At 47.4% G+C, this 288,358-nt stretch overlaps 3 protein-coding genes and 1 long non-coding RNA gene across 6 annotated transcripts in view; all 4 read right to left on the bottom strand.

Moving 5' to 3' along the window:
• Positions 1-76,634: 76,634 nt before the first annotated feature.
• Positions 76,635-96,643, bottom strand: LOC137429274 (receptor-transporting protein 3-like). The gene is made up of 4 exons (XM_068119243.2): positions 96,494-96,643; positions 96,312-96,356; positions 81,861-82,043; positions 76,635-78,038 (listed from the first exon to the last, which is right to left on the bottom strand). The coding sequence occupies exons 1-4, from the start codon at positions 96,610-96,612 to the stop codon at positions 77,690-77,692; spliced, it is 696 nt and encodes a 231-aa protein (XP_067975344.2). The 5' UTR covers positions 96,613-96,643; the 3' UTR covers positions 76,635-77,689.
• A 13,715-nt stretch (positions 96,644-110,358) lies between these two features.
• LOC144892745 (lysosomal amino acid transporter 1 homolog) lies at positions 110,359-165,463 on the bottom strand. The gene is made up of 9 exons (XM_078781082.1): positions 165,333-165,463; positions 163,876-164,133; positions 163,260-163,389; positions 154,719-154,902; positions 154,377-154,525; positions 151,459-151,542; positions 139,608-139,790; positions 123,689-123,820; positions 110,359-110,484 (listed from the first exon to the last, which is right to left on the bottom strand). Exons 2-9 carry the CDS (start codon positions 164,079-164,081, stop codon positions 110,359-110,361), a joined length of 1,194 nt encoding a protein of 397 aa, XP_078637208.1. The 5' UTR covers positions 164,082-164,133; positions 165,333-165,463.
• A 20,005-nt stretch (positions 165,464-185,468) lies between these two features.
• On the bottom strand, positions 185,469-220,052 carry SLC66A1 (solute carrier family 66 member 1). 3 transcript variants are annotated; one of them, XM_078780637.1, is made up of 9 exons: positions 220,010-220,052; positions 219,601-219,956; positions 218,304-218,561; positions 217,631-217,760; positions 209,072-209,159; positions 208,563-208,705; positions 205,673-205,756; positions 198,438-198,620; positions 185,469-191,091 (listed from the first exon to the last, which is right to left on the bottom strand). In XM_078780637.1, exons 3-9 carry the CDS (start codon positions 218,507-218,509, stop codon positions 191,017-191,019), a joined length of 909 nt encoding a protein of 302 aa, XP_078636763.1. In that variant the 5' UTR covers positions 218,510-218,561; positions 219,601-219,956; positions 220,010-220,052; the 3' UTR covers positions 185,469-191,016. The 3 variants fall into 3 exon arrangements, with proteins under 3 accessions (XP_078636763.1, XP_067977335.2, XP_078636764.1); XM_068121234.2 differs by having other exon boundaries at positions 219,593-220,044; XM_078780638.1 differs by lacking the exon at positions 220,010-220,052 and having other exon boundaries at positions 218,389-218,561; positions 219,601-219,802.
• Positions 220,053-270,039: 49,987 nt separating this feature from the next.
• The window catches only part of LOC137429272 (uncharacterized), a 20,452-nt gene continuing 2,133 nt past the window's right edge, over positions 270,040-288,358 (bottom strand). Inside the window, exons 2-3 of the long non-coding RNA XR_010984860.2 lie at positions 274,201-274,302; positions 270,040-271,489 (exon numbers count right to left, since the gene is read on the bottom strand). This is a non-coding gene — a long non-coding RNA (uncharacterized LOC137429272). The remainder of the gene's footprint in view (positions 271,490-274,200; positions 274,303-288,358) is intronic.

The raw sequence follows: 288,358 nt of genomic DNA, 5'->3' as shown, positions 1-288,358 counted from the left end.
CAAGCAGCTAGCTAGCGCTTGCCAAGTCAGCCGTTCCTTCACGGTTTAGAAAGGAGTGCTTGCTCAAATGCTTAAACCACTTGGTAATCTCTCCACAAGAAACTTGGTAAATGAACACACACCCAATGTTCTTAAGATCCGTCCATAGATCGACTGTAATCAATATACCCGAAAGAGGAATGACCCTTCCTGCCCCTCCTGGAGTCTGCGGGTGTACTAGTCACAAAAATTCACCAAATGGTGGAGTCGGTCATAAGGAGAAGCCTATTGATTTTGAGGTCAACGGTCATCTTGAGGTCAAATTTCTAAAATTGTCATTTATCATCCGATTGACTTGAAAGCTCAACAGCATTTGCATATTGTCACTAAATTGGGAAACCAAGTATTTTTGAGGTCAAAATGTCAAAGGTTAACTGAAGGTCAAACTTCTAAAATCATCAATATTTTGTCTAAAACATTGCCCATTTTCATCCTATTAACTTGAAATTTAAATAGCAATTACATGGTGCATCACAGAATTAGGAAAGCAACTATTTTTGAGGTCAAAGGTCAATACAAGGTCAAACTTCTAAAATCATCAATATTTTGTCTAAAACATTGCCTATTTTCACCCTATTAACTTGAAATTTAAACAGCAATTACATGGTGCATCACAGAATTAGGAAAACAACTATTTTTGAAGTCAAAGGTCAATACAAGGTCAAACTTCTAAAATCATCAATTTTCATCTGAATAATCATCAATTCCCATCCGATTGAACCGAGCTTTGTTTAAGATCGTCAATTTAAATCTTAATGAAATGGACAATTTTTGTATCCACGGCAAGTCTTTTTCTTTGGGGGACGGGGTGGATTTTGCTCTGCACGACATCTTTCTTGTTTCATCCATTGTCTGAGGATCACTTCATTTCTATTCTACACCACGGTCTATCTTGTCCTCTGCTTCCCTTTGGACATACAATTTGGCCTCGTTTAACTTCGAAGTTGCGTTCCTAGAAAGTCTTATTTAAAGCTAATCCGTTTTTTTCCATGGGAAGCTATGCATAAAAGCTAGTTGTGTGTTCCTTGGGATCTAATTTGAGAATATTTTCTACAATAAAGGGCAATATAAGTTGATAAACAGTACATGTACATATTTAAATATTATTTCAATACTAGAGCTCATAGAACACCTTACTCCGTGCAGTCTTGTGAAAAAAAAGGATATGGGCGGGGTCTCCTTGCGGCAAATCTTATTGGTCGAGATGATGTGAAATGCCGTAATATTTTTTCCAAGTACTGCTAAACGGAAGTTTGTTGAAAGTTCCAAGAAGGTTATTTGTGTTCTCCAATGTTCGAGTATATAATTAAATTTAAATAAAATGAAGATTTTATTGGTTGTAGAAAAAACTTTTTTGGGAAGTTTACCGCCATTGATGGAGCGTCTTTTACACCACCTGAATCAACACATTACATTCGTTCTTAAAAACTGAAACTCATTTAAAACTCATTAAAACATTTAAAGTTCTTAAAAACTGTTTTCTGTTGGTAATGATTTCAATTTTGTTTGACTGTCAGACAGCGTCGGATCAACATTCTGTAGACTTTGCCAAATTACTGCGAATCTCCAGGTTCGTTTCCAAAATATAACATTCAATTGAAATCAAGTTGCTCCTCGATCATAAACTGACGTTTCTCGACAGATAGACAAACAAAGTGCCCCAATTGCTTAACCCCACTTTGCTCGTGTGGGGTAATAATGTATAAATAGCATTGCTACTCAAGAGTGTAGGCCAATAACTTTCCCAATGTTCACTGCTCATTTGCCAGCATCGAAACATTTAATTTCACTTTGAGTGTGCAGGATGGCCGAGACTAGAGGTATACGCACACTCACTTCTAAGCTGTCCAGCCTGAGTTTGAATCCAGAGCCAGCTATTAACAAACTGTCATCCCTGTATTTCATAGGGAGGGTGATTCATCAATAAGTGTGCCGTCCCTCCGATGGACGTTAAATCTGATGTCCTGTCTGTCAGCATTTGTTGGTGGACGTTAAAGATTTCACGGTCTCCTTCGCGAAGAGTTGGTGAGCCATCGCTGGCACAGTGGCCAAATGACAAATTCCTGCTCTGAACAGCAGAGGGCATTGCATCAGTGGCACAGCCATGCCCTCAGCCAATGATGCCACCCCACATTCTCACGCTGCAGATGAACGAAGAACTTCGAGTGGAATGCTGTTTCTTGATTTCTTACTACCAGGCTCACTCTTGTCACTTGTTGGGCATTTTGACTCATGTTTGGCAGTGGACGTAGACATGAGAGAGGCCGGGCAAGACCAATGGAGTGAAATGGTGGAGTGAAACTTTTTATTCCATGACTCAAAGTCGTTCGCTTGGCACACGACTCAAAATCTGACATTTCGACTTCAAACCGGAACGTTGCAACTTAAGGCGAAATGTTGTCCATACCCGATCAAGGGCGTTAAAGCAAAACAACGTTAACCAGAACGACGTTATGCGAGGCCGATCTGTCACACTTATTTTGTATAATCTAGGCAGGCGTGCCTATGTATAAACTCGGCAAAAACAACGTTAACCAGAACGACGTTATACGAGGCCGATCTGTCACACTTATTTTGTATAAACTAGGCAGGCGTGCCTATGTATAAACTAGGCAAAAACAACGTTAACCAGAACGACGTTATACGAGGCCGATCTGTCACACTTATTTTGTATAAACTAGGCAGGCATGCCTATGTATAAACTAGGCAAAAACAACGTTAACCAGAACGACGTTATACGAGGCCGATCTGTCACACTTATTTTGTATAAACTAGGCAGGCATGCCTATGTATAAACTAGGCAAAAACAACGTTAACCAGAACGACGTTATACGAGGCCGATCTGTCACACTTATTTTGTATAAACTAGGCAGGCGTGCCTACAGGTCGTTTCGCTGACATGTTTAATCAAGACAGCACACGTTGTACTACTTCACAAACATATCTATCAATGAGTGCCAATGAAGTAAAACACCATACCATCTACCTAAAATCTGTATTAGAGAGTACGTCTTGGCCACGTCTAAGTTTACCTTTAAATTTGAGTTTATATTTTACTCATTGCAACATTTGTTATACAATGTAAAGACCAAAACATATCCAGGAGTCACATGTAAAAAACAAAAATAAAATTAAACAGAAAACCATCATTATTCTGCTTTTATTTTGCATAGAACAGTGTGTTATTGCCCGCTCCCCATGGATGTATGGAGTTTTCATGCTGAGACAGTTGGTGGAGAAGAGGTTGGAGATACAGGGCGAAATGGAATTGGAATTTGTGGATTTGAGAAGGCCTGTGACACCTTCCCGAGAGAGAGAGTGTAAGGTATCTCGACAGACGACGATTGATTGTAGCACACGTTTATTGACTCTGCCGATACAGGCCCGATTCACCGCAGCGCCATCCGAGCTGGGGCGGAGGGATACAATGCGGTCACGGTGTCGGGATACAACGGTGAATGTTTGCAGCCTCATACATGACAGAGAGACGGAGGTATTGTGGGTCGGGCAGCAGAGAAAGGAAATGAGCATCAGGTTGACCCAGGATGGTAGGTCGGAACAGTGATCCAGTAGTCCAGGAGCCAGAATCTGCTCAAAATGGTTTCGTGCAACACCCACTACACAGTTGGTTTGTCACTTCCAGGTGATTGGGGAACATCTATAGAACAAATCCAACCCTGATGTACAGTTGAATTATGGCAGCACCAATAAATGGTAGCCACTTTTCTATGAGGGAGGTGGTGTCCGAGGCATAAATCTGAGATTTTGACGGATTTCATTTATTTATTTTTTCTCTTAGCCCCTGCAGGCAAGATACATCCAATTTTGTTGTGAAAGTTTCATTCATGAGTATGAGACATCTATATGTGTATGTTATAAAATAGTTTTATATTTCGCATGTCATAGCTGTTCATATAATTATGCAAAAATAATATCGCCTAATTCGGGGAATTCCCGAAATTTCTAAATATTTTGCTATCAAAACATTTTACACAGTTGTCTATGCGTTGAAATAGTATTGATGTGATGAAATATCATATTATTGTTGTAACATGAAACTGCACTTTGTATTTTGCAGTTGTCTGAATAAGAAGCAATAGTCCGGCAGCTAAGCAAAATTTCGCATAACAATTGTGCATTTTGTGAGGAAAGCACCAAATTTGGCACACTAGTAGACTATCATATTATGAAAAGATCTGGATATTGGGCCATCTCAGATTCAGAGATTTGATTTTTGCAAGATTTGCAGATTTTGCAGATTTGCAAGCTGAGATTGCAACGCCAGGGATGGCCGACTCCTTCCTGCGAGCTGCCCACGTCACCCGCACAAGAAGAGCTCATCAAATCACTGCAGCGGCACTGCACATCCTGCAACACCGTGCGTATGAACGCCACTGTATGACATATGCTGATGATGCAGAAGACCTGCCTGAGTTCGAAGACTGGTGTCACCAGAGAGGAGAAGACATTCCCAACTTTCAGTACTGGGCAACTGTGCTGGAACTAGAGATGTTGGTACTGGTCTACGTGCGTTCTCTGCGGCAGGCTTCATTCACGATGTACCTTGATGCCCTGACGGAACTGGTCCCATGGTTCCATGCCTTAGACCACACACACTATGCCAGGTGGGTCCCTGTTCACCCGAGGGACATGGTTGCACTCCCAATGAAGCACCCAGATGTAGCCAGAGAATTCAGGGCTGGCAACTTCACTGTACAGAAGACGAAGAAGGTGTTCTCTTCGATCCCAATCGAATCGAAATCTTGCAAAAATCAAATCTCTGAATCTGAGATGGCCCAATATCCAGATCTTTTCATAATATGATAGTCTACTAGTGTGCCAAATTTGGTGCTTTCCTCACAATATGCACAATTGTTATGCTAAGTTTCCCCACTACAAGGAACATAACAACCTAAGCATGGCGAGCGAGAGTAGTGCAGAGGAATCTTTCCCACTTCTACCACAAAAACGCATGAAACTAATCGATTGGAAAAAATGCATCATCTGCCAAACAAGCACAGCTTCAGATTTAAGGAAAGCAGGTGATGAAGGAATTGCAAAGTTTGTATCAGCTGCAAAATACAGATGTGATGAAACCTACCAACGTCTCGAGACTTCTATTGAAACGTTGCACACGATGGAAACTGTTTGGCATCGTGCATGTTACCAGTCGCACACAAGCTCACACACTCTTAAGTATGTCCATGGAAAGCCAGCAGAGGATTGCTGTTTGAAGGACGTTGACGAAAGTACAACCCGGCTGAGAAGTTCAGCACCTGCTGTGGACTGGTCGTTGTGTCTCTTCTGTCAACGCAAGTACCATGGAAAGAGCAAGGTACTGTGCAATATTACAATGTTTGATGCGTGTACCGCAATACAGCAATCAGCTTATGTAAAGGGAGACGACAACATGCTTACCAAGATAGGTGGCATTGACCTGTTAGCTGCTGAGGCTAAATACCACAACCCATGTAAAGCTCAGTATACAAGCAAAGCGAACCTCAAGTACCATGCATACAAGGAAGAGAAGCGCACAGAAGATGTCTATTCAGATGCCTTTACTAAGCTCATGTCCTCGGTTGAAGTAGGCATCCAGCGAGGAAAGGCGTATGAGCTCACCAGCCTTCTTGCAAAGTACAAGACTATTCTGACAGGTATGGATGTTAAAACAGCAGATAGCTATACCAGCCAGACTCAAGCTAAGGCTCCAGAATCACTTCAAGGACAGTGTGGTTTTTCATCAACAGCAGGATCGAAGCAAATCCCAATTGGTGTACGCCAGCAAGATCTCACTATGTGAAGTTATCAACGCCGCTCATTTGAAAGAGAGACAAACTGCAACTACTGATACAGCATACGTTACCCATGACGATGCAGACGCTGGGCCGATGAGCACCATTTACCATGCTGCTCAGATCATCAGGACCGATTTGAAGGACTGTGCAGGCATCCAAATTCGCCCATTGAGTCTTCATGAACTAAATCTGAGGAGGTCCAAGGACATGCTACCAGAAAGTCTATATAACTTCCTGCGCTGTGTCATCTGCAAGGGATCAGCTCCACCACCATACACTGAGGATAACCCTAATGCAGCAGATGAACGTCATGTTATAATGCTTGGCCAAGATATTGTACACAGCGCTTTACATGGCAGAGTAAAAACACCCAAGCATGTAAGTCTCGCCATGTCAGTAGGCCAGTTGACTGGTTCGAAACAAGTCATCAACATACTCAACCGCATGGGCTACTGTTCATCTTATGAAGAAGTTGAAGCAGTCGATACCAGCCTAGCTATGGAAGTTGTTGCCAAGTCCAATCTTCTGGATGTTGTCACCCTATCAAACATCTGGCTAGGTGTGTTCATACAAGCAGCTGCTGACAACAATGATATAAATGAAGAAACGTTAGATGGTCAGCACACAATACCAAAACCAGATGGTAATGGATGGAACATCGAAGATGGAACTCTTCAGCCCACCCTCATGACCAAAGACCCTGCTCCAGTTGGACTAGTTGAGCTGACCGCATGCAAGTGTAAAGTGTCTGCATGTCAACGCAGCCACGTATGTGCCTGCAAGAACAATAACAGGCCATGCACAGAAGCCTGCACTTGTATGGGAGGTGAACAATGCAAAAACCCAAACAAAGAACCGACCATAAGCGACTCAGAAGATGATGATGAGGAAGATTAATGATGACATTTTCGTGATTTTATACCACTTAGAGGATGATTCAGTAGCAAAATATGTGTTTATTTTAATAATACTACAAATAACAGTTATATGTTAACATTGTAATGTTCAGTGAACGACTATGGTTATGATACGAAACCAGATTTGACCTGGTGAGACATTTTTGCTGAGATTACTTGTGGACTTTCGGTCATAACAGGAGTGGGGTTGATGATTTAAGGGGAAATGAAATCTATATTTTTCTGACCTTATTTAAGGGTTGTCCAATTTTGTTTCTTGAAAAGATCATAAAGATATATCATATTACAACCATAACCGCATTTGAACAACATAAAGATGATATTGCATAATTACAGTCGAAAAGCAAAAACTACATATTTCAGCGATTTTGTGTGTTTTGGGTATAATACAAGGTATAATAATAATTATTTTTTAAAATCATACTTGAACAGCATAACGAAAATCCCTTTATACTTCCCACTATCCTTTTAATTATAATGTTGAAGAATCCCTATTGGAAGAGCTGAAAAAACAATGAACATATGTCACCCACAGGGTGAACCGTATCTTGCCAAAATGTGAAAATTCCGTTTTTTCGTCATGACGTCATCAAATGACGTCATAGCGTCAAACTGTTTACAGATCTGGGAAGCACTCATCAAGGGCATTCATATGAGGTATTACTCGATATGGTACCTACGATTTCAAAATTTGACCTTGGGGTCAATAATTTTCGACCTCCAGCGCTAACCATGAAGGTCAAGGCCGATCGCCACCAAAAACTAATCAGCTGAGCGCCGGACCATATACTAGATTCCCATGAAGTTTGGAGACGATCCGATCAAAGTTACTCAAAAAATTAGTGTTTCGTCGACCTCCATGATTGACCACAAAGTGACCTTGACCTTTGACCTTGACCTTCAAAATTTTGTGTGCTGAAGGGTATCTCTATAGGACTCTGATATGCGAAGTTACAGGAGTTTCCAATAATAACTGTGGTCTACAGAGTGATCTAAACGTGAAAAAAAAATGATTAACCACAAACAAAAAAACAAACAAACATACAAGCTGACTAATACATCTTGCAAAAACTTCGTTTTGGCAAGATAAAAATACGAAAAAAAATCGTCAATTTCTAGCTTTACGCTACCCCTTAATAGAAAAGTGGCTGCCATTTATTGTTGCTGCCACAATTTAACTGTACATCAGGGCTGGATTTGTTCTACAGATGTATCCTAAGCACCCTGAAATGACAAAACAACTGTGTAGTGGGTGTTGCACGAAACTCATTTTCTAGGCCTCTCTTGAAAACTGGCTCCTGGACTACAGATGGTAGGTCGGAGAAAGAGGTTGGGAGTGAGGATTCAGTTAGGTGCAAATGTATGGAGGAAGGTGGAAGGATTGATGGCAGACAGAAAAATATCAAGGAAATTGAAAGTTCTGCTTTCTTGTGTAATGTCGGCCTACCTCCTAGAGATGGTGGCACTGTGTAAGAGACAACAACAGAGGCTGCAGATCTGCGTGTCCAACTGTGTCAGAAGGATTGTGGGAGCGAAGAGGGTGGGAAGAAGAAGGATGGATGAACTAAGGCAGGAGATTGGTGTGCAGATGATCTTGTCGGGGAGATTTGTAAGAAGTGGCCTGGACACTTGGTATGGATGGAGGAAGAGTAATGGCAAAGAAAGTGGATAAATTGAGGAAGCGAGGTAGGAGGAAAAGAGGCAGGATGGGAAGATTGTGTGAGGAGGGATATCAATAAGTGGGGTCGGGGAGTAGAGACAGAGTTGGCTGAGGATAGAGGGAAGTGGAGGAGTGTCGTGTTCAATGCTTGATAATGTTCCGCTTCGCCCCTTGAAAAGGGAAGCGAGGAAGTAGACTTATGCACATTTCAATATAGCCCCACCATTCTAATCTGTTTCGTAAACTTTCATTATCTGATATACCAAGGGGAATAAACAAAATCAGAATTATTACTCCAGTCTGAGATGCGAACTCAAAAGTGAGGTCATACTGAAAACCATACACCTCTAAATTTGGGGATCTAGGTGGGCATTCCCACAAAGTGATACAGGCAATGGTCTCCTTCTGGTTGAAGAAGTTTCTTTTTTTTTCAATACCTGCATTTTCAATTTCCTGCTAAGCTCATTTGACGAAAAGCTTCCGAAAGTTGATCATAGTCATCACAGATATGATGACGACAGGCCTCACACAAATCTCTGCGATGCGGTGCACGCATATTTGCATCTCGGCTAAAGTCATCGATAGGTCCGGGAGGGTTTCGAACATAAACATCATAATATAATTTCCTTATGCGCTTCTTCAGAAGGCTCAACACAAATTCCCTCTCATCCGGATACCAAGTTGGTTCGACCATCTCAACGTTGCGATGACGAGAACATGCTTGTTTAAAGGTCCGCACGCGTACTACTCCATGATTGACTTGATCTTCCTTGGTCTTCCTCTGCAGCCGGAAGTGAAAGACAGCCTTTCCTTCCATTGAAGTCCATTTGTGTCCACATGATGTGCAGCGGAATCTGGATGAAGAGTGAAGACAAAGATAATTATTGCTTGTGTGTGTGTGTGTGTGTGTGTGTGTGTGTGTGTGTGTGTGTGTGTGTGTGTGTGTGTACACATTTATTAGCATACATCATCGTCGTCGTCGTCGTCGTCGTCGTCGTCATCGTCTGCTCCAACATGCACTGTCAACAGTGGGACCTTGTGTAGAAAGGTGTGTTTCTTTCTAAATAATGTCCAATCAATTGAATTGGCGACAGGTGGCCTCCAATGAAGTTGTAGAGACATCTCAAGGATAATTATCAAAGGACATTGGATACAGCACCACATGTAGTCTACTTGCCAAGCCTATAGAGCCCTCTTGCGAACCCGGAAATGTTGAGTACCCCAAAGTTTTAAGTTAGAAATGTACAGTATGGGTCTCCAGCACTTAGAAACTGCCGGATGCTAACTTGCATATGTTGGGCAATTAGCAAAATTAGCATTAATAGCATTAACCCGATCAAACATAGGCCTGGGACACTGAAATTTCAGTTTCGCTCTATTGCTCCGTTTGAATGCTTCGTGTGAGCAAACTATTTGAAGGATCTGTATGAAATTTGGACATAATACACTTAGACAGATATGCTCTCCGTGAGTGTTCTTATAATTTTTTTTCGTGTTTTTTTTTTCATTTTTCATTTTTTTCATTTTTCATTTTTCATTTTTCGTATAATTTTTTTTTCACCCAACATTTTTTTGCGCGGTTAGTGCCCCTACTCTCATGTTGAGCTGCAGTTTCAATGTTAGTGTTTATTTGAACAGATCGTAACCTGGCACGTTCAACGCACGAAGCCCCATCTCGCGAGCTGCTATCGTTTTTGAGATATTGAGTATTTAGATTAATTTTTAGTTTTTTTTTGAGTATTCAAAATTTGCAGTACCAATAGGTGCACACATAATTTCTGTCTGACAGTTATGAAATTTGGTGATCTTATAGAGTTTTGGACGCCCTTTCCAACAGTGTATTTAGAATTTTGCTGCGACAGAAATGACGTCATTTACGAAAAATTTACGAAATTAACTATTTTTGGGATCACCAAGTGACCATAGGCTCTGCTAGGGTTAATTAGAATAATCGCTTGTATTGACAATATTTCATGTATGTATGTAGGCTGGTGCCTCTACAATAACTTTGTTTTTTCTTTTTTTTCCAGGTTGGCATGGCAGGGAAGAAATGCCTATTCGCGCCCTGCGACGGCAGGGACAATGACTTCAAAACGTCCGGATCCATAGGCATAGCATCTCTACTTAATAGGAGTGAAGAGCTTGGAGATACAGCTATACATGAGACTTTGTCAAACATCATTGCTACCCATGGTGCTACATCAGCCTCCGTATTATGTCACAAATCATGTTATAGCTCATATACCTCTCGGTCGAGAAATGTAAAACGTAAGTCGGACGCAAGTAATAGTCAGCCAGGAAAGCGAATTCTTCGCTCTAAAGTATCTGCCTTCGAGTATTCGAAAGACTGTCTGTTCTGTGGTCTCATTTGTGAACCAAAAGACCCCAAACACCCTGAAAGGTGGAAGCCAGTTAAACAATGCCAGACTGTAGACAGACAAGGTATTCCACCCTTCAGAGACGTCATCTTGTCTAAATGTGATGAGCGCCAGGATGACTGGGCTGAGGTAGTGGCGCTACGGGTGAATGACGTCGTGGAGCTGCCTGCAGCTGATGCGCAGTATCACACCAAGTGCTACAATGACTTTAGGAAGGTGTCTATTGACTCAAGTGCAAGTGATAGTTGTAAACCAGTTGATAGCTGCTTAGCTGCTGTCATTGACCATATGAATGCAAACAAGTCGTTCACCTGGACTGTGTCAGAGTTACATGATGTATATGTAGTTAATTCCAGGGACCACTGCAGGAAGCAGATGCTATCCAACTTGTGTGATTATTATGGTGACACTAAAGCGCGATGCTGCGCGCGCTAATGCTTACGCAAGGAGCAAGCGGACAACGCGGTTCATAAAAGAGTCTTTATTCAAAGTACTCAAATTGCAGCACTAAGCTGCTCAGGGCTGCGCGCCCCGTGTATATCGTGAGGCCACGCCTCTCTCCCTGGCGTGGCCCATCCCCACTTGGTGTGCGGGGTGATGTCACCACGTCAGTGCTTTCGTGTCCGCCACACGCGCCCCCCCAGAATCCCCGCGCACCTGAAGGGTCAGTTTGCGGGGCAAACGGATGACCCGGCCGAAGCGCCCCCTGGTGACTGGCGGCATCTGGGATGCAGGGATGCCATCTGGGATGCCTCCGGCTGCAGGACCGGGGGGCGGTGTGGCGGCGGGGCTGGGCGGTGCCGGGGGTCCACCTGCAGGGGGGCGGCCCCGACGCGGGGGTCGGGCCACTGGCGGTGGATGGTCCACGTCGAGGTGGGCCGGCTTGAGGCGGTCTACAGAAACGCGGTCAGGAGTACCGCCGATGTCCAGGGTGAAGTGCTTCGCCCCGGTCTCCAGCACGTGGAAAGGCCCGTCGTACGGGGGCCGCAGTGGTGTCCGGTGGGCATCGTGGCGGACGAAGACGTACTCCGCCGTGCGAAGCTCCGGGGCGACGTGCGTCGGTGGGTGCCCGTGGCATGCCGTTAGCACCGGGGCGAACCTCTGGGCGGTCTCTTGCAGAGCGGAGCGCTGCTGTGCCGTGGACCATGGTGCCGTGGAGTCGGGGAGGAACTCGCCCGGCACCCGCAGCGGTTGCCCGAAGACCAACTCTGCCGCGGATGCGCGCAGGTCCTCCTTGGGCGCCGTCCGGAGGCCCAGCAGGACCCAGGGGAGCCTGTCGACCCAGCCGCCGTTGCGGAGGGTGGCCCAGAGCGCGGCCTTCAATGAGCGGTGAAATTGCTCACACAGGCCGTTAGCCTGGGGGTGGTAGGCCGTGGTTCGGTGCAGCCGGACCCCGAGCCCCTGCGCGACCGCCCCCCAGAGCTCCGAGGTGAACTGGGGGCCGCGGTCGGATGAGATGTCTGAGGGGGCACCGAACCGGGCGACCCAGGTGGCGATGAAAGCCTGCGCGACATCCGCCGCCATCGTCGACGCCAAGGGCACGGCCTCCGGCCACCGGGTGGTGCGGTCCACCATGGTGAGGACGTGGGTGAAACCCCGCGAGGGGGGCAGAGGTCCCACCAGGTCCACGTGGACATGGTCAAACCGGCGTTCCGGCACCGTGAACGGGGCCAACGGGGCCTGGGTGTGCCGGTGCACCTTGGCGCGCTGGCACGCGAGGCACGTCCTGGCCCAGCCGCGGACGGCCTTCCGGAGGCCATGCCAGACGAACTTGTCAGCGATCAACCTTTGGGAGGCCCTCGCGCCCGGGTGGGACAGGCCGTGGATGGCGTCAAACACCTGGCGCTGCCAGCCCGCGGGCACGATGGGGCGAGGACGCCCGAGGGAGACGTCGCACAAGAGGGCCGCGCCCGCGCCGTCGAACGGCACCTTGGTGACGCGGAGGCCTGTGACGGCGGTCCGCAAGGCCTGGACGTCGGGGTCAGCGGCCTGGTCCGCTGCCATCCGGGCATAGTCGATGCCGAGGTGGACTGCGTGGGCGACGGCCCGGGAAAGGCAATCCGCCACCGGGTTGTCCTTCCCCGCGACGTGCCGGATGTCCGTCGTGTACTCGGACACGGCCGAGAGGTGATGCTGCTGCCGGGCCGACCACGGCTCGGTGACCTTGCCCATCGCGAAGATCAGCGGCTTGTGGTCGACGAAGGCCGTGAACGCACGGCCCTCGAGCAGATGGCGGAAGTGCCTGACCGCCAAGTGAAGCCCGAGCAACTCGCGGTCGAAGGTACTGTTACGGCGTTCGGGCGGGCGAAGCTGCCGGCTAAAGAACGCCAGCAGTTGCCAAGCTCCACGCACCCATTGCTCGTGCACCGCGCCCACCGCGTAGTCCGAGGCGTCGGTGGTGAGGGCGATCGGTGCATCGAGTGCCGGGTGCGCGAGCATGGTGGCGTTAGCCAAGGCGAGCTTCGCGCCCGTGAACGCCGTGTCCATCTGCTCGGTCCAGGTAACGTCGCCTTTGCCCGGCTTACCTCGGAGAGCTTCGTGCAGGGGGCGCAGGAGCTGGGCGATACGGGGCAGGAACCGATGGTAAAAGTTCACCATGCCCAGGAACTCCTGCAGCCCTCTGATCGTGCGGGGGCGAGGAAACCCCTTCACCGCCTCCACCTTGGCCGGCAGGGGGACGGCTCCGTGCTTGGTGACACGGTGCCCCAGAAAATCGATTACGGCAGCGCCGAACCGGCACTTTGTGGGGTTCACAATCAGGCCATGCTGGCCCAGGCGTTCGAAGAGCGTGCGGAGGTGGCGTAGGTGCTCTTCGCGGGACGCGCTGGCGATGAGGATATCGTCCAGGTAGACGTAGACGAAATCCAAGTCGCGCAGGACGCTGTCCATCAGTCGCTGGAACGCCTGAGCCGCATTCTTCAGACCGAAGGGCATCCGCAGGAACTCGAAGAGTCCGAATGACGTGATGACCGCTGTCTTCGGGACGTCCTTCGGCATGACGGGGACCTGATGGTAGCCGCGTATGAGGTCCACCTTCGAGAAGAAGGACATGCCCGCCAAACGGGTGGAAAAGTCCTGAATGTGGGGGACGGGGTAGCGGTCGGGAGTGGTGGCGTCATTGAGATGGCGATAGTCCCCGCACGGTCGCCATCCCCCGCCGGGCTTTGGCACGATGTGCAGCGGCGACGCCCAAGCGCTCTCTGAGCGCCGAACGATGCCGAGTCGCTCCAGGGTAGCGAACCCCGCTTTTGCCACCGCCAGCTTCGTCAGCTCGAGGCGGCGTGCCCTGGCGTAGACCGGTGGCCCGACGGTGGGGGTGTGATGGGCCACCCCGTGCTTGACGGCCCCCGCCGAGAAGGTGGGCCGCGTGAGGGCCGGGAAGCCGGCGAGGAGGCGGTGAATGCGTCCGCTGCTGGAAGCGTACAGATCAACGTGGCCGGAACCGAACCGTTCGGCAAGCCGCTTGGCAAGCCGCTCGTTGAGCTGCTCGACGAGCTGGGCAGCACACAAGCGAGCGAGCTGAACGTCTCGGCCTGGACAAGACGTCTGCGCTTTACGTCGACCAGGAGCCCATTAGCGCACAGGAAGTCCGCGCCAAGCAGTGCCATGGGCACGTCGGCGGTGACGAACGTCCATCGGAAAACCTGCCCTCCAAACCGCAGAGAGAGGCAGCGTTTTCCGTACGTACGGATGGGCGTCCCGTTCGCGGCAAGCAGCGCGGGGCCCCCGCCCGCGGCGTGCTTGTCTGACGTGCCGGCGGGAACGACACTCACCTGCGCTCCCATGTCGCACAGGTAACGGCGCCCGGATAAGGTGTCCGTTATGAACAGCAGGCTGCTCGAACGGCCGGCGCTCATCGCCACTATTGAGCGCCGGCCCGGGCGTTTCCCGACCTGTTGAAGGAGCATGGCGGATGACATTGCCGAGCCTCGTGGCCAAACTTGGCGTGGAACCAGCACCAGGTGGTGGAGCTGGAGGAGTGTGGCTGGCTCCGCCAGGCCGGTGGAGTTGGCGATTTTCGCCGCGGCGGTGGGCGGGGCGTGGCGGCGGTCACGAGGGGCGTATCAGCATGCTGCGTATGCTGTGTAAGCTGATGCTGTGGATCAGCATCATCAGCAGCATCAGCAGCATCAGCCTCGAGGTCCGTGACGGCCGCACCGACTCTCGCCCGCGTATCCGAAGCCGCGAAGTACCTGTCCGCCTCGGCTGCCAATGCTCGGGGTTCCGTTAGCCCGGTCCCGGCCAACGCGAGGCGAACCTGCGCTGGAAGTTGGCGACGGAAAAGCGCCCGGAATAGAGAACCGGGGGCTTCGTCGCCCAACAGTGACAGCATATGGTCCATTCGGACCGACGGGCGCGTGTCGCTGAGCTCGGGGAGATCCAGGAGGCGGTCGGCCCGTGCGTCGTCCGTGAGGCCGAACGTGGCTAGGAGTAGCCGCTTGAGTGCCTCGTACTTGTGGCCGTCTGGTGGGTGGCGAAGGACGGACACAACTCGAGCGGCCGTGCCGGGCCCGAGGGAGGCGACGACGTGGCAGTAGCGCGTGTCGTTGCCGGTGAGGCGCCGAAGCTGAAATTGGGCTTCGGCTTGAATGAACCAGACTTCGGCCTGGGCCTCCCAAAATTCGGGAAGTTTAATCGCCATTGCCTTGTCGTTTGCCATTGCAATGGCGTTGTGTTCGGAAGGATCGCTACGGCAGATCCAACGTCGAGGTCACCATATAAAGCGCGATGCTGCGCGCGCTAATGCTTACGCAAGGAGCAAGCGGACAACGCGGTTCATAAAAGAGTCTTTATTCAAAGTACTCAAACTGCAGCACTAAGCTGCTCAGGGCTGCGCGCCCCGTGTATATCATGAGGCCACGCCTCTCTCCCTGGCGTGGCCCATCCCCACTTGGTGTGCGGGGTGATGTCACCACATCAGTGCTTTCGTGTCCGCCACAACACTATAGTTGTACTTAGGGTTGAAGGGTGCGATACTATTGTTGGCTTTAGACAGTGCGTTGGTAAGTCACTCAAACTAGTAAAACAAGCTTAAACCTCTAGTGCTGATGATGATGTCACCAAGCTTGTCAGGAGAGTGCGAGCAGAGGTCCGGAATATTCCCTTGCCCCATCAATATGACCTTGGCAGTTTCCGACATGACAAGGTCGTTCAAGCCACAAGTCCAACCCTTCTGAAGCTTGTCTCCAGTCTCGTGTCCAAGGAAGGAAAAGTGACTAAACCATCACTTACACTCGCTCAATGCATCCAGCAGCACATCAGTAGGAGCTGGAATCAGACAACTCTGGGGCTTGCTGTCAAACTCCACCACAAGTATGGCAGCTCAGAACTGGTTCAGAACCTACATGAGCATGGCATTGTCACTACCTACGATGAAGTCCTACGGTTCCGGAAGTCAGCTGCCAAATATACATCTGAGGACCCAGATAAGTTCCTGCGCGCAGTCGGCCTGGAGAGGCACATCGGCCCTATCCACAGTTGGGGTGATAATTTTGATCTTGTGGTCTTCACACCCAATGGTCGCCGCACGACTCATGCCATGGCCACTCAGTTTGTGCAGAATCCAGCAGGTCTCCTGTTCCCCGGAGGAGCCACACCTGGTGGTAAGGTCATGTCGCTGAAACTACCCCGTCTGACGAAGCTTGAAGCTGGGAAACTTAGTATAGCTCATAAGAGCAGTTTTGTCATTGAACATTACACAGGCCCCAAGAAGATGACTCCACCAGCTCTGAAAGCAGTCCCAAGAACTGATGCTTTCCAAGATGCCATCAAACAGAGTGTTTCAAGAGCACAGAAGAAGGATGCTGCTTGGCTCTCGCAACTCCACTCTTCCCCTCTTCCCCTAGACTGGGCAGCCTACAATGTTGTGCAAGATCGCAATGGTGATGACAGTGCTCCAAAGCTGAAGACGATAAGTGTCTTTGGACCACTGCTTGACTCGCCCCCTGCCCACCCTGATACAGTGCTCAGTACCATTGCCTACTTAGACACATCACTGAGGCAGCTTGGCATGAGCCACAGTCATATCACGTTTGACATGCAGCTGTACGTGATCGCTTGCCTGATCAAGTGGAGTGATCTGCAGCGATGGTCATCAGTGGTTCTCAGACCTGGGATGATGCACACTCTCATGTCATTCATCGGCTCAATCGGACAACTGATGAATTCAACAGGTGTGGAGGAGCTAGTCGGTGCATCATTTGGAGGCCTGAAATCCATCTTCAACGGGAAGGCCTGGCCCAAGGCTATGCGAGCCTTCCGTATGGTTGTGTCTGCTCTTCTTCATGACTTCTTAGAGGAGGGAGAGAAGACTCACGAGCAGATAACGGCATTCCTGGAGAAAGCCAGAGAGCACCCCACAGGCAGGCTATGGGTGGATTGTTTCATCACCCCTACCCTAATAGCTCACAGGTTCTGGCGAGCAGAAAGAGAGGGTGATTGGATGCTGCAACAACACTGCCTTGAAGAGATGCTGCCCTATTTCTTTGCTGCCGGTCATCACCACTACGCAAGATGGATCACATGGCATCTGCGCGACATGCAGTACCTTCCTGCTACTGCCAAGGATGACCTTTACGCTGGAAGCCATGTGTGCCGCCACTCTGATGGTGCAGCTGCAGTGAGTGGAGACATGTTTGGGGAGCAGACATGCATCAAGCAAGGGAAGGGAGTAGGAGGCATGAAGGGCATCTCCACCAACCTTGAGCAGGTCGCCGTGTGGATCCAATCTTTCGGCATCTGCTCCTATCTCTCCAAGTCATTGGATGAGATTTACGACGATGCTGAAGCACCGGATAAGACAATGAAGCCCAACAGACACAAAGAAGAGGGTAAAGGACGGCGGGAATTGGACGCGGAGGACCGGGCTAAAATCCTGAGAGTGCTACAGGAAAACTCCCATCCACTCACCATAGAGACCGCGACCCTCCACCATATCATAAATGGCCAGGTGGCAGATGAAAAGGTGAATGTGCAAGATGCATTGAAGATCGGACAGGACATGAGCACATTGTTCTCTTCATCACTTCCTGAGAGATTTCATGCGCCTATCTCAAATAAGGTGGTGACAATGACATTCACCAAAAAAAGAGTGAAGGTCAATGCGAAGATCATATGTGACCTTGAGGTGTTGTTTGCTCGGCTGCTGGTGGTGGGGAGCAAGAGAAGAATGGAGCTCTCTGCCCTCTTTGACTACGAGCTCGGCCCGGTCCCTGCATCCCTCATCGATGAGTATGGATGCCTCAGGAAGGGTAACAAGTCTGTGATCGTCCAGCGTCTTGGAATCCTTGCCCCCAATCCCCACCCACCACATGTTGTACTCGTTGATGCATCGCAGCTCATCTACCATGTGGTGTGGCCATCGTCAAGCACTGTGGCTGACCTCGCAGCCAGCATGGGGTGCCAGCTTAATCGCTACATCACCGAAACATTTGTCATCTTTGACCGGTATGAGCAAGTCTCTGCCAAAGACCACGAGAGGCAGAGAAGAGCTGGGGAGAGCTCAACAGAGTACCGACTCTCACTGACAACCCCTCTACCTTGCCGCGACAAAGTGATGAAGAACAAGACAAACAAACGGAGACTGGGTGAGCTCCTGTGCACACACAGCATAGGAGATCACATCAAGATGGTCAGCAAAGCAGACAGTATTGTCACTCATGACGAGGCTGACGTCTCCCTCATCTCATACATGTTGGATGCAGCCAGTCACGGAGCTGAAACTGTCCGCATTCTCAGCGACGACACTGATGTTTTCGTACTCATGGTCTATTGGTGCTGGAAGGTGGGTATCACATGTAACCTGCAGATGGAGAGATGGGATGGCACTATTCTCAACATCAATTCGACAGTAGAGAATCTCGGTGAGCAGTGTCGCTCCATCCTGGCTATGCATGCTCTCTCCGGATGTGACACCACCTCCTATCCCGCGGGGAAAGGGAAGGTGTCCGCACTCAAGGCCATGAGAGTAGTACCTGGTGACCTGGTTCACTTCATTGGAGAGGAGGGAGCTACTGATTTACAGATTACAGAGGCAGTGAGTGGTTTCTTCATGGCTCTGTACAACGAGAGGGAGTCGGCATCTCTGAACGTCGCCAGATATGACATCTACCGAAAGCGCAAAACCCCCCCAGCACTGAAGACACTGCCTCCTACAGAGCGCAACGCTCTCCTCCATGGACGGCGTGCCCATCTACAGGTGCTGCTTTGGAAAGCAGCAGACTGCCCTGACCCACCAGCTGTGGACATAACAGAGTTTGGATGGAATAAGAAGGAAGGCGAGAAGGGAGAGGAAGTCATCATGCCCATCCTGGATGCAAGCCCCGTTGCTCCTCCTGCCATGTTGGAAATGATCAGCTGTAGCTGCAAAGCTGGGTTAAAGCCCTGTTTAACAGCAAAGTGCAGCTGCGTAGCTGAAGGCCTGGCCTGTACCAGCTACTGCTTCTGCAAAAGCTCTGATAGTACATGTTGCAACACACTCACACACTCACAGCAAGAAGAGCAATATGACAAGAATGTAGAGTCAGGAGAAGAGGATGAAGACGATGAGGATGAGTTTTATGATGAGGATGTAGCGGTTACCGCTGGATGCACACAATCGCCTTGCACCGGCCAGAACACGGCCAGACGCGCCTCTCCCGGGCATGCCCGGACTCACTGTTCCCGGGCATGCCCGAACCTCCCGGGCACGCCCGGTCTCGTCTTTCCCGGGCATGCCCGCTCTCGCCTTTCCAGGGCTCGCCCAGAGCGTCCGGGCATGCCCGCTCTCGCCTTTCCAGTGCTCGTCCAGAGTGCCCGGGCACGCCCAGCCTCGACTTGCCAGGCCGCAGCCAAACACGCCCGGGCAGGTCCAGACTCGCCTTTCCAAGGCTCGCCCTTGACACCCGGGCATGCCCGGTATAGCTTTTGCCGGGCAAACTTCCCGACATAAATGTGAATATATATTGCTGCCCGATAAATGGGCTTTTGTCAGAATACCTGAGCTGTTTTGTTTCAATAAAGCAACTCGGACGAATTCCGTCTTTGGTCGCGTCACTTCTTTCGACTCGCGTTGGAGCGCCGCTCCTTCACTGGTGACCTACCGACATGGACACGGCAGTGACTCTTAAACTGCCTACCTTCTGGGAGGCTCACGCGGCTGTTTGGTTCGCCCAGGCGGACTCCCAGTTCGCCCTGCGAGGCATCACCGCGGACGACACCCGCTTCCACCACGTCGTGGCAGCGCTCGGTTCCGCCACCGCGGTCCGCGCCCTGCGCCTCCTCGAGCACCTGCCGGCTGCCGACAAGTATGACGCGCTGAAGACGCTCCTCCTCGACGCTTTCGCCCTCTCACCGGCGGCACGCGCACGGCGCCTGCTCGACCTGCCCGAGCTCGGCGACACGCGCCCGTCCGAGCGCATGGACTATATGCTCTCGTTGTTCGGTGAGCACTCTCCGGATTTTCTGTTCTGCGAGTTGTTCCTTCGCCAGCTGCCTCACCCGGTACGCCTCGCCCTGGCTGGCACGTCGATCACCGATCCCCGCGCCCTCGCCAGGGAAGCCGATAAGATCTCCTCGGCGGGCCAACACATCGGCGCGGCTACCTGGAGCCTGCCGCCGTCCGAGGCAACGCCCACGACGCCCGAGCGCCCTGCGCGGTTGGAGGCCGAACTGCCGGTGAAACTGGCGGCCGCCACGCCACACCGACCGCTTCCGACATGACGGCCGGGGCCTCCACCTGACCAGGCGTGGTGTTATTACCACGCCAGGTTCGGACACAAGGCTCGGACGTGCCGACCCCCGTGCACTTTCGGCAAGTCGGGAAACGGGCGTTCATTCCCAGCCATGAGCGCCGGCCACTCGGGCAACTTGCTTTTTATTCGGGACAAAGCGTCCGGGCGGCGTTTCCTTTGTGACACCGGCGCCCAACTGAGCGTCATACCCGCCTCCGAGCAGGACAGGCGGGACGCCGTTTGCGGCCCCTCTTTGGTCACTGCTAATGGCTCGGCCATACGCACTTTTGGCCCGCGCAACGTCACCCTCTGCTTCGGCAGCCAGCGCTTTCAGTGGACCTTTGTGACCGCCTGCGTCCCCATGGCTTTGCTGGGCGCCGACTTCCTCTGCGCGCACGGGCTGCTGGTCGACGTCAAACGTCGTCGCCTTGTCAACGCCGAGACCTTCAGCTCCCTGGCGTGCACGATGAGCAGCTTCGCGCCGACCGAACTGGCATGCGCCCTCCCGACGGCGAACGAGTTCGCTCGCCTGCTCGCGGAATTCCCGGCCCTCACACGGCCGACGTTTTCGGCCGTCGCAGTGCGGCATGGGATCGAGCACCACATACCCACTACGGGCCCACCGGTCTACGCCAGGGCCCGCCGCCTCGACCCGGCCAAGCTCGCTGTGGCAAAGGCCGAGTTCGACGCGTTGGAGCACCTCGGCATCGTGCGGCGCTCCAATAGCGCGTGGGCCTCACCACTGCACATCGTGCCAAAGCCGGGGGGCGGATGGCGCCCGTGTGGTGACTACCGCCGCCTCAATGACGCTACCACCCCCGACAGGTACCCGATCCCGCACATCCAGGACTTTTCCGCCCGTTTGGCGGGACGGGTCATATTTTCAAAAATTGACCTGATACGGGGATACCACCAGGTACCTGTCCGGGCGGCCGACGTCCCGAAGACGGCCGTCATCACGCCGTTCGGCCTGTTCGAATTTTTGAGGATGCCGTTTGGCCTCAAGAACGCGGCCCAGGCGTTCCAGCGCTTAATGGACGGCGTGCTGCGCGACCTGCCATTTCTTTTTGTCTATCTGGACGACATCCTCGTCGCCAGCACGTCCCGCGCCGAGCACCTCCTCCACCTCCGAACACTGTTCGGTCGCCTCAGCGAGCACGGCTTAATTGTCAACCCGGCCAAATGCCACTTCGGCACGACGACCTTTGACTTTTTGGGCCACCGCATCACCAAGACCGGGGCCGTGCCGCTGCCGACCAAGGTCGAGGCCATCACCACGTTCCCGCGTCCCCGTTCCATCAAGGCCCTACAAGAGTTCCTCGGCATGGTGAATTTTTATCACCGATTCGTGCCCCGCGCTGCTCAGCTCATGCGGCCCCTTTACGAGGCCCTCCGGGGCAAGCCGGCCAAGCATGACATCGTTTGGTCCGCGGCCATGGACGCAGCCTTCACGAGCGCAAAACGGGCCCTCGCCGACGCAACGCTGCTGGCTCACCCGGTGCTCAACGCGCCCATCGCCCTCACTACGGACGCCTCCAACTACGCGGTGGGCGCCGTCCATGAACAATGGGTGGACGGGGTTTGGCAGCCACTCGCTTTTTTCAGCCGGCAGCTCCGGCCGAACGAGTTAAAATACAGCACGTTCGACCGTGAGCTGCTCGGTCTATTCCTGGCCGTTCGCCATTTCCGACACCTCCTGGAGGGCCGCCCGTTCATGGCTTTCGTCGACCACAAGCCGTTGGTCTACGCAATGGCCAAAGTCACGGAGCCGTGGTCGGCCCGCCAGCAGCGCCACCTCTCCGCCGTGTCGGAATTCACCATGGACATCCGGCACGTCGCCGGCAAAGACAACGCTGTGGCCGACTGTCTTTCTCGGGCCAGCGCGAACGCGGTCCACCTCGGCGTGGACTTCGCGCTCATGGCGGCCGACCAGACCACCGACACCTCGGTGCAGGCCCTCCGGGCGGCGGACACGGGCCTCCGCCTGGCCGACATCCCCTTCGCGGGCACCGTCCTGCTCTGCGACGTCTCCCAGGGCCAGCCTCGCCCCATCGTGCCCGTTTCCTGGCAGCGCCGCATCTTCGCCTCCAGCCACGGCCTACCACCCCCAAGCCAACGGGTTGTGCGAGCGGTTTCACCGCTCCATGAAGGCCGCACTCATGGCCGGCCTTCAGGACGACGGTTGGACCGACCGGCTGCCGTGGGTCCTTTTGGGCCTCCGCACGGCCCCCAAGGAGGACCTCCGGGCGTCCGCCGCCGAGCTCGTCTACGGCCAGCCGCTCCGCGTCCCGGGCGAGTTCGTGCCCGACGCTACCAGTCCCTGGTCCGCCGCACACCAGCGCTCGGACCTCCAGGAGGCCACCCGCCGATTTGCCCCCGTGCCAACGTCCCGCCACGGTGGCCCCCAGTCGTACGTCCCCCCGGCGCTTCGCACAGCGGAGTACGTCTTTGTGCGTCATGACGCGCACCGGGGGCCACTCCGGCCGCCGTACGACGGGCCCTTCCGGGTCCTGCGACGGGGCGACAAGTCCTTTTTCGTCGACGTCGGCGGCCGGTCGGACCGGATCTCTGTGGACCGCCTCAAACCGGGCACATGGACGTCGACCGACCACCACGGTTGGCCCTTCCTCCGCGGCGAGGCCGCCCCCCGTCCACAGTTCCCCCCGCTCGACCACCCACCACCACGTCGGACCCCTCCCCACGACCCTCCAGGGGTCGCTTCGGCCGGGTCATCCGGACCCCCCTTAAATTGACCCTGCCGGTGCAGGTCGATTCTGGAGGGGCGTGTGTAGCGGTTACCGCTGGATGCACACAATCGCCTTGCACCGGCCAGAACACGGCCAGACGCGCCTCTCCCGGGCATGCCCGGACTCACTGTTCCCGGGCACGCCCGAACCTCCCGGGCACGCCCGGTCTCGTCTTTCCCGGGCATGCCCGCTCTCGCCTTTCCAGGGCTCGCCCAGAGCGTCCGGGCATGCCCGCTCTCGCCTTTCCAGTGCTCGTCCAGAGCGCCCGGGCACGCCCAGCCTCGACTTGCCAGGCCGCAGCCAAACACGCCCGGGCAGGTCCAGACTCGCCTTTCCAAGGCTCGCCCTTGACACCCGGGCATGCCCGGTATGGCTTTTGCCGGGCAAACTTCCCGACATAAATGTGTATATATATATTGCTGCCCGATAAACGGGCTTTTGTCAGAATACCTGAGCTGTTTTGTTTCAATAAAGCAACTCGGACGAATTCCGTCTTTGGTCGCGTCACTTCTTTCGACTCGCGTTGGAGCGCCGCTCCTTCAAGGATATGCTTTATAACAGTGCAGAGTAGTAGAAGTGCAAGACGCTCTTTCTTGATGGAAGTTTTATGTTGTGTAACTAGTGCACATCCTTTTCAGCTCTGATAATTTTGGGTATACTTGTGTTTTAATTTTGAGGATATTATTTACCCATAGTCATATTATTCTAGTTTGGTATGGTACTTGCCTTTGTTACCTCCAATACCTGTGAATAAAAGTGGAGCAATAGAGCGAAACAGAAATTTCAGTGTCCCAGGCCTATGTTTGATAGGGTTAATGCTATTAATGCTAATTTTGCTAATTGCCCAACATATGCAAGTTAGCATCCGGCAGTTTCTAAGTGCTGGGGACCCATACTGTACATTTCTAACTTAAAACTTTGGGGTACTCAACATTTCTGGGTTCACATTGCTGGCAAGTAGACTATTAAGACAATGTTTGTATATGTGTAACACCGGGGAGACATGATTCATAAAGTGCTCGATTTTTTATTTATTTAAGAATTTGTTGTTATGCTAATATTGGTGGTAGCTACTAAACATGTCAAACTAGAAAGCTTTTGATTGGTGAAGCAATTCAGTGACCCAATATGCAAATTATTAAACTTTCAGGTCAATTGGACAAAAATTGAAGGTTTTATGCAACCTTGACCTTTTTGAGCTAAATAAAACAATCGACTCCTACTTTTTGATTAGTAAACCAATTCAGTGACCCGACATGCAAATTTTCCATATTCTCATAAGAAAGGGAAAGGATGATGGAGAGTGCAGCAATTTGGTGCAAGACTCAGCAGTGACGCACTTAGCCCCTCCCCTCTCGGCCACCATTGGTCCGTAACCCAGTCTGTGGGAGGGGCAAAACCTTCCTCGACCTCACCTGGATGGTTTGTGATGATCGGTGAGGCGGTTGCAGCCTTTCCCACCTATACTTGTGACAACGGCCTGTCAGTACGCTTAAACTAACATTAAAGACATGTTACATAGGTAAAAACATAAACAAGGGCTTTGAAGGGCTGGTGGTTTTAAACAAACCAGAGTCGGCGTCAGAACAAATCTAATCAGGGGGCATTAGGGTAACCGCGGGGGGGCACAAACTGCCGTTCGAGAACTCAATCGATGATGTAAATGCTTGATAATAAGTTTGCCGTCAACAATCAACACATAAACCCAGTTACAATTATTTAAAAACATGCTGCAAAGTCTCTCTCTTACACACACACACACACACACACACACACACACACACACACACACACACACACACACACACACACACACACACACACACACACACACACACACACACAGCACAAAATATAGCCTACGTGCAAGCCACGTCTCTGTCTCTCACTCTTTCACTCTTTCACTCACTGCACTGTGCGCGTCATTGGACCATCATTTGAAATAGACTATTTTTCTCCACTCTTACCGAATAAATGCAGACAGACCAAAAATCCATCAGCATTTTGCGTAATAATCATGAAAGCCAAGGCTGGCATCATAAAGTGAATTAAACGCATGGCTTACCTTCAGAAGAGTTGCAGGCGGCGAGTGTTGGTGCTGAACCTCCTAAGAATGGTGTCCTTCCACTCAGTTGTGCATTTTCGGGTTAAGTCCCTCTCAAACGCTAGTTGAACCAACTGGGCCTTTCTCTTGTGGAGCATTGCGTGTCTGTGGTCCGAAAATACGTTTCTCAGAGTGGAGAATGAATTCTCGCACATTGCTGTGGAGGCGCCAAATGTTGCCCCTCACCTCCACCACCACCGCCGACGTGGCGCAGGCGTTCATCGCCACCTGGGTCGCGCGCTTCGGCGCACCGGCGGACATCTCATCCGACCGCGGCCCACAGTTCACGTCCGAACTTTGGGGCGCGGTCGCCCGCTCGTTGGGAGTCACTCTGCACCGCACCACGGCCTACCACCCCCAAGCCAACGGGTTGTGCGAGCGGTTTCACCGCTCCATGAAGGCCGCACTCATGGCCGGCCTCCAGGACGACGGGTGGGCCGACCGCTCCCGTGGGTCCTTTTGGGCCTCCGCACGGCCCCCAAGGAGGACCTCAAGGGGTCCACCGCCGAGCTGGTGTACGGCCAGACTCTCCGCGTCCCGGACGAGTTCGTGCCCGAAACCACCAGCCCCTGGTCCGCCGCGCGCCAGCGCACGGACTTCCAGGAGGCCGCCCAACGTTTCGCCCCGGTGCCAACGTCCCGCCACGGCGACCCCCACTCCTACGTCCCCCCAGCACTCCGCACGGCGGAGTACGTCTTTGTGTGCCACGACGCGCACCGGGGGCCGCTCCGGCCACCTTACGACGGACCCTTCCGGGTCCTACGCCGGGACAACAAGTCCTTCATCGTCAGCATCGGCGGCCAGGTGGACCGGATCTCGCTGGACCGCCTCAAACCGGCCCACATGAACGTCGGCCAGCCGCCACGGCTGGCTCTGCCACCGCGGCGCGGCCGCCCCCCGTCCACTACACCCCCCCGTCCAACCATCCACCACCGCACCGGACCAGCCCCCCCCCCCCCCCCCGCGACCGGCCAGTGGTCGTTTCGGTCGGGTCATCCAGACCCCCCTCAGGTTGACCTCCCTGGACTAAGTCCATTCTGGGGGGGCGTGTGTAGCGACCCATGGGTCCCCCAAGCAAGACCGGCATCAGAATCTCTTTGCTCCAGCTGGTGACGTCACCGGCGGGGATCCACGGCGCCAGAGTGGCTGGTCACGTGACCGCCAAAGCGTGCCGCGCGTGCGGGTATAATGAGCTACACCTGTGGATCACGTGACCACCGAAGCACGCCTCGCTTGAGAGGCGTGGCTTTCGGTTTCGGTTTCTGGTTTTGCTTTATAAGGCAGCCCAATAAACGGGCTTTTTAGTGTTCCCGAGTTGGTTTTACGAATAAACATCTTCTCGGACGAGTTTGTGCCTTGCCATCCTTTTATCCGTATTCTGCTGGAGTCCGGACTCCTTCAATACCAAGCGGAGACAAATGAACACTTCCTACCACTGAAAATGCTGGCAGGGTACTGTTGTAAGACGATTTGGTTGGGCTGGTCAGTCCCGAGGTCATCTATGACTATGGGTTGTCTTCCAGAGCTAGCGCTTACGCTAGCAGGTGCATCATGGCTGCTCGCAGAATGAGGCTCTTGCTCTTCAGAGGTGGCCATGCTGGGCGCATTTGCTCCCTCTTCCGTTGGTGAAGCTGGAGGAGGCCTTAAAGAAGCAGCACTGTGTAGTCATTTTCTTATTGTTACGGATTCGTCACTTCCGTTGTTGTGGTTTTCATCCACTGTGAACATTTTTGATTCCATGTACTATTATTGTTGCCGTTTAAGGGAGATAGAGATTACTATTTTCAAAAGGTAAAAAAGTTAATGTTTTAACTGAAACCGGAACTGGACGATGACGAAGAAGAAGAGGAGGAAGAGAAGGCGGAGTGAGTGAGTCAGACAAGAAGCCTAGTTGCTTTGAGGTCTGGAGCGAACGTTGGCGAACGAGAGTCACGAGTGAACTTTGGGTTTCCCAGGAAAGGGATTCCTGCGACAGAGTTGTTATCGCTGTGACAGATAAACTTGCGTGACAGGTTTTGCGGTTGATTCCGACGAGAATCATCGGAGTGCCGTTACGTCACGAGAACGGGCCGTCGGCCATTTTGACTCGTGCGCTTTGCGCATCGCTCAAGGTTTTTCACTTCGCTTCAACCATTTTCACCGCATTCAGACTTTAATCTGGTGTGCGTGTGCACGTGGCTTTTGAGTGGGAAATCTGCTGTTCGCCGATTTGGAGCCGTGGAACGTCCATACCCGAGGGTGTGATTTCCCAGTCGCCTTGAGGGCACCTTTGCGCAGCTTTAGCAGCGGGACTGTGACTGTCATCCGAACGGGATTCTGGTCTCGATTGGACATCGTTCTGACGATCGCTGGAGCGTATCGACTTTGGCTTGATGCCGGAATAGAGACATTGGGGAATGTTCTTCTTTTCGCTCACTTGGAGCACAGTGATTTATATTGCACGAACCTGATGGTACCATCATAGGTAATATATATTGGTTGTACAATTGATTACTATTGTTGTTGTACTGTTATTCTTGTGTGATCTTAATACAATATTTGTTTGTTGGTAACAATTGGTGTGGCTTCACCATTGATCTTTGACATACAGAATAACACATCTTTCTGCCGTGACTCCTCTCGGGGCTCGGAGGTACACCGTGACCGGGGTTTGGGGAGGAGAAGGTAACAGAAATTGGGGGCTCGTCTTTGCTGACAAAATCCCCAAATCTCGTCCGGGATTAAATTCCCGAAAATCCTCGTCCGGGATAGAATTCCCTCACATTCCCAAAATTCCCAAATTTGGAATTTTTCTAACATTCCCAAATTTTTAAAAGAAATTTGAAAATTTTTGTGTGAAGGTTAACAGGTGCTATCTAATGGTCACCATGGTGTTTGACGCACAAAAGTTTGTGGCATCCCCTAATGAGGCACATTTCCAAGCGATAAAAAGATCGGAACTCTTGATATTGGCCAAATATTTTAACTTGGAGGTCCGAGTTAATATGAAGAAGGCAGAGATGCAGACATTGGTGGTAGAATCTCTGGTGGGACAAGTAACATGAAAAGAGGTAGCCTTGGATTGGTTACCCGAGGAAAAAGAAAATGTGGAGCTCCAGAAAATGGAGATGCAACTGCAGAGCCAGGAAAGGTTAAAAGCAGAGGAAAGGAGAGCTGAAAAAGAACTCGAGGAGAGAAGAGCAGAGGAAAAGAGAGCTGAAGAAGAAAGAAGAGCAGAGGAAAGAGCAGAGGAAAGGAGAGCTGAAAAAGAACTCGAGGAGAGAAGAGCAGAGGAAAGGAGAGCTGAAAAGGAACTCGAAGAAAGAAGAGCAGAACAGGAACGAGAACTCGAGGAGAGAAGAGCAGAGGAAAGGAGAGCTGAAGAAGAAAGAAGAGCAGAGGAAAGGAGAGCTGAAGAAGAAAGAAGAGCAGAGGAAAGAGCAGAGGAAAGGAGAGCCGAAAGGGAGTTAAAGAAACGTGACATGGAGTATCAGAAGGAACTTAAACTCAAGGAGCTGGAATTAATGGGAGAACGGAGAGAAGTAGTATCCATGCCGGCTAGTTAGACAACTAGTCAGAACACTTGGGATGTTGGTAGGCATTTGAGGCTGGTTCCACTCTTCAATGAAAAGGAGGTAGCCAAGTTTTTTTTTACACTTTGAGAAAGTGGCTCAAATGCTAAAATGGCCTGTGGGGTCCTGGACTATGTTAGTGCAAAGTGTTCTGGTGGGTAAAGCTCAATATATCTATTCGGCTTTACTGATTGACCAATGTGCAGATTATGAGATAGTGAAGAAAGCCATTCTCAAAGCCTATGAATTGGTCCCTGAAGCTTCCTGGCAAAAATTCAGGAATGCCAGAAAGAGGGAGAGTGAGACCCATGTGGAGTTTGCCAGAATGAAGGAAACCATGTTTGATCGGTGGTGTGACTCGAAGAGGATTGGGAAAGACTTCAACCTGTTGCGACAATTGATCTTGGTGGAGGAATTCAAACAGTGTGTCCACGCGGACATTAAAGTACATCTGGATGAAATGAAAGTACCAGAGTTGTATGAGGCAGCAGCTGTGGCAGATGACTATGCCTTGACACACAGGATGGGGTTCCACAAACCTAACTTCCCGCCTAGAGTTAGCCAGGGGAGTTATGGTAAATCAGGTGCGGAGAACAAATATTCATGGAGGCGGCCCAGAGATGATTATGGGGACAAATCTGATACCGCGACTTTTAGGGATCAGAAGATTACAGTTCCAAGACAGACTTATTTTCCGGGGGGCCCGAGGCAGACCTCGAGTTTTTCCTCCGGGCCTACTTGCGCTTTTTGCAAGAAACCTGGGCATTTGATGTCCCAATGTTACGCCCTGAAAAGGAAAAATCACGAGCGGAGTCAGACTAGTACAACTCCGAATGCATTGGCAAATGCGAGAAGTCGTCCTTGGAGGACAGTGCCTTGTGAAGGTTCCCATGCCAAATTTACGGCATCACAGAACGACCTTGTTCAAGAGGGTTACAAACCTTTTATTTCAGAGGGGTTTATGTCACTGGATGGAGACTTAACGAACCAGAGAGCTGTTAGGGTATTGAGGGACCCAGGAGCACATCAATCTTTGATGCTTGAGGGCATTTTGCCATTGTCAGAGAAGACGGCAACTGGTGTTAGTGTTCTTTTACAGGGCGTCCCCTAATGGTGGCTATGTTAAAGCTCCACTTGATGTCATCCATTTGAAGTCTGATTTGGTGTCAAGACCGGTCACCGTAGGTTTACAAGCCACTCTTCCTGTAGAGGGAATCTCTTTTATTATCGGGAATGATTTGGCCGGTTGTCGAGTTTCTGGTTTTCCAATGTCGGTTGAAAAGCCCAGTATGGAAAATAACACCGCACAGTTAGAGCAGGAGATTCCGGGTATCTTTCCAACCTGTGCAGTGACTCGTGCTATGGGTAGGAAGCGCTCTGAAGAGAAGGAGAAGGTACTGACGTCACGCTTTGCACAGGCACTTCTTGTCGAGTACCCTGAAACTAAGTGTCAGCACACACAAGGCATGGATGGAGGCAATGTTGGCAAGCTCTTTGTCGGTGGATTGAACTTTGACACAAGTGAAGATGTTCTGGACTCTATCTTTGGCAAATATGGACTACTCTTGGAAGTGCTGCTGATAAAAGACAGGGAGACACAAAAGTCGAGAGGGTTTGGCTTTGTCACGTTTGAAAACAGAAAGGACGCCAAAGATGCAGCAAAGGATTTGAATGGCAAGGATTTGGATGGTCGGACCATAACTGTAGAGAAGGCAGGCCATGGGTGTCGAGGGGGCTACCGAGGAGGAAAACGTGGAGGTAGTTTCAGGGGTGGCTATAGCTCCCGGGGTGGGAGTAGTAGTTTTGGTGGCGGCCGCAGTCGTGATTACTACGGAGGCTCCCAGCAGCAGCAGCACAGTTTTGGCAACTCTCGACGGGATGACTATTACGGTGGTAGCTGAGATGGGGACCGCTACTCACGTGACTACAGCACCCGAAACTACAACCGTGATTATAATTTTTATGATCAAGAGAAGAGTTGGGAGCACTGAGTGCTCAGAAGCAGCCGAGCCAAGATTCCTACACGGATTAACCCGTGAACTCCACGTTCCTAAATGCGTCCATGCAGTGAATACTTCCAGGCCTCACCACCCAACCACCATGAAACCTGGCTCTCAGCTCGGCCTCCTTCAAAAAGTGTTATAGATTTGCTTTGCTTTGGATTCAATGATCACAACCCCTTAACCTTCATTCAAAAAATGAAAAATAAAAACAAGATGTTGATGAGATGGAGTTTGGCTTTGCAGGAGTTCAACTTGGAAATTGAGTATGTAAAGGGCAGGGACAATGTCGTTGCTGATGCTTTGTCCAGAGTGAACGAACTTTGGAAATTTCTGTAGGTTGTTTGGAAGTTTTGTTGCTTTATTTTGGGGAATATGAATTATTGTTGAATTGATAATTTGGGTGTGAGTTTTACTTTTGTTTGTTAAAAGAGTTTTTGCCTGCAAAGAAAGTTTTCACTATGTTTAAACTTTCTTTCTTGAGGGGGGGAAGTGTTACGGATTCGTCACTTCCGTTGTTGTGGTTTTCATCCACTGTAAACATTTTTGATTCCATGTACTATTATTGTTGTCATTTCAGGGAGATAGAGATTACTATTTTCAAAAGGTAAAAAAGTTAATGTTTTAAATGAAACTGGAACCGGACGACGACGAAGAGGAAGAGGAGGAAGAGAAGGCGGAGCGAGTGAGTCAGACAAGAAGCCTAGTTGCTTTGAGGTCTGGAGTGAATGTTGGCGAACGAGAGTCACAAGTGAACTTTGGGTTTCCCGGGAAAGGGATTCCTGCAACAGAGTTGTTATCGCTGTGACAGATAAACCTGCGTGACAGGTTTTGCAGTTGATTCCGATGAGAATCATCGGAGTGCCGTTACGCCATGAGAACGGGCCGTCGGCCATTTTGACTCGCGCGCTTTGCGCATCGCTCAAGGTTTTTCACTTCGCTTCAACCATTTTCACCGCATTCAGACATTAATGTGGTGTGCGTGTGTCACGTGACTTTTGAGTAGAAAATCTGCGGTTCACCGATTTGGAGCCGTGGAACGTCCATACCCGAGGGTGTGATTTCCCAGTCGCCTTGAGGGCACATTTGCACAGCTTTAGCAGCGGGACTGTGACTGTCATCCGAACGGGATTCTGGTCTCGATTGGACATCGTTCTGAAAATCGCTGGAGCAGATCGACTTTGGCTTGATGCCGGAATAGAGACATTGGGGAATGTTCTTCTTTTCGCTCACTTGGAGCACAGTGAGTTATATTGTACGAACCTGATGGTACCATCATAGGAAATATATATTGGTTGTACAATTGATTACTATTGTTGTTGTACTGTTATTCTTGTGTGATCTTAATACAATATTTGTTTGTTGGTAACAATTGGTGTGGCTTCACCATTGATCTTTGACATACAGAATAATACATCTTTCTGCCGTGACTCCTCTCGGGGCTCTCCTCTCAGGGTCACGGAGGTACACCGTGACCGGGGTTTGGGGAGGAGCACGTAACACTTATATCCTTTTCTGTTTGAAGTTCAGTCTGATAGTTCCTTGCTCTCACTGAAACATTTTGGTGCGAAGCGCCGTCTGACCTGCTAATGCTAACTGTACGTGATGCGCGCGCTTATCTTGACGTAATGACAACAAATCAAACCAGTAGGTCATAGGTCAAACACCAGACCAATGAGCATACTACTTCCTCAAATGTGACCTGACGCAAATATGACCAACATGGTGTGTGTTTTTCTTTTCTTATTTTTGTTTTTATTTCATTTAATTTAGCGAAAAGATTTTCACTTTTAATATGATAAATATAAATTAATTAATAAAACGCAAAGTTTGGCGCCAAAGGCTTGGCCTGCGGGTGGGGGGGGGGGGGGGGAGCACAATAACTCATTTGTGGGGGCATGGCCCGCGAATGCCACCCCCATGACGCCGACCCTGTAACAAACATTGGGGGTGGGATGGCAACATCTGTCTATACTGAGTGGCCACAAAGTTCCTATGCACGGTTAGAATTTAGTTAGAATTTATCTGTATTCTCCACTCCATTCTCCACACAAATTTGAATTTTTCTCCATGTTCTTCTGGACATCTTCTTCCATGTTGGGGGATGGAGGTCATAAAATCAGCCCCTGACAGCTGTTTTGATGTCTTCAACTGTTGTTAGGCAGAGATGAGAAATTTCCTCTTTCACAATGCTCCAAAGCGAGCTGTCACATATTGTTATTTCCGGACATCGAGGAGGCCACACTATCTCAGATCCACGACCAATGCATCATCCATGGAATTTGTCGTCGATATATTCTCTAACTGCAAGAGCATAATGTGCTGGTGCACCATTTGGTTGCAGGATATCTGTTGCCTCGAGACCTCTCTCACACAGTTGTGGAACAAACCAAGTCTGAAGCATGTTCAAATAAGCAGTGTGATTGACACTTGTATCAAAAAATATGGTCCTATCAAGTGATCTTCTGAAATTGCTTCCCACATCATGACATGAGGAGGATGCTGTTCAATTTCCTCATAAAAATGCGGATGTTCTTTGCACCAAAAATAAACATTCCTGGATCAATTGCTGAGGTAAATAGCGCACTCATCCGAAAAAAATATGCTTCATCTTTATTTAATGGTGGGAAATCGCTGCAGAAGAGCCTTGCTCGAAATCAAGTCAAATCAAGGACACTACTTTTGAAAAAGCCTTCTTCTCCCATGTACGCATCATGCCGCTCATAGGAGCTGGCCAATCGAACCTCTACAAAAATCTTGTCCTTATGTCTTCAAAACTTGCTCCTTCTCACGCTCGCTCGTGAACCCAAACCTAAGTAATCAGTCTCTCTTCTATCGTGTACTCACTGGTGTCTATCATACTGAAGCTGTACCTGGAAAACAAATAAAACAAATACGTAACAGAGGACACACTATTTTGCATAGGGACTTTGTGGCCACTCTGTACATGAAGCGATGCATATCTCATATCACAACTAAATTACCAAACGCCTTTTCTTGTACATTCAATATGGGAGATAACTACCCTCCCTGTACTATGCAAAGTTAGCGCCTGGACGTCATTCCCACACCAATATCATTGATTTTATGCTTCAAGCGCTGGCCGATAGCAAAAGTCATACTACCAGATCCTGTTAGATTTAGTCCATTTGATTTTGTTTGTATCATTATAAATAGTCCATTGTTAAAATATAGTTTGTTCATGCCTTTGACACCATCGATCACACCATCCTCCTCACCCGACTTGAATCCACCTTTAACGTTACCGGCACTGCCCTCTCTTGGATTAAATCATACCTCTCTGACAGACGCCAGTTCATCTCCATCAATAACTGCAAATCCCCCACTGCTCCCCTTATTAGGGGTGTTCATTTTATTTTGTCAGGGCACTGTGTATTATGTGAGACAAACAAAAACAATTCTGAAAAATGACGAATGTAAATATTCACTTGAGTTTGCATCGGGTGGAGAACTGGCGCCAGCCATCAGGTAATCTTGGTCCGTTGTTGGCTGGAACTGGAACGAGGGTTGGATCTATGCTTATTCTCCAGGGATTGGGAAGATCCTCAGTAATAATGGCAAAAGGTGTAGTCCATTCGTTCATGGTGTTTATTTCGCCAGTAAAATCTGGGGCTTGCCTGGAAGAGAAAATATTGTTCAGGATTTACCATGAGAAATCATACTAAAATACGCATTTGGGTGTCTGTCTGTGTATCTGTCTTTTTGTCCACGATACATTAGGTCGTTGCTTATCCAATCTCAACCAAACTTGACAGGAAGACCAAGGGTCACACGATCGAGGTTGAATCAACTTAATTTGCCCCCTTCTCCAAGGGGGTTCCGTCTTGGGCGAAATCCGTCTTAAGGTGTATATCCGTGTTAAGATAGCTAATCATGACGTTTTTCCAAGGCTGCTTCAAATAATAAAAGTCACTAGAACTGCCACTTTATAACTGTTGGCAGTGATGACTGGTTTCCTCCGCCTCCCCGCTTTCACATTATTATTTTTTTTCTCCATCAATTTATCCCCAGATGATGCTCAATAAATTTCATCCTGGTGAAACTAATGCCGACAGAAGGGACAGCCAGCTTGACGTCCACCAACCAATGCCGACAGATGGGACGGCCAGCTTAACGTCCATCAACCAATGCCGACAGATGGGATGGCAGCTTAATGTCCACCAACCAATGCCGACAGATGGGACGCAATAGCTCGAACCACGCCAATACGAGTTTATTTCAGCGATTTATCGAATGATATCAATTTATATAATTTATATAATGATGTCAATTTATATAATTTATAGAATGATGTCAATTTATATAATCTATCTATAATTCCAGTAATCTCTGTGTGTATGTATGTATGTATGTCTGTATGTCTGTGACCGCTGTTTCTCGACAACCACGGGTCCGATATACTTGAAACTTGCCAGGTATATTGCTGGGGACCCGAGGATGTGCCTTTTCAAGGTTTCATATTAATCGGACAAGTAGTTACCGAGCTATGTCCAAAAAACGATTCAACCAATCAGAGAGCAGCGAGCTATCACGTGTGCCGAACGTGCCGAACAGACTCTGCCTCGGACGGCACATTTGAGAGCGTATTCATTTATTTCACGTTGGCAAACTATGTTGGCGTTAAACTATGTTTTAAAACTAATTAAAACTAATTTGCGATTCTTTCGCTTTCCTGCGCGTTTGTGCACGCTATGGCGATTTCTTTACCAAACTCCGCAAGCCGTTCGCTTTGGACCAAACCATTTCATGTAAATAGAGGGGGGGGGGGGGGATTGTCACCGTACTCGCAAGCCGTTCGCTTTGGACCAAACCATTTCATGTAAATAGAGGGGGGGGGGGGATTGTCACCGTACTCGCAAGCCGTTCGCTTTGGACCAAACCATTTCATGTAAATAGAGGGGGGGGGGGGGGATATAATTTTAGATATATATATAGTACGGGCATGCCCTAGTTTATATAATGATGTCAATTTATATCATTTATATAATGATGTGAATTTATATAATTTATATAATGATGTCAATTTATATAATTTATACAATGATATCAATTTATATAATTTATATAATGATGTCAATTTATATAATTTATATAATGATGTCGATTTATATAATTTATCGAATGATATCAATTTATAAAATTTATCTAATGATATCAATTTATATAATTTATATAATGATGTCGAAATATATAATTTATCGAATGATATCAATTTATATAATTTATCTAATGATATCAACAACAAAAACAACAACATGCATTTTAAGGCCATTTTCCCTGCTAGAGCGGGGGTTAGCCTTGCGGTCTCCATGACAATCTTCTCCATTTTGCCTTATTTTCTGCATCTCTCCTTGTTAACCCCCTTGCCCGCATTTCTTCTTCCACCATCTTTAGCCAAGTCTTTCTCGGTCTTCCCCATCCTCTACTTCCTTCTACATTCATTTCCATCACTCTTCTCAACCAGTCACTTTCATCCTTCCTCAACACATGACCAAACCATCTCAACCTGTTCCTCTTCACAGCATCAATCACAGGCTCTATTCCCATCATCTTTCGCAATTCATCATTTGTCTTCCTCTCTCTCAACGATACTCCACACATCCACCGAACCATTCACATTTCCACCCTTTCCAGCCTTCGTTGCTGCTCCACATTCATTACCCATGTCTCGCTCCCATAAATCATAACACTTTTCACACATGCAGCATACACCTTTCCCTTCAGCTTCAATGACACTCCCCTCCTCATCAGCATGCCACTCAGTTCCCGAAACTTCTTCCATGCACATCTCACTCTTGCAACCGTTGCCGAGTCTGATCCACCTTCTCCATTCAGCATGTCTCCGAGGTAGCAAAATGTTTTCACACCTTCCAGCTTCACGCCGTCTCCAAGATCCAACTCAACATTTCCTCCATCTGCAGCTCCCTCTGTGCACACCTTACATTTGAATGTAGCTGCCACACTGGTTAATGACCCTCTAAGACCACTACATTTTTGATGAACCCACTCAGCACACATTGTACATTGAATGGAGTTCACTCCGACACCCTTCCTGCACACAGCACATGGCCACTTACCAGTTCTTTCCAGGATACCAGCCTTTTCCCATCATTATAAGTGTCCGTTTGCGTTACGATACGAAGAGCTGCCTGCCGGGTTTTCCATCGCCTGGACCAGGGCCGGACTGGAGCCTGGACGCGCTGGTGACCATCAACCTACCGTCTCAGCAATCCCCGTGTGAGTGTCTGTGTATGTGAGATGGGCCCGTTTGTCCAGAAAATAAGTTAAGACTGTTTAAGGCTGCCCTGTGTATCTGCTTCTTCCTCTTCCTTGTACAGTCCCTTCTTTCTTTTCCTCTTCTAATTGCACAAATTGTTAATAAATTGCCCTGTTCTTTCTGGTTTCTCCTTAATCCGATCGTCTTAGTCTTTTATCCATTGGGTAAACGTGGCACGATTAGGAACCGCTTAGAATCGGGTCTAGCCATTGTTAACAGCTCGGATCGCGGATTGCTATCCGCTCGGCATATCCCATCAATATCCGTGGTTCGAGCGGGAGTTATCTCCTTGCTTTATGGCCGGTGGTAGTACTTAGGTAATTGGACTAAGACTCGACCAACAACCCTATTTACCACCGACCGAAAGGAACGTTATAACTTCCAGGACTCGCGTCGGCCAGATAAAAGGACAAGGGGATTAACCCCCCCCTTGATAAGGAGAGAGCCGATGGTCGGAGATCCACAACAATTGGTAGTCAGGAGTGGGGATTTGGAACCTGGGACTAAATTTATTAGACCAAATTTTGGACACCAATTGTGCTATTGGCTGCAACAATTGGTGTCTGGGAGTGGGATTTGGGACCCGAGCCAAATTTTTTTATCCTTTGGACAACATTTGGTCAAAATTACGAGCGGCCAAAATTTTATTAAAACATCTAAATTAAATCATGCCATGGATAGCCAAGGCGATCGGATGCCGGTGGGGATAGAAGAGGAGGAAGGGTTAGAGTCAATCCAGAACCCCTGGGAAGAAGTGGAACAATTGGGAGAAATGGAGGAGGAAATTAATGAGGATGCAGCAGTAGGGGTTGTGGGCGCACAAAATGGCGGCGCCTCGCACATGGCGATGAGGGCCGCGCCCGCTGCACAAGTGGGAGGGATAGACATGCAAGCCTTCATGGCGCAGATACAGGTGGCCATACAATTGGGGGTGGACAGAACGCAGGAGCAAATTGGGGGATTGAGCAAGGAGATGGGAGAAATGAGGGCCGATAGTAAGCGATTGAGAAATCAAATTGGGGGATTAGACAGCAAATTGGGGGGGATTCGGAGGCAAATTGGGGGGCCAGTTGAAGGACATCGGTGGCCAAGCCAGAGAAATGAACGAAGGGATAACGGGGTTGGAAAACAGGATGGACACCCGAGAGAATCAAATGAAAGGCATGAAGGACGGGTTAACGGGGTTTGAAAACAGAATGGGTGGCCACATAGAAAAATATGGGAGAGACATAGACCGCAAGTCGAGCGGGAAAGGCACACGGGTATGCGACGGGGTAGCGCGGCTTGAGGACCACGGGGAAAGCGAGCCTGAGCAAAGCACAGCCGGGTGGACCGGGATAGAAATCACGACACGGTGTATGGGAAAGCTGGCGGCCGTGGAATTGGAAAATATTATTTTATGTGCACCAGCGGCCGTCGAGCTTAATAAGGAAAAATAAATAGTTGAAATCGGGGTTAAGACGACGGCGGACTTAGAAAAGCACTCACGGGAGGAAAAGATGGAATTTGCACAAAGTCCGTATTCACATCATGATGCCATCTATCTATAATTCCAGTAATCTCTGTGTGTATGTATGTATGTATGTATGTATGTATGTATGTATGTATGTATGTATGTTTGTCTGTGACCGCTGTTTCTCGACAACCACGGGTCCGATATACTTGAAACTTGCCAGGTATATTGCTGGGGACCCGATGATGTGCCTTTTCAAGGTTTCATATTAATCGGAGAAGTAGTTACGGAGCTATGTCCAAAAAACGATTCAACCAATCAGAGAGCAGCGAGCTATCACGTGTGCCGAACGTGGCGAACAGACTCTGCCTCGGACGGCACATTTGAGAGCGTATTCATTTATTTCACGTTGGCAAACTATGTTGCCGCTATGTTGGCGTTAAACGATGTTTTAAAACTAATTAAAACTAATTTGCGATTCTTTCGCTTTCCTGCGCGTTTGTGCATGCTATGGCGATTTCTTTACCAAACTCCGCAAGCCGTTCGCTTTGGACCAAACCATTTCATGTAAATAGAGGGGGGGGGGATTGTCACCGTACTCGCAAGCCGTTCGCTTTGGACCAAACCATTTCATGTAAATAGAGGGGGGGGATATAATTTTAGATATAGATATAGTACGGGCATGCCCTAGTCTATCTATAATTCCAGTAATCTCTGTGTGTGGTCTGTGACCGCTGTTTCTCGACAACCACGGGTCCGATATACTTGAAACTTGCCAGGTATATTGCTGGGGACCTGAGGATGTGCCTTTTCAAGGTTTCATATTAATCGGAGAAGTAGTTACCGAGCTATGTCCAAAAAACGATTCAACCAATCAGAGAGCAGCGAGCTATCACGTGTGCCGAACGTGGCGAACAGACTCTGCCTCGGACGGCACATTTGAGAGCGTATTCATTTATTTCCCGTTGGTAAACTATGTTGGCGTTAAACTATGTTTTAAAACTAATTAAAACTAATTTACGATTCTTTCGCTTTCCTGCGCGTTTGTGCACGCTATGGCGATTTCTTTACCACACTCCGTTCGCTTTGGACCAAACCATTTCATGTAAATAGAGGGGGGGGGATTGTCACCGTACTCGCAAGCCGTTCGCTTTGGACCAAACCATTTCATGTAAATAGAGGGGGGGGGGGGGGGGATTGTCACCGTACTCGCAAGCCGTTCGTTTTGGACCAAACCATTTCATGTAAATAGAGGGGGGGGATTGTCACCGTACTCGCAAGCCGTTCGCTTTGGCTTTGTGAATGGACCAAACCATTTCATGTAAATAGAGGGGGGGGGGGATATAATTTTAGATATATATATAGTACGGGCATGCCCTAGTACTTATTAACCCCAATAAAGATTTGCAGCTGCGTGTGGAGAGGAGGATCCCAAAGGTAAGCCGGGCTGTATATGGCACGAAAAGGTTTGGCGCGAAAGGATTTTTCGCGCGCTTGGGATCCCGGCGTCACCCGGGCACTTGTAGGAGGTCCGTGGTGCGCTGTGTGAGAGAGAATGGCGCGCGTGCGCGAACGGCGCCGAAGCGTGGGTGTGTAACAACAGAGTGTGAAAGTGGGAGTGAGTGTGACACAGAGAGTGAGATGGATGGAGAGAGTGTGCGAGAATGCACACCTGAGATGGATGAGGAGCGTGTGTGGGAATGCACACCAGAGCGCGTGATTGGGTGTGCAGCAGAAGATTGCACACCCGTGGGTAGGTATGCGCTGAGTGGGTGGATGCACCAAGAGTGCACACCCGGGAGTGTTACGGAGTACATAACAAGAGAGTGTGCACCGGAATGTGCGCGAGAGAGGTGTGTAACAGAGTGTGCGAGTAGAATGAGTGCGCAAGAATGTGCGTGAGAGTGTGCAGTAGTAGAGTGTGTGGAATGTATGGGCGGCGCTGGAGTGCCGCGTTTTGTGAGTATGAAAAGGGTCGTGTGTGGATGTGAGAATGCGACTGGAGCATCGACGCGGACCGGGGCAGCGGTTAGGCTGACGGATAGCCGATGCGAGTCCTCGGGGCTTGGTGCGTTTTGTGTGCTGCGGGGGCCGGCGGGGATCGTTGCTGCGGCGCTCTTGCAAAGAGCGCAGTGCACGATTCAGGCCGGGTCCCGCCCTGTATGGTCGGTGCCGCGTCGTTCAGGTGAACGGCACGATTCCGGGGGAGATCGGCCAGGTCGGACCTTCGCCCCCTGGCGGGGGCGGTGTTCCGACCGGGTGAGGTTGGGTCATCGGGCCGGAGACCGAAAAGGTCCACGCCAAGATGGACCTTGGAACCTCGGTCCTAGAATGCCTCCTCCCCAGAATCGCAAATGCCGGATGGACCCAACCAACAGGAGACAGACCACCAATACGCATTGCGCGGCTTTTCGAAGCCGAGCAGTGGAAATGTATTCGCAATGAGAGGCTCAAGGATAGTAGACAAATGCTAGCAGTAGTGATGGATGGTAGTTTTACCATTCACATTACTCTTTTGGGCGAAGGAGCAGTAGGTTTATGGGGTATGGCGGTGTAAACTAGCCAGGGAGTGCGAGGATACAACACACACACACAATAGGCATTTTAAGGCCATTTTCCTGGGATGAATGATCCCGGTGTGTACCCCGGTTTAGAAAAGGTGCACCGTATCCCTGTGCATCGTAAGAGGCGACCAAGGGTTGGCGTCAGGAAGGGCATCCGGCCATAACAACATTGCCTGAAACAGGGAACCATGATTGTCATGGGGCCCGCAAGGCTAACCCCCGCTCTAGCAGGGAAAATGGCCTTAAAACGATCATTCATTTCCCTGCAAGAGCGGGGGTTAGCCTTGCGGTCGCCATGACAATCTTCTCCATTATGCCCTATTTTCTGCATCTTTCCTTGTTAACCCCCTTGCCCGCATTTCTTCTTCGACCATCTTTAGCCAAGTCTTTCTTGGTCTTCCCCGTCCTCTACTTCCTTCCACATTCATTTCCATCACTCTTCTCAACCACTCACTTTCATCCTTCCTCAACACATGACCAAACCAGCTCAATCTGTTTCTCTTCACAGCATCCATCACAGGCTCTATTCCCATCATCTTTCGCAATTCATCATTTGGCTTCCTCTCTCTCAATGATACTCCACACATCCACCGAACCATTCGCATTTCCACCCTTTCCAGCCTTCGTTGCTGCTCTACGTTCATTACCCATGTCTCGCTCCCATAAATCATAACACTTCTCACACATGCGGCATACACCTTTCCCTTCAGCTTCAATGACACTCCCCTCCTCGTCAGCACGCCACTCAGTTCCCAAAACTTCTTCCATGCACATCTCACTCGAGCAACCGTTGCCGAGTCTGATCCACCTTCTCCATTCAGCATGTCTCCTAGGTAACAAAATGTTTTCACACCTTCCAGCTTCACGCCGTCTCCAAGATCCAACTCAACATTTCCTCCATCTGCAGCTCCCTCTGTGCACACCTTACACTTGAATGTAGCTGCCACACTGGTTAAGGACCCTCTCAAACCACTACATTTTTGATGAACCCACTCAGCGCACATTGTACATTGAATTGAGTTCACTCCGACACCCTTCCTGCACATAGCACACGGCCACTTCCCAGTTCTTTTCACCTCACCACATGCTTTACCACTTGCCATCACCTTTGTTTTTCCTATATTCAACTTCAGACCTTTCGTCTCCATACATTCCTTCCACTTGTTCATCTTCTCCTTCAGTCCATCCATACTTTCTGCAATCAACACCAGATCATCTGCATACAACAACTCCCACGGTAAACCCTCCTTTACGTTCTGAGCCAGTACCTCCATCACAGCTACAAATAGTAGTGGACTTAGTACCGACCCCTGATGCACTCCCACCTTCACCTCAAACTCACCACTGTTCCCGTCCTTCATCCTTACAGCTGTGCACGCTCTTTTGTACATTGCCATCACTACTCTGATCAACCATTCCTCCACTCCTAGCTTCCTCAATGCCCATGTCACGACTTCACGTCCTAGCTTCACGCTAGGATAATGTTCGGAAATTAGAAATGACCGTAGGAGACCAAGATTTAAGTAGTGACATTGTACCTGTAGTGGGGATGTAGAGTAGAGTAGTTGGATGATAATGACGAGGGATGTGCAGTAGTATAAAGGGATGACAGGGAAAGCACGAGTTTTAGAGGGGCAGTAGTTAGTTAGATGATGCAGTGTGTTTGTGGTGTAGTTTATTAAAAGAGGAATTGAATGAGAGTCTTTGTGGTGAGCATGTTGAAATGAGGAATTGAGCATGGGAAAATCTGAGCGAATGAGGCAATGGTTTGGAGAAGAAGTGTATGAGTGGATTATTGAGGATGTGTGTCATTGTGTATTGAGTGATTGCTTTGCATAGGGTGCAAGTGAATAAATGGCCTGGAATAAATGGTCTGGAATGAATGGTGTGGAGTGAGTAGTGTGGAATATGTGGTGTGGAGTGCATGGTGCGAAGGAGTGGATGGGGAAGGATGGACCCCTTCACGAATACCCAGGGAGGGTAGTTTAAAGTTAGGTAGAGGGAGTAGGTAAATTGGTTGGATATTGGCATCTGTGGTGCATGTAGTTGCAAAGAAGTGCTTTAAGGGGTGCATAAGTATGTGGAATGGGTGGGCATGTGAGCCTGTTAGTACGTATGGTTAAATGAGCACTCCGCCACTGGTAGTCTGTCGGCCAGGTGAGGCCGCAGGTAGGCTCTGGGAGCCAGTTAGAGTCCAGTGTAGAGTTCAGCGTGGCCCGAGGATCCCAGGAGAGGACCCGGGTAGCCCAATTCCAGAGGGGGCATAGAGGGGGTAAGTGCCAGGGAGGGCCTTCCCCAGGATTAGGGTGTGAGGAGCTAGGCAAGCTCAGGTTTACAAGTTTTTACTTGTTTACAGTTTTTACTCGGCAAGCTCAGGAAGAACTTACAGAACTGAGCGAATATCTGCTGTAATCAAATACCCCACAAGGGTTGGGCAAATAACATGACCCTTCCTGCTGCAAAAGTGGCGTTTTTCGTAGCGGCCTTTTGAAACCCACCAATTAAGGTTTTGTTTTGAAAACCACCAATTAAACCCAATTTTCCTGCTGTTTAACACGTAACTGAAAGGGAGGAAGACCGGGGTGTGCTCATTTAACAATCAACTAGCTAGTGCTTGCCAAGCCAGCCGTTCCTTAACGGTTTTGAATGAAGTGCTTGCTCGAATGCTTAAACCACTTGGCGATCTCTCCACAAGAAACTTGGTAAATAAACGCACACCCAATGATCGTGAGACCCGACCTTGATCGACTGTAATCTATATACCCCAAAGAGGAATGACCCTTCCTGCCGCTACCGTAGTGAGTGGATGAACGAGTACATTAAAATGTCGGTCGGTGGAGTCAGCCGTCATAATGACATCATAGACATAATGACGTAGCCGTAGCATGACGGTCGGATACAAAACTGGCACTACTTTAATATGTAGAAGATTACATATTTTAACCTCCAGTAACTTTGCAGTCACACGAAGGGATTAGTGTTACGAGTATATTTACTATATTATTAGTATAAATGCTATTATCATTACTAGCAATGGTACCCGCCCTACGAGCGGGGCTTCAATTGGGAAGCCGAAATGAAAAGGCAAAATATCAGAAATTGAAGGCAGAATTTTTTTTTTAAACGATTCATATAAACATCTGTCAAATCATATCACACGTAAATCATCAAAATCAAAACGGTAGCTTTAGAATTTCAATACCCGTTTAATTTCAATACCCGTCAGTGCCCGTTTGTGATGATGTTTTCATTGTGACGAAAATATTCGAATTCGAATTTATTTATTCGTATTTATTCGAATTGCACGAATATGTGAATTGTGATTGTGTTTCATTGTGATGTTTGTGTGGCGACGGGCGGTGTGTCCAAAGGGCAAGGACTTAATCAACGCGAGCTGATGACTCGCGCTTACTGGGAATTCCTCGTTCGTGGGACACTGTCTCAAGCCCCTGGCCCCATTACAGATGGGGCTCAGCGGTTTACCCGAGCCTGACGGCGAAGGGCAAGGTACACGCTGGCCCGTCCAGTGTAGCGCGCGTGCGGCCCTGAACATCAAAGGGCATTAAACGTTCATTAAAGATTAAACGTTCATTAAAGGATTACGAAACGAAAAACATTACGAAATTACGTTCACACCGTCACGTCAAACACTACCGTAAACACATACATCGTCACAACATCGTCACAATGAGAACATCGTCACAATGAACGTTATGCGAACGCGAATGTTATGTGGGAGTCCAAACCTGAGAATGCTGGAGACCAAAGCTGAAATTGGGAAAACGAAATAGCTGATTTTACTCCCAGGGGTCCCAGGATTACCCACCCAAAATATCTTTGCGATCGGTTCGGCAGTTTTTACGGTACCTTCGAACAGACGGATGGACATTTGGTGAATTATAGTAAGATTACGAAAACAACACTACTGCATTAAGAAACCTGGGCTAATTTGTCCGAAGTGCCTGAAGGTGAGGCATGAACGCATGAAGCCTAAGGCCTATACATACTGTGTCGTTGGAAGATCCGTAACGTCTATGCTTTCAATATTTGATGGTCATTTTAATAATCAGTTTGTTTGTGTTTCACACTGAATGAAAATCGTAAAAGTAGAGCATGGCGATTGTGATATATGACAGGTTCGACGATATGTTCGGCCTGAACGACATTGGAATCAAAATGCCGGAGTGTGGAGAGTCAGCCGTTGTATGCCGTAATGACATCAGACGTAATCACATCACCCTGTCATGTGATCAGAACTTCAGCTCTGAGTGGTATAGGTTTAAGGGGAAATACACACATACATACATACATACGGATGGACAATCACTGTTCTAGACTGCTTTGCCCTATGGGCTACGCCATATAAATGGCAGTAACACAAATCAGTTACATGGCCTGAGAATAAAAAGTGTTGCATTTCTTCTTCTTTCAACAATAACGACTTCTAGCTTCCAGCCTGTACACGTACAACCAATCGAGTTGAAATTTAAAACACTTATTCCCCTTGATGAGAGCTACATTACATTAAAGTTTTAATATTTTCAATTAAATATTTATTGCGGCCAAACCATGTGGTTTATTGAAATTTCCCAAGAAACGTTTTAACTTCCCCACATGGGGGACATCTTACTATAATTCACCAAATGTCCATCCGTCTGTCTGTCTGTCCATCCGTTCGAAGGTACCGCAAAAACGGCTAAACCGATCGCAACAATATTTTGGGTGGGTAATCCTGGGATCTCCCGGAGTAAAATAGGCTATTTAGTTTTTCCAATTTCAGCTTTGGTCTCCAGCATTCTCAGGTTTGGACTCCCGCATAACATTTGCGTTAGCATAACGTTCATTGTGACGATGTTTTCATTGTGACGATGTTGTTTCGCGGGTGCCGCACAAACGGCTGCACCGATCGCTGCACAGCTGCACCGATCGGACTCAGTGACCTCGGACAAAGACCTTTTTTAAGGACACGGGTTGAATCCCTGCTCAAGAGAATTCCAACCCCCTCCCCGCCATCACGGCCGTCTCTCCAACTCACAATCCCACGACATATGTGGAAAGGATGACCCAAAACCAATATAAACATCATTAAACGTCATTCATATAAAAGTAAATAATGACCTCGGCCAAAGTTCAAACGGCATTTAATCTCTACATGAGAGAATTCCACATAGCTATATGGGTGGTGTATAAGCTAACAGATCGCTGTCTCCATCGATCTTGCCAAGGCCGTAACACCTATCAGCTCAAAATCCTTTTAACTGTTGACTTGGTAGTTTTTACAATGAAGGAAACATGTATGGGGAGTAACTACGACATAGCGATTGTGAATGTGACAGCTCTGAGGTGTCTTTCGCTTCGCATCGAAGTATTCATTACATTCATTCATTCATTTAATGATCATTAAACATTATTCTTGTGCTCATTAAACGTTCATTGAACATTAAACGTTCATTAAACGATTACGAAAATAAAAACGAAAAATATTACGAAATTACGTTCACACCGTCACATCAAACACCACCGTGAACACAAACATCGTCACAACATCGTCACAATGAAAACATCGTCAAAAACGTTACGTTATGTAATTCAAACCGTGAACACATCGAATATTGGAGAGCCCATTGCCCAAATTTGAAACACGATGGAATAATATTTACCGATATGAAGTGATGTGGCTTTTATTGAAATTCTACAAATACTGTTTAGATTTTGATGATTTGCGTGTGATATGATTTAATGGATGTTTATATAAATCGTTTAAAATAAAAAGGGTTCAATTTCTGATATTTTGCCTTTTCGTTTGGGCCTCCCAAATGAAGCCCCGCCCGTAGGACGGGTACCGTTTCTAGTTTGTCAAATGTTTCCACTCGATATCTTCAAAAAATAAGGAGGAGATAGGTTTTAAAGTTTATGCTTACTTAAAAACGTCTTAACTCTAAAACCATGTGATGCATGACGTCATGATCACTGAACCTTTTGTTCGTCATGGGTATGTGATTATGCGTGCCAAGTTTTGGCCTCGATCTGTTCAGCCGTTGCGGAGAGAGAGGGGTTTTAGTGTTTTTCACTAAAAACAATATGGCGGCCAAACCATGTGACGTATGACATCATAATTTTTTGCATTCTTAATTTTTTTTCACTTAGGTCATATTAAAAAAAATCATATCCGTGGCATTAAGGGGTCTATTTGTTGGATTCTAACTGCGTAACATTAGTACTTTTAATATCCTAAATAAACATGTTTTTTGGTCCCATTGCAGAGTTGTTTAGAACGAGCCATGACTCCATTTTTTCCATTTAGCTGTTTCGGAGATATAGAGGGGCAAAGTTGAAGGTGTCCAAGATGGCGCCCATACCACGTAACTGATGACGTCCTAATTAGCAGTAAAAAAAAGTCTACATGTCCAGCCATTCACTTGGTGAAAATTTTGTGTCAATCGGACCAACGGTTGCTAAGAAGATGCATTTTAAAGTTTTCGGAAGTGAAAATCAGGCGGAAGAATAAGAATAACAAGTCAGGAGACGACGATGGTTCCCGAGCGAGCGGTATTCTTCGATTTGATTTCGAAAATACAGTTAGATTCCGACAACTTTGAAAATTTGACCTTTGTGACCTTCAAATGTCAAAACGAAGGTTACTAACCTTCAAATGAGATAGAAAATAATGTATAATCAGTTATGAGGTTAGTTAGATAGACAATACCGAAAATTCGTTCGATTCCGACAACTTTGAAAATTTGACCTTTGTGACCTTCAAAGGTCAAAGGTCGAAGATTCTGAAATTTGTTGGAAAACTTGTATTTCATGATGTATGTGATAATATAAGATCATGTACGACATTTCACCCTATCAGGAAGCGAACAATGTAATAAAACCATCAAAATCGACTTTTCTAAATTTTGTGACCTTGTGACCTTGACCTTGGGGCGAAAATGAAAAATCGAGCTCCGTGGTGGGGCTAGACACATGACATTAGCCGAACCAAATACCGAAACCCCTGTCAGATTCCACCAAACCCTTTGGAGAAGATCTAGCTTGAACTTGATTACCCCCTAAAAAGACATCTTTTCAGGCGTGGCTCCGCCCACAATGGGCGCAATACGCCCACTCTCGGCAGGACACAACTAGATCATGATATCAACCTCCCACCCAAGTTTCATCAAGATCGGATGATATCATCGGGTAGTTATGCTGCGGACAGACAGACAGACAGAGAGACACACACCCATGACGAATATAGTGGTCACTCTGTTTGATAACTCGTGAGCCAATAAATTCTAGGAATAACAATAGGTATTCCTCTACATTACATGTATTAATATTATTCAATTAAATAAATGAACAGGATTAAAACTAATGAATTGATATGTGGGAAAATTGCATGCACAGACCAGGAATCGAATCCAGGTCCTCTGGTTGGTGAACTGTACCAGCGCTCTGCCATCTGAGTTATCTGGGTGACCGTGACCATGCATGCAATTTTCCCACACATATGATTGCCACTCTCTTTCCGTCAATGCTTTCAGGGCACTTGCTGCCAACCATAGGAGCACCAACGGCCTGACAATGAGAGGGTCTTCCTCTAATGTGGGGACAAATCCATGTCCACAAATGCAAACACCTAATTAATTAAATTAATTTGAGGGCATAGAAATTTGAGGGCATAGGGGCATAGAAACACAATGAAATAAATGAACAGGATTATAACTAATTAATTGACATATGTGGGGAAAGTCCCACATTATATGTCAGGGTTCAATTCCTGGTCTGGGTGTGTAATTTTGCCACATATGTCAATTAATTAATGTCATTATAAAACAATACAATTCAGGAGACGACGATTGTTCACGAGCGAGCGGTATTCTTTGGTTCAATTTCGAAAATTCAGTTTTATTCTGACCACTTTGAAAATTTGACCTTTGACCTTGAAATGTCAAAACGAAGTTTACTGACCTTGAAATGAGATAGAAAATAATGTATAATCAGTTATGAGGTTAGTTAGCTACACAATACCGAAAATTCGGTTCGATTCCGACAACTTTGAAACTTTGACCTTTGTGGCCTTCAAAGGTCAAAGGTCGAGGATTCTGAAATTTGTTGGAAAACTTGTATTTCATTATGTATGTGATAAGATAAGATCATGTACGACATTTCACCCTATCAGGAAGCGAACAATGTAATAAAACCATCAAAAATCGACTTTTCTAAATTTCGTGACCTTGTGACCTTGACCTTGGGGCAAAAATTAAAAATCGAGCTCCGTGGGGCTAGACACATGACATTGGCCTAACCAAATATCGAAACCGGTCAGATTCCACCAAACCCCTTGGAGAAGATGTAGCTTGAAATTGATTACCCCCTAAAACGACATCTTTTTCGGGCGTGGCTACGCTCACAATGGGCGCAATACGCCCACTCTACGCAGGACACAACTTGATCATGATATCAACCTCCCAACCAAGTTTCATCAAGATTGGATGATATCATCGGGTAGTTATGCTGCAGACAGACAGACACACACACAGACACACACACAGACAGACGCACACACATGACGAATATAGTGGTCACTTGATAACTCGTGAACCAATTAATACTAATAAAATCCCCTCCCCAAGGGGATTTTCTGCCTTGGCTGAAATTCATGTTAAGGTGTATGATAGCTTATCGTGGTGTTTTATGGTGGCACCCCTACCGGAAGTAACAATATTATAAACCACAAACATGTGTGATTACCCTTTTAAACAGTTGCTACTGCTGTTTAACACTAAACTAAAAGGGAGGAAACCCGACGTTTTTGAGGTATTATATGCTTATCACATACCCCACAGACCAATGGACCCGAGCCTATATCTACTGAGAGGATAATAGCATGACCCTCCTGCCACTTCCATGGAGTGTGTGCTCGTATGACAAATGAAAGATGATGTGGAAAAAATCTCAAGAAAAGATATTGTTACAGATCTGGGGTCGGCACTCCCGTTACCAAGGGGGGGTTAATCCCCTTGTCTTTTACACTGGCCGATCCCCCGGTCCTAGAAGTATGACGTCACTTCCAGTCGGTCGTAGCCAGGGTCATTAGTCAAGGATGTCCCAAATACCTGCTTACTAGGACCGGCCGTAAGCGAGGAGATACTCCCACCCGAGCCGCAGCGTTGGATACGCCGAGCGAAGCAAGCTGCGACCCGGGCCGTTAACAAAAGACTAAACCCGATTCAAGCGGTTCCTAATCGTGCCACGTAAATCAATTGGGGACAGAACGCAAGCGATCGGATGAGAAGGAATCAGATGGGTGAAGGAAGAACAAACATGATTTATTATACAATAATTGAAGAGGAAACGAAAGAGCAAGAATATACCGAAGGAAATAAAAGGACACAGGGCAAACCTTATACAGTCTTAATTAACATACGCCCAGGACAGTACAAACACACTTACACGGGATGGGAATTGGATGGCAGGAAGAGAAGTCCAAGGCGGAGGACAGCATGGCTCCACTCCATTCCAGGCTTTGGTCCGCGCTCCGAACCCAGCAGGCAGTGCTGGTCGAATGGCGTGGAAACGTGATCGGACCTTATTAACGGGTTCGTATATTGGGGAGTATTTGCTTTCCCTGCCTCATTACGTTCATGCAACGCCGATCTCAAAGTCGTCCAGCGGTCCCCGGGGAGGGTTCAACAGCAAGGCAGAAAACGGACCTTTTACCACGAAGCCCCTCTCACAGTCCTCCTCACGCTCTCTCTTTCTCTCTCTCTCTCTGTCTCTTGGTGTCTCCTGACTCATCTGCTGAACTGTTCTCATCTGCCGCAAGTAGTCCCCGGCGGCCCCCTATATCGGCCGCTCCCGTATCAGCCCGCCGGCTTCTAGGACACGCCTACCGGTGAGCTTGCCTCGGCCTTGATTGGTCGCGAAGGCTCACCAGTCCACCCCCTTGATGGTGCGTTGACGGGGCCACGCCTTATTCCCGGCGCTTCGCCCTTCTGCTCCAGCCTGACCGCGTGGGTAATGGCGCCCGATGCAACGAACGCTGCTGGCACTGAAAGCGCTAAGGCGCGTAACAGTCTTGGGGAAGAGAGACAAACCCCGCCTGTAGGAGCGCATGATGGCTGGAGCAAGAGAGAGATTGGGGCTAATTGAAAGGACCTATCTTATTTGTTTAATGCAACGTAGATTCAACTATTGGGAACAGAGCCTTACCTGAAACATAGACTAAAGAAATAACTATAGAGAGTTCCTAAGATGTGCTACGTGTTGCTGTGGACTAACTATGGGTGCTCTCGTTACATTTACAAGGGGGATATTTACAAGGGATTATTTATACGGGATTATTATCAATTTGTACAAGTGAAGGGTTCTCAAAACCTCAACAATATGTAGTTAAATCCATCACATTGAAATCACAAATCCACATTAGATTTCCTTATTATGTGTGCCAGGTATGCATGCCAGGATTGATGTGTCATTGAGGGTCATGGTTCTCGTGGAGGTGAGCATCATGAAGGTCACTGTATTGGCTTGGGGCTGGAAGGTATTATAAATCATGTTCTTGTGGCGGGCACAAGGGTCAATAATTCTGCTCACCAGTGGGTGGCGTGAGCGTCCAGGCGGGGAACTGAAATACATGCCCCGCCTTTCGGCCAATCGGCCACGCCCGGGGGGAAGGCGTGGCCTCGGGACATATATGCGGGCTCTAAGCTCGAGCCCGCCCAGTGCTGATATGCGAGCTTGTAATAAAGACTCTTGTTTGTATCCACGCGTTGTGGCCTACCTCTCTGGCAATCGAGTCCTGTGGGCACAGCACCACACTGGTGACCCCGATTGGTTCAGCCGTTGCTGACCCCCGAACGCGCCATGGCTACCAATGCCGTCGCAATCAAACTCCCGGAGTTTTGGGAATCTCACGCGGCCGTTTAGTTTGCTCAAGTGGATTCTCAATTCGCCCTGCGGAACATTACGGAGGACACGACGCGCTACCACCACGTGGTCTCCGCGCTCAATGCCTCCTCCGCTTCCCAGGTTCTGAGCTTCCTACAGCACCCGCCGGATGCCGACAAATACGGCGTGCTCAAAGACCTACTCCTCAGTGCGTTTGGACTCATGGAGACCGAACGCGCACGACAACTACTCGACCTCCCGGAGCTGGGCGAGGCCCGTCCGTCCGAAAGCAAGGACCACATGCTTGCTCTTCTCGGTGACCACAGCCCGAGAGCTTCTCGGTACCCGGGCAGGTACGGTTAGCTTTGGCTAATTCGCCCATCACGGACCCTCGCGCCCTGGCCAAGGAGGCCGATAAATTTTGCTCGGCCAGGCGACACGTCGGAGCGGCCGCCTGGGACCCTGGGCCGACCGAGGCAACGCCCGCGCCACGACCGGCGCCTCCACCGGCCGAGTCAGCGCCACTGGCGGCAGCGGCCGCCGCGACGCCCCGTCGACCGAACCCGACGTGACCGCCGGAGCCTCCACCAGAGCAGACCATGTGCTATTACCCCGCCAGGTTCGGGCAGAAGGCCAGAACGTGCCGCCCACCGTGCACTTTCGGCGGGTCGGGAAACGACCAGGCCGGCGCTCGCTGCCTGCCATGAGCGTCGGCCATTCAGGCAGCCTTCTGTTTATCATGGACACGGAGTCCGGGCGGCGTTTTTTTGTGTGACACCGGCGCTCAGCTGAGCGTGATACCCGCCTCGGTGGAGGACAAACAGGCTGCGCTTTGCGGCCCCGCTTTGGTCGCCACAAACGGTTCCTCCATCCGCACCTTCGGTTCGCGCAGCGTCGCATTCTGCTTCAGGGGCCAGCGCTTCAGGTGGGACTTCATCACGGCGAACGTGCCCATGGGTGCAGATTTTCTTTGCGCGCATGGGCTTTTGGTCGACGTCAAACGTCGTCGGCTCATCAACGCGGAGACCTTCAGCTCGCTCGCTTGCTCATTGAGCGGCTCCGCTCGGACCAAGCTAGCCTGCGCGCTCCCGGCCGTGGACGATTTCTCCCGCCTACTCGCCGAGTTTCCCGCCCTCACGCAGCTGACGTTTTCAGCTGTCGCTGTCAAGCATGGCGTCGAACACCACATCCCGACCACAGGTCCACCGGTCTACGCCAGGGCTCGCCGCCTCGACCTGGCCAAACTCGCCGTAGCGAAGGCGGAATTCGACGCGCTGGAGCGATTGGGAATTGTGCGGCGCTCGAATAGCGTGTGGGCCTCGCCCCTGCACATTGTGCCCAAACCGGGTGGCGGATGGCGACCATGTGGCGATTACCGCCGCCTCAACGACGCCACCACCCCCGACCGGTACCCGATACCACACATACAGGACTTTTCCGCCCGTTTGGCGGGGCAGGTGATCTTCTCCAAGGTCGACCTCATTCGGGGCTACCACCAGGTACCTGTCCGGCCGGCCGACGTTCCGAAGATGGCTGTAATTACACCTTTTGGCCTCTTCGAGTTCCTCTGAATGCCGTTCGGCCTTAAGAACGCGGCCCAGGCCTTCCAGCGGCTGATGGACAGTGTGCTGCGTGATCTCACCTTTCTGTTCGTCTACCTGGATGACATTCTCATCACCAGCACTTCCCGGGCGGAGCACCTCATCCACCTGCGCATGCTTTTTGAGCGCCTCGGCCAGCACGGCCTCATCATCAATGCGGCGAAATGCCAGTTTGGCGTAACGGCCGTCAACTTCCTGGGGTACCGCATCACGAAGCGTGGGGCCGTCCCGCTGCCTAGCAAGGTGGAGGCAGTCACAAGTTGCCCGCGCCCTCGCTCCATCAAGGCCCTACAGGAATTTTTGGGGATGGTAAATTTCTACCACCGGTTCGTGCTTCGCGCCGCCCAACTCATTGCGCCCCCCTGTACGAAGCCCTCTGGGGCAAGCCGGCCAAGCAAGTCGTCGCCTGGACCACAGAGATGGATGCGGCGTTCACGGGCGCTAAGCGGGCCCTCGCCAACGCGACCATGCTGGCGCACCCGGCGCTCGACGCACCCATCGCCCTCACCACGGACGCTTCTGACTACGCGGTGGGTGCCGTGCATGAACAGTGGGTGAACGGAGCTTGGCAACCGCTGGCCTTCTTCAGCCGGCAGCTTCGCCCTAACGAGCGCAAGTATAGCGCTTTCGACCGCGAGCTCCTCGGCCTTTACCTGGCTGTTCGCCACTTCCGCCATCTTTTGGAGGGCCGCCCGTTCACGGCGTTTGTGGACCACAAACCCCTGGTCTTCAACATGGCCAAGTTTACAGAGCCGTGGTCGGCCCGCCAGCAGCGCCACCTCTCCGCCGTGTCCGAATTTACGACGGACATCCGGCATGTCGCGGGCAAAGACAACGCTGTGGCCGATTGCCTCTCCGGTCCGGCACGAACGCCGTCCACCTGGGTGTGGATTTTGCCCGCATGGCGGCCGACCAGACTGCTGACCCCACGGTGCAAGCCCTCCGGACAGCGGACACAGGCCTGCGGTTGGCCGACGTCCCCTTCGAGGACACAGGCACAGTTCTCCTGTGCGACGTCTCCCTGGGCCAACCTCGCCCCATCATGCCCACCGGATGGCGGCGGCACATTTTTGACGCCCTCCACGGCCTTTCCCACCCGGGCCGGAGAGCATCACAGAAGCTCGTGGCAGCGAAATTCGTCTGGCACGGGCTCCGTAAAGACGTCCGCGACTGGGCCAATGCCTGTGTCGCCTGCCAGCGCGCGAAGGTCCACCGGCACACCCAGGCCCCGTTGGCACCATTCGACGTGCCCGCGCGGCGCTTCGACCACGTCAATGTGGACCTGGTGGGACCCCTTCCCTCCTCGGGGGGCTTCACCCACCTCCTCACAATGGTGGACAGGACCACCAGGTGGCCGGAGGCCGTCCCGCTGGCATCAACAACATCCGCCGACATGGCACAGGCCTTCATTGGCACCTGGATTGCCCGTTTCGGCACCCCCTCGGACATCTCCTCCGATAGAGGCCCGCAATTCACCTCCGAGCTTTGGGGCGCAGTCGCCCAGGCCTTGGGGGTCAAGCTTCAGAGCACCACGGCCTACCACCCCCAAGCCAACGGCTTGTGCGAGCGGTTCCACCGCTCGATGAAGGCCGCTCTCAGGGGCAGCCTCCAGGATGACGGTTGGGCCGACAGGCTCCCGTGGGTCCTATTGGGCCTCCGAACGGCCCCTAAAGAGGACCTCCAGGCTTCCACCGCCGAGCTGGTCTACGGCCAGCCACTGCGCATGCCGGGCGAATTCATCCCTGACGCCACTGGCCCCTGGTCCGCGGCTCGCCAACGCTCGGTCCTCCAGGAGGCCGCCAGGAGATTTGCTCCCGTGCCTACGTCCCACCACGGCTGCCCCCAACCCCACGTTCCCCCAGCACTTCGGAGTACGTTTTTATCCGGCACGACGCACACCGGGGACCGCTCCGGCCGCCGTACGATGGACCTTTCCAGGTCCTGAAGAGGGACGACAAGTCGTTCACCATCGACATCGGCGGCAAGGCGGACCGCATCTCCGTGGACCGCCTCAAGCCGGCCCATTTGGACCTCGACCAACCTCCACGGTTGGCCATTCCTCCACGTCGGGGCCGTTCCCCGTCAACCAGGCCCCCCGCCCGACCATCCACCGCCCCGCCACCTACCACCCCCACACGAATCGTCAGGGGTCGTTTTGGCCGGGTCATCAAAACCCCCTCAAACTGACTCTCCCGGTGCATGTTAATTCTGGGGGGGCGCGTGGAGCGTTACCGGTAGCATGACACAATTACCCTGCACCGGCCGATGGCGCAACCGGCGAGCGGTGACGTGTCCGGACTTGCCCGGGCGTGTCGAACGCTTGCCTTGCATACCACGCCCCGTTGAGAGGCGTGGCTTACTATTTGCATACCACGCCCCGCCTGAGAGGCGTGGCTTTTGTGTGTTGAGTTTCTGATATATATTGCCGCCCGTTCGATGGGCTGATTCAGTGCTTTGGAGTTCGTTTGAGTGAGCTGGGAATAAATAGCTCAGAGAAACCTAATTCCTGGCGTCGTCCATTTTGTCCGATTTTATCGTGCGAGCACAGCTCCCACATTACTATAATTCACCAAATGTCCGTCCGTCCGTCCGTCCGTCCGTTCCCAGGTACCGCAAAAACGGCTGAAACGATTGCAACGAAATTTTTGGGTAGGTAATCCTGTGAACCTCTGGAGTAAAATAGGCTATATTGTTTCACCAATTTCAGGTTTGGTCTCCAGCATTTTCAGGTTTGGTCTCCGCCTAACGTTTTTTTCCCACACCTCTGGATATGCTTCGTTTTCTTTTGACCTCACTGGTTGTGACGTGAAACGCAATCGGTGGATAACTCATGACACCCAGGAACATTGCAGACTCCGTTCACATCACTTCTGGGTACACTTGACATTTTACCTCTGGGTACACTGACACTATATAGTAAGCCTTATTGATATCCACGAAACGCCTCCACATTAACTCCGCGTAATTATAATTCACGGACTGGCGTGTGTATGTTTGTGTGTGTATGTGTGTTTGTGTGTACATGTGTATGTGTGTATGTGTGTTTGTGTGTGCGTGTATGTGTGTGTCGTTTGTGTTTATGTTTGTGTTTGCATGTGTGTTGTTTGTGTGTGTGTGTGTGTGTGTGTGTGTGTGTGTGTGTGTGTGTGTGTGTGTGTGTGTGTGTGTGTGTGTGTGTGTGTCGTTAGTGTTTGTGTGTGTATATGTGTTTGTCACGCTACTCCTCCTGCAGTTCTGGGTCGATCACATCCAGACTTGCAACCATAGGTGTAGTTTGGCTTCTCTATTTGGGGGGCAAGGGCTTAATCTTCTTATTATAATAGAGTAAACGCATTTGGTTATCTCGGTTTGTATAATTATATGTTTATATGCGACCAAAACGTCTTCTTCTTCTTGAAATATAATTAACACCCTCTTAATTTACGTTTAGACTGCTGAGACCCTTCAGAACTTTGACGACCCTTTAAGTCCCCAGAGACCCTTAAGACCACCAAGACCCCTGAAGACCCAAAATACCCTTAAAGACCCAAAAGACCCCGAAGACCAAAACACCCCAAAGACCCAAAACACCCTGAAGACCCAAAACACCCTGAAGACCCAAAACACTCTGAAGACCCCAAATACCCTTAAATACCCAGAGGAACAAAAAGACCCTTAAGACCCAAAAGCCCCTGAAGACACCGAAGACCCAAAAGACCCCAAAGACCCAAAAGACCCTGAAGACCCAAAAGGCCCAAAAGACCCAAAACACCCTGAAGACCCAAAACACCCTGAAGACCCAAAACACCCTGAAGACCCAAAACACCCTTAAGACCCAAAAGCCCCTGAAGACACTGAAGTCCCAAAAGACCCCGAAGACCCCAAAGACCCTGAAGACACAAAAGACACCAAAATGGTCAAAGATGCCTATCCCTTTGAAACGACGTGTGGTGAGGCGCGCGGAGCGTGCCGAGTCACGCGAGTGAAATTAAATACAATTAAGTAAATTTAAGTAAAATAAAATAACGTCAAAATTATGTCGTGCTATGGGGAAATAACTTGTATATGAAAACAGAGAGAGACTGTAGTGTCTGAAATACACTTTCTTTCTCTTATTTTAATCAACTAAATGTCCCAAGTAAGGTCAATCTTGCATCTGTCTTCCATAATTGAGTGACAAATGTTTTAGAACTGCACTCATTATAGGAAACAGTATATACTTCATAAAGCGTTGGGTGAAGTGATACTTCGCTTGTCACACATAAATGGGAATTTGTGCCCGTAATTTGTTGTTTTGTAAAATTTACAAAATTACATTTACAAAGTTTGTAAATGGGAATTATAAATGGAAGTTCAATCATGTTTGTATTATTTTTTTTCACTTGCATGAACTTATATACCATGCAACATATTGTCACGTTTGTAAGTGTGTGGGGGATGAAGGGAACTGGGAAGGGGTTAGAGATTTCCATCGAACAGACCGAAGTGTATAGAGTAGTATGGTCCGTGTGCAATTATTTAGCCAATCTCGATTTAGTAAGCAGGGACATGTCAGCTTGATTAGGGGTTGTTTTGTTTGAATGTGTACTGTATGGAAGGCAGTGCAATGTAATAAATAGCAAGGGTTTAAAGTGAAGGAAACGTGTGTAAAACTTTCTGTGTCATCCACTGGGTTCATCGGGTGGCAAGAGAAGAGCAGAGGAGAGAGAGGCAAAGGACAGTGAGGCAGATAGCAATGCGGCTCTGCCAGGAAAAGGAGAGAGGGGGCAGAGCTATGATCGCATCCTAAAGGGGGTGGAGCCCAATGCCTGGAGGGGCAGAGGATTGTCAAGAGAGCAGAGGAGAGGAGCCTGTATCCCATGGATTCGGTGCACCTGAAGGATCGCACAAGTTCTGAGGAGTTCAGAGCGATCTGCGGATAATTTAAATGTTGCCAGTGAGACCGTCTTGCTCGGAGTGGAGAAAAAGCATTGTTTCCCTGAGGACAACTGCTCGTCTGCTGGCCTGCTCCGGTTCCTCCCTACGCCCTGTACCTACCTGTTCATCGTCCTGCTCGTCTCCTCATTCATGTACTCATTACAAGTCATTAACGTTGCTGGCTAAAGACCAACTCTGAACAGGTGATCGCTGCAAAGTGTTATTGATTAGGGCAGCACTTTGGTGAAGGTAACTGTACACCATGGCCGACTCTTCCCGAGGACATCGTACGTTAACATCCAGCAGCAATGCTTAGTAGAGAGGGGTCCCAGCTTGATGTCCCGACAATGGACGCCACACTGAACGCCATGCGTGCACACGGCGTATGTATGCACAAAACACCAAAACCCGGGCGAGACCGCTCAAAGGTTATTTTCCTCTAATGAAGGGCTCAAGCTGGGAATATCTATCACACCCCTTCTACCACGACGGTTGATGATACATATATATATTTAAATATCTTATCCACTGGACGTAGAGCGACTGCACTCACCTTCACAGAGACTACCGAAACATTTTGTTCGACAGCTCAAAGGTGAATACGTGACTTGAAGGTAACTTTCAGCTCTAGCACCACTAAAAAGGGTCATGAAAGAAATATGCCTACAGTACAGTGTTATATAACAACTAATCCAATTTATTGTCTCTTCATTACAAAGACGAAAGACGTGATCGTTTGTTAAAACATTGATTTGCTCAAATAAAAGTAACAAATCATGAAGTCTCGCTTTCGGCCTCTCTCACCTGTAATAGATCCGCTTGTAGTGAAGGAAAGTGAGCGGCAGAAACCGCGCAGGTAAGGCGGCAGAAACCGCGCAGGTAAGGCGACAGCGAGGTTCCGGGAAACCACAATATAACCAATGACGTAACCAGCGGTGTTCTCGGTAAGTGCGTCATAATTGCACTCGTGGGGAAGATGAGAAGTAATGCGTTTAATACGAACCTTTGATCACTGAACGTGTTATAAATCGTTATCAATTTCTACCTTGTATTATGTGTCTGTGTCTGTGTTCGGATAATTATCATGAGACATAATGCTGTTCAGTTCCTTGCACATGTTAATAGGTCTGAACCATGAGACCAAAGAGATTTAAATTGTTGGACTCAAAATAAATTTAAAACAAGTAGCGATACATTCAAAGTACATCGTCCCCATGCCAAATAAATAAATCACATATCATCCAGCACTCGGCATTGCTGGGGCGCCCGGCGATGCCACCGTGCAGCACATAGACTATTGGGAGGGAGAGGTGTATAATAATTGATTGATTAATTGCGTAATTTAAAAAAAATTGCCTAAAAAAAAAAAAAGATAATCGTAAAACAATTAATATTAAAATTGGCTAATAGCATACCTAAACCACTATTGTTTCATCCGAAGTTGTGACGTTTTGAAAAATAATTAATCAATGGGAAAAAATTAAGAAATAATTGATTAATTGATTAATTAATAAATGATTAATCAATTAATTGATTAATCAATAAATCAAAAATATCCTTTGTAGTCAAACCACTTGGTCATTGTCGTGTCCGAATATCAGCTTCCTAGCTCAAAAGGTGCCTGAGATATTGCCCAGATGAGAAAGAAAATAAATAAATGACTAATAATGAAAAAAAACAAAAAACAATCATAAAATAATTAAATAATTAATTAATTGGCAAATAGAATACCTAAACCTGACATAGAAACCTGACATAGGATGCTGTAAAAGGTCATGTATATTTTTTTTAAATGACAACCATATGGGTCCTCTGCAAATCTGCATATCTGAAAGTTCAGGAGCTTGATGTTTGCTTCTTTGTTAAACACTAGGGCATGCCCGTACTATATCTATATCTAAAATTATATCCCCCCCTCTATTTACATGAAATGGTTTGGTTCATGAAATGTTTTGGTTCATTCGCAACGCCAAAGCGAACGGCGAACGCTTTACATGAAATGGTTTGGTTCATGAAATGTGTTGGTCCATTCGCAACGCCAAAGCGAACGGCGAACGGCGTGCGAGTACAGTGACAATCCCCCCCCCCCCCCTCTATTTAGATGAAATGGTTTTTATTAGTTTTAAAACATAGTTTGCAAACGTGAAATAAATGAATACGCTCTCAAATGTGCCATCCGAGGCAGAGTGTGTCCGCCACGTTCGGCACACGCGATAGCTCGCTGCTCTCTGATTGGTTGAATCGTTTTTTGGACATAGCTCGGTAAGTAATTGTCCGATTAATATGAAACCTTGAAAAGGCACATCCTCTGGTCCCCAGCAATATACCTGGCAAGTTTAAAGTATATCGGACCCATGGTTGTCGAGAAACAGCGGTCACAGACAAACAAACGTACAGAGATTACTGGAATTATAGATAGACTAGGGCATGCCCGTACTATATATAAGCTAGGACGTGCCCGTACGTGGGTGCCCGCTCCTTGCCAAAAAAAAAAAAAAAAAAAAATTTGTGTAGGGGTGTGTGTGTGTAAACATCCTAGGGCATGCCCGTACTATATCTATATCTAAAATTATATCCCCCCCCTCTATTTACATGAAATGGTTTGGTCCAAAGCGAACGGCTTGCGAGTGGTGACAATCCCCCCCTCTATTTACATGCAATGGTTTGGTCCAAAGCGAACGGCTTCCGGAGTTTGGTAAAGAAATCGCCATCGCGTGCACAAACGCGCAGGAAAGCGAATGAATCGCAAATTCGTTTTTATTAGTTGTAAAACATAGTTTAACGCCAACATAGTTTGCAAACGTGAAATAAATGAATACGCTCTCAAATGTGCCATCCGAGGCAGAGTGTGCCCGCCACGTTCGGCACACGCGATCGTTCGCTGCTCTCTGATTGGTTGAATCGTTTTTTGGACATAGCTCGGTAAGTAATTGTCCGATTAATATGAAACCTTGAAAAGGCACATCCTCGGGTCCCCAGCAATATACCTGGCAAGTTTCAAGTATATCGGACCCGTGGTTGTCGAGAAACAGCGGTCACAGACAAACAAACAAACGTACAGACGTACAGACAGACAGACAGAGATTACTGGAATTATAGATAGATGAATAATTGTTAAAGATAACAAGCGTTACGCCGAGGTCCCCTGTCGGTGAAGTGATGTGAGTTGACAAAGTGGAATACACAAGGCGGCCATCTTGGATTTTGACGCGGCGACCCAATTTTCAATAGCGTTCTCCCTTATGTGTAGATACACCCACACACTAGATTAGAAGTTAGTAGTTCGTTTATTTTTCAAGATATTTCGCTCACAAGGTTCAGACATATATATGGCGGCGGCCATCTTGGATTTTGACGTGGGTTGCACCCACACACCAAATTCGAATGCGGTCCTTCGCTTACGCACGCCCGCACGTACGCCCGCACGCACGCACGCACGGACGGACGGACGGTCGGACACACGGACGGAGGGGAAAACCATAGTCCCCCTTTCGCTCCGCGGTGCGACGGGGAACAATAAGATATTCGCAAACATCTATAATAAAGTCCCTCTCTCACTGGACTGATTATGTATCATTGCATTGTAAACATTTGGATTGCCAGTCACTCCTGCAAGTATTCTGAGAATGCATTGGAACTTATTTATCATCATCATCTGAGGCATTGGTATCAGCAAACTAAGCCGTATATCTTGCTCGACTGCAATCCTCTTTGGCTCCAGCGAAGCGACGCACAATACAGTACCTTCAGAAAGTATTCACACCCCTTGACTTGTTTCACATTTTGTTGTGTCACAGCCTGAATTTAAAATGCATAAAATCGAGATTTTTCTTGTCACTGATGGACACAAAATACCCCATTAATGACATCAATTAATTAAATGAATAATTAATTATTAATTAATTAATTAATTAATGATTAATACCTGCACCAGGTTTGACTAAGATCCCTTCAGTTGTTAAGTTATTGAGGTAACGAAATAATTGTAACTTAACATGGCCTCTGATCTTTGACCTATTGACCCCAAAATCGAATCAGTTTATCTTTACATCATTCTACATAATTGTACCAAATTTGACAAAATGAATGACAAATATTAATTTAAAAATGTAATGACAAAGTGAATGACAAATTTTTTGAAATTTTTACGAATTTATTGAAAATAAACTACACCACGATGCTTCACGGTATGTTATGATTAGATTGGTGATGAGTGTGATGGGTGTGGATGGTGTTAGATTGGTGATGAGTTGTGCTCGGTTTTCGCCTAAACGCTTTGGATTCAGGACAAAGTTCAATTTTCATCTCGTCTGACAACAGAATATTTTATTGGGAACTGTCAACACTAGAAATTGTTTTATACCCTTTCCCAGATCTATTCCTCCTCACAATTCTATCTTGGAGTTCTATGAACAATTCCTTGGACTTAATGGTAGAGTTTCTGCTCTGGCATGCACTGTCAACTGTGGGACCTTAATTAGAAAGGTGTGTTTCTTTCTACATGGTGTCCAATCAATTGAATTGGCCACAGGTGGACTCCAATCAAGTTGTAGATATATCTCAAGGATGATCAAAGGAAATTGTATGCACCTGAGCTCAATTTGAAGTGTCATTGCAAAGGGGTTGAATACTTATTGACTTATTGATGGAAGCCTCTACTCAGTGAAAAACACATGAAAGCCGCTTGGAGTTTGCAAAAAAGCACCTAAGGGACTCTCAGACTGTGAGAAACAAGATTCTGTGGTCTGATGAAACCAAGATGGAACTGTTTGACTTCTGTCTGGCGTATCTGGCCACTCTGCCATAAAGCCCAGATCGGTGGAGTGTTGCAGTGATGGTTGTCCTTCTGGAAGTTTCTCCCATCTCCACACAGGATCTCTGGAGCTCAGCCAGAGTGACCATCGGGTTCTTAATCACCTCTACTACCAAGGCCCTTCTCCCCCGATTGCTCAGTTTGGCCGGGTGGCCAGCTCTAGGAAGAGTCCCGGTTGTTCCAAACTTCTTCCATTTAAGAATTATGGAGGCCACTGTGCTCTTGGGAACTTGCAATGCAGCAGGGATTTTTTGTATGCTTCCCCAGATCTGTGCCTCGTCACAATCCTGTTTCTGAGCTCTGCAGGCAGTTCCTTCGACCTCATGGCTTGGTTTTTGCTCTGATCTGCATTGTCAGCTGTGAGACCTTATATCGACAGGTGTGTGCCTTTCCAAATCATGTCCAATTAATTGAATTTACCACAGGTGGACTCCAATCAAGGTGTAGAAACATCTCAAAGATGATCAAGAGAAATGGGAGGCACCTGAGCTAAATTTCAAGTGTCATAGCAAAGGGTATGAATACTTATGTGAATGTGATATTTCAGTTTTTTTTTAAAAATAAATTTGCAAAACTTTCTAAAATCCTGTTTTCTCTTTGTCATTATGGGGTATTGAGTGTAGATTGATGAGGGAAAAAATGAATTTAAACGATTTCAGCATAAGGCTGCAACATAACATGTGAAAAAGTGAAGGGGTCTGAATACTTTCTGAATGCACTGTGGTGTAACGTTTTCTCAAGATGGCACCTGTACCACATGACCTATGACGTCATAATATTCACTAAAATATTCAACAGGAGGAGGCCCTCCTCTGGTAAAATTTCATGTCAATCGGACCAACGGTTGCCGAGAAAATGAATTTTTAAAATGCAGACACGGCACACACTTTACTTTACTGAAATGCAGACACGTACGTACCTGAATGCTTAACCTCGCTTTTCGCTTCGCGAGCGCAGGGTATTTCTGGGCAAGAACCTTTTACTGGAAGCCATGTCAGGTTTCCCTTAAAGTATGGCTTTGGCCCTCTGGGTATGAGGTGGTTTCGCTTGAGAATTGGTGAGAAGTGCCTTCAATAGGAAAGGTAAGTCTGCACCGGTGGTGTGGTTTAGGGGCCCCTATTACCACTCAGCTCTTCCTCGTGCTATGGTACCCTAATCAGACCCAAAGGTTCATACCGACACACCAGTCCAAGTTAGTAATCTGGACCAATGACAATGTGGAGCGCCCAGGCTCGTCCATTGGCTGCTGGGCGAGTTCGAACCGTCAAGGTGTGCCAGGCACATCAAACACCATGCACAAGGTACCCTCCTCTCGACTCGCGTTATAACAAACAAATAGTTAGAAAATAATCCACAGGGTGTATTGTAGATTCCACGTTCTGCCACAATGTTTTGCAGGCGTCATTTATGAATAACCGCAGACAGACTATTCTGGCTCAGTGTATCTTCTGACATCATTTCTGGAAAGTCAAGCTTGTTCATTATTTATTTACTCAGGAATCATGTTACAGGTCCTGGTCCACCCAAAACTCGAAAACCACTTCGACCTGTTTTGAGTCGAAATTACATTCCGGAAGAAAACCAAACTCAGTTGATGAGGTGTGTGTGTGTGTGTATGTGTGTGTGTGTGTGTGTGTGTGTGTGTATATGTGTGTGTATGTATATGTGTGTATATGTATATGTATATGTGTATGTGTGTATATGTATATGTGTGTCGGTGTGTGTGTGTGTGTGTGTGTGTGTGTGTATATGTATATGTGTGTTTATGTACGTGTATGTATGCATGTATTGTTAATGTCCGGCTTCCTTCTTGTAACTACAGTGCAGTAACTGGTTTTTATTATTCCGGGAGCCAAAGGCATGAATTTTGGTGAACCTGGTTTTGTCGGATAAAGTTTTTTTCTTTGCTGTTTCTTGTAGCCTGGGGGTAGCTCATTAGGATTTAGGAGGGTGCCCGGTGAGATCGCTTGGGCAACTCAAGATATTAACCCCTTTATGTCCGATATGCCCAAATCCAAATCAAACCCAAAATGAGAGCCTTGGATCATATTGCAAGCCAGAGCAGGACCGTCAAATTGTGGATTGAGGTCTTGGTGAAGCCAGTATTGTTGATGATGTCATACATCAGGGCTGAACGCGAGGGTGACTGGCTTCTCCACCTAGCCACATTCCGAAATATGACGCCTTACTACTTCGCAGCCGGCCATGTACACTATGCCAGATATGGACTCTACTACCTTCGTTCCATGGAGAAGCTTCCCCCTCATGTCCAAAGGCTTTTTCTCCAGGGGCAACATGTGACACGACACATTCACGAAATATGGAATGGCTTGTGGAGCGACCAATTTCTAGAATCAACGTTCATGAGATACCGTCATAGTGCAGGGGGAATCATCGGAATAACCCTGAAGTCAGAAGCCTTGAAGATCTGGGCATTGAGCCGCCACATCTGCTGTAAGATTGAGTCAGATATGAGGAAAATGGAAGAGGAGGAGACGAATACCACCACAGTTCAACTGTATCACAAGGAGGATAGAAGGCAAGGATAGAAGGCCTTCTATCCAAGGCAAGGATAGAAGCAGACGCCAAGGACAGGGCTGGACTTCAAAAGAAACTCGACACATGCCTTCATCCATTGGATCCCAAGGCACATCCAAGGGGGAGTACTGTCAACATTATCAGCGGGAAGCTCCACCATCTGTCAATGTAGACAATGCCGTGAACATTTGAGAGGCAATGGAAGAAGATTTGGAGAAGACCTGGCCTGAGGGATTTTACAATACCATCCCCAAGAAAGTGGTGACTATGGCAGCAACAAGGAAATCTGTCCAAGTTGGTGACTCCAAAGTCTATGATCTGAATGCCATCTACTCAAGGGTCATTGCATTGTTATCTAGTGACCGCGATATTGACGTGAAGGATGTCCTTTCCTATGAGCTTGCACCTGTCCCAACCGCAATGTTCACGAAGGATGGAATGCGGATTTGTAAAGCCAAGGCCACACTCAAGAGGTTGCTCCAGGTTGAAGTCTCCAGGAGGAATGCCGGTGATGCAAACGTCACTGTCATAGATGGATCAGCCCTTCTTTGGACCATCCATTGGCCAGCAGATGGCACAGTAGCCGATTTCATTGCGAATTTCAAGAAGCGGATAACTTCATACCTGACAGACAGTGACATTTACCTCATCTTTGACAGGTACCATGAGTACAGTATAAAGTCCGTCACGAGGGATGGCAGGTAGACGGGGGTTAGCAGGAAACCTCATCTGCTATGGACAATGAAGCTTCCAGCCCAGAAGGTTGTCTTGTCATCTGTTGAAAACAAGAAACAGCTTATCCGAATATTATGTGATGAACTGACTCAGGACAGGCTTTTCCATCTACGGAGCACAGAGAAACACAAGTTGGTTGTGACAGGGGAGGACCCTTGTCCCATCGAAATCAAGAAGGAAGAAAGGAGCCGGTACGATCTAGAGACTCATCATGAAGTAGCCGATATCATCATTGTCCAACAAGTCTTGGAGTGTGCTGGAGAAGCCCATCAAGTCTCTGTGGTTTGTGATGACACGGATGTGTTCGTATTGCTACTTCATCATTACCAATTGGCAAGACTGGAAGTGCCACTGGCCATGGAATCCCCAAGCAAGGAAAGGGCAATAGTGGACATCACGTCAACACTGGCTAATGTTACGTGTTCCTCCCCGACCTCCTGGTCTCGGTATACCTCCGAACCCCGGGAGGAATCACGGCAGAAAAATATATATTTCCGTGTCGAAATCAATAAGGAAACAACACCAATGATTACGAACAAACCAATAATATATTATAAATCACACAGGAATAACATTACCACCAATGACAATTAAGAGTGCACTCTCTATTCCATCAGCTAGCATGCATAAAGTAACTCACAGTGTTCCAAGCGAGTGGAAAGAACCTTCCCCAATGTCTCTATATTCCCATCTTCGAGCTCAGAGTTGGTCCCCTCCAGTGATCAACGGAACGATGTCGACTCTAAACCAGAATCTCGTTCCGAGGGCAGGCACAGACACGCCGCCCAAAACGGCACCAAGGCGTACGCGACCCAAAGCAGAGAAAAGGGTCACGTGGTTAAAGTGGCACAAAGGCGCACTCACGGCGACTGGGAAATCCAAAGGCCCCCTCCAGGTATGAAAGTTCACTGTTCACGGTCGGGTCGGCGAGCCGCAAAGTAATCGTCAGAAGCCTCGGTGCACACACACACCACAGATACGTCTGAACGCGGTGGAAACGGTTGACGAAGCAAGGAAAGTTTGCTCGACGCGCGAAGCTCACGAGTCAAAATGGCGGACGGCTCGTACTTGAGACGTAATCACACGACGATGGTTCCTCCGAATCCAACACCAACCTGACACGCAGGTTTGATCAGTCACAGCGATAACAACTCTATCGCGGAATCCCTTTCCAGGAAACACCAAAGTTCACTCGTGTCTCTTGCTCGACAACGGTCGATCCAGAACACAAAGCAACCAGCTTCTTCTCAGACTTTTTTTCACCGCCTCCTCTTCTTCACCTCCTCGCTCGCCGTTTTCCGGTGCACGATTTCCTGTATCATTTTAAGTTAACCTTTTAAACTTTAGATAGCTGTTCCTGAATAATAAACCTTTTGAGAATAATAATAATACCTAATATCAGAAGCATGTCAAGTGGGTGAAAACCCCAATAACGGAAGTTACGAATACGTAACACTAAGCATCAATAAATTGTAAAGAACCTTTTACCTGCCCATGCCATATCAGGATGTGACACTGTAGCATGTTACTTTGGCATTGGAAAAGGCTCTGTAATCAAAGCCCTGAAAGCTGGATATGAATTATCGGCCACAGGCAATGTGGACGCACCGCTCCAACAAGTCATTAATCAAGCCACTGGCTTCATCTCAGCCTGTTACGGCATAGAGGACAGCAAGGACATGTCACACACAAGGCTGCTTATATGGGGGAAAAAGAATGGAAAAGGTCATATGTCTGCACCAAACCTGGCTGCTCTTCTGCCAACGAGAGAAGCATTTATTGAAAATGTGAAGAGGGCCCACTTTCAGGCAATTTTGTGGTGAACCCTCAATGTAAATCCTCCACCAGCTCTGAACCCAGAAGAATTTGGATGGAAGAAAGACACAATCAACAGGTCACTGAGCCCAACCAATCTACCAGAAAATGCCAAACTTGCCCCAGACTACATTTTGGAAATGATCAGATGCAGCTGCAAAAGTGAACCCCTTTGTAACTCCAAGAGATGCATTCCGGTCGCCCGGTCGGCCCGGAGGTGGGGGTGCGGGGCCTGTCACGGAACGTCAAAACAAACGGCCTGCCGGGGCCGCCCAAAAGTCGGGCGTGAGGGGCGCGTCCACTAATGGAATGCCTCTCGCTTCCCAGATCGAGGGCCACGTGGTCAGGAGAACCTCGTCCCTTCTGGTTGCCCTGCCGTCCCACCGGGAGCGCTGGCAGGGTGTACTTCAAACTAAGCTTAAGTGTCAAGTGTTAAGTTCCTCCTTGCCCTCGCAAGGGAAAGGCTAGGGTCAAGCTCTTCCAAATTTCCAAACACTAGGAATCGGACATCTCAAATTAATTAATTAATTTGTTAACACATCTCAGTCGCCCGCGACCTCTCTAGCGCGGGCGTCGAACCAGTTCATTCCCGGTGCGGCCGGGCCGAATATCGGCCCGGACGTGGCTGAAGCCGTTGATTCCGCCGTAGCCCGCTAACGCGTAGGCTCGCGCGTCCCCGGTCCGCCTGGGCTCCGCGGGTGCCCCCCGGTGTCCCGATCCGAACCTTCAGAGCGGGCCGGCTGGGGAGTGCCAAGCACCCCGTACCTGCACTTTCCGTCCCTGCGGTCCCAAATACCGGAACCACCCGAATACCACTTTATTCGACAAAATGAGGTGCGGCCTACAGCCTTAGAAAACTAACCCTATATAAGTCAATACCTTCAACGACACAGACGCGCATTCGTGCCGCGTGACGTGGTGACGTCATCGCGCTTTCACCTTAAAAGATTTATTTGATATAAATTGATATTTTGATATAAGCCTTAGAAAACCAACCCTATAGAAGTCAAATGGTCCAATAAAGGGTGATGGGAGGGTGATGGCAGGGTGATGGGAGGGTGATGGCAGGGTGATGGGAGGGTGATGGCAGGGTGATGGGAGGGTGATGGCAGGCCGCACCTCATTTTGTCGAATAAAGTGGTATTCGGGTGGTTCCGGTATTTGGGACCGCAGGGACGGAAAGTGCAGGTACGGGGTGCTTGGCACTCCCCAGCCGGCCCGCTCTGAAGGTTCGGATCGGGACACCGGGATTCATTCCGGTCACCCGGTCGGCCCGGAGGTGGGTGTGCGGGGCCTGTCACGGAACGTCAAAACAAACGGCCTGCCGGGGCCACCCAAAAGTCGGGCGTGAGGGGCGCGTCCACTAATGGAACGCCTCTCGCTTCCCAGATCGAGGGCCACGTGGTCAGGAGAACCGAGTCCCTTCTGGTTGCCCTGCCGTCCCACCGGGTGCGCTGGCAGGGTGTACTTCAAACTAAGCTTAAGTGTCAAGTGTTAAGTTCCTCCTTGCCCTCGCAAGGGAAAGGCTAGGGTCAAGCTCTTCCAAATTTCCAAACACTAGGAATCGGACATCTCAAATTAATTAATTAATTTGTTAACACATCTCAGTCGCCCGCGACCTCTCTAGCGCGGGCGTCGAACCAGTTCATTCCCGGTGCGGCCGGGCCGAATATCGGCCCGGACGTGGCTGAAGCCGTCGATTCCGCCGTAGCCCGCTAACGCGTAGGCTCGCGCGTCCCCGGTCCGCCTGGGCTCCGCGGGTGCCCTACCGTGCCCGGCACTGCTGATCTCTCTTGCTTCCGGGAGTAGGTGCCGGTGCCCGGGGACGGAGTTCGCTGTCTAAACATGGTTTCAGGATAGGATGCTCAAGACCCAAGTAGCCTGCACTAGGCCATTATCAGAATGCCAGTGTTTCTAATTCTACCATGTATTGTAGGACATGAAACAGCACAATACAATCTGTCAGTAGGTTTCAGAACTTGTCCTTGCTCGTTTCAAATTTTGGACAAGGACACGTTTTGGGCCACCCTGTAGGACATAAACGTGATTTGATACATGTTTATTGTGGGTTGGTAAATAAGGGTTAAGAAGGGTTCAAAATTCCTCATAGTCACTGTGACATTATTCTGTAGATTTCTCTCTTCATTTACTCTGGTCTACAAAATGTCGATTTCTAAAGCGTGTAATCAGAATTGTGGAAATTCACTGATTTGGAACAGCTAGAAAAGGGTTAATTGTTTCAAATTTGAATCATATTTGATTGTACATTAAGTACTGTGTGAATAAATATCAGAGACAGCAAATTTGATGCATTTGATGTGAGTTTTCACCATGAAATTATGGGAAGTTCCCATTTTTTCATGATTTGGGCGCATAGGGCATGAAGGGGTTAATATCTTGAGTTGCCCAAGGGATCTCAACGGGCACCCTCCTGATTCTTATTGAGCTACGCCCAGGCTACAAGAAACAGCAGAGAAAAAAACTTTATCCGACAAAACCAGGTTCGACCCCACGGCTCCTGGACTATATTTTGATTATGCTCGTACCATATCCTGATACTGTGTGGACTTTGCTTCCCCGCTGATGGACCTCTGGTAGCTTTTACCCATTGCTGCATTTGGGTCTTGGGGTGATTGTTGGATCTTGAGTCTTGTCTGGGTTCTTCCTTATATCCATGATGTTTATTTATTTATTTATTATTATTCGTTGTTATTTTCATTTATTTATTTATTTCACTATCACACCTCTCTTTATTCTTACTTCCCCTTTTAATTCCTTTGCCCCCCCCCCTCCCCTCTTACCTGCACCCACCTGGATCAATAATGGTGCCACTATGCAGTGACCACCATGACATTTCAAAATTCACTCTTAAATTTGCATCTAACCCTCAGATTACCCATGCCAAATATTTGTCACAATTCACTAATTTCACCAAAGAAGGGTGCTTTTCCATACACATGCCAGCCGAGCATGGCGGCTCGTTACACATTCCCGATTCATCAATCTCATGGCTCTCTTCCCAAACCGAGAGTCCACAAATCACAACGAGACATCTGTGGAAGATCATTCTCACCATCGTGTTCCACAGATGCCCCAATGGTTGTCCGGCAGGCTATGTCCATCCCTGTCCATTCGGTTCGACCCGCGTCCATAGACCAGACATCATGGCAGGTCACCACATGCCGGCTGTCCCAGTCTCAGGGAGAGGGTGTCAGGCCGCATGCCTGGGTGGTCACCACATCAGGCCCATGTTGGCCGTCTGCGATGCCACCACCAAAGCGTGAGCCACAACACCTCCTCCTAGTGGTCCTCAATATACGCCATCCCAAGCCTGTTGGAAACTACCTCGGACCCCCTGGAGGTCTTAAACCCCACCAGGGTCCGGTGACCCTGTCAGCCCGAGCCATCCGCTCGGGCGGCGCCCCGATGGACAAGGGACGCCACACTCCACCAGACCTCCCGTGGGGCCCAGGTTGTACCACGACACCCACGGCTATACCCCACGTCCAAATCCCGCCAGCCCAGCCCCCAGCTGGCTGGCATACCCAAATTTTGAAAGGGGCAAATTTTCCCTGGCATAGCAAGGATTCAAATCCATCCCTCGGATGGGGTGTTGTGACATCCACCCGGCCCCGATAACCCTCCAGGCCACCAAAACATTCCCCATTTAAATTTTAACTTCCCCATTTCCTTCCCTAACTTCCCCATTTACCGGCTCCCCCATCTCCGCCATTCCCGGCTACTGAGCCCCATGCACATCTGCATGGGCCGTACTCTCTTCCATTCCCAATTTGAATTCCCCTCGTTCCGATTGAATTTCTACCACCCTTGGCTTCTCCTGTGCCCCATGTGAATCATTCTTTTGTTCTTTCTTCAATTCATTGGTTTGTTCACCTGGGGTTTTCGTTTCTTTAATCTGGGCTTTCCTTTGTTCACTATATTTTTCTCTCGCTCCTCATTTCTTCCCGCCATTCAATCATAAATTGCATTAAAGCCTGGGTATCTATTGGGGCCGTCTCTACGGCGGGGGCAGCTCCATCACTATGCTCCCCCCCCCCCCCCCACCTCATCTGACTCACTTTTTTTTTTTTTTTTTTTTTTTGTATACAAGATCGAGGCTCGTGAAAGAGCTAACATTAATCACACAAAAAGACAAACCGACACACAAAACACAAAAAACAAGGGGAGCGGCAGACAAGATGGGGAGAGAGGGGGAAGGACACAAAAGAGAGGGGGAAGAGGGGGAAGGACACAAACACAACATTTGAGAGCAGGGACATCGGGAGGACTTGGGGGGAGGTGGGAGAGGATTAAAACACATGAACACTGCAAGGACTCTGGGGTGAATTACCGGGGGTAGAAAAGATCAAGGTTTTCGATGGGGGAAGATAAGAGATGGTGGTGAACAGCCGTCTTAAAGACCTGGAGGGAGGAGTGGGATTGAAGGGAGTGGGGGAGTTTGTTCCAGAGGCGGGAGAAAAGAGGTATGAAAGAGTGAAGGTGAGCAGAGAGCCTAGACTTTGGCAGTTTAACCATAAGAGGGTTGCAGGCAGATCTTGTGCGACCTGAAGGAATATTGGGGGGACAGAGCACAGAGAGAGCTGGGGGAGCAAGGCCGGAGAGGAGTCGGTAGAAGACAGAAAGACCACCAACCTGCCTGCAGTGAGTGAGTGAAAGGCCCTCGGCGTTGACTACATCACAGGAGATTAACTTCGTTGACTACATCCACTTCCAAGGCTCTCCGCACCTTCCACCCTTTCCCCCTCCATTTCACGTACCTCTTCCATCCGTGGAGAAGAGGTAGCTTTCCCGCGCATATTTTACCTCAGGAACCGATTTATATTTAATGACGAGCCGTTCGCGTCTCACACACCAATCGACTATACAATTTTAATCGCCTCCGACTGCGAAAAAAATTCGTCCGAATGCCGAGCGCAATGTGCGCCCGACTGTGTTGATCGCAGCTGCGGACAAAAAAAATTTTTTTGTCCGTCGGGCCCGTATCCCACACTTCTGACACCACTAGTCTAATAGGGTTCAAATCCCACTCCTTGACAACACTTGTCGTGCGAATGCCCTCTGTTAATACCGTGGGATCGCGGATGGCCAAACGAACTTTAATGGAGGCGTTTATTCAATGACGGATTTGACAAGGCAGTTGGGGAAGGCAGCACGGGAGGAAGAAAGGAAGAAGAAGAAGCGGCGAGAGCTCTTACCTGTAGCGATCTCACCTGCAGCTCCGATCCTGTAGGAAATGAACTCAAACGAACACGGGGGTAAAATGTACAAAAATACACAGGTTTATGACACGGAACCCGATACAAAGGAAACGCGACGGAGGAACTAATTCTAAATTGGGACATCCCCACACAGATTTCAAATACGAGACAAAGGGAGAATGAATAAAATTAATGTCTCATCGTGTATTTGTGAATGCGAGCTTATCTGTGTCTGGCAGTGTAGTGTCAGGTCGATGCTCAAGCACGTCGTCCGACGCAGCGCCTTTTGGCGCGAACTGCATGGTCTTTGGTGCGGAGCGGCCCTCGGCGCACCCGCTCGTTAGCGCTCCAACGCAAGGCTCGCTCGGCGCTCGTCGTTCGCACACCCATGCAAGGAAGAGAATCGATGGCACTCCTTCTCTCCACCGTCTTTCGAACTGCTCGTTCCTCCACCAGGTCCGAAGCAAGAGAAGGCCCAGCACGAAGGGACAATCAGGAGCAAGAGGCCAAGGGAAGAGAAGCGAGGGAAGAGCGTGAGGGAAGAGAGAGCGAAGCCCAGCGAAGAGACAGCGAAGAAGCAAAATGCCGGTGAGCGAGTCGATTTGTCACTTGACGTCAGCCCTTTCTCTCTCAGGTCTCAGATTTGTGTGACGTCAGCCCTTTCTCTCTCCCAACCAGTGCCTCGTTTCTTTGTGGTCTTTCTTGCCTTCTGACATCACCGGCACTTGCCCTTCAATCAGCGACCTGCTTTTAAGTAGTGTTTTTGCGCCTTCCGCACTGATTGGCCGAATGTTCGCGCCTTCCGCACTGTTTGGCCGAGGTGTCAACGGTCGGTGGCCAATCAGTGTGCCGCTTCCTTCCACCTTCCTTTCACCAATCAGTGGCCAGCTTCTTACCCCAACCAATCACACGTTCTCCTGGGCGTGGCTATTGCTTGTTGGTTCTTCCAAAGTCATTGTGGTGGTGGGGAAATTATTTAATGTGTGGTGCACTAAGGGCCTATCTAAGTGTCGATGGGAGTGCATTGCCATAAGGGACACTGGGATGCTCACAGAGGGAATGACACACAAGGGAATTTTACCCATAATCCCTGTACTAATTAGCATGCCCCGCCTCCTCGTAACAGGGACAAAGATACAAGCTTAATCCGACATTCGGGCTACAGAACTCATTACAGGTGAGGTTCCCTATCACGACAGCCGGACACCTACCTATGCAGATCTACCTGGATCTAGATATTCCTCTACCCCTAATTCATAACAATATTGTTATACTCCTGGGGTGGATTGTTTAATGATGGTACACTCATGGGGCTGGGCTTGCAATGACGAGAAGCTGTGATCTTTGGAGTGTACCTTATGTGAAATTCCGGGCCGGCTGTGAAACCAGATTTGCTCTTTTCTTTCTTCCTTCCCTTTTGAATTTATTTTTAATCTTTTGTTAAAAGAAAAACAAAGATCTTCCTTATCGACCTTCTCCCTCCCACCAGAGCTCTACATAATTGAATAGAGAAATAACTTTTGCAAAGAAAGAAAGAAGAGGAGAGGGAGGAGGAAGAAGAGCACATCGAGTCAGTGGAAAAAGGCGAAAACGAACGCAGGACGCGCGGTTCAAGTTTTGACGAGAAACTCGGCCTGTGTGAGCTTTTTTAGGCTTTGATTAATATCTCTGAGGGCTGCCTGTTGGAGGCACAGTCGGTGCCGGAGAGATTGGGGTGGAGGAGGATTTTCTCGGTGCACTTGTGATTGCGAGGAAAAGTGGGTGAGGAAGCAGAAGCTTTTGCTCCTCATGAAGTTTCGTCTGAGACGGCCGGAGGCAAAGTGCGGCTTCATGGTCTTGCAGAAACTGCCCTGGGCAAGTCGTTCGTGGAGTTTGGGGACACCCACCGAGAAAGAGAAGAGTGGAGGGGAGGCGCCACCCTTGGGACACGTGGTTGGGGCGAGGCAGCCAGGACGCCATCTGAAACAGGCCTGAATTCCCCTCCTCCCCTTCTTCTCTGCCGGTTTTATTTTACCTTTTATTTCCTTTATATGCTGGCAAATATTTCTTTGTTATTTTGATACCCTCTCCCTCCCCTTTAGGATTAGCTAGGGATACCGGGTGGTCGTTTAATTGTCTTGTCTGTTTTGTCTTGGCGCCTGTCTGTTCTTTAATTACTTGAACTTTGCCGCTGCATATCAGCGGGATTTTTTTTCCTTACCATTTATCTTTTCCTGGGTGTTGTACCCTGTATTTTTTTTCTTGATTCTGAGTAAAGGATTTGCATTTATTCCCCTGTTTAGAATTTTCATTGCATATCTCGATTGGCATACTGTGTTGAATTTAGGGGGGGTGTAAAATTGGGTCAGCATTTGGATGGTAACTTCGCTCGGTCACTTCTGACTGCTCATACGGCACGACCCGCCCATGGGGAACGTATTGGTCTCCCAAGCACATCTATTAGGATCTCCGGAGCTATAGGCAGTACCCCGAGCCCTTCACGCAGGGGCCAGGTCGTAACAATATATATATATATATATATATATATATATATATATATATATATATATATATATATAAATATATAAATATAAATATATGATACTCATCCTCGAAATACGCCACAATTGATATTTGATGCCTCCGATAATTAATCGATACTGGCGACAAGTAGCTAGCGTAACGCCTCATTCGACTGGCATTGCACCTTTTTTGATAGAATGCTCAGCCTGCAAAACAGCAATTCAACATTATAAAATCAGATAGATTAATCGAACCTAGACTCGACACCTCAGAGGCAATGTCCTCCCTCTGTCCCTTGACTAACAGATAGCAGGTGTAACATTAGCCACGCCCACTCTATGCCCATCCTGACGTCGGGCACTCCTGAGGGTTACTTTCAGTTGATTTAAATATGGGCAAATTAGCAACAAGCACCATGGGGGACATTTAAATTAAGGTTTAATAACGTGGTGGAACACAGAAATAAAGGCAAGGACGTTAATCATGGTTTATCAAGCTCAACCAGGTTAGCAGTGGAAGGGGAAGTAAAAGAGGGAGTAAAAGGGGGAGTAAAAGGGGGAGTAAAAGGGGGAGTAAAAGGGGGGTGAATGGTTGAAAGAAAAGACCCAAAGGGTAAATGTACCGGAATTGGGAGCGGGGAAGGAATCACTTTAAAGAGGCAAAATAAAGCAGCTTCGTGGATCGTATGCTGACATATCCTGACCAATTACTTATACTCACAAATCTATTGCACAGATATAAGAAAACTAATTTACATAGAATGTGTGCACATTTCAAACTAGCTCTGCCATTTGAATCGTTTTGTAAAATCTTTTTATAATTTGGTTTGCATTAAATATATATATATATATATATCAGAATTATTACTCCCGCCTGAGATGTAAAGCCAAAAGTGATGCCATGCTAAGTTTATGCGCTGAAAACGCAACACCTCTAAATTCAGGAATCTAGGTTGGCATTGCCAAGAAGGGATACAGCAAGTGGTCACCTTCTGGTTAAAGCAGTTATTACACCCCTAACACTTGCATTTTCAATCGCCTGCTAATTGACATTCCCGAAAAGCTTACAAACATTATATTGATTGCATTGATTGTATTGATTGTATTGATTATTTATTGTATCATTATATTGTATCATTGTATTGATCATTGTTGTAAAATAATCAGTTCTACAACAGGGTCTCAGAAGGTGAGTTTAATCTGTATCGAACACCAGCAATATCTGAAAGAGAATTAAGCAATCATAGGATCAATATATGACAAATATATGAGCAAGAAAGAGTATCATAATCAAGCACGTGAGCAAGCGATATGAAAAGTAGTTCCTTTACCATTCTAAGCATACACGTGGATAAAGCATGATAAATGTCTCAGGACTGCGCTTCACGTCTCGGGACTAAGTTCGTATAGTAGCCACGTAGCGGAGAGAAGCGGTAATGGCGCCTGGGTCGCAACTTGGATACGATTTCACCTCGAATTATTTATCAGCACAGATGCCAAGACGACAGGCCTCGCACAAACCTTCTTGGTGTGGTGCACCCATCTGGGCACGTCGGCCGTTGTCAATCGTAGTGCGAGGCACTGGAGCATCATAATATATTTTCTTTATGCGCTTCTTCAGACGGCTCAAGACTACTTCCTTCTCATCCTCATACCAACTTGGTTCGATCATCACAACGTTGGAAGAAGAACTGCATGGCTTACATGCTTGTTTAAAGGTCCGCACGCGTACTTCTCCGTGAACATCGTTCCTCAGCAGACGGAAGTGAAAGATAACCTTTCCTTCTATTGAAGTCCACTTGTGATCACATGTTGGGCAGACGAATCTGAATGAAGAGTGAAGACAATGATAAATTATTGCACAAATCTACTATTAGGGCATTGGGGATTAGGCAGCCCCCCCACATATTTGTAAAGATACCAATCCTCACCTACATTTGGCTTCCCCCACTTTTATGTAGAAATGTTACATTGGCCCCATTCCCTCTCCAGTTCTCTTGAAAAGTAAACAATCCATATAACCGATCATTTTATTTACAGAATCGTCTGAGGTCAAACTTGTAAAACGTTTTAAAAGAAAGAAAATGATATCACTTCCACAAATAGAGAAAATATTGTTGCGTCTACCCTGTGGTGAAGACTGCAGGGCAACAGGTGGCCAAAACGACCTTTAACTCCGAAGCGTATACCCAAAACTATGGCGGTAGTGATACGTGCGGGGTGGAGGGGAGCAAGGGCTTACCTGTATGGAGTTCACTGGGCTTCCTCGAACCCACCACGGATAAACAAGACAGAACACAAGGTATTGAAAATGCAACAAATAATAATTTAATGAAAAATAATGCAGGCAATAAAGAAATTAACGTTGAGGTAAACTATATTTCCTAAATGAGAGACACTCCAGACTGACTCGTATACAGACATCGGGAGAAATAAATAAAATAACATGTGGTACTCCCTGGCATTCTTTGTGGTAAATAACATGTGGTAAATAAAATAGCATGTGCGTTGGCCGGTACTCCCTGGCATTCTCAAACGGCCCTCGAATCCTGATGGTCATCTAATGGGTCCATGATCTTTCCTGGGAAAACCACATTTCCAAGCTGGCCTCCAAAGCCAGTCACCGACTGGGCATCCTCCGTCGAGTGAAGTCCTTCCTTGGCACACCTGAGCTCCTCACCACATACAAGGCTTTCATCCGCAACTCAATGGAATACTGCTCTCCCCTCTGGGCTGGTGCTGCTGCCTCACACCTAGCTCGGCTTTACGCTGTTGAAACCAAAGCTTTCATAATCATTGGAATCTCCCGTGATGAAGCCGATTCTGAGGGGCCTTTCACTCACTCACCGCAGGCAGGTTGGTGGTCTTTCTGTCTTCTATCGACTCCTCTCCGGCCTTGCTCCCTCAGCTCTGTCTGTGCTCTGTCCCCCAAACACTCCGACAGATCGCGCAAGATCTGCCAGCAACCCTCTTTGGTGAAACTGCCAAAATCAAGACTCTCGATTCACCTTCACTCTTTCATTCCTCTTTTCTCCCGCCTCTGGAACAAACTCCCTCACTCTCTTCAATCCCACTCCTCCCTCCAGGTCTTTAAAACAGCTGTTCACCACCATCTCTTATCTCCCCCCTTCCAAAACCTTGATCTTTCTACCCCCGTTAATTCACCCCAGATCCACTTTTTTGAAATACCAACTTCTTTCCTGGAAGTCCTAGCAGTATCCATATGTTTTATACCTCTCCCACCCCACCCCCCTTCCCATGCCTTCTCCCCCCAAGCCCTCTCCCTCCCACAGATCTCCCAATGTCCCTGCTCTCAAATGTTGTACTTGTGTGCTTTCCCCTCCCTCCCCATCTTGTCTACCGCTCCCTTTATTACCCTCGCCAGAGGAGAGCGTATTGCATTTGAGTCCGTTTGTTTGTCTGTTTGTCCGCACATAATAAATATGATTTTCTCTGCAACCGTTGGTCCGATTGACAGGAAATTTTCACGATATGTGCAATTCCACCTGCAGAATTTTTTAATGATAAATTATGACGTCATATGTCACGTGGTTCGGCCGCCATCTTGGAAAAATCGAAAAACTTTGCACCTCCACATTTCGAAAATCGCTGAATATAAAAAATTGAAACATGCCTCATTGTAAAGAACTCTCCATGCCGAATAAAATATGTTAATGATGATGTCATAGGTGCCTCCATTATGATGTCATAATTCGACAAGTACAAAACTTCATCCAATCAAGATAAAATTTCTTGAGCGCCATGTTGGCATAAACTGGTGAGAAAAAAAATAAATGATGACGTCATCGGTCACGTGATTCGGCCGCCATCTTGGAAAAAACGAAAATCTTTGCACCTCTATATCTCCGAAAGTGCTGAATAGAAAAAATGGAGACATGGCTCATTGTAAAGCATCTCCATGCGGAATAAAATATGTTAATGATGTCATAGGTGCCTCCATTATGACGTCATAATTCGACAAGTACAAAACTTCATTCGATCAAGATGAAATTTCTTGAGTATAATCTAGGAATAAATTAGTTTATTTTAAAAATGACGTCATCGGTCACGTGGTTCGGCCGCCATATTTGTTTTAACACAAAAGCCTTAAAAACCACTGAAAATACATCCTGGTGAGGGTTTGCAATCTCTAATTGCTCTTTTTCTTGTTATTATATGTTTTATGTGTCCGTTTTTTTTTTGTGATTAATGTTACCTCTTACACGAGCCTCGATATTGCATCCCAAAAAATAAATAATAAACTACATAGGTGAGTGCCACTGGGCAGCAATCATTTAACACATGACACCTTAGATTTTTTTTAGGCACAGGAATAATAACAGATTTCTTGAAACATGTCGGTGCAAGGGTCAAAAAAATGAGATGTTAAAAATGTCAGTAAACACTACTATTATCATTCGGCCTATCTCACCCAATCTGGTTAAAGTCATACTACCAGATACTATTATCTTTATCCATTTGAGTGCGTTTGTGTCTGGGATTGTTAAAATAGATTTTATTCACAATTCGGGTGTTCATTTTATTCTGTCAGGGCACTGTGTATTACATGAGAAAAACAAAATAATTCAAAAACTAGAAAGCATCTGAAAATGCAAAGCCAGTCCGCGTCCATTTGTATTCAGACTTCTTCTACTTCCATATGCTCCAAATAAGGACAACAGAAAAAAAAATAAAAAAATATTTTTAAATGATTTTATGCAGTCTTGACCTTTGAGATTTAGATCTAAAAAATAATCAGCTTCTAGCTTTTGATTGGTGAACAAATTATGTGACCCAATTTGCAAATTCTTGAAATTTCAGGTCAATCAGGTGAAAATTGAATATTTGATGCAACCTTGACCTTGACCTTTGACCAACCTTGACCTTATGCAACCTTGACCTTTTGATCTAAAAACAAAAGCAATCAACCTGTAGCTTTTTATTGGTGAACCAATTCAGTGAACCAATATGCAAATTCTTAAAATTTCAGGTCAACGATGAAAATTGACGATTTTATGTGATGCTGACCTTTGACCTTTTGCCAAAATAATTAATTTCCCTTCTCCGTATTATCATAACAACGCTTTGGTGGAAATTTGCTAAGAATAGCTCAAAAAAAAAAAAATGTTACGTCCCAGAGACACACACGCGCACACACGCGCACACACGCGCACGCGCACACGCACCGCACCTGTCCCCTGCTGCAGATGGGAAGGGCCAACTACAGAACGGTACTCGGTAGAGAGCATACCTCCACCAGGCTGAACAGTTTGTTTTGTATCCCACTGATGGGCCGGATTTGTATTCGGATCTGAACCAAAACCTAATCGGATTGTTCTCGTCACATAACCAACTCATCCACAAACTTTATCATCTGTCCATAATTTTTGAAATATCGTGCTCTGCTGTACATATTTTTTGGCACTATCTCTCAATGGTGAAGAATCACTTATAAAAAAATGCATCCGAATCTTCAACGAAATCGAATCCATTCATCCTTGTCGTACTTCCAAACTGTCCACCAGATTTCATCCAAATCCGTGCAAAACGTTTTGAGATATCCAGCTCACAGACAGACAGACGTGAAAAAGAATAACCACCGTCCACATGAGGTATACGAGGTAAAAATGGACAATGTAAATATTTACTTGAGTTTACACTGGGAGGTGTACTGGCGCCATTCATCACTTAATCTTTGTCCTGTTTCGGCTGGAATGAGGTTTTCATCCGGGGTTATACTCCAGGCATGGGGAAGATCCTCAGTAAGCCAGTGAAAATGTGCTTCCCAATCACTCATGGTCTTTATACCAACAGTAAAATCTGGCGCTTGCCTGGAAGAGAAAACATTGTTCAGGATTTACCTTGAGAAATATCACTAATTTGTGTGTGAATTCTTTGCCAAATAAAGCACATGTCACATCTTCTTATTATAATAGAGCAAACGTACATGGTTATGTATGTGTATATGCGACAAAAACGTCTTCTTCTTCTTCTTCAAATAAATTTAACACCCAAAACACAGTCTGGTGAACTCTTAATTACGTTTAGACTACTGAGACCCCTCAGACCTTTGGGATTTGACGACCCCTTTAAGTTCCCCAAGAACCTTAAGACCACCAAGACCCCTGAATACCCAAAATACCCGAAAAGACCCAAATATCCGAAAGACCCAAAATACACTGAAGACACAAACACCCAAAAGGCCCCGAACACCCAAAAGGCCCCGAACACCCAAAAGGCCCCGAACACCCAAAAGGCCCCGAACACCCAAAAGGCCCCGAACACCCAAAAGGCTCCGAAGATGCAAAAGGCCCTAAAGACCCAAAACACCGCGCGCGAAGACCCAAAACTCCCCGAAGACCCGAAACACCCCGAAGGCCCAAAACACCCCGAAGGCCCAAAACACCCCGAAGACCCAAAACACCCCGAAGACCCAAAACACCCCGAAGACCCAAAACACCCCGAAGACCCAAAACACCCCGAAGACACAAAACACCCCGAAGACACAAAACACCCCGAAGACCCAAAACACCCCGAAGACCCAAAACACCCCGAAGACACAAAACACCCCGAAGACCCAAAACACCCCGAAGGCCCAAAACACCCCGAAGGCCCAAAACACCCCGAAGGCCCAAAACACCCCGAAGGCCCAAAACACCCCGAAGGCCCAAAACACCCCGAAGACCCAAAACACCCCGAAGACCCAAAACACCCCGAAGACCCAAAACACCCCGAAGACCCAAAACACCCCGAAGACCCAAAACACCCCGAAGACCCAAAACACCCCGAAGACCCAAAACACCCCGAAGACCCAAAACACCCCGAAGACCCAAAACACCCCGAAGACCCAAAACACCCCGAAGACCCAAAACACCCCGAAGACCCAAAACACACCGAAGACCCAAAACACACCGAAGACCCAAAACACCCCGAAGACCCAAAACACCCCGAAGACCCAAAACACCCCGAAGACCCAAAACACCCCGAAGACCCAAAACACCCCGAAGACCCAAAACACCCCGAAGACCCAAAACACCCCGAAGACCCAAAACACCCCGAAGACCCAAAACACCCCGAAGACCCAAAACACCCCGAAGACCCAAAACACCCCGAAGACCCAAAACACCCCGAAGACCCAAAACACCCCGAAGACCCAAAACACCCCGAAGACCCAAAACACCCCGAAGACCCAAAACACCCCGAAGACCCAAAACACCCCGAAGACCCAAAACACCCCGAAGACCCAAAACACCCCGAAGACCCAAAACACCCCGAAGACCCAAAACACCCCGAAGACCCAAAACACCCCGAAGACCCAAAACACCCCGAAGACCCAAAACACCCCAAAGACCCAAAATACCCTGAAGACCCAAAACCCCAAAATATTCTTAAAGACTCAGGGGAACCAAAAGACCCTTAAGACCCAAAAGACCCTGAAGACCCCGAAGACTCAAAACACCCGAAATACCAAAAATACCATTAAAGGTCTTCAGGATCGAAAAGACCCCGAAGACCCAAAAGACCTGCAGTGGTTTTATTCAGTGGTATATGACAACATGCTGTTTTTCTTCCTATTTAAAAGGCTTTTTTCAATTTCCTCTCCAGCTCATTCCACTTCCAAAAAAAAATAATTCAATCTCTTATACTTCTCCCTCACTACATGTTCTAAATTCACATTCATTCCATCCCTCCTCCATCGTTCTTAAACGGATCGCTAACTTGAAAATCACAATAAACCCAATTTGTTATCAATGTTCGTCTTGAAGGAGCTGGGCTCCAACGCGAGTTGAAAGAATTGACGCGACCAAAGATGGAAATTCGTCCGAGTAGGTTTAATAAATGTATCACACTCGGGTACTCTGAAAAGCCCGTTTATCGGGCAGCAATATATATACACATTTATGTCGGGAAGTTTGCCCGGCAAAAGCTATACCGGGCATGCCCGGGTATCAAGGGCGAGCCTTGGAAAGGCGAGTCTGGACCTGCCCGGGCGTGTTTGGCTGCGGCCTGGCAAGTCGAGGCTGGGCGTGCCCGGGCGCTCTGGACGAGCACTGGAAAGGCGATAGCGGGCATGCCCGGACGCTCTGGGCGAGCCCTGGAAAGGCGATAGCGGGCATGCCCGGACGCTCTGGGCGAGCCCTGGAAAGGCGATAGCGGGCATGCCCGGACGCTCTGGGCGAGCCCTGGAAAGGCGATAGCGGGCATGCCCGGACGCTCTGGGCGAGCCCTGGAAAGGCGAGAGCGGGCATGCCCGGGAAAGACGAGACCGGGCGTGCCCGGGAACAGTGAGTCCGGGCATGCCCGGGAGAGGCGCGTCTGGCTGTGTTCTGGCCGGTGCAAGGCGATTGTGTGCATCCAGCGGTAACCGCTACAGTCTTTCATTAATCATCCACTTTCTAAACTCCCCCCTTGCCCCTCCACTCCTAAACTCCCCCCTTGCCCCTCCACTCCTAAACTCCCCCCTTGCCCCTCCACTCCTAAACTCCCCCTTTGCCCCTCCACTCCTAAACTCCCGCCTTGCCCCTCCACTCCTAAACTACCCCCCAACCCCTCCCTTTCAAATCTCCCCCCATACCATTCCTCTCCAATTCTCCCTCCCACCTCCTTCTCAAAGCTGCCTCCTCCCCACTTCGTCTCCCTTCTATCTCATACCTCCACCTCCCCCAAACTTCTACTTTCCTCGGCCCCCCCTCAAACAACCCCTCACTGTGCCTCATCCCATCACCGTCAAACCTTTCGTCCTCCTCATCCTTCCCTTTCTTGTACCTCTTCTGTAATCTCTGACACACTATCAACTGCTCTCCCTACCTCCCCCTCTCATCCTTCATCTTACCCTACCCCTCCCCTCCCCTGTCCTGCACCCGATGCTCCCCCTCTCTTCATTAACGGTATGGACTTCAAACATCCGGGGCCTTCGCTCAAACCTGACTGATCTCTCCATACAGGTTGCTTCTGCCAATCCAGAAATGATCTGCTCAACAGAAACTTTCCTCCTTTAAGATGTCTCTGATTCCTTAATATCTCTTCCTGCTTACTCGCTGCTCCGGTATGATAGACCTGAGCCTCGTCCTGGTGGTGGGGTTGCTATCTTTATCAAAAACTCTCTTCCTCACTCTCCTTGCACTGCCCTCTCTCCACCCCACCCACAGGAGTACCTCTGGCTATGGCTTCCTCTCCACTCCCACCTTTTGTTCATATGTGTTCTGTACCGTCCTCCAAACAATGATGACTCCATTTACATTTTGCTGTCTGACAACATGGACCAACTTCTATCCACTCATCCCAACTCTCTTCCTCATATGTGACGAAGTCAACTGTCGTCACGCCAGCTGGCTGGGTGTGGGTTCCTCTCTCACCAGTCATGGCACCTCAGCAAAGGACTTCTGTGACTCACTGGGTCACAGTTCCGCTCTGTGCCGCTCCACACAATCTGTCAATTTCCCGACCCGGATCTCAGTCAATGGAGTATCTTCTCTTCCATAATTGGTTATGCCAAACTTCACTGCAAATGTCTGCTGCTCTTCTTCTGCTCCAATCAGTTCTTCTGATCATGTTCTTGTTGAAGTGGACATCTCCCTGGCCATTCTCAGATAGCCTCCACAGCGCCGACGAGTCTGGCATTTCACTCAGGCCAACTGGCACGGGCTGCAAGCAGCCATCAATCATCTGGACTGGTCTCCCATCTCTACTGCCTCTGACATCAATTCTTCCTGGGAATTCTTCCAAAGAAAACTGCTCTCTCTCATGCACAGATTTATCCCATCTCGTCTTCAGTTGTCTTACCCTTCCTCCCGTCCATGGTACACTGAATCTTGTGGTGAGGCAGTTGCCCTGAAACAACTTGCCTTTGCCTCTTGGAAGGCTAATCCAACTGCAAGCAATCTCAGTTCCTTCCACCAAGCTCGGAGCAAGTGTGTGTCCACCCTCAGGAGTGCCAGGAAGCACTATCTCTCCACACTCAAGAATGAACTCTCAAACCTGTCTCCTTCCTCCAAATCCTGGTGGTGTCTGGTCAAATCCGTTTCTGGTGTTTGTTCCCCCTCCAGCCCCTCCCTTACCTCAAATAGCGACACAGTTGACACTGCACGTGACAAAGCCGAATGCCTCAACTCTGTGTTTGCCTCAAAATCATGTGTCCCAAACCCATCTCTCTCTGTTCCCACCTTACCCAGTCGAACCAAACGGCTCCTGGACTCTGTGTCCTTCTCTCCTGACAAGGTGGAGAAGTTTTTTGTCAAACCTCGACTGATTCTGCAACTAGACCAGACGGCATCAGCCCAACGGTCCTAAAATCCTGCTCTGCCGCCCTATCTCACCCTCTCTCTGTTCTTTTCACCCTCTCTTTTGCTCAAGGTCATCTGCCAGCATCTTGGAAATCAGCAAACATTACCGCTTTACGCAAAAAATGTGCAAAAACAGATCCTTGCAACTACAGACCAATCAGCCTGCTCCCAATTATCAGCAAAGTCATGGAATCCATCATTGCTTCGGATATGAAATCTTTCCTCTTCTCCAATGGCTTGATCTCCGATCATCAATTTGGATTCAGACCAGGTCATTCTACTCTGGACATGCTGCTTCTGGATTGTCTCAACAACAATTTCCTGTTTGGCTGTCCTCAATGCCAAACAGGAAATCAGAGCTGTCTCCCTTGACATATCATGTGCCTTCGATACGGTCTGGCACCCAGCTCTGCTCACCAAACTCTCCTCCTATGGTATCCATGGAAATCTCAACGATTGGCTTGCGGACTTCCTCTCTGGTTGTAGTCAACGTGTGGCCCTGAATGGATTTCTCTCATCTCCCCCTTCCTGTTCAGGCTGGAGTTCCCCAAGGCAGTGTTCTGCGCCCTGTGCTTTTTCTGGTCTTTATCAATGATCTCTCCGACTCTCTGGAAAATTCTCTCTATCTCTTTGCTGATGACTCTACTCTCTGTCGCTCCATTCCTCATCCCTCAGATCGGCAGTCTGCAGCCTCCTCACTCTCTGCAGACCTGGACAAAATCACAGACTGGTCAAGAAAGTGGAACATGTCTTTCAATTTTGACAAATCTCACACTCACCTTGTCTCTCCAAAAAGACCGACTGGACAACCGTCCCATCTACTTTCTCAACAATCCTCTCCAAGAAGTACTGTCGCTCAAGCTTTTGGGTCTCACTATCTGCTAGGATCTTTCTTGGAAAAACCACATTTCCAAGCTGGCCTCCAAAGCCAGTCGCCGACTGGGCATCCTCCGTCGTGCCAAGTCCGACCTTGGCACACCTGAGCTCCTCACCACATACAAGGCTTTCATCCGCAGCTCAATGGAATACTGTTCTCCCCTCTGGGCCGGTGCTCCTGCCTCACACCTAGCTCGTCTTCACGCTGTTGAAACCAAAGCTTTCAGAATCATTGGAATCTCCCGTGATGAAGCTGATTCTGAGGGGCCTTTCACTCACTCACCGCAGGCAGGTTGGTGGTCTCTGTCTTCTACCGAGTCCTCTTTGGCCTTGCTCCCCCAGCTCTCTCTGTGTTGTCCACAAATATTCCTGCAGGTCGCACAATATCTGCCAGCAACCCTCTTATGGTTAAACTGCCGAAATCTAGGCTATCTGCTCACCTTCACTCTTTCATTCCTCTTTTCTCCCGCCTCTGGAACAAACTCCCACACTCCATTCAATCCCATTCCTCCCTCCAGGTCTTTAAAACAGCTGTTCACCACCATCTCTTATCTTCCCCCATCCAAAACCTTGATCTTTTCTACCCCTGCTAATTCACCCGATCCACTTTTTTTGAAATTCCAACTTCTTTCCTGGAAGTCCTTGCACTGTCCATATGTTTTATACCTCTCCCACCCCCCCCCCTTCCCATGCCCCCACCCAAAGCCCTCTCCCTCCCACAGATCTCTCGATGTCCCTGTTCTCAAATGTTGTGTTTGTGTCCTTCCGCCTCTCCCCATCTTGTCTACCGCTCCCCTTATTATATGTTTTATGTGTCGGTTTGTCTATTTGTGTGAATAATGTTAGCTCTTTCACAAGCCTCGATCTTGTATGGGGGGGGGGGGGGGGGGGGGGAAAGACCCCGAAGACCCAAAAGACACCGAAATAGTCAAGTATGCCTATCCCTCTGAAACGACGTGTGGTGAGGCATGCGGAGCTGCTCAGTTGAGCAGTACTACAACCTTCAGTCGAGCAGTACTATAACCTTCAGTCGAGCAGTACAATAACCTTCAGTCGAGCAGTTCTATAACCTTCAGTTGAGCAGTACTATAACCTTCAGTTGAGCAGTACTATATCCTTCAGTTGAGCAGTACGATAACCTTCACTTAGTTGAGCAGTACTATAACCATTAGTTGAGCAGTACTATAACTTTCCCTTAGTTGAGCAGTACTATAACCTTCAGTTGAGCAGTACTATAACCTTCAGTTGAGCAGTACTATAACCTTCAGTTGAGCAGTACTTTGACCTTCAGTTGAGCAGTACTATAACCTTCAGTTGAGCAGTACTATAACCTTCAGTTGAGCAGTACTATAACCTTCAGTTGAGCAGTACTATAACCTTCAGTTGAGCAGTACTATAACCTTCAGTCGAGCAGTTCTATAACCTTCAGTTGAGCAGTACTATAACCTTCAGTTGAGCAGTACTATAACCTTCAGTTGAGCAGTACTATAACCTTCAGTTGAGCAGTACTATAACCTTCAGTTGAGCAGTACTTTAACCTTCAGTTGAGCAGTACTATAACCTTCAGTTGAGCAGTACGTTAACCTTCAGTTGGGCAGTACTATACCTCCAGTTGAGCAGTACTATAACCTTCAGTTGAGCAGTACTTTGACCTTTAGTTGAGCAGTACTATAACCTTCATTTGAGCAGTACTATAACCTTCAGTTGAGCAGTACTATGACCTTCAGTTGAGTAGTACTTTGACCTTCAGTTGAGCAGTACTATAACCTTCAGTTGAGCAGCACTACAACCTTCAGTTGAGCAGTACTATAACCTTCAGTTGAGCAGCACTATAACCTTCAGTTGAGCAGTACTATAACCTTCAGTTGGGCAGTACTATAACCTTCAGTTGAGCAGTACTATAACCTTCAGTTGAGCAGTACTTTGACCTTCAGTTGAGCAGTACTATAACCTTCAGTTGAGCAGTACTATAACCTTCAGTTGAGCAGTACTATAACCTTCAGTTGAGCAGTACTATAACCTTCAGTTGAGCAGTACTATAACCTTCAGTTGAGCAGTACTATAACCTTCAGTCGAGCAGTACTTTAACCTTCAGTCGAGCAGTACTTTAACCTTCAGTTGAGCAGAACTATAACCTTCAGTTGAGCAGCACTACAACCTTCAGTTGAGCAGCACTACAACCTTCAGTTGAGCAGTACTATAACCTTCAGTTGAGCAGAACTATAACCTTCAGTCGAGCAGTACTTTAACCTTCAGTCGAGCAGTACTTTAACCTTCAGTTGAGCAGAACTATAACCTTCAGTTGAGCAGCACTACAACCTTCAGTTGAGCAGTACTATAACCTTCAGTTGAGCAGCACTATAACCTTCAGTTGAGCAGTACTATAACCTTCAGTTGGGCAGTACTATAACCTTCAGTTGGGCAGTACTATAACCTTCAGTTGAGCAGTACTATAACCTTCAGTTGAGCAGTACTATAACCTTCAGTTGAGCAGTACTATAACCTTCAGTTGAGCAGTACTATAATCTTCAGTCGAGCAGTACTATAACCTTCAGTTGAGCAGTACTATAACCTTCAGTTGAGCAGTACTATAACCTTCAGTTGGGCAGTACTATAACCTTCAGTTGGGCAGTACTATAACCTTCAGTTGAGCAGTACTTTGACCTTCAGTTGAGCAGTACTATAACCTTCAGTTGAGCAGTACTATAACCTTCAGTTGAGCAGTACTATAACCTTCGGTTGAGCAGTACTATAACCTTCAGTTGAGCAGTACTATAACCTTCAGCCGAGCAGTACTATAACCTTCAGTTGAGCAGTACTATAACCTTCAGTTGAGCAGTACTATAACCTTCAGTTGAGCAGTACTATAACCTTCAGTCGAGCAGAACTATAACCTTCAGTTGAGCAGTACTTTAACCTTCAGTCGAGCAGTACTTTAACCTTCAGTTGAGCAGAACTATAACCTTCAGTTGAGCAGCACTACAACCTTCAGTTGAGCAGTACTATAACCTTCAGTTGAGCAGCACTATAACCTTCAGTTGAGCAGTACTATAACCTTCAGTTGGGCAGTACTATAACCTTCAGTTGAGCAGTACTTTCACCTTCAGTTGAGCAGTACTATAACCTTCAGTTGAGCAGTACTATAACCTTCAGTTGAGCATGTAGCGGCTACCGCTGGGTTTTCACAATCGCCTTGCACCTATCAAGGACGCGGAGCGATCACCATGCCGGGCTCGTCCAGGACGCCCGGGCAGGCCCGCGCTCAACTTGCCAGGCCTCGGTCGGGACGCCCGGGCAGGCTCGCCCTCAACTTGCCAGGCCGCAGCCAGGACGCTGGGCCACGCCCCCTCTCGCCTTTCCTGGGCAAGCGCTCCGGGATAATATGTATATATATTGCTGCCCGATAAACGGGCTTTTCAGAGTGCCTGAGTGTTTGGTTTGATTAAAGCAACTCGGATGAATTCCAGCTTTTTGTCGCGTCCATTCTTCCGATCGACGTGGGAGCCCCAGCTCCTTCATTGGTGACCTACCGACATGGACACGGCAGTCGCCCTTAAACTGCCTACCTTCTGGGAGGCTCACGCGGCGGTTTGGTTCGCACAGGCGGATTCCCTGTTCGCCCTGCGAGGCATCACGGCCGATGACACCCGCTTCCACCATGTGGTAGCAGCGCTCGGTTCGGCCACCGCGGCCCGCGCCCTGAGCCTCCTCGAGAGCCCGCCAGCCGCTGACAAATACGGCGCGATTAAGAAGCTTCTCCTCGACGCTTTCGCCCTCCCATCGGCGGAACGCGCACGGCGCCTGCTCGACCTGCCCGAGCTCGGCGACACGCGCCCTTCCGAGCGAATGGACTACATGCTTTCACTGCTCGGCGAGCACTCTCCGGCATTCCTGTTCCGGGAGCTGTTCCTCCGTCAGCTGCCTAACCCGGTACGCCTCGCCCTGGCAAGCACGACGATCACAGATCCCCGGGCCCTTGCCAGAGAAGCCGACAAGATCTCCGCCGCAGGACAGCGCATCGCAGCGGCGACATGGGACCCACCGCCGTCCGACGCAACACCCATGGCGCCCGAGCACCCGGCACGGTCGACGACCGAACTGCCGACGCAATTGGCGGCCGCTACACCGAGCCGACCACCTCCAGCACGACGACCGGGGCCTCCACCTGACCAAGCGTGGTGTTACTATCATGCCAGGTTCGGACAGAAGGCCCGGACATGCCGACCCCCGTGCACCTTCGGCAGGCCGGGAAACGGCCGGGCCGGCGTTCATTACCAGCCATGAGCGCCGGCCACACGGGCAACTTACTGTTCATCACGGATAAAGCGTCCGGACGGCGCTTCCTGTGCGACACCGGCGCCCAACTGAGCGTCATACCCGCCTCTGACCAGGACAGGCAATCTGCGGTTTGCGGCCCCTCCTTGGTTGCGGCCAACGGATCGACCATCCGCACCTTCGGCCCGCGCAACGTCACCCTCTGCTTCGGCGGCCAACGCTTTGCTTGGACGTTTGTAACCGCAAACGTGCCCATGGCTCTGCTAGGCGCCGACTTCCTCTGCGCACACGGACTGCTGGTGGACGTCCAACGGCGTCGTTTAATCAACGCCGAAACCTTCAGCTCCCTGGTATGCACATTGAGCAGCTCCACGCCGACCGAGCTGGCATGCGCCGTCCCGGCGGCGAACGAGTTTGCTCGCCTGCTCACGGAGTTCCCGGCCCTCACGTGGCCGACGTTTTCGGCCGTCGCAGTACAGCATGGGATCGAGCACCACATACCAACCACGGGCCCGCCGGTCTACGCCAGGGCCCGCCGCCTCGACCCAGCCAAGCTCGCCGTGGCGAAGGCTGAATTCGACGCGTTGGAGCACCTCGGCATCGTGCGGCGCTCCGATAGCGCGTGGGCCTCGCCACTGCACATCGTGCCAAAGCCGGGGGGTGGATGGCGCCCGTGTGGCGACTACCGCCGTCTCAATGACGCTACCACCCCCGACAGGTACCCGATCCCGCATATCCAAGACTTCTCCGCCCGTCTGGCGGGACGGGTCATTTTTTCGAAAATTGATCTCATACGGGGATATCACCAGGTACCTGTCAGGGCGGCCGACGTCCCTAAAACGGCAGTCATCACACCGTTCGGCTTATTCGAATTCTTGCGGATGCCGTTTGGTCTCAAGAACGCGGCTCAGGCGTTCCAGCGCTTGATGGACGGCGTGCTGCGTGACCTGCCGTTCCTTTTCGTTTACCTGGACGACATCCTCGTCGCCAGCACGTCCCGGGCCGAGCACCTCCTCCACCTCCGAACACTGTTCGGGCGCCTCAGCGAGCACGGCCTCATCGTCAACCCGGCCAAATGCCACTTCGGCACGACGGCCGTTGATTTTTTGGGCCACCACATCACCAAGAACGGGGCCGTGCCGCTGCCAACCAAGGTCGAGGCCATCACCACGTTCCCGCGTCCCCGCACCATAAAGGCCCTGCAGGAATTCCTGGGAATGGTGAATTTTTATCACCGCTTCGTGCCCCGCGCTGCTCAACTCATGCGGCCCCTCTACGAAGCCCTCCGGGGCAAGCCGGCCAAGCACGACATCGCCTGGTCCGCAGCAATGGATGCGGCCTTCCAAAGCTCAAAGCGGGCCCTCGCCGTCACAACACTGCTCGCTCACCCGGTGCTCAACGCTCCCATCGCCCTCACCACGGATGCCTCCGACTACGCGGTGGGCGCCGTACATGAGTAATGGGTGAACGGGGTTTGGCAGCCACTCGCTTTTTTCAGCCGGCAGCTCCGGCCGAACGAGCTCAAATACAGCACGTTTGACCGGGAGCTCCTCGGTCTACACCTGGCCGTCCGCCATTTCCGCCACCTCCTGGAGGGCCGACCTTTCACGGCGTTCGTCGACCACAAGCCATTGGTTTACGCCATGGCCAAGGTCACGGAGCCGTGGTCGGCCCGCCAACAGTGCCACCTCTCCGCCGTGTCGGAGTTTACCACGGACATCCCGCACGTCGCCGGCAAAAACAACGCCGTGGCCGACTGTCTTTCCCGGGCCAGCGCGAACGCGGTCCACCTGGGCGTGGACTTTGCGCTTATGGCGGCGGACCAAACCACCGACACCACGGTGCAAGCCCTCCGGGCGGCGGACACGGGCCTCCGCCTGGCCGACATCCCCTTCGCGGACACTGTCCTGCTCTGCGACGTCTCCCAAGGCCAGCCTCGCCCCATCGTGCCCGTCACCTGGCAACGCCGCATCTTCGCCTCCCTCCACGGCCTTTCCCACCCGGGCCGGAAAGCTTCCCAGAAGCTGGTGTCGGCGCGATTCGTCTGGCACGGCCTTCGTCGGGACGTCCGCGATTGGACCAGCACCTGCACGGCCTGCCAACGGGCCAAGGTCCACCGACACACCCAGGCCCCGCTGGCACCTTTCACCGTGCCCGAACGACGTTTCGACCACGTCAACGTGGATCTGGTGGGCCCCCTCCCCCCGTCACGGGGGTTCACACACCTGCTCACCATGGGGGACAGGACCACCAGGTGGCCGGAGGCCGTTCCCCTCGTCTCCACCACCACCGCCGACGTGGCGCAGGCTTTCATCGCCACCTGGGTCGCCCGCTTCGGCGCACCGGCGGACATCTCATCAGACCGCGGACCACAGTTCACCTCCGAGCTGTGGGGCGCGGTCGCCCGCAACCTGGGGGTCAATCTCCACCATACTACGGCCTACCACCCCCAAGCAAACGGGTTGTGCGAGCGATTCCACCGCTCCATGAAGGCCGCGCTCATGGCCGGCCTTCAAGACGGCGGTTGGGCCGACCGGCTGCCGTGGGTCCTTTTGGGCCTCCGCACGGCCCCCAAGGAGGACCTCCAGGCATCCACCGCCGAGCTTGTCTATGGCCAGGCGCTACGCGTCCCGGCGAATTCGTGCCCGACGCTACCAGTCCCTGGTCCGCAGCTCACCAGCGCTCGGACCTCCAGGAGGCCGCCCGACGGTTTGCCCCCGTGCCAACATCCCACCACGGTGACCCCCAGTCCTACGTCCCCCCAGCACTTCGCACAGCGGAGTATGTTTTTGTGCGTCACGACGCACATCGGGGGCCACTCCGGGCGCCGTACGACGGGCCCTTCCGGGTGTTGCGACGGGACGACAAGTCGTTCGTCATCGACATCGGCGGCAGGTCGGACCGGATTGCGGTGGACCGCCTCAAGCCGGCGCACGTGGACGTCGACCACCCACCACGGGTGGCCCTTCTGCCGCGGCGAGGCCACCCCCCGTCCACGGTGCCCCCCACTCGACCGCCCACCACCACACCGGACCCCCTCCCACGACCCGCCAGGGGTCGCTTCGGCCGGGTCATCAGGACCCCCCTCAAATTGACCCTGCCGGTGCAAGTCGATTCTGGGGGGACGTGTGTAGCGGCTACCGCTGGGTTTTCACAATCGCCTTGCACCTATCAAGGACGTGGAGCGATCACCATGCCGGGCTCGTCCAGGACGCCCGTGCAGGCCCGCGCTCAACTTGCCAGGCCTCGGTCGGGACGCTGGGCCACGCCCCCTCTCGCCTTTCCTGGGCAAACGCTCCGGGATAATATGTATATATATTGCTGCCCGATAAACGGGCTTTTCAGAGTGCCTGAGTGTTTGGTTTGATGAAAGCAACTCGGATGAATTCCAGCTTTTTGTCGCGTCCATTCTTCCGATCGACGTGGGAGCCCCAGCTCCTTCAAGCAGTACTATAACCTTCAGTTGAGCAGTACTATAACCTTCAGTTGAGCAGTACTATAACCTTCAGTCGAGCAGTACTTTAACCTTCAGTTGAGCAGTACTATAACCTTCAGTCGAGCAGTACTATAACCTTCAGTTGAGCAGTACTATAACCTTCAGTCGAGCAGTACTTTAACCTTCAGTTGAGCAGAACTATAACCTTCAGTCGAGCAGTACTTTAACCTTCAGTTGAGCAGTACTATAACCTTCAGTTGAGCAGTACTATAACCTTCAGTCGAGCAGTACTATATCCTTCAGTCGAGCAGTACTATAACCTTCAGTCGAGCAGTACTATAACCTTCAGTTGAGCAGTACTATAACCTTCAGTTGAGCAGTACTATAACCTTCAGTTGAGCAGTACTATAACCTTCAGTCGAGCAGTACTATATCCTTCAGTTGAGCAGTACTTTAACCGTCAGTTGAGCAGTACTATAACCTTCAGTTGAGCAGTACTATAACCTTCAGTTGAGCAGTACTATATCCTTCAGTTGAGCAGTACTATAACCTTCAGTCGAGCAGTACTTTAACCTTCAGTCGAGCAGTACTTTAACCTTCAGTCGAGCAGTACTATAACCTTCAGTCGAGCAGTACTATAACCTTCAGTCGAGCAGTACTATATCCTTCAGTTGAGCAGTACTTTAACCTTCAGTTGAGCAGTACTTTAACCTTCAGTCGAGCAGTACTATAACCTTCAGTCGAGCAGTACTATAACCTTCAGTCGAGCAGTACTATAACCTTCAGTCGAGCAGTACTATAACCTTCAGTCGAGCAGTACTATAACCTTCAGTGGAGCAGTACTATAACCTTCAGTCGAGCAGTACTATAACCTTCAGTCGAGCAGTATGTTGGCAAAATGTTACCCCGTCTCGACAATCAAATTTGCCACTCGCACTCTCAGGGTGGGGGGCATGAAAGATTATTTTTCTTCTTCCTCCAATAAATTGTTTCAAATGACGTCCCACGTCCAAGTAGAAATAAAGTCCCATGTCCAAGTCGCAATAAAGTTCCATGTCCAAGTCGTAAGAAAGCCTCATGTCCAAGTTCCATATGTCATTTTTCTCAACACTGCATGGGGTAATACAAGATGTTCTAATAACACTATTTTAAATTGTCAGCCGACGCAGAGCGACACTCGCCTTCACAGAGGCTAATATTTTGTCCGACAGCTCAGAGCGGACACGTACGTGACCTGAAGATAACTTTCAGCTCCAATGCCAGCCCAAGGAGTCCTGCAATAAATACTGCACAGTTATATTTTAACTAATCCAATTGTCTCTTCATTACAAAGACGTGATCGTTTGTTAAAACATTGATTTCCTCAAATAAAACAAACAAATCATAAAGTCTCTCTTTCGGCCTCTCTCACCTGTAATAGATCCGCTTGTAGTGAAGGAAAGTGAGCGGCAGAAACTGCGCAGGTGAGGCTGACAGCGAGATTCCGGGAAACCACAATATAACCAATGACGTAACTTTCGTAACTTTCATATATAACCAATGACGTAACTTTCCTTCACTATAGAACACTAGCGGTGTTCTCGGTAAGTGCGTCATAATTACATCTCGTGGGGAAGATGAGAAGTAATGCGTTTAATACGAACCTTTGATCACTGAACGTGTTATAAATCGTTATCAATTTCTACCTTGTATTATGTGTCTGTGTTCGGATAATTATCATGAGACAATGCTGTTCAGTTCCTTGCACATATTGTTGCGTCACTCAGCGATTAAGACCACAGGGTGACGAATGACCGATCGTTTTTACTCCCGAGGCGAACTCCGAATTATTGGCGGTTATGTTTATGGCGCGCGGAGGATGGAAGGCAGCAAGGTGCTTACCTGAACAGAAACCAGACGGGTTTATTGCCGAACCCACCAACAAAGAAACAAGACAAAAAAAAATAAATGAAAAATGCCACAATAATGAATTTAATGAAGTAAATCGAAGAAGAAAAAAAATGTGGAGGCTTAAAATAAATTTTTTTTCTTTTTTTGTATACAGAGTCAAGGCTCATGTAAGACCTAACATTACACACGAGAACAGGCAGACCCATAAAACATACAAAAAATAAAGGGAGCAGGAGACAAGGGGGGGGGGGGGGAGAGAGGAAAACATACAAGCACAACAGTAGAGAACAGGAACGTTGGTATATCTGTGGAAGAGAGAGAGGGCCGGTGGGGAAATGAAAGATTGAGGAATGAAAGAAAAACGAGGAATGAAAGAGTGAAGGTAAGCAGAGAGTCTTGATTTTGGCTGTTTCACCAGAAGAGGGTTTCTGACAGATCTTGTGCATCCTGCAGAAAAATTTGGGGGACAGAGCACAGGCAGAGCAGGGGGAGCAAGGCTGGAGAGGAGTCGGTAGAAAACTGAAAGACCACCCACCTACCTGCGGTGAGAGAGAGAAAAGCCCTCAGAATCAGCTTCATCGTGGGAGATTTCAATGATTCTGAAAGCTTTGGTTTCAACCGCGTGAAGCCGAGCTAGGTGTGAGGCAGGAGCACCAGCACAGAGGGGAGAGCAGTATTCCATTGATCTGCGGATGAAAGCCTTGAATGTGGTGAGAAGCTCAGAAGTGCCCAGAAAGGACTTCGCACGACGGAGGATGCCCAGTCGGCGACTGGCTTTGGAGGCCAGCTTGGAAATGTGGTTTTCCCAGGAAAGATCATGGCAGATAGTGAGACCCAAAAGCTTGAGAGAAATAACTTCTTGAAGAGGATTGTTCAGAAAGTAGATGGGAGGGTTGTCCAGACGGTCTTCATGGAGAGACAAAGTGAGAGTGTAAGATTTGTCAGGATTGAAAGACATTGTCCAGGTCTGCAGAGAGTGAAGAGGCTGCTGCATGCCGATCTGAGGGTTGAGATATGGAGCAGCAGAGAGTGGAGTCATCAGCAAAGAGATAGAGAGGATTTTCCAGAGTCGGAGAGATCATTAATGAAGACCAGTAAAAGCGCAGGGCCCAGAACACTGCCTTGGGGAACTCCAGCCAGAACAGGAAGTGGAGATGAGAGAATTCCATTCAGGGTCACATGTTCACTGCGAGCAGTGAGGAAGTCAGCAAGCCATGTTTGGAGGTTTCTACGGATACCATAGGAGGAGAGTTTGGTGAGCAGATCTGGGTGCAACACCGTATCGAAGGCACGAGTCAGGGGAGACAGCTCTGATTTCCTGTTTGGCGTTGAGGGCCCCCATCCATTGTTGAGACAGCAGAAGCAGCATGTCCAGAGTAGAGTGACCTGGTCTGAATCCAAATTGATGATCTGAGATCAAGCCATTGGAGAAGAGGAAGGATTTGATAGCAGATGCGATGATTTGATATCAGATGCAAATATTAATCACAAGTATTGCAGGTCCCAGTCGAGTGACACCCTATCCGATGGAGGTATGAATTAAGACTCAAGCTTTTGGGTCTCACTATCTGCCATGATCTTTCTTGGGAAAACCACATTTCCAAGCTGGCCTCCAAAGCCAGTCGCTGACTGGGCATCCTCCGTCGTGCGAAGTCCTTCCTTGGCACACCTGAGCTCCTCACCACATACAAGGCTTTCATCCGCAGCTCAATGGAATACTGTTCCCCCCTCTGGGCTGGTGCTCCTGCCTCACACCTTGCTCGGCTTCACGCTGTTGAGGCCAAAGCTTTCAGAATCATTGGAATCTCCTGCGATGTAGTCAACTCCGAGGGCCTTTCACTCACTCACCGCAGGCAGGTTGGTGGTCTTTCTGTCTTCTACCGACTCCTCTCCGGCCTTGCTCCCCCAGCTCTCTCTGTGCTCTTTCCCCCCAATATTCCTTCAGGTCGCACAAGATCTGCCTGCAACCCTCTTATGGTTAAACTGCCAAAGTCTAGGCTCTCTGCTCACCTTCACTCTTTCATTCCCCTTTTCTCCTGCGTCTGGAACAAACTCCCCCACTCCCTTCAATCCCACTCCTCCCTCCACGTCTTTAAAACAGCTGTTCACCACCATCTCTGATCTTCCCACATCGAAAACCTTGATCTTTTCTACCCCCGGTAATTCACCCCAGAGTCCTTGCAGTGTTCATATGTTTTATTCCTCTCCCACCTCCCCCGAAGTCCTCCCGATGTCCCTGCTCTCAAATGTTGTGTTTGTGTCCTTCCCCTCTCACCCCATCTTGTCTGCCGCTCCTTGTTTTTTGTGTTTTGTGTGTCGGTTTGTCTTTTTGTGTGATTAATGTTAGCTCTTTCACGAGCCTCGATCTTGTATACAAAAAAAAAAAAAAAAAAAAAAAAAGACTGCAGAATGAGGGAGACAGCCTTGGTTACATAAATACACAGTGTTGTGGAAATCATTCAAGACCACAACTTTAGTCCATCTGTTGGTTTAATTCCATTAAGACCTTTGACATCATTCTGCAAATACAGGGATGCAATAGAAATAAGGTTTGGCATCACATAGGTCAATCCATAATATAGTTCAATGAAAGCAAGCGTAATATTCTATGCGGTACGTACCGTTAGCGAGTCTACTAGTCAATGTAACATGTCACAGGAGAAGTCGCCAAGAGCAGCGGCTGCATCGGGTCTTATAGCCACGCCCCCCTAGCGGTGTCAGCGAGCAGCGAGCATCACCTGGGTTCAGCATTAATACGACTTCACTACATTCTCCCCACCGTTAGAATTACACTGCCGTGCGGCTAGAATCGAGCGAGGCGTCAGCATTAACAGGGTGCGGAATTATGGTATCAGTCGGCCCAACCGTACCGGTCCGGACGGCGAATTTCCCTGCCAGCACGTGTCCGAAATTCCCCAGGTACGGCATCACGTAACCCAGAGACCCCGGCGTCGGAGTAGCTGCCGGAGTCAGGTGACGAAGGGGGTACCGCCAAGCCTTCAGGCAAGGGTGGCTGTGGCGAAGGGAGGGCCGGCAGACGTTCAGTGACGGAAGTGTCGGAAGAGTCCATAGTCTCATAGATTGGCTCGTCCGATTCCTTATAAGGGTCGGTGACCCCGCATGGGGCAAGATGGCGTACGGAGACAGTGGACTCACGCCCATCTGCCATCATCACACGTGCATGCTCGGGATTAGCCTGGAGTACCTGCACTTTGTCCACCAAGGGGTCGTACTTGCTCGTGCGGACCGCCCGTTTGAGATAGGCCGGCCCGGGCTCCGCGAGCCAACTGGGTAATGACCGGATACACCCCGAGCTCCTCGGGTGGTGGAAAAGTCTCTCGTGGGGAGTCTGGTTGGTGGCCGTACATAGGAGAGCCCTAATCGAGTTCAGCGCCGCAGGTAGCGACCAAGCCCATTTATCGAGGCCCCGGCCGAGGGTCCGGAGGTGGAGCACGACGGCCCTCCATATAATCCCGTTGAAGCGTTCGATCTGCCCATTCGCTTGGGGTCTGTACGGCGTGGTATAACTAGAAGCGACATTATTTTGGAGCAAGTAGCCTCGCACGTCCTGAGACAAAAAGACCGCACCCCGATCAGTATGCATGTAGGCCGGGTACCCAAACATGGAGAACAAATTCTGCAGGCATCGCATTACCGTGGCAGCCGTCATATCCACGCACGTATAAGCAAAAGGAAATCGCGAGTACTCATCGACGATAGTGAGCAGACAGCGAGAGTTACTCGACACCGGCAACGGGCCCTTGAAATCCATCGCCAATCTTTCCCACGGCCTCGTAGCCCTAACCAGCGTCCCCATGGGAGGGTTATAGAAACGTGGTTTGATTTCTGCGCAGATAGCGCAGTCGCGACAGATACGGCGGATATCGTCAATCGAGTACGGTAGATTGCCACGTCGCACAAAATGAGCGAAACGCGTCACGCCCGGATGCCCTGCAGTTTCATGCAAAGCGCGTAGGCCCTCCAGAGTGACAATACCCGCGCACGTAACCGGTCTAGATAAGGCGTCGGCGACCTGGTTATCCTTCCACGGGCGGTATTTGATAGTGTAGCAGAAGTCGGCAAGCTCTATACGCCAGCGAGTGATTTTCTCATTCTTAATGCACTGGGCGTGTAAGGTGTCGTACATGAACGCAACACTTTGCTGGTCCGTGATGATTTGAAAGCATCGTCCGAGTAAGTACGGGCGCCATCGCCGAATCGACTCGACGATCGCGTACGCTTCCTTTTCGATGGACGAATGTCTCCGCTCAGCGGAGGTAAGAGTCCGTGAAAAGAAAGCCACCGGGCGCCCACCTTGGGAGAGGGTCGCCGCTATAGCATGATCCGAGGCATCACTTTCTAGGACGAAAGATCCGCTCTCGTCGATCGTCACCACAGCGGCGCTGGCGATGTCGGCCTTAAGGCCTCCAAAGGCCGCCAAAGCGGCCGGATGCAGAGGGAATGTGTCGCAGGCCACAAGGGGGCGAAGTTTTAGCGGAGAAATTTTGGACCCACTTAGAGTAATGGGCGAATAGCCCGAGAGCGCGCTTCAGAGACGCCCGATCGCTGGGAGGGGCCATGTCGAGCAGAGGTCGCAGACGCTCCTTATCCAGAGCGACTGAGCCATGGGTCAAGGTGTACCCCAGAAGATCTATCTTGCGTAGGGAGTATTGACACTTAGCCTCATTCATGGTTAAGCGATACCTCTGCGCGACCTCGAGGAAGCACTTCAGATTAGCATCGTGGTGCCCTTGGTCATACCCACAAACCGTAAGATTGTCTAGATAGACGAAAACATCGGTCAAGTTCTCCCTCGCAATGAGGTCATCCATGGCCCTCTGGAAACAGGTGACCCCGTTCGTCACCCCAAAAGGCAATCGAGTAAACTGGTACAACCGTTGCCCCGACTCAAAAGCGGTATAGATACGATCTGACCTAGAGATAGGGATCTGATGATACGCACTACGGAGATCGAGAGTGCTGTCGACCGAGTATTGGGCCACCTGTCGCACCAGCGCATCCATCCCCGGAAGGGGGTAGGCATCCAGCTGTGTAAAACGGTTAATCGTTTGGGAATAGTCGATTACCATGCATCTGCGGTGTGCGTCGCTTCGCACCACTAAGACCTGGGCCCGCCACGGCGACCGGCTGGGTTCTATGATGCCGTCTTTCAAGAGCTGAGCCGTCTCTCCCGCAATGAATTGCATGTCTGCTCGAGAGTAGCGCCGTGATTTTACCGCTACAGGTGTACAGTCGGAGGTTAAATTGGGGAACAGCGAAAGTGGCTGGATTTCCATTTTCGCTAGGGCACACACAGCAAGCGTGTCAGTCCCACCAACAGCAAGAGTGTCTGGCCCACCAAACTCCATTTCCAGTCGTCCATGTCACTTAAGGAAATCGTGTCCTAACAGAATGTCAGCACATAAAGCAGATAAGACCATGAGGTGTACATCTGGGAAAACCCGTCCCTTTATCACGAGTTTCAATCGACATTCCCCCTTCGTGCTGAGCCGAAGTCCCTGGGAAGCCATGAAGATCTGTCTCGTAGTCCCCGTGACCCGCCAACCATGCCTGTGCACTAGTCGCTGATCGATAAAACTATCCTTAGACCCTGTATCCACCAAGGCCTGCACACAATGGCCCTCGACCATGAGGGGAATAACGGCTTGAGCCAGGCCGGTCGAGCCTGCTGGGAGTGGGACCGAACCTCCCGAGTGAGTCGGTCGCGCCTCGCGGGTGGGTCCTATGCCAGCCGCAGTTTTCCGGGCGTCAGAGGGTGCCCGTGGAGTTTCGTATAAGTTGTTAGGGAGCGTTCCCATGCAATCAGCAGTGTTGCGGTCGTTGCCGGAGTATTCGTTGTGCATGGGGCATCCGTTAAAGCTGTCAGAGAGCCTTCCCGTGCATTCCGCCGTCTTGCCATTCAAAATCGCCGTTTGATGAGTATGGGCCTCCATAGTCTTGCCATTCAAAATCGCCGTTTAATGAGTATGGGCCTCCGTAGTCTTGCCATTCAAAATCGCCATTTGACAAGTATGGGCCTCCGTAGTCTTGCCATTCAAAATCGCCGTTTGATGTGTATGGGCCTCCGTAGTTTGTACCAAACGCGTGTCGCCCCCAGAGGACGCTGTACGCTCTTGAGACGTAGCGTGTACGTACCGCCGGGGTTTGGCGAGGCCCCAAAGTCCCTCGCGTTGCCCGGAGTCTAGTCAAGGACGCACGTTCCGTGTCCGATTGAGGAAGGAAGAGACTGTTGTGGCTGTCCGGTGTCTCTTGCCAAGGTCGATTGGGCAACCAGGGGCCCGCAAGGAGGGGCACTGCCCATCAAAGCTGGGTAAGGTGCCGTGTTCCGTGCTCGGCCCATAGGCTCTGCAATAAGCCCATTCAAGGTCGCGCGCGGCCGCGAACCGCGTGCGGTTTTCCGGCACACTTTTGCATAGTGCCCCTTTTGCGAGCACATATGGCATATTGCATCCCGAGCCGGACACACTGGCCGGGGATGTCGTTGACCCCCACAGAAGTAGCATGCGGCTCCGCGTAAGGCCTTGGGTCTGACCGTAGTGGCAGCCGTCAGGATTCCCGGATCCTCCGCCGGGGCTACCTGGAGTTCCGCGAGCGGGTCCGCTCCCGGTTCGTCGGCGGTAGCACTCTCCGGCCATGCGTGTAGCGAGGTCCTCGCCAAGAGGCGCGTGCGATCATAGTCGTTCGACTGCAGCCACGCTTCGGTGTATACTTTTCCTTGTTCAAGAGCCGCCGTGAAGGTCAGGTCGGTCTTCTCCAAGAGCTTGAGCCTGAGGTCCTGAGAGGAGACTCCGGAGACTAAAGCGTCTAGGAGAAGGTCATCTTGAACCTGCTCGTGAGTCCGTGGCTCTTGGGTGCTGTCTAGCAGGAGTTGCCGGAGCGCCTGGGCATAGTGATCCATCGACTCGTTTGGTTGCTGGCGTCGTGATGATAGCAAATGCCGAGCATATATCATGCTCTTTTACTTTATGTACAATCGCTTGAGCTCCGCAACAGCGAGGTCGTACGTCGCACATCACGCAATACTGTTGTACACCTTGTAGTCGACTCTGGACTGGAGCACTGCTAGCTTCGCGGCAGCTGTCGGCTCGGTGTCCTGGTCAGCGAACTGATTCTCCAAAGTTTTCAACCAGTGAGTCAGTTGAAAACCAGCATCCGGGGCTTGCGGGTCGGCGCAGAATTGCGAAACCGCCAGCATCTTGCTTCCCGCCAGGTCCGTAGATTTTAATGGAATTAAGTGTTGTGGAAATCATTCAAGACCACAACTTTAGTCCATCTGTTGGTTTAATTCCATTAAGACCTTTGACATCATTCTGCAAATACAAGGATGCAATAGAAATAAGGTTTGGCATCACAAAGGTCAATCCATAATATAATTCAATGAAAGCAAGCGTAATATTCTATGCGGTACGTACCGTTAGCGAGTCTACTAGTCAATGCAACATGTCACAGGAGAAGTCGCCAAGAGCAGCGGCTGCATCGGGTCATATAGCCACGCCCCCCTAGCGGTGTCAGCGAGCAGCGAGCATCACCTGGGTTCAGCATTAATACGATTTCACTACACACAGTTATAAGAATCGGTAATTTCTTAACTTTTCCAGATTTCACAGATTATTTTATCCACGAGATCAGATTTTGATTATATACTATCATGTGACGACCCTGCAGTGAACACCGTTAAGTTTTGTGAATTTTTTTTTTTGGCCTCGTGTGCCCAACAACCGCAGCTGCAGGTATCAACCCCTTCTTCTGGTTCTTCTGCCCCTCCTTGCAACTGTTCCAAATTCACGAAGGGAACCAGTTTTTCCAAGGATATATTTCCCGACTCTTCCGTATCCGAGTCCAACTTACGGCCAAAACACCCCCTCGCCCCCCCAACCCCCAACTGGGTATTCAGTTTCGGAGCCGCTGGTGGCCAAATGTTTTTCGTGGTGAGGGTCCCCTTGTTCACTTTAATCTCATCCTGGGGACATGTGACTCACCTCATCTCCCAGACTCTCTTGGACCTGAGCAACCTCCACTTTGATGGTACCAGGTCTCCTCTCCAACCAGGTCTCCAGTCGCTCCTGCATCAAATCACTCACCCTCTCGTCAGTCATTTGCGGCTCCCACAGGCCGTTATTAATAAACACCCGCTCCTGTTCTGTTATGCGGGCTTCCAACCCCTTTACTTCCTCAGCCAATTCACTGCCTGTTGTTTGAAGAGTCCTCATTCCTCTTCCTGTTGTCGCATTCTGACATCCACACGGCCCCGATAACCTTCCAGGTCCTCATTGACGTTATCAATTCGTACATTAGTGGCGCCAATTTTGTCTTCCAACTTTTCCCCCATTCGGACAGCCTGGGTCGTACCCTCTTCTATTTTTAGTCATTTCATCCCTTTTTGATTCAAATTCCACTACCATTACCTGCTCCATCTCCCCGAATTTCGTCTGCAATTCACCCAGCCTGTCTAATTTGACTATCCATTTTCCCTTCCATTTTATCAATTCGTTCCCCCAGTTGTTGTTATTTCCTCCATTTTTTCCCTTCCATTTCATCAAATTGCCTCTCCAATTCTCCCTTCAACCCAACAATTTGATTTTCCATCTGTTCACTGCACTCATTCTGAGCATTAATTTTCTCACCCATTGCTCCCATCCGTTCCCCATTTTTATAAACATTCTCTTTTATTTCCCTCATTTCGTCACTCATTCCCTTCATTTGTTCCTTTTGTTCATCCATTTTATTATTCATTCATTCATTTCACACATTAATGTTGCAAAGATGGCCTGGAAACCCATCGGGTCTGTTCCCATTGTCCCAAGCTCCCTCATGGGGGAGGGGGTGGACTAATGCTTGGGACGGGGGAAGTTCCACTCCTATCTTCTAATTCCTCTATCTCCGGCTCACTTCCATAGTCTTCGGGATGCTTCACCCTCTCAGCCATGCCGTTCACGTCTGCCATTACATGCAGACCAGGCAGTTCTCCCTCGCGCGTAATTTACTTCAGAATTTTTTATTTTTTGAAAACGGGATGTTGCGCTTCGCACACCAATAAACTATAGAATTTGACACCCAGGTACTGCGATTACCTCCCCCTCTACGTGGGAAAGCCAATCGTGAAAAATTTTGGTTCCAAATGCTGGGCACAATTTTTACCCAGCGGATGTCGATATCACAACCCTCGAACACCGAGTGCCCGTCGAGTCCAAATCCCACACACCTGACACCAGTTGTCGTGTGACTACCCTGTAGTGAACACCACAGGGCGACACGGATGACAAAACTAGCTTTACTCCAAGGCGTTCAATCCAAAAATGATGGTATTCTTCATACACGACAGAAAGGAGGATGACGAACTTACCTGGACAGCTTCCACCAGACTTCTTCACACCTGGATAAATTAATTCCAAGCTAACACAGGATTAAAATGTACAAAAATACTGGCTTTATTAAAGAAAATGCTGGTAACAAAGGATGCATTATAAAACTAAATTCCTAATTGGAGTTCCCCCATGCAGACAAAGGGAAATATAAGAGAACGAAAATAAATGTGTGTTATTTGTGGGCACTTAGCTCCGAGCTGCTCTTGAATCTTGTCAGGAATCATCCCGATTCCCACGTCCTTCCGCCCGAAAATGCGCTCATTGGCGCGAAATCTGTGCACGGGAATGACCTTGGCACGCAGCTAGCTCTTCCAGCCGCGCTTGTCCTCACGTCCCCGTTCACAAACACCAACACCCACGTCTCCCAGCGCAAGAACGCCACGAACTCCGACCACTCGCCGTGAACTCCCGAAGCAATGCAAGATATCAAATCGTGACCGTTCACCGCCAAAGATCAGAGCCAGCCACGAGAAGACGAAGACGAGAAGAAGCCAAGAGAGAAGACTCGTGAACTTCGACCGTTCGTTGTCAAATCCCGAAAATCAGAGCCAGCCACGAGAAAATGTCGGGGAGACGACCGCTCGCCACAAAACCCACAACATGAGGAAATCAAGAAGCAAGAAGAGGAGAAGAGAGAAAATGTCGGGCAAAGCGGTCTTTTATACTCGGGGCTCTGACGTCATCCTACGACGTCTCCGTGTCCACTCCTATCAGCGAGTCCCATCTTAGCAGTCTTTGAGCCAATCAATCCCAGACCAATCACTGCCCTTCGGGGGGGGGGGGGGGGGGGGTGGCCTCCCGGGTGGTCTGCCTGTTTGTTGTGGCGATATGACGGCTGGCAGCGCCAGCGGTATTGTTCAATGCCTGGTTTCAGGTTGGTTTTTATTTAGTGTGGTAATTGTGCGATTACCTGTCTAAGTGTGTGCTGCATGTATCATAAGGAACAGAGGTAAAAAAAAAACAAAAAACAGAGGCCATTACATACAGGGGATTTACCATTAATCCCTAACTAATTAACATATCCCACCCCTCATGATGGGAATGAAGATACGCTCTTCCGTGACACGGTCTACCGGATCCCGACTTAAGATACATGAGGGTTTCTTCTTCTTCTTCTTCACAGTAGGAACACACTACCTGTGCAAAGTCGACCTGGACTAAGGTATTGCCTATCCCCCACAAATGTAACAATATTTTAATTAGTCCATAAGAGTAGATCGTGTTTCCAAGGCAAGGCACGTTTGAATCGGCCGAACCAAAATGGTGGCTAAGACCTCCTGTGAGAAGTTGGGCTGACCAAGGATGAAACTTTTCATAAAAGTACGTCATTAACCCTTGGCCGGCCACTATTTAAACCTCCATATGCTGGCTACCACATGCTTTATATATTTATTTATTTTCATCTTATGCTTGGTCCAAGATCCTCTTGTTTACAAACATATTACGAGCAACTTCCTAAGCAATTAGCGGCTCTGATATATTCCACGTAATGTTCGGTCTGCGTTGCCGCAAGTTGCTCAGAAAGTGCAACGGAGGCTTTTGCTATGTGCACAATTTGGCGGTTCTCCCACAGCTTCCTGGCCTGAAATGCGTGCTGTGAGTCTGAGGTGCGACGGAGGTTTTTGCTGTGTGTGCACACATGATACACATGACATGCTATGAATAGTTCCAAAATGAATCTAAATATTATGTCAGTTGAGATGTTAAGCTCAGATGAGGAAGGTATGGACGATGACGATTTTCGGCATGAGTGATCTCTCAAACAGGGAAAGTTAAACTGACAGCAATGACAACAATGCTGGGGGAGTTGTGCAACCAGGGCCTACATCTATCTATAATTCCATTAATCTCTGTGTGTGTGTTTGTATGTTTGTATGTTTGTATGTTTGTATGTGACCGCTGTTTCTCGACAACCACGGGTCCGATATACTTGAAACTTGCCAGGTATATTGCTGGGGACCCGAGGATGTGCCTTTTCAAGGTTTGAAATTAATCGGACAAGTAGTTACCGAGCTATGGCGATTTAGCCGTTCGCCGTTCGCTTTGGCGTTGCGAATGGACCAAACCATTTCATGTAAATAGAGGGGGGGGGGGGGTTCTGTGGTCGTTGCGAATGGACCAAACCATTTCATGTAAATAGAGGGGGGGGATTGTCACTGTACTCGCAAGCCGTTCGCCGTTCGCTTTGGCGTTGCGAATGGACCAAAACATTTCATGGACCAAACCATTTCATGTAAATAGAGGGGGGGGGGATTGTCACCGTACTCGCACCCACGTACCCACGTACGGGCATTGCACCCACGTACGGGCATGCCCTAGTCTATCTATAATTCCACTAATCTCTGTGTGTATGTTTGTCTGTGACCGCTGTTTCTCGACAACCACGGGTCCGATATACTTGAAACTTGCCAGGTATATTGCTGGGGACCCGAGGATGTGCCTTTTCAAGGAAGGTTTCATATTAATCGGACAAGTAGTTACCGAGCTATGTCCAAAAAACGATTCAACCAATCAGAGAGCAGCGAGTTATCACGTGTGCCGGACGTGGCGAACAGACTCTGCCTCGGACGGCACATTTGAGAGCGTATTCATTTATTTCACGTTGGCAAACTATGTTGCCGCTATGTTGGCGTTAAACTATGTTTTAAAACGAATTAAAACTAATTTGCGATTCTTTCGCTTTCCTGCGCGTTTGTGCACGCTATGGCGATTTCTTTACCAAACTCCGCAAGCCGTTCGCTTTGGACCAAACCATTTCATGTAAATAGAGGGGGGGGATTGTCACCGTACTCGCAAGCCGTTCGCTTTGGACCAAACCATTTCATGTAAATAGAGGGGGGGGATATAATTTTAGATATAGATATAGTACGGGCATGCCCTAGTTTTACTAAAAGCGATAAATGTGGAAAGTACTCCACTTGACTATTTTAAGCTTGTTCTGGGATGATGTTCTTTGGGATTTACTTCTCACAAAGCTAATTCCCAAGCTGAAGTGTGATTGCAGCTCTACCAAACTACGCAGCAAAGTCTTTCAACAAAAGCCTCTTCCTTTGGCAGAGTTGAAGGCATATTTTGCTCAGAGTCACCATGGAAATGCTGATACATAAACAAGGTACCAGCAGTATTGGCAGCCGAAGAATGTTACGCTTACTTGCGCAACTGGTTTTCCAAAGGTCATGGCAAAAGACCGGTTCCTTGCAATATGGTCACTTCTATATTGTATAAATGAGAATGATCCACAGCTTGACAAGACCCACCCAGTGTTCAATTATTTGATTGAGAAATTCAAGCATTACTTTGTTCCAGATTGGGAACTCCCACTTGATGAGGGAATGACCCCACTAAAAACAAACTGTCCTTAAAACAGTACATGAAGGACAAACCGATCCGTTGGGGGAATCAAGACTTTTCTTCTATGTGGCAGTGAAAATGGGTGAAGTTTACACCGGGAGAATAATGATGCCGAAGCTATGGATAACCTTGGGGTTACAAGGAACTGGGTTGTCCAAACGACTGACGGAGTTTCAAGACAGAATTCTTCTCTGTACACCGACAAATTCTACACCTCAGTTGAGATGGTTGAATATTTGATCATAAAACAAGGGATAAGGATGTGTGGAACGACAATGGCCAACAAAAGGGAATTTCCCAAGACTCCAATAAGGAGAAACAATTTCATGTCATGAACATGTCACATCCCATATATTTTGTCATGTCAAACTGTCGCTTCCCCTCTTGAACATGTTCAGCGATATGATGGGACTGATTTTTTTTTTATAGATTCCTGTTGCTTGTCGAAACGCAGTGAAGGCCGATAATGCTTATATGGGGAGGGATGGGGCAGTCAAGAATGACCAAATTACTACATTGCAGAAGTGCCGCAGCCACGACAAATGGCCAAGACACTTGACAAGAGAGTCATCACTTTCCATTTGTTGATAGAGAAACTGTCAGGAACTTGTAGATGTTCAATCTACTGGAGCAGCATTGGGTAAGACACTCAGTAGAGTTTCATGACGAGCGACGACTGATACGGGATGCTCACCATGATGGAGAAAAAGCGCCACATGCGACTACCAATAATCTTGTTATGTGCAGACAGAGGTACCTTAGAGCTAAGCAAACTCTAGGGAAAGGATAAGGACTTGCTAAAACGTTACAAGACAATAGACTGGTGCATGTACTATGGAGAATCGGAAAGCTGGCAAATAACTGCTGCTCTGATTGTAGATAGTATCGGCAATACACTCAAAAAAAGAAGAAAGTAAGACGGTCTATGATTCAAAATATCATTTATGTGTAATTACAGGGCTAGAAAAACATTTTTACAGGCAGAAAACCAAAATGAAACAAATTTCAACTTTTCAGTAGTTTTTCTTCAGGGAGCTCAGGGTGGGTGAGCCAAAAGTCCAAGTAGTTCAGGGTTCAAAAGATTAATTACCTTCAAAGGGGGCATTTTCATTCATACACTCCTTTGGAGTTCCCCTGGTATGCAAAGTTTCAATCCGCTAGATCGTGTTTTTGGAGTTATGGAGGAGACACGCACAAATCCATTGTCTTTTATTATCAATACTACAGATAAGCAAAGGTACCCTGACTTTGCTGAGCAACGCAGGATTGCTTCGCTGCCTGCCGGGAATGTTAAGCAAAGTGGGGGTTTGGGGGGTGGGGGAGGGGGGGAAGAGGAGAGGAAAGGAGAGGGAGAGCAGTGTAAGGATGGTTAAGCAGAAGGAGGAGTGAGCAGGAGGAGGAGTCAGCGGGGAGCAGGAGCGTTCCATTACCAATAAGCTTGAAGAGCCCACAGCAATCCAATTGCTCCTGGTTTAAATGGCCAAACATGTTCAGCAGATCCAATCCCATCAATCCCCACTTTAACACTTTGAAATTGACTCAATGTGGGTCCATCTTAGAGAGGAATTTTACAAACAGATCATTCAAATCTTCAGGTTTCCTACAGGTATCGCATGTCCCAGTAGAGTTACTCTATCTGATGGAGGTATGAATCAAGACAGCAGGAGGAGGGATGACAGCCTTCTTAAATCATAAAAAAAATACGGCTTGACACAAGAATAGCCAATTTCTTAAAATGCTCAGATTTCGGCAATTTAGTCCTCGAGACCAGATCCTCAAACCCGGTCACAGATTTAAATGATATACTCGTACTTTAATTAGTCCGTGAGAGTAAATCATGTTTCTAAAGCAAGGCACGTTTGAATAGGCCGAAACAAAATGGCAGCCAAGACCCCCGAGGAGGTGATATTGAGCTGACAAGGGTTAAAGTGGTTCATGAAGGTAAGCCGTTACGTTTCTTCAAAAGTGGTATTTACATTTATCCAAAACGCACAGTTTTCATTCATGCATTCCATTGAAGCTCCCTTCCTGTGCATGCAAAGTTTGGGGCAACTCAGTTTCAGGGTTTTGCAGTTACGAGGACACACACATACTTTTATTATTATTATTATCATTAGAGACTGGCAAAGGTACGTGGCATTGCTGGGCAATGCAGAGTCACTGATGGGAATATTGAGATGGGGTGGAGGGAGATGAGTGGGGGAGGGGGAGGAGGTGGAGGAGGGGTTGGGGGAAGAGTGGGGGGAGGGAGGGAGGAAGAGGTGTGGAGGGAGGAGGGGAGGGTAAGAGGAGAGAGAGAAGAGTGGAGAAGGGGAGGGGGAGGGGACGGAGGGAGGGTAGGAGGCAAGGCCTATATGAAGAGCACGAGGAACATCTAAACACTGCACCATGTAGAGTCACTCAACGTGGTAAATCAATCAAAAATGAACGGATTTTCACACAAATTTGTTTTCACCGAGTCGTAATGCAATTTAACGACATCCATAAATGAAAATATCAATTGAATGAGAGTTGAAACTAGATACACCCACACACCAAATGAGAAGTTAGTAGTTCGTTTATTTTTCAAGATATTCCGCTCACAAGGTTCAGACATACATGGCGGCGGCCATCTTGGATTTTGACGTGGCGACCCAATTTTCAAGAGCGTTCTTCCATATGCGTAGATACACCCACACACCAGATTAGAAGTTAGTAGTTCGTTTATTTTTCAAGATATTCTGCTCACAAGTTTCAGACATATATATGGTGGCGGCCATCTTGGCTTTTGACGTGGCGACCCAACTTTCAATAGCGTTCTTCCTTATGCCTAGATACACCCACACATGATTAGAAGTTGGTACTTCGCTTATTTTTCAAGATATTCCGCTCAAGGTTCAGACATACAAGGCGGCGGCCGTCTTGAATTTTGACGTGGCGACCCAATTTTCAATAGCGTTCTTCCTTATGCGTAGATACACCCACACACCAGATTAGAAGTTAGTAGTTCGTTTATTTTTCAAGATATTCCACTCACAAGGTTCAGACATATATGGCGGCGGCCATCTTGGATTTTGACGTGGGTTGCACCCACACACCAAATTAGAATTCGGTCCTTCGCTTACGCACGCACGCACGGAGGGGAAAACCATAGTCCCCCTTTCGCTCTGCAGTGCGACAGGGGACAATGAGGATGTGAGGCCATCAGGAAGAAAAATACATTTTCAAAGGAAATTCTCCACAGTCATAAAACACGGTTTCTACAAAAGTAATGCATACAGCAATTCGTAGGTATAAAGATCAGACATTCAATGATACGAGTGATGAAAGTGAAAAATGAAATGTTGAGCACTTAAATCGTGCATAAACCGTTGCGGCTTGTTCCAAGGCAAGGTATTTTGAGTAGGCCAAAAAAAGCTGAAGACCCCCCTGTGAGGGATAATGGGCTGACCAAGGATAAAGCCTGTTTTTGTTTTAATTAAATAAGCCAGTTAATGATCTTCAAAAGGGGCATTTAAACATCTACCCACTTTTCATCCATGCACTCCCTTGGAGTTTGACAAGTATGCATGAAAAGTTTGGGCCCGCTAAGTTTAATGGGTTTGGAGTTGTGGAGGACACTCACGGGCACACAGTCAAACCTTGTGAGAGACCGAGGACAGAACAGATCAGGAAGCAACAGAAGAAAATGAACAACAGAGATGGGATGGGGACACCAACTAGAATAGAAACAAGTACACATACATTCAAAGTACACCGCCCCCTTGCCAAATAATTCAATATCCTACAGCGCGGCATTGCCGGGGCGCCTCTGGCGCCCGGCAATACTGCAGTGCAGCTCATAGAGGCTGCTTTGGGAGGGAGAGGTGTACGCTAATTCATTGATTAATTGTATAATTAAAATCAATAAAAGATTATCACAAATTATTTTCTTAATCAATTGGCTAATAGCATAACTAAACCACTCGTGCTTCATCCGAAGTTGTATCTTTTAGAAATTTAATTAAATAAGTCATTAATAAAAAATTAAATAATTAATTGATTCACCAATAAATAATTAATCGATTAAATGATTAATCAATAAATCAAAAATATCCTTGATAGCCACATTACTGTGTAATGATGATAGCCACATCCTTGATAGTCACTGTCATGTCCAAATATTAGCTTCCCAGCTCAAAAGGTGCCTGAGATATTGGCGAAATGAGAAAGAAAATAAATAAATGATTAATAATGAAAATAAATAAATAATAATCATTAAAAAATTAAATTATTAATCAATTCGGTCACAGAACACATAAACCACCACAATTTCATCAGAATCTGTAACTGATTTTTATTTATTTTTTTGCAATTAATCGAATAATTAAATAATTAATCGATTAATTGATTAATCAATAAATCAAAAATATCCTTGATAGCCACATCATTTGGTCACTCATGTCCAAATATTAGCTTCCGATCTCAAAAGGTGCCTGAGATATTGGCCAAATGAGAAAGAAAATAAATAAATGATTAATAATGAAAATAAATAAATAATAATCATAAAAAAATTAAATTCTTAATCAATTCGGTCAGAGAACACAGAAACCACCACCATTTCATCAGAATGTGCAACTTAAAAAAATTTTTTTTTTTGTCATTAATCGAATAATTAAATAATTAATCGATTAATTGATTAATTGATTAATTAATAAATCAAAAATAGCCTTTGCAGCCAAATCACCTGGTCATTGGCATGTCCAAATATCAGCTTCCTAACTCAAAAGGTGCCTGAGTTAATGGTCAGAAGAGAAAGGAAATTTAATTAATTAAATAAGTACTTAATTAATCGCTAATAATTAAATAACTCCTCAATTAATTGATTAATCAAAAAACAAAAAATACAGTTTTTGAAAAAGGACTTGCTCACTACTGTGCCGAAATTTCAGCTTCCTAGCTCAAAGGATGGCTGAGATATCGTCCGGACAAACAAACAAAAAAGAAAACAAACAAGAAAACAAACAAGTACAGATACATTCAAAGTACACCGCCCCCATGCCAAATAATTAAATATCCTACAGCGCGGCATTGCCGGGGCGCCTCTGGCGCCCGGCAATACCGCAGTGCAGCTCATTGAGGCTGCATTGGGAGGGAGAGGTGTACGCTAATTGATTGATTAATTGTATAATTAAAATCAATAAAAGATTATCACAAAATATTTTCATAATCAATTGGCTAATAACATAAATAAACCACTAGTGCTTCATCCAAAGATGTATCTTTTAGAAATTTAATATAACTAGAGCCTAGATACACCTAGAGCGTGCCCGTACGTGGGTGCAAAAAAACATGCGTGCAAACAACAACAACAAAAAAAAACTTTGAAACCACGTGGCAGTAACGACCACAGAACCCCCCCCCCCCCTCTATTTACATGAAATGGTTTGGTCCATTCGCAAAGCCAAAGTGAACGGCTTGCGAGTACGGTAGAACCCCCCCCTCTATTTACATGAAATGGTTTGGTCCATTCGCAAAGCCAAAGCGAACGGCTAAATCGCCATAGCTCGGTAACTACTTGTCCGATTAATATGAAACCTTGAAAAGGCACATCCTCAGGTCCCCAGCAATATACCTGGCAAGTTTCAAGTATATCGGACCCGTGGTTGTCGAGAAACAGCGGTCACAGACACACACACATACACACACACATACACACACACATACACACACACATACACACAGAGATTACTGGAATTATAGATAGATGTCATTAATAAAAAATTAAATAATTAATTGATTAATCAACAAATAATTAATCGATTAATCAATAAATAATTAATCGATTAAATGATTAAACAAATAAATCAAAAATATCCTTGATAGCCACATCACTTGGTCACTGTCATGTCCAAATATTAGCTTCCCAGCTCAAAAGGTCCCTGAGATATTGGCCAAATGAGAAAGAAAATAAATAAATGATTAATAATGAAAATAAATAAATAATAATCATTAAAAAATTAAATTATTAAACAATTCGGCCACAGAACACAAAAACCACCAACATTTCATCAGAATCTGTAAATCAAATTTTTTTTTTTGCGTAATTAATTGAATAATTAAATAATGAATCGATTAATTGATTAATTGATTGATCAATAAATCAAAAATATCCTTGTTAGCCACATCACTTGGTCACTCATGTCCAAATATTATCTTCCGAGCTCAAAAGGTGCCTGGGATATTGGCCAAATGAGAAAGAAAATAAATAAATGATTAATAATGAAAATAAATAGTAATCATAAAAAATTAAATTATCAATCAATTCGGTCAGAGAACACATGAACCACCACCATTTCATCGGAATCTGTAACTAAAAAAAAAACAAAAAAATTTAGTCATTAATCGTAATAATTAAATAATGAATCGATTAATTGATTAATTGATTCATTAATAAATCAAAAATATCCTTTGCAGCCAAATCACCTGGTCATTGGCATGTCCAAATATCAGCTTCCTAACTCAAAAGGTGCCTGAGTTAATGGTCAGAAGAGAAAGGAAATTTGATTAACTAAATAAGTACTTAATTCATCGCTAATAATTAAATAACTCCTCAATTAATTGATTATTCAAAAAACAAAAAATACCAATTTTTGATGAAGGACTTGCTCACTACTGTGCCGAAATTTCAGCTTCCGAGCTCGAAGGATGGCTGAGATATCGTTCGGACAAACAAACAAGAAAACAAGAAAGCAAGAAAACAAGAAAGAAAACAAGAAAGAAAACAAGTACACATACATTCAAAGTACACCGCCCCATGCCAAATAATTAAATATGCTGCAGCGCGGCATTGCCGGGGCGCCTCAGGCGCCCGGCAATACCGCAGTGCAGCTCATTGAGGCTGCATTGGGAGGGAGAGGTGTACACGAATTGATTGATTAATTGTATAATTAAAATCAATAAAAGATTATCACAAAATATTTTCATAATCATTTGGCTATTCGCATAACTAAACCACTAGTGCTTCATCCGAAGATGTATCTTTTAGAAATTTAATTAAATAAGTCATTTATAAAAAATTAAATAATTAATTGATTACTCAATAAATAATTAATCGATTAATCAATAAATAATTAATAGATGAAATGATTAATCAATAAATCAAAAATATCCTTGATAGCCACATCACTTGGTCACTCATGTCCAAATATTAGCTTCCCAGCTCAAAAGGTGCCTGAGATATTGGCCAAATGAGAAAGAAAATAAATAAATGATTAATAATGAAAAAAAATAAATAATAATCATAAAAAAATTAAATTATTAATCAATTTGGTCAGAGAACACATAAACTACCACTATTTCATCAGAATCTGTAACTTAAAAAAAAAAATTTTTTTTGTCATTAATCGAATAATTAAATAATTAATCGTTTTTTTTTTTTTTTTTTTTTTTTGTTTTGTATACAAGATCGAGGCTCGTGACAGAATGAATTGATTAATTAATAAATCAAAAATATACTTTGCAGCCAAATCACCTGGTCATTGGCATGTCCAAATATCAGCTTCCTAACTCAAAAGGTGCCTGAGTTAATGGTCAGAAGAGAAAGGAAATTTGATTAATTAAATAAGTACTTAATTAATCACTAATAATTAAATAACTCATCAATTTATTGATTAATCAAAAAAAAAAAATACCGTTTTTGACAAAGCACTTTCTCACTATTGTGCCAAAATTTCAGCTTCCTAGCTCAAAGGATGGCTGAGATATCGCCCGGACAAACAAACAAGAAAGAAAACAAGAAACCAGAGTGAAAACTGAGTACTCTCTTTCAGCGTGCGTCACTGCCGAGCCCCCTTTGGTGCCCGGCAATGACGATTTGCAATGCCTGGAGATGGCATAGGAAAGGAGCGGTGTACAACAAGTACAGATACATTCAAAGTACACCGCCCCCATGCCAAATAATTAAATATCCTACAGCGCGGCATTGCCGGCGCCTCTGGCGCCCAGCAATACCGCAGTGCAGCTCATCGAGGCTGCATTGGGAGGGAGAGGTGTACACTAATTGATTGATTAATTGTATAATTAAAATCAATAAAAGATTATCACAAATATTTTCTTAATCAATTGGCTAATGGCATAACTAAACCACTAGTGCCTCATCCGAAGATGTATCTTTTAGAAATTTAATTAAATAACTCATTAATAAAAAATTAAATAATTAATTGATTACTCAATAAATAATTAATCGATTAATCAATAAATAATTAATAGATGAAATGATTAATCAATAAATCAAAAATATCCTCGATAGCCACATCACTTGGTCACTCATGTCCAAATATTAGCTTCCCAGCTCAAAAGGTGCCTGAGATATTGGCAAAATGAGAAAGAAAATAAAGAAATGATTAATAATGAAAATAAATAAATAATAATCATAAAAAAATTAAATTATTAATCAATTTGGTCAGAGAACACATAAACTACCACTATTTCATCAGAATCGGTAACTTTAAAAAAAAAAATTTTTTTGTCATTAATCGAATAATTAAATAATTAATCGATTAATTGATTAATTAATAAATCAAAAATAGCCTTTGCAGGCAAATCACCTGGTCATTGGCATGTCCAAATATCAGCTTCCTAACTCAAAAGGTGCCTGAGTTAATGGTCAGAAGAGAAAGGAAATTTGATTAATTAAATAAGTACTTAATTAATCGCTAATAATTAAATAACTCCTCAATTTATTGATTAATCAAAAAAAAAAAATACCGTTTTTGACAAAGCACTTTCTCACTATTGTGCCAAAATTTCAGCTTCCTAGCTCAAAGGATGGCTGAGATATCGCCCGGACAAACAAACAAGAAAACAAGAAAACAAGAAAACAACCAGAGTGAAAACTGAGTACTCTCTTTCAGCGTGCGTCACTGCCGAGCCCCCTTCGGTGCCCAGCAATGACGATTTGCAATGCCTGGAGATGGCATAGGAAAGGAGCGGTGTACAATTAATAATGAAAATAAATAAATAATCATGAAAAAATTAAATTATTAATCAATTCGGTCACAGAACACATAAACCACCACCATTTCATCAGAATCTGTAACTGTTTTTTTAAATATTATTATTAATTAATCGAATAATTAAATAATTAATCGATTAATTGATTAATTTATTAATCAATAAATCAAAAATATCCTTGATAGCCACATCACTTGGTCACTCATGTCCAAATATTAGCTTCCGAGCTCAAAAGGTGCCTGAGATATTGGCCAAATGAGAAAGAAAATAAATAAATGATTAATAATGAAAATAAATAAATAATAATCATAAAAAATTAAATTATTAATCAATTCGGTCAGAGAACACATAAACCACCACCATTTCATCAGAATCTGTAACTTTAAAAAAACAAACATTTTAGTCATTAATCGAATAATTAAATAATTAATCGATTAATTGATTAATTAATAAATCAAAAATAGCCTTTGCAGCCAAATCACCTGGTCATTGGCATGTCCAAATATCAGCTTCCTAAGTCAAAAGGTGCCTGAGTTACTTATCAGAAGAGAAAGGAAATTTGATTAATTAAATAGGTACTTAATTTATCGCTAATAATTAAATAACTCCTCAATTAATTGATTAATCAAAAAACAAAAAATACCGTTTTTGACAAAGGACTTGCTCACTACTGTGCCGAAATTTCAGCTTCCTCGCTCAAAGGATGGCTGAGATATCGCCTGGACAAACAAACAAGAAAACAAGAAAACAAACAAGAAAACAACCAAGAAAACAAACAAACAAACAACCAGAGTGAAAACTGAGTACTCCCTTTCAGCGTGCGTCACTGCCGAGCCCCCTTCGGTGCCCAGCAATGACGATTTGCAATGCCTGGAGATGGCATAGGAAAGGTGCGGTGTACAACAAGGGATGTTGGGAAGAATGAGAGGTAGGGGACAATGCATCGGATGGGCAAGATGGATATAAAGCACTGGACTTGTGGTGAGGGGGTGGGTAGTGGGGGAAGAGGTAAGAGATACAGAAGATAATAGTTTTTGATGGATTATCTGAGAGGGGGTGAACAGCTTTCCCGAAGACCTGGGGAGAAGAATGACAAAGTAGATTCCATGGATGGGAGAAAAGAGAAACGAATGAGAACCTCAGGGGGCAGGAGGAGGTGTGAAGGAAAACATGGGGCAGAAAAAAAGAAAATGAAAAAAAAAGGAGGAAAAAGCACAGAAAGGGCAGTGGATGCAAGACCAGAAGGAGACAGAAGACCGACTGCCAGCCTGTCTGCAATGACAAAGTGATAGGCCCATAGACAAAGCTTCATCGTGGGAGATTTCCATGAGCTTGAAGATAATTGAACATCCACATGGAATAGCAGACTAGACCGGTGGTTTTATCAAAAAAAATTTAAAAGTTGATTATCTACAATGAAACACCCCATTTGCAAAGCACGAGAGAAAGATTTGTCAAATTATATCAAGAGTCAAACCCAGCAGGGACAACTCAAAACTAAGCATATGAGGAGATTTGATAGTAGAGTAGTTACAGTGCCTTCAGAAAGTATACAGTTTGTTGTGTTAAAACCTGAATTTAAATTGGATTACATCGAGATGGTCACTGATCTACACATAACACCCCATAATATCAATGTGAAATATATATACATATTTTCGAAATTTATACAAAATAATTAAAAATTAAAAGCTGAAATGTCAAGTCAATAGGTATTCAACTCCTTTGCTATGGCACTCCAAATTGAGCTCGGTTGGATCCGATTCCCTTGGTTCATCCTTGAAATGTCTCCTTCAACTTGATTGGAGTCCACCTGTGGCCAATTCAATTGATTGGACATGATTTAGAAAGAAACCTCTTTATATAAGGTTCCACATTTGACAGTGCATGTCTGAGTAGAAACCCATTGTACCATGAAGTCCAAGGAACGGTCTGTAGAACTATGAGATAGAATTGTGAGGAAGCATAGATCTGGGGAAGGGTATAAAACAATTTCTAGAGTGGTGAAAGTTCCCAGGAGCACAGTGACCTCCATCATTAGGAAATGGAAATAATATGGAACTACCCAGAATTTTCCTCGAGCTGGCCGTCCGGCTAAACAGAGAAACGAGGACCTTGGCCGTAGAGGTGACCAAGAACCCAATGACCACTCTCACACAACTACAGAGTTCCTTGGGCGAGATAGGAGAAAAAGCCGGAAGGAGAACAGTCTCTGCAGCACTTCACAAATCTAGGATTTATGTGAGTGTGGCCAAACGGAAGCCACTCTTGAGAAAAAGGCACACGACAGCACACCTGGAGTTTGCAAAAAGGCACGTGAAAGACTCAGAGCATGAGGCAAAATATTCTGTGATCTGATGAGACAAAAATGTAGCTCTTTGGCCTGAATGCAAAGGTCTATGTCTGGTGGAAACCGAGCACAGCTAATCACCTATCGAACAATCCTAACTGTGAAGCATGGCAGCATCATGCTCTGGGGATGCCTTTCAGTGACAGGAACTGGAAGACTTGTAAAGATGGAGGGAACAATGAATGGAGTCAAATACAGACAAATTCTTGAGGAGAACCTGCTTCAGAATGCAAAAGACCTTAGACTGTGGCAAAGATTTACGTTCCAACAGGATAATGACCCCAAGCATACGGCCAAAGCAACACTGGAATGGCTTTAGAACAAGAACATGAAAGTCATCGAGTGGCCCAGTCAAAGCCCAAACTTGAATCCCACTGAGAATTTGTAGAAAGACCTGAATATTGCCGTTCACTGATGCTCCCCATCCAACTTGACAGAGCTTGAGCAAATGTGCAAAGAAGGATGGGAGAAACTCCCCAAATCCAGATAGGCAAAGCTGATATAGACATACCCAAAGCTGTAATCACTGCACTTCTTTGAAGTATCGACTCAGGGGGTTGAATACTTATGTAAATTAGATATTTTTGTATTGCATTTTTAATTAATTTGTAAAAATTTCGAAACAAAAAATAAATAAATAAATCAAAATTCCACTTTGGCGTTGTGGGTTATTATGTGTAGATCAGTGATGTAGATCAGTGATCAATTTGATCCATTTTAAATTCAGGCCGTAACAACAAAATGTGAAAAACGTCAAGGAGTGTGAATACTTCATGAAGGCACCAACAATGAAAGGGGGAAGGAGAGAGATATCTCGATATAAAGAAGTGTTGACATTCCAAGTTGAGATCATGTAACATATGGGTAAAACCCACACAAAACAATAGTCTTCATCCAGATAAACGCATGAACCTCAATAGAGTTGAGGTCTCTGACGGGGGCTTTATTAGCCCCATTGTACACAGTTACACTTGGATGCGCCCATTTTGGTTCTCTAAAAAGGTATTTTTCCATTTCAATTACTTCGGCGGAGTTCGAGCTTTGCCACCCCATTCAACTGTCAGATCAACAATGCACGTTCACAATGTGCTCACCCAGTTATGGACTGCGGAATCAATCAAAAACTTGCACTTTTTTTTTTAATCCAAGATATAATTTACACGATGAAAAATATAGCTCTCCCCCATGTATGTTTTTGTTTGTCTAAAATGCAAGAATTTAAAAAAAAAAGAAAAAAGTCACAGCTTCAAAATAATAGAACAGAAAAAAAACTCGAAATAGTGTGTAGTGTTTGTCAAGTGCTGTTCACCACACTGAGGTTTGACCTTTATCTAACAAGTGAAGTTATAAATACAATTTGTTCTCATTTTCAACTAAAATTTGGCTTTTTCCGGTCCCTCGGGCGACGAGGCTTGCTTCGATCTCTCCACGGCATCGAAGTTTGAGTGTTTTCCCATTCGTGTCTTTGTCGGGTTTCCGCTGGTTGTTTTGTTGTGTGTGTGTTGTTGTGTGTTTCTGTTTAGTTTTGGTTTTGTGGTTGTTGCGGATTTGTGTGTGATTGGTCGTTTTTTATTCGCGCGTCATGCTCGGCCTAGTCTTTCCGGCTCCCTTCCCCCCGTCGGTGTTTTGTGAATGTAAGTTCTTTCCTTCAGAGTATTTGCTTGTTTCTTTGATTTTCTTTTCTCCCCCCTGCCTCTCGCGGGCATCTTAGTGTATTAGGTGTACATCTTAGTGTATACGGCGTGAAGCTGGAAGGTGTGAAAACATTTTGCTACCTCGGAGACATGCTGAATGGAGAAGGTGGATCAGACTCGGCAACGGTTGCTCGAGTGAGATGTGCATGGAAGAAGTTTCGGGAACTGAGTGGCGTGCTGATGAGGAGGGGAGTGTTGCTGAAGCTGAAGGGAAAGGTGTATGCTGCATGTGTGAGAAGTGTTATGATTTATGGGAGCGAGACATGGGTAATGAACGTAGAGCAGCAACGAAGGCTGGAAAGGGTGGAAATGCGAATGGTTCGATGGATGTGCGGAGTATCGTTGAGAGAGAGGAAGACAAATGATGAATTGCGAAAGATGATGGGAATAGAGCCTGTGGTTGATGCTGTGAAGAGGAACAGGTTGAGATGGTTTGGTCATGTGTTGAGGAAGGATGAAAGTGACTGGTTGAGAAGAGTGATGGAAATGAATGTAGAAGGAAGTAGAGGATGGGGAAGACCGAGAAAGACTTGGCTAAAGATGGTGGAAGGAGAAATGTGGGCAAGGGGGTTATAACAAGGAGAGATGCAGTAAATAGGGCAAAATGGAGAAGATTGTCATGGGGACCGCAAGGCTAACCCCCGCTCTAGCAGGGAAAATGGCCTTAAAATGCATGTTGTTGTTGTTGTTTCAACTAAAAGGAAATTGTTCAGCTTCAGACTAAAAAGTTTGAATCAAAGCTTCAACCAAACAAACACCAAAGTGCAAACTATTCTCTTAGCAACTTGAGGCATTCCTCCAGCCACCCCAACCCCAACAGTTTAAAAAAAAGACGTTTTCTCAAGCAATCAATAGTGGCACATCAAAACCTTTGAAAGGTTGCATTGCTCAAGCAGCTTCCAAGACAATTACTTATTGAAGAAATTAAATTCAAGGTTTAAAGCGATTTATAAAGTGAAAACCGTGCTTGGGCGGGGGCAGAGAGAGAGAGAGAGAGAGAGAGAGAGAGAGCAGAGATTTGTTATTGGATCAGGTTCCACTTCTTCATCACTCGTCACCGGTGGCTTCCTGTACAGGATGAACTGGGTACTGATCTGTGGATTTTAGGGTTCATCAAGGAAAGAGCACACTTCAGGTTAACATGCACGCAGCGTGAAATTGATTGGCTGCCACAATATTTTGCACAAGGATGTAGTAACATGTCCTCGTAATTAGTTGAGGCACAATCAGTACCATTCCCTTGAAGTACCAGAAAACGGATACGGCGAGTGCGAGCGATCATGCCAGCTGAAGGTTGGGTACAAATCTGTAGGGGTGGCCTTTGTAATGATTCAAATTTGGCTTCAAAATCACAATGCGGAAGACACCTTTTGTCATTCGTTAACAGATGTGGCCGGATCTGTTGAGCAGTTAAAGTTCATGACAAGATGCGAGCTGCTGGGGTCGATCACGAGTGCCGAGATTACAGAAAACCCATTTTGGAGAGACCTTGGACAATGGAGATTGCAAAAAAAAAACCGACAATGGCCCGACATAGAGCACATACCTCCACCAGTCAGAACAGTTTACATTTTGTATGCCACCAATAGGCCGGATCTGCACCCGGACCTTAACCAAAATCGAATTTTTACTCAAACTCAAGACAAAATCTAATCGACTTGTTCTTGTCACCTAACCAACTCGTCCACCAAGTTTCCTTTAAACACGGCCATCACTTTTTGATATATCGTGCTACATGTCGTTTTTGGCCCCATCTCTCAATGGTTGTTGTTTTTCTGGACAACTCAATCTTTTCTCTTTACTTCTGCGGGTTCCTTCTGACGACTCCAATGCAGTATTTGGTTTTCCTTTGATTTTGTATGCAGCCTGTGAGGCTGCGCCGCTGATGCAGTGCCCCCGTTTCCAGTAAGCTGGTATGCATGTTGCCGGCATCGGAGGGATGACAGGCTGAGTCAACCCACCTGGTGTTATTTCAACGGCACGAGAAGTACTCAAACTGAAGACCCGAATCTCTTAAGCCAGCCACCTTAACTGTTAAGAAAACATCTGGCTTCTCTCAATGGTGAAGGAGAACCAACTAGAATGGCACTTCACCATCGCCCAATATGCCTCGGCCCACATTATTACATCATGATACATAATTGTACCAAGTTTGATTTAAATCCCTTCAGCTGTTCTCAAGCATCAAATTTTTACCTGACATGACCTCTGTCTGACCTTTGATGACAAAATCTAATCAATTCATCTTTTCATCATAATATATAGTTGTACCAGGTTTGGTGAAAATCCCATCACTGGTTCACAAGTTAGTGCAGTAACAATTTTTACCTAAGGGGACTGTAGTGAAATTATACCAAGGTGAACCCAGGGAGGGCTCGCTACGAAAGGGGCGTCTATAAGGCCCGGGACAACCGGGGCGCGCGGACACTCCAGCGGAACTCACTGTGACATAGTCCCGTAGAATGAATGGTATGTACGCCCCTAAATGCTGCGCTGACTGTCCTCTCTATTTGACATTGCCATATTGAATCGACCATTGCTCATGAAATACTCTGCCTTTAATGCCTGTTGCATGAATGTATTTTTACAGGATGTACTTCAGATCTAAATGATATTAAACCTACCCAGAGGTCAAGTCGTGTCTGAGCTTGATTTTCACGACATTTAATATCATTTAGATCGCCGGGATGGCTGACCACAAGATGATCGTGGTACCGATCCTCGGAACCGACCCTCAAGCTGAGGGATCTGCATCGGAGTTTGCTCACTGGCTCAACACGCTGGAGAATTACTTTGCTGCTCGCGAGACAGAGCCCACCGCTGCGATAAAGCTGTCCGTGTTACAGTCCAAGGTCCATCACACCGTTTTCAAGAACATTTCTCGATTTGGGACGTACGCTACGGCTCTAGCCGAGCTGAAGCGCCTCTACGTAAAGACACGGAGTGCTGTGCACGGCCGGCATCAACTCACTCAGCAGCGACAGCAACCGTCTGAATCGATCGATCGCTTCGCGCAGGAGTTGCGCTACCTGTTGGCAGACTGCGTGCAGGACGTCCGGACCCACGAGCAAGTGCAGGACGATTTGCTCCGAGATTCATTCATCTCCGGAATTAGTTCTGGAGTCTTGCGGCTCCGTCTCTTGGAGGTCGCGGATCTGACATTTACAGAAGCACTACGGCTGGCACGCGTATACACAGATGCCCGAGAACAATTGACCGCATATGATCACCCACGAGTCGTGGCAGGGACCTCGCAACTCGCGCGACCGGAGAGGGCTACCGCCGAGGATATGGAGGGGGACCCGACCACTACGGCCAAGTCTCTGGAATCTCCTGAAGCGGACTCCGCTTCCGGCCTCACTGCTGCCGCCGCTGCCCGGCCACGGCCTGACCGGTATGCAAAATGTTATTTTTGCGGGAATCGGCAGCACCCTCGCTCTGAATGCCCGGCCCGGGAGGCGACATGCCACCTGTGCTCTACCAAGGGCCATTTTGCAAAGGTCTGCAGGAAGGCCGCTCGGGGCACGCGTCCCCGCGCGACCTTGAATGGGCTCATCGCGGAGCCAACGGATCGAGCGCCGGACGGGGCGCCTCACTCGGCCTTGAAGAGCCGCTCTCCTTCTTGCGGGCCTCTGGCTACCCGCCCGACCTTGGTGAGATACACCGGGCCGCCGAAACAAATGGCGCGAACGCGACCGGCCACAGCGCGACCGACCTTGACTGGCGTTCGAACGCCTACTTCAAACAAGCGACATGCTCTTGCTTTGGAAACTCCTCTCGAAGTGCGGCAAACGCAGCACGTGACTCGAGCCCCATCTGACGGCAGCTTTTACGAATTACATGCACCCACTTTGGCATATGAATCTGCAGACGGCAGAGATCTTTCTCACGTGACGCGAGCGCCATCTGGTGGCGGCTCTTACGAATTACATGCTCCCACTTTGGCATATGGATCTGCAGACGGCAGAGATCTTTCTCACGTGGCTCGAGCGCCATCTGGCGGCTGCTCTTACGACCAACTCACACCCACTCTGGCAAATGAAACTGCTGATGAGCCAACTGACTTCAATGCTCCTGCTGAGGCCCAACCTGCCGACGCTGCCCGAAGGATTGCAGCCAGCGTGGGATCCACCCGCGAGGCGCGATCTTCTCGCCCGGCTGATACCATACCTGCCGGGTCTGCCGGCCTTGCGCAGGCCATCATTCCGCTCACGGTCGCGGGCGTTTTTGCGCAAGCTTTGATTGACACGGGGTCCACGGATAGTTTTATCGATCAGCGACTCGTGCATCAACATGGGTGGCCGGTTCTCGGGACAACCCGCCGGATCTTCATGGCCTCTCAGGGACTTCGGTTGAGCACAAAAGGGGCGTGTCGATTGAAACTTGTGATAAAGGGACGCACATTCCCGGACGTGTATCTCATGGTCTTACCGGCCTTATGCGCTGACGTTCTGTTAGGACTTGATTTCCTGAAGCGGCATGGACGTTTGGAAATAGACTTCGGAGGGCCGGACACGCTCGCTGTGTGCGCCCTCGCTCAAATGGACATGGAGCCACTCTCACTGTTCCCCAACCTGACTACTGATTGTACCCCTGTAGCCGTCAAATCGCGGCGCTACTCTCGCGCGGATGCGCAATTCATTGCGGAAGAAACGGCCCTGCTCTTAAAGGACGGTATCATAGAACACAGTAGGTCACCGTGGCGGGCCCAAGTCTTAGTGGTGCGGAGTGAGGCCCACCGCCGGCGTATGGTAATCGACTATTCGCAGACGATTAATCGTTTTACACAGCTGGATGCCTACCCCTTACCGGGGATGGACGCCCTGGTACGCCAGGTGGCCCGGTATTCCATTTATAGCACTCTCGATCTGCGTAGTGCGTATCATCAAGTCCCCATCTCTAGGGCTGATCGCGTCTTTACAGCCTTTGAATCGGGTCAGCGGTTGTACCAGTTCACGAGACTTCCCTTTGGGGTAACGAACGGCGTCCCTTGTTTTCAGAGAGCTATGGATGACCTCGTTGCGAAGGAGAATTTGACCGATGTCTTTGTCTATCTGGACAATCTTACGGTTTGTGGGTATGACCAGGAGCATCACGACGCTAATCTGAAACGCTTCCTCGAGGTCACGCGGAAATATCGCCTAACCATGAATGCGGCTAAGTGTCAATACTCTCTACGCACGGTAGACCTTTTGGGGTACACCGTGACCCATGGCTCCGTCTCTCCGGATAAGGAGCGTCTGCGCCCTTTGCTCGATATGGCTCCGCCTAGCGATCGGGCTTCGCTGAAACGCGCTCTAGGGCTGTTCGCCCACTACTCAAAGTGGGTGCAAAATTTCTCCGCGAAGCTCCGCCCCCTCATGGCCTGCGACACTTTCCCCATGGGCCCGGCCGCCCTGGCGGCCTTCGAGGGCCTTAAAGTCGACATCGCTGGCGCCGCTGTCGCGACGATTGACGAGAGTGCCTCTTTCGTTTTGGAGAGTGATGCCTCGGATCATGCGATAGCGGCGACTCTCTCCCAAGGAGGCCGCCCTGTGGCTTTCTTCTCGCGGACTCTCACCTCCGCCGAGCGGAGGCATTCGTCTGTCGAAAAGTAAGCGTACGCGATCGTCGAATCAATTCGGCGATGGCGGCCGTATCTGCTTGGGCGGAGTTTCCAAATCGTCACGGACCAACAGAGTGTTGCATTTATGTACGACACCTTACATGCTCAGCGCATTAAGAATGAGAAAATCACCCGTTGGCGTATCGAACTCGCCGACTTCTGCTACACCATCAAATACCGCCCGGGGAAGGATAACCTGGTCGCTGACGCCTTATCGAGGCCGGCCACTTGCGCGGGGGTTGTAACTTTGGAGGGGCTGCGCACTTTGCACGGCACTATGTGTCATCCCGGGGTAACGCGCTTTGCGCATTTTGTGCGCGAGGGCAATCTGCCGTACTCGATTGAGGACATCCGCCGCATCTGCCGTGATTGCGCGATCTGTGCGGAACTCAAACCGCGTTTTTATAACCCCCCTATGGGGACACTCGTTAGGGCTACTAGACCGTGGGAGCGCTTGGCGATGGACTTCAAAGGGCCGCTGCCTATGTCGAGCAACTCTCGCTATCTGCTCACTATCGTCGATGAGTATTCCCGATTCCCCTTTGCTTACACGTGCGGGGATATGTCGGCTGCCACGGTTATTCGGTGCCTGCAGAATTTGTTTTCTATGTTCGGGTATCCAGCCTACGTGCATACCGATCGGGGTGCGGTGTTCCTGTCCCAGGAGGTGAGGGGCTACTTGCTCCAGCATAATGTCGCTTCGAGCTACACCATCCCGTACCGGCCCCAAGCGAATGGACAGATCGAACGCTTTAATGGGATTATATGGCGGGCCGTCATGCTAAGCCTTCGGACCCTCGGCCGAGGCCTCGATAAATGGGCGTGGTCACTACCTGCCGCTCTAAACTCGATCCGGGCTCTCCTATGTACTGCCACCAACCAGACTCCTCACGAACGACTGTTCCACCACCCTAGAAGCTCCGGCAGTATCCAATCTTTGCCCAGCTGGCTCGCTGAACCGGGGCCCGCCTATCTCAAACGAGCGGTTCGCGCTAGCAAGTACGACCCCCTTGTTGACAAGGTGCAGGTCCTCCAGGTTAATCCCGAGCATGCTCGCGTGTTAACGGCGGATGGCCGCGAGTCTACTGTCTCCGTACGCCATCTCGCCCCATGTGGGGACGACGACAGGGATATCGACGAACCCGTCTACGAGTCTATGGACTCTATCGAAGCTTCCCCTATGGAACTACCACTGTTACTCCCGTCGTCCCCCACTCCCGTGCCCGAAGGCGCAGGGGCGCCCCCTCCGACTCCCACCTCCGGCGGCTATTCCGACGCGGGGGACTCCGGGCTTGGGGACGCCGTGCCCGGTAGATTCCGAACACGAACTGGCAGGGAAGTTCGCCGCCCCGACCGCTATGGGTGGACCGACTGACGTGGATTGCCGTGACCCATTCGTTTATTGCTGATGCTTGCTTGCAACCTGCCGAGCGGCAGTATAGTTCTAACGGCGGGGAGAATGTAGTGAAATTATACCAAGGTGAACCCAGGGAGGGCTCGCTACGAAAGGGGCGTCTATAAGACCCGGGACAACCGGGGCGCGCGGACACTCCAGCGGAACTCACTGTGACATAGTCCCGTAGAATGAATGGTATGTACGCCCCTAAATGCTGCGCTGACTGTCCTCTCTATTTGACATTGCCATATTGAATCGACCATTGCTCATGAAATACTCTGCCTTTAATGCCTGTTGCATGAATGTATTTTTACAGGATGTACTTCAGATCTAAATGATATTAAACCTACCCAGAGGTCAAGTCGTGTCTGAGCTTGATTTTCACGACAGGGACTTCTGACGTTTGACCTTTTGACCCCGTAATGTAATCCATTTATCTTTTCATCATTATACATACATGTACCAAGTTTGATTTGTTTCCCTTCAGCTGTTTTTAAGCTATTGTGCTACCAAAACCTATTACAGAAACTGACCTTTGATCTCTGAATCAGAAATATAATCAGTTAATCTTTGCATCACAATATATACCCATACCAAGTTTGGTCAAAATCCCATCACTGGTTCACAAGTTATTGTGGCAACAGGATTTTCACCAAACACGACCTTTGACCTTGTGACACCAAAATCGAATCAGTTAATCTTTACGTCATTATACATACCTGCACCAAGTTTGATTTTAAATCCCTTCAGCTGTTCTTAAGTTATAGCGCTAACGAAAACCTATCATGGATAGACAGCCAGACAAAACCCGAAAACAATGCCACTGGTGACCTCGTCGGCGAAGGTATGCAAATTCTCGTATACAGACCTGGATCCTCACCAAAACCTCGTCAATTCGTCCTTGTCACACACCCACCACCAAGTTTCGTCCAAATCTGTCTAACTTTTTGCGATATCTTGCCGTGTATCGTTTTTGGCTCCATCTCCCAATGGTGAAGAATCACTTTTTAAAAAATCAAATGATTCTCATATCCAAATCCATATTCAGATAGTCACAAAAATCGAATCCAATTCAATCCAATCCAGTCCAGTCGTCGTTGTCAGACACCTAACAGGTCCACAAAGTTTCATCCAAATCCGTCCACAACTTTTTGGGATATCCTGCTATGTATCGTTTAGTCTGCTAGAACCGCAAGATCATCTGCATAATCTGCATCTGTAATCTTCTTGGATGGGTATCGCCGACTTTTCCGTTTACTTAGGGTAAATCCAAGTTCATTGTTGGTGTCTATTGCTTTGCGTAGCACATACAACAACAACAACAACAACAACAACAACAACAACAACAACAACATGCATTTTAAGGCCATTTTCCCTGCGAGAGCGGGGGTTAGACTTGCGGGCCCCGTGACAATCTTCTCCATATTGCCCTATTTTCTGCATCTCTCCTTGTTAACTCCCTTGCCCGCATTTCTTCTTCCACCATCTTCAGCCAAGTCTTTGTCTGTCTTCCCCGTCCTCTACTTCCTTCTACATTCATTTCCATCACTCTTCTCAACCAGTCACTTTCATCCTTCCTCAACACATGACCAAACCATCTCAACCTGTTCCTCTTCACAGCATCAATCACAGGCTCTATTCCCATCATCTTTCGCAATTCATCATTTGTCTTCCTCTCTCTCTCAACGATACTCCGCACACCCACCGAACCATTCGCATTTCCACCCTTTCCAGCCTCCGTTGCTGCTCTACATTCATGACCCATGTCTCACGCCCATAAATCATAGCACTTCTCACACATGCAGCATACACCTTTCCCTTCAGCTTCAACGACACTCCCCTCCTCATCAGCACGCCACTCAGTTCCCGAAACTTCTTCCATGCACATCTCACTCGAGCAACCGTTGCCGTGTCTGATCCACCTTCTCCATTCAGCATGTCTCCGAGGTAGCAAAATGTTTTCACACCTTCCAGCTTCACGCCGTCTCCGAGATCCAACTCAACATTTCCTCCATCTGCAGCTCCCTCTGTGCACACCTTAAATTTGAATGTAGCTGCCACACTGGTTAATGACCCTCTCAGACCACTACATTTTTGATGAACCCACTCAGCGCACATTGTACATTGAATGGAGTTCACTCCGACACCCTTCCTGCACACAGCACATGGCCACTTTCCAGTTCTTTCCACCTCACCACATGCTTTACCACTTGCCATCACCTTCATCTTTCCTATATTCATATTCAGACCTTTTGTCTCTATACATTCCTTCCACTTGTTCATCTTTTCCTTCAGTGCATCCATACTTTCCGCAATCAACACCAGATCATCTGCATACAACAACTCCCACGGTAAACCCTCCTTTACGTTCTGAGCCAGCACCTCCATCACAGCTACAAATAGTAGTGGGCTTAGTACCGACCCCTGGTGCACTCCCACCTTCACCTCAAACTCACCACTGTTCCTGTCCTTCGTCCTTACAGCTGTGCGCGCTCTTTTGTACATTGCCATCACTACTCTGATCAACCATTCCTCCACTCCTAACTTCCTCAATGCCCATGTCAATACTTCGCGTGGAACCCTATCGAATGCTTTCTCCAGATCAACAAACCCAAGAAACAACTTCTTCCTCTTCTCAATGTACTTCTCCTGCAACTGCCTCACAATAAAGAGCGCGTCTGTCGTTCCTCTTCCTGGCATAAATCCAAACTGCATTTCGTCGATCTTCACCTTCTTCCTTATCCTCCTCTCCAACACCCTTTCCAATACCTTCATTCCATGCTCCAACAACTTTATCGCTCGGTACGAGCCACACTCCAGAGGGTCACCTTTCTCCTTGTATAGAGGGACGAGGGTACTCAGTTCCCAAATCCACTGGAATGCAGCCTTCTTTCACCACCAGATTACAGATCTCTGTCATTCTCTTCACACCCCAACTTCCTGCTGCCTTCAACATATCTCCCACAACTCCTGTCGGCCCTCCCGCTTTTCTACTCATTGCTTTTATCGCTTCCTCAACTTCCTTCTCAGTTATCTTCTCTGCCGGTCCTAAAACTGGGTTACTCTCTATGTTGCCATCCCATTCATTCTCTGTATTCAACAGCATTTCCATATATCTTTTCCATCTTCCTTTAATTCCATCTGGGTCCACAACGATTTGTCCCACTTCACCCTTCAAGCAACTCACCCCCATCACATCACACCTCTCTTTCGCTATCTGCTTTGCAATCCTGAATACCGCTCTCTGACCCTCTTCCGAATCCAAGCGTTCTCCAAACATTTTCCTACATGCCTCCTGCGTCTTTGCTACCTCTTTCTTTGCAGCCTTCTTGGCTGCCTTATAACTTTCATGCTCTGCTGTTTCTGCTCTCGTACCCTTCGCCTTCTGCCACTCCTTGAACTTCTTCCTCTTCTCGTCAATCCTCTTTCCAACTACATCATCCCACCACCATGTTTCCGAGTGCCTCGGTGGTCCTTTTGTCCATCCACATACCTCACCAACGGCTCCCAACAGACTATCTTTCATTGACATCCAACCACGTTCAAGCTCAACCACATCATCCTCTACCCTACTCAGCCTCTCTTTTAATGCCTCCCTTACTGTCACCTGTTTCAACCTCCACACCTTCATTCTCGGTTGGTACTTCACCCGCCAAGCTCTCCGCGCACCTTTCACCCGTATGTCTCAGACAACCAAGAGGTGCTGTGAAACAGCCTCCTCCCCCGGGATCACCTTTGTGTCCCGGAGGTGCCCCCTATCTCGCCTACGCACCATCAGGTAGTCAACGGTTGTCGTCGACCCACCTGACGTGTATGTAACAAGCTTATTATCCCCTTTCTGGAACTGAGTGTTACAAATCAACAAATCAGCTCCATCAGCAAATTCCAAAATCCTTTCACCTTCTCCATTTCTCACCATATCCGTAACCCCCATGAACTCCCTCAAAACCATCCATACTCCTTCCCACATGTCCATTTAGGTCTCCTCCTACCACAACAACTTCCTCATCTTTCACGTTTTCCATCAGCTTCTCTATCGCACACCAGAACTTGTCCTTCTCTTCATCGCTCCGACCAACCTGCGGAGCATATCCCGAGATTACGTTCACCAAGGGCTTTCCAATCATCATTTTCACCATCATCAACCTATCACTCACTCGAGTCACACTCACCACACTGTCTACAAACTCCTCAGAAAACAGGACACCAACACCATTCACGCCCTCCGGCCACCCTTGCCACACAAACTTGTATTTCTGTGCCTGCCTACCCTTCACCATTCTCACACCACTTCCCTTCCATCTCGTCTCTTGCACACAACATATGTCCACTCTTCTTCTGACCAATACTTCCACCACTTCTCCTGATCTCCCTGTCATTGTCCCTACATTCCATGCCCCAAACCTCAGAAACCGATCTCCACTTCGGGCTGTACCCTGCCCATATGTAGTTGTAATTGTCATGGTTCTCTTTTTGAGGCAATGTTTTTATGGCCGGATGCCCTTCCTGACACCAACCCTCTTTGTCGCCTCTTACGACACGCAGGGATACGGTGTACCTATTCTAACCAGGGTACATAATCGAGACATATTATGAATAAATAGGGAGCGAGGGTATCACCCTGTAAAACTCCTGCCATGATGTAATTAAATTAAATATATAATTAAATATAAATTACATTAAATATATAAAGTATATACATCAAGTATATAATTAAATTAAAGGATTGTAAAAATCGTATAAATAAATAAATTCTGGGTTTTATCGCCATTTTACCAAGGGTCTATTACATCACCTTATCAAACACTACATTAGTTATTCGTGCCAACTGGTCTCCAATAAGCATCTTCAAAACACTACGTTTCCTGTTTGGAATGATTTTCAATTTTGCTTGACTGCCAGAGTAAAAATATTATCTCACTCCTCTCTGCACATGTACGATCGGGATGAATTCAAAGCCAAAGCACGGTAAAACGAAGGACTTGCCTTCCGATTAATGTTCAAAATATAACATTCCATTTAAACTAGAGCGAGAATTGCTATGCAATCCGTGTCCCCGACCGATGTGATATTTTCTAAGTCCAAAAAGGGCATAACTCAAAAACTGATGAAATGCCATGAAACTTTAATCTAACTTATAACAAGGACATTCCGGTATAAAGGACTTCCAGTTGCAGTTGCGGTTCCGGTTCCTTGGGCTGTGTCATGTGCCTTTTGGGCACCTCTGACATCCTTGATAGTTTTTGTCGAATTTCTAGTTTATTTTGCTGTGTATGTGGTTTACTGTGTGATTGTAGTTCGATCTCGTTTTAAAATTGGTGCAAATTTGTGAGTATTAGTCGGATTTTCATACCGTGTTTTTCAAAACCTACCCAGTTCCCTCGTTGGTCATAGTGTGTCCACAAACGTCTTTTCTCTGTACTACCTTTTATTTACACCCCTTACTTCCTCAGAAATTTCTACCCTATGTCTTGAATACCAAAAAAATAAAATAATTATTTAAAAAAGAAACCAAAAAAAAAACCTCACCTCACCATCCAGATCCCCAAATCAACCCCAAACTACCTCCCATGCTCTTTCTTCCATCTCCATCTTTTCCAGCTGATTTCATTTTTCTATCCCCATTCTGTTGGTGAAGTAATTCACCATACTCCTTCATGATATTTCAACCTCTGACTCAAATCTGCTTTCACCTAAAATTAAAAAAAGAATTTGTAAAAAACTATTAATAAAGAAAATAAAAAGAAGGTCCTTCCTCCCATACTAACAAAGTACTTATAATACACCTCCACCTTCCTTCTGAACCTGTTCTGCAATAATCGTCCCCCCAGCATCCCTGCCCTCATTTCAGCGAATACCCAGAGTGTTCACGGTTCTGTTATAAAATGTTTAAACTTCCTTCTCCCGTGTTGCACACTCTTGTATTACAACTTACTCTTCTTCCTTTTCAAAAGGCTGTCTTCAAATCTTTCCGATTCAAAAAATTCAATCCCTTACATTTCTTCCCTTCTCCAATCTCTAACCCCACCTTCATTTCACCCCTCCTCTAATGTTTTCAAACATATCTGACTTGAAAATCTCAAGAAACCCATTTTTGTTTTGGATGAATCGTTCAAAACTAACCCCTTACACCTGCCCTTCAAATCTCCCCCCTAACCCCATTCCTTTCAAAACTACCCCCTCATCTCCCCCTAACCCCTCCCTTCAAAACTCTCCTCACCCCTCCCCCTCCTCAAAGTTGCCTCAACTCATTCACAAAGCTGCCCCTCCCCTCTTCCTCTCTCTTCTAACTCATTCCTCCACCTCCAATCTTCTGCTTCACTGCCCTCTGCCCCCCTATTACTCATCACTGTTCCTCATCACTGTTCCTCATCCCACCACCACCACCAAGCCTTTTGTCCTCTTTCTCATCATGACCTTTCTCCTTGCTCTTCTGCAATCTCCGACACACTGTCAACTGCTCTCTCCAACTCCTCCTCTGCGCCCTCTTCTTACCCTTCCCACCCTCCCCTCTCGTGTTCCTGCTGCTCCCTCTCCTTCATAACGATATGGATCTCAAACATCCGGGACCTTCGCTCAAACCTGGCCGATCTCTCCATACACGTTGCTTCTCAGAAAACTAGACTTCATTTGCTTAACAGAAACTTTCCTCCTTCAAGACGTCCCTGACCTCTTACTATCTCTCTCTGGTTACTCCCTCTTTTGGTGTGACAGACCTGAGCCTCATCCTGGTGGTTGAGTTACACTGTACATAAAAACTATTTTCACTCTCAGTGTACTGCTTGTACACCTCCCAAACACCACAAGTACCTCTGGCTACGGCTTCCCCTCCACTCCCACCTTTTGTTCATATGTGTGCTGTACCGTCCACCAAACAGTAACGACTCCATTTACATCTTGCTGTCCAACAACATGGACCCACTTCTATCCCCTCATCCCAACTCTCTCTTCCTCATATGTGACGATTTCAACTATAATCATGTTAGCTGGTTGGGTGTGGGTACCTCTCGAACCAGCAATGGCACCTCAGCAAAGGGCTTCTGACACTCATTGGGACTAACACAACCTGTCAATTTCCCGACCTGGATCTCAGTCAACATCTTTCAGTCAACATCTTTCAGTCAACATCTTTCAGTCAACATCTTTCAGTCAACATCTTTGAGATCTCAGTCAATTGTTAAAGTGGACATCTTTCCGGCCGTTATCAGAGAGCCTCTTCAGCATTGACGAGTCTGGCAAGGCTTTCAAGCAGCCATCAAACTTCTGGACTGGTCTTCCATCTCCACTGCCTCTGACAAACTCATCCTGGGAATTATTCCAAAGAAAATTGCTCTCATGCACAGATTTATCCTATCTCGTCTTCAGTTGTCATACCCTTCCTCCCGTCCATGGTACACTGAAGCTTGTGGTGAGGCAGTTGCTATGAAGCAACTTGCCTTCACCTCATGGAAGGCAAATCCAACTGAAGGAAATCTCAGTTCCTTTCATAAAGCTCAGAACAAGTGTGTGTACCCTCAGGAGTGCCAGGAAGCACTATCTCTCCACACTCAAGAATGAACTCTCAAACCTGTCTCCTTCCTCCAAATCCTGGTGGCGTCTGGTCCAATCTGTTTCTGGTGTTTGTTCCCCCTCTATCCCCTCCCTTACCTCAAATGCCTACACAGCTGACACCGCACGTGAAAAAGCTGAATGCCTAAACTCTTGTGTTTGCCTCAAAATCTTGTGTCCCAAACCCATCTCTCTCTGTACTCGCCTTACCCAGTAGTACCCAGTTGCTCCTGGACTGTCCTTCTTTCCTGACAAGGTGGAAAAGTTTCTGTCAAACCTCAACTCTGATTCTCCAACTGGACGACACGGCATCACCCCACGGGTCCTAAAAGCCTGCTCTGTCGCTCTATCTCACCCTCTCTCTGTTCTCTTCACCCTCTTTTGCTGAAGCTCATCTGCCATCAGCTTGGAAATCAGCCAACATCACCGCTTTACACAAAAGAGGCGCAAAAACAGATCTCTGCAACGACAGATCAATCAGCCTGGTCCCAATAATCGGCAAGGTCATGGAATCCATCATTGCCTCTGATATCAAATCCTTCCTCTTCTCCAATGGCTTGATCTCTGATCATCAATTTGGATTCAGACCAGGCTACTCTACTCTGGACATGCTGCTTCTGCTGTCTCAACAATGGATGGAGGTCCTCAACACCAAACAGGAAATTAGAGCTGTCTCCCTTGACAAATCTCATGCCTTCGATACTGTCTGGCACCCTGCTCTGCTCACCAAACTCTCCTCTTATGGTATCCATAGAAATCTCCACACAAGGCTTGCAGACCTCCTCTCCTGTCGTAGTCAACATGTGGCTCTAAATGGAATCCTCTCATCAACTCTTCCTGTCCAGGCTGGAGTTCCCCAAGGCAGTGTTCTGAGCCCTGTGCTTTTTCTTGTCTTCATCAATGATCTTTCCGACTCTGGAAAATCCTCTCTATCTCTTTGCTGATGACTCCACTCTCTGCCGCTCCATACCTCATCCCTCAGATCAGCAGTCTGCAGCCTCTTCACTCTCGGCAGACTGGATAAAATCACAAACTGGTCAAACAAGTGGAACATGTCTTTCAATCCTGACAAATCTCACACTCTTACGATGTCTCTCCGAAACAACCATCTGGAAAATACTCCCATCTACTTTCTCAACAATCCTCTCAAATAAGTTCTGTCACTCAAGCTTTTGGGTCTCACCATCAGCCATGATCTTTCCTGGGAAAACCACATTTCGAAGCTGGCCTCCAAAGCCAGTTGCCGACTGGGCATCCTCAATCATGTGAAGTCCTTCCTTGGCACTTCTGAGCTCCTCACCACATACAAAGCTTCCGCAGCTTGATGGAATACTGCTCTCCCCTTTGGGCTGGTGATCCTGTCTCACATCTAGCTCGGCTTCACGCTGTAGAAACCAAAGCTTTTAAAAGAATTGGAATCTCCCATGATGAAGTTGATTGAGGGCCTTTCACTCTCACCGCAGGCAGGTTGTGGTGTTTCTGTCTTCTACTAACTCCTATCTGGCCTTGCTCCCCTTGCTCTGTCTGTGCTCTGTCCCCCAAAATGTTCCTGCAGGACGCACAAGAACCTCTTCTGGTAAAACCGCCAAAATCAAGTTTCTCTGCTCACCTTCACTCTTTCACTCTTTTTTTCCCACCTCTGGAACAAACTCCCCACACTCTCTTCAATCCCACTCCTCCATCCACGTCTTCAAAACAGCTGATCACCACCATCTCTTATCTTTCCCCATCCAAAACCTTGATCTTTTCTACGCACGTTAATCCACCTCCTTCAAATTTTGTTTTCTTTCCGAAAAGTCCCAGTCGTGTCCATGTTGTTTATCCCGTGTACCCTGCTCCAGCCCTCTCCCTTCCACAGATCTCTTGTCCCTGTTCTCTACTGTTGTTGTACTTTCCTCTCTCTCGCCCTCTTGTCTCTTGCTCCCTTTATTATAGGTTCTATGTATTAGCTCTTACACAAGCCTCCACTTAGTATTTTTATTTTTTTTAAGAAGAGAAAAAAAAGAAAGAAAAAAAGAAAAAAAGAAGAAAGGAAGCCATGTAACAGGTTTCAGTTGAATATGTTAAAGGATATGTAGGTAAAGTCTGGAAAACCACAGGTTTGTCTGTCTGGACAGACAAAATAAACCTTTAGTCCCCTCAAGCGAAACCTGTCGGGGACAAATAAGCTGTTCCTCAATCATAAACGGATAAGACGGCCGGACATTAACCAATTGCTTAGCCCCGCTTTTCACGTCATATGGAGGGGTAATAAAACGGACAGGTAAGTACAAAGACAATACGATCCTGAAAGCGATTTGCATTCCTAGATCCCATAGTGGTGGAAGGATACGCAGATGTCCAGTGAAAGTGTTCCAAGGCTCCCGATGATCCAAGGGAGATGCCGGAGAATGTAACATCCTTCGCTCTCAAACTCTGGCTGTTTCAACAAGATGTCAAGGCCATAAGCAAGATTTCCCAGCATGACCAGCATGAACATAATCGGGGACACGCCATCTGTAGACTTTCTCTGAAACTGCAACAAAGAAATGAAACACTTAAAACCAGCAACATTCATTTGCAACCTTATTCCAATTCCTAATCTTTAGCGAGTCGGATACAATTACAAGTGAATAAAAAAAAAATTATGCTAAATTAAAAAGGCAATGTAGGGATGACAAACAACAGTCTAAAAAAGGTCCCAAAAAAGATAGGGATGATGTTGGTTTAGAGAGTAGCAAACAGTATTGCCATCACATAACAATCCCTACATCACTGCCTCCAGACTATTGTCTAGGCCTTGGCCAAGCTAAAAGTATTAGAAGCTCCTATATTTCATTTCTGCATAAGTAAAACAAGCTCCTATATAATTTCAGGGACTTCTTGCAGCCTCAGTTGTCTTTCCTACTTTTCTTTTTATCAACGTAGAGTAACCAATCACAAATGGATATAATTATAGAATGCTGTTATTAGAGATGTCCATGCAGTTTGTAAGAAGTTGATGATCATGTACTTATATTATAACATTGTACTTGGGCTGCTAATTTGTAGAGTCTCAGTATGTGGCTACACTACAAGAGTAATCAAGTACTGGTGTAACCAGTGGAGTAAACTTGAAGCAGTAATTTGCAGTAATTGATGTAGAAGCTTGATGTAGAATTAGTAGAAGCTTGAAGCAGTAATTTGCAGTAATTGATGTAGAAGCTTGATGTAGAATTAGTAGAAGCTTGAAGCAGTAATTGATGAAGTGTAAATGAGGCGGTGATGTAGGGATTGTTATGTGATGGCAATACTGTTAGCTACTCTCTAAATCAACATCATCCCTATCTTGTTTAATACCTTTTTTCAACTGAAGTTTGTCATCCCCACATTGCCTTTTTAATTTAGCATAAATTTTTTTATTCACTTGTTTCTGTAATTTTTTACAATGTGTAATAATGAAGGAGCTGGGGCTCCCACGTCGATCGGAAGAATGGACGCGACAAAAAGCTGGAATTCATCCGAGTTGCTTTAATCAAATCAAACACTCAGGCACTCTGAAAACCCGTTTATCGGGCAGCAATATATATAACTATTATCCCGGAGGGTTTGCCCAGGCCCGGCGCCAGGGGGCGTGGCCCCGCGTCCTGGCTGCGGCCTGGCAAGTTGAGGGCGAGCCTGCCCGGGCATGCCCGGGCGTCCCGACCGAGGCCTGGCAAGTTGAGCGCGGGCCTGCCCGGGCGTCCTGGACGAGCCCGGCATGGTGATCGCTCCGCGTCCTTGATAGGTGCAAGGCGATTGTGAAAACCCAGCGGCAGCCGCTACACACGTCCCCCCAGAATCGACTTGCACCGGCAGGGTCAATTTGAGGGGGGTCCTGATGACCCGGCCGAAGCGACCCCTGGCGGGTCGTGGGAGGGGGTCCGGTGAGGTGGTGGGCAGTCGAGTGGGGGGCACCGTGGACGGGGGGCGGCCTCGCCGCGGCGGAAGGGCCACCCGTGGTGGGTGGTCGACGTCCACGTGCGCCGGCTTGAGGCGGTCCACCGCAATCCGGTCCGACCTGCCGCCGATGTCGATGACGAACGACTTGTCGTCCCGTCGCAGCACCCGGAAGGGCCCGTCGTACGGCGGCTGGAGTGGCCACCGATGTGCGTCGTGACGCACAAAAACATACTCCGCTGTGCGGAGTGCTGGGGGGACGTAGGACTGGGGGTCACCGTGGTGGGATGTTGGCACGGGGGCAAACCGTCGGGCGGCCTCCTGGAGGTCCGAGCGCTGGTGAGCTGCGGACCAGGGACTGGTAGCGTCGGGCACGAATTCGCCCGGGACGCGTAGCGCCTGGCCATAGACAAGCTCGGCGGTGGATGCCTGGAGGTCCTCCTTGGGGGCCGTGCGGAGGCCCAAAAGGACCCACGGCAGCCGGTCGGCCCAACCGCCGTCTTGAAGGCCGGCCATGAGCGCGGCCTTCATGGAGCGGTGGAATCGCTCGCACAACCCGTTTGCTTGGGGGTGGTAGATCGTAGTACGGTGGAGCTTGACCCCCAGGTTGCGGGCGACCGCGCCCCACAGCTCGGAAGTGAACTGTGGTCCGCGATCTGACGAGATGTCCGCCGGTGCGCCGAAGCGGGCGACCCAGGTGGCGATGAAAGCCAGCGCCACGTCGGCGGTGGTGGTGGAGACGAGGGGAACGGCCTCCGGCCACCTGGTGGTCCTGTCCACCATGGTGAGCAGGTGTGTGAACCCCCGTGACGGGGGGAGGGGGCCCACCAGATCCACGTTGACGTGGTCGAAACGTCGTTCGGGCACGGTGAAAGGTGCCAGCGGGGCCTGGGTGTGTCGGTGGACCTTGGCCCGTTGGCAGGCCGTGCAGGTGCTGGTCCAATCGCGGACGTCCCGACGAAGGCCGTGCCAGACGAAACGCGCCGACACCAGCTTCTGGGAAGCTTTCCGGCCCGGGTGGGAAAGGCCGTGGAGGGAGGCGAAGATGCGGCGTTGCCAGGTGACGGGCACGATGGGGCGAGGCTGGCCTTGGGAGACGTCGCAGAGCAGGACAGTGTCCGCGCAGGGGATGTCGGCCAGGCGGAGGCCCGTGTCCGCCGCCCGGAGGGCTTGCACCGTGGTGTCGGTGGTTTGGTCCGCCGCCATAAGCGCAAAATCCACGCCCAGGTGGACCGCGTTCGCGCTGGCCCGGGAAAGACAGTCGGCCATGGCGTTGTTTTTGCCGGCGACGTGCCGGATGTCCGTGGTAAACTCCGACACGGCGGAGAGGTGGCGCTGTTGGCGGGCCGACCATGGCTCCGTGACCTTGGCCATGGCGTAAACCAACGGCTTGTGGTCGACGAACGCCGTGAAAGGTCGGCCCTCTAGGAGGTGGCGGAAATGGCGGACGGCCAGGTGTAGACCGAGGAGCTCCCGGTCAAACGTGCTGTATTTGAGCTCGTTCGGCCGGAGCTGCCGGCTGAAAAAAGCGAGTGGCTGCCAAACCCCGTTCACCCATTGCTCATGTACGGCGCCCACCGCGTAGTCGGAGGCATCCGTGGTGAGGGCGATGGGAGCGTTGAGCACCGGGTGAGCGAGCAGTGTTGCGTCGGCGAGGGCCCGCTTTGAGCGTTGGAAGGCCGCATCCATTGCTGCGGACCAGGCGATGTCGTGCTTGGCCGGCTTGCCCCGGAGGGCTTCGTAGAGGGGCCGCATGAGTTGAGCAGCGCGGGGCACGAAGCGGTGATAAAAATTCACCATTCCCAGGAATTCCTGCAGGGCCTTTATGGTGCGGGGACGCGGGAACGTGGTGATGGCCTCGACCTTGGTTGGCAGTGGCACGGCCCCGTTCTTGGTGATGTGGTGGCCCAAAAAATCAACGGCCGTCGTGCCGAAGTGGCATTTGGCCGGGTTGACGATGAGGCCGTGCTCGCTGAGGCGCCCGAACAGTGTTCGGAGGTGGAGGAGGTGCTCGGCCCGGGACGTGCTGGCGACGAGGATGTCGTCCAGGTAAACGAAAAGGAACGGCAGGTCACGCAGCACGCCGTCCATCAAGCGCTGGAACGCCTGAGCCGCGTTCTTGAGACCAAACGGCATCTGCAAGAATTCGAATAAGCCGAACGGCGTGATGACTGCCGTTTTAGGGACGTCGGCCGCCCTGACAGGTACCTGGTGATATCCCCGTATGAGATCAATTTTCGAAAAAATGACCCGTCCCGCGAGACGGGCGGAGAAGTCTTGGATATGCGGGATCGGGTACCTGTCGGGGGTGGTAGCGTCATTGAGACGGCGGTAGTCGCCACACGGGCGCCATCCACCCCCCGGCTTGGGCACGATGTGCAGTGGCGAGGCCCACGCGCTATCGGAGCGCCGCACGATGCCGAGGTGCTCCAACGCGTCGAATTCGGCCTTCGCTACGGCGAGCTTGGCTGGGTCGAGGCGGCGGGCCCTGGCGTAGACCGGCGGGCCCGTGGTTGGTATGTGGTGCTCGATCCCATGCCGTACTGCGACGGCCGAAAACGTCGGCCGCGTGAGGGCCGGGAACTCCGTGAGCAGGCGAGCAAACTCGTTCGCCGCCGGGACGGTGCATGCCAGCTCGGTCGGCGCGGAGCTGCTCAATGTGCATACCAGGGAGCTGAAGGTTTCGGCGTTGATTAAACGACGCCGTTGGACGTCCACCAGCAGTCCGTGTGCGCAGAGGAAGTCGGCGCCTAGCAGAGCCATGGGCACGTTTGCGGTTACAAACGTCCAAGCAAAGCGTTGGCCGCCAAAGCAGAGGGTGACGTTGCGCGGGCCGAAGGTGCGGATGGTCGATCCGTTGGCCGCAACCAAGGAGGGGCCGCAAACCGCGGATTGCCTGTCCTGGTCAGAGGCGGGTATGACGCTCAGTTGGGCACCGGTGTCGCACAGGAAGCGCCGTCCGGACGCTTTATCCGTGATGAACAGTAAGTTGCCCGTGTGGCCGGCGCTCATGGCTGGTAATGAACGCCGGCCCGGCCGTTTCCCGGCCTGCCGAAGGTGCACGGGGGTCGGCATGTCCGGGCCTTCTGTCCGAACCTGGCATGATAGTAACACCATGCTTGGTCAGGTGGAGGCCCCGGTCGTCGTGCTGCAGATGGTCGGCGCGGTGTAGCGGCCGCCAATTGCGTCGGCAGTTCGGCCGTCGACCGTGCCGGGTGCTCGGGCGCCATGGGTGTTGCGTCGGACGGCGGTGGGTCCCATGTCGCCGCTGCGACGCGCTGTCCTGCGGCGGAGATCTTGTCGGCTTCTCTGGCAAGAGCCCGGGGATCTGTGATCGTCGTGCTTGCCAGGGCGAGGCGTACCGGGTTAGGCAGCTGACGGAGGAACAGCTCCCGGAACAGGAATGCCGGAGAGTGCTCGCCGAGCAGTGAAAGCATGTAGTCCATTCGCTCGGAAGGGCGCGTGTCGCCGAGCTCAGGCAGTTCGAGCAGACGCCGTGCGCGTTCCGCCGATGGGAGGGCGAAAGCATCGAGGAGAAGCTTCTTAATCGCGCCGTATTTGTCAGCGGCTGGCGGGCTCTCGAGGAGGCTCAGGGCGCGGGACGCGGTAGCCGAACCGAGCGCAGCTACCACATGGTGGAAGCGGGTGTCGTCGGCCGTGATGCCTCGCAGGGCGAACAGGGACTCCGCCTGTGCGAACCAAACCGCCGCGTGAGCCTCCCAGAAGGTAGGCAGTTTAAGGGCGACTGCCGTGTCCATGTCGGTAGGTCACCAATGAAGGAGCTGGGGCTCCCACGTCGATCGGAAGAATGGACGCGACAAAAAGCTGGAATTCATCCGAGTTGCTTTAATCAAATCAAACACTCAGGCACTCTGAAAACCCGTTTATCGGGCAGCAATATATATAACTATTATCCCGGAGGGTTTGCCCAGGCCCGGCGCCAGGGGGCGTGGCCCTCAACCAACTACTCGTGTGTTTCGGGACATTAACACACGCCCGGTGCAAAGCCTTCAAAATGTGCGCATTCTCCATGAACACTTTGTGGATCATTTATTTTAAAAGGAAAATAATGCATTCTCGTTTATTTATGGAAATTCTTTGTTACATTACCCGTGTACTTTATGTGCTCCCGAGCAGTCTCCAAGCACAAACAATGCCATAAAAAGACTCACTTGAAGGCCATGATGAAACAGTGTCCTCCCACCTTGACGCAGACAGCCAAAGATAGACAGCCTGATCTAACATGGGAGTGTAATATTTGCTGCTAGAGTTAGACAAACAGCTAGACAGCCTGGCTGCGGCCTGGCAAGTTGAGGGTGAGCCTGCCCGGGCATGCCCGGGCGTCCCGACCGAGGCCTGGCAAGTTGAGCGCGGGCCTGCCCGGGCGTCCTGGACGAGCCCGGCATGGTGATCGCTCCGCGTCCTTGATAGGTGCAAGGCGATTGTGAAAACCCAGCGGCAGCCGCTACAATAACACAATGGTGTATGGTACTCAGAGGATACCCAATCCTGGAGCAAAATTGTCAAGATATCTTGGTCAGCAGTCAAACACTGCACATGTGTTCCTATATTGTCTTACGTAACCCTGACTATCTTGCAGCTCTGTCTTATTGCTCGTTTCTCAAAGAGTAATGTCTTCATCCAGCCTCATGCCACACAATGACCTGCACTTAGAAACGGCCAAAATAGTGACTGTGGATTTACAGTTGAGAGAACAACATCAAAGTGATCATGCTGCAGCCTAATGTACATAGCCATCTGCGTGACATTTTCATGCAAATTTTTGTCAACATGCATAGGGGAGTACCTTACCCAATCCATACTCTCGCTGTTGTACACATACACTGGGGTATTCAGCAAATATGCGAGAGTAAGAATTTCGTTTTCTGTACCTCAAGTACCTGCACTGTCCATACGAGAAGCTCTTATGTAGGCTTCAACACTGGACACACCAGTGCGAAGTATGAATGGCTCAATATCAGACGTGTGTGTGTGTCAATTGCAGAATGCACAGCTCCATGTTGTTGTTGCGAGCCAGTGATATGTGCAAATGAGCGAAATAAACAGTTACCGTCATCCTTGATTTTTTTTGAAATCTGTGATGGTCTGGACATGTAAGAATCACATCTGGACCACCACAACTCATACCATTGGACCTGATGAAAACGAGACCGAGCATATTGCATGCTGAGCGCTGCCATTCCTCAGTGATGGTCTAGTGCCTATGATCAGGCCATTCCTGTATATTGGCTGTCTGGGAGTAACTGTTATTAACAGGTTTCCTTTTCTTGTCCAACTTTTCATCATTGACATTCTGCTGTGAATTGGTGCGTTTGTTTTTCCCAGGTGGGTTAGCACTTGAACTGCAAAACTCTTTAATCGAGATGACCACATCATAATGACTGCCCATGTGTCTCAGGTAGATGGACTTAGCTGCAACGGCCACAGCCAACATTCTGTCTACATTGTGGGGTCCATAATCAGTTCCAGTTCCGTGGTACCACTGAGAAGGAAAACACACACATTTTGGTCAAATGTGCAAAGGTAAGCAGTTCGAGATCCATGCCTAAAGCATACCTGTCCATCTTGCTTTGCTAGATGTACTCATCCATGCTTGAACAAGTGCCCAGTCCCAAATAGCTTTTGATATGTCCCAGCATACAGGGGGCAATATCTCTCATGTGCTGGACTATTTTAGCATGGACTGCCTCATGGTGGTCTTCAGAACCTGTCACAACAAATGACAGCAAGCAGAACATGCAGTTCCCATCTGGCATTATACCTTTGATCTTAAGCACGTCTGGACGAGTGAAAGGCAAGTCATGAGCACCAACACTCACTCCATTTGGTTTCTCAAACGGAAGACATAGCTGCACAAGCATTCCACTACCACTCTGCATCAACTGAGTGGAATTGAAATGGCCAAACTCGCTTCTCAGGCTCAGTGTTTCCTTGTGGCTTCTCATTCCACAACTTAGACTTACCTTTGTCAATTCCAGTCTTAGCAGAGTTGTAAGTCTTTCGCTCTGCAACACGGGCATGAAGCTTCATCTTGGCGGAGTTGGAAGCCTTTCGTTCTGCAGCACAAGTACATTGCTTTTTTGCAGTTGGCTCATCGTTTTGGCACACACCAATAAGCTTGCGCTTTTTGGTGGCAGATGCAGCAGGGATGTCATACAAGGGAAGGTCTTTTCTGAAGAGTTCCCTCAATCTCCTTGACACATTTTGTATTGATCTGAATAGATGCTGGGTCAAATGAAACGAGGTGCAACCCTACCAGCGTTTTCACTCTAGACAGTGCAACATAGGCCATTCCGTCAGCAAATACCTTATCAGAAAGGTTTACAATTGCACAATCCAAAGACAGCCCTTGACATTTGTGTATAGTCATGGCATAAGCCAAAATAAGCGGGAACTCGGTGCGATACACATAGTAGTTTATCACTATGAATTTTCCCTTCACTTTCTCAGTCACAGGGACTGCTCAGGTGGCCAAACGTGACAGATATGCGACCTGGTAGTACACTACTCACAATAAGTTAGGGATATTGGCAGGTTCTTCGGTGTGGTTGATTTTGTGTATTAATTATGTTGAAAAAGGTTGTTGGTCCTAATTCTATGGTTATTAATGAGTGTGAAAAAACAGCATTCTTGATTTCAATACCGTAACCCTAACCCCTATAAAAAAAAAATAAACACTCCCACAATGTCCCTAACTTATTGTGAATAGTATACATCAACGATGGTGCCTATGGCACCATTGACTAGGCCTTCGTTGACATTTAAGTTGGGCCTGAGCATGACTCTCACCAACTGCTAGGTTCAAAACAGCTTCCAGTCCTGCTGTGTTGTTGGTCATTATTGAGGTTGTTCAGCTGTTTAGCTGCCTTGTCATGCCACTTGGCTGTACTTTTAGTTTCGTCAACCTGGTCGGTGCATTGTATTACATGCTTTTCAGAGTCCAACTGATTAAGCATGTCGCAATTCACCTTATTGCACTGTTTGAGTGGGAAAGAGACAGACTGGACTCATTCATGAATTCTGGAGATCATGAAATGTTTCCAAGACTGTGCCATCAACAACCCGTTCTTGAAGGGTAGCAATGCTTTCTTCAGTCAGACAACCACATCTCACACAATCCAGCATAGACGAGAATTTGCCATCCTTCTTCTGTCGTTCATCGATGGTGAGCTCATCATACACTACAGAGTCGTTCCAAATGTTAACAGATGTTGCACATCCCAGTTTGTGGCACATTGCCTTCTTGTCCATCACCTCAAACACAGGATTGCCATTGACTGGCTGCAGTTGGAGCAAATCACCAACAAAGAAGACACTGATAGTTCCAAACCACTTGTCTCCCCCAAACAGCTCTTCCAGCCTCAGGTGAATATATGCCAAGTTGAGGCTGGAAACCATTGAAACTTCGTCAATGATCAGAATTTACAAGCTCCGAAGTGTGCTCTTCAGGACTTTCTGGGCTGCTTTAGACAGTGACCAGTAGCCTGCTTCCTTGCCTTCGTGCTCTGCTGTAACTGAAACAGCCGGTGAATAGTCACACCACCAACATTGAAAACAGCCAAGCCAGTGGGTGCAGCAATGGCACACTTCAAATCGTCAGATGGCCACATATCAACCAGAGCCTTTACACCCTCGATGAGAAATGACTTCCCAGTGCCCCCGACACCACTAATGAACATTCTCAAAGGCTTGATGTCACAGTGACATTTATTGGCTTCATGTTGACATTTATGTTGAAGGTGACTCCACGTTTTCAAAGATGCGCCTCTGATCGTCATTTAACATTGTGACCCTCTCTTTGAGTCAGTTTGATGGATGTATTGGCATTCATGCCGGACATGTCTCGCATAGCAGCCTTAGCTTCGCCAAACAACTGAGGATTGTCGTCCTCCTTAATGTTATTTTGTTCTCCTCCATCTGCCCGTCTGACTTAATCAATTTTCTTGACAGTTGCCTAAGCTTTAAGCAGAGTCTGCAGTCGTGAGTGATATGCCAAACAGTCAATTTACTGGCAAGAGGCGATAAAATGCTTCCTCAGCAGTTTCATTCTCTTTGAGAAGAGAACTTTCGTCTCTGAAGGGTACGAAGAGAAGAATCAGGGAATAGAAGTCGTCTTGTCTCTGATCTTCCCTTTCAGGATCAAAAAGCATGTGATTTACCAGTCTGGGCTTGGACAGCTTTCTGTAAAATCTATCCCCATTGCTGTCTTTGCTGTACCAGTCATAGTTGGCCACAAAGTAATGCAGACACACGTCCTCAAGGTCGTCTGGTCTGCCGGGATAGTGGTTACTGTAGAGGTTTTGCTCAAAAATTTTCACTGTCTGGGTCAATCTCACGACGTTGTTTGAGCACCTTGTGGTTTTTCAACCTGCGACTCCTCGTGAGGTATCAAAACAGATATCCGCTTTACATCAGATTTTTCAGAGATGATCTCCAAGCAAGATAGAGTCTTCGTACAAACCACACTCTGAGCACAAAACTCACACCAAAGCTCCACAGCAGACTGTAGACGCTCTTGGATTCACTAACTTCCTGCCAGATGTCGTGCATGTTGCTCATTTCAGCTTTTGTGACATAACTGGTCACATAGTGTGCAAGAGCCAAGGAGGATTCAGACACAAATTGTATGTCTAAGTTGGCTTTCCACAGATAGAGGAGCAGAGGATTGTAGGCGTTGACCCTAATCTCTGACTCCGCAAGAGATCTGACTCTTTGAATCTCTGAATCTATGCAGAATCTGAATCGAAACAGAATCTCTGACTCTCTGACTCCGCACATGCAAGCTAGTATATTTTCTGGCGTTTTTTTCCAGCTTTTCCTCCACACAGTGCAACTTTGCAGTTTCACACGCTTCACGTGGAAACCCAAATTTGCAATTGGTAATGAAAGTGCTGCCACGCTTGCGCCTAACTTTGCAGTAGGCACTACACTTGTGTAGCTGGTACGTAGTGACTAGGGCATAGAGGTCAGGATTGTTTTCCTGGTCTGGAATGTGGCAGGTAATCGTGGATGGGATGATGGTCATGTGGATTTTTTGAGGGGCTTTGGACGTTTGACTCAAAGCTGCAACGAGGGGATTTCCCAGGCAAGAGCTTGAATGCCTGACATTTTGAGAAGTGAAAGATATTCATGGCACCTTGGATGGTGGAAGTTGAGGATTGATTGACTGCTCTGGAAAAATGAGGCAGCAACAGACAGGTGGCTATAGAAGGCCTCATTCCACATAGAGGCCAGATCACCTCTGTATGGTGGCGTGACCCCGGTGGAGAGTTCACTTTGGGTGAAATTATTTGAAGAGACCTCAGAGGTCAGTGAGAACACAAAACCAGAATGGGACCACACAAGTGTGGATCGTTCCACCCTCCATCATCCTCATGCCTGTATGTTGGTGGGTACCTTCATTGGGGTGTCTCATAGTGCTGATCGTTCCCTCCTCCATCACCCTCGTGCCGGCCATTTGACTGCTGTCGTTGAGGCAATACCCTGAGAGCGAACTTAGCGATTCTGAGTTAGAATTAATGCCAACACAGGTTTCTTATTCATGGGGGAGTAGGTCCGTTGGCCTGATCTGGTTTTCCCATTTCTTTCCATCATATCATACATCTCTTCTTCAAATACATACACATACACATTTCTTTATTTCATTTTATTGTAACCAATAATTAAATCAGTTTGACCCCCATGTTTTGCTTTGCATTTTTGCCTGTCGTAACACTAACCTATCACGTACAGACGGATGGATGGATGGATTGATAACCCGAAAACCATGTCCCCGGCAACTTCGTTGGTGCAGGCCTAACTCAAAGTACTCGCACCCTACAGGAGCCGCCAGGGGGTTCATGTTATCCTTACAATTATTAACACCAGAGCAGAGTGCCCACCTTACAGGCGATGCTGTTCCAAGCCTGAAACACGTTGTTTTATTGCCCTTTATTTGGGTGGTGTATAGACAACATAATGCTGCCTCAATCACTCCCAAAAAAATTAACTGAACCCAGGTTGCGTATATGGAGCAAAATCATGCATACTGTGCTTATGTGCATATATAATACATCGTGGCTATATAGCCGTGATATTTCCAACTGATTACATTGCAGACGAGATCATTTACACAGAAAAATAAATGCATGGTGTTTGCCAGAAATGCTGTTCCAAATCATCTGATCATGTAGGGTAGAGGACAAGAAGCAAAAAAAAAAAAAAAAAAAAAAAAAAAAAAAAAAAAAAAAAAAAAAAAAAAAAAAAAAAAAAAGGTTCAGTCATACATTTTTGTTGAGTTGTGCCAAACGAGAGCCGAGGGACAACAGGCAGGACAGGCTGCCACAGACGTAACCAGTCACCACCTCCACCTGCACGCAAGACAATTATTTTGACGTTATTAGGAACTTTAACCGAATGAGTCGATCAAGCCAATTACACATTGAAACAAACAAACAAAAAAAAGGACAGTATTCTGCTAGCTTTGTTTTAACTACCCATTCACAAGGAATATCACCAAAACCTACCTGAAATATTCACTGGATATCAAGCTACTAAACATATCACCTTAACTTATTTCAAATTCCACAGGTACTTAAATTTCAGTCTTTGCAGGAACATTCCTGAAAAACAACCTCAATAGGTTCTGCCTCAACAAATAGTTGTATGCATCTATTTATTTACAGTCACGTAAAAAAGTAAGTACACCCCATGTAAAGTTTTGACTTTTTCAACATATTTCAACACACAGCTATTTGATCTTCATTTCAACAATATTGATAGATAAAGGTGATATAATATAACAAATATCATGAAACATTTACATTTTGTGGACCATTGTATCATTTAAATAAACATAAATGCAAATTTCGCATGTGGAAAAAGTAAGTACACCCTTGGCTCTAATAGGTGGTATTGCCCCCTTTGGCAGAAAACCTCAAGTAGGCATTTCTTATAACTGTCTACCAGTCTCTGACATCGACTGGGAGAAATTTTTGCCCACTCCTCCATGCAGAATTCTTTCAGCTGTGTGATGTTTGAGGGGTTTCTTGCTTGCACAGCTCATTTCAAATCCCCCCACAACATCTCGATGGGATTTAGATACGGGCTTTGACTTGGCCATTCCAGAACCCTCCATTTCTTTCTTTTCAGCCATTCCTTTGTGGATTTACTGATTTGTTTAGGGTCATTGTCATGTTGCAAGGTCCACCTTCGGTTGAGCTTCAAATTGCCGACAGATGGCCTCACATTATCCTCAGGCACCCTCTGGTACAATGAAGAATTCATAGTGGATTCTATGATGGTGAGCTTCCCAGGCCCTGATGCAGCAAAGCTGCCCCAAACCATAATATTTCCACCACCATGCTTTACAGTTGGTATCAGGTTCTTGTGGTCAAATGCTGTCTTTGGTTTTCACCAAACATGTCTTCTGGTATTGTGGCCAAATAGCTCTACCTTTGACTCATCTGTTCAGAGCACATTGTTCCAGAAGTGCTCGTCTTTGCCTAGGTGTTCATTGGCAAACTTTAGTCTTGCCCTGATGTTCTTTCTGGACAGCAAAGGTTTCCTCCTGGCACACCTCCCATGTAGATCAAACTTGTGCAGCCTCTTTCTAATGGTAGACTCGTGCACTTTGACATCAACAGTGGCAAAAGCTACAAGAGCTACCTGTAGGTCCCATGATGACATTCTGGGGTTCTTCGAGACTTCTTTCAGCATCTTGTGGTCTGCTCTCGGGCTGAACTTGCTGGGGCGGCCTGGCCTGAACAAGTTGGCAGTTGTTTGGAATCTTTTCCACTTGTAGATGATCTTCCGGACAGTCGAATGATTGATTTCAAATTGTTTGGAGATCTTTTTAAATCCCTTCCCAGACTCGTAGGCATCTATTAACCTTCTTTCTGAAGCCCTCAGAGAGCTCTTTTGATCTAAGCATGGTGATGCCGCACACTTCAACAACAAAGAGCAAACCAAACTAAATGTCTGAGGTTTAAATAAGACAGGTTCCTCCAAGATCTTCTCTAATGATGTTCTAATCATTTGCACCTGAGCTGGTGCACCTGATTCTAATTTTAGGTATTTGAAGTAGTGATAAATGTAGGGGTGTACTTACTTTTTCCACATTCGAAATTTGCATTTATGTTTATTTAAATTATACAATGGACTACAAAATGTAAATGTTTCATATTTGTTATATTATATCACCTTTATCTATCAATATTGTTGAAATGAAGATCAAATAGCTGTATGTTGAAATATGTTGAAAAAGTCAAAACGTTATATGGGGTGTCCTTACTTTTTCACGTAACTGTGTACCGAGACAGCAAGGAAACTGTTATAACCCCCCTCACCACCCAGAATTCTAGGCTATTCCCAAGGGGCTGGCAGGATGGCTTAGATTATATGCACACTCATCTCCAAGCTGTCCACAGCCTGGGTGTAAATCACGACCCAGCTATAAATCCTGCTGTTTATCCTATACGTCATCCTGCCGTTTCACAAGTAGGGCAATTCAATATGTATCCCAGCCCTCGGAGTGACGTTAAACTGGGTGTCGTACTGTCTGCGGGCATTTGTTAGTGGACGTTAAAGATCCCACAGTGTGCCTCAAGAAGAGTAGGCGGGCTATAGCTGGCACCATGAGAAAATTACAAATTTCTGCCCCAACTACTTAATCGAGCGTCAGGCATTGCCAGCCGGTTCACGAAAGACTTACCCAAAAACTTCTCCTGGCCATCCCAACAAAAACGTGGGAATAATTGTCGTTATTGAAGAGGAGGAAGAAGAAGCAGCCATTTCAAAGGTGACCCTAATTTCGTCAACAATAAACTGCCCACTCCCACCTCTCCCCTTGCATCGTTTTGCTCCTGGACGAACTGAAATGTAAATTTTGTTTTTCTCAAATTTGATCTTCATCTCAATTTCATCTTCAGCCCTAGTGTTGAACAGATACATGGAAGCAACCTCTGCTGAAAACCTTATCGAACAACAACTGTTGCAAAACATAAAAGCTTACAGTTAAACATTTTAACCGCACCCCTGTTTCAAGCTGTTTCCACCCAACCTCACCTCACCTCAGACCCCTCCCACCCATCCTGTACAACTTATATTCAATGAATAATCCCACAAACAACTATGAACAAAGCTTGTGCACCAGAGTTCAGAAAACAATGTGTACTCCAACAGTGCAAGTCCGTTGTCATCGCACATTGACCAGTGGTTGAATAAACAGCAGTGACCGGCTAGGCCCTCTAGTCAAAGGGATTTCTGGTCGGCTCGGCACGGACCCAAACAACCAGGCAAGTGGTCCGACCAAACACACCACAGCAAGACAGTTCATAATCCGAGTGGCTGTGGGTGCAAAGCACATCAGAATCAAAGAAAGGAATCAATTCTAAAATTTAGGATCAGAAGAGCAGAAAACTGGTTGAAGAACTATTCAATGAGCAATTTCAATTAATTTGTTAATCTTTCCATTTTTCATGTTTGTTACTAATGCACATCGAATGCAATCCTAATGCTTATTCACTGGTATGCCTTTCCAACTTACCTGCAGACCTACGGTTTTTAAACTTGTAGTACAGGAACTGTGAGACCATCACGGAATCCATGGATACGTAGTACACAGCTGTACATCTCTGCGTCGTCAGAGCAAGGGGTGGGGGAGGGGGGGGGGGCAGGAGGAATAAAGCAGCAGGATATTGATATGGCAAAGTACAAATATCTTCATCTACCTGTATGCAAATAGAAAACCAAAGTTTGAAAAAGAAAATACAAAAATCGAAATATGGCAACAAACAGTTAATGTAATAAATAAAACAGAACAGTGTATTTGTCTGCATGTCCTGGAACTACTCCAGAGACTATTGGGCCGATAGACACCAAACTTTCAGGGTATACTCAGGGGGTCCCTTCCTTCGGTTTTCCACAACTCCCTTAGGCCCCGATTATTTTAATGCCGTGAACTAACTTTCGTCAACAACACAACAAATATCATTTGTGCCAAATTTTATTGCAATCCCATCAGCGGTTTTGGAGAAGAAGTTTCAAGTGTTTACGGACTGACGGACAACGCACCATTACATAAGCTCACCTGAACTTCGTTCCAGGTGAGCAAAAAAATCTTACTATAATTCACCAAATGTCCGTCCGTTCCCAGGTACTGCAAAAACGGCTGAAACGATCGAAACAATTTTTGGTGGGTAATCCTGGGAAACCTTGGAGAAAAATAAGCTATATTGTTTTACCAATTTCAGGTTTGATCTCCAGCATTTTCAGGTTTGATCTCCGCCTAACGTTTTTTTCCCACACCTCTGGATATGCTTCGTTTTCTTTTGACCTCACTTGTTGTGACGTGAAACGCAATCGGTGGATAACTCATGACACCCAGGAACATTGCAGACTCCGTTCACATCACTTCTGGGTACACTTGACATTTTACCTCTGGGTACACTGACACTATATAGTAAGCCTTATTCATATCCACGAAACGCCTCCACATTACCTCAGTGCAATTCAAACCGTGAACACAGCGAATATTGGGGAGTCCATTGATCGTGTCCAAGGGATGACACTGTATCGTAAGCCTTATTCATATCATATCATATCTTATTATAATCGAGCAAACGTATATGGTTATGTCGTTATGTATGTTTGTTTATATGCGACGCAAACGTCTTCTTCTTCTTCTTCTTCTTCAAATAAAAGACAATAGTCCCCCTTTCGCTCCACGGTGCGACGGGGGACAATTAACATCCTCTTCATTACTTTTAGACTGCTGAGACCCCTCAGACCTTTGATGACCCTTTAAAGATGACCAATACCCCTTAAAGACCACCAATACCCCTTAAAGACCACCAATACCCCTCAAAGACCACCAAAACACCCCAAAGACCACCAAAACTGCCCACGGGTCCTAAAATCATGTTCTTCCGCTCTTTCACTCCCTCTTTCTGTTCTCTTCACCCTCTCTTTTGCTCAAGGTCATCTGCCATCTGCTTGGAAATCAGCCAACATCACCACTTTGCACAAAAAAGGTGCAAAACCAGATCCTAGCAACTACAGACCAATCAGCCTTCTCCCAATTATCAGCAAAGTCATGGAATCCATCATTGCTCCAGATATGAAATCTTTCCTCTTCTCCAATGGCTTGATCTCTGACCATCAATTTGGTTTCAGACCAGGTCACTCGACTCTGGACATGCTGCTTCTGCTTTCTCAACAATGGATGGAGGTCCTCAACTCCAAACAGGAAATTATAGCCATCTCCCTTGACATTTCACGTGCCTTTGATACGGTCTGGCACCCCGCTCTGCTCACCAAACTCTCCTCCTTTGGTATCCATGGAAATCTCCACGCATGGCTGGCGGACTTCCTCTCTGGTCGTCGTCAGCGTGTGGCCCTGAATGGGTTTCTCTCATCTCCTCTTCCTGTTCAGGCTGGAGTTCCCCAAGGCAGTGTTCTCGGCCCTGTGCTTTTTCTGGTCTTCATCAATGATCTCTCTGACTCTCTTGAAAATCCTCTCTTTCTCTTTGCTGAAGACTCTACTCTGTCGCTCCATTCCTCATCCCTCAGATCGGCAATCTGCAGCCTCCTCACTCTCTGCAGACCTGGACAAAATCACAGACTGGGCAAACAAATGGAACATGTCTTTCAATCCTGACAAATCTCACACTCTTACGATGTCTCTCCGAAAAGACCGACTGGACAACCCTCCCATCCACTTTCTGAATAATCCTCTCCAAGAAGTTCTGTCACTCAAGCTTTTGGGTCTCACTATCTGCCATGATCTTTCCTGGGGAAACCACATTTCAAATCTGGCCTCCAAAGCCAGTCGCCGACTGGGCATCCTCCGTCGTGCGAAGTCCTTCCTTGGTACACCTGAGCTCCTCACCACTAACAAGGCTTTCATCCGCAGCTCTATGGAATACTGCTCTCCCCTCTGGTCTGGTGCTCCTGCCTCACACCTAGCTCGTCTTCACGCTGTTGAAACCAAAGCTTTCAGAATCATTGGAATCTCCCGCGATGAAGCTGACTCCAAGGGCCTTTCACTCACTCACTGCAGGCAGGTTGGTGGTCTTTCCGTCTTCTACCGACTCCTCTCTGGCCTTGCCCCCCCCCAGCTCTCTCTGGGCTCTGTCCCCCAAATATTCCTACAGGTCGCACAAGATCTGCCTGCAACCCTCTTATGGTTAAACTGCCAAAATCAAGACTCTCTGCTCACCTTCACTCCTTCATTCCTCTTTTCTCCCGCCTCTGGAACAAACTCCCTCACTCTCTTCAACCCCACTCCACCCTCCAGGTCTTTAAAACAGCTGTTCACCACCATCTCTTATCTTCCCCCATCCAAAACCTTGATCTTTTCTACCCCCGCTAATTTAGGTGCCCTTGTGTTTGATACCTCACCCCCCCCCCCCTTCTCACGCCTCCTCCCCCCAAGCCCTCTCCCTCCCACACTTCTCCCTGCTCTCAAATGTTGTGTTTGTGTGCTTCCCCTTCTCTCCCCATCTTGTCTTCCGCTCCCTCTTTTTATATATTTTGTTTGTCTGGTTGATTTGTTTGTGAAATAAATGTTAGCTCTTTCACGAGCCTCGATTCAGTATACCAAAAAAAAAAAGACCCAAAGACCACCAAAACACCCTAAAGACCACCAAAACACCCCAAAGACCACCAAAACACCCCAAACACCAGCAAAACACCCCAAAGACCACCAAAATACCCTTGAGGGCCCTGAGGCTCAGAAATACCCTGAAGACCCAAAAGACCCTGAAAACCCAAAAGACCCTGAAGACCCAAAAGACCCAAAAGACCCTGAAGACCAAAAACACCCTGAAGACCAAAAACACCCTGAAGACCAAAAACACCCTGAAGACCAAAAACACCCTGAAGACCCAAAACACCCTGAAGACCCAAAACACCCTGAAGACCCAAAACACCCTGAAGACCCAAAACACCCTGAAGACCCAAAACACCCTGAAGACCCAAAACACCCTGAAGACCCAAAACACCCTGAAGACCCAAAACACCCTGAAGACCCAAAACACCCTGAAGACCCTGAAAAACCCCAAAAGACCCTTTAGACCCAAAATACCCTTAAATACCCAGAATAACCAAAATACCCCAAAGACACAAAACACCCCAAAGACCCAAGACACCCTAAAGACACAAAACATCAGAAATACCCAAAACACCCCAAAGACCCAAAACACCCCGAAGACCCAAAACACCCCGAAGACACAAAACACCCCGAAGACACAAAACACCCCGAAGACCCAAAACACCCCGAAGACCCAAAACACCCCGAAGACCGAAAATACCCTTAAAGGCCCAGAGAATCCAAAAGACTCTGAAGACCCAAAAGACACCGAAATGGTCAAAGATGCCTTTCCCTCTGAAACGACGTGTGGTGGGGCACGCGGAGCGCGCCGAATCACACTATTATAGTAAATATGTCCAAAACACTTTAATCCCAATGTCGTGAATACAGAGTAAATGGATTGAAGCGGTGTATGGTTCATGATTCAATGATAAGCGGTGTGCGGTACTAACAACCGCGGAAGTAAGAAATTCGCCTCAGTTTTTTGATAGCTTGTTATTAACCCAACCCTTGTGAGGTATATAGATTACAGTATATTTTCCCTCAGTTCTGTAAGTAAAATTTACCTCACAGATGTCGGGATTCCTCCAAATTTCTTTGTTTAATGTTATAAACAGCATTAGCGGCTGTTTAAAAAGCTAATTATATGTGTTTGTGGTTTATAATATATTACAAGCTGGGCTACGCCACCGTTCGACTTTCGGTCTCGTTTCCATAAAAAATACTACATCCAAAATCTGGACTTCTGGATCAGGTAATGATGAACTTCCAATCTCTCCTATTCCTCTTGGCTCTTCTGAACACTTTGTCAAGGCCCATAATATATCTGGCTATTGCAAGAGAATACCCTTAACGAAGCAGAATTATGGCTGCATGCACAGGCCAACTGGCAAGGATTGCAAACTGCCCTCTCACAAAAGGATTGGGTTCAACCAATTACACAACACCTGACATTGACTCCACCTGAGAATACTTTCACAAAAAAAAACAAAAAAACACTTGTGCACCTTGTGCACCAGTTCATACCATCCCATCTACAGCTATCCTATAAATCCTTAAGGCTCTGGTACACTTAATCCTGTATAGGAGGAGGATGCGGTCAAGCAACGTGCTTTCTCAAAATGAAAAGCTATCCTGCTGGAGGGAAATAATTTCATTAGAATTGTAAGGCTCACAACAAGCATGTGTGTCTATAATTAGGCATTCCAGAAAACACCATCTTGAAAACACCATTGCTGAACTCTCCAACCAGTCTCCTTCCACATTATGGTGGTTCCTTGGCAAGTTCATTCCCAGTGTTTACTCCCCCTCCATCCCCTCAAATGGCATCACTGCATACTCTGCCCGAATCAAGGCAGAATGTATTGAAACCGTTTGCCTCTAAATCTCATTTATCCAACCCATCCCACTCTATCCCCTCGACTCTGTATCCTTCTTACCTGAGAAGGTGGAGAAAGTTCTGTCCGGCCTTGAAACCGCTTCAGCAACAGGCCCCAACAGTCAGTGTGCATGTTGTGAAATCCTGCTCTGCTGTTTCGCTTTCCCTTTGTCTGTCTGATTCATCCTTTGCCCTTTCCATTGGCCAGGAAGTCAGCAAACCACTTCAGTCATCAAGAAGCATGCAAAACCAACTACAGACCAGTGAGCTTACTTCCAATTGAAGCAAAGTCATGGAATTCATCATTTGTGCCATTTTAAAGTAGTTTGTGTTTTCAAACAGTCTGATCTCTGTCCATCGGTTTGGATCCTGTCAGAATCCGACACGACACGGCACGCTACACAACACCTAATGCCAGCCACCAGATGCCCGCCAACCGACACGCTACACAACACCAGATGATCTCTGACCATCAGTTTGAATCCTGTCAGAATCCGACACGACACGGCACGCTACACAACACCTAACGCCAGCCACCAGATGCCCGCCAACCGACGCTACACAACACCAGATGATCTCTGACCATCAGTTTGAATACTGTCTCAGAATTCGACAATAATAGCACACTACACGACACCAGACACCTGGCACGGCATGTTACACGACGCCAAACGCCCGGCACACGACACGCTACACGATACCCGACGCCCGTCACCCAACACGCCACATGACACCAGATGATCACCAACCATCAGTTTGGATTCCGTCACAGAATCCGACACGGCATGGCACGCTACACGACACCAGGCACAGCATGCAGCACGACACCAGGCACAGCACGGCACGGCACGGCACGCAACACCAGACACCCGGCACGGCACACCAGACACCCGGCACGGCACACTACATGACACCAGACGCCGGACCTGGCACGCTACAAGACATCCGACGCCAGATGATCTCTGACCATCAGTTTTGATTCTGTCTCAGAATCTGACACAGCATGCTACACAACATCTGACGCCCGCCGCCAAACCTGGCAGGCTACACTACCGGTCAAAAGTTTTAGAACACCTCAAATTTTCCAGTTTTTATTGAAATTTAAGCAATAACCAGTCCAGTGAATAACCTGAAATGGTACAAAGGTGAGCAGTAAACTGCTCGAGGTTAAAAAAAAAAAGTTTAAGTTAGCAAAAACGGAAAAATAATGCAAATTGCACAGTTATATTGTAAAAAAAGAAAAAAAAAAAAAAAAAAGGCTTTCTTCAAGGAACAAGTAATGGGTTAACAACTTACAGCTGATCTGAAGCAAGGTAAGTAAATTAAGCCTTGAAAGTTGATGCAAACAATTCCGACAGGTGTCCCAACCTCTGCTGATTACTCGATTACAAATCTCGTCTGTATAAAAGCAGTATTGGAACAGACTGTTATTACACCCTCTGAAGCATTATTTGGATAATATTGCACTGCAGGAAGTAGTATATTGGAAACTGGAGGAAACTCTGACAGGAAGAGGTCTGGTAGACACAAAGCCACAACAGAATCAGAAGACAAGTTTCTGAGAGTCAACAGCTTGCGTGATAGGTGGCTCACAGGACAACAGCTTCAAGCACAGCGTAACACTGGTCGAAGTAAGCAAGTCTCAGTTTCAACTGTGAAGAGAAGACTTTGAGCTGCAGGTTTGACGGGTCGAGTGGCAATAAGAAAGCCATTGCTAAGATGGCAAAATAAGAAAAAGAGGCTTGCCTGGGCCATGAAGCACCACCAGTGGACTACTGAAGACTGGAAGAAGCTATAAGTTAATCAGCAGTATGGACCGATGAATCAAAATTTGAAATCTTTGGTTCATCATGCAGGGTGTTTGTACGCCATTGAGTAGGCGAAAGGATGGTTCCTCGGTGTGTGACACCAACTGTCAAACATGGAGGAGGAAGCATGATGGTCTGGGGCTCTTTTGCTGGATCCAGAGTCGGCGACTTGCACAGAGTGACTGGCACCCTGAACCAAAAGGGCTACCACAGCATTTTGCAGCGCCATGCAATACCCTCTGGTATATGCCTAGTTGGTCAGGGGATTCATCCGACAGCAAGATAATGACCCCAAACACACCTCCAGGCTATGTCAAAACTACCTTCGAGGAAAATAAGACGGTAGGCTTCAAATAATGGAATGGCCAGCACAGTCTCCAGACTTAAACCCTATCGAACTGGTTTGGAATGAACTGGACAGCAGGGTGAAAGCAAAGCAACCTACAAGTGCAACACATTTGTGGGAACTTCTGCAACAGTGTTGGGAAGAACTTCCCGAACAATATTTGATTTCCATTGTAGAAAGAATGCCACGAGTGTGTTCGGCGGTTATATCTGCAAAAGGTGACGACTTTGCTGAGTCAAAAATTTAAATTAAATTTTGTTAAACAAAATGATTCTATGATTTATTTTTTATCTACAATTGTTTCTTTGTTCTATGCTTAATTTTAGAGTACATTGAGACATTAAACTGCGTACATTTCAATAAAAAATGGAAAAATTGAGGTGTTCTAAAACTTTCGACCAGTAGTGTACATGACACCAGATGATACTCTGACCATCAGTTTGGATTCTGTTTCAGGCACTCAACTCTGACTTGCTGCTATTCCTCTCTCAACAATGGTTGGAAGCCAACTCTTAAGAGGTCAGGATGGTCTCTTTGGACACATCTTGGGCATTTGACAGTCTGCATCTTGCTTTACGTTCAAGCTCTCTGCCTGCGGGCAAAAAGGAAGCCTTCATTCCTCCACTCGTGCAATCAACGTGTTGCTATCAATGTATCCCTCTCCTCTCTCAGAGTTGAGGCTGGAGTTCGTTCTCCAAATCAGTGTGTTGGGCCTCCAGTTCCTCATTGATCCAAAAGATCTCGCCAATGATCTGGAAAATCTGCCCTTACTTTTGCAGAAGACCACTGTCATGCAGTCCCCCATGGCACTGCTCGGCAGACTGCATCTACATCATTCTCTGCAGATGTGGAATCGATTAGATACTCATCTGATAAATGGAACACGTCCGTCAATCCTGGAAAATATCACCCTGTCACTTCAGAAGGATCAAACGAACCCACCCATTTCCATGGTTAACGATGAAGAAATTCAATCTTGTGAATTTCTGGGCTTCACCATCAGCTATGACCTCTTTAAGTCAATCACATAGCAAAGCAGGCCTCCATAGCCAACCGCAGAGTGGGCATCCCCATCGATTAAAGTATTTCCTTGAAAATCTGAGCAACTGTCGACAAGGCTTCTGTTTAGTTCAATGGAGCACTGCTCTCCACCATGGGCTCGTGCCCCAGGATCATATTTGCATTTCCTCGATTCTGTGGCATTTCCTGCAAAAAGGCCAAAACAAGGTCTGATGCTTTCACAACTCAGGCAGGGTCTGTCTTTTTTATTGTATTATTTATTTATTTTGCTCCTCGCACATCCCCTCTACTCGACTCGACTCCACTCCACTCTACTCTACTCTCTCGACATTTTTTTTTTTTAAAGGATAAAGCACAGACAGTGGTAAACCACCCAAAGAAACCGCTTCAGCAGCACCAGCATTGTGCAAAGAGTACACTGGTACGGTACATCAAATTGGTACCTGAAGTGGAAGTTGATCAGTGAGCAAGCAGCCAATGAGGTTTGCGGTGTCTCCGGCAAGCCAAAGGAGGAGAAAAGTGAAGGAGAGAGCCTTGTCAGCAGAGCCTGACCTATAAGATTCCCAAAGCTGCCTGCCTCACACATTCCACAAGATAAAAAAAAATTAATTAAAACGCAGCACAACAACCATAGAACCTTCAGTTAACCAATCAGTTGCAAGATGAACCTCAAGGTTTACTCGATCACCTGACGTCCACATGCACCTCACATTGAATTGCTCAACATGTGCATGTGATTAAACGAGGGGGGAAAGAGTACAGCAATTTGCACAGCATGATGAAGCAAACTTTCAACATCAAAAACTCATCAAAAGTGCTTCTCTAATTCACAAAGACCAAGAAAAAAAAAAGAAAAAACTATGCAAATAAACATGGCCGATGCACCCATGGACCTTTCACAAAACAGTGAAGCAGGTATTTGACCGACATTTCAAAACATTTATGACAAGCTAAAAGGATTGTGGGGTAAAATGGACGTTTTAAGCAACGTATTCGACATGACAACATCCAGTTTGTATGGGATATTCAAATGACCCTCTCCACCCTTACACAGCTTACGGTAAGGCTGACAGGAAGAAGCAGAAGAGAGAGATGAGGCCCATGAAGACGCTCGCATAGTCCAACGAACTCTCAGCACACTCACCAAAGGTGTGCTCTACCCAAGGTATGGAACCGTTCGGGCATGGCAATTTGTCATCAGATTCAGCAAATTCACAGTTTGGTAACCAGCTGCCATTCCTTGGATTTCCTCTTAGCCACAGCATCTTTATCTCAAAATGTCAGTGCACAGAGACTCCCGGAGTCAGGAAAAGGAATCTGGGAAAGAAATAAGTATTGGGAAGGTATGGGGTGGACAAAGGTGGGGGTGGGGAGGGGGGAGGGCGTGGGGTTTGGGGATGGGGATGTGGGTGATTTAAACAGAAGCTCAGGTAATGACATTAAAAATAAATAAAATCAAACTTCAACATATTATGGTTCAACAGTCAACACACAACGCGAGGCTCGGCACAGTACACCACACGTATCACTCGTCCCAACAAACCACACGCTATATGAGACACCGGACACGACACCGGATGCCCGACACGGCGCGCTACACGACACCCGACACAGCGCGCTACACGGCACCCGACACGGCGCGCTACACGACACCCGACACGGCCCCCTTTACACGGCACCCGACCCGGCGCGCTACACGGCACCCCGACACGGCGCGCTACCCGACACAGCGCGCTACACGGCACCCCGACACGGCGCGCTACACGACACCCGACACAGCGCGCTACACGGCACCCGACCCGGCGCGCTACACGACACCCGACCCGGAGTGCTACACGGCACCTGACCCGGCGTGCTACACGACACCTGACCCGGAGTGCTACACGGCACCTGACCCGGCGTGCTACACGACACCTGACCCGGCGTGCTACACGGCACATGACCCGGAGTGCTACACGGCACCTGACCCGGCGTGCTACACGGCACCTGACCCGGCGTGCTACACGGCACCTGACCCGGAGTGCTACACGGCACCTGACCCGGCGCGCTACACGACACCTGACCCGGAGTGCTACACGGCACCTGACCCGGCGTGCTACACGACACCTGACCCGGCGTGCTACACGGCACATGACCCGGCGTGCTACACGGCACATGACCCGGCGTGCTACACGGCACCTGACCCGGCGTGCTACACGGCACCTGACCCGGCGTGCTACACGGCACCTGACCCGGCGTGCTACACGGCGCCCGACCCGGCATAACACAACTTTCTGCCCGATGTATAAATAATTTGAATCACCTCCCTCGTCATGTGATTGAATCTGACACATTAAATTCTGCTCTTGCGAAGCATTGGTTCGACCAACCCTTCAAGTTTAACCCCCATATTGACATTAGAGTCTAAGACAGTGCGGACGGACGAGCGGCACATAAGCTTCGCTTTAGGTCTCAAAATCCAGTAATTCCAGGAACACACAACACTCCATAACACAACACACGGCTCACCTGTTCACCTGTTCACAACTGAGTCCCCACGTTCCACCACATCTCTTGCCGTTTGATCGTAAAACTGACTTCACCTGATCCACTCGTACAACACCTCCAGCAGCGTGTGACGATTTCAATCAAAAGCCGTGAAACTACAGCTCAATCAGAGGACCCGAACCAACCCCACAACAGAACACAAACAAAATCACCAACTACCTGTAGCCACTCACTTACACACTTACATACTTACATACTAGAGTACCTACATAAAGAGTAGCGACATAGGGAGACCAGAAATTTAGGGTCACGTGACTCCAGGTGCCATTTTGTTTCACACGCGATCGCGTATCAATCAACGCCGTACGCAGCTTAAAACGAATTAGTACTGAAAGTTTGGTGATCAAAAAATCTGACAAAATGACGGGATGTTGCGCCTTTGGATGCAGCAATAAATCGGAGAATGGGTACAAGATGTATAGGTTCCCTGCAAATCCACAAAGACGGAAAGTATGGGAGCACAAAGTGAGCAGAGTGCGATGGAAACCAACTTCGTCATCGTGTTTGTGCGAGGTCAGCAGTGGTGATGTCGGTCCCATGTAATATTGGCGTATGTATCGGTTCGCACGAAAAGGGAGGAGCATAATCGTATGACCTCATGAAAAAACGCGATGACGCAGCCTCGCAGAACAAGAGCGGAATCTCCATACAGTTCCAGGGGTGTATGTGTATATGTGTGTATATGTGTACGTGTGTGTGTGTGTGTGTGTGTGTGTGTGTGTGTGTGTGTGTGTGTGTGTGTGTGTGTGTGTGTGTGTGTGTGTGTGTGTGTGTGTGTGCACACGTGCATATGTGTGTGTGTGTGTGTGTGTGTGTGTGTGTGTGTGTGTGTGCGTGTGTATATATATATGTCTGTGTGTGTGTGTATGTGTATATATGTGTGTGTGTATATGTGTGTATGTGTATATGTGTGTATTTGTATTATTTAATTATTTACCAAGAAGACAATATCTTTTTTTTTCTTCATTTTGCTTATAAAACTCAATAAGACATACTCGATATAATGGTACTGAGGAGCTGTGCTCCTACGCGAGTCGAAATGATGGACGCGACAAAAGACGGGAATTGGTCCAAGCTCCTTTATTGGTAAAACGAAAACTCGGGTACTCTGGAAAGCCCGTTTATCGGGTAGCAATATATATAAGCACAATCAAACACGTCATGCCGGAAACCACGCCTCCCAAGCCGGGCGCGGCATGCCGATCGGAGCGTTTGCCCAGGAAAGGCGAGTCTGGGCATGCCCGGGCGGCCTGGGCGAGCCCGGGAAAGGCGAGTCTGGGCATGGCCGGGCGGCCTGGGCGAGGTCAAGCACCCCCCAGAATCGACTTGCACCGGCAGGGTCAATTTAAGGGGGGTCCTGATGACCCGGCCGAAGCGACCCCTGGAGGGTCGTGGGGGGGGGGGGTCCGGTGTGGTGGTGGGTGGTCGAGCGGGGGGAACCGTGGACGGGGGGCGGCTTCGCCGCGGAAGAAGGGCCAACCGTGGTGGTTGGTCGACGTCCAAGTGCGCCGGCTTGAGGCGGTCCACCGAAATCCGGTCCGACCTGCCGCCGAAGTCGACGACGAAGGACTTGTCGTCCCGTCGCAGGACCCGGAAGGGCCCGTCGTACGGCGGCCGGAGTGGCCCCCGGTGTGCGTCATGACGCACAAAAACGTACTCCGCTGTGTGAAGCGCTGGGGGGACGTAGGACTGGGGGCCACCGTGGCGGGACGTTGGCACAGGGGCAAACCGTCGGGCGGCCTCCTGGAGGTCCGCGGACCAGGGACTGGTAGCGTCGGGCACGAACTCGCCCGGGACGCGTAGCGGCTGGCCGTAGACGAGCTCGGCGGTGGACGCCTGGAGGTCCTCCTTGGGGGGCGTGCGGAGGCCCAACAGGACCCACGGCAGCCGGTCGGCCCAACCGCCGTCCTGAAGGCTGGCCATGAGCGCGGCCTTTATGGAGCGGTGAAAACGCTCGCACAACCCGTTGACTTGGGGGTGGTAGGCCGTGGTACGGTGGAGCTTGACCCCCAGGTTGCGGGTGACCACGCCCCAAAGCTCGGGGGTGAACTGCGGACCGCGGTCCGAAGAGATGTCTGCCAGTGCGCCGAAACGGGTGACCCAGGTGGCGATGAAACCCTGCGCCACGTCGGCGGTTGTGGTGGAAGCGAGGGGAACGGCCTCCGGCCACCTGGTGGTCCTGTCCACCATGGTGAGCAGGTGTGTGAAACCTTGTGATGGGGGAAGGGGGCCCACCAGGTCCACGTTGACGTGGTCGAAACGCCGTTCGGGCACGGTGAAAGGTGCCAGCGGGGCCTGGGTGTGGCGGTGGACCTTGGCCCGCTGGCAGGCCGTGCAGGCGTTGGCCCAGTCGTGGACGTCCCATCGAAGTCCGTGCCAGACGAAACGCGCCGACACCAGCTTCTGGGAAGCTTTCCGGCCCGGGTGAGAAAGGCCGTGGAGGGAGGCGAAAATGCGGCGCTGCCAGGTAACGGGCACGACGGGGCGAGGCTGGCCTTGGGAGACGTCGCAGAGCAGGACAGTGTCCGCGAAGGGGACGTCGGCCAGGCGGAGGCCCATGTCCGCCGCCCGGAGGGCTTGCACCGTGGTGTCGGCGGTCTGGTCGGCCGCCATAAGCGCGAAGTCCACGCCCAGGTGGACCGCGTTTGCGCTGGCCCGAGAAAGACAGTCGGCCACGGCGTTGTCCTTTCCGGCGATGTGCCGGATGTCCGTGGTAAACTCCGACACGGCGGAGAGGTGGCGCTGCTGGCGGGCCGACCACGGCTCCGTGACTTTGGCCATCGCGTAAACCAACGGCTTGTGGTCGACGAAAGCCGTGAACGGGCGGCCCTCCAGGAGGTGGCGGAAATGGCGAACGGCCAGGAATAGACCGAGCAGCTCGCGGTCAAATGTGCTATATTTTAGCTTGTTCGGCCAGAGTTGCCGGCTAAAAAAAGCGAGTGGCTGCCAAACCCCGTTCACCCATTGTTCATGTACGGCGCCCACCGCGTAGTCAGAGGCGTCCGTAGTGAGGGCGATGGGAGCGTCGAGCACCGGGTGAGCAAGCAGCGTTGCGTCGGCGAGGGCCGGCTTTGCGCCTGTGAATGCCGCGTCCATGTCTGCAGACCAGACGACGTCATGCTTGGCCGGCTTGCCCCAGAGGGCTTCGTAAAGGGGCCGCATGAGCTGAGCAGCGCGGGGCACGAAACGGTGATAAAAAATTCACCATGCTGAGGAACTCCTGCAGGGCCTTGATGGAGCGGGGACGCGGGAACTTGGTGATGGCCTCGACCTTGGTTGGCAGCGGCACGGCCCCGTTCTTGGTGATGTGGTGGTCCAAAAAGTCAACGGCCGTCGTGCCGAAGTGGCATTTGGCTGGGTTGACGATTAAGCCGTGCTCGCTGAGGCGTCCGAACAGTGTTCGGAGGTGGAGGAGGTGCTCAGCCCGGGACGTGCTGGCGACGAGGATGTCGTCCAGGTAGACGAAGAGGAATGGCAGGTCACGCAGCATGCCGTCCATCAAGCGCTGGAACGCCTGGGCCGCGTTCTTGAGGCCAAACGGCATCCTCAGGAATTCGAACAGGCCGAAAGGTGTGATGACGGCCGTTTTTGGGACGTCGGCCGGCCTGACAGGTACCTGGTGGTATCCCCGTATCAAGTCAATTTTCGAGAAAATGACCCGCCCCGCCAAACGGGCGGAAAAGTCCTGGATATGCGGGACAGGATACCTGTCGGGGGTGGTAACGTCGTTGAGGCGGCGGTAGTCGCCACATGGGCGCCAGCCGCCCCCCGGCTTCGGCACGATGTGCAGAGGTGAGGCCCACGCGCTATCGGAGCGCCGCACGATGCCGAGGTGCTCCAACACGTCAAACTCAGCCTTTGCCATGGCGAGCTTAGCCGGGTCGAGGCAGCGGGCTCTGGCGTAGACCGGCGGGCCCGTAGTTGGTATGTGGTGCTCGATACCATGTCTCACTGCGACGGCCGAAAACGTCGGCCGCGTGAGGGCCGGGAACTCTGCGAGCAGGCGAGCGAACTCGTTCGCCGCCGGGAGGGCGCATGATAGTTCGGTCGGTGCGGAGCTGCTCATTGTGCATGCCAGGGAGCTGAAAGTCTCAGCGTTGACGAGGCGACGCCGTTTTACGTCGTCTAGCAGCCCGTGCGCGCAGAGGAAATCGGCGCCTAGCAAAGCCATGGGCACGCTTGCCGTCACAAGGGTCCAATTAAAGCGCTGGCTGCTGAAGCAGAGGGTGACGTTGCGTGGGCCAAAGGTGCGGATGGCCGATCCGTTGGCAGCGACCAAGGAGGGGCTGCAAACGGTGGTCTGCCTGTCCTGCTCGGAGGCGGGTATGTCGCTCAGTTGAGCGCCGGTGTCACAAAGAAAATGCCGCCCGGACGCTTTGTCCTTGATGAAAAGCAAGTTGCCCGAGTGGCCGGCGCTCATGGCTGGTAATGAACGCCGGCCAGGCCGTTTCCCGACTCGCCGAAAGTGCACGGGGGTCGGCATGTCCAAGCCTTTTGTCCGAACCTAGCGTGGTAATAACACCATGCCTGGTCAGGTGGAGGCCCCAGCCGTCGTGTTGGAATCGGTCGGCGCGGCGTGGCGGCCGCCAGTCGCACTGGCAGTTCGGCCTCCAACCGCACCGGGCGCTCGGGCGCCATGGGCGTCGCCTCGGATGGCGGCGGGCTCCAGGTAGCTGCCCCGGTGTGCTCGCCTGCCGAGGAGATCTTGTCGGCTTCCCTGGCGAGGGCGCGGGGATCCGTGATCTGCGTGCCTGCCAGGGCGAAGCGTACCTGGCTAGGTAGTTGGCGGAGGAACAGCTCCCGGAAAAGAAAATCCGAGGAGTGCTCACCTAGCAGTGAGAGCATGTAGTCCATCCGCTCGGACGGGCGCGTGTCGCCGAGCTCGGGCAGGTCGAGCAGGCGTCGTGCGCGTTCTGCCGGTGAGAGGGCGAATGCGTCGAGGAGCAGCGTCTTGATCGCGCCATATTTGTCAGCGGCTGGCGGGTGCTGGAGGAGGCTCAGGGCGCGGGCCGCGGTGGCGGAGCTGAGTGCCGCTACCACATGGTGGAAGCGGGTTTCGTCTGCGGTAATGCCTCGCAGGGCAAACTGGGAGTCTGCCTGGGCGAACCAAACCACCACGTGAGCCTCCCAGAAGGTAGGCAGTTTAAGGGTAACTGCCGTGTCCATGTCGGGGGTCACCAGTGAGGAGCTGTGCTCCTACGCGAGTCGAAAAGGATTGACGCGACAAAAGACGGGAATTCGTCCGAGCTCCTTTATTGGTAAAACGAAAACTCGGGTACTCTGGAAAGCCCGTTTATCGGGTAGCAATATATATAAGCCTAGGGCGGATCCAGGGGGGTGACAGGGGTGACTAGTCACCTCCCTATTTTTGGAATAGCAATGTTTTAAAACAGAGGAAATTGTTTTTTTTGGTCTTAGTTAGTTCCAGCGAAGGTACGACAACGTCTGAAGCTCCTGAGGCGATTGATATGGTCACGGAGCCAACGGCAGAACACACAGAACCGATAGCTCCAAGAGAACTTCAACCTCAGCATGGTGTTGTTGCGAATTCTATTTCTTCTGATGGTACAGCGGCAGCCGTCGCTGTGGCATCCTCGACAGTTGAAGTGTCTGTCTCGCCGTATGACGTCGGACAAGTAATTCGTGGATCATCAACATTAAGTGCCTCGGATAAGATTCGGTTCATAGACAATTGCTGGAAACCTTCAACGTCTGATGCCCTGGATTCCCAATATTGCGAGTCGAAAAGGCGGTACCTGACATTCCAATGGAAATGGCTTGATCACCACAAATGGCTTGCATACAGTGCGCACGTCAACCATAGAGGCGGTTGGTGTTTACCGTGCTTACTGTTTTTGAGTGACCGTGAAAAGGAAACTCTTGGGGTATTTGTTAAAACTCCATTTAGAAACTACAACAAATCCAAGGAATCGCTGAGTGGACACGAGGATAAGAAATACCACAAGATATGCATCGAACGGGCAGGTAATATCCGAGCTCAGATGGCAAACGTCGAGGGTCGCATTGACGTACAGATCAATCAAATGGCGGCGCAAAATGTCAAAAGAAATGAACAGATACTGCCATATATCGTCGAAGTGGTGATGCTATGTGCCACACAGCAGATCGCTTTACGTGGGCATAGGGACGACAAGCTGGATTTCGCTCAGGCACCCGTAGCCAACGAAGGGAACTTTATAGCTATCATTCGTCTTCTGGCAGAGAGCAATCCTGCCCTCATCTAATCTCTGGACCGAAGAATGCTCGGTACACCAGTAAAACGGTTCAGACTGAGTTGATCAATGTAGCTGCCGACTTGTTCCGTGACTACTTTCGAAAATGCTTTGAAAAACACCCTCACTTTGCAATTATCGCGGATGAAACAACATCACAAGGCCGTGAGGTTTTGTCAGTATGCATTCGCCTACTCGACATCCTTGCTGATCCATCCAAACCGAAAAAGTGTGAAGTGCTGATAGACATATGCGACCTTGAACGTACGACTGGACAGGCTATTGCCAAGGCAATTCAAAAAAGCCTTGAGAGAAATAAGATCAGCATTGCTGATTGTAAGGGTCAGGCATACGACACAACTGCGTCAATGAGCTCCGACAAGAAGGGCGTTCAAGCTGAAATTTCCAAGCTTGCGCCGGATGCGGATTATCAAGGTTGTTGTCTGCATGGACTCAATCTTGTTATCTGCCATGCTTGCAAAATCCCATCCATTGTAAATATGATGGATAATTGCCGAGAGTTGTTCAGCTTTTTTGACAATTCACTGAATCGACAGAGGTTTTTGGAGGTCATTATCCATGCCCTGTCTCCAGACGCAAAGAAGGTCGAGCTAAAAAACCTGTGCAAGACGAGATGGATCGAAAGGCATACCGCCTTCGAAACAATCTTCGAGCTGTACGAATACATTGTCGTCACTCTCGATGAAATATGTCAACCCACAACTGATGAGAGATTCTATCCGCACAATGAAGAATGGAGCTGGGACACAAATACCAGGACTGCAGCCAATGGTCTACGGCATACGATGGCAAGCTTTGGCCATATTGTCAACTTCGTGTGTGCAAAGGAACTGCTGGAACCTATGCGACCACTGGTTACATCACTACAAGGTAGACTGATGGAGGTGTACTTCGGGTTTCAGAAGATCGAAGAGGTAAACCTTTCGTATGTGGACATCCGAAAAGGGATCGACGAGTGGTTTCAGCATATGTACGTGGAAGTACTAGCTGTAGCTGAAAAAGTTGGGTCTACTGAGCAACGGCCAAGAGTATGTGGTCGACAAACACAACGAAAAAAACTCCCCATCTGAGTCCGTAGCCGAATATTGGAAGAGGACTGTAGCGATACCATTCCTTGACGTGATATGTAGTGAGATGAAATCTCGGTTCAGTCAGGATAAAAGGACGCATTATGAGCTTTGTGCTCTCATTCCTGAGGTAATCGTGAAACAGAGCACTGCCGAAGTGAAGGAGCTGGGTCAATGCCTTCTGGTGAAGTGGAACCACGTCATGCCGCTCCCATCAGCCTTTCAAAGTGAGCTGCAGAGGTGGATGAATTACTGGAAGTGGCAGTTGCCCATCTTCGCAAGCTCAGTAACCAGCCTTTTGACCTTCCATGCTGACGCCACCTTCTTTCCCAACCTACGAGAACTACTGAAGAGTCTAGCTGTGCTGCCAGTGGGAAGCGTGGAGGTAGAGAGGTCGTTCTCGTATTTAAGGTGTATCCACAACTGGCTCCGAAATACGATGGCAACGGAGAAGCTGAGCGACTTGGCAGTAATCGCTATGCACGGACACGAGGTGCCAATCTCAAAGGCGGACATCTGCAAACGATACATGGATCTACACCCTCGTCGAATGATGGCATCGTCGTTGTTTGATGACCGTGATGGTGATTAATTCTATGCACGAAAATGCCGGTGACAGAGTCACATTTATCATGTTTGATACTGCTCACATTCATGTTCATTGTTTCTGATCAGTCAAGTAATATTGTAAGTTGGCCAGCGATTACTGATAGTCGGAATAAATTATTCATCCCGATACCGGGTCACTGTTTTGGTCAATCTTATTTCTTCCTATTTTATGAAAATTTAAGTCATTGATGAAAAATTAAAATCCCTACCTAAAACGTCATACTCTAGGAGTCCAACAGTAAGGCAGATTTGTTTCACAGAATGCAGGAAATTGCATTTCAGAACAAGAAAAATTGAAAATGTCCATGCCCCCCCCCCGGGCCCCCCTAGCAGGCTCGCCCCATTGGGGCCTCGAGGAAGTCACCCCCCTGCAGAAAATCCTAGATCCGCCACTGTAAGCACAATCAAACACGTCATGCCGGAAGCCGCGCCTCCCAAGCCAGGTGCGGCATGCCGATCGGAGCGTTTGCCCGGGAAAGGCGAGTCTGGGCATGCCCGGGCGAGCCCGGGAAAGGCGCGTCTGGGCATGCCCGGGCGGCCTGGGCGAGCTCGGTACAGTGATCGCTCCCTGGTTGCGTCATCGGCAGGTGTAAGGCGAATGTGTATGCTCAGCGGCAACCGCTACAGTACATTATTTCCAAAAACCCTATTTGTAATCATATTACCCTCAGTCATAAAATGATTTTGCCATGACAATATGTGATCTACCATTGCCTCGACTAAGAATTTTACTTTTCTCGAGCAAACGAACTTGGGGCACCACCTTATGGACCACTTGTTTGGTCCATGGTCCATGACCTTATGGTCCATGACCTTGCATGCTTCCAAGAGCACCTTGACTTGAAACTGGCACCAAAGCTTACCAAAGCCAAACTTGCGCCTGCTCACTTCGAGAAAATGAAAGTGTCTGGTGCTACACATGTGATCAGCCATGATGTGCGCAGTGCCCTCATGTACCTCGCAAATGAAGAGAGTAGGGGTGCAGACCATCGTACTGCAGCTTGGTTCATCGAAATGATGAACCATTGGTTCGAGGTCATGACAAGCCGTCATCCTGTTTTGGCCATTAGCAAAATGATGCCAGATAAATACAAGGAGACTGTCATTTCTTCAAAATGTCATAGCCGTGTTCAAAGGAGTGATGATTGGTAAAGGTGACTGGAAGCCATGTCAAACCGGGGTCATCTTGACCACTACATCAGTTCTTTGCTCAGCTGAGGAGCTTCTTGATGCTGGTCACAAATACCTTCTTACAGGTAGACTCACTCAAGACTGTTTGGAGAATCTGTTTTCAGTTGTTCGCCTGAGGAAGCCAGTCCCATCCCCACTTGAATGCAAGATTGCCCTCAAGCTCATCAGCACTGCCCAGTTTCTCACTCTGCCACGTTCAGGGAGTTACAGCAAAGATGATGGGGGAATTCCTCGCCGATTTCCTACAACAGGACGTGCAGGTTCCAGAAGAGGTACAAGTCTCAGGCATCATCCTCTCAGACAATCCAAATGTAAATGGTCTTCCTCTAGCAGAACGTGCTAGCCTCTACAACCTTGCAGGCTACTGTGCCACAAGTGTGAAAAAGAATGAGAAGACTTGTGATACTTGTATGTGCGAGATGACAGCTAAAGACACAGAAGACACACATCCTGATGCACAGCTCACCATGCTGAAAGAGTTCAAAAGTGGATGCCTCCTTCATGTGTCAGACAAGACTTTTAAGATGATCTTGACTGTCGAAGCTATGTTCCGCGAGGCTGAAGAAAGGCTCATGAATGAAAAAAAAGTCAAGAGTGTGCTTCTACAGCGAGCGGAGCAGCTAACTGAAGGTGTGAAATTTGCAGATTGCCATAACATCAAAAGGAAACTTCTTGCCAAGTTTATCACAACGCGGCTACATTTTTTCTGCAAGAAGCAAACCAGCAATCGTAAGAAAGAATCGGCAAAGAAGTTCAGTGAGCTGGGTAGTAAAAGCATGGCTATGAGGAAGTTAGCATCAAAAGTGAAGTGAAATAAATTAGTGACAGTAACACCGTGACATCTGAAATTTGCATTAAAAATGGCTTTTTGATCAAGATATTTTCACATTATTTAATCATGCTTTTATATCTTACTATAAAGAAAAAGTTTCATAATTCTGAAAAACAATAACCTTGAAGCACAAGGGCCACAGTGGCCAAACAAGAATTTGGACATAGTCAATATCAATTTTACTAATAAATGATCCAGATAGGGCTATGTCAAGTCAACATTTTCCAATTTTATATGTTGCGTCATTGTCAGTTGTGTGCATGAGCAGACTGTGAATGCGTGCATATGTATGGGTGTGTTGATTTTAGATGTTGGGTGTGCATGAGCAAGCCATACATTGTGGTGGTTATCTTATGTGCAGGTAACCGCATGTGGCGGTTACCTTATGTGCAGGTAACCATTACCTTATTTGGGCATAATACACGTGCACGGGCCTGTTGGACTTTTGGTTGTGTGGATGTGACGCACGCGCGGTTGCCGGAGCCACGCCCTCTGAAGAGGGCTTTTGGCTTTATATAAGCGTGCCGACTTCCGTTCGCTTTTAGTGTGCTGGATCTTGCTGTTTGAATAAACCAACTTCGAACCCTACGAATGGCCTTGTTCTCTCGCCTTCCGCGACTCCTAAACTGGTGACCCCCGGCTGCCCCCGAACGGATTCGGGGGCTGCGAACGAACACGGCAAGCGCGCCCTGGCCAGGGAAGCCACCTAAGCTGGTGACGCCGGCTTCTCCCGCACGGCTTCGGGCGCAGTTTCGAACGCGGTTTCGAAATGCCGGAGTTTCAGACACGACGACGGCCATGACTATGAGGTTCGCGCACCGTGCTCGGCTCCTCCTCTACGACCAGAGGGGCGAGCCTGCTCCAAGACCCTCCGAAGGCACGGCTGCTTCGTCACCTTCGCGTGCACCGACGTTGGCGGAACGGCTGCTTCGTCACCTTCGCGCACACTGACGTTAGCGGCACGGCCGCTTCGTCACCCTCGCGCAACTACAACTGCAACTACTTCTCCGACCCTGCAGCCTCGGGAGGCCGTGAGGAACCTCGGCAGCCTCCCCCGAGGCCTTGACCAGCCCCTCGGTTGGCTCAACCGCTTTTCGCGTGCACCGACGCCGAGCGCTGCTCGAGCCTTCTCGGCACTGCACCCGCGAACTGCACCCTCGGGAGGCCCGCGAGGAACCTCGGCAGCCTCCGAGGACTTGACCAGCCCCTCGGTCGCCTCAGCCTACGCATAGGCCCGTGGAGTGCATTCTGGGGGGACGTATGTGGCGGTTACCTTGTGCAGGTAACCGCATGTGGCGGTTACCTTATGTGCAGGTAACCATTACCTTATTTGGGCATAATACACGCGCACGGGCCTGTTGGACTTTTGGTTGTGTGGACGTGACGCACGCGCGGTTGCCGGAGCCACGCCCTCCGAAGAGGGCTTTTGGCTTTATATAAGCGTGCCGACTTCCGTTCGCTTTTAGTGTGCTGGATCTTGCTGTTTGAATAAACCAACTTCGAACCCTACGAATGGCCTCGTTCTCTCGCCTTCCGCGACTCCTAAAACATGTTGATTGCCCCCCCAAGGCCGTATGCACAGCATAACTTCTTGTAGCGGTGGTTTGGGTGGATGCCAGGTTAGCTTGAATATGGATATTTATCCCCCTCCCCCTTTTCCACACACGAAAAAATGAGTGAATGAATAAATAAAAAGATAGAATGAATACCAGAATGAGAAAATATTGTCAGAAGACTGATAAAGGTCTGATACAATTATTGCACTGCGAGAAGAAATGATGCCACATTTTAAACTTTGTTGATCACCATTCAAACCAAAGATTCATGAATAACACACGTCTTGCCTATACAAAAACACACATACACACAAGCACACATATACACATGCACACAGAGAGAGAGGATAATGAGTTGCATAAAGGGGGGGGGGGGGGGGGGGGGAACGACTTTGCCATACAGCCAAGGTTTGGACCATGTGATGTAGATATTAGTTCACTGGCGGTGGCGGTGCGGCAAGCGCTCGCACCGCGCGCTGGCGAGTGAAACAAAACGGCGTCAATGCGGAAGTTGTCGCTACTCTCTTTATGTAGGTACTCTAACATATACCAACGTGACACTCTTCAGCCAATCACCATTCTGCATGCGCCTTTTTTATTGTTTTATTTTTAGATCACCAACCCAAAAATAAAATTCACAGAACTTCCTGGTTCGCTTTGGCAGGACGTTTTGCGAGAAGAGTTGCTGAGTCTGTTGTCGCGTCTCCATTAAACGTTCAAAATCCCCAAGGTGTAAATGTAAAATAATAAAATAATAAAATACCTACCGCGCCTTACACCGTCATGCATTACACCTGACGTTTGACAATATTTCGCGGGTGGACAACTGAACGTGGATTGGCCTGGTACGTGACGTGCCCCCTGGTGACCTTCAAGCAGATCCACCACAACCACAAGTCGTGCACCAAATCTAAAACGACCTCCAGGAAAGTATTTCGTTTTCCTTCGTTTATCACATCAAAAATAAATGAATAAATAACTGGTTTGATGATACCACTCGTTTACTGCCATTGGAGGCGACATTCTCACCTGTTGTTATTCAAAAAACTGACGAGATGTTTTTGGTTCACGAGTTATCAAGTGACCACTATATTCGTCATATGTGTGTGTCTGTCTGTGTCTGCCTGGTGGATCTGCAAACGGATGACCTGGCCGAAGCACCCTCTGGCGACCGGCGGCGTCCGGGGTGCAGGGATGCCAGGTGGGATGCCCCCGGCTGTACCCGGGATGGGTGCCGGACCGGGGGGCGGCGTGCCTGCGGTGCTGGGGGTCCGCCCGCAGGGGGGCGGCCCCGACGCGGGGGCCGAGCCACCGGCGGTGGGTGGTCCACGTCGAGGTGGGCCGGCTTGAGGCGGTCTATGGACACCTGGTCAGGAGTGCCGCCGATGTCCAGGGTGAAATGTTTCACCCCGGTCTCCAGCACGCGGAAAGGCCCATCGTACGGGGGCCGCAGTGGTGTCCGGTGGGCGTCGTGTCGGACGCAGACGTACTCCGCGGTGTGAAGCTCCGGGGCGACGTGTGTAGGAGGGTGCCCGTGGTGCGCCGTCGGCACCGGGGCGAACCTCCGGGCGGTCTCCTGCAGCGCAGAACGCTCCTGCGCCGCGGACCAAGGTGCCGTGGGGTCGGGGAGGAACTCGCCCGGCACCCGCAGCAGTTGTCCAAAGACCAACTCCGCCGCGGATGCGCGCAGGTCCTCCTTGGGCGCCGTCCAGAGGCCCAGCAGGACCCAGGGGAGCCTGTCGACCCAGCCGCCGTCGCGGAGGGTGGCCGGGAGCGCGGCCTTCAACGAGCGGTGGAATCGCTCGCACAGGCCGTTGGCCTGGGGGTGGTAGGCCGTGGTTCGGTGCAGCTGGACCCCGAGCCCCCGCGCGGCCGCGGCCCAGAGCTCCGAGGTGAACTGGGGGCCGCGGTTGGACGAGATGTCCGAGGGGGCGCCGAACCGGGCGACCCAGGTGGCGATGAACGCCTGTGCGACGTCCGCCGCCGTCGTCGCCGCCAAAGGCACGGCCTCCGGCCACCGGGTGGTGCGGTCCACCATGGTGAGGATGTGGGTGAAACCCCGTGAGGGGGGCAGAGGTCCCACCAAGTCCACGTGAACGTAGTCGAACCGACGTTTGGGCACCGTGAACGGGGCCAACGGGGCCTGGGTGTGGCGGTGCACCTTCGCGCGCTGGCACGCGAGGCACGTTCTGGTCCAATCGCGGACGGCCTTCCGGAGGCCATGCCAGACGAACTTGTCGGCGACCAGCCTCTGGGAGGCCTTCGTGCCCGGGTGGGACAGGCCGTGGATGGCGTCAAAAACCCGGCGCTGCCAGCCCGCGGGCACGATGGGCGAGGCCGCCCGAGGGAGACGTCGCACAAGAGGGCCGTGCCCGCGCCGTCGAACGGCACCTCGGTGACGCAGAGGCCCGTGACGGCGGTCCGCAAGGTTTTTGTATCAATTTGTGATTACTTAACTTGTATTGATCTGATATTGGTTGTTACATGATGAGGTGCTCCATATTGATACTGCAGTAACATCAGTTTCAGGTAAATCTGTTTTTGTCTCAATTTGTAATAAATTTACTTGTATTGATCTCACACTGGTTGTTACATGATGAGGTGCTCCCTATTGATACTGTTGTAACATCAGTTTCAGGTAAATCTGTTTTTGTATCAATTTGTGATTAATTAACTTGTATTGATCTTGTTACATGATGCAGTGCCCCCTAATGATACTGTAGTAACATCAGTTTCACGTAAATCTGTTTTTTGTATCAATTTGTGATTAATTAACCTGTATTGATCTCACACTGGTTGTTACATGATGAGGTGCCCCCTATTGATACTGTAGTAACATCAGTTTCAGGTAAATCTGTTTTTGTATCAATTTGTGATATATTAACTTGTATTGATCTCACACTGGTTGTTACATAATGCAGTGCCCCCTATTGATACTGTAGTAACATCAGTTTCAGGTAAATATGTTTTTGTATCAATTTGTGATTAGTTAACTTGTATTGATCTGACACTGGTTGTGACATGATGCAGTGCCCCCTATTGATACTGTATTAACATCCGTTTCAGGTAAATCTGTTTTTGTATCAATTTGTATCAATTTTCAATTTTTTGAAATTGAAAAAAAATTCGTTTTTTTTAGCTTCCACATTGGAATTGGACAGCTTCCACATTGAATAGTACAAGATTTTTAGGGTGGCATAGTTCCGAACCCGAAGGATCGGTAACCGACACAATTTCGGTCTTCGAGGCCGGCCGATAGGCAAAGTGTGACCAGAAGGAACGAGGTTCTCCTGACCACGTGGCCCTCGACTTGGTGGGGTTTGTCCGCACAATGTGGGCGCTTTCAGGATGAACTTTAGCCGGGGAGCGTTACAGGGGGACCGCGACGGAAAGACAGTACAGGGGGACCGCGAGGGAAAGACAGTACAGGGGGACCGCGAGGGAAAGACAGTACAGGGGGACCGCGAGGGAAAGACAGCACAAGGGGGACCGCGAGGGAAAGACAGCACAGGGGGACCGTGAGGGAAAGACAGCACAGGGGGACCGCGAGGGAAAGACAGCACAGGGGGACCGCGAGGGAAAGACAGTACAGGGGGACCGCGAGGGAAAGACAGTACAGGGGGACCGCGAGGCAAAGACAGTACAGGGGGACCGCGAGGGAAAGACAGTACAGGGGGACCGCGAGGGAAAGACAGTACAGGGGGACCGTGAGGGAAAGACAGTACAGGGGGACCGCGAGGGAAAGACAGTACAGGGGGACCGCGAGGGAAAGACAGTACAGGGGGACCGCGAGGGAAAGACAGTACAGGGGGACCGCGAGGGAAAGACAGTACAGGGGGACCGCGAGGGAAAGACAGTACAGGGGGACCGCGAGGGAAAGACAGTACAGGGGGGACCGCGAGGGAAAGACAGCACAGGGGGACCGCGAGGGAAAGACAGCACAGGGGGACCGCGAGGGAAAGACAGTACAGGGGGGACCGCGAGGGAAAGACAGTACAGGGGGACCGCGAGGGAAAGACAGTACAGGGGGGACCGCGAGGGAAAGACAGTACAGGGGGGACCGCGAGGGAAAGACAGCACAGGGGGACCGCGAGGGAAAGACAGCACAGGGGGACCGCGAGGGAAAGACAGTACAGGGGGACCGCGAGGGAAAGACAGTACAGGGGGACCGCGAGGGAAAGACAGTACAGGGGGACCGCGAGGGAAAGACAGTACAGGGGGACCGCGAGGGAAAGACAGTACAGGGGGGACCGCGAGGGAAAGACAGCACAGGGGGACCGCGAGGGAAAGACAGCACAGGGGGACCGCGAGGGAAAGACAGTACAGGGGGGACCGCGAGGGAAAGACAGTACAGGGGGACCGCGAGGGAAAGACAGTACAGGGGGGACCGCGAGGGAAAGACAGTACAGGGGGGACCGCGAGGGAAAGACAGCACAGGGGGACCGCGAGGGAAAGACAGCACAGGGGGACCGCGAGGGAAAGACAGTACAGGGGGACCGCGAGGGAAAGACAGTACAGGGGGACCGCGAGGGAAAGACAGTACAGGGGGACCGCGAGGGAAAGACAGTACAGGGGGACCGCGAGGGAAAGACAGTACAGGGGGACCGCGAGGGAAAGACAGTACAGGGGGGACCGCGAGGGAAAGACAGTACAGGGGGACCGCGAGGGAAAGACAGTACAGGGGGGACCGCGAGGGAAAGACAGCACAGTGGGGACCGCGAGGGAAAGACAGCACAGGGGGACCGCGAGGGAAAGACAGCACAGGGGGACCGCGAGGGAAAGACAGTACAGGGGGACCGCGAGGGAAAGACAGTACAGGGGGACCGCGAGGGAAAGACAGTACAGGGGGACCGCGAGGGAAAGACAGTACAGGGGGACCGCGAGGGAAAGACAGTACAGGGGGACCGCGAGGGAAAGACAGTACAGGGGGACCATGAGGGAAAGACAGTACCCTCGTGGTCTGTCATTACATGCAGACCAGGCAGTTCTCCCTCGCACGTAATTTACTTCAGAATTTTTTATTTTTTGAAAACGAGATGTTATGCTTCGCACACCAATAAACTATATAATTTGACACCCAGGTACTGTGATTACCTCCCCCTCTACGAGGGAAAGCCAATCGTGAAAAATTTTGGTTACCAAATGCTGGGCACAATTTTTACCCAGCGGATGTCGATATCACAACCCTCGAACACCGAGTGCCCGTCGAGTCCAAATCCCACACTCCTGACACCAGTTGTCGTGTGACTACCCTGTAGTGAACACCACAGGGCGACACGGATGACAAAACTAGCTTTACTCCAAGGCGTTCAATCCAAAAATGATGGTATTCTTCATACACGACAGAAAGGAGGATGACGAACTTACCTGGACAGCTTCCACCAGACTTCTTCACACCTGGATAAATTAATTCCAAGCTGACACAGGATTAAAATGTACAAAAATACTGGCTTTATTAAAGAAAATGCTGGTAACAAAGGATGCATTATAAAACTAAATTCCTAATTGGAGTGCCCCCATGCAGACAAAGGGAAATTTAAGAGAACGAAAATAAATGTGTGTTATTTGTGGGCACTTAGCTCTGAGCTGCTCTTGAATCTTGTCAGGAATCATCCCGATTCCCACATCCTTCCGCCCGAAAATGCGCTCATTGGTGCGAAATCTGTGCGCAGGAATGACCTTGGCGCGCTGCCAGCTCTTCCAGCCGTGCTTGTCCTCACGTCCCCATTCACAAACACCAACACGCACGTCTCCCAGCGCAAGAGCGCCACGAACTCCGACCACTCGCCGTGAACTCCCGAAGCAATGCAAGATATCAAATCGTGACCGTTCACCGCCAAAGATCAGAGCCAGCCACGAGAAGACGAAGAAGAGAAGAGGCCAAGAGAGAAGACTCGTGAACTTCGACCGTTCGTTGTCGAATCCCGAAAATCAGAGCCAGCCACGAGAAAATGTCGGGGAGACGACCACTCGCCACAAAACCCACAACATGTGAGGAAATCAAGAAGCAAGAAGAGGAGAAGATGTCAGGCAAAGCGGTCTTTTATACTCAGGGCTCTGACGTCATCCTACGACGTCTGTGTCCACTCCTATCAGCGAGTCCCATCTTAGCAGTCTTTGAGCCAATCAGCCCCAAACCAATCATGGCCCTTCGGGGGGGGGGGGGGGGGGGCGGGGTGGCCTCCCGGGTCTGCCTGTTTGTTGTGGCGATATGACGGCTGGCAGCGCCAGTGGTATTGTTCGATGCCTGGTTTCCGGTTGGTTTTTATTTAGTGTGGTAATTGCACGATTCTGTCTAAGTGTGTGCTGCATGTATCATAAGGAACAGAGGTTAAAAAAACAAAAAACAGAGGCCATTACATTGAGGGGATTCACCATTAATCCCTAGCTAATTAACATATCCCACCCCTCGTGATGGGAACGAAGATACGCTCTTCCGTGACACGGTCTACCGGATCCCGACTTAAGATACATGAGGGTTTCTTCACTTCTTGACAGTAGGAACACACTACCTGTGCAAAGTCGACCTGGACTAAGGTATTGCCTATCCCCCACAAATGTAACAATATTTTAATTAGTCCATAAGAGTAGATCGTGTTTCCAATGCAAGGAACGTTTGAATCGGCCGAACCAAAATGGTGGCTAAGACCTCCTGTGAGAAGTTGGGCTGACCAAGGATGAAACTTATAAAGATACGTCATTAACCCTTGGCCGGCCACTATTTAAACCTCCATATGCTGGCTACCACATGCTTTGTATATTTATTTATTTTCATCTTATGCTTTGTCCAAGATCCTCTTGTTTACAAACATATTACGAACAACTTCCTAAGCAATTAGCGGCTCTGATATATTCCACGTAATGTTCGGTCTGCGTTGCCCCAAATTGCTCAGAAAGTGCGACAGAGGCTTTTGCTATGTGCACAATTTGGCGGTTCTCCCACAGCTTCCTGGCCTGAAATGCGTGCTGTGAGTGAGGTGCGACGGAGGTTTTTGCTGTGTGTACACACATGATACACATGACATGCTATGAATAGTTCCAAAATGAATCTAAATATTGTGTCAGTTGAGATGTTAAGCTCAGATGAGGAAGGTATGGACGATGACGATTTTCGGCATGAGTGATCTCTCAAACAGGGAAAGTTAAACTGACAGCAATGACAACAATGCTGGGGGAGTTGTGCAACCAGGGCATACATTTTACTAAAAGCGATAAATGTGGAAAGTACTCCACTTGACTATTTTAAGCTCGTTCTGGGATGTTCTTTGGGATTTACTTCTCACAAAGCTAATTCCCAAGCTGAAGTGTGATTGCAGCTAGACCAAACTACGCAGCAAAGTCCTTCAACAAAAGCCTCTTCCTTTGGCAGAGTTGAAGGCATATTTTGCTCCGAGTCACCATGGAAATGCTGATACATAAACAAGGTACGAGCAGTATTGGCAGCCGAAGAATGTTACGCTTACTTGCGCAACTGGTTTTCCAAAGGTCATGGCAAAAGGCCTGTTCCTTGCAATATGGTCACTTCTATATTGTATAAATGAGAATGATCCACAGCTTGACAAGACCCACCCAGTGTTCAATTATTTGATTGAGAAATCCAAGCATTACTTTGTTCCAGATTGGGAACTCCCACTTGGAGGGAATGACCCCACTAAAAACAAACTGTCCTTAAAACAGTACATGAAGGACAAACCGATCCGTTGGGGGAATCAAGACTTTTCTTCTATGTGGCAGTGAAAATGGGTGAAGTTTACACCGGGAGAATAATGATGCCGAACCTATGGATAATCTTGGGGTTACAGGGAACTGGGTTGTCCAAACGACTGACGGAGTTTCAAGACAGAATTCTTCTCTGTACACCGACAAATTCTACACCTCAGTTGAGATGGTTGAATATTTGATCATAAAACAAGGGATAAGGATGTGTGGAATGACAGAATGACTATGACCAACAGAAGGGAATTTCCCAAGACTCCAATAAGGAGAAATAATTTCATGTCATGACCATGTCATGTCCCATATATTTTGTCATGTCAAACTGTCGCTTCCCCTCCTGAACATGTTCAGCGATATGATGGTACTGATTTTTTATTTATTTATAGATTCCTGTTGCTTGTCGAAACGCAGTGAAGGCCTATAATGCTTATATAGAGAGGGATGGGGCAGTCAAGAATGACCAAATTACTACATTGCAGAAGTGCCGCAGCCACTACAAATGGCCAAGACGATTGACAAGAGAGTCATCACTTTCCATTTGTTGATAGAGAAACTGTCAGGAACTTGTAGATGTTCAATCTACTGGAGCAGCATTGGGTAAGACACTCAGTAGAGTTTCATGACGAGCGACGACTGATACGGGATGCTCACCATGATGGAGAAAAAGCGCCACATGCGACTACCAATAAATCATGTTATGTGCAGACAGAGGTACCTTAGAGCTAAGCAAACTAAGGAAAGGATAAGGACTTGCTAAAACGTTACAAGACAATACACTGGTGCATGTACTATGGAGAATCGGAAAGCTGGCAAATAACTGCTGCTCTGACTGTAGATAGTATCGGCAATACACTCAAAAAAAGAAGAAAGTAAGATGGTCTATGATTCAAAATATCATTTATTTGTAATTACAGGGCTAGAAAAACATTTTTACAGGCAGAAAACCAAAATGAAACAAATTTCAACTTTTCAGTGGTTTTTCTTCAGGGAGCTCAGGGTGGGTGAGCCAAAAGTCCAAGTAGTTCAGGGTTCAAAAGATTAATTAGCTTCAAAAGGGGCATTTTCATTCATACACTCCTTTGGAGTCCCCCTGGTATGCAAAGTTTCAAACCGCTAGATCGTGGTTTTGGAGTTATGGAGGAGCCACGCACAAATCCATTCTTTTATTATCAATACTATAGATAAGCAAAGGTACCCTGACTTTGCTGAGCAACGCAGGATAACTTCGCTGCCTGCCGGGAATATTAAGCAAAGTGGGGGTTTTGGGGGGCGGGGCGAAGAGGAGAGGAAAGGAGGGAGAGCATTATAAGGATGGTTAAGCAGTACGAGGTGTGAGGGGGTGTAGGGGGATGGTAAAGGGGGATGGAGGGCTGAGCAGTAGGAGGGGTGAGCAGGAGGAGGGGTCAGCGGGGAGCAGGAATGTTCCATTACCAATAAGCTTGAGCCCATAGCAATCCATTTACTCCTGGTTGAAACGGCCAAACATGTTCAGCAGATCCAAACCCATCAATCCCCACATTAACACTTTGAAATTGACTCAATGTGGGTCCATCATAGAGAGGAATTTTACAAACAGATCATTCAAATCTTCAGGTTTCCTATAAATATTGCATGTCCCAGTAGTTATGCTATCTGATGGAGGTATGAATCAAGACAGCAGGAGGAGGGATGACGGCCTTCTTAAATCCCCAAAAAAATACGCCTCGACACAGAATAGCCGATTTCTTAAAATGCTCAGATTTCGGCAATTTAGTCCTCGAGATCAGATCCTCAAACCGTCACAGATTTAAATTATATACTCGTACTTTAATTAGTCCGTGAGAGTAAATCATGTTTCTAAAGCAAGGCACGTTTGAATAGGCCGAAACAAAATGGCAGCCAAGACCCCCTGGGAGGTGATATTGAGCTGACCAGGGTTAAAGCGGTTCATGAAGGTAAGCCGTTACGTTTCATCAAAAGTGGTATTTGCATTTATCCAAAATGCACAGTTTTCATTCACGCATTCCTTTGAAGCTCCCTTCGTGTGCATGCAAAGTTTGGGGCAACTCCATTTCAGGGTTTTGCAGTTACGAGGACACACACATACTTTTATTATTATTATAAGAGACTAGCAAAGGTACGTGGCATTGCTGGGCAATGAAGAGTCACTGATGGGAATATTGAGATGGGGTGGAGGGAGAGGAGTGGGGGAGGGGGGGAGGAGGGGTTGGGGGAAGAGTGGGGGGGAGGGAGGGAGGAAGAGTGGGGCGAGGGAGGGAGGAAGAGGTGTGGAGGGAGGAGGGGAGGGTAAGAGGAGAGAGAGGAGTGGAGAAGGGGAGGGGAAGGAGGGAGGGTAGGAGGCCAGGCCTATATGAAGAGCACGAGGAAAATCTAAACACTGCACCATGTAGAGTCACTCAACGTGGTAAATCAATCAAAAATGAACGTATTTTCACACTATTCGTTTTCACCGAGTCGTAATCCAATTTAACGACATCCATAAACGAAAATATCAATTGAATGAGAGTTAAAACTAGATACCCACACACCAGATTAGAAGTTAGTAGTTCGTTTATTTTTCAAGATATTTCGCTCACAAGGTTCAGACATACATGGCGGCGGCCATCTTGGATTTTGACGTGGGTTGCACCCACACACCAAATGAGAATTCTGTCGTTCGCTTAAGCACGCACGCACGTACGCACGCACGGAGGGGAAAACCATAGTCCCCCTTTCGCTCTGCAGTGCGACGGGGGACAATGAGGATGTGAGGCCATCAGGAAGAAAAATACATTTTCAAAGGAAATTCTCCACAAAGTCATAAAACACGGTTTCTACAAAAGTAATGCATACAGCAATTCGTAGGTATAAAGATCAGACATTCAATGATACGAGTGATGAAAGTGAAAAATGAAATGTTGAGCACTTAAATCGTGCATAAACCGTTGCGGCTTGTTCCAAGGCAAGGTATTTTGAGTAGGCCAAAAAAAGCTGAAGACCCCCTCCCCCTGTGAGGGATAATGGGCTGACCAAGGATAAAGCCTGTTTTTGTTTTTATTAAATAAGCCAGTTAGTTAATGATCTTCAAAAGGGGCATTTAAACATCTACCCACTTTTCATCCATGCACTCCCTTGGAGTTTGACAAGTATGCATGAAAGGTTTGGGCCCGCTAAGTTTTATGGTTTTGGAGTTGAGGACACTCACGGGCACACAGTCAAACCTTGTGAAAGACCGAGAACAGAACAGATCAGGAAGCAACAGAAGAAAATGAACAACAGAGATGGGATGGGGACACCAACGAGAATAGAAACAAGGGATGTTGGGAAGAATGAGAGGTAGGGGACAATGCATAGGATGGACAAGATGGATAGAAAGCACTGGACTTGTGGTGAGGGGGTGGGTAGTGGGGGAAGAGTTAAGAGATACAGAAGATAATAGTTTTTGATGGATTATCTGAGAGGGGGTGAGAACAGCTTTCCCAAAGACTTGGGGAGAAGAATGAGAAAGTAGATTCCATGGATGGGAGAAAAGAGAAACGAATGAGAACCTAAGGGGGCAGGAGGAGGTGTGAAGGAAAACATGGGGCAGAAAAAAAAAAAAAAAAAAGGAAAAGCACGGAAAGGGCAGTGGATGCAAGACCAGGAGACAGAAGACCGACTGCCAGCCTGTCTGCAATGACAAAGTGATAGGCTCACAGACTAAGCTTCATCGTGGGAGATTTCCATGAGCTTGAAGATAATTGAACATCCACACGGAATAGCAGACGAGACCGGTGGTTTTATCAATTTTTAAAAAAGTTGATTATCTACAATGAAACACCCCATTTGCAAAGCACGAGAGAAAGATTTGTCAAATTATATCAAGAGTCAAACCCAGCAGGGACAACTCAAAACTAAGCATATGAGGAGATTTGATAGTAGAGTAGTTGCAGTGCCTTCAGAAAGTATTCACACTTTGTTGTGTTAAAACCTGAATTTAAATTGGATTACATCGATGGTCACCGATCTACACACAACACCCCATAATATCAATGTGAAATATATATACATATTTTCGAAATTTATACAAAATAATTAAAAATTAAAAGCTGAAATGTCAAGTCAATAGGTATTCAACTCCTTTGCTATGGCACTCCAAATTGAGCTCGGTTGGATCCGATTCCCTTGGTTCATCCTCGAAATGTCTCCTTCAACTTGATTGGAGTCCACCTGTGGCCAATTCAATAGATTGGACATGATTTAGAAAGAAACCTCTTTTTATACAAGGTTCCACATTTGACAGTGCATGTCTGAGTAGAAACCCATTGTACCATGAAGTCCAAGGAACGGTCTGTAGAACTATGAGATAGAATAATTGTGAGGAAGCATAGATCTGGGGAAGGGTATAAAACAATTTCTAGAGTGGTGAAAGTTCCCAAGAGCACAGTGACCATCATTAGGAAATGGAAATAATATGGAACTACCCAGACATTTCCTCGAGCTGGCCGTCCGGCTAAACAGAGGAACGAGGACCTTGGCCGTAGAGGTGACCAAGAACCCAATGACCACTCTCACACAACTACAGAGATCCTTGGGCGAGATAGGAGAAAAAGCCGGAAGGAGAACAGTCTCTGCAGCACTTCACAAATCTAGGATTTATGGGAGTGTGGCCAAACGGAAGCCACTCTTGAGAAAAAGGCACACGACAGCACACCTGGAGTTTGCAAAAAGGCACGTGAAAGACAGAGCACGAGGCAAAAGATTCTGTGATCTGATGAGACAAAAATGTCGCTCTTTGGCCTGAATGCAAAGGTCTATGTCTGGTGGAAACCGAGCACAGCTAATCACCTATCGAACAATCCTAACTGAAGCATGGCAGCATCATGCTCTGGGGGATGCCTTTCAGTGACAGGAACTGGAAGACTTGTAAAGATAGAGGGAACAATGAATGGAGCCAAATACAGACAAATTCTTGAGGAGAACCTGCTTCAGAATGCAAAAGACCTTAGACTGTGGCAAAGATTTACGTTCCAACAGGATAATGACCCCAAGCATACGGCCAAAGCAACACTGGAATGGCTTTAGAACAAGAACATGAAAGTCATCGAGTGGCCCAGTCAAAGCCCAAACTTGAATCCCACTGAGAATTTGTAGAAAGACCTGAATATTACAGTTCACTGACGCTCCCCATCCAACTTGACAGAGCTTGAACAAATGTGCAAGGAAGAATGGGAGAAACTCCCCAAATCCAGATAGGCAAAGCTGATATAGACATACCCAAAGCTGTAATCACTGCACTTCTTTGAAGTATCGACTCAGGGGGTTGAATACTTATGTTAATTAGATATTTTTGTATTATATTTTTAATTAATTTGTAAAAATTTAGAAACAAAAAATAAATAAATTAATTAAAAGACCACTTAGGCATTGTGGGTTATTATGTGTAGATCAGTGATGTAGATCAGTGATCAATTTGATCCATTTTAAATTCAGGCCGTAACAAAATGTGAAAAACGTCAAGGAGTGTGAATACTTCATGAAGGCACCAACAATGAAAGGGGGAAGGAGAGAGATATCTCGATATAAAGAAGTGTTGACATTCCAAGTTGAGATCATGTAACGTATGGGTAAAACCCACACAAAACAATAGTCTTCATCCAGATAAACGCATGAACCTCAATAGAGTTGAGGTCTCTGACAGGGGCTTTATTAGTCCCATTGTACACAGTTACACTTGGATGCACCCATTTTGGCTGTCTAAAAAGGTATTTTTCCATTTCAATTACTTCGGCGGAGTTCGATCTTTGCCACCCCATTCAACTGTCAGATCAACAATGCACGTTCACAATGTGCTCACCCAGTTATGGACTGTGGAATCAATCAACAACTTGCATTTTTTTTTAATCCAAGATATAATTTACAAGATGAAAAATATAGCTCTCCCCCATGTATGTTTTTGTTTGTCTAAAATGCAAGAATTAAATAAAAAAAAGTCACAGCTTCAAAATAATAGAACAGAAAAAAAACTCGAAATAGTGTACAGTGTTTGTCAAGTGCTGTTCACCACACTGAGGTTTGACCTTTATCTAACAAGTGAAGTTATAAATACAATTTGTTCTCATTTTCAACTAAAAGGAAATTGTTCAGCTTCAGACTAAAAAGTTTGAATCAAAACTTCAACCAAACAAACACCAAAGTGCAAACTATTCCCTTAGCAACTTGAGGCATTCCTCCAGCCATCCCAACCCCAACAGTTTAAAAAAAAAAAGACGTTTTCTCACGCAATCAATAGTGGCACATCAAAACCTTTGAAAGGTTGCATTGCTCAAGCAGCTTCCAAGACAATTACTGATTGAAGAAATTAAATTCAAGGTTTAAAGCGATTTATAAAGTGAAAACCGTGCTTGGGCGGGGACAGACAGAGACAGAGAGAGAGACAGAGAGACAGAGACAGAGAGAGCAGAGATTTGTTATTGGATCAGAGGTTCCACTTCTTCATCACTCGTCACCAGTGGCTTCCTGTACAGGATGAACTGGGTACTGATCTGTGGATTTTAGGGTTCATCAAGGAAAGAGCACACTTTAGGTTAACATGCACGCAGCGTGCAATTAATTGGCTGCCACAATATTTTGCACAAGGATGTAGTAACATGCCCTTGTAATTAGTTGAGGCACAATCAGTACGATTCCCTTGAAGTACCAGAAAACGGATACGGCGAGTGCGAGCGATCATGCCAGCTGAAGGTTGGGTACAACTCTGTAGGGGTGGCCTTTGTAATGATTCAAATTTGGCTTCAGAATCACAATGCGGAAGACACCTTTTGTCATTCGTTAACAGATGTGGCCGGATCTGTTGAGCAGTTAAAGTTCATGACAAGATGCGAGCTGCTGGGGTCGATCACGAGTGCCGAGATTACAGAAAACCCATTTTGGAGAGACCTTGGACAATGGAGATTGCAAAAAAAAACTGACAATGGCCCGACAGAGCACATACCTCCACCAGTCAGAACAGATTACATTTTGTATCCCACCAATAGGCCGGATCTGCACCCGGACTTTAACCAAAATATAATTTTTACTCAAACTCAAGACAAAATCTAATCGACTTGTTCGTGTCGCCTAACCAACTCGTCCACCAAGTTTCGTCCAAACCCGTCCACAACGTTTTGAGATATCCTGCTACATATCGTTTTTGGCCCTATCTCTCAATGGTTGTTGTTTTACTGGACAACTCAATCTTTTCTCTTTACTTCTTCGGGTTCGTTCTGACGACTCCAATGCAGTATTTGGTTATCCTTTGATTTTGTATGCAGCCTGTGAGGCTGCGCCGCTGATGCAGTGCCCCCGTTTCCAGTAAGCTGGTATGCATGTTGCCGGCATCGGAGGGATGACAGGCTGAGTCAACCCACCTGGTGTTATTTCAACGGCACGAGAAGTACTTAAACTCAAGACCCGAATCTCTTAAGCCAGCCACCTTAACTGTTAAGAAAACATCTGGCTCTTCTCAATGGTGAAGAAGAACCAACTAGAATGGCACTTCATCGCCCAATATGCCTCGGCCCATATTACATCATTATACATAATTGTACCAAGTTTGATTTAAATCCCTTCAGCTGTTCTCAAGCATCAAATTTTTACCTGACATGACCTCTGTCTGACCTTTGATGACAAAATCTAATCAATTCATCTTTTCATCATATGTAGTTGTACCAAGTTTGGTGAAAATCACATCACTGGTTCACAAGTTAGTGCAGTAACAATTTTTACCTAAGGGGACCTCTGACGTTTGACCTTTTGACCCCATAATGTAATCCATTTATCTTTTCATCATTATACATACATGTACCAAGTTTGATTCGTTTCCCTTCAGCTGTTTTTAAGCTATTGTGCTACCAAAACCTATTACAGAAACTGACCTTTGATCTCTTAATCAGAAATATAATCAGTTAATCTTTGCATCACAATATATACCCATACCAAGTTTGGTCAAAATCCCATCACTGGTTCACAAGTTATTGTGGCAACAGGATTTTCACCAAACACGACCTTTGACCTTGACACCAAAATCTAATCAGTTAATCTTTGCGTCATTATACATACCTGCACCAAGTTTGATTTTAAATCCCTTCAGCTTTTAAGTTATAGCGCTAACGAAAACCTATCATGGATAGACAGCCAGACAAAACCCAAAAACAATGCCACTGGTGACCTCGTCGGCGAAGGTATGCAAATTCTCATATACAGACCTGGATCCTCACCAAAACCTCGTCAATTCGTCCTTGTCACACACCCACCACCAAGTTTCGTCCAAATCTGTCTAACTTTTTGCGATATCTTGCCGTGTATCGTTTTTGGCTCCATCTCCCAATGGTGAAGAATCACTTTTTAAAAAATCAAATGATTCTCATATCCAAATCCATATTCAGATAGTCACCAAAATCGAATCCAATCCAATCCAGTCGTCGTTGTCAGACACCTAACAGGTCCACAAAGTTTCATCCAAATCCGTCCACAACTTTTTGGGATATCCTGCTATGTATCGTTTAGTCTGCTAGAACCGCAAGATCTGCATAATCTGCATAATCTGCATCTGTAATCTTCTTGGATGGGTATCGCCGACTTTTCCGGTTACTTAGGGTAAATCCAAGTTCATTGTTGGTGTCTATTGCTTTGCGTAGCACATAATCGAGACATATGAATAAATAGGGAGCGAGGGTATCACCCTGTAAAACTACTGCCATGATGTAATTAAATATAAATTAAATTGATAAAATATATTCATCAAGTATATAATTAAATTAAAGGATTGTAAAAATCGTATAAATAAATAAATTCTGGGTTTTATCGCCATTTTACCAAGGGTCTATTACATCACCTTATCAAACACGACATGAGTTATTCGTGCCAACTGGTCTCCAATAAACATCTTCAAAACACTACGTTTCCTGTTTGGAATGATTTTCAATTTTGCTTGACTGCCAGAGTAAAAATATCTCACTCCTCTCTGCACATGTACGATCGGGATGAATTCAAAGCCAAAGCACGGTAAAACGAAGGACTTGCCTTCCGATTAATGTTCAAAATATAACATTCCATTTAAACGAGCGAGAATTGCTTTGCAATACGTGTCCCCTACCGATGTGATATTTTCTAAGTCCAAAAAGGGCATAACTCAAAAACTGATGAAATGCCATGAAACTTTAATCTAACTTATAACAAGGACATTCCGGTATAAAGGACTTCCAGTTGCGGTTCCGGTTCCTTGGGCTGTGTCGTGTGCCTTTTGGGCACCTCGGACATCCTTGATAATTTTTGTCGAATTTCTAGTTTATTTTGCTGTGTATGTGGTTTACTGTGTGATTGTAGTTCGATCTCGTTTTAAAGTTGGTGCAAATTTGTTAGTATTAGTCGGATTTTCATACCGTTTTTTCAACGGTATGAAACCTACCCAGTTCCCTCGTTGGTCATAGTGTCCACAAACGTCTTTTCTCTGTTCTACCTTTTATTTACACCCCTTACTTCCTCAGAAATTTGTACCCTTTGTCTTGAATACAGAAACTCCCCCCCCCCCCCCCCCCCCCCCCCCAAAAAAAAACACCTCACCTCACCCTCCAGATCCCCAAATCAACCCCAAACTACTTCCCATTCTCTTTCTTCCATCTCCATCTTTTCCAGCTGATTTAACTTTTCTATCCCCATTCTGTTGAAGTAATTCACCATACTCCATGATCTTTCAACCTCCGACTCAAATCTGCTTTCACCTAAAATAAAAAATAAAAATTTGTAAAAAGAACTATTAAGAAAATAAAAAGAAGGTCCTTCCTCCCATACTAACAAAGTACAGTACTTATAATATACCTCCACCTTCCTTCTGAACCTGTTCTGCAATAATCGTCCCCCCAGCCTCCCTGCCCTCATTTCAGCGAATACCCAGAGTGTTCACGGTTCTGTTATAAAATGGTTAAACTTCCTTCTCCCGTGTTGCACACTCTTGTATTACAACTTACTCTTCTTCCTTTTCAAAAGGCTGTCTTCAAATCTTTCCGATTCAAAAAATTAAATCCCTTACAGTTCTTCCCTTCTCCAATCTCTCACCCCACCTTCATTCCACCCCTCCTCTAATGTTTTCAAACATATCTCAGACTTGAAAATCTCAAGAAACCATTTTTGTTTTGGATGAATCGTTCAAAACTTCACCCTAACCCCATTCCTTTCAAAACTACCCCCTCATCTCCCCCTAACCCCTCCCTTCAAAACTCTCCTCACCTCTCCCCAAAATTGCCTCAACTCATTCACAAAGCTGCCCCTCCCCTCTTCCTCTCTCTTCTAACTCATTCCTCCACCTCCAATCTTCTGCTTCACTTCCCTCTGCCCCCCCTATAACTCATCACTGTTCCTCATCCCACCACCTCCACCAAGCCTTTTGTCCTCTTTCTCATCCTGACCTTTCTCCTTGCTCTTCTGCAATCTCCGACACACGGTCAACTGCTCTCTCCAACTCCTCCTCTGCACCCTCATCTTACCCTTCCCACCCTCCCCTCTTGTGTTCCTGATGCTCCCTCTCCTTCATAACGATATAGATCTCAAACATCCGGGACCTTCGCTCAAACCTGACCGATCTCTCCATACAGGTTGCTTCTCAGAAAACCAGCCTTCATTTGCTTAACAGAAACTTTCCTCCTTCAAGATGTCCCTGACCTCTTACTATCTCTCTCTGGTTACTCCCTCTTTTGGTGTGACAGACCTGAGCCTCGTCCTGGTGGTTGAGTTACACTGTACATAAAACCTATTTTCACTCTGTGTACTGCTTGTACACCTCCCAAACACCACAAGTACCTCTGGCTACGGCTTCCCCTCCACTCCCACCTTTTGTTCATATGTGTGCTGTACCGTCCACCAAACAGTGACGACTCCATTTATATCTTGCTGTCCAACATGGACCAACTTCTATCCACTCACCCCAACTCTCTCTTCCTCATATGTGACGATTTCAACTATAATCTAATCATGTTAGCTGGTTGGGTGTGGGTACCTCTCGAACCAGCCGTGACACCTCAGCAAAGGGCTTCTGTCACTCATTGGGACTAACCTGTCAATTTCCTGACCCGGATCTCAGTCAACATCTTTCAGTCAACATCTTTCAGTCAACATCTTTCAGTCAACATCTTTCAGTCAACATCTTTCAGTCAACATCTTTCAGTCAACATCTTTGAGATCTGTCAATTGTTAAAGTGAACATCTTTCCGGCCGTTATCAGAGCCTCTTCAGCATTGACGGGTCTGGCAAGGCTTTCAAGCAGCCGTCAAACTTCTGGACTTGTCTCCCATCTCCACTGCCTCTGACAAACTCATCCTGGGAATTATTCCAAAGAAAATTGCTCTCATGCACAGATTTATGCCATCTCGTCTTCAGTTGTCATACCCTTCCTCCCGTCCATGGTGCACTGAAGCTTGTGGTGAGGCAGTTGCCATGAAGCAACTTGCCGTCACCTCATGGAAGGCAAATCTAACTGAAGGAAATCTCAGTTCCTTTCATAAAGCTCAGAACAAGTGTGTGTCTACCCTCAGGAGTGCCAGGAAGCACTATTTCTCCACACAAGAATGAACACTCAAACCTGTCTCCTTCCTCCAAATTCTGGTGGCGTCTGGTCAAATCCGTTTCCGGTGTTTGTTCCCCCTCCATCCCCTCCCTTACCTCAAATGCCTACACAGCTGACACCGCACATGAAAGCTGAATGCCTAAACTCTTGTGTTTGCCTCAAAATCTTGTGTCCCAAACCCATCTCTCTGTACTCGCCTTACCCAGTCGTACCCAGCTGCTCCTGGACTGTCCTTCTTCCCTGACAAGGTGGATAAGTTTGTCAAACCTCAACTCTGATTCTCCAACTGGATGACACGGCATCACCCCACGGGTCCTAAAATCCTGCTCTGTCGCTCTATCTCACCCTCTCTCTGTTCTCTTCACCCTCTTTTGCTGAAGCTCATCTGCCATCAAGCTTGGAAATCAGCCAACATTACCGCTTTACACAAAAGAGGCGCAAAAACAGATCCCTGCAACGACAGATCAATCAGCCTGCTCCCAATAATAGGCAAGGTCATGGAATCCATCATTGCCTCTGATATCAAATCCTTCCTCTTCTCCAATGGCTTGATCTCTGATCATCAATTTGGATTCAGACCAGGCTACTCTACTCTGGACATGCTGCTTCTGCTGTCTCAACAATGGATGGAGGTCCTCAACACCAAACAGGAAATTAGAACCGTCTCCCTTGACAAATCACATGCCTTCGATACTGTCTGGAACCCTGCTCTGCTCACCAAACTCTCCTCTTATAGTATCCGTAGAAATCTCCACACATGGCTCGCAGACTTCCTCTCCTGTCTTAGTCAACATGTGGCTCTAAATGGAATCCTCTCATCTACTCCTGTCCAGGCTGGAGTTCCTCAAGGCAGTGTTCTGAGCCCTGTGCTTTTTCTGGTCTTCATCAATTATCATTCCGACTCTGGAAAATCCTCCCTATCTCTTTGCTGATGACCACTCTGCCGCTCCATACCTCATCACTCAGATCAGCAATCTGCAGCCTCTTCACTCTCGGCAGACCTGGATAAAATCACAAACTGGTCAAACAAGAGGAAACATGTCTTTCAATCCTGACAAATCTCACACTCACGATGTCTCTCCAAAACAACAGTCTGGAAAATACTCCCATCTACTTTCTCAACAATCCTCTCAAAGAAGTTCTGTCACTCAAGCTTTTGGGTCTCACCATCAGCCATGATCTTTCCTGGGAAAACCACATTTCCAAGCTGGCCTCCAAAGCCAGTCGCCGACTGGGCATCCTCAATCATGTGAAGTCCTTCCTTGGCACTTCTGAGCTCCTCACCACATACAAAGCTTCCGCAGCTTGATGGAATACTGCTCTCCCCTTTGGGCTGGTGATCCTGTCTCACATCTAGCTCGGCTTCACGCTGTAGAAACCAAAGTTTTTAGAATAATTGGAATCTCCCGTGATGAAGCTGATTGAGGGCCTTTCACTCCCTCACCGCAGGCAGGTTGTGGCCTTTGTCTTCTACCAACTCCTATCTGGCCTTGCTCCCCCTGCTCTGTCTGTCCTCTGTCCCCCAAAATGTTCCTGCAGGACGCACAAGAACATCTTCTGGTAAAACCGCCAAAATCAAGACTCTGCTCACCTTCACTCTTTTTTCCCCACCTCTGGAACAAACTCCCCACACTCTCCTCAAACCCACTCCTCCATCCAGGTCTTCAAAACAGCTGATCACCACAATCTCTTATCTTTCCCCATCCAAAACCTTGATCTTTTCTATGCACGTTAATCCACCTCCTTCAAATTTTGTTCTTTCCGAAAAGTCCCAGTAGTGTCCATGTTGTTTATCCCGTGTACCCTGCTCCAGCCCTCTCCCTTCCACAGATCTCCTGATGTCCGTTCTCTACTGTTGTACTTTCCTCTCTCGCCCTCTTGTCTCTTGCTCCCTTTATTATAGGTTCTATGTACTAGCTCTTACACAAGCCTCCACTTAGTATTTTTTTTTTTTTTAAGAAAAAAAAGAAAAAAAAAAAAAAGAAGAAGAAGAAAGGAAGCCATGTAACAAGTTTCAGTTGAATATGTTAAAGGATATGTGGAAAAAGTCTGGAAAACCACAGGTTTGTCTGGACAGACAAAGTAAACCTTTAGTCCCCTCAAGCGAAACCTGTTGGGGACAAATAAGCTGTTCCTCAATCATAAACGGATAAGACGGCCGGACATGAACCAATTGCTTAGCCCCACTTTTCACGTCATATGGAGGGGTAATAAAACGGACAGGTAAGTACAAAGACAATACGATCCTGAAAGCGATTTGCATTCCTAGATCCCATAGTGGTGGAAGGATACGCAGATGTCCAGTGAAAGTGTTCCAAGGCTCCCGATGATCCAAGGGAGATGCCGGAGAATGTAACATCCTTCGCTCTCAAACTCTGGCTGTTTCAACAAGATGTCAAGGCCGTAGCCAAGATTTCCCATGATGACCAGCATGAACATAATCGGGGACACACCATCTGTAGACTTTCTCTGAAACTGCAACAAAGAAATGGAACACTTAAAACCAGCAACATTCATTTGCAACCTTATTCCAATTCCTAATCTTTAGCGAGTCGGATACAATTACAAGTGAATAAAAAAAAATTATGCTAAATTAAAACGGCAATGTAGGGATGACAAACTACAGTCTAAAAAAGGTCCTAAACAAGATAGGTATGATGTTGGTTTAGAGAGTAGCTAAGAGTATTGCCATCACATATCAACCCCTACATCACTGCCTCCAGACTATTGTCTAGGCCGAGGCCTAGGCAGAGCTAAAAGTATTAGAAGCTCCTATATTTCATTTCTGCATAAGTAAAACAAGCTCCTATATAATTTCAGGGACTTCTTCCAGCCTCAGTTGTCTTTCCTACTTTTCTTTTTGTCAACTTAGAGTAACTAATCACAAATGGAGATAATTATAGAATGCTGTTAGAGATGTCCATGCAGTTTGTAAGAAGTTGATGATGAACTTATATTGTAACATTGTACTTGGGCTGCTAATTTGTAGTCTCAGTATGTGGCTACACTACAAGAGTAATCAAGTACTGGTGTAACCAGTGGAGTGTTTGTAGAAGCTTGAAGCAGTAATTGATGAAGTGTAAATGAGGCAGTGATGTAGGGATTGTTATGTGATGGCAATACTGTTAACTACTCTCGAAATCAACATCATCCCTATCTTGTTTAATACCTTTTTTCAACTGTAGTTTGTCATCCCCACATTGCCTTTTTAATTTAGCATAAATTTTTTTATTCACTTGTTTCTGTAATTTTTTTACAATGTGTAATAACACAATGGTATATGGTACTCAGAGGATACCCAATCTTGGAGCAAAGTTGTCAAGATATCTTGGTCAGCAATGTCAAACACTGCACATGTGTTCCAAAATTGTCTTACGTAACCCTGACTATCTTGCAGCTCTGTCTTATTGCTCGTTTCTCAAAGAGTAATGTCTTCATCCAGCCTCATGCCACACAATGACCTGCACTTAGAAACGGCCAAAATAGTTAGTGGATTTACAGTTGAGAGAACAACATCAAAGTGATCATGCTGCAGCCTGATTTACAGAGCCATCTGCATGACATTTTCATGCAAATGTTCGTCAACATGCATAGGGGAGTACCTTACCCAATCCATACTCTCGCTGTTGTACACATACACTGGGGTATTCAGCAAATGTGTGAGTAAGAATTTCGTTTTCTGTACCTCAAGTACCTGCACTGTCCATACGAGAAGCTCTTATGTAGGCTTCAGCACTGAACACACCAGTGGGAAGTATGAATAGCTCAATATCAGACAAGTGTGTGACAATTGCAGAACGCACAGCTCCGTGTTGTTGTTGCGAGCCAATATGTGCAAATCAGCGAAAAACAGTTACCGTCATCCTTGATGTTTTTTGAAATCTGTGATGGTCTGGACATGCAAGAATCACATCTGGACCACCACAACTCATACCATTGGACCTGATGAAAACGAGACCAAGCATATTGCATGCTGAGCGCTGCCATTCCTCAGTGATGGTCGAGTACCTATGATCAGGCCATTCCTGTATATTGGCTGTCTGGGGGTAACTGTTATTAACATGTTTCTTTTTCTTGTCTGACTTTCCATCCTTGACATTCTGCTGTTAATTGGTGCGTTTGTTTTTCCCAGGTGGGTTAGCACTTGAACTGCAAACCTCTTTAATTGAGATGACCACATCATAATGACTGCCCATATCTCAGGTAGATGGACTTAGCTGCAACGGCCACAGCCAACCTTCTGTCGACATTGTGGGGTCCATAATCGGTGCCAGTTCCGTGGTACCACTGAGTAGGAAAACACACACATTTTGGTCAAATGTGCAAAGGTAAGCAGTTCGAGATCCATGCCTAAAGCATACCTGTCCATCTTGCTTTGCTAGATGTACTCATCCATGCTTGAACAAGTGCCCAGTCCCAAATAGCTTTTGATATGTCCCAGCATACAGGGGGCAATATCTCATGTGCTGGACTATTTTAGCATGGACTGCCTCATGGTGGTCTTCAGAACCTGTCACGACAAATGACAGCGAGCAGAACATGCAGTTCCCATCTGGCATTATACCTTTGATCTTAAGCACGTCTGGACGAGTGAAAGGCAAGTCATGACCACCAGCACTCACTCCATTTGGTTTCTCAAACGGAAGACAAAGCTGCACAAGCATTCCACTACCACTCAGCATCAACTGAGTGGAATTGAAATGGCCAAACTCGCTTCTCAGGCTCAGTGTTTCCTTGTGGCTTCTCATTCCACAACTTAGATTTACCTTTGTCAATTCCAGTCTTAGCAGAGTTGTAAGTCTTTCGCTCTGCAGCACAAGTACATTGCTTTTTTGCAGTTGGCTCATCGTTTTGGCACACACCAATAAGCTTGCGCTTTTTGGTGGCAGATGCAGCAGGGTTGTCATACAAGGGAAGGTCTTTTCTGAAGAGTTCCCTCAATCTCCTTGACACATTTTGTATTGATCCGATTCGATGCTGGGTCAAATGAAACGAGGTGCAACCCTACCAGCGTTTTCACTCTAGAGTCTAGACAGTGCAACATAGGCCATTCCGTCAGCAAATACCTTATCGGAAAGGTTTACAATTGCACAATCCAAAGACAGCCCTTGACATTTGTGTATAGTCATGGCATAATTCAAAATAAGCGGGAACTCGGTGCGATACACATAGTTTATCACTATGAATTTTCCCTTCACTTTCTCAATGTCACAGGGACTGCTCAGGTGGCCAAACTTGACAGATATGCAACCTGGTAGTACACTACTCACAATAAGTTAGGGATATTGGCAGGTTCTTTGGTGTGGTTGATTGTGTATTAATTATGTTGAAAAAGGTTGTTGGTCCTAATTCTATGGTTATTAATGTGTGAAAAAACCATTCTTGATTTCAATACCATAACCTTAACCCCGATAAAAATTAATAAATAAACACTCCCACAATATCCCTAACTTATTGCGAGTAGTGTACATCAACAATGGTGCCTATGGCACCATTGACTAGGCCTTCGTTGACATTTAAGTTGCGCCTGAGCATGACTCTCACCAACTGCTAGGTTCAAAACAGCTTCCAGTCCTGCTGTGTTGTTGGTCATTATTGAGGTTGTTCAGCTGTTTAGCTGCCTTGTCATGCCACTTGGCTGTACTTTTAGTTTCGTCAACCTGGTCGGTGCATTGTATTACATGCTTTTCAGAGTCCAACTGATTAAGCATGTCGCAATTCACCTTATTGCACTGTTTGAGTGGGAAAGAGACAGACTGGACTCATTCATGAATTCTGGAGATCATGAAATGTTTCCAAGACTGTGCCATCAACAAACCGTTCTTGAAGGGTAGCAATGCTTTCTTCAGTCAGACAACCACATCTCACACAATCCAGCATAGACGAGAATTTGCCATCCTTCTTCTGTCGTTCATCAATGGTGAGCTCATCATACACTAGAGTCGTTCCAAATGTTAACAGATGTTGCACTTCCCAGTTTGTGGCACATAGCCTTCTTGTCTATCACCTCAAACACTCTTTTCTTCCCCAATCCAAAACCTTGATCTTTTCTACCCCCACTGATTTCACCCCAAATCCACTTTTTTGAGGTGACTTTTGACTTCTTTCCTGGAAGTCCTTGGTGTCCTTGCGTTTTATACCTATCCTGCCTCCCCCCAAAAACATCTCCTGATGTCCCTGCTCTCAAATGTTGTGTTTGTGTGCTTCCTCCCCTTCTCTCCCCATCTTTTCGACCGCTCCCCTTTATACTTTGTTTGCTTGTTTGTTTGATTTGTTTGTTTGATAAATGTTAGCTCTTTCACGAGCCTCGACTCTGTATACAAAAAAAAAAAAAAATACAAAAAAAAAACAAAACACGATTGCCATTGACTGGCTGCAGTTGGAGCAAATCACCAACAAAGAGGGCACTGATATTTCCAAACCACTTGTCTCCCCCAAACAGTTCTTCCAGCCTCAGGTGAATATATGCCAAGTTGAGGCTGGAAACCATTGAAACTTCATCAATGATCAGAATTTTCAAGCTCCAAAGGGTGCTCTTCAGGACTTTCTGGGCTGTTTTAGACAGTGACCAGTAGCCTGCCTGCTTCCTTGCCTTCGTGCTCTACTGGTAACTGAAACAGCCGGTGAATAGTCACACCACCAACATTGAAAGCAGCCAAGCCAGTGGGTGCAGCAATGGCACACTTCAAATCGTCAGATGGCCACATATCAACCAGAGACTTTACAGCCTCGATGAGAAATGACTTCCCAGTGCCCCCGGAACATTCTCAAAGGCATGATGTCAGTGACATTTATTGGCTTCATGTTGACATTTATGTTGAAGGCGACCACGTTTTCAAAGATGCGCCTCTGATCGTCATTTAACATTGTGACCCTCTCTTTGAGTCAGTTTGATGGATGTATTGGCATTCATGCCGAACATGTCCCGCATAGCAGCCTTAGCTTCGCCAAACAACTGAGGATTGTCGTCCTCCTTGATGTTATTTTGTTCTCCTCCATCTGCCCGTCTGACTTAATTTTCTTGACAGTTGCCTGAGCTTTAAGCAGAGTCTGCAGTCGTGAGTGATATGCCAAACAGTCAATTTACTGGCAAGAGGCGATAAAATGCTTCCTCAGCAGTTTCATTCTCTTTGAGAAGAGAACTTTCGCCTGAAGGGTACGAAGAGAAGAATCAGGGAATAGAAGTAGTCTTGTCTGATCTACCCTTTCAAGATCAAATAGCATGTGATTTACCAGTCTGGGCTTGGACAGCTTTCTGTAAAATCGATCCCCATTGCTGTCTTTGCTGTACCAGTCATAGCTGGCCACAAAGTAATGCAGACATGTCCTCAAGGTCGTCTGGTCTGCTGGGATAGTAGTTCCTGTCAAGGTTTTGCTCAAAAATTTATTCACTGTCTGGGTCAATCTCACGAAGTTGTTTGAGCACCTTGTGGTTTTTCAACCTGCGACTCCTCATGAGGTATCAAAACAGATATCCACTTTACATCAGATTTTTCAGAGATGATCTCCAAGCAAGATGGAGTCTTCGTACAAACCACACTCTCTTGAGCACAAAACACACCAAAGCTCCACAGCAGACTGTAGACGCTCTTGGATTCACTAACTTCCTGCCAGATGTCGTGCATGTTGCTCCTTTCAGCTTTTGTGACATAACTGGTCACAGTGTGCAAGAGCCAAGGAGAATTCAGACACAAATTGTATGTCTACGTTGGCTTTCCACAGATAGAGGAGCAGAGGATTGTAGGCGTTGACCCTAATCTGACTCCGCACATGCAAGCTAGTATATTTTCTGGCGTTTTTTTCAGCTTTTCCTCCACACAGTGCAACTTTGCAGTTTCACACGCTTCACATGGAAACCCAAATTTGCAATTGGTAATGAAAGTGCTGCCATGCTTGCGCCTAACTTTGCAGTAGGCACTACACTTGTGTAGCTGGTACGTAGTGACCAGGGCATGGAGGTGAGGATTGTTTTCCTGGTCTGGAATGTGGCAGGTAATCGTGGATGGGATGATGGTCATGTGGATTTTTGGAGGTGCTTTGGACATTTGACAAAGCTGCAACAAGGGGATTTCCCAGGCAAGAGCTTGAATGCCTGACATTTTGAGAAGTGAAAGATATTCATGGCACCTTGGATGGTGGAAGTTGAGGATTGATTGACTGCTCTGGAAAAATGAAGCAGCAACAGACAGGTGGCCATAGAAGGCCTCATTCCACATAGAGGCCAGATCACCTCTGTACGGTGGCGTGACCCCGGTGGAGAGTTCACTTTGGGTGAAAATATTTGAAGCAGAGACCTCAGAGGTCTGAGAACACAAAACCAGAATGGGACCACACAAGTGTGGATCGTTCCACCCTCCATCATCCTCATGCCTGTATGTTGGTGGGTACCTTCATTGGGGTGTCACATGGGCTGATCGTTCCCTCCTCCATAACCTTCGTGCCAGCCATTTGACTGCTGTCTTTCAGGCAATACCCTGAGAGCGAACTTAGCGATTCTGAGTTAGAATTAATGCCAACACAGGTTTCTTATTCATGGGGGAGTAGGTCCGTTGGCCTGATCTGGTTTTCCCATTTCTTTCCATCATATCATACATCTCTTCTTCAAATATATACACATTTCTTTATTTCATTTTATTGTAACCAATAATTAAATCAGTTTGACCCCCATGTTTTGCTTTGCATTTTTGCCTGTCGTAACACTAATCTATCACGTACGGACGGATGGATGGATGGATGGATGGATAACCCGAAAACCATGTCCCCGGCAACGAAGTCGGCGCAGGCCTAACTCAAAGTACTCGCGCCCTACAGGAGCCGCCAGGGGGTTCATGTTATAACCACCTTTAGAGGCCATTTTTCCCTGCAAAGCGGGGGTTGGCCTTTTTCGGGAACCGTGGTTGTTGGTTTTTTTTGGTCCCCTTTTTGAAGCAATGTTTTATGGCCGGATGCCCTTCCTGCCGCCAACCCTTTTTGCCGCCTTTAACGACAAACAGGGAATTACCAGTGAACTGGTACTCAATTAGCCGACCTCAGAAGGATGACAGGCTGAGTCAACCCCCCTGGCGTTAATTCAGCGATCGACCGGGATTCGAACCCAGGATCCTAGGATCCTAAGCAGGCACCCTAGCCGCTAGCCCAACACCAGGGTTATGGCACCCATGTTATTATCCTTAAATTATTAACACCAGAGCAGAGTGCCCACCTTACAGGCGATGCTGTTCCAAGCCTGAAACACGTTCTTTTATTTCCCTTTATTTGGGTGGTGTATAGACAACATAATGCTGCCTCAATCGCTCCCAAAAAAAATAAACTGAACCCAGGTTGCGTATATGGAGCAAAATCATGCATACTGCGCTTATGTGCATATACAGCCATGATATTTCCAACTGATTAGATTGCAGACGAGATCATTTACAGAGAAAAATAAATGCATGGTGTTTGCCAGGAATGCTGTTCCAAATCATCTGATCATGTAGGGTAGAGGACAAGAAGCAAAATAATAATAATAAATAAAGGTTCAGTCATACATTTTTGTTGAGTTGTGGCAAACGAGAGCCGAGGTACAACAGGCAGGACAGGCTGCCACAGACGTAACCAGTCACCACCTCCACCTGCACGCAAGACAATTATTTTGATGTTATTAGGAACTTTAACCAAATGAGTCGATCAAGCCAATTACACATTGAAACTCAAAAAAAAAAAGACAGTATTCTGCTAGCTTTGTTTTAACTACCCATTCACAAGGAATATCACCAAAACCTACCTGAAATATTCACTGGATATCAAGCTACTAAACATATCACCTTAACTTATTTCAAATTCCACAGGTACTTAAATTTCAGTCTTTGCAGGAACATTCCTGAAAAACAACCTCAATAGGTTCTGCCTCAATAGTTGGATGCATCTATTTATTTACAGTCACGTGAAAAAGTAAGTACACCCCATGTAAAGTTTTGACATTTTCAACATATTTCAACACAGCTATTTGATCTTCATTTCAACAATATTGATAGATAAAGGTGATATAATATAACAAATATCATGAAACATTTACATTTTGTAGACCATTGTATAATTTAAATAAACATAAATGCGAATTTCGCATGTGCAAAAAGTAAGTACACCCTTGGCTCTAATAGGTGGAATTGCCCCCTTTGGCAGAAACAACCTCAAGTAGGCGTTTCTTCTAACTGTCGACCAGTCTCTGACATCAACTGGGAGAAATTTTTGCCCACTCCTCCATGCAGAATTCTTTCAGCTGTGCGATGTATAAGGGGTTTCTTGCATGCACAGCTCGTTTCAAATCCCCCCACAACATCTCGATGGAATTTAGATACGGGCTTTGACTTGGCCATTCCAGAACCCTCCATTTCTTTCTTTTCAGCAATTCCTTGGTGGATTTACTGGTATGTTTAGGGTCATTGTCATGTTGCAAGGTCCACCTTCGGTTGAGCTTCATCTTTCCGACAGATGGCCTCACATTATCCTCAAGCACCCTCTGCTACAATGAAGAATTCATAGTGGATTCTATAATGGTGAGCTGCCCAGGCCCTGATGCAGCAAAGCTGCCCCAAACCATATTTCCACCACCATGCTTTACAGTTGGTATCAGGTTCTTGTGGTCAAATGCTGTCTTTGGTTTTCGCCAAACATGTCTTCTGGTACTGTGGCCAAGTAGCTCTACCTTTCACTCATCTGTCCAGAGCACATTGTTCCAGAAGTGCTGGTCTTTGCCTAGGTGTTCATTGGCAAACTTTAGTCTTGCCCTGATGTTCTTTCTGGACAGCAAAGGTTTCCTCTTGGCACACCTCCCATGTAGATCAAATTTGTGCAGCCTCTTTCTAATGGTAGACTCGTGCACTTTGACAACAGTAGCAAGAGCAACCTGTACGTCCCGTGATGACATTCTGGGGTTCTTCGAGACTTCTTTCAGCATCTTGCGGTCTGCTCTCGGGCTGAACTTGCTGGGGAGGCCTGGCCTGAACAAGTTGGCAGTTGTTTGGAATCTTCTCCACTTATAGATGATCTTCCGGACAGTCGAATGATTGATTTCAAACTGTTTGGAGATCTTTTTAAATCCCTTCCCAGACTTGTAGGCATCTATAACCTTCTTTCTGAAGGCCTCAGAGCTCTTTTGATCTCGGCATGGTGACGCCGCACACTTCAACAACAAAGAGCAAACCAAACTAAATGTCTGATGATCAAATAAGACAGGTTCCTCCATGATCCTCTCTAATGATGTTCTAATCATTTGCACCTGAGCTGGTGCACCTGATTCTAATTTTAGGTATTTGAAGTAGTGATAAATGTAGGGGTGTACTTACCTTTTTCCACGTGCGAAATTTGCATTTATGTTAATTTAAATTATACAATGGACTACAAAATGTAAATGTTTCATGATATTTGTTATATTATATCACCTTTATCTATCAATATTGTTGAAATGAAGATCAAATAGCTGTATGTTGAAATATGTTGAAAAAGTCAAAACTTTATACGGGTGTACTTACTTTTTCACGCGACTGTGTACCGAGACAGCAAGGAAACTAATACCCCCCTCACCACCCAGAATTCTAGGCTATTCCCAAGGGGCTGGCAGGATGGCCTAGATTATATGCACACTCATCTCCAAGCTGTCCACAGCCTGGGTGTAAATCACGACCCAGCTATAAATCCTGCTGTTTATCCTATACATCATCCTGCCGTTTCACAAGTAGGGCAATTCAATATGTATCCCAGCCCTCGGAGTGACGTTAAACTGGGTGTCGTCCTGTCTGCGGGCATTTGTTAGTGGACGTTAAAGATCCCAGGGTGCCTCACGAAGAGTAGGCGGGCTATAGCTGGCACCATGAGAAAATTACAAATTCCTGCCCCAACTACTTAATCGAGCGTCAGGCATTGCCAGCCAGTTCACGAAAGACTTTCCCAAAAACTTATCCTGGCCATCCTGACAAAAACGTGGGAATAATTGTCGTTATTGAAGAGGAGGAAGAAGAAGCAGCCATTTCAAAGGTAACCCTAATTTCGTCAACAATAAACTGCCCACTCCCACCTCTCCCCTTGCATCGTTTTGCTCTTTGACGAGCTGAAATGTAAATTTTGTTTTTCTCAAACTTGATCTTCATCTCAATTTAATCTTCAGCCCCAGTCTTGAACAGATACATGGAAGCAACCTCTGCTGAAAACTTTATCGAACAACAACTGTTGCAAAACATAAAAGCTTACAGTTAAACATTTTAACCACACCCCTGTTTCAAGCCGTTTCCACCCAACCTCACCTCACCTCAGACCCCTCCCACCCATCCTGTACAACTTATATTCAATGAATAATCCCACAAACAACTATGAACAAAGCTTGTGCACCAGAGTTCAGAAAACAATGTGTACTCCAACAGTGCAAGTCCGTTGTCATCGTACATTGACCAGTGGTTGAATAAACAGCAGTGACCGGCTAGGCCCTCTAGTCAGAGGGATTTCTGGTCGGCTCGGCACGGACCCAAACAACCAGGCAAGTGGTCCGACCAAACACACCACAGCAAGACAGTTCATAATCCGAGTGGCTGTGGGTGCAAAGCACATCAGAATCAAAGAAAGGAATCAATTCTAAAATTTAGGATCAGAAGAGCAGAAAACTGGTTGAAGAACTATTCAATGAGCAATTTCAATTAATTTGTTAATCTTTCCATTTTTCATGTTTGTTACTAATGCACATCGAATGCAATAATAATAATGCATTTATTTTATATAGCGCTTTTTAGGAAGCCCAAAGACACTTTGACAGAGTGCAAAACATAATGCATAGCAAAACATAAAAACAATTGCAAAAAAGAAGAATCAATAGGGAAATATTCAAAGCACAAAGGAGGGAGAAGGAGAGGAGATAGTCAATACTAATGCTTCTTCACTGGTATGCCTTTCCAACTTACCTGCAGACCTTCGGTTTTTAAACTTGTAATACAGGAACTGTGAGACCATCACGGAATCCATGGATACGTAGTACACAGCTGTATATCTCTGCGTCGTCAGAGCAAGGGGTGGGGGAGGGGGAGGGGGGCAGGAGGAATAAAGCAGCAGGATATTGATATGGCAAAGTATAAATATCTTCATCTACTTGTATGCAAATAGAAAACCAAAGTTTGAAAAATAAAATACAACAAGCGTTATGCCTAGGTCCCCCGTCGGGGAAGTGATGTGAGTTGACAAAGTGGAACACGCAGAAAACATGCTATGATATGATATTTCGCTCACAAGGGTCAGACATACATGGAGGCGGCCATCTTGGATTTTGACGTGGCGACCCAATTTTCAATAGCGTTTTTCCTTATGCCTAGATACACCCACACCAGAAGGTACTTCGCTTATTTTTCAAGATATTTCGCTCACAAGGTTCAGACATATATATGGTGGCGGCCGTCCTGGATTTTGACGTGGCGACCCACTTTACAATAGCAGTCTTCCTTATGCCGAGATACACCCACACACCAAATTAGAAGTTGGTACTTCGCTTATCTTTCAAGATATCCTTCTCACAAGATTCAGACATACATGGCGGCGGCCATCTTGGATTTTGACGTGGCGACCCAATTTTAAACAGCGTTCTTCCGTGTGCCTAGATACACCCACACACCAAATTAGAAGTTGGTACTTCGCTTATTTTTCAAGATATTCATCTCACAAGGTTTTTTTTTTTTTTTTTTTTTTTGTATACTCAATCGCGGCTAATCGTGGCTTTCGCGGCTCGTGAAAGCTAAAAGAAAGAAATGAAAGAAAGGTTCAGACATACATGGCGGCGGCCATCTTGGATTTTGACGTGGCGACCCAATTTTCAATAGCGTTCTTCCTTATGGCAAGATACACCCACACACCAAATTAGAAGTTGGTACTTCGCTTATTTTTCAAGATATGCAGGTTACAAGGTTCAGACATACATGGCATCAGACATACATGGCGGCGGCCATCTTGGATTTTGACGTGGGTTGCACCCACACACCAAATTCGAATGCAGTCCTTCGCTTACGCACGCACACACTGACGGATGGACAAGCCATAGTCCCCCTTTCGCTCCGCTGAGCGACGGGGGACAAAAATCGAAATATGGCAACAAACAGTTAATCTAATATATAAAACAGAACAGTGTATTTGTCTGCATGTCCTGGAACTACTCCAGAGACCATTGGGCCGATAGACACCAAATTTTCAGGGTATACTCAGGGGGTCCCTTCCTTCGGTTTTTCCACAACTCCCTTAGGCCCCGATTATTTTAATGCCGTGAACAAACTTTCGTCACAACACAACAAATATCATTTGTGCCAAATTTTATTGCAATCCCATCAGCGGTTTTGGAGAAGAAGTTTCAAGTGTTTATGGACTGACGGACAACGCACCATAACATAAGCTCACCTGAACTTCGTTCCAGGTGAGCGAAAAATCGATATTATAATAGCCGTAGATGATTCTGTCTGTCTGTTGGGCGTCTGTCCGGGGTGTGGCTTACTCGGTTTGCAGAGTAGCTCCACCCATAGCTCCACCCATTCTGGGAGAGCCTTCGCTTCATATAAACAAATATCCACCATTTTATTAACTCGCATAGCTTTGAGGCCTGCTTTGTAGGCCCATGGTGTCTTGCTCTCTCTCCCAGTTTTATTTCAAATCAAATTCGATATATCATTTCATTTTTCACAGTCGCTAACATAGTTTTAGACTCGGTTGAAAAAAAACGGGAAGAAAATCCGATGAAAGTTGCCCTTTATAGAACGAAATGAATTCTCAAAGGCCTGTAACTTCAAGGCCATCGAGTCTCTCTCACCTTTATCTCCAATCTAACTCACCATCTGATTTCATTTTTATCGATGGTTTTGGACTCGGTGTCAGCAACGCGGGAAAATGCAGAGATATATTTTTAAAAATACACCATATCACCGCCAACAACCGCCCAATATGTATCATACACCGCCCAACATGTATCATACACCGCCCAACATGACAGACGGCAACATGTCGCCATTATCGCTTTTTCTTTAAACTGAGTGAACCGAGCCGAACCAAATAAACCGAGTGAATTCACAGTTTACTTTTGATGACAGTCGTCACAAAACGACATATATTTCTTCGTTTTTATTTCATTTAACATTATTAGCCGGAAGTAAAATATGGTTCAGGAAATTACCGAGATATTTCTTCGTTTCTTTATTTATTAGTTATTTGCGCATACACTTTAAATTGGTTTATTTGAAATCTTTAATTTTCACAATGTAATATATTTGGCATTTGATAATGACGAGACACTTCCTCTTGACTCGTGACAATTCATGCGTTGCGTGGAAACTTCCATTTCCAAAATGAATGACAGTCGATGAAGAACGACTTGGTGTCAGCAACGCGGGAAAATGCAGATATATTTTTTAAAATACACCATATCACCGCCCAACACCGCCCAACATGACACAGACAGCAACATGTCGACATTGTCGCTTTTTCTTTAAACCGAGTGAACCGAGCCGAACCGAATACACCGAGTGAATTCACCGAGCGAATTTCATCCAATTCCACCGAGTTTCATGAAACCGAGAGATATTTCTTCATTTTTATTTTATTAGTTACCAGCAGAAGTACCCAGCGTTGCCGGGCGGGGGAGGGGGGAAGGGCACGTACACTTTAAACATGTATATACATGTGGGATATATACATATATATGTGTGTGTGTGTGTGTGTGTGTGTGTGTGTGTGTGTGTGTGTGTGTGTGTGTGTGTGTGTGTGTGTGTGTGTGTCACGCACATGCATTCACATGTTATCAGAAGTAAATACATTGTGTAGATGACATAATTTGTGCATCTGATAAATTGCCAGTAACCATTTTGTGAAACTGAATATGTCGAAATGTCACACACGTCCATGCCCGTGGGATTCCCACAGGTGACCCCACTTGTCTTACTATACTTCACCAAATGTCCGTCTGTCTGTCCGTCCGTTCCCAGGTACTGCAAAAACGGCTGAAACGATCGAAACAATTTTTGGTGGGTAATCCTGGGAAACCCTGGAGAAAAATAGGCTATATTGTTTTACCAATTTCAGGTTTGGTCTCCGCCTAATGTTTTTTTTCCCCACACCTCTGGATACGCTTCGTTTTCTTTTGACCTCACTGGTTGTGACGTGAAACGCAATCAGTGGATAACTCATGACACCCAGGAACATTGCAGACTCCGTTCACATCACTTCTGGGTACACTTGACATTTTACCTCTGGGTACACCGAAACTATATCGTAAACATTATTCATATCCACGAAACGCCTCCACATTACCTCAGAGCAATTCAAACCGTGAACACAGCGAATATTGGGGAGTCCATTGATCGTGTCCAAGGGATGACACTATCGTAAGCCTTATTCATATCATCTCTTATTATAATCGAGCAAACGTATATGGTTACGTCGTTATGTATGTTTGTTTATATGCGACGCAAACGTCTTCTTCTTCAAATAAAAAAACAATAGGCCCCCTTTCGCTCCGCGGTGTGACGGGGGACAATTAACATCCTCTTACTTTTAGACTGCTGAGACCCCTCAGACCTTTGATGACCCCTCAAAGACCACCAATACCCCTCAAAGACCACCAATACCCCTCAAAGACCACCAATACCCCTCAAAGACCACCAATACCCCTCAAAGACCACCAATACCCCTCAAAGACCACCAATACCCCTCAAAGACCACCAATACCCCTCGAAGACCACCAATACCCCTCGAAGACCACCAATACCCCTCGAAGACCACCAATACCCCTCGAAGACCACCAATACCCCTCAAAGACCACCAAAACACCCTTGAAGGCCCTGCGGCTCAGAAATACCCTGAAGACCAAAATACCCAGATGAACTAAAAGACCCTGAAGACCCCAAAGACCCTTTAGACCCCAAAGACCCTTTCGACCCCAAAGACCCAAAACACCCCAAAGACCCAAAACACCCCAAAGACCCAAAGAATCCAAAAGACTCTGAAGACCCAAAAGACACCGAAATGGTCAAAGATGCCTATCCCTCTGAAACGACGTGTGGTGGGGCACGCGGAGCGTGCCGAATCACACTATTATAGTAAATATGACCAAAACACTTTAATCCCAATGTCGTGAATACAGAGTAAATGGATTGAAGCGGTGTATGGTTCATGATTCAATGATAAGCGGTGTGCGGTACTAACAACCGCGGAAGTAAGAAATTCACCTCAGTTTTTTGATAGCTTGTTATTAACCCAACCCTTGAGGTATATAGATTACAGTAAATTTTCCCTCAGTTCTGTCAGTAAAATTTACCTCAGATGTCGGGATTCCTCCAAATTTCTTTGTTTAATGTTATAAACAGCATTAGCGGCTGTTTAAAAAGCTAATTATATGCGTTTGTGGTTTATAATATATTACAAGCTGGGCTACGCCACCGTTAGACTTTGTCTCGTTTCCATAAAAATACTACATCCAAAATCTGGACTTCTGGATCAGGTAATGATGAACTTCCAATCTCTCCTATTCCTCTTGGCTCTTCTGAACACTTTGCCAAGGCCCATAATATATCTGGCTATTGCAAGAGAACATCCTTAACGAAGCAGAATTATGGCTGCTTGCACAGGCCAACTGGCAAGGATTGCAAACTGCCCTCACAAAAGGATTGGGTTCGACCAATTACACAACACCTGACATTGACTCCACCTTTCATTAGAACTGTAAGGCTCACAACAAGCATGTGTGTCTATAATTAGGCATTCCAGAAAACACCATCTTGAAAACACCAGTGCTGAACTCTCCAACCAGTCTCCTTCCACATTATGGTGGTTCCTTGGCAAGTTCATTCCCAGTGTTTACTCCCCATCCATCCCCTCAAATGGCATCACTGCATACTCTGCCCGAATCAAGGCAGAATGTATTGAAACCGTTTGCCTCTAAATCTCATTTATCCAACCCATCCCACTCTATCCCCTCGACTATGTATCCTTCTTACCTGAGAAGGTGGAGAAAGTTCTGTCCGGCCTTGAATCCGCTTCAGCAACAGGCCCCAACAGTCAGTGTGCATGTTGTGAAATCCTGCTCTGCTGTTTCGCTTTCCCTTTGTCTGTCCTATTCATCCTTTGCCATTTCCATTGGCCAGGAAGTCAGCAAACCACTTCAGTCATCAAGAAGCATGAAAAACCAACTACAGACCAGTGAGCTTACTTCCAATTGAAGCAAAGTCATGGAATTCATCATTTGTGCCATTTTAAAGTAGTTTGTGTTTTCAAACAGTCTGATCTCTGTCCATCGGTTTGGATCCTGTCTCAGAATTCGACATGACACGGCACGCGACAACACCTAACACCTAACGCCAGCCACCAGACGCCCGCCGACCGACAGGCTACACAACACCAGATGATCTCTGACCATCAGTTTGAATCCTGTCTCAGAATCCGACACGGCACGCTACACAACACCTAACGCCAGCCACCAGATGCCCGCCAACCGACACGCTACACAACACCAGATGATCTCTGACCATCAGTTTAAATACTGTCTCAGAATTCGACAATAATAGCACACTACACGACACCTGGCACGGCATGTTACACGACGCCAAACGCCCGGCACACGACACGCTACACGATACCCGACGCCCGTCACCCAACACGTCACATGACACCAGATGATCACCAACCATCAGTTTGGATTCCGTCACAGAATCCGACACGGCATGGCACGCTACACGACACCAGGCACAGCATGCAGCACGACACCAGGCACAGCACGGCACGGCACGCAACACCAGACACCCGGCACGGCACACTACATGACACCAGACGCCGGACCTGGCACGCTACAAGACATCCGACGCCAGATGATCTCTGACCATCAGTTTTGATTCTGTCTCAGAATCTGACAGCATGCTACACAACATCTGACGCCCGCCGCCAAACCTGGCAGGCTACACTACCGGTCAAAAGTTTTAGAACACCTCAAATTTTCCAGTTTTTATTGAAATTTAAGCAATAACCAGTCCAGTGAATAACCTGAAATGGTACAAAGGTGAGCAGTAAACTGCTCGAGGTTAAAAAAAAAAAGTTTAAGTTAGCAAAAACGGAAAAATAATGCAAATTGCACAGTTATATTGTAGAAAAAGAAAAAAAAAAAGGCTTTCTTCAAGGAACAAGTAATGGGTTAACAACTTACAGCTGATCTGAAGCAAGGTAAGTAAATTAAGCCTTGAAAGTTGATGCAAACAATTCCTACAGGTGTCCCCACCTCTGCTGATTACTCGATTACAAACCCCATCTGTATAAAAGCAGTATTGGAACAGACTGTTATTACACCCTCTGAAGCATTATTTGGATAATATTGCACTGCAGGAAGTAGTATATTGGAAACTGGAGGAAACTCTGACAGGAAGAGGTCTGGTAGACGCAAAGCCACAACAGAATCAGAAGACAAGTTTCTGAGAGTCAACAGCTTGCGTGATGGGCGGCTCACAGGACAACAGCTTCAAGCACAGCATAACACTGGTCGAAGTAAACAAGTCTCAGTTTCAACTGTGAAGAGAAGACAGCTGCAGGTTTGACGGGTCGAGTGGCAGTAAGAAAGCCATTGCTAAGATGGCAAAATAATAAAAAGAGGCTTGGCTGGGCCATGAAGCACCACCAGTGGACTACTGAAGACTGGAAGAAGCTATAAGTTAATCAGCAGTATGGACTGATGAATCAAAATTTGAAATCTTTGGTTCATCACGCAGGGTGTTTGTATGCCATCGAGTACGCAAAAGGATGGTTCCTCAGTGTGTGACACCAACTGTCAAACATGGAGGAGGAAGCATGATGGTCTGGGGCTCTTTTGTTGGATCCAGAGTCAGCGACTTGCACAGAGTGACTGGCACCCTGAACCAAAAGGGCTACCACAGCATTTTGCAGCGCCATGCAATACCCTCTGGTATATGCCTAGTTGGTCAGGGGATTCATCCTACAGCAAGATAATGACCCCAAACACACCTCCAGGCTATGTCAAAACTACCTTCGAGGAAAATAAGACGGTAGGCTTCAAATAATGGAATGGCCAGCACAGTCTCCAGACTTAAACCACATCAAGGTGGTTTGGAATGAACTGGACAGAAGGGTGAAAGCAAGCAACCTACAAGTGCAACACATTTGTGGGAACTTCTGCAACAGTGATGGGAAGAACTTCCCGAACAATATTTGATTTCCATTGTAGAAAGAATGCCACGAGTGTGTTCGGCGGTTATATCTGCAAAAGGTGGCTACTTTGCCGAGTCAAAAATTGAAATGAAATTTTGTTAAACAAAATGATTCTATGATTTATTTTTTATCTCCAATTGTTTATTTGTTCTATGCTTAATTTCAGAGTACATTGAAACATTAAACTGCGTAAATTTCAATAAAAACTGGAAAAATTGAGGTGTTCTAAAACTTTTGACTGGTAGTGTGCATGACACCAGATGATCTCTGACAATCAGTTTGGATTCTTTCAGGCACTCAACTCTGACATGCTGCTATTCCTCTCTCAACAATGGTTGGAAGCCAACTCTTAAGAGGTCAGGATGGTCTCTTTGGCCACATCTCAGGCATTTGACAGTCTGCATCTTGCTTTACGCTCAAGCTCTCTGCCTGCGGGCAAAAAGGAAGCCTTCATTCCTCCACTCGTGCAATCAACGTGTTGCTATCAATGGATCTCTCTCCTCTCCGAGTTGAGGCTGGAGTTCGTTCTCCAAATCAGTGTGTTGGGCCTCCAGTTCCTCATTGATACAAAAGATCTCGCCAATGATCTGGAAAAATCTGCCCTTACTTTTGCAGAAGACCACATTGTCATACAGTCCCCCATGGCACTGCTCGGCAGACTGCATCTACATCATTCTCTGCAGATGTGGAATCGATTAGATACTCATCTGATAAATGGAACACGTCCGTCAATCCTGGAAAATATCACCCTGTCACTTCAGAAGGATCATACGAACCCACCCATTTCCATGGTTAACGATGATGAAATTCAATCTCGTGAATTTCTGGGCTTCACCATCAGCTATGACCTCTTTAAGTCAATCACATTGCAAAGCAGGCCTCCATAGCCAACCGCAGAGTGGGCATCCCCATCGATTAAAGTATTTCCTTGAAAATCTGAGCAACTGTCGACAAGGCTTCTGTTCATAGTTCAATGGAGCACTGCTCTCCACCATGGGCTCGTGCCCCAGGATCATATTTGCATTTCCTCGATTCTGTGGCATTTCCTGCAAAAAGGCCAAAACACAAGGTCTGATGCTTTCACATCTCAGGCAGGGTCTGTCTTTTTTATTGTATTATTTATTTATTTTGCTCCTCCCACATCCCCTCTACTCTACCCTACTCCACTCTCGACATTTTTTTTATTTTTAAGGATAAAGCACAGACAGTGGTAAACCACCCAAATAAACCGCTTCAGCAGCACCAGCATTGTGCAAAGAGTACACTGGTACGGTACATCAAATTGGTACCTGAAGTGGAAGTTGATCAGTGAGCAAGCAGCCAATGAGGTTTGCGGTGTCTCCGGCAAGCCAAAGGAGGAGAAAAGTGAAGGAGAGAGCCTTGTCAGCAGAGCCTGACCTATAAGATTCCCAAAGCTGCCTGCCTCACACATTCCACAAGATAAAAAAAAATTAATTAAAACGCAGCACAACAACCATAGAACCTTCAGTTAACCAATCAGTTGCAAGATGAACCTCAAGGTTTACTCGATCACTTGACATCCACATGCACCTCACATTGAATTGCTCAACATGTGCATGTGATTAAACGAGGGGGGAAAGAGTACAGCAATTTGCACAGCATGATGAAGCAAACTTTCAACATCAAAAACTCATCAAAAGTGCTTCTCTAATTCACAAAGACCAAGGAAAAAAAAAAAAAAAACAAAAAAAAAAACTATGACCAAGAGACAAGACCAAGACCAAGAGACATACAAAAACAAAAACTATGCAAATAAACATGGCCGATGCACCCATGGACCTTTCACAAAACAGTGAAGCAAGTATTTGACCGACATTTCAAAACATTTATGACAAACTAAAAGCATTGTGGGGTAAAATGGACGTGTAAGCAACGTATTCGACATAACATCCAGTTTGTATGGGATATTCAAATGACCCTCTCCACCCTTACACAGCTTACGGTAAGGCTGACAGGAAGAAGCAGAAGAGAGAGATGAGGCCCATGAAGACGCTCGCATAGTCCAACGAACTCTCAGCACACTCACCAAAGGTGTGCTCTACCCAAGGTATGGAACCGTTCGGGCATGGCAATTTGTCATCAGATTCAGCAAATTCACAGTTTGGTAACCAGCTGCCATTCCTTGGATTTCCTCTTAGCCACAGCATCTTTATCTCAAAATGTCAGTGCACAGAGACTCCCGGAGTCAGGAAAAGGAATCTGGGAAAGAAATAAGTATTGGGAAGGTATGGGGAGGACAAAGGTGGGGGTGGGAAGGGGGGAGGGGGGCGGGCGTGGGGTTTGGGATGGGGATGATTTAAACAGAAGCTAAGGTAATAACATTAAAAATAAATGAAATCAAACTTCAACATATTATGGTTCAACACAACGCGAGACTCGGCACAGTACACACATGTCCCAACACACTACACCACACGCATCACTCGTCCCAACAGACCACACGCTATATGAGACACCGGACACGACACCGCATGCCCGACACGGCGCGCTACACGGCACCCGACACGGCGCGCTACACGGCACCCGACACGGCGCGCTACACGGCACCCGACACGGCGCGCTACACGGCACCCGACACGGCGCGCTACACGGCACCCGACACGGCGCGCTACACGGCACCCGACACGGCGCGCTACACGGCACCCGACACGGCGCGCTACACGGCACCCGACACGGCGCTCTACACGACGCCCGACCCGGCGCTCTACACGGTGCCCGACCCGGCGCTCTACACGGTGCCCGACCCGGCGCTCTACACGGTGCCCGACCCGGCGCTCTACACGGTGCCCGACCCGGCGCTCTACACGGTGCCCGACCCGGCGCTCTACACGGTGCCCGACCCGGCGCTCTACACGGTGCCCGACCCGGCGCTCTACACGGTGCCCGACCCGGCGCTCTACACGGTGCCCGACCCGGCGCTCTTCACGGCGCCCTACCCGGCGCGCTACACGGCACAGCACGCTACACGGCACCCGACCCGGCATAACACAACTTTCTGCCCGATGTATAAATAATTTGAATCACCTCCCTCGTCATGTGATTGAATCTGACACATTAAATTCTGCTCTTGCGAAGCATTGGTTCGACCAACCCTTCAAGTTTAACCCCCATATTGACATTAGAGTCTAAGACAGTGCGGACGGACGAGCGGCACATAAGCTTCGCTTTAGGTCTCAAAATCCAGTAATTCCAGGAACACACAACACTCCATAACACAACACACGGCTCACCTGTTCACCTGTTCACAACTGAGTCCCCACGTTCCACCACATCTCTTGCCGTTTGATCGTAAAACTGACTTCACCTGATCCACTCGTACAACACCTCCAGCAGCGTGTGACGATTTCAATCAAAAGCCGTGAAACTACAGCCCAATCAGAGGACCCGAACCAACCCCACAACAGAACACAAACAAAATCACCAACTACCTGTAGCCACTCAGGGTTACATATACCAACGTGACACTCTTCAGCCAATCACCATTCTGCATGCGCCTTTTTTATTGTTTTATTTTTAGATCACCAACCCAAAAATAAAACTTCACAGAACTTCCTGGTTCGCTTTGGCAGGACGTTTTGCGAGAAGAGTTGCTGTCTCCATTAAACTTGCTGTCTCCATTTGCTGTCTCCATTTGCGAGAAGAGTTGCGTGTTGTCGCGTCTCCATTAAACGTTCAAAATCCCCAAGGTGTAAATGTAAAATAATAAAATACCTACCGCGCCTTACACCGTCATGGCTTACACCTGACGTTTGACAATATTTCGCGGGTGGACAACTGAACGTGGATTGGCCTGGTTCGTGACGTGCCCCCTGGTGACCTTCAAGCAGATCCACCACAAGTCGTACACCAAATCTAAAACGACCTCCAGGAAAGTATTTCGTTTTCCTTCGTTTATCACATCAAAAATAAATGAATAAATAGCTGGTTTGATGATACCACCCGTTTACTGCCATTGGAGGCGACATTCTCACCTGTTGTTATTCAAAAAACTGACGAGATGTTTTTGGTTCACGAATGATCAAGTGACCACTATATTCGTCATATGTGTGCGTCTGTCTGTGTGTGTGTCTGTGTGTCTGTCTGTCCGCAGCATAACTACCCGATGATATCATCCGGTCTTGATGAAACCTGGGTGGGAGGTTGATATCATGATCAAGTTGTGTCCTGCGTGGAGTGGGCGTATTGCGCCCATTGTAGGCGGAGCCACGCCCGAAAAAGATGTCTTTTTAGGGGGTAATCGATTTCAAGCTACATCTTCTCCGAAAGGTTTGGTGGAATCTGACAGGGGTTTCGATATTTGGTTCGGCCAATATCATGTGTCCAGCTAGCCCCACGGAGCTCGATTTTTCATTATATATATTTTTCATTAATTTTTTTTTCATTTCATTTTTCACCGAATTTTCGGTATTTTGTAGCTAACTAACCTCATAACTGATTATACATTATTTTCTATCTCATTTCAAGGTCAGTAACCTTCGTTTTGACATTTCCGGGCCTGGCCTGTCCGGGGCTGTTTTAGTTTTAGTCCGTCCTTTGTCATTGAATACCATTTTATAAACATTTTATAAACGTATTTTACAAACAAAAGATCCGCCAAAAAGCAACTGGACATGCATACGCGATATTAAATATGAATACGCAATAATATCACGATATTAAATAGGAATACGCAATAATATAACGATATTAAATATGAATACACAAAAATATTACGATATTAAATATGAATACAAAATAATATTACGATATTATATGTGAATATGCAATAATATAACGATATTAAATATGAATACGCAATAATATCACGATATTAAATATGAATATGCAATGATATTACAATGTTACATCTGAATACGCAATAATATTACGATATTAAATTTGAATACGCAATAATATTACGTTATTAAATATGAATACGCAATAATATTACGATATTAAATGTAATATATAACAATAATATTACGATATATCACACGATGTAAGCGCAATAATATTACGATATTAAATGTAATATATAACAATAATATTACGATATATCACGTGATATAAACACAATATTATTACGATATTAAATATGAAAACGCAATAATATTACGATATTAAATATGAAAACGCAATAATATTACGACATTAAATATGAATACGCAAAAATATTACGATATTAAATATGACTACGCAATCATATTACGATATTAAATGTGAATACGCAATAATATTATGATATTAAATGTGAATACGCAATAATATAACGATATTAAATATGAATATGCAATAGTATTACGATATTAAATATGAATATGCAATAATATAACGATATTAAATATAAATATGCAATAATATTACGATATTAAATGTGAATACGCAATAATATTACGATATTAAGTATTAATGCACAATAATATTACGATATTAAATATGAATACGATATTAATATTACGATATTACGATAAATAATATTACGATATTAAATGGGAATACGCAATAATATTACGATATTAAATATGAATACGCAATAATATCACGATATTAAATGTGAATACACAATAATATTACGATATTAAATATTAATACGCAATAATATTACGATATTAAATATGAACACACAAAAATATTACGATATTAAATATTAATACGCAATAATATTACGATATTAAATTTGAATATGCAATAATATTATGACATTAAATATGAATACGCAATAATATTACAATATTAAATGTAATATATAACAATAATATTACGATATATCACGTGATATAAACGCAATAATATTACGATATTAAATGTGAATACGCAATAGTATTATGATATTAAACATGGAAACGCAATAATATTATGACATTAAATATGAATATGCAAAAATATTATGATATTATATATGAATACGCAATAATCTTACGGTATTAAATTTGAATATGCAATAATATTATGATATTAAATATGAATATGCAATAATATTACGATATTAAATGTGAATACACAATATCACGATATTAAATATGAATACGCAATAAAATTACGATATTAAATGTGAATACGCAATAATATTGCGATATTAAATATGAATTAACTTGTATTGATCTCACACTGGTTGTTACACTGTGCCCACGAAGCGGAAAGCGGGGTTAAGCAATCGGGTGCGTACGTGTGCTGTATGTGTGCCGTGTCTGCATTTTAAAAATTCATTTTCTCAGCAACCTTTGGTCTGATTGACACAAAATTTTACTGCAGGAGCGCCTCTGCCTGTATAATATTATATTAATAATTATGACATCATAGGTCATGTGGTACACCATCTTGGAAAAACGTTACACCTCTATATCTCCCAAACTGCTCAATGGAAAAAGTTGAAATGAGGCTCATTCTGAAGTACTCCCCTTGGGGAATAAGAAAGTGTAATCATGATGTCATAGATGCATTAATTATGTCGTCATAATTCGACAAACAAGTATAACGCTTGATTTGATCAGTACGATTTTTTTTTTCTGTGCAATTCTTGGTCCGATTGACATGAAATTTTCACCATAGGAGGACCTCCTCATGTATAATATTTTTAATATGATGATGACGTCATAGGTCACGTGGTACAGGCGCCATCTTGGAAAAACTTCGCACCTTTATATCTCTGAAACCACTCCATGGGAAAAATTGAGACCTGACTCATTGTCAACTGCTCCCAATGGGGATAAGCTATGTTAATGATGATGTCATCAGTGCCTTTGTTATGACGTCATAATCTGACAAATACAAAACGTATCCATCCGATCATTATTTTAAAAATTTCAGCAACTGTTGGTCCGATTGACATGAAATTTGACTGTAGGAGCGCGTCTGCCTGTAGATATTTATGCTGATAATTTTGACGTCTTAGGTCACGTGGTACGGACGCCATCTTGGAAAAACGTTACACCTCTATATCTCACAAACCGCTTAGTGGAAAAAATTTAAACATGGCGCATTGACAAGTACACCCCAGGCGGAATAAGATATGTCAATGATGATGTCATAGGTGCCTCCATTATGACGTCATAATTCGACAAGTACAACGCTTGATCTGATCAGTATGAAAAAAAAAATTCCTCTGCAACTGTTAGTCCGATGAACACGAAATTTTCAGAATATGAGCGTCTCCTCCTGTTGAATTGTTCAAATGACAATTATGACGTCATTGGTTATGTGGAACAGGCACCATCTGGGAAAAATCTAAAAAAGTTGCACCTCTATATCTCCGAAACCATTTCATGGAAAAAATTGAAATGACTCGATGCCAAACACTTCCCTTGGGGAACAAGATATGTTAATAATGATGTCATCAGTGCCGTAATAATGATGTCATAATTCGGCAAGTACAATGCTTGATTCGATCAGTATGAATTTTTTTCTCTGCAATTCTTGGACCCATTGGCATGAAATCTTCACCATAGGAGTGCCTCCTCCTGCAGAAAATTTTAATGATAATTATGACGTCATAGTTCAGCGGTAAAGGTGCAATCTTGGAAAAACCGAAAAAGTTGCACATCTATATCTCCAAAACCGCTGCATGGAAAAAAATGAAACATGGCTCATTGTAAAGAACTCCATATGGGGAATAGGTGTTATTAACAATAACGTCATTGGTACCATAATTATGATGTCATATTTCGACAGGGACAACGCTTAGTCTGATCAGTTTGAAATGTAATGACCGTGATCTATGCAACAACTATTTTAGAGAATATAAATTTATGATGTCATCACTCACGTGGTCTGGCAGCCATATTGGATGAAAGAAAAAAAATGTTCAAAAACAGAAGAGTTGGCTCGCAACAAGTTGACTGCGCAGGGTAGGTATTCCATGAATACCATCTTGTTACATGATGAAGTACCCCTTACTGATACTGCATTAACATCAGTTTCAGGTAAATCTGTTTTTGTATCAATTTGTGATTAATTAACTTGTATTGATCTCACAATGGTTGTTACATGACGCAGTGCCCCCTATTGATACTGTATTAACATCAGTTTCAGGTAAATCTGTTTTTGTATCAATTTGTGGAAGATTAACTTGTATTGATCTCAAACCGGTTGTTACATGATGCAGTGCCCCCTAATGATACTGTATTCACATCAGTTTCAGGTAAATCTGTTTTTGTATCAATTTGTGATAAATTAACCTGTATTAATCTCACTCTGGTTGTTACATGATGCAGTGCCCCCTATTGATACTGTCGTAACATCAGTTTCAGGTAAATCTGTTTTTGTATCAATTTGTGATTAATTAACTTGTATTGATCTCAAACAGGTTGTTACATGATGCAGTGCCCCCTAATGATACATTAGTCTTTGTTGCTTTCTGAACTCAAGGAACTCGGGTTCAAATCCCATGTACCATCTGCGTCTACTTGCAATACTTGCACAGGTACACTTATGTCTTCTTTATTTGTCCTCCATCTTATTTATGTGCAATTTCCACCATGGACGTTTAAAATCAGTTTAAAAAAGATCAATTGAGCATCCCTGAACCTTTAAAAAATCACATGTTTTTTAGTTTTAGACTTGATCTCTGGTGTTGATGTAAAAGTTGATTTTTTAAAAATCACGTGACAGCAATTCTTCGTGATTGGAGTTGTGGCTGATGCTACTGAACCTTGGATATCTTCGCCCAACTTGCTTCTGCTTCCTCTTCAGCGAGGCCATTGCCACCATCGCTCCTTCCAGAAATGTTTCACTGATAAAGTTGTAAGTTTGATACCTTTTTTAACAGAAAAAGTCTGCTGTACAATTGAGTTCATGCATAACAATACAGTTCATTCATTCAATTCGTATGCAGCCTATGTCTGCTGGGTGCTTCAATGCTGCGAGTGCTGCTGCTGCAGTGCCCCTTTAGGTTGTTCAGGGTGCTGGCAATAGCTCCCTTCGTCTTCACGAATGGCACCGTGGGATCTTTAACGTCCATCCGAGGGCAAGGTTAAAAGAACATGAGCGACCGGAGGGAAGAGGCAAACAAGTGGATTTGTGCATGAACGTGTGTGACCCTGTTTATCAGGATAGGAGAAGAATAAGGGGCAGGATATGATGCAGGAGGAAGATCCCAACAAACTTTCTCCAGTGCAAAATCAGCAATGACATCATTGGTTAATGTTGCCCAGGACCGCAGGGCAGGATGCAGAAGCGGGACAGCCCAAAAGTAGGAAGCCATATTGGTACCAAGTACACATATATCACTCTGCATTCATTCAATAAACCATTGATTGGCATTTTAAAGTCACGCAATGTCATGGTCGACTTGTATTTTACGATTCATGTTGCAGCACCGAATTCAGAATGAGTGTACCATGAGGAAATATTCACAGATGGCACTGAATAAAAAAACAAGTGCAACAAGTACAAAAAGTTTTAATTAAAACAAAAGCCGCGTCGATGTTACACAATGCCTAGATGCAGCTGTGCCTATAACGTCGATGTTATAAGCACAGGATATTCCTATTGATTCGATTACTTGATGTTATTTTTGTGCAAAGTGAAAATATATCTTGGCAATTTCCCGTGTGTGGCGACGAATTTTTAATATATCTCGGCATTTTCCCGTCTGTTATTTCAGGCGGTGTATGACTGACCATGCCGCAATTGAAAAAAATATATATCTCGGCAATTTCCCGTGTGTGGCGACACGTGAACGGAGCTATGCTCCTCTCTCCACATTATTGTGACGACGTATAAATTAAATATTTCATCGTGACGATTGTCATCAAATGGACGAATTTTTAATACTAGGGCATGCCCGTACTATATATATATCTAAAATTATATCCCCCCCCCTCTATTTACATGAAATGGTTTGGTCCATTCGCAACGCCAAAGCGAACGGCGAATGGCTTGCGAGTACAGTGACAACCCCCCCCCCCCCCTCTATTTACATGAAATGGTTTGGTCCATTCGCAACGACCACAGAACCCCCCCCCCCCCCCTCTATTTACATGAAATGGTTTGGTCCATTCGCAACGCCAAAGCGAACGGCGAACGGCTAAATCGCCATAGCTCGGTAAGTACTTGTCCGATTAATTTCAAACCTTGAAAAGGCACATCCTCGGGTCCCCAGCAATATACCTGGCAAGTTTCAAGTATATCGGACCGGTAGTTGTCGAGAAAGAGCGGTCGCATACAGACATACACACATACACACATACACACATACACACATACACACATACATACACACAGAGATTAATGGAATTATAGATAGATATCAGCATTTTCCCGTCTGTTATTTCAGGCGGTGTATGACTGACCATGCCGTGATGGTAAAAAAATATATCTCGGCAATTTCTCGTGTGTAGCGACACGTGAACGAAGCTATGCTCCTCTCTCCATATTATTGTGTCGACGTATAAATTAAATATTTCATCGTGAGGATTGTCATCAAATGGACGAATTTTTAATATATCTCGGCATTTTCCCGTCTGTTATTTCAGGCGGTGTATGACTGACCATGCCGCGATGTAAAAAAAAATATATATCTCGGCAATTTCCCGTATGTCGCGACACGTGAACGAAGCTATGCTCCTCTCTCCACATTATTGTGACGACGTATAAATTAAATATTTCATCGTGACGATTGTCATCAAATGGACGAATTTTTAATATATCTCGGCATTTTCCCGTCTGTTATTTCGGGCGGTGTATGACTGAGCATGCCACGATTTAAACAAAATATATATATCTCGGCATTTTCCCGTCTCTTATTTCGAGCGGTGTATGACTGAGCATGCCGCGATTTAAAAAAAAAAAAAATCTCAATGGACTTGAAGTTACAGGCCTTTGAGAATTCATTTCGTTCTATAAAGGGCAACTTTCATCGGATTTTCTTCCCGTTTTTTTTCAACCGAGTCTAAAACTATGTTAGCGACTGTGAAAAATGAAATGATATATCGAATTTGATTTGAAAGAAAACTGTGTGAGAGAGGAAGACACCACGGGCCTACAAAACAGGCCTCAAAGCTATGCGAGTTAATAAAATGGTGGATATTTGTTTATATGAAGCCTCTCCCAAAATGGGTGGAGCTATGGTTCCCAGAATGGGTGGAGCTTTGAGGTTTTGTCTTCTCTGCAAGAACACCAAGAAGAAGAAGAAGAAGAAGCAGCGGTAACAACAACAGCAGAGGGCACTCTATGAGCAGCGTCTGCGACGCGGCTAAAAACAATAGTTAGGGACTCTCTGCTGAAGTTAGGGCCAAAATCAAGACTCTGTTCACCTCCACTCCTCTTTAATCCCACCTCTGGAACAAACTCCCTCACTCTCTTCAATCCCATTCCTCCCTCCAGATCTTTAAAACAGCTGTTCACCACCATCTCTTATCTTCCCCCATCCAAAACCTTGATCTTTTCTACCTCCGTTAATTCACCCCCAGATCCATTTTTTTGGAAATACCGACCTCTTTCCTGGAAGTCCGAGCAGTGTCCATGTGTTTTACACCTCTCCCACCCACCCCCCCCCCCCTTCCCATGCCTTCTCTCCCCAAGCCCTCTCCCTCCCACAGATCTCCCGATGTCCTTGTTCTCTGCTGTTGTACTCGTGTGCTTCCCTCTCTCTCCACATCTTATCTTCCGCTCCCTTTATTTCGTCGTGTCCGTTTTTTTTTGTGATTGATGTTAGCTCTTACACGAGCCTCGATCTTGTATACAAAAAAAAAAAAAAAATCCCAGAATTCATATCGACAAAATCAATACGGTCATTTTGTTCTCAAAAGTCAAAAGGATTCCACATTTTGGTATTTGCCCAATTGCCATTTCAAAATATTTGATGCAAATGTGAGATTGTGGAAAAAAAATTAAGATACACTTTATCCTCGTGAGATATGAAAAGTAAGATGCCTTGGAGAGATTGGTGCAATCGAAGACCTTCGAAGGCCCTTCCTGAATCTAACTTTCCATGAGCTCAGTGGGACATGCCTGTCCACATAATCAAAACCATGTTTCACTGAGCTCACAATGAAATCTCATTAAAGCTTCCAAAGGTATACTTAAATAATATAATATGCAGTGTGAGTCAAAAGTCTGGAAACATAGGAAGGAGAGGAAACTTTTATTGCAAATAGACACGCAAATTGACAAAGAAAGACATGCAAAAAGCGAAAGACATGTTTCTGGACTTTCGACTTACCCTGCGTGATGGAGCAAGTGTATCTTTGTCAAGCCACTAATGAAATCTTTTGTCTACTCCTCCAATAAGATTTGACCTGTGAAGCTGAAACGTTCAGCGATTAACGAGAGCAACCTGAGGTTGTTCACGTGCAAGTTTTGTTTGATTCCATCAAGTTTTGGAATTTTTTTTTTGTATACAAGATCGAGGCTCGTGTAAGAGCTAACATTAATCACAAAAAGATAATGGGACACATACCCAGGAACACCAACAGGAACATGACCCAGGAACATCAAGAGGAGCACGACCTAGGAGCACCAAGAGGAACACGACCCAGGAGCACCAAGAGGAACACGACCCAGGAGCCCCAAGAGGAACACGACCCAGGAGCCCAAAGAGGAACACGACCCAGGAGCCCCAAGAGGAAGACAACCCAGGAATATCAAGAGGAACACGACCCCAGGGGCACCAAGAGGAACTGGACTCTGTTCTGGACAAGAGGAACTGGACCCAGGAGCCCCAGAAGTAACTGACACATAAAACATAAGATAGAGGGAGCGGGAGACAAGATGGGGAGAGAGGGAAGCACACAAGTACAACATTTGAGAGTAGGGACATCGGGAGATCTGTGGGAGGGAGGGGGCTCGGGGGGGAGGAGGAACGGGAAAGTGGGGGGGGGGAGGGGGGGGGGGATTATCCACGGGAAGGGTTTCACCCATTTTGGTATATTTTTTCCTTTGAGGGGCAGAGGGTGCAATTGGAATCATTCAAGCTAACTAACAACAACATATTACATATGCGGAAAAGCAGTATGCATGTTTTTGCTTCATGTACCTTACCAGGGTTATTATTTTTATGTTGAGAGCGATCATGGCAGCGGTCTGTTGCCTATACACTACCCATAAATGGATGTGTCAGAAGAACGTGTTGCATGCTTGGGACAAGATCACTGTCGGGAGGGTACATTACAACACACAACATGCATTTTAAGGCCATTTTCCCTGCAAGAGCGGGGGTTACCCTTGCGGTCCCCATGACAATCTTCTCCATTTTGCCCTATTTTCTGCATCTCTCCTTGTTAACCCCATTGCCCGCATTTCTTCTTCCACCACCTTTAGCAAAGTCTTTCTCGGTCTTCCCCATCCTCTACTTCCTTCTACATTCATTTCCATCACTCTTCTCAACCAGTCACTTTCATCCTTCCTCAACACATGACCAAACCATCTCAACCTGTTCCTCTTCACAGCATCATTCACAGGCTCTATTCCCATCATCTTTCGCAATTCATCATTTGTCTTCCTCTCTCTCAACGATACTCCGGACATCCACCGAACCATTCGCATTTCCACCCTTTCCAGCCTTCGTTGCTACTCTACGATCATTACCCATGTCTCGCTCCCATAAATCATAACACTTCTCACACATGCAGCATTTGAATAATAATTGCTAGTGAATAATAATTTAGGGTCCAAATTTTAACTTTGGGAATAACCAGATTTTTGTTAATAGCCATGAAGGCAGTATTGATTTGCAATAGCCAGAAGTTGATCTCTGCAGGTACTTCACATTTAATCTGGACTTGTATTTATCAGAGAGTGCACTTGTACTCTCTATGTAGGGATGGCGCGGAAAAAAGAAAACTTCGGTTCCATCTGCTACATACAAAACTAAAGTTGGAGTATCTTCACCAAAAATTCACTTAGGCTACATATGAGAGCCTACCTGGTCTGCTCAGCTGATTGTCCAGGCAAGGATCACTTTTCAGTGCAGTACTCCAGACACAGTACGAGATTGGTGAAAACTGGAAAATCTTCTCCTCGTTCACAATAATAATCTTCTTCAGATGGTGTATTTCCGAGTTGCCTCTCTCAATGACAATGAGTCTGGTACCATCCAACGGAGTTTTTCTTGGTGCAGCATTCTATGCTATCATAATTTTAATAGCTTGAAAGGATTCCCCGAAAGGTATGCAAAACTGCATTCCTTTGTAAAGGAATAGGAAGCGACCAGAGGGGTGGGCGGGATCAGCTGTCAATCAGCCTGATGGGAGCGGAGCCACTAGACACTGTGTCCTCGGGCCAAGACCTATATGGGTGTGGTTAACGGTGGAATATTATCAGGAAGTGAGTGACAACTACGCACACATATTTCAATAAAGTATGCACTATTTAGAATGTTAGATTGTCTATAAAGTATTGTTGCGGATATGGGATTTACATCCATCCATATCCGCTTGTAAATATTCCCCTATTTCCTCAGTACTTCCCAACTATCCCCAATCCCCCATTCCCTAGTCCCATTTTCTGTAAACAACACTCTGTAGACCCGACCTTCCCCTATTTCCCCCATTAAATGTCGCATCCAGGTCAACCGCATCTCACGTAGACAACTATAGGACATCTTGCTAGTTATTCTTAGTCTATGTCAGTTAAGGACTCGTTTCCATTAATTCTGACTCTTCGTTGCACCAGAATGTGATTGTATGGCACCGTTAGTAAGTTTAGGACCTCCCAATACCTCCCCGCAGCTCTTCCTCATGGTACAACAACACAACAACAGCGGCGGTGGCGCGGGGAGTACGCGTCCTCACTCCGGCTTGGTGAGCCGCCATTGAACATGTGCTCGACGGGGTTACCACGTAGGGGCTCGCTATCAGCTCCTCGTCAAGGGCGGAGCCCGGTAACCCCCCGCACCCAATAGAAGCGGCGGACCGATTCCGTCTGGGGCGGAGCCAAGCAGCCGAGGGCGTGTCACTCCCCGTTGAGCATGCGCAGAAAGGAGGTGGTGACGTCAGATGCGCCCTGAGCTTGGAGAGAGAAGACGCCACCTCCGAGCGCTGCAATACCTCCCCGCATCTCTGGACCGGACCGTGTTTGATTCTGCCCCTGAGCCAAGGTGCACCTTGTGCTATCGACTGCCTGTCCTTCCCTGCCATCAATCCCCGTGTAAGTCAGTCTTGTCCCGTTTGTCTGTGGTCTGTCGGGGATAGATAAGACTGTTTAAGTGCCCATCTTTTCTGTGCTTTACCTCTTACCGTGTAATCTACCCGTTTCTGCATCACCAATTATATCCTCCTCCGGAGGTCTTGAGAACTGTACCCCTTGTGTCGTTGCATTAATCCCAGCCGTTGTGTCCTTTCCTTCATTGATTTAGCGTAGCGCGATTCGGCCAACGTTCGAGTGGAATCGGGCGGGATAGGGTTCTAATCGGGGAGTAACTGTTCGGACGCGGTAATACCAAACCGCTCGGTAAACTAACATCTAAAACCGCGTCTGTAACAATTGGTGTCGGGAAGTGGGATTGGACCCGAAGCGCGCTTCACGCGCTCGAAATTATTAACGGCGAAATTTTATTTTGTTTTACAAAAATAAAAACCCGAATTTTGAAAGTCGCGCTATGGCGGATCAAGACGGCTGGGTTCCGGTAGAGGAGAGTGAGGCAGGGTCGATCCAGGACCAAATTGAGGGACAAGAGGGGAGCGAAGCAGTGAGGGCGGCAGGTTCGCAAAATGGCGCCTCGCACATGACTACGGCGGCCGCACCCGCTGCACAAGTGGGAGGGATGGCCCAAATGCAGGCCCTCATGGAGCAATTTATGGTACAAATGCAGGCGTCCCTCAACCTGCAGAAGGACGATATGAGGGCTAATAGTGAGCAAATGAGGGCTGATAGTGAGCGATTGGGTGAGCGATTGGAGGGCCAAATGGGGGTAATGAGGGACGAAGCGAGGGCTCAGAGTGAGCAATTGGGGGTAATGAGGGACGAAGCAAGGGGTACCGGTGAGGGGTTAGAACAAAGGATGGGGGCACAGATCGGAGGGTTAGGGAGTAGATTAGAGGGGTTAGACAATGGGATAGAAGGGGTGAAACATGGGTTAATGGGGGTAGAAAACAGAATGGCCGCTCAAGAGAATCAAATGGAGGGGATGAAAAAGGGGTTAGAGGGGATAGAAAACAGTATGGAAGGCAAATTGAGGGACATGAGGACCAAGCGGAAAGGGAAGTTAAAAAAATGGGGCAGCAGATAGAGGGGGTCAGAATGGGGGTAGAAACTAAATTGGATGCTCACAGGGAGGAAATGGAGCAGATGAGGGTGGTCATCTGGGCAGGAGATGCAAGTGATGGGAGAAGAGATCAGAAGAGGTGTGAGTGAGGAGGTCGGAGGAGTGCGCGAGGAGGTGAGGCACTGTAAGGAGCGCATGGAGAAGGAGGTGAGAAAGGGGACTGTAAAATTGCAAGGTGGTATAGAGGAGTTGACGCTGGGAGTAGAACAACTGACAGTGGGACAAAAGGAGTTGGGGGACCAGGTAAAGAAGAACACAGCGGTAATAGAGGGTTTTAAATCGACACAGGAGATGAAAAAGGACGTAGGGGTAATTAAAAAAGAGTGTCAGACGGTACATGAGGACCTGACGAGAAAAATGAACAAGGTGGTAGAGGTGATGGAGGTTAAAGAGCGGGAGGTGCGGGAGCACATAGAAAAAAATAAGGTGGAGTTAGAGGAAGAACTTAAGGGGGCGCACGAGGAGATGAAGGAGGTGAAGCAGAAATTAGAAGAAGTGGAAGAAGGGGTGAGCGAAATTAAGAAGCGACGGAGAGAGGATAAGAAAGAGATAAAGGAGGAAGTAAAAGAATTGGTCCAAAGTCTGTGTTCGGATCGTGATGATGTGCTCATTAACCGGATGAGGGATTCGCAGGTGATGGAGGAGAAGCGAAGAGAAAGAGGACCCGGTGTAAGTGGTGACCAATATGGTCGTGCGTATGGTGCGCCAGGTGATTTAATAAGCTTGGGGGTCGAGATAGACCCGGATGTTCGTGAGAGGCCAAGAGTGAGGTGTATGGCTGGTCCGGAGGGTATGGAACGAGGGTGCGAGCGAGAGGGTCCGGTGATGGGAGAGGTGCGAGGTGTGGGTGAGCAAGGTTGTGGTGGTATGGAATGGGTAGCTGGTTGCAGAAGTGTGACCCATGCATCGACACCAACAGGGGTAGTTTTTAGAGGGACAGGGGAGGCACGAGAGCCCCTTGGGGGTAATGTACTGTGGGGGCCCGGCCGGTTCGGCCCCGCGCTGACCCCGCAAGGGGCGACGCACGGGGTCCGGCAGGCGGGCAAGGACTCACATACGAGGTGGTCCCACAAGGTCCCACTCGCGCCGTATGACGGTGGGTAAGGGTGGCATTCCTGCCACCCTTCCCATGAGATGTGGGGCAAATGCGCTATAGTTTATGGGGTGTATGGCAGTGAAAACTAGCCCGGGTGGGTTAGGATATTGTGTGTAGGGATCTAGCGAAGATGACATTAGGTAACGTTAAGGTTAGTTAGTGACAATGATACCTGTAGTGGGGACGTAGTAGCTTAGTGGATGATAATGACGAGGGAGCGCAATAGTTTAAAGGGACGACTGGGAAGCGCAAGTTTCAGAGGGGAGTAGTTAGATGAGATGATGCTGTGTGAGAGCTGGACAGGTGTGTGGAGCAGTGTATGAGTAGTGAGTGTTGTGGATCAGCGCGAATGCGCTTGGGGGAGAGAAGGGTGCAGGCGGCACCAAGTATGAGAGCACAGGTGTGCAAGTGCAGGTGTGTGGAATACATGGAGTAAGTGGTACGGAGTGGTGTGCATGGTGCGAAGGTGTGGATGGGGGAAGAGTGGACCCCTTTCACGAGTACCCGGGGCGGGTAGTGTAAGTGTTAGGTAGAGGGTATAGGTAAATTGTGGTTGGATATTGGCATTTGTGGTGCGGTTGCAGAATGGTATTGTGGATGGGTGCATTAGTGTTGTGGAAATGGCTGGGCGTGTAGCCTGTTAGTGTGTGTAGTTGGTTTGGGCACTCCACCACTGTGAGGATGTCGGCCAGGTGGGGCCGCAGGTGGGCTCTGGGAGCCGTTAGTGTCAGTGGGTGCCTGAGGATCCCGGGTGTGGATCGGGCAGCCCGTGCCAGAGAGGGCACTGAGGGGGTGAGAGTGCGAGAGGGCCTTCCCCAGTTAGTTAGGTTAGGGTGAGGAGCTAGGTAAGCTCGGGTGGCAACTGCAGTGGTGGAGGTGTGCAGGTGGGTAGACCTGCTGGGAGAGCTACACGTCACAGCCCAGAAATTGTGCGAGGGCACCGGGAGATGAATCGGGGGAGTGAGACCCCAAATTGAGAAGCACCACAGTTTGGTCAATGGGAATTGGTTTTTAGAACCCATAGTGTAAGTGGGCCAATGGTTTGGCAGGAGGAAGACCCCGGGTAATGTAAAGTTGTTAAAGTCATTTAGGAAATAGTTAGGATTGATGAACCTGTCGCACCATACGCAGCCACTTACCTGTGGTGATGATGACTCCACACCTGTGTTCCGTTGTTCTGTGTTGCAGGAAATGAGAATTGCTGTTGGATTTGTGAGACGCATCACGACGTGGATGAGACATTGGGGTGATTCCATCTCTCCCTCCTTAGGAGGGACTGATGATGAATTGGTGATGGCAAATTTTGATGTTGAGTTGGAGATGGCAAATTTTGATGAGAGTTGGAAATGGCAAATGTGATTGGTTAGGAGGGAGAGAAGACGAATTTGGTTTATGGGAGGAACGGGGAAGACAGTAGGGACGTTTGTTGATGTGTAAAGTAGATGTTTATGGGTAGTGTTGTGTTTTGTGGATACAGTAAGGGGTAAGGGAGGGGCAATGTAGGTTACCTGGTGGGGGGGCGGGGGGGGGCGTACGGTAGGAACGTCCCTGTCTTACCTGGTTCCCATGTGCCCCCAGTGTGCATTACCTTGTATTGCGTGCACTTTTGCGCCCTTACCACCTTACTTGTTTTCTTTTGTCTCCCACCTCCGAGGGTCTGGCTTTGGGGCAAAGAGAGGAGAGAGAGGTGCTGGCTCCGCAGTTGTGGGCCTGTACTTTCGCTGCTTGCTGCCTGGATCGATACACCATATGGACCGCAATTTTTGTGGCCGCCCACCATGAACCGCAGTTCTTTTGCGGGCAAGCACCACCCGTGGATGGACCTCTGGGTCAACGTGGCACCTATGCCAGACAGGTGAACCACTTATAGTTGGCCCCCCTGACGGCCACAATTTAGAAATGGACGCGGTTGGCGCCTTTCTTTATTTTTAAGGAAGCCAGAAGGCCAAGTGCTCCATGAAGGCAAGACCAGCAGCAGAACATCGGCCGGCTGCGCCACCACCGGTGATTATTGAACACTTTATTGGTGCACCGGATGGTGCTGACTGTATGTATGGGGTGGTGCTTTTGGTGCTTGGATGGGGTGCTCTGCACATTATTAAAGGCCGTAGGGCCACAGAGCACTCGTGGGTTGGTGTATCGATGCTGGCATGCGTGCTCTCTCTATGCATAACATCTGCATGTGTTCCTCAAAGAACAGGTCCTGGATCGTAGTGTAAATATCAGTGTAGTCTTGTGTAAATGATGCTCCCTACCGGCTGTATGTTTAGTTTGAGGATTCTTTCCGCGATTCGGTTATCCTGTGGGTGTGTTTCTGTGAGGAGAAGGGTGCAACGTCGCAGGGGGACATATTTACTCATTTGTGAACATCTGTAAAACTGTCGCACTCAGGGTTGAGTTAATAGTAGAGGGAACTACTTCTGAGTGCCACACTAAAGTAGGTAAAAATTTATCGGGTCGGGACGCCCCGAGGTAGAGAAGGGTGCAGTGTTGCGGATATGGGATTTACATCCATCCATATCCGCTTGTAAATATTCCCCTATTTCCTCAGTACTTCCCAACTATCCCCAATCCCCCATTCCCTAGTCCCATTTTCTGTAAACAACACTCTGTAGACCCGACCTTCCCCTATTTCCCCCATTAAATGTCGCATCCAGGTCAACCGCATCTCACGTAGACAACTATAGGACATCTTGCTAGTTATTCTTAGTCTATGTCAGTTAAGGACTCGTTTCCATTAATTCTGACTCTTCGTTGCACCAGAATGTGATTGTATGGCACCGTTAGTAAGTTTAGGACCTCCCAATACCTCCCCGCAGCTCTTCCTCATGGTACAACAACAACAACAACAACAGCGGCGGCGGCGCGGGGAGTGCGCGTCCTCACTCCGGCTTGGTGAGCCGCCATTGAACATGTGCTCGACGGGGTTACCACGTAGGGGCTCGCTATCAGCTCCTCGTCAAGGGCGGAGCCCGGTAACCCCCCGCACCCAATAGAAGCGGCGGACCGATTCCGTCTGGGGCGGAGCCAAGCAGCCGAGGGCGTGTCACTCCCCGTTGAGCATGCGCAGAAAGGAGGTGGTGACGTCAGATGCGCCCTGAGCTTGGAGAGAGAAGACGCCACCTCCGAGCGCTGCAATACCTCCCCGCATCTCTGGACCGGACCGTGTTTGATTCTGCCCCTGAGCCAAGGTGCACCTTGTGCTATCGACTGCCTGTCCTTCCCTGCCATCAATCCCCGTGTAAGTCAGTCTTGTCCCGTTTGTCTGTGGTCTGTCGGGGATAGATAAGACTGTTTAAGTGCCCATCTTTTCTGTGCTTTACCTCTTACCGTGTAATCTACCCGTTTCTGCATCACCAATTATATCCTCCTCCGGAGGTCTTGAGAACTGTACCCCTTGTGTCGTTGCATTAATCCCAGCCGTTGTGTCCTTTCCTTCATTGATTTAGCGTAGCGCGATTCGGCCAACGTTCGAGTGGAATCGGGCGGGATAGGGTTCTAATCGGGGAGTAACTGTTCGGACGCGGTAATACCAAACCGCTCGGTAAACTAACATCTAAAACCGCGTCTGTAACAGTATATACAGTACCATTGCAATGTGAGAACGTCTACAAAGTTTGTAACACAACATTTGTAAATCAGTAGCAGAACATCAATATATATATATATATATATATATATATATATATACATATATATTGTTACGGATCTCAGTCGTCGGCCTTTCCCCTTACCAAGGGGGGGTTAGCCCCTTGTCTGACACTGACCGACGTGAGTCCTGGAAATCCCAACGCTCCTTCCGGTCGGGAGCAGCCAGGGTAATTGGTCAATGAAAAGTCCCAAGGACCTGAGTGCCACTCCTGACCGTGAAGCAGAGAAGAGACTCCCACTCGGACCACGGTTTTAGATAGACTAGTTGCCGAGCGGTTTTTAGCAACCCGGAGTTCGAGCCATTTAACAATTACTAACCCGATCCTGAGCGTTGGCCAAATCGTGCCACGTATATCAATGGGGGACAGGACGAAAGCGATCGGATGGGAAAGAAAACCAAAGTGAAGGAACAGATATTTATTAACTACTATTTACACAACCAAAGAAACCAAAGGAGAAGGAAAGAAACGAAAGTAATTTACAGAAGAAGACGAAGAAGAAGAAGACACAGAGCAATTCCTAGCTTATCTACACAGGCTTAACTTATATCCCAGACAACACAGAGGACAGACGACAAGCAGACTCACACGAATGAGGGATGAAAGGAATGGCAGAAGGTTTGTTCAGCTGGCGAGGTTCCGTTCCGACCCACGACTCTCTCTCTCTGTCGGTAACACTGGGATTTTCCTCTCCAGATCCTCTTCCTCCTCGTACCTCGAACCCAGCTCCAGCCTTGAACCAACTCAGCAGCACGTACCCAGCTCTCGTACCAGCTCTGAACCAAAATCCAGCTCTTGAACCAACGCAGCAGCACGTACCAGCCTTTTTGTGCGCGATCGTCACACGCATATATCAAGCGGGGTCGTGACACGCCCTCGGCCGTTTGGGTACCGCCCCCGTGCTCTGTTTTGTGGCCTTATATGGCAATGCCACGATCTTGTAACCTTATTTGGGCATGGAGCTGAACAGCCCCGCCTCCGTGGCGAGCCACGGCCTGTAGCCTTATTTGGGCATAGAGCTGAACAGCCCCGCCCCGTGGCGAGCCACGGGCTTGTAGCCTTATTTGGGAATAGAGCTGAACAGCTCCGCCCCCGTGGCAAGCCACGGGCTTGTCTCTTCTCGGCGACCCCACCCTTCTTGTCCAAGAAGAGCATGGAGCACATGTTCACAATGGCGGCGAACGCCGCTTTCAAACCAGGGCCAGTTGAGAGGGCGCGCACCCCACGCTTGTCAAGCTGTTTTGCACGGAGAGAGAGAGAGAGAGAGAGAGAGAGAGAGAGAGAGAGAGAGAGAGAGAGAGAGAGAGAGAGAGAGAGAGAGAGAGAGTTTTGCTGGGAAATGAAATCCTTGAAGGGGACCTATCTTATTTGATTCGGTGCAATGCAATGAACTAGTGGAAAAACAGAGCCTTATAATGACATATAATAAAGAGAACTATTTAGAAGGTCCTATGTTTTTCTACGTCCCTGGTGTTGGGCTAGCGGCTAGGGTGCCGGCTTAGGATCCCAGGATCCTGGGTTCGAATCCCGGTCAATCGCTGAATTAACGCCAGGGGGGTTGACTCAGCCTGTCATCCTTCCGAGGTCGGCTAATTGAGTACCAGTTCACTGGTAATTCCCTGCTTGTCGTTAAAGGTGGCAAAAAGGGTTGGCGTCAGGAAGGGCATCCGGCCGTAAAACATTGCTTCAAAAAGGGGACCGAAAAACAACAACAACCACAGTTCCAGAAAAAGGCCAACCCCCGCTTGCGGGGAAAAAATGGCCTCTAAAGGTGTTTTTTTTTTATTTTTATTTTTTTTATGTTTTTCTACGTGTGTGCGATGGACTAACTAAGGGGACGACCTTTGATATTTACAATTAATGGAGGTATTTACAAGGAATTATTACATTATTTACAGAGGGCGATATTTACAAACAATTACCAACGTGCAGGATTCTCAAATCCGCAACACGGCACCCTTCTTCCTCCAGGCACGTCCCGGGCTTATAAATCTTTACTTAATGTGACACGCAGGTGTAATTTCCCTCTACAATTAACCTTACCCTGAGTGCGACAGTTTTTAAAACACAAATAAATATGTCCCGCTGTTGCATTGCACCCTGCCTAACAGATTCACACCCACAATTAACCGAATTGCGGAATTAATTCTCAAACTATACATGAACGGTGGGGAGCATTATTTACAAGTGACGTTATTTGATTATTTACAAAACTGCAACCCAGGACCTGTGATTTTCCTCTTAAGGGAAACAAAAAAAAGAGAAAATCCTGTGGGAGGGGAGGAGACAGCATGCATTGCATCGACGCACCAGCACCAATAAAGAGCACCAAAACACCAAAGCACACAAAAAGCAGTCAGTGCACAGTCATCACAATAATAATAACACACAACTGGTGATCTTGTTCTTCTGCTCCCTCTGCTGGCCGATGTTCTTCCAGATGTTGTCTTTCTTCACGTTCTTCTTGCTTGCGGCCTATTTGCAATAATAAAAATGAAAAATGCACAAAACGTGTCCGTTTTTATTTATGGCCCACAGGGGGCCAACTATGGGTGGTTCACCTGTGTGGCTTGGTGCCACCTCACCGAGGTCCGCAAGCAAGATCTTCCTCTGGCCAACCTGGCCGGTCCCAGCAGAGGGGCCATGCCACAAAACTTGTGGTCCATAAGTGGTCCTCGGCCACAGACATGTGGTCCATAAAGTGGTGCCTCAATGCAAGCAGCTGGTTGCGGGAATTCTGGCACACAGTGGCGGACTCCCGCACGCTCCCCCGCAGTGCCCAAAGAGCACGATCCTCGGTTGGGAGAAGGAAGACAGAGATGGCAGCGTTAGCGAGGGCAAGGGCGCAAGGGTGCACATCAAAACAGGTAATGCAGAATGAGGGGCGCATAGGAGCGAGCTGAGAAAGGTTCGTCCCTATGTACGCCCCCACATGTGACCTACACTGCCCCCCTTGCCCCTCCCCGTAGTTACGAAAACCTACACATTTACAAATTCGTCACTAAGTCTCGTCCTCCCCATATCTCCCCTAATACCAAATTCATCCACAATCCCAATTTCTAACCAAATTTGCCATCACCCAATTCATCATCAATCCCTCTTGAGGAAGAGATGGAACAACAGCACAATGTCACACCCACGTCATGATGCATCTTACATCCTCAAAACATTTGCACAGAAAAATAAAAGCAACAACACATGGCACGGTGTGGAGTTCTGTCACCTCAGGTGAGTGGATGCAGATGGTGCGAGGAGATTTCAATCCTATCTACCTTCTAAATGACCTTAACACACTTTACACTACCCGGGGTCTTTTTCCGGCCAAACCATTGGCCGTCTTACTCTATGCGGTTTTAAGAACCAAACTCCCATTGACCAAACTGTGGTGCCCATCAATTTGGGGTCTCACTCCCCCGATTCAACTCCCTGTGCCTTTGCACAATTTCTGGGCTGAGTCGTGTGGCTCTCCCAGCAGGTCGACCCACCTGCACAACTCCACCACTGCAGTTGCCTCCGAGCTTACCTGCTCCTTACTCTACCTATCTACCTGGGGAAGGCCCTCCCTGGCGCTTACCCCCTCGGTGCCCTCTCTGGCACTGGGCTACCCGGGTCCTTCCTCTGGATCCTCGGGCCGCATTGAACTCTACCGGCTCCCAGAGCCCACCTGCGGCCTCACCTGGCCGACATCGTAACAGTGGCAGAGTGCTCAACAAACCATACCTCCTACAGGCCACACGCCCAGCCATTTCCACGTCACTAATGCACCCATCCAAACACCAGTCTTCCACACGCACCACAGATGCCAATATCCAACCACAATTTACCTATACCCTCTACCCAACTCTTAAACTACCCTCCCCGGTATTCGTGATGGGGGTCCATCCTCCCCAAACACTCCCTTCGCACCAACCACTCCACTCCACATTTTCCACCATACTCACTCCACACCATCCATTCCATACTCCATTTCATACTAGTTATGTCATTCAATCATTTTCCATACAATACACAACCATTCTCCATACACCTGTTCACTTGCACACCTGTGCAATCACACCTGGTGCCACCTGCACCCTCCTTCCTCCCAGGCTTCTTCATTCACTCAATACAATGCACAATCACAATTATTCCTCATACACTGCTCCATACACTTCCACGCTCAATACAACCCACAATCGCAGTTTTCACCATACACTTCTAACTCTCCAAACCATTGCCTCAGGCACCCAAATTCTCCCACGCTCACACACACATCCTTCCCGAGCATTGCCTAGCAACTCCTCATTTGTCCAACCTCAAGATTCTCACACATAATGCCTCATTCGTTAAACATCAAGATTCTCACACACGGCATCATCTGATCTACCTGGTGCCCTTCTAAAACTCGCGCTTCCCAGTCGCCCCTTATATTATGGCGCTCCCTCGTCGTTATAATCCACCTAAACTCTCTACCTCCCCGACTACAGGTACATGTCGCGACTTAATTCTCATGTCACCTATGGTCATGTCTAAGTCCCTATACATTTATCCAAACCCTCCCTCAGCGAGCTTACACTGCCATAAACCCCATAGCTAGTGCTCATGTGCCCCGGTGTGAGGGATGGCAGAGTTGCCATCCCACCACATCAGGCATGTCCCACTATCATCCCCCAGTCCTCTGACACTACGAGCCCCCTTCGCAAGAGGTACTGGGTCCTGCCTTGGCATCTAGAGCCGAAGCGATCCACGAGGGCGCCTGCTCGCCGGCATAAGGTCTTATCCGGTCGGCATGGACGATCCGAGGGAGGGCCCGTGGCCCCATTTTGATCTTTACGACCACGTCACAGACTTGCGACAGGACGACTCCCGGGCCTCGCCAGGGGGAGGTGAGTTTTGGGTACCTACCCTTCCGACTCCGGGGATTAAAGAACCAAATCTTCATCCCCCGAGCGTACTGACTCCCCCGGCTCCGGTGGTCGTACCTGCGCTTCATCTTGGCCCCCGCCAGATGGAGCTGGCGGCGGGCGAAGGCATGGAATGACACCAATTGTTATGGATCTCAGTCGTCGGCCTTTTCCCCTTACCAAGGGGGGGTTAGCCCCTTGTCTGACACTGACCGACGCGAGTCCTGGAAATCCCAGCGCTCCTTCCGGTCAGGAGCAGCCAGGGTAATTGGTCAATGAAAAGTCCCAAGGACCTGAGTGCCACTCCTGACCGTGAAGCAGGGAAGAGACTCCACGCTCGAACCACGGTTTTAGATAGACTAGTTGCCGAGCGGTTTTTAGCAACCCGGAGTTCGAGCCATTTAACAATTACGAACCCGATCCTGAGCGTTGGCCAAATCGTGCCACGTATATCAATGGGGGACAGGACAAAAGCGATCGGATGGGAAAGAAAACCAAAGTGAAGGAACAGATATTTATTAACTACTATTTACACAACCAAAGAAACCAAAGGAGAAGGAAAGAAACGAAAGTAATTTACAGAAGAAGAAGACACAGTAATTCCTAGCTTATCTACACAGGCTTAACTTAAAACCCAGACAACACAGAGGACAGACGACGAGCAGACTCACGAATGAGGGATGAAAGGAATGGCAGAAGGTTTGTTCAGCTGGCGAGGTTCCGTTCCGACCCACGACTCTCTCTCTCTCTCTCTGTCGGTAAAACTGGGATTTTCCTCTCCAGATCCTCTTCCTCCTCGTACCTCGAACCCAGCTCCAGCCTTGAACCAACTCAGCAGCACGTACCCAGCTCTCGTACCAGCTATTAATCAAAATCCAGCTCTTGAACCAATGCAGCAGCACGTACCAGCCTTTTTGTGCGCGATCGTCGCACGCATATATCAAGCGGGGTCGTGACACGCCCTCGGCCGTTTGGGTACCGTCCCCGTGCTCTGTTTTGTGGCCTTATATGGCAATGCCACCATCTTGTAACCTTATTTGGGCATGGAGCTGAACAGCCCCGCCCCCGTGGCGAGCCACGGGCTTGTAGCCTTATTTGGGCATGGAGCTGAACAGCCCCGCCCCCGTGGCGAGCCACGGGCTTGTAGCCTTATTTGGGCATCGAGCTGAACAGCCCCACCCCCGTGGCGAGCCACGGGCTTGTCTCTTCTCGGCGACCCCGCCCTTCTTGTCCAAACAGAGCACAGCGCACATGTTCACAATGGCGGCGAACGCGGCTTTCAAACCAGGGCCAGTTGAGAGGGCGCGCACCCCACGCTTGTCAAGCTGTTTTGCACGGAGAGAGAGAGAGTTTTGCTGGGAAATGAAATCCTTGAAGGGGACCTATCTTATTTTATTCGGTGCAATGCAATGAACTGGTGGAAAAACAGAGCCTTATACTGACATATAAAAAAGAGATAACTATTTAGAAGGTCCTATGATTTTCTACGTGTGTGCGATGGACTAACTAAGGGGACGACCTTTGATCTTTACAATTAATGGAGGTATTTACAAGGAATTATTACATTATTTACAGAGGGTGATATTTACAAACAATTACCAACGTGCAGGATTCTCAAATCCGCAACAATATATATATACATATATATACACACATATATATATATATATATATATATATATATATATATATATATATATATATATATATATATATATATATATATATATATATATACACACACACAGACTTGGCATTTAATATGGAATTTTTTTTTTTGTAGGGGTGAACTTACTTTTCAAGATGTCTTAGAACCAAAAGTTCATTGGAATTATGTTGAAATTATTCTAGATTTGTTAATGTGACCTTTAAAAGAAACAAAAACCACATTTGACATTTCGAAACAAATAAATTGATCCTTGAAAGTGATGTAAACTGATATCGAACTCAATTCATGGACAGTACTGTGTTAAACTTCTGTACGTTTTCCAGAAGTATCTCTTTATTTTGCACATTTGCCAAAATTTTTTTTAACAAAAACAAAAGTTAAATTACGACTGGGATTACGGACAGTAAAATTACAGTTCAGTACTTCCTGTAACCCCCACGAGCATTCAGGAGAGCACGTACACGTTGAGGCATGCTGTTCACGAGATTTGCCAAGGTTTGGACAGGAATCGCTTGCCATGCAGTGACAATAGCCTGCTGCAATTCATGCACAGAGGTCGGCTGCTGGTCCAAGTGGTCGATTTGATGCGTTAAATCTGCCCACAAGTTCTCTATCGGATTCATATCCGGGGACATGGCAGGCCACTCCATATGCTCTACACCACGGTCAGCAAGAAAGTGTTGGATCATGCGAGCACGATGAGGCTGTGCATTGTCATCTTGGAAGACAAAGTTTCCTCGAAAGGCTGCACGACCAAATGGAAGCAATGTTTCTTCCAGAATGGCCCTGTACTTGAACTGGTTCAGGTTTCCATTCAGAACAACCAGGTCAGTTTTGCCCCCTGCATGAAAAGCAGCCCAAACGGTCACCCCACCACCTCCAGCTTGGACTCTTGGCACTATACAATCTTTGTTGTAGGCTTCATGCACTTGTCTGCGCACTCGGACACGGCCATCTTGACGATAGACCAGAAATCTAGACTCGTCACTGAAGATCACGTGATTCCAGTGTCCTGGCTGCCATTGACGGTGCTCTCTGGCCCACTGCAATCGGCGCTGGCGGTGTTGTCTGGTCAGGCGTGGCTTTCTCAGGGGATGCCTGGCACAATAGCCTGCTTGAACCAGTCGTTGGTTGACTAGCCTTCTGGATACAGGCACATTTGTCAGTTGCTGCCACTCAGCCCGAAGCTGATTGGCTGACTTGGTACGGCCATTGCGGACTAACCGGTGCAGCTGGCGATCATCCCTCCTTGTGGTTCTGCGGGGACGTCCTGGCCTCGGTATTGGAGTAGGGACACCCCTCTGAGCATTTCGTTTCAGGATCTTTGACACCTGACCTTGAGTGATGCCCTACTGCCGAGCAATAGCATGCTCTTTCATGCCGTAATTTCGTAAAGCCATCACTCCATGACAAACAGCATTGTCGAGTTGAAGGACCATCTCCAGAGGAAGCGGCAATAACTTTTGGAGACGTGCAGCAGTTGTTTTCCATTAATACAGAACGCAACAACCCTTGTATACCCGACTGTGAAGCCAATCGTCAAATGCACCTGTCCGTACATTTTGCCACGCCACCTGTGATATAATCCTGTTGTTGACTTCTTGCTGCGACAGACAATCAGTGACATGGTTCTTTTAACAAATAAATCACCAAAGTGTAAAAGAAACTCACCAGATTGATATACTGAGTCAAGAAAGTAAACCCAAGTCAAGAAAAAAAAAATATTCCATATTAAATGCCAAGTCTGTATATATATTCTACCATATAAAACACAATGTGTGTGAGTTTGTGTGTCTGTCCCCCTTTATAAGGCTAGGTTTTAAAGGGTTTAAGTGGTGCTTTAGGAGGGATTTGAGTGGGGGGGTTTAAGGGGCAATCTTTGAACACGACTGTGTCCACCGGTTAAAAGACCTAAAAGACGCAATGGACCCCAAACACTCAAAATACCCAAAGACGCAAAATACCCTGTAGACTGTTAAAGACACAAAATATAATGAAGACCTAGAAGACCACAAGGACTCAAAACCCCCAAGGACTCTGAAGACCCAAAATACCCCAAAGACCCAATGGACCCCAAAAGACCATGAGGATCCAAATGACAATAAGGACCCAAAAGACCCCAAGGACTCAGAAGAACCCCATGTACTCGGAAGATCCAAAAGACCATAAAGACCCAATAAACCCCAAAACACCCAAAGACCCAAAATACCCTGAAGACTCAATGGACCCCAAAGACCCAAAATTTTGGTAAGACCCAAAAACCCAAAATACCTCAAGGACCCAGAAGACCCAAAAGACCCCAAACACCCAAAATACCCGAAGACCCAAAATACCCTGTTGACTGTTAAAGACAAAATATAATGAGCACCTAGAAGACCCCAAGGACCCAGAATACCCCAAGGACTTTGAAGACCCAAAATACCCCGAAAACCCGAAATACCACAAAGACCCAAAGGACCCAAAAGACTGAAAAGACGCTGAAGATCCCATGGAATCCAAAGACCCAAAATACACTGAAGACCCAAAAGACCTCAATGACTCTGAAAATCCAAAATACCCCGTAGACCCAAAATACCAAAAAGACCCAATGGGCCCCAAACACCCAATATACCCCAAAGACCGAAAATACATTGAAGGCCCAAAATACTTGAAAGACCCAAAAGACTGAAAAGACCCCAAATACCCAAAATTTTGGTAAGACCCAAAGACACAAAAGACCCTAAGACCTCAAGGACCCAGAAGACCCCAAAGGCCAAATAGACCCTAAACACCCAAAAACCAAAAATACCCTGTAGACTGTTAAAGACACAAAAGACCCAGAAGTCCCCAAAGGCACAAAAGACCAAACAGTCATTGAATACCCAATTGACCCCAAACACCCAAAATACCCCGAAGACCCAAAAGAAACTGAAGACCCCAAATTCTCCAAAGACCCATAAATACCCCGAAGACCCAAAAGAGTGAAAAGACCCCAAGACCCTTAAATACCCAAAATACCCCAAAGACCCAAAATACACCAAACACCATTAAAGACCCAAAAGACCACAAAGATGCAAAAGACCCCCAAAGACCCTTAAACACCCAAAATACCACAAACACCCAAAATACCCTGAAGACACAATAAACCCCAAAGACCCTTAAATATCCAGAAGACCCAAAATAACCAAAAGACCCCAAAGACCCTTAAATATCCAGAAGACCCAAAATACCCCAGAGACTGCAAGACCCTTAAAAACCCAAAAGGCCCCAATGACCCAAAACTCCCCAAAGACCCATAAAGACACCAAAAACCCAAAACACTGAAAAGACCCCAAGACCCTTAAATACCCAAAATATCACCAAGACCAAAAGACCCTGAAGATCCAAAGACCCCAAAAACCATGAAAACTAAAAATACCCCAAAGATCCTAAAGACCCAGAAGACCCTGAAAATACCTCAAGGACCCAAAATATCTCAAATACCCTTAAAGACCCAGAAGACCAAAAAGACCCCAAAGACCGAAAAGACCCCAGAGACCCAAAATATCCCAAAGACCCCCAAAAAATCGAAAAGACCCAGAAGACCAAAAAGTCCCTGAAAACGCAAAATACCCTGAAGACCCTTAACGATCCCACAGAACCAAACAATCCAAAACACCAAAAAGACACAAAGATCCTGAGGACTCAGTGGAACCCAAAGACCCAAAATACCTAGATGCCTGAAAGACCAGAGGACCCCAAAGAGGCAGAGGACCCAAAGGACTCAAATGACTGAAAAGACCCCGAAGACCCAAATGAACAGGAAGATCACAAGGATGCAAAAGAGCTTGAGCACCCAAATGATCCAAATTAACCAGAGGACCCAAAAGACCCTTAGGACTCTGAAGACCCAAAAGAAGAGTAATTATGTCTCTTACATTGGAATTGTAGACAGTGGCTTGCAAACCGAGCCTCAAGGTCGGTGTACGGAAGTGTTTTTTTTATTATTACAATGCATACACGGCGTAGGGAAGTGAAATTCGCTGAACGTGACGTGCAACGTGCGCAGAGTAAAATGAGTGCTCGTTGGATGTCTAATAAATAAAGATAAAAGACACTAGGCTCAGATAAAACCAGCCCAGACACGAGGCCCAGACTTCGGCATGCTCACGCCGCTGTTCCGTCAAAAACTTTTTCAAAACGTCAAAAATGTCTTTAAAATGTTTACACTTTCCCCTCAAGTTCTGTATTCCGTCGTCTATTATAACACCGTTTTCTTCTTCTCCTTTAAAAGGTTGCTTTCGACTCGCTCACCAAATCTATTCATCCCAAAAAAAAAATCCATCTCTTACAGTGCCTCTTTTCTACATTCCCTAAACTCTCCTGCACTCCATCCTCCCTCCAGCGTCCTGAAACGTATTTTTGACTCGGTCACAAGAAACTCATTTTGTAATAAATGTTCGTTTCCCATTAATCGTACACTTTCTAAAATCCAATCTCACCCCTCCCCTCCAAATCTTCCTCATAACCCCTCCCCTCCAAATCTTCCCCATCACTCCTCCCCTCCAAATCCTCCCCATCACCCATCCCTTTCAAATCTCCCCCCTTGCCCCTTCTCTCCTAAACTCCCCCCACACCCCTCCCCTCCAAGACTCCCCCTCACCCCTCCCCTCCTAGACTCCTCCCTCGCCCCTCCCCTTCAAATCTCCCCACCCTCATTTCTTCTGAATTTCCCCCCTCACTCCCCCTCCTCGCTTCTTCCCCCTTCCAACTCTCACCTCCATCTCCCCCAACCTTCTGCCTCGCTCTTCCCCCTCCGCAAATAACACCTCATTGTGCCTCACCCAATCACCATCAAACCTTTTGTCCGCCCCATCCTTCCCTTTCTCCGAGCTATTCTGACATCTGACACACCGTCAACAGCTCGACCTACCTCTTCCACCTCTTCCACATCTTACCCTACCCCTCATCCCCCCTGTTATGTATCCGATGCTCCCCCTTCCTCTTCATTAACGGTATGGACCTCAAACATCCGGGGCCTTCGTTCAAACTTAACTGATCTCTCTATACAGGTTGCTTCTGACAAACCAGACGTGATCTGCTTAACAGAAACTTTCCTCCTTCATGATGTCTCTGATTCCTTAGTATCTCTTCCGGGTTACTCCTTCCTCCGGTATGATAGACCTGAGCCTCGTCCTGGAGGTGGGGTTGCTATCTTTATCAAAAACTCTTCCTCACTCGCCCTGCGCTGCACTCCCTCCACCTCACCCCAAGGAATACCTCTGGATACGGCTTCCCCTTCGCTCCCACCTCTTGTTCATATGTGTGTTGTACCGTCCACCAAACAGTGATGACTCCATCTACATCTCGCTGTCTGATAATATGGACCAACTTCTATCTACTCATCCCAACTCTCTCTTTGTGGTGATTTCAATTGTCACCATGTCAGTTGGCTGGGTGTGGGTACCTCTCTCACCAGCCATGGCTCCTCAGCAAAGGACTTCTGCGACTCACTGGGACTGACACAATCTGTCAATTTCCCGACCCGGATCTCAGTCAACGGAGCATCTTCTCTTCTGGACTTGGTTATGACTAACTTCCCTGAAAATGTCTGCTGCTCTTCTTCTGCTCCAATCGGCTCATCTGATCATGTGCTTGTTAAAGTGGACATCTCTCTGACCATTCTCAGGGAGCCTCCTCAGCGTCGACGAGTCTGGCATTTCACTCAGGCCAACTGGCACGGTCTTCAAGCAGCCATCAATCATCTGGACTGGTCTCCCATCTCTACCACCTCTGACATCAACTCATCCTGGGAATTCTTCCAAAGTAAATTGCTCTCTCATGCACAGATTTATCCCATCTCATCTTCAGTTGTCATACCCTTCCTGCCGTCCATGGTACACGGAATCTTGTGGTGAGGCTGTTGCCCAGAAACAACTTGCCTTCGTCTCCTGGAAAGCAAATCCAACGGAAGGAAATCTCATTTCCTTTCACAAAGCCCGAAACAAGTGTGTGTCCACCCTCAGGAGAGCCAGGAAACAATATCTCTCCGTTCTCAAGACCGAACTCTCTTATCTGTCTCCCTCTTCCAAATCCTGGTGGCGTCTGGTCAAATCTCTTTCTGGTGTTTGTTCCCCCTCCATCCCCTCCCTTATCTCAAAGGGCTACACAGCTGACTCCGCACGTGAAAAAGCTGAATGCCTCAACTCTGTTTGCCTCCAAATCTTGTGTCCCAAACCCATCCCTCTCTTTACCCACCGTACCCAGTCGTACCCAGCTGCTCCTGGATTCCATGTCCTTTCCTCCTGACAAGGTGGAAAAGTTTGTCAACCCTCGACTCCGATTCTGCAACTGGACCTGACGGCATCAGCCCACGGGTCCTAAAATCCTGTTCTTCTACTCTTTCACTCCCTCTCTCTGTTCTCTTCACCCTCTCTTTTGCTCAAGGTCAACTGCCATCTGCTTGGAAATCAGCCAACATCACCGCTTTGCACAAAAAGGTGCAAAAACAGATCCTAGCAACTACAGACCAATCAGCCTTCTCTCAATTATCAGCAAAGTCATGGAATCCATCATTGCTTCGGATATGAAATCTTTCCTCTTCTCCAATGGCTTGATCTCTGATCATCAATTTTGTTTCAGACCAGGTCACTCTACTCTGGACATGCTGCTACTGCTGTCTCAACAATGGATGGAGGTCCTCAATGCCAAACAGGAAATTAGAGCCGTCTCCCTCGACATATCACGTGCCTTCGATACGGTCTGGCACCCCGCTCTGCTCACCAAACTCTCCTCCTTTGGTATCCATGGAAATCTCCACGCATGGCTGGCGGACTTCCTCTCTAGTCGGTCAACGTCTGGCCCTGAATGGGTTTCTCTCATCTCCTCTTCCTGTTCAGGCTGGGGTTCCCCAAGGCAGTGTTCTGGGCCCTGTGCTTTTTCTGGTCTTCATCAATGATCTCTCTGACTCTCTTGAAAATCCTCTCTATCTCTTTGCTGATGACTCCACTCTCTGCCGCTCCATTCCTCACCCCTCAGATCGGCAGTCTGCAGCCTCCTCACTCTCTGCAGACCTGGACAAAATCACAGACTGGGCAAACAATTGGAACATGTCTTTCAATCCTGACAAATCTCACACTCTTACGATGTCTCTCCGAAAAGAGACTGGACAACCCTCCCATCTACTTTCTGAATAATCCTCTCCAAGAAGTTCTGTCACTCAAGCTTTTGGGTCTCACTATCTGCCATGATCTTTCCTGGGAAAACCACATTTCCAAGCTGGCCTCCAAAGCCAGTCGCCGACTGGGCATCCTCTGTCATGCGAAGTCCTTCCTTGGCACACCTGAGCTCCTCACCACATACAAGGCTTTCATCTGCAGCTCAATGGAGTACTGCTCTCCCCTCTGGGCTGGTGCTCCTGCCTCACACCTAGCTCGTCTTCACGCTGTTGAAACCATAGCGTTCAGAATCATTGGAATCTCCCGCGATGACGCTATCTCCGAGGGCCTTTCACTTACTCACCGCAGGCAGGTTGGTGGTCTTTCCGTCTTCTACCGACTCCTCTCCGGCCTTGCTCCCCCAGATCTCTGGGCTCTGTCCCCCAAATATTCCGACATGTCGCACAAGATCTGCCTGCAACCCTCTTATGGTTAAACTGCCAAAATCAAGACACTCTATTCACCTTCACTCCTTCATTCCTCTTTTCTCCCACCTCTGGAACAAACTCCCTCACTCTCTTCAATCCCACTCCTCCCTCCAGGTCTTTAAAACGGCTGTTCACCACCATCTCTTATCTTCCCCAATCCAAAGCCTTGATCTTTTCTACCCCCACTAATTTCACCCCAAATCCACTTTGAGGTGCTGACTTCTTTCCTGGAAGTCCTTGGTGTCCTTGCGTTTTATACCTATCCTGCCTCCCCCCAGGCCCTCTCCCTCCCACACATCTCCCGATGTCCCTGCTCTCAAATGTTGTGTTTGTGTGCTTCCTCCCCTTCTCTCCCCATCTTGTCGACCGCTCCCCTTTTTATATCCTGTTTGCTTGTTTGTTTGATTTGTTTGTTTGATTTGTTTGTTTGATAAATGTTCGCTCTTTCACGAGCCTCGACTCTGTATACAAAAAAACAAACAAAAAAACTGTTCCATCCCGTCATTTTTGAAGGGCTTTATACTCGTGTGTGTATATATATATATTGTTACGGACGCGGTTTAGATGTTATTTACCGAGCGGTGGTATTGCCGCGACCGAACAGTTATTCCCCGACTAGACCCCGATTCCACCCAGACATTGACCAAATCGCGCTATGCCAAATCAATGATGGAAAGGACACGACGACTGGGATAGATGAAACGACGCAAGGGGTACAGTTCTCAAGACCTCCGGAGGAGGGTATAATTACAGTGGTGGAGAAAAGGGGGTAGATTACACGGCAGAGTGAGGTAAAAGACACAGAAGAGATGGGCACTTAAATACAATCTTATCTATTCCCGGACAGACCACAGACAAACGGAACAAGGCTGACTTACACAGGGATTGATGGCAGGGAGGGACAGGTAGTTCGATGGCACAAGGTGCACCTTGGCTTGGGGACAGGATAAAGCACGGTCCAGTCCAGAAGATGCGGGGAGGCCTCACAGCGCTCGGAGGTGGTCTTGCTTGCTCCAAGCTCAGCGCGCATCTGACGTCACCTCCCTCTCCCTGCGCATGCTCAGCGGGGAGTGACACGCCCTCGGCTGGTTGGCTCCGCCCCACTGGGGCCGGTCCGCCGCTTCCATTGGGTGCGGGGGTTACCGGGCTCCGCCCTTGACGAGGAGCTGACAGGGAGCCCCTATTTGGTAACCCCGTCGAGCACATGTTCGATGGCGGCTCGTTGGGAAGGCCTGATGCCCTCCCAACACCCCCTACCAACCAAGCCGGAGTGAGGACGCGCACTTCCCGCGCCCGTCGCTGCCGTTGCTGTTGTTGTTGTTGAACCGTGAGGAAGAGCTGCGGGGAGGTATTGGGAGGTCCTAAACTTCCTAACGGTGCCATACAATCACATTCTGGTGCAACGAAGGGTCAGAATTAATGGAAACGAGTCCTTAACTGACATAGACTAAGAATAACTAGCAAGATGTCCTATAGTTGTCTTACATGAGATGCGGTGAACCTGGGCACGACATTTAATGGGGGAAATAGGGGGAGGTCGGGTCTACAGAGTGTTGTTTACAGAAAATGGGACTAGGGAATGGGGGATTGGGGATAGTTGGGAAGTATTGAGGAAATAGGGGAATATTTACAAGCGGATATGGATGGATGCAAATCCCATATCCGCAACATTGCACCCTTCTCTACCTCGGGGCGTACCGACCCGATAAATTTTTACCTACTTTAGTGTGGCACTCAGATGTAGTTCCCTCTACTATTAACTCAACCCTGAGTGCGACAGTTTTACAGATGTTCACAAATGAGTAAATATGTCCCCCTGCGACGTTGCACCCTTCTCCTAACAGAAACACACCCACAGGATAACCGAATCGCGGAAAGCATCCTCAAACTAAACATACAGCCGGTAGGGAGCATCATTTACAATTGACGCTACTTTATTTACAAGACTAACCCAGGACCTGTGATTGTTCTTTCTGGGGGGGAGACAGTCTGCTCTGCATCAATGCACCATGAAAGCACCCAAAACGCACCAATACACCCTCAGGCACCAATCGGTGCCCAGTCATCATAGTTCATCAATGTTCAATAATAAAAATAAACCAACAACCCCTAACCCTGCAGGTGGTCTCTTGCTCTTCGGCTCCCTCTGCTGGCTATTTACTTTCTTCCAGATGTTGTCATTTCCTTTCATTTTCTTACTGGCGGCCTATTTGAGCATAAAATGAAATGCACCCAACGTGTCCATTTTTATTTATTTATGGCCCACAGGGCCGACTAGTGTGGTTCACCTGTGGGGCATCGGTGCCCTGTGGCCAAGGTCCCCCAGCAAGATTTCGGGCCCTCATGGCCGGTTCCAGCAGAGGGGCCATGCCCCAACCCATGGGGTCCATAAGTGGTGCTCGGCCACAGACATGTGGTCCATAATGTGGTGCATCGATGCAGACAGCTGGTTCTGAGAGTTCCGGGCGCACAATGGCCGACTCACGCACGCTCCCCTCGGCGCCCAATGGCGCACAGGTCATGTGGGAGAAAAAAGGGGAAAGACAAATGAGCGAGGGGTAAGGTCACAAGGGTACACATCAATAAGGCAATGCAAGGCGAAATGCGTATGGAGGGCGAAGTGAGAAAGCTCGTCCCTACCGTACGTCACCCCCCTGTCACCTACACTACCCTTGCCCTTACCCCATATGTACAAAATCTACACATTACCAATCCGTCGCTACTGTCACGTCTCCCCATATTTCCTCTATACCAAATTCGTCACCACAATCCCTCTATCCAAAATTTGCCATCACCCAATTCGTCATCAATCCTCATAAGGAGGAAGAGATGGAACAACAAAGCACAATGTCACACCCACGTCATGATGCGTCTCACAATCCAAACATTTGCATCATAAAAAATAATCAAAACATGGCATGGTGTGGAGTACCTGTCACCTCAGGTGAGTGGATGCAGATGGTGCGAGGAGACTTCCTAATCCTAACTATCCTCTAAATGACATTAACACACTTTACTCTACCCGGGGTCTCTCCCTGCCAATCCATTGGCCAACTTACACTATGGGTTCTAAAAACCAAATTCCCATTGACCAAACTGTGGTGCTTCTCAATTTGGGGTCTCACTCCCCCGATTCATCTCCCGGTGCCGTCGCACAATTTCTGGGCTGTGACGTGAAGCTCTCCCAGCAGGTCTACCCACCTGCACACCTCCACCACTGCAGTTGCCTCCCGAGCTTACCTGCTCCTCACCCTAACCTATCTAACTGGGGAAGGCCCCTCCTGGCTCTGTCACCCCTTGGTGCCCTCTGGCACTGGGCTACCCGGGTCCGTCCTCCGGATACTCGGGCCCCATCCACAACTACCGGCTCCCAGAGCCCACCTGCGGCCTCACCTGGCCGACATCCTCACAGTGGTGGAGTGCCCAAACCAACTACACACACTAACAGGCTACACGCCCAGCCATTTCCACAACACTAATGCACCCATCCAAATACCATTCTTTCACTTCGCACCACAGATGCCAATATCCAACCACAATTTACCTGTACCCTCTACCTAACACTTACACTACCCGCCCCGGGTATCCGTGATGGGGGTCCACTCTTCCCCCATTCACACCTCTGCACCATCCGCTCCACTCCACAATTTCCATCATACTCACTCCACGACCATCCATTCCAATACTCCATACCATTTATTCCATACACCTGTTGGTGCACACCTGTGCACTCACACCTGGTGCAACCTGCACCCTTCTCTCCCCCAAGCGCATTCGCGCTGATCCACAACACTCACTACTCACCATGACACTCATCCGCAATGCTCTCTCATTCATCACTTGTACACTCACACACACCTCGGAGCATTGCCTCACCGATGCCTCATTTGAAGCTGCTCACCAGCACTTCCATTCATACTGCATCATCTGCTCTGTCTACTCCCTACTAAAACTCGCGCTCCTCCGTCTTCCCTTTAAACTATTGCGCTCCCTCGTCATTATAATCCACACTAATCTACCTGCGTCCCCACTACAGGTATCCTTGTCACTAACTAATCTTAACGTTGCCTAATGTCATCTTCTAGGGCCCTACACACAATATCCTAACCCACCCGGGCTAGTTTTCACTGCCATACACCCCATAATCTAGTGCTCCTTTGCCCCCCCTCGCCGTGAGGGATGGTGGATTGCCCATCCCACCACATCGGGGAGGTCCCACTATCAATTTTGCTCGTCCAAATTCCAACCAATTCAAAAATTTTCCATTTACTGCCAATTCTACCCACTATTATAAATTTCGTATCAAATCACTACCATCATCATCACAGTCCGCTATATCCTAGCCTCGGTGCGTCATGACATCATTAAACTCGGTTCGTAAAGCCGAGCAATGAATTCGGGTGGTTTGGTCGCCTGCAGGTTGAATCCGTCCGGCTTTCGGTTCAAGGGAGGTGGTTTGGTTGGGCCGAGGTTCCACGCACCATCTCGGCGCGGCACCTTGCGGTCCCGGGCCCGATGGCTCAATCTCCCCCGGTCGGAACCCCGTCCCCACGAGGGGGCACCGTTCCGCTTCCTCCCACTCGCCCTTGAACCGGACCGGTCGCCTCGCCCGCCAAGGCCCGGACTCGACCGTGCGGGGCGGGGCCAAGCCCGAATCGGCAACGACGCTTCGAAGAGAAACGACGCAGCTTCGATCCGCGCCGGGCCTCGCATCCAACAAAGCACACCGCGCCCCGAGTGCTCGCATCGGCTATCCGTCGCCCTAACCGCTAACCCGGTTACCGTCGATGCTTCACCTGCATGCTCACACGCATACGCTACCCCTTTTACCCTCACAAAACCCGGCGTTCCAACGCCGTCCGTACATTCCACCAACGCTCTCCCTGTTACACACCACACCTCTCGCGCACACCTCGGTCCACACCTCTCCTCCGTTACGTCCTCCGTAACACTCACCATGGGCGTGCACTCTGGCATCCACCCACTAACGCGCTCAGATGGGCTCTCCCACACTCGCGCCATGACCAACTCAGGTGTGCTTCCTCGCACACCCTCAACCATTCCAAGCGTGCATTCTCGCACCCGCTCCACCACCAACTCACTCCTCGTGTCACTCTCACCCTCGCACGTACACTCCGTACACCCCGACGTGCATTCTCGCTCGCACTCGGTTTCACTCCCACACGTTATAACACACCCACTCGCCGACGCACACTTTTTCCTCACACGCGTGCCATTTTTACTCACACGGGACCCTTCACCAACGCCCGGGTGCCATATCGATCCCAATCGCGCGACAATTCTTTTGTCGCTAAACATCCTTTTACAAAATCTCCCAGCACAATACACAGCACGTCTCACCTTCGGGGTTCTTCTTCCTCCCTGCACCAAAACCTGCAAACTTCCATTCGGGTTAAGCACAGCATCGTGATGTGAGCAGGGACTTTGCACATATTCCATTTCTCCCTGCAATTCCCTAGTGTAGCAGCATAGCAAACCTGTTGTGCATTTTGTGATACAAGCACCAAATTTGGCACAAATGTACATTAATATATTGCGAACATTTTCAGATATTGGGCCACTTGAAATTCCGTAATTTCTTTTTTCAAATTTTTTCAAATTTCGTAATTTCAAATTTTTCGGGTGACACCGTCACAATTTCGGTCTTCGAGGCCGGCCGATATAGTGGGGCGGCTTAGCCCAAATATTCAAAAGAATTGTGCATTTTGTGATACAAGCACCAAATTTGGCACAAATGTACATTAATATGTTGCGAACATTGTGTGGTCAGCAATGAAGACGAGAGTCTGAATTACATGTATGCAAAAGACCTTGTGAACCAGTGAAGCAAATACACGGGTAAGCATGAATTAAATCTAGGGCATGATATAATTTCCATGATGTTTACCTCTACACTCAATGGTGGAAGGAGGTAATGTTTTGATCCCAGCTTGTCTGTATGTCTGTTTGTCTGTTAGTCCACAAAATTCCAGACAAAGCTTGTAGTAGTGGTAGTTGTAGTGGTAGTGGTGATAACAGAAATTGTTATATAGAACTGAACTTATATTATTATTATATGCAGAAAATAACTTCATTTCTATATGCCCTGCAGTGGACAGGTTAATTGGTTTATGCACTGAAGGGGTCACCCTGGTGTGCACTGCTGTGTTCTGCCTCACTGAGTTGTTCAGGTATGATGTACTCAGCACAAGCTTCCGGTCGGCCCGGAGGTGGGGGTGCGGGGCCTGTCACGGAACGTCAAAACAAACGGCCTGCCGGGGCCGCCCAAAAGTCGGGCGTGAGGGGCGCGTCCACTAATGGAACGCCTCTCGCTTCCCAGATCGAGGGCCACGTGCAGGAGAACCTCGTCCCTTCCGGTCACACTTTGCCTATCGGCCGGCCTCGAAGACCGAAATTGTGACGGTGTCACCCGAAAAATTTGAAATTACGAAATTTGAAAAAATTTGAAAAAAAAAATTACGGAATTTCAAGTGGCCCAATATCTGAAAATGTTCGCAACATATTAATGTACATTTGTGCCAAATTTGGTGCTTGTATCACAAAATGCACAATTCTTTTGAATATTTGGGCTAAGCCGCCCCACTACCCGGGCTACCTCCGTCATCTCTTCAATTTTAATTCCCAGCACTGCTTTGTCTTTGTTCCCCTCGACGACCGTTGGCTTTAATAAAATTCCCTCTACCTCATCAGTCGCCGGCTTTTCCAAACCCCGTGTCGCGATTTCTACCCCCGTCCGGTTACCCGTGCTTTCCTCCACTTCGCTCAACCAGCGCTTCTCGACCCGCGTTACCTCCTCGTGCACCCCTGGGACCCTTTCGCCCACCATGCGATCCATGGTCTCCCCACATTTTTGCATGCGGTCACCCATTCTGTTGGTTATTGCTTCAATTTGGTTTCCCAATCCGTTCGTTATTGCTTCCATTTGGTTTCCCAATCCGTTCGTTATTGCTTCCATTTGGTTTCCCAATCCGTTCGTTATTGCTTCCATTTTATTACTCAATTTCTCCCCCTCTATTCTCAGCATCTCGGTGAATTGCGCCATGAAGTCCCCCACATCAAAGCCCGCTGCTACGGTCACGGGCGCGGCAAAATTTGGTGCCGCTGTAACCACGTGCGCGAGAGCGCCATTTTGTGCACCTGATACCCCCTCAACCACACCTTCTTTACTCTCCTCCACCATTTTCCCCACTTCTTCCCTGGGGTCCTGGGTCGATTCTACCCCACTCTCCTCTACCGGAACCCAGCCGTCTTGATCTGCCATAGCGCGACTTTCAAAATTAGGGTTTTTGTAAAACAAAAGCAAATTTCGGTACTTTATAATTTTGACCAAATTTTTTCCTAGATGTTTTTTTTAAAATTTGGTTCGGGCCTCGAATCCCACTCCTCGACACCAATTGTTACGGACGCGGTTTAGATGTTATTTACCGAGCGGTGGTATTGCCGCGACCGAACAGTTATTCCCCGACTAGACCCCGATTCCACCCAGACGTTGACCAAATCGCGCTATGCCAAATCAATGATGGAAAGGACACGACGACTGGGATAGATGAAACGACGCAAGGGGTACAGTTCTCAAGACCTCCGGAGGAGGGTATAATTACAGTGGTGGAGAAAAGGGGGTAGATTACACGGCAGAGTGAGGTAAAAGACACAGAAGAGATGGGCACTTAAATACAATCTTATCTATTCCCGGACAGACCACAGACAAACGGAACAAGGCTGACTTACACAGGGATTGATGGCAGGGAGGGACAGGTAGTTCGATGGCACAAGGTGCACCTTGGCTCGGGGACAGGATAAAGCACGGTCCAGTCCAGAAAATGCGGGGAGGCCTCACAGCGCTCGGAGGTGGTCTTGCTTGCTCCAAGCTCAGCGCGCATCTGACGTCACCTCCCTCTCCCTGCGCATGCTCAGCGGGGAGTGACACGCCCTCGGCTGGTTGGCTCCGCCCCACTGGGGCCGGTCCGCCGCTTCCATTGGGTGCGGGGGTTACCGGGCTCCGCCCTTGACGAGGAGCTGACAGGGAGCCCCTATTTGGTAACCCCGTCGAGCACATGTTCGATGGCGGCTCGTTGGGAAGGCCTGATGCCCTCCCAACACCCCCTACCAACCAAGCCGGAGTGAGGACGCGCACTTCCCGCGCCCGCCGCTGCCGTTGCTGTTGTTGCTGTTGTTGTTGTTGTTGTTGTTGTTGTTGCTGAACCGTGAGGAAGAGCTGCGGGGAGGTATTGGGAGGTCCTAAACTTCCTAACGGTGCCATACAATCACATTCTGGTGCAACGAAAGGTCAGAATTAATGGAAACGAGTCCTTAACTGACATAGACTAAGAATAACTAGCAAGATGTCCTATAGTTGTCTTACATGAGATGTGGTGAACCTGGGCACGACATTTAATGGGGGAAATAGGGGGAGGTCGGGTCTACAGAGTGTTGTTTACAGAAAATGGGACTAGGGAATGGGGGATTGGGGATAGTTGGGAAGTATTGAGGAAATAGGGGACTATTTACAAGCGGATATGGATGGATGCAAATCCCATATCCGCAACAATATATATTGGAGTATTGTGTATTGGAGTAACATCCCTACATCGTTGTGCATTTAAAACATTTTTTTTTTATTACTCGTCTCTTTAGTATTGGTAACCAATACCCATATGACGTGTCGTGCTTTAATGAAGTTGCTGGAAATCAAGATGGTGGGAAAGGGGATAAAGAGTGTAGAAAAATCAAGATCATCAAAGGCTTAGTCACCACAGATCCCAAGCACTTCTTTGTTCCAGCGATACATCATGCAACTTGAGGCCGTACTCTGAAGTTGTTTAAGGAGACGAGTTGTAATGCTCTACGAAAGAACTGTTTCAGCCAAAGAGTAACTGAGAAATGGAATAGCCTTCCTCAGTTCGTGGTAACGGCACCATCACTTCCATTATTTAAGAGCAGGTTTGACAAACATTGGTCCTCATCTCATCAAATTTACCCTGACTACCCAACAAACAAGCACACCTCGCAACAAATTATGTTCAGTTATTTTAAGTAGTTGCGACTTATACCAACCCTATCGATGGAACGATCGGAAGTTTAAACAGGATCACTTTTTACTTCCGTATAATAATGATGATGGAAAGACTGGGTTAAATTTTAAACACCCTCATAGTATCACTTGAGAAGGATGATGATGCACAGGTAAGACAAGTGACATTTCAATCCAGAGGTAAAAGTTGAAAGGGTGAGGTGCACTGCTCTTCTTGCATTCTGCAGTTCCTGGGTCGTGTTCCTCTTGGTGCTCCTGGGCAGCGTTCCTCTTGGTGCTCCTGGGTAGCGTTCCTCTTGGTGCTCCTGGGTAGCGTTCCTCTTGGTGCTCCTGGGTAGCGTTCCTCTTGGTGCTCCTGGGTAGCGTTCCTCTTGGTGCTCCTGGGTAGCGTTCCTCTTGGTGCTCCTGGGTAGCGTTCCTCTTGGTGCTCCTGGGTAGCGTTCCTCTTGGTGCTCCTGGGTAGCGTTCCTCTTGGTGCTCCTGGGTAGCGTTCCTCTTGGTGCTCCTGGGTAGCGTTCCTCTTGGTGCTCCTGGGTAGCGTTCCTCTTGGTGCTCCTGGGTAGCGTTCCTCTTGGTGCTCCTGGGTAGCGTTCCTCTTGGTGCTCCTGGGTAGCGTTCCTCTTGGTGCTCCTGGGTAGCGTTCCTCTTGGTGCTCCTGGGTAGCGTTCCTCTTGGTGCTCCTGGGTAGCGTTCCTCTTGGTGCTCCTGGGTAGCGTTCCTCTTGGTGCTCCTGGGTAGCGTTCCTCTTGGTGCTCCTGGGTAGCGTTCCTCTTGGTGCTCCTGGGTAGCGTTCCTCTTGGTGCTCCTGGGTAGCGTTCCTCTTGGTGCTCCTGGGTAGCGTTCCTCTTGGTGCTCCTGGGTAGCGTTCCTCTTGGTGCTCCTGGGTAGCGTTCCTCTTGGTGCTCCTGGGTAGCGTTCCTCTTGGTGCTCCTGGGTAGCGTTCCTCTTGGTGCTCCTGGGTAGCGTTCCTCTTGGTGCTCCTGGGTAGCGTTCCTCTTGGTGCTCCTGGGTAGCGTTCCTCTTGGTGCTCCTGGGTAGCGTTCCTCTTGGTGCTCCTGGGTAGCGTTCCTCTTGGTGCTCCTGGGTAGCGTTCCTCTTGGTGCTCCTGGGTAGCGTTCCTCTTGGTGCTCCTGGGTAGCGTTCCTCTTGGTGCTCCTGGGTAGCGTTCCTCTTGGTGCTCCTGGGTAGCGTTCCTCTTGGTGCTCCTGGGTAGCGTTCCTCTTGGTGCTCCTGGGTAGCGTTCCGCTTGGTGCTCCTGGGTCGCGTTCCTCTTGGTGCTCCTGGGTCGCGTTCCTCTTGGTGCTCCTGGGTCGCGTTCCTCTTGGTGCTCCTGGGTCGCGTTCCTCTTGGTGCTCCTGGGTCGCGTTCCTCTTGGTGCTCCTGGGTCGTGTTCCTCTTGGTGCTCCTGGGTCGTGTTCCTCTTGGTGCTCCTGGGTCGTGTTCCTCTTGGTGTTCCTGGGCCGTGTTCCTCTTGGTGTTCCTGGGTCGTGTTCCTCTTGGGTCGTGTTCTTCTTGGTGCTCCTGGGCCGTGTTCCTCTTGGTGCTCCTGGGTCGTGATCCTCTTGGTGCTCCTGGGTCGTGTTCCTCTTGGTGCTCCTGGGTCGTGTTCCTCTTGGTGCTCCTGGGTCGTGTTCCTCTTGGTGTTCCTGGGTCGTGTTCCTCTTGGTGCTCCTGGGGCGTGTTCCTCTTGGTGTTCCTGGGTCGTGTTCCTCTTGGTGCTCCTGGGTCGTGTTCCTCTTGGTGCTCCTGGGTCGTGTTCCTCTTGGTGCTCCTGGGTCGTGTTCCTCTTGGTGCTCCTGGGTCGTGTTCCTCTTGGTGTTCCTGGGTCGTGTTCCTCTTGGTGCTCCTGGGTCGTGTTCCTCTTGGTGTTCCTGGGTCGTGTTCCTCTTGGTGCTCCTGGGTCGTGTTCCTCTTGGTGCTCCTGGGTCGTGTTCCTCTTGGTGTTCCTGGGCCGTGTTCCTCTTGGTGTTCCTGGGCCGTGTTCCTCTTGGTGTTCCTGGGTCGTGTTCCTCTTGGGTCGTGTTCTTCTTGGTGCTCCTGGGTCGTGTTCCTCTTGGTGTTCCTGGGTCGTGTTCCTCTTGGTGCTCTTGGGTCGTGTTCCTCTTGGTGCTCCTGGGTCGTGTTCCTCTTGGTGTTCCTGGGTCGTGTTCCTCTTGGTGCTCCTGGGTGGTGTTCCTCTTGGTGCTCCTGGGTCGTGTTCCTCTTGGTGCTCCTGGGCCGTGTTCTTCTTGGTGCTCCTGGGCCGTGTTCTTCTTGGTGCTCCTGGGCCGTGTTCCTCTTGGTGCTCCTGGGTCGTGTTCCTCTTGGTGCTCCTGGGTCGTGTTTCTTCTTGGTGCTCCTGGGTCGTGTTCCTCTTGGTGTTCCTGGGTCGTGTTCCTCTTGGTGCTCCTGGGGCGTGTTCCTCTTGGTGTTCCTGGGTCGTGTTCCTCTTGGTGCTCCTGGGGCGTGTTCCTCTTGGTGCTCCTGGGTCGTGTTCCTCTTGGTGCTCCTGGGCCGTGGTCCTCTTGGTGTTCCTGGGTCGTGTTCCTCTTTGTGCTCTTGGGTCGTGTTCCTCTTGGTGCTCCTGGGTCGTGTTCCTCTAGGTGCTCCTGGGTCGTGTTCCTCTTGGTGCTCCTGGGGCGTGTTCCTCTTGGTGCTCCTGGGGCGTGTTCCTCTTGGTGTCCCTGGGTCGTGTTCCTCTTGGTGCTCCTGGGTCGTGTTCCTCTTGGTGTTCCTGGGTCGTGTTCCTCTTGGTGCTCCTGGGTCGTGTTCTTCTTGGTGCTCCTGGGCCGTGTTCCTCTTGGTGCTCCTGGGTCGTGTTCCTCTTGGTGCTCCTGGGTCGTGTTCCTCTTGGTGTTCCTGGGTCGTGTTCCTCTTGGTGCTCCTGGGGCGTGTTCCTCTTGGTGTTCCTGGGTCGTGTTCCTCTTGGTGCTCCTGGGTCGTGTTCCTCTTGGTGCTCCTGGGTCGTGTTCCTCTTGGTGTTCCTGGGTCGTGTTCCTCTTGGTGTTCCTGGGTATTGTTCCTCTTGGTGTTCCTGTGTCGTGTTCCTCTTGGTGCTCCTGGGTCGTGTTCCTCTTGGTGCTCCTGGGTCGTGTTCCTCTTGGTGTTCCTGGGTCGTGTTCCTCTTGGTGCTCCTGGGGCGTGTTCCTCTTGGTGCTCCTGGGTCGTGTTCCTCTTGGTGCTCCTGGGTCGTGTTCCTCTTGGTGGTCCTGGGTCGTGTTCCTCTTGGTGCTCCTGGTTCGTGTTCCTCTTGGTGCTCCTGGGTCGTGTTCCTCTTGGTGTTCCTGGGTATTGTTCCTCTTGGTGTACCTGGGTATTGTTCCTCTTGGTGCTCCTGGGTCGTGTTCCTCTTGGTGTTCCTGGGTATTGTTCCTCTTGGTGTTCCTGGGTATTGTTCCTCTTGGTGCTCCAGTGTATTGTTACTCTTGGTGCTCCTGGGTCGTGTTCCTCTTGGTGTTCCTGGGTCGTGTTCCTCTTGGTGCTCCTGGGTCGTGTTCCTCTTGGTGCTCCTGGGTCGTGTTCCTCTTGGTGCTCCTGGGTCGTGTTCCTCTTGGTGCTCCTGGGTCGTGTTCCTCTTGGTGCTCCTGGGTCGTGTTCCTCTTGGTGCTCCTGGGTCGTGTTCCTCTTGGTGCTCCTGGGTCATGTTCCTCTTGGTGTTCCTGGGTCGTGTTCCTCTTGATGTTCCTGGGTCGTGTTCCTCTTGCTGTTCCTGGGTCGTGTTCCTCTTGGTGTTCCTGCGTCGTGTTCCTGGGTCGTGTTCCTCTTGGTGTTCCTGGGTCGTGTTCCTCTTGGTGTTCCTGGGTCGTGTTCCTCTTGGTGTTCCTGGGTCGTGTTCCTCTTGGTGTTCCTGGGTCGTGTTCCTCTTGGTGTTCCTGTGTCGTGTTCCTCTTGGTGTTCCTGGGTCGTGTTACTCTTGGTGCTCCTGGGTCGTGTTCCTCTTGGTGTTCCTGGGTATTGTTCCTCTTGGTGTTCCTGGGTATTGTTCCTCTTGGTGTTCCTGTGTCATGTTCCTCTTGGTGTTCCTGGGTCGTGTTCCACTTGGTGCTCCTGGGTCGTGTTCCTCTTGGTGTTCCTGGGTATTGTTCCTCTTGGTGTTCCTGGGTATTGTTCCTCTTGGTGTTCCTGGGTATTGTTCCTCTTGGTGTTCCTGGGTATTGTTCCTCTTGGTGTTCCTGGGTATTGTTCCTATTGGTGTTCCTGGGTATTGTTCCTCTTGGTGCTCCAGTGTATTGTTCCTCTTGGTGCTCCTGGGTCGTGTTACTCTTTGTGCTCCTGGGTCGTGTTCCTGGGTCTTGTTCCTCTTGGTGTTCCTGGGTCTTGTTTCTCTTGGTGCTCCTGGGTCGTGGTCCGCTTGGTGCTCCTGAGTCGTGGTCCTCTTGGTGTTCCTGGGTATTGTTCCTCTTGGTGTTCCTGGGTATTGTTCCTCTTGGTGTTCCTGGGTATTGTTCCTCTTGGTGTTCCTGGGTATTGTTCCTCTTGGTGTTCCTGGGTAATTTTCCTCTTGGTGTTCCTGGGTATTGTTCCTCTTGGTGTTCCTGGGTCGTGTTCCTCTTGGTGTTCCTGGGTCGTGTTCCTCTTGGTGCTCCTGGGTCGTGTTCCTCTTGGTGCTCCTGGGTCGTGTTCCTCTTGGTGCTCCTGGGTCGTGTTCCTCTTGGTGCTCCTGGGTCGTGTTCCTCTTGGTGTTCCTGGGTCGTGTTCCTCTTGGGGTTCCTGGGTCGTGTTCCTCTTGGGGTTCCTGGGTCGTGTTCCTCTTGGGGTTCCTGGGTCGTGTTACTCTTTGTGCTCCTGGGTCGTGTTCCTCTTGGCGCTCCTGGGTCATGTTCCTCTTGGCGTTCCTGGGTCTTGTTCCTCCTGGCGTTCCTTGGTCGTGGTCCTCTTGGTGCTCCTGGGTCGTGTTCCTCTTGGTGCTCCTGGGTCGTGTTCTTCTTGGTGCTCCTGGGTCGTGTTCCTCTTGGTGCTCCTGGGTCGTGTTCCTCTTGGTGCTCCTGGGTCGTGTTCCTCTTGGTGTTCCTGGGTATTGTTCCTCTTGGGGTTCCTGGGTATTGTTCCTCTTGGTGTTCTGGGTATTGTTCCTCTTGGTGCTCCAGTGTATTGTTCCTCTTGGTGCTCCTGGGTCGTGTTCCTCTGGGTGCTCCAGGGTCGTGTTCCTCTTGGTGCTCCTGGGTCATGTTCCTCTTGGTGCTCCTGGGTCATGTTCCTCTTGGTGCTCCTGGGTCTTGTTCCTCTTGGTGCTCCTGGGTCTTGTTCCTCTTGGTGCTCCTGGGTCTTGTTCCTCTTGTTGTTCCTGGTAGGTGCTTTCGTGTTTTTATCTGTTTTCTTGGGTTGCTGTACAACAGTTCATAGCACAGGACAGCATGGTTCACTGTACTGCTCACACTCGTTTCTTTTGTCCTGGGATGCCTCTCGTGCGAGTCCAAGGCAATATCAGCTTTTTGACACAAGCCCAGTAAAACAATACATTGTGGTAGCGTTGGGATCAAGATAGGTAAAACTCATAATTTTGTAGGAGGTACGTATTGATAATGTTTGGAGCTTGATGGCTCGAAATTTGACTTAGTTTCACTTTGACATGTGAAATGTTGATATGTGAACTTTTACCAGAGTCAAAATACTGTCGCTCCAAAAGTGTTGAAATGCAAGTTTAACTCATGGGATGTAAAATGTTCCAACGGCAGTGTTTTGCAACGTACAATAGGCCAAGGTACTTGTATGTACATACTGTATATTAAATTACTGCTGTTTTCTAAGCTATGATTTTAATGACTAAGCTCTTCCAGTAGAGCACTCTGGTTTCAAAATCCCTTCAAATGCAAAACTGAGTTCCGCTTGGCGTTTGCAGTGACGATATTCACTTATGACTAAACTTCTTTCTGATCGATATGCCTATAAAAGTGCATTTCCTCACTGAGGGTAAAGACAAAAGGACAACAACAAAAATGCTCGCAGAGATGGTAGAGCAATCCAGGGGCAGAGTCTTGCTAGTTGTCAAAGGCATCAAAACAACCAGCTGAAACACTGCCAGTGGAGCACCCACAGCCAGCCCGCCCACCGCAGCACGATGAAAGATTATGAGAACACAGACAAGGGGAAAACGACTTATGTACATATTTAAAAAGAACAAGGTCTTCCGGCTTTGTGCACGCTGCCAAAGGAGATCATGCTCCTCATTCCAGCCTTACTGAAGACGGTTCAATCAGACTCCTCTCTCCAGGGAATCAAGCAGGCAGCTCACACCCCCATCCATACCCTTGGTATTTCTAGCCATTAACCCTACCTAACCCAACAATATTCAATGCAGGTTACTCGATTTCCTACCCTATTCTCTCTCCTCTTTTCCGATTTGTTCATTCCCTTTCTCATGTCCGACGGTGGCCATGCTATCAATACATTGCCTTCTGTCACCTCCGTTTTTCACGAGCCTAGATTTTGTTTACAAAAAATAACCCCTTATAGAAATAGAAAGAATAGAATAGATAGAAATAGAATAGAATAATCCCTCATATAGAAATAATCCCCCCCCCCCTCCCCCAAGCCCTCTCCATCCCACAGATCTCCCGATGTCTCTGCTCTCAAATGTTGTACTTATGTGCTTCCCTCTCTCTCCCTGTCTTGTCTCCCGCTCCCTTTATCATATGTTTTATTTGTCTGTTTCTCTTTTTGTGATTAACGTTAGCTCTTACACGAGCCTCGATCTTGTATACAAAAAAAAAAAAAGTCATAGTGTGCCGTTGGTATGAAAACATTGCATTTGTGACCTTTTGGACCAGCTCTCCTGGGAAGAGGGTGGGTTGGAAGAGTTGGCCCAAATGTTAGCCCCCCATATCTAAGAGAATTTAATCCATATCTGTGATCTGATATCTGGCCTAAAAGTTCGACAATGTAATAGTCTCATGTCTACAATATTACATTGAGATCTATTCTATAGGGGGGCAGTCGTGAAGAGGAGGATCCACTTCATTAACCCATACAAACCAGAAGAGTTTGTACTTTTTAAATGTGTAATTGTCTCGACTGTCTCTCCCGATATATGATTTGGTTCGTTGAATTAGAAATGGATGCTGGAGAACAAAATTCCTTCTACTACAACCTTACCTGTATTAATCATGTAAAAAGGATACTTGCGTACGTTGAGAAGATTCAGGGCAGAACTTGTACTCGGCATGATGGACCAAGGTATTTGAACACGATAAATGGACTGAAAGACGAAATAGTCAGGTTCACCATGTTAAATATAATTTCGTTCAAAACTTTGGGAGATTAGCAAACTTGTACATTTTTGGAATCAGCAGAGCATGGAGAATCCGAAAATCAATGTTGGCATTTGCACAGACACAGATTTTGGATTTTCAAAATGGCCGCCATAAAATACATATTTTGCGCTATCTCGGCTTCTAGTCAACCTAGAAACTTAATTAAATATGCTCATCCTATGTTTTCTGGGTCAAGGAATCCAATAAAGGCCTCAAAATAGTGCTCAGGATTATAGAAAAGCAACAAACAAAGGTAATTGAAAACCATTGTCTTTATATTTGTGATATAACTGTATTACATAATACATGATATTGCAAGTCCTTTGAAGTTATAGGAAGTTATAGGTAGTATCAGATTGAACTATAAGTCCTATACACAGGATCTACGAGGTCTATACCGTTCAGGAATATGCTTTTACAGATCTTCATCACTGTCCTGAGTGTCATTTTCGCAAAGGTGTCTACGCGAACGCCAACATTAATTTTTGGATTCCTCATGCTCTGAATATTCCAAAAATGTTTAGTTTTGTTAATCTCCAAAAATTTTGAACGAAAAAACATCGTGAACCTGACTAAAAGTTTATTTTTTCTTTTATGTCAAGTGTGAAGATCAAACAATATTTTTTAAAGTTTAAAATCTTTATGGTGATCATTCAAATCTAGTTGGGTGTTGTTATCTAAGTGGTCTCCAAGACATTCAACTTATTTCCCTTCTAAAACTCTAAAAGATGATCCACAATTTTATTATTGCGAGGACATTTTCCCAACATAGTGGTTTATAGTTGGCTGGCAGGATGACCCCATGTTACGCACACTTTCCCCTAAACGGTCTAGCTTGGATTTGATTCCCGACCCAGCTATAAATTGTCATCCTGGTATTTTGCCGGCAAGGCGATTCATCATTGTGCGTGCCATCCCTCGGATGAACATCCGTCGGCATTAATTGGTGAACGTTAAAGACCCCAAGGTGTCCTTCGTGAAGAGGAGGCGAGCTTGGGTGGAGAAATTCCTGCACTAACCAGCAGAGGGCATTGCATCAGCAGCCCAGCCTTTCTCCCAGCAGTGATGCAAACCAGCAGCAACAGCTAGCTGCATGCAAATTTAATGAATTGCCTTCCTGCATACAGACTCCCTTTTTGAAAAGGGGAAATCTTTTGAAGACCCTTTTGCAAAAACAGTCTGTAAGCTGCCACCACCATACTAAAAGATCCCAATTGTCCACCAATAAGAAGTTACTGAAGTTATGATGATGTATAATATCCATCAAAGGTTGGTGAAGTCCCTTGTGAATCTTGCACATTGCAAATTGCAATCACTCTGTCCACCCTCCCAGTTTTACCAAGGTGGAGGACAGAGGTTATGTCTTCACCCCTGTCTGTTTGTCTGTGTAGGATATCTCAAAAAGTTGTGGATGAATTCGGATGAAACTTGGTGGAGAGGTTGGGTGAGTCACCCGGACTAATTGATTAGATTTTGGTGAAGATCGGATCCGAATTTTTTTAAAAGTGATTCTTCACCATTGAGAGATATATAGCATGACATCTCAAAAAGGTGTGGATGAATTTGGATAAAACTTGGTGGACGAGTTGATTAGGTGACAAAAACAAGCCGATTAAATGTTGGTTCATGTCCGAATCCAGATCCGGCCTATCAGTGGGATACAAAACGAATCAGTCTGGCAGAGGTATGCGCTGTGCCGTCCTAGTTTATCATGTCACAAGTCTAGCCATGATCCTGAATCATTGCAGAAAAAAAAAAATGCAGCAGAATATCTTATTAGTGTATTAGACACATCACATCACAAACAAACAGCTGCAGAAACAGGTTGGAACGCAGAAATACACACAAATCAGCAAGAAAACACTAACGTCTCTTGAGACATTTGGAGGTGTGCGGTGTTGTTCAGGATGTGTTCACATCGGTCAAGGATAATAACGCTATATATAAAAAAAAACAAAAAAAAACAGCGCAAGAAGAACGATAAAATGAACCAAATATCAATGATTTTAGGTAAGTGTTCATGCAGGGACTGATTTTGACACTAAAACAACCAAAGCATTATTTGTGCCAATACTTCAATCACAGGGAAACAGAATTAAAACTTATAAAAAGCATTACATTTATTTATTTATATATATATATATATACATACATGTATACAGTGCATTCAGAAAGTATTCAGAGCCCTGAGTTGTTAGAAAGTATTCTTGCGCATAAATTATATTGTGTATATGTATATATATATATATATATATATATATATATATATATATATATATATATATCCTGTAATTAAATATGTATTACATATGTGTGAATCCTCCCAATTCTCACCAAACAACACACCATGAGTTTTGACTCAGACTACACTGCTGACCTCCACCCTAATCTCAAGATTAGAATCCTTTTTGCAATAATTATTTCAGGATCAATAAAAGGAAAAGAGGTCTGTCTGTTTGGCGAGACCAGCAGCCGACACCACACATAAGTACAATGGGTTACCAAATATGACAGGACCGACAGGCTTGCCTAGAGGTACGCAAACTCACCGTCTAGCTTGGGTTTGAATCCCGACCCAGCTATAAACTGCCATCCCGGTGTTTCACAGGCAGGGTTATTCTTCAATGTGTGTGCCGTCCCTCGGATGGAAGCCGGTACCCATGTCCCTGCATCAGTAGGTGGACGTTAAAGATCCCACGGTGTCCTTCGCAAAGTGTAGGCGAGCTATCGTCTGTATCCAGAACAAATTCTAAATGTCTGTCTTAACCTACACAGGATGTTGCATCAGCGGCACAGCCGTACCCACAGCTAATGATGCTACCCTACAGGCTTGTGCTGCATACAAAAGAAGAAGAAGAAGACCGAATATGATCAATTTGATCTGCTTCCCCCTTGGAATACATTCGTATTGATCAGTGACATCATTCAAACGTTACAAAGCATTTAGACAGGTGGCTATGGGTGCGCTGTTTTGGCATGGCTCTGCTGTGATAACCTTTGACCTTTTTACCACGAGCCAGACAACATAATCCGTGTACATATCTGTAACTTCCAGGAAAACACTAACAGAGCTAAATGAAAATGGCCACTCGGGTTACGCGATCAACAAGTGGAATTGGAACTCTAAAGTGCAACAGTTATCATTTGGAACACAAAGTTCCGAAGGTACAGTCCAAATCAAAGGGGAAAAAACAAAGTGCCCCAGATAACCATTGAGAAAACACACTCGACGAAAGCCTGGAGCCACACAGCCTTTGACAACTCCCCGACTCCCACCTTTTTCTCTGCATACCCACCGGCAGTTAGCACAGCATAAATGACATCATCACAGCAGAAGCTTGTTAAAGGCTCATCAAGCCGCACAAATGGGCTCACCAAACTCCGCCTGCTCGTAATAACACACCTGACAAATGCTCTGGTTCAAGTAACACACTTTGCAAAAGTGAAACGCAGAGAAACAGCCCAAAGTTCAGTTTGCAGTGAAAGGCAAAGATACCCAATTACCTGTCGGTTATCTCACGGTCACGTGGTTCAGGATAGCCAGGTAGAGAGCTCAGTGTCGGTTGTTTAATGCATAACGCACAAGTCACGAGAAGACTATTATTTCAAGAGGGATGCCAAATTGTGTGATGGAGAAATCATGGGATGCTTACCTGACAGTCGTGCTACCTTGTCTTTTGCTCTCTCCTTGTGCTTGTGGTAGAGATGAAATCGATACTCGATTGGCGATCAAAGCTCAAAACTGCTATGCTCCGGAGATGTCCGCTGGATATCCACATCGGAGCAAATACGAAGGCCATGTGGAGGAGAACGCAAGGCTGAGTCTCAAGGCAGTGCAGTTTGTACTCCAACAAACACAAGTAAAGTTAGAAGCCGTTTCAACTCTCCGAGCATTGTTAGATACAGGAGAAGCACAGGATGGTGTGATGGGGGAAGGGTTCGTGGGCATGGTGAGGCATGCCCGGTTAGCCCAGTTTTTTTTCCCATGCGTCAGACTCATTTCAAAGAATCAAAAAATTGTGTTGCCGTTAAGTCGTACTGAGATTCCATAATCGGGTTGCTACAATATATCCAATTAAGTGCGGTGGTGGTTCTCGTGCATATAACGCTTCGTTGTGCGGAATCGTGGTTGCGTTGTGTGGAATCGTGGTTGCATTGTGCGGAATCGTGGTTGCATTGTCCGCAGGCGGAGCACATCATTGTTAATATGCCAGGCGTCCTTGAGAGGGGAAAGCGACTCAAACAAAAGCAAAGCAAACAAAACAGTCATCCTGCCTCGATGCTCAATAGGTGGCTCAGCAGCACTCTGAGCTCCATCAGCTGATTTATCTACCAGGAATTTACACGGTAGCGAAGGCCCCAACGGGTCTCTCATCCTAGAGCTGTCCTAATTGCAGCATAAAGGTGAGATAGCATCTCCTCGCACCGCCATGCTACAAACATCACCTCGGCTAAAGATAGATAAATTTATTTTGAAAATAAATAATTTAATCCATGTGGAGGCAGTGCTTCGCTGCTTCTATGTCCAGTGACACATCCAGTGGCACATGTTCACAGTTTCTGTACTTTTGGAAGCAGCTGCATTATTACTCCATCCAGCTTGAATGTGCACATTGCACCGATCTTGGCCACGTGGTGTTCTTTCCATCCATGGTGGGTTTTAGCTCAAATGAAACCCTGGACCTTGAAATCAACAGTATCTCATTAGGGATGAAGGATAATACAATGGGGCCCCTGGGTAACCAAATACCAAATTGATCCCATGAGATCAACAAATGGAAAGAAAGACGATTACGAATAAGTTCTTTATACAGTATATCAGCGAAAATATGCCCAGCAATATCAGTACAATAACTAGAACGGCACTCGGTGGAGCGCACACCTCCGCTAGACTCACCAGTTTGTGTTTCCTATCCCACTGACAGGCCGGATCTGGATTCGGACCTGAACCAAAATCTAATCGGCTTGTTCTTGTCATCTAACCCGCTCGTCCACCAAGTTTTGTCATAACTCGTCCACAACGTTTTAAAACGATGTTATATATCGCTTTCCACCCGATCTCTCAATGGTGAAGATTCACTTAGAAATTAAATAATTCTCTTATCCGAATCCATATTCAGATTTTCACCAAAATGTAACCAATTCTTCCTTCTCATACACCCAACCTCTCCACCAAATTTCGTCCAAATCTGTCCACAACTTTGAGATATCCTGCTATACATAGTTTTGGCCCTATCTCCCAATGGTGAAGAATCGCTTTAAAAATTTCTACTAGCCGGATCCGGATCTTCACCAAAATTTAACCAATTCTTCCTTGTCATACACCCAACCTCTCCACCAAATTTCGTCCAAATCTGTCCACAACTTTGAGATATCCTGCTATATATAGTTTTGGCCCGATCTCCCAATGGTGAAGAATCGCTTAGAAAATTCTACTAGCGGGATCCGGATCTTCACCAAAATTTAACGAATTCTTCCTCGTTATACACCCAACCTCTCCACCAAATTTCGTCCAAATCTGTCCACAACTTTTTGAGATATCCTGCTATGCATAGTTTTGGCCCTATCTCCCAATGGTGAAGAATCGCTTTAAAAAATTCGACTAGTCGGATCCAGATCTTGACCAAAATTGAATCAATTCTTCCTCGTCACATACACTACCTCTCTGCCAAATTTCGTCGAAATCCATCGACTAGTTTTTGAGATACCTTGTTCACAGACAAACAAAACAGCCAGATAAACAGACAGGGGTGAAAACAACTTCCATGCACCTTCGGTGGCGGAGGTAATAAAATGACTGTTCTTAATTATAATAACGATAGTAATTTATTATTCTCGTGCATAATGAGCTTTTCATGAAAAACGAAGTAATAATTTTCATGGAGCTGCCATCCAAGAGGTATTCCAGCTTTAGTTCATGTAGCTATGCAGTCACATGATCATAGCCGAAGCGCAGCAAGGTTAGGAAATCAACAGCCTTGTGCGAGCCTGGGAGGCAATTGCACTTCCAATGTGAGTTGAAGTGTGAATTCAAAACTTGTAATGAAATCAGAAGTTCCGTTGCACTGTCTAAATAGCTCTTTATTAGTTATACAAAATAATAAAAGGTGAAAACAAAATAGTTTTCCAAACATGTAACCTACATTTCCATGGAATCCCTTTAAAAAGAGAGTCCGAAAGCTAGAAAACGATATACTTTCCTTGTTGTTCAGGCAAAATGGCGGTTCAAAGAAAAAAAAAATGCAAACATAAAACTCATGCCCATCCACCATGCCGATAAGAAGAAGAAGAAGAAGATGGAGAGGAAGAAGAAGAAAAAAGATTAACAATTAGTGGAAGGACAAGTCGAGGAACATTTTTCTAACAACCAATCGTTGAGGGGGCATCACTCCAGCACAGGATACTTGATTGACTGAGGTTATTTGACTGAGGGTGCAGCAATGTGTAATTTGTTAACGGTGCAGACCATAACTCACCGACTCTTGACGGAAGCCGACACGAGATCTTTACCGTCCACCAACAACCAGTGCTCGCAGACAGGTTCAACGGTTTGACATCCTCCATTGACGAATCGTCGTCTATGTGAAACAACATTACAACATGGCAACAGTTTATACCTGGGATGAGATTCTCGAACTCTGGCTAAACAGCTCGGAGGTTGAGTATGCATACCCCGAAGCTATCCTGCCAGCTCTCCCCCCATGCTTATTCATCATGCTGATACTCAAAATAATCAAACAAAACAATTTTAAAGCATAGCTAGCTTTGCGAGTTATATAATGCTTGTGCTTCACACTAAAGCAGGCAGAGGCAGGGATAATATTTGATGGGGGAAAATAAATAAAATGATAAGCACCCAGCGCAGCCACGAGGGTGAGTAAATAATAAGACCGATAGTCTAACAATGGCGTAGCTGGGCTTGGATCTGCTGAGTGGGGGACCTGCTGTCCCCCTGTCATGTAACCACAACCTCAGCTCTGATTTGTGGGCGTTTGTTGTGTTGTGGAAATATAATAACCTCATGTGGAACGTTTTAGGGGGTCCAAGCAGGTGTTATAAGGTTTGTAAGGAGGTTTCAGAAATTCCTCAATACAATTATGCTTTTGAAATGCGATCGACATGGACCTTGTTCCCAAATCTGGAAGTGAACAGATGATGATGGTTTGCTGGTTTGATAATATCTCAATACAATTGTGATTTAACATTATATTTTGATATGTTAATACTATAGTATTGATTTCTGATTGGAATGAAGAATGATGCGGTTTGGAATGAAAATATAAAGATATTGAGTTTAACAAGCGTTACGCCTCGGTCCCCCGTCGGTGAAGTGATGTGAGTTGACAAAGTGGAAGACGCAAGACGGCCATCTTGGATTTTGACGTGGCGACCCAATTTTCAATAGCGTTCTCCCCTATGCGTAGACACACCCACACACCAGATTAGAAGTTAGTAGTTCGTTTATTTTTCAAGATATTTCGCTCACAAGGTTGACTTGTATATGGCGGCGGCCATCTTGGATTTTGACGTGGCGACCCAATTTTCAATAGCGTTCTTCCTTATGCCTAGATACACCCACACACCAGATTAGAAGTTAGTAGTTCGTTTATTTTTCAAGATATTTCGCTCACAAGGTTGACTTATATATGGCGACGGCCATCTTGGATTTTGACGTGGCGACCCAATTTTCAATAGCGTTATTCCTTATGCCTAGATACACCCACACACCAGATTAGAAGTTAGTAGTTCGTTTATTTTTCAAGATATTTCGCTCACAAGGTTCAGACATATATATGGTGGCGGCCATCTTGGATTTTGACGTGGCGAACCAATTTTCAATAGCGTTCTTCCTTATGCCGAGATACACCCACACACCAGATTAGAAGTTGGTACTTCGCTTATTTTTCCAAGATATTCCGCTCACAAGGTTCAGACATACATGGCGTCAGACATACATGGCGGCGGCAATCTTGGATTTTGACGTGGCGTCCTAATTTTCAATAGCGTTCTTCCTTATGCCGAGATACACCCACACACCAGATTAGAAGTTGGTACTTCGCTTATTTTTCAAGATATTCCGCTCACAAGGTTCAGACATACATGGCGTCAGACATACATGGCGGCGGCAATCTTGGATTTTGACGTGGCGACCTAATTTTCAATAGTGTTCTTCCTTATGCCGAGATACACCCACACACCAGATTAGAAGTTGGTACTTCGCTTATTTTTCAAGATATTCCGCTCACAAGGTTCAGACATACATAGCGTCAGACATACATGGCGGCGGCAATCTTGGATTTTGACGTGGCGACCTAATTTTCAATAGAGTTCTTCCATATGCCTTGTTGCACCCACACACCAGATTAGAATTCGGTCCTTCGCTTACGCACGCACGGACGGACGCACACACGGCCGGAGGGGAAACCATAGTCCCCCTTTCGCTCCGCGGTACGACGGGGGCCAAAAACAAAATGAGGAAATGACGTAAGGGTTTCCATCTGTAAAATTTGCGGATTCCCCGTTTGCAGTTTCGCCATTGACTGGATGTAGCAACATTCATACTGGGTACGCTTTTTGTCCAAGTCCTTCACGAACCTGCTGTCAATGTCTGACGTTCGGCTGAAGGTGGTACAGGAATGTGGAATTTATTGAAGAAAATTTAATATTTACATTATTTGCTACCTGGTATCCCCACCCAGGTCATACTATCCTCTTCAACTAAAGTATCAAACAAGCCCGGCTTCGCCGTTGTTAGACTATCGGTCTTGTTAAGTTATGAATAGTGCAAAACAGTGTTGCGTAATGATGTTGTACTGGCTTTTAGCATATACCATGACGATTAGAACAATATGTACTGAGAGCGGTGAGTTGCAATGGGGAGGGAGGGTGGGGGGGTGTCGTAAATAAGCAGTAGGGGTAATTATTGTACTGAATATCATACAATACAAAATTTTAAAAATGCGCCATACATAGCCATATTGATGTGACCGGCCTTGCTATCATCTATAAGGGACGAAACAGAGGTGCAGCTCAGCGAACAAAGTTTATAGATCCGACGAATACGAACCCTAACACCCCTAACCGTAATTCTGTTCGCATTCGTTTTCTTGTTACACTGTAACGTGTTACTGCATAAAATAACCTTCCTTTACGTAGTAAGACTTACATTTGGGTACATTGTGCTTTCATTTGGGTAAATTCACTTACATTTGGGTACATTTGGGTAATTCGTCGGAATTATGTCCCCCTGGCCTAAACCGAGTTATGTCCCCCTGGCCTAAAATGGCTGCCACCGATTGGGCCGGTAAAATTCTGTTCGCATTCGTTTTCTTGGACGGGAAGAAGCACACCGTAACATTTTACTGCATAAAATAACCTTCCTTTACGTAGTACGACTTACATTTGGGTACATTGTGCTTTCATTTGGGTACATTTGGGTAATTCGTCGGACCGAGAAAAACATTTTGCACTGGTATACCCTCGATGAGAGGTATGCACACTCACCTCTAAGCTGTCTATCCTGGGTTTCAATCCTGACCCAGCTATAAACTGTCATCCTTATGTTTCACAGGGAGGGTTACTCATCAATGTCTGTGCCGTCTATCGGATGGATATTATACTTGCTGTCCATCGGATAGATATTAAACTGGGCGGACCTTCTACGAACATGAAATATCCTAGGGTGTTGTTCTTCGCGAAGAGGAGGCGAGCTATTGCCGGCACCCTAAACAAATTACAAAGTCCTGCCCTGGCTTCTTGAGTCTGAGTGGTGACCTGACCAGGATTGTAGCGTAGTAACTGCATCGGCAGCACCAAAGCTCTGCGTCGGGCGTGGTACATGATGATGATGGTTGGATACTTGTGGTCATTTGTCATACTGCGTATCATTCCAGAAGTGTCTGTTTGTTTGTTTGACCTTTATGCACTCCGAAACCATTAGAGAAATGAGTTGAAAACTGATGGTTGAACTCAGGATGTACCCGGGAAGGTTTTAGGCCATATAAAAATAATTCATAGCGCTGGGTGTTCAGTGTGGAACGGAAATTTTCTTTTAAATATGTTTCATATAGCCCCGTTCCTAGTGTGAGGGAGTATTACAAGTCGTACTAAAATACAACCATACCCAACTTTGAAATGACGTAATCTGCCCCAGAATGTTCGGTGTGCATGCGAAGAAACCCCTAGAAATAATGGTGTTTGACACCATATACTGCATCGTGTGTGCAAGATAAGGATTGGTACCTAAATGGCTCACAAAGCTTCTAAAATAAGCCAAATATACTTGGAAAAGTACCTGATAGAAATGACTGTGCCTCTGCACAATGAAAGACTTGGAGAACTTTCTCAGCTCGCCGAATAGGCAGCTGCCCGTAATGCAAACTCTCGACCATGTGAGCCGGCGCAACGCCTGAGTGGATGGCCGTGTGCTGCACAAACCACCGACAGATCACGACCAGTGAATCAACTTTGAACCTAGTGGGAGTGGTTTCCTGTGAACATGGCAGGCTTGGTGATTTATTTAATGGACGTCTGCAATTGGAAAGATAATGCTGTGCTTCATTACCAAGTAACAGTAACCAACTATTTGGCAAAGGACATCTTGGTGACGTGAAAATACACCAAGCCCGTGCCAGCTAAGTTTATGTGGGAGCGACATGTACCACATAGACTTCCCTGCTTCTGAACACGATGTGAAGGACATATCTGGGGCTTGTGGATGTACAGCATAAGTTTAAACCAATATTTACTACTAGCCAAAACCCGTGGAACATCCACGGAAGGGAGGATGTGGTGTATGAATAGAGTGTACCATTATGGATGGCATAGGGGATTTGCTTGTCCGAGTAAGAGTTAGGAAGAAAGATGAGAATGAAGAGTGCGTATATGAACAACGATCGCCGACACCGGCACAAATGCATGCTCTGGATTGTCCACTCAGTGGACGGCTTGCTTTCGCCTTCGCCTGTCCAATCAGCGGACGCCTCGCATCGCCTTCGCCCAGCAGACGCCAATACGATGGCGTCGTAATATGGCGTCGTATCGGCCGTTAATCGGATGCTTTTGGGTCCCAACGTCTGCGAATTCAGATTTTTCGAGAATGTCTGTACGTGATAAACAAAGAGCGCGGTTCGTAGATGGTAAATCCATTAGTGCCGTGGGCATCGGGTCACTGGGTGCGGCGTAAAAGGGATAACAAAGTCGAGTCCTTACGGTATTATTATATAGATTAATCATGTTGGGATAAGGGGGGAGGGGTGGGAGCTGAGAGGGTTGTTATAAATATATTCTTTGTTTGGTTCTGAGGCCACAATACAACAGCAATAACAGGCATTTTAAGGCCATTTTCCCTGCCAGAGCGGGGGTTAGCCTTGCAGTCCCCATGACAATCTTCTCCATTTTGCCCTATTTTCTACATCTCCCCTTGTTAACCCTCTTGCCCACAATTATTCTTCCACCACCTTTAGCCAAGTCTTGCTCGGTCTTCCCCGTCCTCCACTTCCTTCTACATTCATTTCCATCACTCTTCTCAACCAGTCACTTTCATCCTTCCTCAACACATGACCAAACCATCTCAACCTGTTTCTCTTCACAGCATCCATCACAGGCTCTATTCTCATCATCTTTCGCAATTCATCATTTGTCTTCCTCTCTCTCAACGATACTCCACACATCCACCGAACCATTCACATTTCCACCCTTTCCACCCTTCGTTGCTGCTCTACGTTCATTACCCATGTCTCGCTCCCACAAATCATAACACTTCTCACATGTGCAGCATACACCTTTCCCTTTAGCTTCAACGAGACACCCCTCCTCGTCAGCAGGCCAATCAGTTCCCGAAACGTCTTCCATGCACATCTCACTCCAGCAACCGTTTCCGAGCCTGATCTACCTTCTCCATTCAGCATGTCTCCTACGTAGCAAAATGTTTTCACACCTTCCGGCTTCACGCCATCTCCAAGATCCAACTCAACATTTCCTCCATCTGCAGCTCCCTCTGTGCACACGTTACACTTGAATGTAGCTGCCACACTGGTTAATGACCTTCTCAGACTACTACATTTTTGATGAACCCACTCAGTGCACATTGTACATTGAATGGAATTCACTCCGACACCCTTCCTGCACACAGCACACGGCCACTTCCCAGTTCTTTCCACCTCACCACATGCTTTACCACTTGCCATCACCTTCGTCTTTCCGATATTCACCTTCAGACCTTTTGCCTCCATACATTCCTTCCACTTGTTCATCCTTTTCTTCAGTCCATCCATACTCTCCCCAATCAACACCAGATCATCTGCATACAACAACTCCTATAGTAAACCACCTTTACGTTTTGAGCCAGCACCTCCATTACAGCTACAAATAGTAGTGGACTTAATACCGACCCCTGATGCACTCCCACCTTCACCTCAAACTCACCACTGTTCCCGTCCTTCATTCTTACAGCTATGCGCGCTCTCTCATATATTGCCATCACTACCCTGATCAACCATTCCTCCAATGCTAACTTCCTCAATGCCCATGTCACTACTTCACGTAGAACCCTATCGTATGCTTTCTCCAGATCAACAAACCCAACGAAACAACTTCTTCCTCTTCTCCATGTACTTCTCCTGCAATTGCCTTACAATAAAAAGCGCGTCTGTCGTTCCCTTCCTGGCATAAATCCAAATTGCATTTCGTTGATCTTCACTTTCTTCCTTATCCTCTTTTCCAACCCCCTTTCCAATACCTTCATTCCATGCTCTAATAACTTTATCGCTTGATATGAGCCATAGTCCAGAGGGTCACCTTTCCCCTTGTATAGAGGGACGAGGTAGTTTTCTGCAACATAAGGGTGAAAGGTGCGAGCAGAGCTCGGCGGGTGAAGTACCAACCGAGGATGAAGGTGTGGAGGTTGAAAGAGGTGACAGTGTGGGAGGCATTAAAAGAGAGGCTGAGTATGGTCGAGGATGATGTGGTTGAGCTTGAAAGTGGTTGGATGTCAATGAAAGATAGTCTGTTGGGAGCCGTTGGTGAGGTATGTGGATGGACAAAAGTACCACCGAGGCACTCGGAAACATGGTGGTGGGATGATGAAGTTGGAAAGAGGATTGATGAGAAGAGGAACAAGTTCAAGGAGTGGCAGAAGGCAAAGGGGACGGGAGCAGAAGAGGCAGAGCATGAAAGTTATAAGGCAGCCAAGAAGGCTGCAAAGAAAGAGGTAGCAAAGGCACAGGAGGCATGTAGGAAACTTTTTGGAGAACACTTGGATTCGGAAGAGGGTCAGAGAGCGGTATTCAGGATTGCAAAAGCAGATAGCGAAAGAGGTGTGATGTGATGGGGGTGAGTTGCTTGAAGGATGAAGTGGGACAAATCGTTGTCGACCCAGATGGAATTAAAGGAAGATGGAAAAGATATATGGAAATGCTGTTGAATGCAGAGAATGCATGGGATGGCAACATAGAGAGTAACCCAGTTTAAGGACTGGCAGAGAAAATAATTGAGAAGGAAGTTGAGGAAGCGATAAAAGCAATGAAGAGTAGAAAAGCGGGAGGGTCGACGGGAGTTGTGGGAGATATGTTGAAGGCAGCGGGAAGTTGGGGTGTGAAGACAATGACAGAGATCTGTAATCTGGTGGTGAAAGAAGGCCGCATTCCAGTGGATTGGGAACCGAGTACCCTCGTATATACATATTATAAATTATATTAGATTTTTGCACCTATTGCCAAAAGGAGAAGTGTCTGTGTGTGTTTTATATATTCACTGCAGCCGCTTTCTTGTTTTAACAGGAAATAGTAAGAACTCGACACCTCTCATCCGAAGATATTTCTCGTATTTCCTATGTTTTTGTGAGTCCGATATAAATCCATTAACACAACAATTGTGGTTAACCAAATTAGAAATTGCCACTCTTTTGTTTAAATCATGAAAATTACTGTATGTTTGAAAGACTATTTGATTTGCGTATTTCTCACTAGCAACGGCAGGTTAAAAGTGCCCGCCCTGGCAGAAGCGTGTCACTGAAGATGCACACACAACACATGCGTGAAAGGCCTCAATTGTTCACTAGCAAGTTGCCCGGTACCCACACAGGAACCTAAATGGGGTAGGGATGAAGGCGGCAAAGTTGTGAATGACATCTTCTGTCATTGAGCTGGGAAGCCGGGAGCAACAATTCACATTTATTGCCACATCTGATGCAATCTAATGCTCTATTTGATTTGAAAGTCGATGTGTTCGATTTGAAAGTATTTGTTCAATATACAGTGCCTTCACAAAGTATTCACACCCCTTGACTTTTTTCACATTTTGTTATGTTACATTCTGTATTTAAAATGGATTAAATTGAGATTTTTTGTCACTGATCGACACATTATACTACATAATTTCAAAGTGTAAAATAATCAAAAATGAAATACGGAACTATCTAATTTACATAAGTTGAAAACTCCCTGAGTCGATACTTTGTAGAAGCGCCTTTGGTAGCGATTACAGCTTCAAGTCTTGGGTACATATGTCTGTATCAGCTTTGAACATCAGGATTTTGTGAGTGTCTCCAATTCTTCCTTGCAGATTTGCTCAAGCTCTGTCAAGTTGGATGGGGAGCGTTGGTGAACAGCAATCTTCAAGTCTTTTCACAGATAATTATCAATGGGATTCAAATCTGGGCTTTGGCTGGGCCACTCATGGATTTTCATGTTCTTGCTCTGAAGCCATTCCAGTGTTGCTTTGGCTATATGCTTGGGGTCATTGTATGGTTGGAATGTAAATCTTCATCACAGTGTAAGGTCTTTTTCACTCTTAAGTAGGTTCTCCTCAAGGATTTGCCTGCATTTGGCTCATTCCTTGTTCCCTCTATCCTTACAAGTCTCCCAGTCCCTGCCACTGAAAAGCATCCCCATAGCATGATGCTGCCACCAACATGCTTCACAGTAGTGATGGTGTTAGATGGGTGATGAGCTGTGATCGGTTTCCATCAGATGTTGCACTTTGGATTCAGGCCAAAGGGTTAAATTTTCTTCTCATCAGACCACAGAATCTTTTTCCTTATGCTCTTCGAGTATTTTACGTGCCTTCCTGCAAACTCCAGGCATGTTGTCATGTGCTTTTTTCCCAGGAGTGGCTTCCGTCTGGCTACTCCCCCATAAATAAAGCCTAGATTTGTGAAGTGCTGCAGAGACCCTTGTCCTTCCGGCAGGTTCTCCCATCTCAGCGAAGTAACTCTTTAGGTCTGTCAGAGTGGTCATTGGGGTCTTGGTCATCTCCCTGACCAAGGTCCTTCTTTCCCGGTTGCTCAGTTTGGTCAGACAGCCAACTCTAAAGTAGTCCCATATTCTTTCCATTTCCTAATGATTGTGGTCTTGGGAACATTCAACACTCTAGAAATTGTTTTACACCCTTCCTCAGATCTATGGCTCCTCACAATTCTATCTCGGAGTTCTACAGACAGTTCCTTGGACTTCATGGTGGAGTTTCTGCTCTGACATGCACTGTCAACTGTGGGATCTTATATAGAACGGTGTGTTTCTTTCTAAATCATGTCCAACCAGTTGAATTGGCCACAGGTGGACTCCAATCAAGTTGTAGAGAGACATCTCAAGGACGATCAAAGGAAATTGGATGCACTTTAGCTCAATTTGGAGTGTCATAGCAAAGTGGTTGAGTACTTATTTACTCAAGACATTTCAGCTTTTCATTGGAGGCTTTTCAAGGGTGGATGGAGGTTATATTTTCACCACTGTGTGTTTGTCTGTTTGAAATATCATGTTCAGACAAACAAAAAGTTATGCATGACTTCTGACAAAACTAGGTGAATGAGTTGGTTAGGTGACAAGCCAATTCGATTTTGGTTCAGTCCAGATCCAGATCTGACCTACTGTATAAATGGGATACAAACCGCAAACTGTTCAGCCTGGCAGATGTATGTTCTCTACCGAGTGTCGTTCTAGTTTTTAATTAATTTATAAGATTTTCTAAGAAGAAAATTCTACTTTGACATAATGGAGTATTATGTGTAGATCAGTGACAAAAAACCTCAATTTAATCCATTTTAAATTCAGGCTGCAACACAACAAAATGTGAAAAAGTCAAAAGGTGTGAATACTTTCTGTAGGCACTGTATGTGGCTTCTTGATGGAATTGTCATACTAATTAATTTATATTGGTGTCAAAGTCAGTGACCAATTGCAAATTAATAATAGGATACGTTATTTTGAAAGTTGCGTATTCTCTGTGCACGAAAACCAGACATCAAAGAAGTTGGGCAATTCTCATACTAAAAGATGATAGTGTTTGAATGTTTGTTTGTGTGTTTTACTTCGATCTGCTCTTTATGCTCTGGACAGAATGAGTTGAAAACTGGTGGTTGTACTCTGGGTGTTGGTTTTAGGTAGTAACATTTATTTAATAGTCCCAGGGGTTTGAGGTGGGAGGAGGACCCCAATTCTCTCGATTTAATGTGTATCGTATAGTATCACCCGGTAGTAGCCGGTATTACATGTCAAAACTAGAACGGCACTCTGTAGGGCACACACCTCCGCCAGGTTGAACAGTTTACGTATTCTATCCCACTGATAGGCCGGATCTGGATTCGGACCTGAACCAAAATCTAATCGGCTTGTTCTTGTCACCTTACCAACTCATCCACCCAAGTTTTGTCACAAGTCATCCACAACTTTTTGAGATATCAATATCATGTTATATATCGTTTTTGGCTCCATCTATCAATGGTGAAGGATCACTTTAAAAAAAAAAAATTCTCGTATCCGGATCCAAATTTTAACTGAATCTTCCATGTCACATACCCACCCTACCCACCAAGTATTTTTGAATCTGTCCATAACCTGTTGAGATATCGTGCTATACGGTATATTGTTTTTAGACCTATCTCTCAATGGTGAAGAATCACTTTTAAAAATTATAGTATCCGGATCCAGATCTGGATCTGGATCTTCATCAAAATCGAATCAATTTATCCTTGTCCTGGTGTTGGGCTAGCGGCTAGGGTGCCAGCTTAGGATCCAAGGATCCTGGGTTCGAATCCCGGTCGATCGCTGAATTAATGCCAGGGGGGTTGACTCAGCCTGTCATCCTTCCGAGGTCGGCAAATTGAGTACCAGTTCACTGGTAATTCCCTGCTTGTCATAAAAAGGCGACAAAAAGGGTTGGCGTCAGGAAGGGCATCCGGCTGTAAAACATTGATTCAAAAAGGAGACCAAAAAACAACAACAACCACGGTCCCCGAAAAGGCCAACCCCCACTTTGTGGGGAAAAATGGCCTCTAAACGGTGGTTTTTACACACAATTTATCCACCAAATTTCGGCCGAATCTGTCCATATAACTTTTTGAGATATCCGGATAACTATCTTTTTGAGATTTTTTTTGAAAACAACCTCCGTCCACCTTCGGTGGCGGGTGGTAATAAAGTATGCCAAAGACATCATAAAAGTGTGAGAATTAACGGGTGGGTGTTTGAATTATTATTGTACATTACATATAGTTGATCATTGTAATTGAGCCCAGACCTGTGCAGTCATGTTTGTATAATATCAAAAGCAATTGTGATCTCAGCTAATTGCTCAACTCCATTTTCCAATGTTGACACCAGAGATGTCACAACGCACAACTCTGATTGGGGAAGTGGGGTCATATTTATTCTGGATAACTTTAGAACTATTCTTGGATAACTTCACTTAGAATGTTAAACAGAGATCATTTATCAGGAAGTGGTAGATATATATGCATTGAATTATCCTCTTTACCCAGTTCCACACCATTTCACATTCTGCACTCTTTTATCCCCATATATGTTTTATTTTAATTTGGCCTAATTCTCAAAAATAATGGGGGAGAGAAGGGTCTTCTTATTCTCCTGTTAAGGTGGGCAACATTATGAAAATAAAATTGAGAAGAGGTACAGAAGGGAAAGAGGTTAGGAACAAGGGGAGGGTGTGGGACTGTGGGAGTATGAACGGATCAAGGAGATGAGGGAAAGGAGGTTTGGAAGAGAATGGAGAAAAGGGTAGGGTAGTGTTATGTATAAGGCCTGCAAAGGGGTTGAGGGTTTCAAAATTCCACCATTCATTTCTGAATTGGTAGTAAATATATTATAATTGAGAAAAAAAGGCGGGTTTGCGGAGGGTCAAAATCTCACCATTTTACGTATATGATAAATAGATACCCACGTCTCGGATGTTAGGCTGGCTGTTCCATTCGTAACTAGAACGGCACTCGGCAGGGAGCATAACTTCCGCCAGGCTGAACAGTTTATGTTTTGTATCCCACTGATAGGCTGGATCTGGATTCAGACCTGAACCAAAATCTAATCTGCTTGTTCTTGTCACTTACCCAACTCATCTACCAAGTTTTGTCATAATTCATCCACAACTTTGTGATATCATGATATATATAGTTTTGGCACAATAACTCAATGGTGAAGAATCATTTAACAAAATAAAATTCTCCGACTCAGATCTGTATTCGAAACTTCACGAAAATCAAATCGATTCGTCCTCGTCACACACAAATGTCCACTCCATTTCGTCCTAATCCATCCACAACTTTTTGATTATATCATGCTAGATGTCATTTTTTGGCCCTATATCAATCACTCAATGGTGAAGAATCACTTAAAAAATAATAAATTCTCAGATCCAGATCCAGATCTGGATCTTCACCAAAATCTAATAATTTCGTCCTTGTCACACACCCAAACTCTCCACCAAATTGTCAGAATCCGTCCACAACTTTTTGATTATATCATGCTAGATATCGTTTTTGGCCCTGTATCACTCATTGGTGAAGAATCACTTTAAAAATTCTCAGATCCAGATCCGGATACGGATCTTCACCAAAATCTAATCATTTCGTCCATGTCACACACCCAAGCTCTCCACCAAATTTCGCCTGAATCCGTCCACAACTTTGAGATATCTTGTTCACAGAAAACAGACAGGCAAACAGACAGACAGACAGGGGTGAAAACATAAACTCCATCCACCTTTGGTGGCGGAGGTGAAGACACCATAAAGCAAATTATATTTTCAAAACAGTACATCTTACAGGGCTGATATCCTGGCCAAATTCTCAATATGCAAAGCATAGTGGTTTCGACCACTACCCACAATCTCCTCCCCATGACATTTGCTTCTGTGTTATCGGTGTGGCGGCCACCTTTAACAGTGGGTGGACACGAGGTCTCATGAAGAATCTACTGGGGTGAAAACCTCACCGGTATTTGTCGGTTGGCAATCACAACCTCTGCGGGAGTATCTGACCTGTAGTCTGGCTACCATCAATAACAGGAACTCTCCTACTAAGGCATGCCAATGCATGCCACCTGCGCAATGCCAATAGCTGCCCGAATATCCCTCGGTCGCAGCACCCCGAGGAATTTCAACCCTTCCGGGCTGCCTGATCCATGGAGCACGCACGTGGTATGCACGTGACTCCCCGCAACCAGTCAGTGAAAGATGTCACCGCACCAATGTCAGACGGGTGTGCACAAGCCCTTTAATTTGGTTAAGTAACGAATACAAAAAAAACAAAAAACAATTCATTGTACCCCATGTGGTCGAACACAACTGCAGGTAACGAAGAGACCTTTTAAGAGTATTTCGTTGATATTAACTTCGGCAAAGTTTTGTTGCTGGAAGGAAATATAAACAGTGATAAATTCACAGATCATAGTTATCAAATAATGTTTTAAATGCAGATGTAAATTGTCACCTTGTTCCGTGTGTGTACACACAGACCAAAGCGGTACCACCCATGAATCTGCATTTAGAAAATCCCACGATCATAATGGACGTCAAGCCTAGGAGCCAAGCAGGAATGGTCCCAATCGTGTCACCGACTACTTAAATGGTCCCAATCGTGTCACCGACTACTTAAATGGTCCCAATCGTGTCACCGACTACTTAAATGGTCCCAATCGTGTCACCGACTACTTAAATGGTCCCAATCGTGTCACCGACTACTTAAATGGTCCCAATCGTGTCATCGACTACTTAAATGGTCCCAATCGTGTCACCGACTACTTAAATGGTCCCAATCGTGTCACCGACTACTTAAATGGTCCCAATCGTGTCACCGACTACTTAAATGGTCCCAATCGTGTCACCGACTACTTAAATGGTCCCAATCGTGTCACCGACTACTTAAATGGTCCCAATCGTGTCACCGACTACTTAAATGGTCCCAATCGTGTCACCGACTACTTAAATGGTCCCAATCGTGTCACCGACTACTTAAATGGTCCCAATCGTGTCACCGACTACTTAAATGGTCCCAATCGTGTCACCGACTACTTAAATGGTCCCAATCGTGTCACCGACTACTTAAATGGTCCCAATCGTGTCACCGACTACTTAAATGGTCCCAATCATGTCACCGACTACGTAAATGTTCCCAATCGTGTAACCGACTACTTAAATGTTCCCTATCGTGTAACCGACTACTTAAATGGTCCCAATCGGGTCACCGACTACTTAAATCTTCCCAATCGTGTAACCGACTACTTAAATCTTCCCAATCGTGTAACCTACTTAAATGGTCCCAATCGTGTAACCTACTTAAATCTTCCCAATCGTGTAACCTACTTAAATCTTCCCAATCGTGTAACCTACTTAAATCTTCCCAATCGT

This window comes from Myxine glutinosa, chromosome 6, assembly GCF_964187855.1.
Source record: "Myxine glutinosa chromosome 6, kmMyxGlut1.1, whole genome shotgun sequence".
Classification (NCBI taxonomy): domain Eukaryota; kingdom Metazoa; phylum Chordata; class Myxini; order Myxiniformes; family Myxinidae; genus Myxine; species Myxine glutinosa.
Note: the sequence above shows the minus strand (reverse complement) of the source record. Positions and strands in the feature narration are given on the sequence as shown.

Bases quoted from the DNA above. Each gene is read 5' to 3' on its own strand.
- LOC137429274 (XM_068119243.2), bottom strand. From the start codon at position 96,612: ATGAAAGTTACGAAAGTTACGTCATTGGTTATATTGTGGTTTCCCGGA. The intron at 96,357-96,493 runs GTGAGAGAGGCC...TATTTATTGCAG, and splicing joins TACAAGCGGATCTATTACAG to GACTCCTTGGGCTGGCATTG. The intron at 78,039-81,860 runs GTAAATATTTAC...CTCTTCATTCAG, and splicing joins ACCTCCCAGTGTAAACTCAA to ATTCGTCTGCCCAACATGTG.
- LOC144892745 (XM_078781082.1), bottom strand. From the start codon at position 164,081: ATGCTGTGGCTAAGAGGAAATCCAAGGAATGGCAGCTGGTTACCAAAC. The intron at 154,526-154,718 runs GTAAGTTGGAAA...TGTGCTTTGCAC, and splicing joins TAAAAACCGTAGGTCTGCAG to CCACAGCCACTCGGATTATG. The intron at 139,791-151,458 runs GTATGACTGAAC...TCTTTGTTGCAG, and splicing joins TGGCACAACTCAACAAAAAT to TTTCAGAGAAAGTCTACAGA.
- SLC66A1 (XM_078780637.1), bottom strand. From the start codon at position 218,509: ATGCTGTGGCTAAGAGGAAATCCAAGGAATGGCAGCTGGTTACCAAAC. The intron at 205,757-208,562 runs GTACGATGACAA...TCTTGCGTGCAG, and splicing joins TTATTCAACCACTGGTCAAT to GTGGAGGTGGTGACTGGTTA. The intron at 198,621-205,672 runs GTATGACTGAAC...TCTTTGTTGCAG, and splicing joins TGCCACAACTCAACAAAAAT to TTTCAGAGAAAGTCTACAGA.